The following is a 277,884-nucleotide window of genomic DNA, read 5'->3' on the forward strand; positions in this document are numbered from 1 at the left end:
CAGTCCAGAGCAGCAGACCCCAGTCTCTGTTATCAGAGAATTCTGGAGCGTTTGATACTGTGAATCTCAGCTGTTCTGCAGTGTTATGTGGACATACCAAATAACTGTTTTCAGGTACACTCAGGAGTAACTTAAATAATCAAGACTTTAAAATTAGAGTTCTGAAGTGCAATGCAGCCCTGGTAAATAAATAAAGATTGGACATGTCTATTGCACTGCACCGCTTAGGAGAGCAGGGATGCGGGGACGGCGTAATTGGCTGATGCAGAGTGAAATCCAGGCTCAGCGATTCCATTTTGCAGTTGGCAGCCTTCCCAAACGCAGATCAGGGAAAGCAAGTTGGACTGGCTTTAAAACACAGGGAAATTCTTTATATTTTATAATGTTTTGCTGATTTGAAGGGTAGAATTAAATTCCCATTTAATCACCCCAAGTTCCTGCTATTCACTTCTCTGATCGCTCTGTAACCGTGATGATGCTGGGAAGGCGCTGGGAGCCTGGAAGCAAAGCAGGGAATTCTCTTCTCCTGAGCACAGATCTGACACTGTTTGCTGCTGCAGCCTGCGAAATCGGCACCGCCTGGTTCATCATGAGCCTTAGCCCAAGATTTTATTTTCTGGCTGTTTTCCTGGTCTGTTTGGAAGGCAAGCCAAACACTTTCCCTTAGCAACTTGCAACTTTGTCATTTGTGTTTTCTCCTCCTAATTATGGATCCTACAGTGACCCAAATGTTCCTCACTAACACAGACAGCCCGGTTGATTTAACGGGGCAGCTCCTGGGCAGGCATTGTTTGTATGAGTAAGCACTGCGTGTGCAGTACCTTCGTATCGCCACCTCTCACCGTCGCTGAGCTATTTTTAAATAGCTCTAAAAATGCATCCTGTAAATAAAGCCTCTACAATGAACAAGGAGAGAAGCTTCCGAGCAGAGCAACACACAGAGCCCCTGTGTTAATGAGGAGACTGGTTTCCCTTGTCTGTCAGATCAGCTCATTTAGATTATTGAAGTCAAGTGCAATTTTGAAAACAATCTGTTTCGCTCGTGACAGCATCTTCATTCTGTGTAATGATGCTAAATGTAACAAGCGGCAAAGAGTTATTGACGGCAAATTCTCCACGTTCCCAGGCCCGCACTTCTCACATCACTGGATAACAGCAGCCCCTTGCTTTACTCCCCCCAGACATTAAGCAGAATGTACTTTCTAATATGTTTTCTTTTCAGCTCCATGCTGGAACCTTCATTTTGCGAGAAGCCCTGACAGCAAACTGCAGATAATGGGGAAGGGTGGAGGGGTTGGGAAATGTTGAAATGGCACCAGCTTGTTTTTAACTGTTTTTAGTCAGTATGTTTCTCCGTCTCCTGTATTCTCATGCTCTAATTATATGAAAATCTCAATTATAAAATTCCTGGGGGTCTGAAGATGGCAGGGCCAGGTGTGTGCCGGGCTGGCAGGGTGCAGGTGTGGCTGTTGTTGCTGGGAAAAGATATTTGGGGATCACTACCCAGAAGGGCATGTTTAACCAGTGGTGAAAATGTAACCACAACAATCCGCCTTTGGCAGCTGCCTGGATGCAGGGCAGGGTGTTTGTCCTTGAATAGTTGTTTCCACAATTTCTGATTTCTTCTGTGGCCATAGTGCTGTGGAGACACCCAAGCACACAACCAAAAAGTAGCTGACAGTCTAACCGTAGTGTTAACAGCACCAAATACAACATTGCCCAAATCTCCACCGTTGTGCTCAGAGCGGAGGGTCAGCCCGGGAAGCAGCGAGTCTGTGTCTGTGCTGGGGATGTGTGGGAAGGGTCTGCCCTGCACAGGGATCCTTGGCTTCTCCCCTTTTCTGCGCGGTGCACCAGTGCCCACGAGGTGACCATCGCCTGGTGACACCTGTGCTCCGCGCATCTGGCCCGATTGTGGTGTCGATGCGAGGAGGAGCTGACGGGATGAGGAACAGGGTCAGTTAATGCTGCAGATCTGCTGACAGTGCATAACCAGCTGCGGTAGAATATTTACAAGGCAGAATGGAAGCAATTGCTGCAGCGCTCCAGTCGCTAGGAGCACGTGCATAAATAAAATTAGAGAACAATCTAAAATAATAAAGAAGGCTACAGACCTTGACTATGAATTTTATTGACAGTGGTATAATATAGTTAACAAAATGACAGAACAGGAGTACATCATGCATTTATTAGCCTTCCTAACTGAGGCCAGACTTAGCAGCAGTCCTCCTATATCAAGAGAAGATAAAACAGGACTGCTATGAATGGAACAGCAAGCTAAATCGGACTACAGGAAGCAATGGCTTTCAGTTACACACTATTACATGACAATCCAAATTTTTTCAGATGAAGAAAAATAAACAAGACCAAAATTAACTTCCGAGTTATTAACAGAAGTTAAGAAACTGATTTCAAATTGTCGGTGCCCTTTTAAGTACTTGGAAAATAATACAGTCAGTTTATGCATGTGCATGCTCTGCTCACAGCAATACAAGCTGTATTATTAAGCCTCTAAGGAAAGGACAAAAACAGTCTTACTGGCTACTCTGCATTGTCATAAATGCTCTTCTTCCATAATGTAGGATTTTTTTCAGGTGAAAAATACTTTCCTCCATTCATGCTGACAGAAAGACAGTTGATATTGTAGCAGATTTCCAGAGACAATTGCTCGTTTGTGCAGGGCATTCATTTATTTCACAGGTGAATAACGTAGCATTCATTTTCTCACTAGCATTAATAAGAATGGTAAAGGCCAACTGCGACTGGGCTAGAAAACGCTGGTGATAATGTGCAAGCGGGACGCAAAAAGAGAGTGAGAACTTCCCTCTGCCAACAAAACCACTTATCTCGGCAGCTCTTACCATAGAGCAGACAGGATGACACTTATTTCCATGTGAACAGCGGAAGAGACTTGAGAAGAAAACTGAATTTCTGAACCGTAGGCACCTACAATAACAACTCAACAACAGCTTTTAAAGATTGCTTTGCAGAGATGTGGCTACAGGTGTGACACATCCTCACCGCCAGTGCACCTGTATGGCACCGGTTCCTTCCCAGTTCAAACCTCCTAAGCCGAACCGGATGATCCGCATTCACTGTTTCGATGCAGCCTGCCAAGAGGGGTGTGTCTGCGTCTTTCTAAGAACTCTACCCTGTGGGCATTGGAAACTGGAGGTAGAAATTAGTCATAATGTTTTCAAATGCAGGTATGTTAAATGGACTCCAGATTTAAAAGCAGTACTGTAAGCAAGCTTCTTATTCTAAATGTTTCTTATTTAGCCAGTAATAACACTTTAAATTGCTCTAACTAAACTTAAAATATGATAAGGAATGAAAGGGAAAGGAGATGAGAAAGGAGATCTCCATTTCAATGAAAAGGAGATCGTTTCTCTTCCATTTTGAGGCATTTTGCAGCTCCCACTTTGTCAGGGTTTGGGCTACAAGGACCCAGTGCAGTGTGAGCTCCCCCCGCCAGGGACAGGTCTGTATGAACACACAGTTGCTCACTGCCCATGGCTGTTCTCTGTCTGCTTCCCGCCTCGCTCTTTCTTGACGTGACTCTTCTCAGTTCCCTCCCACTATTCCCCATCAGCCATTTGACTGGTTTGAGTTTTCTAAATTAACTTTGGGGCTGTTTTTTACCGAAGCCAAGTACAGTAACATGGAGTGTGGCTCATGTATTCCCCACTCTTCATTTTATGTGTTTGAAGTTAGAGTATCTCTGTGTAGTTTTTGGATTAAGCTTTATGTTCACATAAATCAACTTCTAGCTAGGTTTGCAAGTGCTAGACACATTTTAGCTCCCTCTGTCAACCCAATGAAGCCAGCGGAAGGATAAAAGAAAGGCTTATCTTACTCTGTGGTGGTTATTTAGACATTAGCGCTTTTCCCCCATCAGTTTTGGTAGAGTTAATGATGCCCCAAGTTCCGAACTGAGCTGAGCACAGCGGCAGTGCCCAGGAGCTGACAGAGCTGCCCCACGCAGGGGAAAATCTGTGTGGAAATGTGTGTATGTTCCTTCGTGAGCCTCGTCCTGCGCCGCTGGGGAACACGGGCCTTTCCTCGAAGGTGTTTCACCCCACAGCACATGAGTTACGTGTGAAGTTCAGGACAAGGCCCACAGCGATGCAGTAACCGCCGAACCGGCCACCTGGCCAAGGGACGGTGCTGGGGAAGGTCACCCCGTCCGCATGCTGCCGTGGCCGGTGACAGGGCTGTGTCACTGCAGGGCTGTGCGTGACACCGCAGGGCGCCGGGGCACAGAGGCCCCGTGATACCCGGGCCCCTCTCCTGAGCGGGGAGGCCGCCCGGCCCCGCACACACACACCGAACCGGAGGCCCGGGGCAGTGCGGGCCCCTCGGCGGTGACTCCTCCGAGACCCGGGGCCTGTCCCGCGGGCTGGGCCGGTGCCCGCGGCGCTGCCCTCCCCGCCCTGCCAGGCCGCCCGCCGCGGCGCCATGTCGGGGAGCGGGCGCCCCGGAAGTGCTGCGCGGGGCGGGGTTTCCCTTCCTGTGCGGCGGGGCCGGGCCGGCCGGGTGAGGAGGCAGGAAATGGCGGCGGTGCTGCAGCTGCAGCTGCCGGGCCCTCCCGCTCCGCAGTGCTGGGCCCAGGCCGCCTAGAGCCGCCGCGCCAGCGCCGGGCCCGGGCCGCAGCCACGCCGGGCCGGACTCTGAGCACTTTACATACATGAGGTAGCGGGCGGGGCCCGGCGGCGGGAAGGGCGGGCGCCGCCGAGCTGAGGCGCCAGCGGGGCCGCGGGCGGGGGAGGGGCCGGGCGGCTGAGGAGCCTCCGCGCCCGGGGCGGCCCCGCTGCGGGGGGATGGGGGATCGGGCTGGCGGCTCTGGAGGAGGGGGGCGAGGGTTCCCCGGGAGCGGGGGACGGGAGGGGCCGGGCCCGGGGCCGCGATCACCCCGCGGAGCGGAGCCCAGACCCTCGGGCTCGGTTTTGTTCGGTCCCGCGGGGCTGCGGCCCCTCAGCGCCGGGCTGCACGGGGAGGGTTCCCGGGCTGGTTCTGCACAGCCCCGGGCTGAGGTGATGCAGCAGAACGGTTCCCGGGCCGGAGCAGCGCGGTGCGCTGGGGCCGGCGCTGCTTCTGCCCCGCTCGCCTCGCTGGCCCTGGGCAAGCGCATCATTCGATTCCTTGGCAATCCGCGGGCTCCCGCTTCCTCCTCAGAACCAACATATGGAGCTCGAGGTGCCTCTTAACCCCGCTCCAGTTTTATTTTTCACTCTGTGCTGCATTGCTGTTGACATGGAAACCAACACCACTTTCTGTTCCAGAGAATTGGAAGCTAAAGCTACCAAAGAAGTCGAAAGAAAACTAAGCAGGTAAGATACTCATTTAAATTCCCTCCCGCAGTTCAGATCAAGAGTTAGCCTTGGGCTAGAAATCATTGCAGGCTTTATCTGGAGCTTTAATCTCATGGTAATTGTAATGATAAAAACCTCTTGAATTTGAAAATGTCCTCTATTGCACAGAGAAAGCTCTGCAATGTTAGTTAATTCTATCAGCTGAACACCTTTTTAGCGTGTTTTCTTATGCAAAATAAAAATATCAGGTTCTATAATAGAATTTCTTTAACACAGTAGGTTTTTGAAGGGGCAAAATAACTTACTTTTCTGTAACAATAACTAACAGTAACTAAAACATGCATGGAGGGGTTGTTTGCTTTTTCCTATACAGTTCTTGCAGATGTTGTTGGGAGCCAAGAAGTTGCTTTTGGCCAGAAACTCACTTTGAACTCAACATACACTGTATGTTGCCATAGAACTCTTAGGGTTTTGCCTCTTTCCATGAAGAGTTAAAGACAGTGAACTTCCAGGTAGAAGTTAGTTTGTATTTGAGAACTCTGTAGAATGAACAGTTCCTTTTTTACATTCCTTAGCTGAAGAGCCAAGAGTTGAATTAGGAATTCTGTGCCTGTAATATACACCACTCTTGTATTTAAGAAGTTATGTCTTCTGCACCATTTATTTTTGGTAGGGTGACTTGCTTGCAAATATTTACCTTTCTATTGTTGACATTCTTTGTTTTTGACTTTTGTCCTACTTTTTTGTTGTGTTCTCTTCCAGTTAGGTCTCAAAGAGACTTTTGCTTTTAAACTTTTAAGGGAACTTCTACTAGGGCCATTTGAAATGTGTTGAAACCCTGAATATAACCAACAGAGTATTAGTTTTTGTTGCCTTGTCTTTTTTCTTATTTACTGTGCCTAAGCAGTCTCCAACTTCCAGATTGATTTGTGATTGCACTCTGGAAACTGATTGATTTTCCCCTGCTGTCATGGGTGTCTTCCTCTTTTAGGTAATATGCTTAAGCATGAATAATTTTTCTGGTTTTGTTGCTGAAATGTGTGAAATCTTACAGATACAGTTGGCATATTGCTTTTAAATACAATGTCAAGGTCATTGTTAAATGGACTTTACTTGAAGGGAATTATTTCAAATTGCAACTCTTTAAGTAATCTGTCCACAAAAGGCACCAAAATGCGGTGTAAAGAGAAGAAAAAAAATCATTGGCGTTCTGTGGAAAGCACTCAGTGTGCACTTGATGCCAGAAGCGATTTCAGGACGATATTATTTAGATGAACCGAGTGCTAAGTTCGAAACAACATTGTGGTGCAGGTCTCAGTTCTCTGTTTTTTGTGAGTCCTGTCCCACTGAGAGAGGGACAAGAGGTGACAGGGAGTGATGGAGCTGCCTCGACTTGGGGTTCTTGGGCTGGGGACAGAGGCAGGTCTGGCTAAATGCTGCTGTGGAATGGGACTCTGGATTCTCTGACACAGAGGGATCCATTTTATGCATTTAAAAGATTCAGAACCGGGTTTAAGTTAACGATAAAGTACCCGTTGTTTCGAAAACCTGCAGTCTAATTGGTTTAGGTTTAGCAAGGGAGTTTTCATCACGTGGGCACAGAGCCTGATAAAACTGTGCCATGCCTGCTCTGGATCCACCTGATTAATTGTTTTACTGTTGTAGGACTCAACAGATAGCCCTCATTCTTTCTTTAATGTCATTATTTGCACTCTTATTAAATTTGCAGTGCCCTAGTCAAATTGTAAAAGAACAAATAGCTTTTCCTGGGAAAGGTGAATAGACCTGTGCTACAGTTTTTCTTAATCTACAATTGGATGGCATATATATGGGATGTTGGCATTGCTGCAGGGATGTTGTGAAGTCAGCTTTGGAGTTTATGCTTCTAAATTAATGGGCAGAAAATACTTTTTTATATTATTAGAACTCTTGACCTGGGCTGCAGGTTCACAGTCGGATAAGTATTATGGCTTTTACTACAGCTTGTCCAGTTGGAGTGATTAGTGCTTTAAACTCAGGATTAGTAATTTGGCTTGTTTAGCCTTTTGGAAAAGAATCTTCATTTAATCCCTGCTCTCTTATAAAATGCAGATATGCCTGGTCCTGTGCAAACATTTCTGATCTCAAAATAAACATAGTGCATGATTTGCAACAGTAATTCAAATAAATCTATTGCACGCTGTATCATTGCGTAATGTTCCAAATTAAATGTCACCTGTTTAATCTGCTGCTGAACAGGAACTGTCCGTTATTAACTGGAGAAATGTGAGAGTTAAATTTGTATACAGTCGGGAATGGTAAAAATCACCATTTCATTCTTCTGATTTAAGAAATAACTTTTTATTCTGTTTGGTAAACAGGGCTTTCCTGCCTCATTTATGTGGAACTGAGAGAAGGTAAATATCTGAAATATGTGTACAATTTATTTGTTTCCAAACACAGGAGTTAGACTCCTACTTCACAAGCATGCACATTACAGGGAAGATGCACATGCTGCTTTTCTCACCTGTGTTTCTGCTCTGGAAATTTCATCTGCATTGCTTGCAGACTGTCCATGTTCTAGGAGAGCAAACTTTTTACCTAAAATAATGTAGACCTCGAGATTTCATACATGTATTCTACTAACTTTCTGCTGTCCTTTTATTTTTTTCCCCACTCTTCCATGTTAGAATAACCACCATATTTCCAAGAGGCTTTCCATATTTGCTTAGAAAAAAGATGAGATGGCTCAGTGATAGAGGAGTAGGGAAGCAGTGAGAACTGTAGTCATTTCTGTTGCTGTTTGAGCACTTGATTTTCTGTTGGGTGTTTGGGGGTGTGGGTTTTCTCCTGATAAACTTCTTGTGGGAAGACTGCTGCTGTCAAATGGGACGAGTTTACTGCAAATGGACAGCATTCTGTTCATACTTCTCAAGACCTTTGGAGACACTTAGGTAAACCCATGCATTCCTTTCTCCTCTACACACACTTTTCCAGGTCATGCCTCATTGTCAGGTTGCTCCCTTAAGGTAACTTGTGATTACCTTTTCTTTTTGCAGTCTTAGAGCAGACACGTTGTGCAGTGTACTTGTTGAGTCTGCACTGGTACGGGTGAAGCAGCCCATAGTCCTAGTGGTCTTAGGTTGAACTACTGGACTTTGCAGTCGTTTGGGTTTGTGCAGATATCTGGTATCTGTGCAGATACCTTGTGTGACCAGTGTGGCTATGGAGACGCAGTTTAATCTGTCATCTTCGTTTCTGCCTTTGTAAATGGAGATAGGGGCTGTTTAGTGCTGCCACTGAAGTCTTGTGTATTTAGATTGTAAACTTCCTGGGAACGAGGTGTGTGTTTTGTATGCTTGTGTAGTGGACAACATCGCAGGTGGAACTCCAGGCCGAAACTGCCATTATTCCGGAAACACAGCCATTATTCCAGAGCTATGACATCTTTACAGTGCATGTAGTTGGGAACATGGTTTAGTTGAGCCAACATCTGCAGCAGGAAAACAGGAAAGACAAGTGCATTCCAAGTCATTGATAGTGGTAGACATGGTAGTTAGAATTCTATTGCTTCACTTTTAGGGTGATAATTTAAAGACTGAGGTATTTAAAAGCAAAAAAGAAAGTAGCTGACACATTTACTAATTAATTATTCATTGAAGTAATTGTTTCAGTTTTTAACTTGGCAGCACCTCTTCTATGTGTTAATAGCTGGAAAGAATTAACACCTACACACGCACAGGACATCTCTAAATAAGTGGTTTTGTTTTGTTATCTGTGCCTGAGGCTTTCTTTCCTCCTCTGTAATATGCTGAGTGGTTTTAGTTGCCAGGATGTTTCCATTTAAGGCACTGGTGGGTTTTGTTGGGGTTTTTTGTTAAGTTCAAAGTACAGTTTTCTATTCCATAAGCTTGAAGAGTGTTCTTTATGGTGTAGTACGCTATTTTGTGGGAAGCACTGATAAAGGAATTGGAGGATCCTTTTTTGATCAAAATACACATTTTCTAATTGTTTCTTGTGTAATAGTGGTTTAGTAGAAAAGCTAGCTATTGGTTTTTATAGAAACTGAGAAATCTTTGTTTTATTTTTATGTAATTGCATAATTTAAAAAAATATTAGGGAACTTGTTAGAATACAGAAAAATAGTCAAAACTTATTCTCAGCAATATGTTTGGAAGTCAGTGTAGAATATCAAACCTAGGTTGAACACATACTATGTGCATACGTACATGTTTACTGTCTTTGCAGAACTGTAAAAGGTTTCTCAGTGCCAGATCCTTCAGCGTAGCTGTCCAACAGTGTTCCGCTGGGGCACTGCAGGTTAATTAATAACTAGAAGGAAAGCAAATGGTGAAAAGCATTTATTTTAAAAAATATATATATATATTTGTCACTGGCAATTTTAGAGTGGTTTCAAAAGCCACTGTGTATAATCACTGCTAATTCTTACTTTGGTGTTTAGTCCATGTAGTAAAGATATAAAAGGTAAAAGTCCATAACTAGTTAGGCAGAACTGCTGGTTGGGGTTCGGTAGCAGTTGTGCTGGTGCTGCTCCTGTGCTTGGCATGGGCTGAGGGACATGCATCCTTTTGGGAAATGGACCCATAATTCTGTTTTACGTGCAGTTAGGAACACAGGGCTGCTCAGAGGGTGGCTGGTTGTTCGGCTGGGCTCCTCTCTCCAGTGGCAAAGTGCTTCCCGTGCATCACCCCTACCCACTGCTGCCTGGCATCAGCGCCACACAGGGTCACCCGTGTGCCAGCACCAACGCCACGTGGGGTCACCCATGTTTGATGTACAGGGCCACAGCAATGGCACCAAACCCTGGCAGGTGCTTCAGAGGCCATGTGCCCATAAGGCCTTCGGGAGAGCCCCTTCCCAGCCTAGCTTCTAGGAGAGCAGTACACAGGGCAGTGGTGTCTGGGAGCTGTGCAGCGGTGTCTCACAAGCTGTGCAGCAGTGTCTCCAAGCTGTGCAGCACCATCTCGTGGGCCCCATGCCTTCCGCAGGGCTCAGCAGCTGCTGTGCTTGGCTAGCAGCTGCCAGCCGGGAGCTCTGCAGCACATTTGTGAGGGGCTGTTCTGTTCTCCAGTGTGCAGACCCCAGGGCCCAGTGGGGCGATGCTGCTGCACAGGTGGTTCGGTTTTGGTGGATGCTGGTAGCTGGCTTTAGTGGGAACTGCAACTTGCTGCATCGCAGAGCTGGAACTCGCTGTGTGCAAGTGATAAACGCTTCCAGAGATAAAAACCAAGTTCAAGTCATTATAATGCAGTGCCATGTCTTAGATCTTAATTTGTGTCAGAATTCTTTTCATAGCCATAATTTCCTCATTGAGGTGACTAGAATTGTAATTTTATTGTGGCATAATGTTTCCCTTTTGTGTATTATAACAGCAAAGATAGCATGCTCCACAAACATTAATTATTGCATCCTTAGTATGTCTTCTGGGGCAAATACGGGTGTACTTGATGTTCCTCTTCTATAATGTAAGAATGAAGGTTAAATAGGTGTATTTCAACCCAGGTATTTTTACAGTGGTGGAGCTTTTGAATTTAAAGATCAATGTAACTTTGTTTTCAAGAATAATATCAAGTGTGGAGTACTTAGCAGGAATAGGTAGCTATTAAAGTCTAAGATGTTAAATGAGAAATACTACGTAATACTTCTCTCACTCAAGGAGCAGCATTAAAAATGTAGCTTGTTTGTTATATGTTCTAGTGTGTGTTGGAATCCGCTGCATAAATACTGTCATTTGCTGTCTGTTGAGAGGACCGTGTGTTAATGTGTTAGAACAGAGGAAACTCGCGCTTTCAGCTGTCAGGAATGGAAATTCAGGAGTTCTGCTTCAGACTGTGATGACTTGGCAGGCAAATCCAAATCAGTGTTTCTCTGTGAGAGGGTAGGGGGGAGGGGACGACCTTCCTTGAGAGCTTTGGCTTTCAGTGAAGAACACGGGCAGTAAGGGCCTTGCTGTTGTTATTTCACTGTACAATGGGTTAGTTCTGCTTTCCAGTCACTGAGGTTTAACGTTATAATGGTAATCTAATACTCTTTTAAAAACTTACCATGAATGGGTATGTTTTTTTTTTCAGGGGTCATCTAGGGTCCTGGTGCTAATCACAGGGGGTTTTTGATGTGTTCGGAGCTGACTTTGTAATCTAAAGTCTATTTTTCTTAAATGCTTGAAAACAGAATTTCTTAAATACTTGAAAACACTGAGGGTCAGTGTTACCAGCATCAGTTTGCTTACAAATGCTCAGGATGCCAGACAGCGAAGGACAACGCTGATGTATGTATCACCCTCATAAGTGCACAAATGTCACTGCGGGTTGATCATTACCTCAAATTTGCAAAGCATTCAAGGGATTGTTTTAGCTGACACTGACCAGCTGTAATTGTTTTCTGTAGTTATGTGACTGATAGCTTAGTTGTCTGTGAAATACTTTTTGATACCTAATTGCAAATGCAAGATTGCTTTTTGTTGTAACACCGTCCTCAGTGGATCTCGTAGCCAAATGATAAAACTATTATAAAATGCAAACTAGCCGAGTTGTGTTTGATAGTTTGTGATTTGTCTTGCAGTGCAACTGACATAGAGGAGTGTCAGAAATAACATTTTTAGGTTTTATTTTTTAATATCTTAACACATCAGAAGGAATTATTTTAAAAAAGAACGTACACTTGCTGTCTGTTATTAGAAAATGCTAAAAGCCAGAATTTGGTCTGTGGAAACTTTTCAGAGTGGTGGTCGGTCGGTCCGTGATATGTTACTGTGTGCGTGTGGTAGAAAGAAAACTGGGGTTGTTTGGCTGCTCCGTGTCCCAACGGCCGCAGTTCTGCGGCTGGTGATACCCGCAGCATCACCCAGGGCATCACCTGCGGCGTCACCCATGATGCTGGGCGGGTCTGTGGGAACAGTCACCCTGCGAGGGGTGGGGGTGAAAAGGGATCTGGGCTACAGTAAATCAGTGTTACTCCAGCAGGAGGGAACACTGGGAAAAGAAGCAGGTAGAAGATGAATTTGGATTTGCAGCAAGAATGAAGATCTCAGCAAGCAGGGATGAAAATTGCTCTATGTATGTTGTAGTACAGGCCCAAGTAGCCATGCTCTGAAGAGGCTGTGTTTACAGAGAGAAATCAGAAAAAGTATTTGTAATTAAGAAGGCAAATACATGTTAATTTTGTGAATATAAAACTTTCCTCTCTCCATACAAATAGATTTTTACCATCTAGATAAAGTATAACTGTTGTCTGGCAGTAGTAATACTATAAAAATATATTTGAGAAGAATGCTTGAGTTACCCAAAATGTCATCATATGATATTTTTTTTTCTTGTGTGCTGATATTAATAGTCTCAGAAGTTTCTATGCCCTATAAATATTTGAAGTATTGCAGACTTTCTTCTTTCACAATTAATATCATGGAAAGTGCTACCAGATCTCTTTTTGTTTGAAACTACTGTTAACAATAGCCAAGTGGCCACGAGTTTTGAAATTTAAATACAAGTCTCATTATTTCGGCATTGTCCTTCCTGGGAGGAGAACCACTGTGAACTGTCCCAGTGGGACAAGGGAGCAGTTCAGAGCTCGGTGGTTTAGTGTGTAAAATTTGTATTAAGTGAATTTACATTAGTGTGATAAGTTTTGTTTTCACTTTTGCCAACATATAGTTTTGTCCCTGGTGTAAGATGCTCAAAAATTGCTCTGGTTTGACCATGCTCTTCAGTTCGTGTCCCTACTTGTTCACGTCTCCCTTATGTCAGCACTACTGCCGTTCAGGATCCGCTTGCGGGGTGGGTGCCATGGGATGCGTGGCCAGGGAGCCCATTGCTGGGGTTACGGGAGAGCACAGGGTCACGGGAGCAGGTACAGATTAAACGGCATCGGAATTTGTGCTGGGTTTTGAATCAAATTAATGTCTAAGCCTTCATTGTAAGTTTTAGAAAAAAGGAAGTCTTAACATGTAGCTTGACACTGCATCAGCTCTTAAAGTTTTGTCACTTGTGATTTGCAATGAAAATATAGTCCCTACAGAAATGTTATCCAATTAGAAATAAAATTCCCCAGTTCCTTTTGTATCACTGTGAATTAATTGTTCTAAAATGAATCTAAGTGTGTACAGATTGTATTTTGGGAGAGTTAATTACAAACTGTGTGGTTCAGGGATTTAGTGCAAGAAGAGGAAGAACAGTTGATGGAAGAAAGGAAAAAGAGAAAAGAAGACAAGAAGAAGAAGGAAGCTGCTCAAAAAAAGGTATGTTGAACATGAAAAAGCAAAACCCCGTGCTTGTGCATTACTTCTGTGTCATCACCAGTAAATACTGGTTTAGCTGTTGTTATTCAGAAGTGTTTTCTGTTTAATGTTTTAAGCTTTAAATGTACTGTCAGTTAGTGGTAACTGAGATATTAAACATCTTAGTTCCTTCAGAGATGAAATATTCTTCTGACATGACTGTTCTTTGTCCTGATTGTCAGTTGAAGTGGTTTCAAGTTTGAATATTTCCTCAGTGTTAGTGCATTTATTAATAGAATAAAATTGACATTTTTTTAAGACAGAGGCTTTCAGCTGTATCCCTGCTTTAGTGTATCTTACCTTTCAGTATAGAAACATACATGGCATAATACAATTTGCATTAGGGAAGGTGGATAAAATGAAAGTATTGGCAGCAAAGGTATTTTGGGATGGAAACATCCCAGCTGTGTTTGTAAACACTTCTTAATTCCAGTCTACTGTCAGGATATTAGTCATGGCCAGTGATTCTAAATATTGACCCTGAGTCTGAGAGACACTTGTAAATCTGGTTTTAAACCCACAGCCGTTTCAGGCTTGGGTTTGCTGGCTGGTGGTGGCAGAGCGACCCTGCTTATTCCTTTGATAAATGCTAGATATTTATTACATAGTTAAAAATCACCAGTCAGCTCTCTTTGTTGGCCTGGATCAAGGTGTTCTTTGTGCACCTGTATAGAACTATGTATGGCTAATCTTGCAACAAATCTAAATGAAATAGTACTGGAGGAGTACTCCTAGGAAAGGTATTTGCTTATATTTCACAAGGAGAGTTTCTTTTCAGTAGCTGACAGCAAAGCTGCCTAATAATTTTTGGACCTCACTTGTAAATTGATAGGTAATTTTCTTCTTGGAATTCTTATTTAATCAGAAGTTGTAATGGGAAAAGCGCTGTTTTATTTGTAGAACTTGAATCTTTTAAGTAAATGGTTCTTCATGAGTTTGAAAGGCATGTTTGAGAACGAGATTTGTAGAAGAAATAAAAGCATATATGTTTTTCGCAAGTGGAGATACCAGAGCTTTGCCTAAAGCTGCTAGTTCTGCCTCCACTTTGCTGCGGAGCCCGGGCTGGGCTTATCTGAGCAGCCCCCACTCTTCACTGCCTGGCTCCTGGAGCAGGGACTGGGGGAGCAGGATGGGAAGAGGCTGCTGGGGAAGGAGTAGGATTCCACAAGGATGCTCATCCTCATTCCTGGAGAACTTAAACTTGATCTAGGTGAAAGAGAATGTACCTCTGAAAAACCATGGGAACGAACAGCTGCCAGTTAACTTGACTGGTAAGACAAAAGTCCCGGTACTGATGCGGCTTGATTCTGCATTGGAATGAAGACTCATTAATGTAGGTCAGAAAGAAGGGAAAGTCCCTTTTTGGTTCTTTTCGTATTTGTGAGTAGTTTCGGATTGACCAAAATCGCTCTTTTTGTCTTGTAAGCTGACTTTTTCCGTTTGATCTCCTAAGAATGTGCTGGTTTGTATTATCAACCATAGGCTCTCCAGCAAAAAACTTTAAAGCATTTAACTGTGCATTCAGTACTGATACATTTTGCAAGTCCTTAGCTGGCATATGTTCAGGTTAGTGGTTTTGTTTCATTTGGTTTGTTTTTCTTTCAGAGAATAGCACCTTAGTATAAAAAGCAGGCGGGAGCCTTATCCCGTGACTCTTTCTCTGCTGATCTCTTTGGGTGCTGTGTGTAGTCAGAAGCTGGGGAAAAAAAAATACAAGTTGTCTGCTCTTTTTATTCATGGGTCAATCCCAAGCTGATGCCAAGAACAACTTCTCAAGTGTGAAAAATATTTTTTTTAACCTGATTTGTTGAACAAAGAGCATAATGAAAAATTGTGGCTCTATGTTCTACAGCAGCTGCCTCTGGGGAACTGAGAAGGAAGGTGATGGTGTTGGAGCAGTCAGGCTGATGAGGGTGAGCTGGGCACAGCTGCAGCTCCGTGTGCTCTGGGGTTCTCTATGCTGGGTGAGCGGCCGTTGGCTTTGCTGTCCTAACACCAGGGACTGATACGAAACTGCCTGTAGAGTGGATTTGCCACACAAGAGATTTTACAAGTGTCTTGGTCTGTGGCTATTTTTAGCCATCTCTTAATATCATAAATAAAAAAAAAAAATTAAAAATATGATGCTCAAGGTTTCTTGGGAGCAAGAGTTTACATTTTGAACTATTGGACAGTATCACTTAATTTTTTGTAGGTATTATTGCATTTATCAGTTTAAGAAGTTGCAAAAGAGATTTTTTCTCTTAGTATACTCTGGATTTCCAGGCTGTGGCACTGAGAGTCATTAATGAAGTGTCAATAGGCAGCCCTGACAGTGCTCATGTCGGTATCTCACCGAGTCTTACTTCAGATCAGTGAATCCAATTCTTCTTGGCTTCGCATGCTCTCTCTTCTTTTCTCTTTCCTCAAGTTTTTAATTATACGCAATCATAGTCCAAGAATTATAGCAAATTTATTGCATATTATGAAGATGCGCAATACAGAAACTAAAATGGGTTGTATAGCTACCAAGGTGACCATACCAAATCAAATCTCATTTTGCTTCAGCTGTAGTGCATTTTAAAAATCATAATTAAGAAAACTCTAGTTTCAGATAGGAAGCACTATGATTTGTACTTTTGAGAGGGTCTTTGTGAAGTCAGTTTCAGCACATTTTATAGTTAAACCGGCAAAAATAAGGTGTGCTTCCATACAAGAAATGCTTCTCTCCCCATTTTTATCCTATGATAAAATGTTATTAAAATAGATTTCTCATTTTGGCTGTATCACAGGTATAACCAGTTGAATCTTGGAAATGAGAGACTTAAAGCTTTTGCATTTGCTTTGTTAGTTCCTTTACATTTCCAGGTCCCTCCCTCTTCCCCTACCACATTCTGCAATAAAGTGGTGGCGGTTCCTTCCTTCCAGGCACAGTTTTAAACTCACTTCAAACATCTTAATTTGCAAGTTTAATTGTCTGTTTCATGTAGTTATCTTTCAAATTAGCGTTGTCTTCTATAACAGCTAAACAGCTTTCTAGGCATAAGGAATAATAGGCATGGGTTAGTTAGACTCTTCTGAAGTAGATAATTAAATAACTTTAAAAGATTTTAAAAGAGGGAAGTCAAAAGCTCATGTTCCTTTATCAAATGGCACGTGCACGTGTGGTTTTTCTCTTATCTGCACAAATCACTGACACTTCTTTTTTCTTGTTCTAGGCCATTGAACAAAAAATCAAAGGTAAGTTACTTTAGAGTTATTTCTATTCTGTATATTATTTCTGCTTTTTAAAATATGTTGAATCAAATGGGTCACCTGAAAACACCTCTCGACACTAAAATAGGGGATCCTTGAAACTTCAATTGCACTTTTTCAAACAGTGACCACAAAAGGCTAGAAGAGTAAAGGTGGCTCAGGGTTCCTCCCAGGGACTGGACTCTGCTGTTCTTTCTATTTGCTGTTCTTAAGTACTTGTACAGCACCAGGTATATACATAATACCTGCAGTTCCTTGCCTTATATGCTCTTTTCCTTTTTTTCTTTGTTTGAAAAGTGCACGAGCGCTGTAACACTTCAAGTATGAGCTTGTGTGTACAGATTCACGTAATGGATCTGTTTGAAAGTTAATTTCCAAATATTCTAAGTGCAAGAGGGGTTGGAAATGCTTGGTAGAAAAGTGATGGATACATCTGGCTTTATCTGCTATTGGATGTGGAGGGTTTCTCCTCACAAGATGATGATCAAATTGACAGCATGTGAAAGCTGTAATTTCACTGTTTGGTGGCAGGCTGGGAACGCTGCGGTTATTTGAAATGTTTGTGGGGTTTATACTGGCTTCTATAAAGGGGAAAAAAAAATTCTTTTCACTTTCTTTTTAATTCTAGTTTGTAACCTGCTGATTGAGAAGTGGATAATAATTGCATAAGTTATCCTGTGGAGTGTTTGCTGGATCTCTGGGTTTGGGGCACATTTGGTTTAATTTGGTACTTGTGAAGTGGTAGGAACAGGAGCTAGGAAGCCCTGCTTGGCAGAGACACAGTTACTGGTGGAAAATCAAGTGTTTGAAGTGCTGTTCTGGCATGAAGGCAGTAAGATGGTGGAGGATGAACTGCGCTGGGGAGGAAGCAAAGAGACAATTGGAAGTGTCCATGGCTGGAGGCGCGTTGCAAGGTTCATCGTGGTTGGCGTGTGGTGGAAATGGAGGAGGCAGGTTCTCCTGCCAAGGGCTGCAGTGCCAGCTATCAGGAGACATATTCATGTCTGGTTTCTTGGAGTGCCATGTGTACTGTGTGTGTTTGAATGGAGCAAACAAGCCATGGATGGAGCAGGAACAGCAGATTTGCAGTGTGCAAGGGAGCTACGTGGAGGACAGGGACCCGGCCCCTCTGCCTCTGCGCCTGGGGCTGCGGTGAGGCTGGGGGAGCAGCCGGGGCTTGGGGGCAGCCACGGTGGCAGTGACAGTGCCCCGTTCTGTAGGTGCCGGCAAGACCAGCAGCAGTGACAGTGACAGTGGCAGGGCCAGCAGCTTGAGTTCTGTCTGTGCTGCCCTGGGGGGTTCTCTGGGCTGGCTGGAGCTCCTGGCCCCCATAACCCCACTCTGCTCACTGCACTCAGTGGGAGTTCGGTGGTTGTCTGTAGACACAGGACTGAATACTTCATTAAACTGCTGGATGGGTATTATAATTAATAAATATTCTGCGTTTGTTATCTAAAGGACCATTTTTCAGGCAGTGCATAGCGCAGGCTGAGCATTTGGTTTTTTTTCCATATATTCCTGCCATAAGGCTTCTAAGGTAATATACCAGCTTTAGAGACGTGAGAAAGTGTCTGGTTTTATTCTGAAGTAACATAATATATCTGAAAAGGTAGTGAAGAAGGAAAATGAGCTAGTACTTTGCTGTAAATAATAACGTCCATTTTGAAGGAAGGCCTGACCCGTGTTCTGTGCTGCGCTGGCATCCGTGCGTCACATCAGGGCTGGGGCTGCAGAAGCAAATGGCTAAAAATAGCCTGAGGATGGGAGGGCAGCAGTTGTGCTGCTCCAGCTACCTGATGGGCATCTTCACAGGGAAAGGAATGCCTTGTTTTTAAGGACAAAGTAAATATTGCCTTTTATATTTTTTTTCATTTTCTCCTTGGAGGCCTGATGTTTACTGATGGAAGTATTAAGTTCCAGCTGCAATGTTATGTTATTATTGAAAGGGTATTTCAAGAAGTTGAGCAGGAATTTAGAGAGTTGTCAGAGGAACGCAAGCTGACGATCCTTCTGAAGAACAGACATTTGGATACAAAACTTTTTGCAGCAGTTTCTATAGGAACAAAATTTGCCGCTTATGTTGCACGTAGCGATTTCATTGTTTCAACAGTTTTGCCTGCTTGTGTTCAGGAAGCAAATTAATGTTTCATTAGTTTCCAAGTTTCCATCACGTTAACGTCTTAAATAATTTATTCTGTGCATGAGCTGAAGATAAAATACAATAGTATAGGATCTCTAAATAATTCAGAATTATGTTCCTTCTTTCAGAAAAGTAGCTGGTTAAGTGGTGGGGGTGGGTAGAGAGGTTATTTTTCGGTTTTAAGCATAGTTAGGTTGTCTCCAAAATGTTGTTTTAGCAAAGGCAGAAGTTGCTGTTGTACCAGCTGAAGTAGCTACCAGTGTACATGCAAAATTATGAAATTACCTTCCGAGGAAGTTAGTAGTGCTGATTTTTTTCCCTTATTCAGGATTGGGAATGGAAGTAACAAAGATGATTCTGATATAAATGCTTCTGGTTCGAGTAGCATTTTGATACTGTAGTATTGTCATTAAAAATGCATGTACATCATTCCTGTGAATTTCAAATATTCTAACCTGTCTAGTTTTATACATCTGGTTTTATTGGAAGAGGAAAGAGGCAGTTCTTAGGAGTTGGAGATGAATGTATTATTTAGTTGCTAAGAGGAGGTTTCTCAGCGCAGCAGCTCCCAGCACTGATGTGTACATCCACAAGTGCCTGCCAAGCGCTCCTGTACCAGGGATTTTAGGGAAAAAAACAAGTATCATTTGAAAGTCCTTATTTGTTGAGAATACTGTAGAATTGTCAGTTGTTGTGGTATTCCTTCTAGCTTGGCAAAATATGTATTTTTGCTGTGGTTAATGCCAGTGCTATTAAAGACAGACAAATCAATCCGTTTACCCTGAATTTCTCCTAGAACAGGACTCTGCAGGCTGTGCTGCCGCCAGGAGTAGCTGATGATAAGCCAAGCGCTAAAGTAAATGCTATTTCAGAAGAATGTTTGAGTTTTGCAGTGTGTGCTCACTCCAGTAACCGTGGGGTGCTCTGCAGGGTGGGATTTCCTCAGGAGATGAAGTGTCTTTTCGCACACTGTAGTGTAGGTCCGTGGCCCCCCAGGAGGCCTTCACACAGCTAGGGGTGCGATGGGGTCCTGGGGAGTTACTGGGAGCGGTTTGTGCTTTGGAGCTGAACTCGTGTGCTGAGCTCCCGCGGTGCAGGAGGCACAAAGTGCGACTTCTGCTGCTGAACAGACTCCACTTTGAATCAGCCACTGAAGCGGAAAGTGCTTTAAAAATAGCTGGGTGTGGAATTGAAATCTTTGACTCATATTTCCCACCTTGGAAACTTCTTATTCATTTTCTTCTCTGAGAAGCGAAATTGCCTGAACGCACTACACTAACTCTTCTGGGTTTTGTTGTTTGAGTTTGTTTGTTTTATTTTCTTTTCACTTGCCTAACTGTGCTTTTCCTGATCAGAAAAAACCTTATGTTACCTTTTAAATCTTAAAAACAAATAGCAAAAGTGACTAGAACAAGAAATGCTTGCTGTTAGAATCACCCGTAGGAATGGCACACAGCTCACCTTTGTGCGGATCGGCAGGGGTTAATGAATTGGCAAACAGTTAGATATTTTCCAGATCAGCTCGCTGAGCTTACAGCTGCGGCCATTTTTCCACCACGAAAATTCTAGCACTACATCTTACGTGTGTCAGCCGAGCGCCAGGCTGCTCTGCCTGCCCTGCAGCGTCCAGCCCTGCCAGCTGGGGGGTCAGGAGAGACCCCCACCCGTTGGAAGAGGTGGCTCCAGCAGCAGCCGAGGAAACGCTGCCATGCCAGCCCGGGGCTGCTCTTTGTGTGCTTTACTAGACCATTTCATCTTGGGACGCTGATTTTTGGGCGAGTGCGAAACTGTTTTCCATCTGCATTAAAGTTACTGAAGCAGCTGCCATTTTTTCCTGGTGGGGGAGTTGCGTCCCCGGCCCCGCTCCGGGAGCTCCGGAGCAGTAAAATGACACCATGCTGCTCCTCCATTTTCTAGTGCAATCTGCAGCCTGGGACAGCAACACCAGTTGGAAGCGTCTGTCTCTGGAATCTCTCTGCAAACTCTTAACTGCACCGTCCCCTGCTTTGTGGGTTTGCAGCAGGTTTGTTCTTCATTAAAATCTGACTTTTTTAGTATTCATTTCTGTAAACTTGCTAGTACTAGTCAAGTAAAGTAACTGTAAGTCTGTTAATATTCTCTTTCTGCCTTAATATGATTCAAAATCAAATATTGCTGTGCAGAACAAACTTAAACAAGCAACTTGTTTGTAACAAACACAAATATTAAGATAATGATTAAGGGCTGTTAGAAGTTATAGTAGCCATGTTGGAATATTAATGTATTATTTATTCTTCTGAGAAGTTGTGGGCCAGAAAATGTTGGACAGGATAAATTGTGGAGCTTAAAACTTGGTTGGTGGTACTTAGGGCAGTGAAGGCAAAGGAATTCCTCTGCGCTGCTCATTAATGTCAGTTTGAAATTAATGTACGAATGTCAGCTGCATGTTGTCTAATAGAACTGTATTGTCTGGTGAGATTTCTGTGCAGTTTTCTGAGCACAGTAGAAAGAATTACCGTCTTTGCCAAGGAAATAAATGCATAGAATACATGAAAAATACCATTTCCTTAAACTGTTGATGAAGTCTTGTTCATGCTGTAGCTTCGGGGCTGGCTTGGCAGGCACACCTGGTTTATTAGTTGCATTCTTTAAAGCTGGAAGTGGTTCCATTGGGTTCTGTTACAATATGCACTTTCTCTTGAAGTATCTTTAATTAGAAAAGTAAAGCGTTAGTTTAGCCGCATTGTGGTACTGTCCTAAACATGCTACTGCAACGCTGGATGTCCCGTGTAGTGTCATAGAAATGATTGTACTTGCTCTGAGAGGGGCGGTTGTGTGGATGGAACCGGTAGTGGAGGCAAACAGAACCTCATTGAGCACGTGATGGTGTGCTGGGTGCTGGATTAAAAAGCTCTTCAAGCAAGGTGTGCTTTCCACTTCAGCTGACAGGAAAAACAAAGCAAGCAGTTCAATAGGTTTATAGCAGGCTGGGGGGTGTGTGTGTGTGTGTGTGTCCAAGCGGTGCCATGGCTGCGGTGCCATTGCTGCGGCCGGGCTGGTGTCTGTGGCGCTGGCAGCACACGCTGTGGACACAATCGCTTTAACTGGGAACAAGCATCCGTGTCAGGCAGGAGGCACATGGATAGATCAGAAAGTTCTCATTTGGGCAGTAGGTTACCCAGACTGAGGTATGTGATGACTTTTTTTTTTTTATTTCAAAGCTTGTTGCAGTTCCTAGACCACAAAAATGTGTTAAGTGCTAACGCATTAAAATGTTGACAAATTCTTAGCTACTTGCTATAATAGCAGCCACCCCCAAGGATTAGTAATTTTCAGGTTTTTAAATTCTTTTTAAAACAGGAAAATTTTAAAAGGAATAAATGTAAGTAGATTTGTTTAAGACTACTTCGTATTTGTGAAATTCAGTTTTGAACATAATTTGGTTTTGCATTGTATGCATCAAAACGTTGTGCAAGGAACCAGAATTACCTACTCTCTTGATATAGGTATCAACTGAAATTGATGGAATCTGATATGGCATTGGTGATTTTTTTATCAACTTGCCAATTTATCTAATAGCTTTTGAACACCGTCTATTCCCTCTTCTCCATGCATTAAATTGCCTTATGCCCTGGCCATTCCTCTCTGTAATTCTGTCCCTCTGCAGTCAGGTGTGAAATGGAGAGCGCGAGGTCCAAGCTGGGGGAGCTGCCGAGGGTGCGGCCTCCTCCTCTTCCTCATCCTCCTCCTCATCCTTCTCCCCTCCAGCCTTCTGTCAGACATGTCTATCTGGCCACCTGTGAAACAAGCAGGTCCCCAAGTTTATCTGCTTTTCTTATGTAGCCTAAATGTAATATTCCTTTAAAACACAACTAACTCGGTTGTTGATTTTTAGGGGAGATTTTGTTCTAAAGGCCTTCACGTTTGTGTTTTTCAGAATATGTAACTGTGTATTATAACAGAAATTTTAAAAACAGTCATAAGCAGCACTGACAGATTCTTTAAACAGAATTTTAAGGAGTTTATTTTCATTTAATGTTTATTTTGTATTACATCTATCTGTTCCTGAAAGTGAATGGTAAAATGGTCTTTAAACAAAACAAAACAAAAAATTAAAACTCCAGAGAGCTACATTTTCAGTCCTGCAGGACCAATATTCCTGCTGCTGACATGCTGGAAACTGAAATGGAACAGGGCAGGGAAGAGGTTTAAGGCACTGCTGCTTGGACCCTCAGGCTGTGGATGTTTGGATGCTACCAATGTGTAGAACTGTTCTTGACAATAAATACAGTTGTATAGGAACTGAAGGCTGGTGTGTAGAACCAGAGCCGAGCATTACTGAGCTATGCCCTTGCTGGGAGCACAGGAATGCTGTTTCCCTTCAGGAACTTCTAAAACTGCTCGTTTCAGAGATGGTGACCTGACCGGAGGGGACAGTCATTGCTGCAGGAGCTCCCAGGCGAGTCTTGAGGTGTCTCAGCCAGTTCCATGGTAAATGTAAATAGGCTTTATGGAGGTCTCATCCAAGAAACTGGAAAAGTGCATGAAGACATGAGGAAGAGAAGGGGTTGGGAGTGCAGCTGTGGTGGTGTTTGGGTAGCAGCAGCAGCACAGGGAGCACCCTCGGGCTCACAGTCTCATCCCACCAGGACAGCCCGTTCACCAGTTCTGCTCCTGAGCCCCTGGCCTGCGGCTCTGCACTGGGGTGGCCTGGGCTGGAGCTAGGGGCTGAAGGAGTCGCAGGTTTCCCTTTATCCAGCATCTGAGTTTGGTGTGTTCACTCACAGTTGACTTCTGAAAATGATTTGACCTTCATCTTGCCCTGAAGTAGCCGTGCTGCCAGGACCGAGTGGTAACGTGGAGCTGCAGTTGTGCGTTTGGCATTTGATCAATGCCAGTGCAGTCCTGCCAAGCTAGGAATGGGGATACCTCTGTCATTAACTATTCCTGCTGGCAACAGATTGGCTTAAGGATATTGATATATTTTCCTTTGGATGTTAAAGATGATAAAGCAGGCGAGTCTTAACAATGTGTTCTTGTTCACCTCTTGTTCTTTTGGGGCAAGACCATAACATTTTCTTTATGCATAAAACTTAAATTTCCCATTGGAGTAAGTTTTTTTGGTCGTGATGTTTTTGTTAGTACTTCAGTATTTTTTTAAATAAAGTTTAAATGCCAAAATAAACTGGCATAGTGCTTATTTGTCAGGAGAAGCTATAGGAAGCTTGTTAGTAGTCGCATACTTTAATAGAGATAACTTTGTTAGGATTGATAGCAAGACATATTTCTGCTTCCAGATCCTGTGCCATTAAAGCTGTGAGATTATGAGATAATTGAGCTTTTAATGAGGAATGAGTTACAACTTGAATCAGAAGCAAATGCTGCTTTTACATCCTATATAAGCACATCTAAGAATATTGACTCAGTCTTCGGTATTTCAAGTTGCTGTTCTTCTGAATAACTTTGTCCAACTCTCTCTTTCTGGGGGGGGCAGTGCCAGAACAAGCCAAGGCCAGTGTCAGCCAGTCCCAGCCCCAGCCCGGCCCCTCCAGCGGCACTTCCAGCGGAACCAGCACCACCAATAATGCCAAGCGGGCCCCAGCCAACCCCCAGCAGCAGCCTTTGCCTCGATACCCTCCTCGGGAAGTACCACCGCGATTTCGACACCAGGAACAGAAACAGCTTCTGAAACGAGGGCAGCAGTTACCGCTTATAGCTGCAAACCTGGGATCGACTCCTAAAGTATTAAACGGCCAGTCGGGAGGCAGCACTGTCACAAGTAAACAGCCCGTGACCAACGGAGAAGTGCCGAACAGCAGCAAAAAACAGCCAGGTGAGGGGAGGTACCTTGTTTTCTTTCATGAAAATTGAGTCGTTTAAATTCAATTATCAGTGAAATATCTGAGCTAATATTATTTGAATTTTAAGTGTAAGCTGGAGCATGATGAGATATTTTCCTGTGTCATAGCTTAATATTAAACATTGCAGGAGGGTTTCAGCCACTGTTGTACAAGTTTTGTGCTGACATGGTAGACACCTGATGGCTCATTGTTCCAGTGGTGCCCAGTAGAATGTCTGTTTCTGGACGGGTGTTGAAGCCAGTGTGACCCCTGTGTTCTGAACTTCCTGTCCTATCCAAATAACGATCTGAGCATGGGCATGGTACAAAGCATCTTTTTTGCATCAGGTTTTGATAGGTCGCACAGGGAAGGCTCTTCCCAGAGCCTTCTGAACAGCATCTAAAGACTCGTTTTTTTCTTCATATCTGGAGATACAGATCGGGTACAACTTGTTTAGAACAGCAGAGTTGCTTTTTCTTATTAGGTCAGAAGTTTTTCTTTGTTCATCTACCTGAAGTTTGGTTGTCTTACAAAATAGATTAAACTTTACTTTTATTACTATTACTATCTGAGTATAGCTATCCTTTATTATTTTGGCTTTTTAACATTCTCTTCAGGTACCCTTTTAAGAGCAGTAAACTTATGTGTTACATGTGCATCATTTGCATTCAGTGACTGTACTAGCATGGAGTGCAGCAAATTTTGGTGACAATAAGCAGTCTCTTTTTGGTTGGAAAAAAGTGATTTCTTTTTATAGGGATCTAGATTTTCAAAAGGATTTGGTGTTAGTGCATGCTAACACTTAATACACCAGACAAGTACTTTCTTATTTTTATACTTGTATTTATTTTTTGACATGCACATAGGAGTGAGGGTGTAACTTGTTCCCACAAATAGTTTCTTCTGAAACTTTACTGAATTCCCAGAGTTTCTCAAAATCAGTGTTTTATACACTACAAAGGATGTGACTTTGAGCTCCTTCGGTTACAAAAAAAGATTTCCGGAAAGTAGCCTTGATATTTCAAGTTCTAGTTCCATTTGGAGCTGTTCGGTCACTGAATCCTGAAGCAGCAGTATTGAAGGTGGAAGTGAACAATCAAAGCATTGGAAGCAGTTCATCCATGTGCCCCAGGAGGAATGTTTCCGATATTACTTTCCAGTATTATTTTTGTAACGTACTGATGGAACTCTTAAACCATTCCAAGAAGTGATTTTTAAGTAGTTCGTGGTTTGGCTTGTTAGCTTGTTCTGCTTCACCTGTATAATTTTCTTCTTGTCTATAGTCAGGTTTAGATTAACCTTTCATACACCCTCTTGCTTCTAAGATGAAGCTTTTCCTCCGGCATATGCCCTTTACTGGTCAAGCTGTGTGGTAGCAAGTAGTGATTTAAATGAAAAATCACATGTAAATTAGTTTAAGAAATATTACTCTTTCTATAACTTATTAAACCTCCTAATTGTCCCTGGAGGACTTTTTGAGTATACTGGCCTTCATTTCCAATGTTTTTGTGAACGCTAGTCCAGTATTGAGTTGGTTGGGTTCCCATTTGTGTGTTGTGTTCTTCCCAGTTTTGCCCGACTTTGTGCTGGGGTGGCCAGTCCTGGAGCTGGGACATGTCACTGTGTCCCATGCGGTGCTGCCACTACAGAGGCAACAGCTTCACCAGGAGCAGTTCTGCAGTTTGAATAATATGTGAGTTATCTGAATAACGTATCTACATGTCCAGCTGGGGACTGAACGGTTCTGGGAGCCCTCAGGCAAGAGAAGGGTTGGCCAAAGCTCCTTCCTTCTTCAGAAGATGGTTGAGTTGTCTGTAGCGCCCTGTGGGGTCCCTGTTGGCTGTGTTGGCCGAGGTCACTGGTTGGGCTGGACCAGAGGCTCCCGAGTCTGTGCGCTGGAAAGATCTGCCCTCCAGTATAACCAGCAGTAACTTCTTGTTTGGATGGTTTGTCATGTTCTTTGAGAAATGTGGGTAAGATGATAACATAAAGGAAAATAATACCTCAGTGCTAGATTTTTGTCCTGGTTTCAAGATTCTGTGTGCTGAACTGCCAGGGAGGTGATGTGGAGGTGACCTCAGTCCGGAGCACATGGGTGACTTAATGGCTGTTTGGAGCTGAAAGGAAATCGTCCTGTTCGCTGGCCCAGCCTTGCTCTCCCCAGCTCCCCTTGTAGCCTCCAAGAGCAGCTTCTGGGCGCTCTCCTTGTCGTTGTCTCTGAAATTAAAAATCTCAGTACATTTGACTTATCTGTAGATCCCTTCCTAGTGAAAGAATGTCCCTATACTGGCCATTTGGGTTAACAAATTTTATACCTTAACAGAGTATCTTTGAAAATTGTTAAGTACTTGACTTCTTTTTTAGAAGCGTTATTTAATGGATATTGGGATTGGTGTGTGTTTTAGGGCTAAAAGAAAAACTGGAGCTTGAAATTTTGAAGTCAAAATTGCTGGAATGGGTAAGAGCTGCAGTTGCTGTATCTGCCATTCCCTGGAGCAGGATCTGTCCCAGTTCAAGACTCGGTTCAGCTGGGTGCTGGATGCTTTGGAACAGCCAGGGAAAACAAGTGCTGCTGAATTTAAAGTCTTCCTCTCATTGCCCTGCCCACAGTACTTTTAAAATCTCTACTATTGGAGAATTTTTGAATTATATCAATGGGGAAAAAAAAAATCTCTTGTGTTTTGTGTGGACAATCGTCTTCTGTTTTGAAAATTAACCCACTTTCTTTAGAAGATTAAGAAGGGGTAGACCTGTGGGTTGTTTTTCTTCTGCTGGTTTTTAGGACATTTGGTATATCTTTTTAATAAAGACACATCAGTGAAGCTCAGGCCATGTAGTACTTTTGAAACAGACAGAGTCTTGTGCCAAGCTGGTTATTTTAAGAAATTGACATAAGTAGCTCTTTATCAGAATATTTTCATACCAAATTCAGTTGTTTTATTGAGATTTTCCGCCATGTCTAAACTTTAGGTGAAAGGAACCTCCGGAGTGCTGCCTTGGTGCGTTTGTTTCCCCCTGTGCTTTGTAACACATCAGAATGGCCAGGTGCTTATTCCACAACGAAATAATTTACACGGTGAACTGCAATATTTGGCAGCACTACCTGCTCCCAGCTGTGGCCAGTGAGGAGAGGACTCCTCCGTCAGTCCCAGCCCAGGGTTCCCCCTTCGGCGCGGGGGCTTGATCCTCAAAACCATGGTACAACCGGAGCCTCAGGAAACAAAAGGTTCTTCCTGTACCTTCAGGGTTTTTTCTTGGTTATTACAGGAGCAAGGGAAGGAGTGAGCAGGTGGGATTTGCAGCTAGGAGGGGCAGAGGTTGATTTTATTCAGGAAACATGGCCTTAAAGGTAACAGCGATGGTCTCCATCTGTAAAATGAGTGAATTTGAAACCTGCACTTTGGTTCCATGTGCTGCCTATAGGACACTGAAGAGGCAGAAGCAATACAGGAGTTGTCAGTGGAAGTTTGTTATCGCACGCTGAGGTTCAGTCAGAGCTGGACCATACTTCATTATTTCTGTTTGCTAAATCACCTGGCAAAAGAATGACTCTCAGCTGGAGAAAGTGTGCCAGTCAGATGAGTTACAGGAACTTGTTTAAGTTTCAGGGCTGACCTCTGAAGTTCTACGTTAGTACAGTGAAAACTTAGCTGGTTTTGATTTCCATTATTAGAAAGTCTTCATCTTATTTTATATAAATCAAACTTCTAAAATTAAGGACATGTTAAATTGGATAATTAAATGCCAAATGGATGAAAACTAACTAGTACTGGAAATACTTAGTAAAAGCAGCCAAATGGCTGATAAATCGCTGTGCAAGCTGGATTTGCTGTCTGTGCTTGTTCCCACGGCATGGGAGAGGCAGCTCCGAACTGCTGCTCACCCCATGGTCACCCCACGCTCACCCCCTGGTTCCAGCCGGCTCCTGGAGCCCTTTCCAGCAGGGCCGCCCAGGGGCTCTGGGGACTGTTCTCAAGGGGCCACTTTACTGCAGTAACACTTCTGTAATTTTCTTGCTTTTTTTTTTTTTGTAGGCATGCCTCCCATTCGGGACTTGGTGAGCCACTCCCCTAACCAGTCAGGTTAGCTATTTAAATCTCACCTTGGTTCGTACTGTGGGTGTTTGTAGTAGTTACGTGTTTCACGCAACTTTGTCTGATTTTATTTTTTTTAATTAATAGTTTTATTCTTTGCCTTATGTTCTTCAGTAGCATGTGTTGTGTGAATGACTTAAGTATACTTGCTCTGTGCCATTACATATTACATTTAGTTAATTGTTTTTAATTTTCAAAAATGCATCAGAATTCATACCACAAAAGAAGCATTTTTTCCTAAGGACCAAAGGTACAGTTAATTGGGCAGGTACAGTGTTGACAGTTCTGTGGGTACCAGTATGTACTGAAACTGGAAAAGGAGATGGGGGGTCAAGATTCAGGCATTTCTTCATTTATGGTTCTCAGTCCTACTATTTAATTTAAACCATGTAATGATTCTTTAAAACAAACTACTGTAGACAATACATACAGGTTCCTGCAAACATTTCCTGCAGAGGTAGCTCATAGCTAGAAAGCGTTAGATTATTAAATTCTAAATTACTAAAAAGATCCTAGCAGATTACTGAACTGTAAGAAACTCAGGTTTGTGTAAGTGTTTTTTTTGTCCGGGATTTAAGCAGCAAAAGTTCAGTTGCAGCTTCTAAATAGTGTTTGGAAGAAAACCAAGAGCAGCACTGCAGGCTGTTCCTGGCTGGTTTTGCAGTGAACCACTTGTAGGATGTTGTCAACTGTACATTTTCAGTGTTGAGAGTGTTCTTGTGGTATCTGCCAGGTATGAGAAAACAGAGATAATACCTTGTGTATTTAGTATTTCTGTACTTTCAGAAGTTCATGGGTTGTGGAGATGCAGACAGGAATATTTCAGAACAGCAGCTCATACTGGAAATCACTCACATGCTTTTGTGTCTAAGAAAAAGATTGTTAGTCAGGGCAGTTTTGTATGTAACCAGGTAAAATCCTGGATGACTGGAAATTAGTCATTATGTGCTGTTTGTGTATCTGCTCTTACAAACTCTTTCTTGTGTTGTGGTTCTGACTGAACCTCAATTCCTTCAGCTCTTTCCAGCTCCCCCCATCCTTGTTTCTCATGTCATGGTTCCGATTGAACCCCAATTCCTTCAGCTCTCTCCAGCTCCCCCCGCTCCCCCATTGCAGTGGCTGTTCCTGCTCTGGGCTGCTCCAAGCCGCTGCTCTTCAGGCAGGGTGTTTGGCTTGATTCTTTATCACTGGAGCCTGAATAAAACTGATATTGATTAAAAATAGACCAGAACTAGTTGTGCATCAGTGTAATACTCAGTAAACTATCCACAGTAACAGCTGTTTATCAGTTCCTAAGTGTTGGTAATTGTAGCGTTTTGTCACTGTTAGCTCTGTCTGTTAAAGCGAACAGGTACAATTTCATGAAGGTGTTTGGTCAAAGCAACTGCATCTTCCAGTCTGATGTAAGGAATGTGCTGTAAAATCCTCTAGGAGTGAGCAGGAGCTATAAAACCTCCGTTCTCTTTTCTCTAGGTACATATATTTTGAATATTCAAAGTAGAGGCAAAAAAAGGGAATGTTACAAAGAAAAGTCTACATTTTCTTTTGTTGAAACCCCATGTGTTTTAATGGGCAGAGCGGTGCAGTTTGCTGTGTACCCAGCCATCGAGCGTATACTAGTGTGGTTATTCTTTCAGCTCAGGCAAATACTGAGCGAAAACACTTCACTGGCATTTTGTACTTGTGTTCTGTTGCCAGCTTCATTACTATTTTTCACATGCTTCACACTTCCACAGCCTCATCTTGTGTTGCAACTGTCTGGCTGTGTTTTGATGGAACGGTTGCGGGGGAGTTCTCTGCAGTGAGGCTTCAGACATAGGAGATGAAAATTGATAGTACTTCTTTTGTAGCAAATACTCCTCGGAGCCTGTATTTAACTATGAAATGTTTATAAGTGAATTAGGATGTACGGCTTCTTGACTCCCAGACATGATCAGCTTATTTATTGAAAAAGAAACAGTAGTTCTCATATAAATGAAAATGAGAAGTACCAGTTCAGCTACTGCGCTTAATCTGTACTTCTGCGGGAGCTGAACTTCATATTGATCGTGTGGGTTTTTTATCCGATTGTTGTTGTATAAAACATAGTGTCTTAAATAGCTTGTACTTAGAATACATGTCATGTATTTTAATGGGTTTGTGGGTGTGTGCATTTCTCTGGCTGTTGTCATACAGCAATTGGTACTGCTAGGTTGGTTGAATATCCTGGTTAGATTTCTGCTTTTCGGAATGTCTTTGATTTTATATAGTATATTAGGTTTTCATGTGTATGTTTTTACAAAATACTTTGTATATGGTGCTATAGAGTATTTTTTAAAAGTGTACCTCTAGGAGCGGTTCATCATGCTGTTGTGAGTGCGGCTGTCTGTGCTGGTGTAAGTGGTATGGGTGACACGTGTTCTCAACGTCTGTACTCGGAAGCTTTCTCTGGCATCTTCAGTGACCCTAGTGTTAAAATAAGCAAAATAATCCTCACCTTAGTATCTTGAGACTATTTTACCTCTTCTGTTTAATGAAGTAATAATATTAAATTTATAAGAATGCTCTTGGACTTTCCTTCTTCTCTTTAGATCTGAACCACAGTGCTCTAGGATCCCATTATGAAAATTCCCACTGGGGACCAGTCTCTTCAAATAGCGACTCCAGCACAAACTGGGACAAAGTTATTGTAGATGGCTCTGACAAAGAAGCATGGCCATCAATCACGGGCAGTGACCCAGAGCTGACTTCAGAATGTATGGACACTGACTCTGCCTCTAGCTCTGGCTCAGAGAGAAACCTCGTTATCATGGCTTCAGGGAGCACAGGTGGTGACAATGATGGCATTCGAAATGGCATTGGACACGGTTCTCAAAATAAGTTTGTGGTTGGTAGCAACAGCAATAATGTGGGCAATGGAAGTATTAATGGGCCGTGGGGTTTATCCCATGGAACCATAATAAGCACATGTCAAGTTTCTGTGGATGCTCCTGACAGCAAATCTGAAAGTAGCAACAATAGAATGAATGCTTGGGGCACCATAAACTCTTCATCAAATGGAGGGTTAAATCCAAGCACTTTGAATTCAAATGGCAACCATGGTGCCTGGCCTGTACTGGAGAACAATGGACATGCCCTGAAAGGGTCTGTGGGTGGTAGCGCTGGCACAAGTATTCCGTGCAGTACCATAGGTCAGATAGCGAATAGCCAGAGTATTAACTCAAAAGTGGGTGGTTCAGCCCATGGTTCCTGGGGAAGCCTTCAGGAAAATTGTGATTCTGAAGTAAATGGTACAAGGAAGGTTTCATTCAGTGGGCAACCTCAAAACCTTAACACTGAAATGAATGGACCAAATAACACTACTAACTTTATGACCTCTAGTTTACCAAACTCTGCTGGTTCAGTGCAGATTAACGAACTGCCTAATAATACAGGGCATGGGGCCTGGCGTGTGAGCACAATGAATCATTCTCAGATTCAGGCCTCTCCAGTTACAAATGGCACTTCCATTTCTCATCTTAGCAACGGTGAGGCGAAAAATGGTGGCTCTTACGGTACTACATGGGGTGCCTATGGTTCTAATTACTCTGGAGACAAATGTTCAGGCCCAAACAGCCAAGCTAATGGTGACACTGTGAATGCAACTCTAATGCAGCCGGGCATGAGCGGGCCTGGCAGCACTACCTTTCCAATGAACGGGAATAAAGGAGGAGGAGTGTGGGAGGCAGGGCCAGGCAGCTCCCCGAACGTGCCTTGGGGAGCTGGAAATGGGGCCAGTGCTGGTGGGAGTAGGAGAGGATGGGGCAACCCTGCCCAGAACGCTGGTACCACCATTTCAAACGGGGAATGGAGTAAACTGCCCCCTAATCAGCATTCCAGCGAAGGTGTGAATGGCAACAGCAGGAAGTTTACAAATGGGTGGAAATCTGCTGAGGAGGATGAGCTCAACAGCCAGAGTTCTGCTGCTTCTCAGGTCACTGAGCAGAGCAGCGCGTGGGCCAAAACAGGTACGGGGGACAGTGAAGGTAGTTCGGAGAGCACTGGATGCCATGAAGACAGAGTAACTACAGAAGGACAGAGTCGGGAGAGAAGGAAAGTTGACCAGCATACGTTACTCCAAAGCATAGTGAACAGAACTGACTTAGATCCACGTGTCCTTTCCAACTCTGGTTGGGGACAGACTCCAATCAAACAGAACACTGCCTGGGATACCGAAACGTCACCGAGGGGGGAAAGGAAAACTGACAATGGGACAGAGGCCTGGGGGGGCTCTGTGACACAGACTTCCAGCTCAGGGGGGTGTGTGGATAGACCTAGCCCTAATAATAACGATACCTCATCTGTATCAGGGTGGGGAGATCCAAAGTCTGCTACAAGGTGGGGAGACTCCAAAGGGTCAAACAGCCAAGGGGGGTGGGAGGAAGATTCTGCTGCTACAGTAATGGTCAAGAGCAATCAATCATGGGGAAGTGGCAAAGAGGAGAAGTCGTCTTGGAATGACGCTCAGAAGATCAAACAGGGATGGGGAGACGGACAAAAGGCCAGCCAGGGTTGGGCAGTTTCTGCCGGTGATAGCTGGGGCGAAAACTCACGAAGTAACCATTGGGGTGAGGCTAAGAAATCCAGTTCGGGAGGTAGTGACAGTGACAGATCAGTATCTGGTTGGAATGAGCCAGGTAAATCAAATTCTGTCACTTGGGGAGGTAATAATACAAACCCAAATAATTCTTCAGGATGGGATGAGCCTGCAAAGTCTAATCAGAACCAGGGCTGGGGAGACCCTCCTAAACCTAATCAGCCTCAGGGCTGGGGGGATTCGTCCAAGCCAATCAACTCTCCAGAATGGAACAAACCCGACGTTGGCTCCTGGGGAGCTCCGGCTGCCAGCACCAAAGCCCCGGGCTCCGGCTGGCTGGGGGGGCCCATGCCAGCACCAGCCAAGGAGGAGGAACCCACCGGCTGGGAGGAGCCGTCCCCCGAATCCATCCGCCGGAAAATGGAAATTGATGATGGAACTTCTGCTTGGGGTGATCCAAGCAAATACAACTACAAAAATGTGAATATGTGGAATAAAAATGTACCAAACAGTAGCAGCAGTTCAGACCAGCAAGCACAGGTACATCAGCAGCTACTGTCTTCAAGTGCCATGTCTAGCAAGGAGAGCAGTTCGGGTTCTGGTAAGACTTGCTTTTATGCAAATTGGAATCTTTTGATAATTGTAAAACAGTTATTTTGTTCTTGCTTCATATAACAGTAATTTAGTTTCAAAGTGGAAAGTGCCAGTGAAGTACTGGTTTTATTTGTAAAAAAGTAACAGCAGTGCTCATAGATACCTCATATTTTTATGCAGATGGAAAGATCTGTTACAGTTTAGAATAGCTTGAGTAATAAAGACTAGACAGCTCTACTTGAATTCTGGGGTGTGGGAACACAGAGAAATTATTTCAAGTAGTATCTGAAGAACAAAAGTATTTTTCATCATTAGGTTCTAAAACAATTAAAACTTAACGTTGCCAAAGAGCCCTCCCAAACCAGTGCTAGGCTGCTGTGGGCAGGTGGAGGATGATGGTTGATACGGACTCAGGATCAGGCTTTCTGATCTTGCAGTTTGAGAGCCCTGAATAATGATGCAGAGCAGCTCACATGGTGTTCAGGAAGTGGTTTGTGGTCTGTCTCTTTTTCAGCTGCAAAGAGGAGTAGCTTAAATGAGCAGCTTGTAGGAACTTAGTATCTTAGAAATTTGTGTTGGCATCAGAATGTAATTCTTTGCATATGCAACTTGTATTTGGGGTGAGGGGTGTCAATACAACAGCTTGCTGTTGTAATAATTACTTTCACGCAGAATGTAAATGTGTACTAATATGCTTTTTATTGTATGTTATGGGTCTAGAAAAGGCAAATACTTGAGTCTCTTTAGATAGATAGCTTTTTAAATGCTGTTTAAAAACCTGCCAGTAACTTGTACTGCTCTACAAAGGTTGGGGAGAGCCTCCTGCTCCAGCCACTACTGTAGATAATGGGACTTCTGCGTGGGGAAAGCCCATGGACACCGGCACCAGCTGGGGAGAGCCCATCGGTGACGCCGCCGGCACCTCTGGCTGGGGAAATGCTGCTTTGGGGCAACAGGCTCCAAATAAACCCGGTGAGTGAGTCCTGTGCCAGCTTGGAGGATAGTGAAATACTGCTCCAGAAGCTTTACTTTTTGAGGTCTTTTTTATCTTGAAGTTAACATAAAGCTAACTTGTGTGTTAAGAGCAGTCAGTTCCTACTGAAATGTTAACATGCTGGATTTTTTTCCCACCCAGGGCCTAAATCTATGCAAGATAGTTGGTGTGGAGATGATATGCAGCTGACGGGCAGTCGTCAGACCAGCTGGGAGGAAGAGGAGGATGTAGAGATTGGAATGTGGAACAGCAGTTCTTCACAAGAAGCTAACCCATCTTTGAATTGGCCACCATATATGAAAAAAATGCCCACAAAGGTAATTCTGGCCTGTGAGATGTCAGGTCTGAACCTAAGAATGCAAGTTGGCCATGGAGAGGAGAAAATAAAAAGCAGCAGCGAGGTTCCTGAGCGCTCCTGCTCTCCTGGTTGGTAAAATAATCCCCAGAGGAGGTTGAGTCAAGATTTTTGCACTGTTGTCACTTCTAAAAGTGAAGTCAGAACAGATTGCTGCACCAAGTACCGTTAAGCTTTAATCTTCATTCATAACATTTTATGATGTAATTTAAGCAGTAGGTGGTAAACATCTTCTGAGTATCACAGGAGTTCCTTTCTATTTTTAAGGGAATAATGAAAGGTGGAAATAAGCAAGATGAAACATGGATCAATCCATTCATTAAGCAATTCACGAATCTCAGTTTCTCAGTAAGTATTTCCCTTCACCTGGCTTTACCACTGCCTTGGAGTGCTGGTTAGAATGCACCAGGGGTGTTCAGTGGGGTAACTGCAAAAGAGAGAAAATGCTTCAAAACAGCATCTGACTTGTCTTGATTTTTTTCCTTGAATTGAATTAGGTTGAATTGAAATAGTATATATGAATCTCTTTGGTTTAACTTTTAAAAATATTGTTATTAAATAATGATGATTCATTTTATTACTTATTACTTCAGAGAGAATCACCAGAAGAAACCATACAGAGCAATAAGATGGACATGTCTGGAGGTAAGAACAGGAGAACCTAGCTGGGCTTTATTGCTTTCCTTTCCAGTCTCTCTTTTAGTTTAATTCCTTCTGTAAATTGCTTTTTCAAAACTGTATATAATATATATAGTTATAGCTATATATAGTTAAATATACTTTTCACTAAAGAAAAGAAATACCCTTGTAGAGAGAAAAAATAGTGCGTGTGAGTAATGCTACACACCTGAATCGTCTTGTTGTTCTAGTAATATTATCCCGAAATCAAGCTGAGCTTATGTATTAAGCTGACGTGACAGAATGTTTGCAGGGTGGGTGGGTTGGTTTCTGCAGTGTGAGTGTCTAGATTGCCTTCTGGATACCTTCACCAAACATACACAGAAACTTTCCCAATACCACACTTGGTCGTCATGGTTCATTCTTGGAAACACATTTTCAGTTCTAAGAACTGAATTAATACTGAACAATTACTTTAGAAATGTTTAAACCTGAGTATAAAATTATTTGTGAGCAGTTTTAGCTTTATTTGAATCTGTTGAGTTTTGTGATTCCTCTAGCTAATAAAAAACAGTATAATTCTTGAATACATTAATAACAATAGATTATAACGATAGGGTACTTAATTAAAAGTAATTGTAGCATTGCAGTTTTTATTGTAGTTTGATACTACTTCAAAGCAAAGACAATGCTTATTGCTGCTAAAAATAAGAGTTGCATTCACAACTGGAAACTCAAGTTTAAACAATTATACTTTCTTGTTTTTAAGGGAAAACTGAGAATAACGTTTGGTGAAGCTTAGCAAAATCTGGTGACGCTTGGCTGATTCCAAGTTTTAAGTTGTCTGTAGCCATCGATTTGTAGTGTTTCCTTTCCCTTTTCAGTAAAGCCCAGATAGTTTAAAGCTGAACTGATGTTTTCTTATATTATAAAAGGATGTTTTCTTTTGTTAGTATGTAGCTCGAGAGCAGCACTAGGTCAGCCCTTCCTAAGCACTGGTTTTGGAAAAGTTAATCACCCTGCAGTGTTGTAGTCGCATCTCTTGCCTCTCATAGGGTTATTGCAAGACAAGCGGATGGAGATGGATAAGCATGGCCTGGGCGTTGGAGATTACAATCGTGTGGTTGGAAAAGGCCCCGGTTCTCGTCCTCAGATTTCCAAAGAGTCTTCCATGGATCGCAGTCCTTACTTTGATAAGGTCAGTGGGTGTCTTGGTGGTGGACACTTTTGACCTCCCTTAACTCTGCATTCTTAGTAGTTACTGTCTGCTCCTCACCTTTCTGCGTTGAGTGGAGAGGAAAGTTAGGGCTTTCTTGTTAATCCCTAAGATATACTTTGTTCTTTTTAACATACTGATATATAATAGTAGCACTTTCTGCAGCCCGTTTGCAAATAACTAACCTGATCTCTTTTGTTTTCTGCCTGTTTCCTGCTGGTGCTGGACTGTCCTGTGACTCTTCCCTTCTGTGCCCGGCCATGGTTTCTCCCTCTGCTTGCTTGCTGACTGGTTGTTGCGCCTCGGTTTGTCTGTCCCACCAGGATGGCATTGTAGCAGACGAGTCCCAAAACATGCAGTTTATGTCCAATCAAAACATGAAGCTTCCCCCTTCAAATAATGCACTACCTAACCAAGCCCTTGGCTCCCTAGCAGGGCTGGGTATGCAAAACTTGAATTCTGTTAGACAGGTAAGGCTGTGTGCATATCCTTGGCATGTTACTTGACAGCATTTAATACCTTTTGATTTAACATCCTAGCTACCGATGTGTTTGATATGTGTTTAATTTCTAATTCAAATGTTAGGGGTGTGGGAGAAGCAGCACAAGAGGTTCATTGTCACTAACTGTGCGTCCTCTCCCCAGAATGGCAATCCCAGTATGTTTGGTGTTGGTAACATAGCAGCACAGCCCAGGAGCATGCAGCAGCCTCCAGCACAACCTCTTAATTCATCTCAGCCTAATCCACGTGCTCAAGTGCCTCCTCCATTACTGTCCCCTCAGGTAATTGACTATATAGAACATTCTATGTATAAACTACCAAAACACTGCTTCAGAAAATTGCAGTTTGCTTATTGTTGTTGCTGATACTTAACTCTGTAAATATTTGAAAACATATTTGGCTTTGTCGGTGTTTCAGAAACAAGGTAACTTTCAACAGGAGGTTAAGATATTCTACATCTGGTCTAACTGGTCCATTTTGCAGGTTCCAGTATCATTACTGAAGTATGCACCAAACAACGGTGGCCTGAGCCCACTTTTTGGCCCACAACAGGTAGCCATGTTGAATCAACTGTCCCAGTTAAACCAGCTTTCTCAGATCTCCCAGTTACAGGTAAGCTAACAAAGCCAGTCACCCTGTGTTGTGTTTGAAAGTCTAAGTAGAGACTTACGTCAGCTATAAACTGTTCTTAAAAAAAACCACCACAAAACACTGTCTCGTAGCGGTTGTTGGCTCAGCAGCAAAAAGCGCAGAATCAAAGAAGCATGCCTTCTGGTGGTCGTCAACAGCAGGAGCAGCAGGTAAAGAAACATGTTTATTATTAACTTTTCAAACTATCCTCAAAAACTGATTTTCTTCCTGAGCCGCATTTCTTGTTACAAATTGTATTGAAGTGTGCGAGAGTGAATGGGGTTTTGGCAAGTTTAACGGAGTGACTTAGCTTAATGCTGGGGTTTTGCTGTGCTCGGCTGTGTGGAACCCAGAAATGTGCTTCATTATCTTTCTTTAAATGTGGAAAAGCTTTTGCTTATTTATAGTGTAACTGCTCTGGTTTTTTAAGGGTCGATCTCTTAGTATGCAGCAACAGATGATGCAACAGTCCCGTCAGCTCGATCCAAACCTGTTAATGAAGCAGCAAACTCCACCCTCTCAACAGCAGTCACTCCACCAACCCTCCATGAAATCTTTCCTCGAGAACGTCATCCCCCACGCTACTCCTGAGCTGCAGAAAGGGCCATCACCAATAAACGCGTTCAGCAGCTTCCCGATAGGTGGGTGTCTCCGTGCTCATTTCATACAGTCACTGAGTGCTTGTGTGACACACTGCGTTTCTTTTCATGTCTCCTGCCTCCTCTGAAAACAATACTGATTGTAATCCTGGTAGCACTTATGATTTTAGTGGAAGTAGTAATTCCTTCTGGGGCTTAACCAGTAACCTTTGTTCACCAAAGAACTTTTTTCACAAGTAGTTCATTCCCAGAAGTTGACTGTATTTCGGTGCAAAATACTTTCCATTTTTGAAGAAGGTCTGTCTCGTTTTATTTATTTTTTATCTTCTGGGTCTCCAAGGATGACACAAAGTCCTTTTGCAGTTATGATTCCTGGAGCTAAAGGACTTTTAGAAGTAGAATCCATACAAAGAATCCATTTGTGTGATCTCATTTCTTTGGATTTTAAAAATTTTTTCAATGAGTCTGGAATTGCATAGGTAGAACAAAATGTTTATTTCCCTTTTAGTGGTTTTGTCTAGGAGAGAAAACTTGTAGCTCTGCATTTTTAAAGAATGGTTGTCTCATTTCAGGCAAAAGGTCTGAATGTTCATAAATACAAACATCTCCTGTTTCTTTCTCCCTACATTTCCAGGCTTCTGTCCAATTTCTACTTCAGAAATTCCAGGCTTGTATATTTTCTCCTTACTTTAGGTCCCTTTTTAATGCTGCCTTACACTTACTACAACTGTTTACCATTTTCCTCTTGTTCCCTATCCCTGTTTTTTTTTCCTCCTCTTCAGTTTGCTTTTCTTCTATGTTATTCTAATCGGGTCCTTTCCGTTGGGCTGATTTCCTTTGCATCCTCACTGCCCTTTGTAGCAAAGCCTGTGCGATGGAGCCGCTGCTGCTCCCCGTGTGCTGCAGGCGGGTGTCCATGGGGACAGGCCGTGCTGTGCTGCATGTGCCACCCGGGGCTTGTGCTGTGGCCAGTCCTGCCTCCAGGCTGCTGCTGAGGAGCTTCTGCTGCTGCTCAGTGTTGGGATCTACCAGCTGCATCCATTCCAAGGGCAAGCTGTACACATGGAGTTCGTTTAGCTATTAGAGACGTTATGTGAGGCCTAATGAAAGGAATATTTAACTTTCTCACCAAACTTCCTGCTGAGTAATTGCGTCCTGCCTACATTGGGTTCCTTTCTGTTTCATTTCTTGAGTATAATTGTTGTGTACTGTTAAATAGCTGCTTTCTCGTCTTAATCGTTGCCACATTTCAGGAATCTGCAGTGCATGTAAGATGGCTTTGAGATCCCTCAGGAATCAGCTGCAGTGTCCATGAGGATCCTCGGGGATCCCTTTGGGGTGATGCTGTGTTTTGCTCCGTGCCACGCAGCCCTGCGCTCTCTCCCAGGCATGAGGAGAGGAGCGGGAAGAAGTCAAACTCACATACTGAGATACAGGAGGTTTAATAGGATAGAAAAGGAAGGGAAAATAATCATAATAATGAATATACAAGGCAATGCAATGGCTTCCCACCTGCTAACTGGTGCCCAGGCAGTGTCTGAGCAGCAGCCCCTGCCCACTCCCCCTGCTCACATACGGAGTGTTACGTGTCCCTGGGCTCAGGTGGGGTCAGCTGTCCCGTGTCTCCTCCCGGCTCCTTGTGCACCCCCAGCTTCCTCCCTGAAGGGGTGAGCAGCAGAAAAGGCCTTGACGCTGTGGAAGCAGCTCAGCATCCAGCTGACTACAGCATCCCTGTTTCCTAATCCTCAGCCCAGAACACAGCACCATACCAGCTGCTAGGGAGAAAAGCAGCTATCCCGGGGCAGCCGGGTAGTGATATGAGCAACTGGAGCCACATGCAGTCAACAAATAAAAGCTTAAGGGTAGAAATAGTAGATTGCTGGAGTGTCTTCACCCTTTAGTGAAGAATTGAGCCCTGTAGCCCATGGAGGCCCACGGGGAGCAGGAGATGCCCGAAGGAGGCTGTGACCTGCGGAAGGGACCCACGCTGGAGCAGTTTGTGAAGAACTGCAGGCCATGGAAGGACCCACGTGGAGAAGTTCTTGCAGAACTGTCTCCCGTGGGCGGGACCCCATGCTGGGGTGGGGGAGGAGTGTGAGGAGGAAAGAGCAGCAAAGGCAACATGGTGAACTGACCACAACCCCGGTCCTGTCCCCCTGCGCTGCTTGGGAGGAGGTAGAAAAATCGGAGTGAAGTTCAACCCAGGAAGAAGCAAGGGGTGGGGGAAGATGTTTTAAGATTTAGTTTTTATTTCTTATTGCCCTACTCTGATTTGATTTGAAATAAGTTAAATGAATTTACCCCAAGTTGAGTCTGTTTTGCCCACGACGGTAATTGCCGAGTGATCTCCCTGTCCCTATCTCAGCACACAAGCCTTTTGTGATACTTTCTCTCCCCTGCCCAGCTGAGGAGGGAGTGATAGAGCAGCTTTGGGGGTCCCATTAGAAGTGGGGGGGCCCATTAGAAGAACACTTTTGTTTCTCTGGCTTCCTCAGTGGCTCCTACTGACATTTCTGCATGAAGAATCAGCTGAGAGCTCGGAGCGCTTTGCATCGCTTAGCTTAGCTGCTGTCTGTAGTAAGTTCACTGTATTCAATGCTAGAATGTTTCTCAAAAACAGACTTAGAAGCATGAAATAACCATAGTAATATGCTCTTAAATGTTTATTAGGGCAATAGTGGTAATTAGCAGAAGAAAAACATTGAGTCTGTGTTTCATAAGGTCTGTATGTTTTTAGGAATGAACTCAAACTTGAATGTAAACATGGATATGAACAGTATTAAAGAGCCACAATCTCGGTTGAGGAAATGGACTACAGTAGACAGCATTTCTGTGAACACATCGTTAGATCAAAACTCCAGCAAACATGGTATGTTGAACACGTCACTAAGTAGCATTTGACATTACCCATCAGATTTTCACGTTACGGGTATAAAACGGTTTGCTGTATTTAGGTCTGTAGTTGTAACGACTGTGGTGCCTTTGGCTGTCAGAGTTCGTGTTGTGCTGAACTTGACTCACCTTGTACACAGCCCATGGCTGTTCTTTGAATGTCCTTAAGTGATCTTGTGACCAGATTTAGTAGAAGCATTGTGCAGGATTCCTTTTTAACCAAACTTTTCTTTAAGTGTGACTGCTGCCACTAAGTTTACCTTGGTCTGGATTGGAATGCTTCATATACTTTTAAACCAAAAGCTTTAGATTTTGTAGTTTTCTTTCCCCCCACCCTTCTGGCCTTAAGGTGATTTGGGGGGGATTTACCTCGGTGTGCACACGTTCTGGTCACATTCAACATGTTTAATTGCAGGTTTTGGTTATGAATGTGTACGTTTGCATCCTAAAAGTGGGGAGAGCTTAGAAGGGATAGACTAAGACCATTGCTGTACGTAGTTTTAGTGTAGGTGGGCTTGGTTTCTTTGTATTTCACTCTAGTAATCAGGACTCATATGACATTTCAACTGTTTCAGTTGCTTGAAATCTCATCCAGTAAAAATCTGAGTCTATGGCACAAAGGTTCTGTTTCTAAAGATAGTTATAGAATGTCTCTAGTCTCCTGTTACTGTTCAGTCTTCAGATTGTTTGGATATTTTTAGAGTTGTCAGCTGGTTTAGTACTGTGAAATAAGTTGCTGCCTTAAGCATCTAGTGGATCTGTCCTGTACTGCACTGGGAACCTCCGCTGGTGGTGCAGATGAGTGCAGGTCAGAGCAGGGGTTACTCCAGCGGGGGGCGATGTTTTCTGAAGAGTGTTAGCAATTTAATTATTTGAACTCCATATTGCATGGGATCACTAGTAAAAGTCATTCCCTTGGAAATGTAGAATATCTTTGGCTTTGCTGTCTAGTAACTTTTTGAATTTTTCCTTACAGGACTTGAACAGAATCAAATTGATTCTGTACGGTGCTTTCCTTCCTTGCTCTGCCTACAGGGATTTGTTTTTTCCATCCCCCGTGCCCCCTCCTTCCAGGAATCTGAGTAGAATTTACAGAGTTTTGCAGTAGCTCACAAGCCCTCCCATTATGGAATAGATTCACTACCCCTGTTACCCAGCTGTGCTTTCACAGAATGCTCTTACCCTCTTGAATTAATATTTTACTTAAGATTAAAAGATTATTCTTAGGGTTTTCTCCTGAATTATTCAGAGACATTTCATTTTAGATTATATAATCCTGTGTGACTTCTGTATAACTTGAGATCATAAGGGGACAGTATGAATGCTTTACAAGAGCATGTTTCCATATAGATATATAAAAATATGCTATGCAAAATATTTAATGACTTTTTTTTTTTCTTTTCTACTAGGTGCTATTTCAAGTGGTTTTAGGCTGGAAGAGTCTCCGTTTGTTCCCTACGACTTTCTGAACAGCAGTAATTCACCAGCCAGCCCTCCTGGATCCATTGGGGATGGCTGGTCCCGTGCCAAATCGCCCAATGGCTCTAGCAGTGTCAACTGGCCACCAGGTACAGCCCCGCGCTCGTCACCTGCGCGGGGACAGGGACACAGCACAGAGCACCGAGGCCGCGTTCTTAGCAGACTGAAATCGAGAGCAGTAGTTTCAATGCACAAAGTACATTGCCCTGTTTTGAGATTTTACCCTGGTGAGACGGGACCAGAAAAACTAGAAATGAAGTGAATGAAGTGAAATGAAGACTAAATTGAGTAAATGAAATGCTTAAAAGGTGTTGGAGTTTCAGTTGTTAAGGGATGTATTGTTTAGACAGCTGTCTGCTGCTAATAACCAGCAAACAAAATAAGCTTCTTTTCTGAATGTGTTCCTAGAGTTTCGGCCTGGGGAGCCATGGAAAGGTTATCCAAACATCGACCCCGAGACTGACCCTTACGTCACTCCTGGCAGTGTCATAAACAATCTGTCAATTAATACTGTGCGGGAAGTTGACCACCTCAGGGACAGGAACAGTGGTATGTTGAGATGCTGCAGTTTCTAATTACTGTTGTAGTAATCTTCCTCCAGTCCCAGAGACAGACTGTTTACTTGGAGATGTGTTTGCTGCTTGCTTGTCTCCTTGTTTATCATTTGTATTGTGGATTTCACGACTGAAAAGCTCATCTTTGGCTCCAGCAGCACCACTTGATGCAATGCAACAGATGTTCCAAGAATGCAGGCAGAGCAAGCAAATGCTGATCTGCATTCTGATGTAATTGTGTGCGCAGGGAGGCAGCGTGTTTGAAAGCAGACGAGCAAAACCCTGTGATCAAGGCACTGCAGAAATGCAAGGGGATTTGCTTGCAGCGAGCACAGGGTGCTGCCCGCTGCAGAGCATTTGCTGCCAGTGCCTCTAGATCAGGGATGAGCACAGAGGAGCGAGGAGATCCCTCATCTGACTGTGTTTGGCCTGGACTACAAGTCCTGCCTTTTGATTTTATTGCATTTGTGATGCACTGTGCTGTGACTGACTCTGTCTTTGTTGTAGGGTCATCCTCATCTTTGAACACCACGCTGCCTTCAACTAGTGCCTGGTCATCCATTCGTGCCTCCAACTACAATGTTTCCCTCAGCAGTACAGCACAAAGCACTTCAGGTGATGTCTGCTCACCTTGCTCTGAGCTGGTGTTTCTTCACGTGCTTCGGGGAATACTAAATGTTAATAAAAAGTACTCCTGAGGTCCCCTCGGAGTGGTAACTTCGCTGATTTTCCAAGTAGCTACTTCAATGTCACTCTGATTTGGCGGCTTTTATTTGTAGCAAGGTGGCAGTTCCAGCATAGTGATTATGGTTGTCTTTGTCTTTTAGTAGCCAGAAACAGTGATTCCAAATCAACGTGGTCTCCTGGATCAGTCACTAACACCTCTCTGGCTCATGAGCTGTGGAAGGTCCCTTTGCCACCTAAAAGCATCACTGCTCCGTCCCGCCCACCCCCGGGGCTGACAGGCCAGAAACCACCGTTGTCCACTTGGGATAATTCCCTTCGTTTGGGTGGAGGATGGGGAAATTCTGATGCCAGATACACCCCTGGTAAGGATGTCTCTTGTGTAGGAAGGTTGTGTGTGTTGTTATCAAGCTGGGGAGTCTCCTGTGCATTTGCGAGATCATCTGTCACTGTTGGGCAACATCTGTGCCATTTGTCTTGCCAAAAGAAAAAGCTGATCTCTATATCCTAAGCTGCATTGTGACAGACCTTCCACTATATGAAACGGGGTGAGGGCTGGGTGTTGTGTGCAGCAGTAGCGTGGATGGCACTGGGGCTTTTCTGTCCTTAGTGTGAACCACCTCCAAGTGCTTTCGGAGTCTGACTTGTGCAGCTGAATGCGCTTGCCCATTAAACATTTTTCAGAGTGGCTCATACCATAGTGAATTAGATCCCGGTAGCACAGGAGTCTTCAGACAGGCTTCAGAACTATTCTGAGCTTGCAGCAAGAGTCAAAACAATTATCTTTGTATTTTTGCTTCAATTATGATTATATGACAGCAATGTAGCTACTTATGACTGTATTTAAATGATCACAACGCTTCAGGAAGTAAATAAAATGGGTAGCTATAGACATTAAGTCCTGTACCATCCCAAAGTAGCATTCTAATGGTTTTAAGTCTGGAAAAGATAAGTACTATGTGAGTTTTTCTTATTTGTGAGTGTTTCTGTCAGCTGCCACGCAGCTTCTTGTGCTCCCCCTATGACCCCGCTGCTCAGCATGTCAGGGCACTGATTGCTGTGTTTTCCCTCATTTAGGTTCAAGCTGGGGTGAGAGCAGCTCAGGGAGAATAACAAATTGGCTTGTTCTAAAAAACCTTACACCTCAGGTAAGGCTGGAGCGGGCACGGCGCTGGCAGGTGGCTCGGTCGGAGCTTTGCACCAACTGCTCTCACATTCTGCACTCGTTTCATCCTCAGATCGATGGCTCAACCCTGCGTACTCTGTGCATGCAGCACGGTCCACTAATAACATTCCACCTTAACCTCCCACACGGTAATGCTTTGGTCCGTTACAGTTCAAAAGAAGAGGTAGTGAAGGCACAAAAATCTCTGCACATGTAAGTCCTTTCTCTTTTTTTTTAGTCTAAATTCTAACCAGCTGTGAATGTTTTGTTGGGTTGGAAACACTTTCTGTGTGCAGCGGCACAAGGACTCTCGGTGCCGGCTGAACGTCTGCGGTGCTTGGTGAGCGCAGAGGTGAGGAGGAGGATGGGCTAGTGGTTTCACACGTGCTTTCTTGTCCTCCACAGGTGTGTATTAGGGAACACTACTATTCTTGCTGAGTTTGCCAGTGAAGAGGAGATTAGTCGCTTCTTTGCACAAGGCCAGTCTCTGACTCCGTCTCCTGGCTGGCAATCTCTGGGATCCAGCCAGAACCGACTTGGATCCATTGACGGTTCCCATTCGTTCTCAAACCGTAATGATCTAAATCACTGGAATGGTGCTGGGCTGTCGGGAACTAGCAGTGGAGACCTTCATGGCACTTCACTCTGGGGGAGCCCCAACTATTCCACGAGCCTGTGGGGCGCCCCGAGCAGCAGTGACACCCGGGGAATTAGCAGCCCGTCCCCCATCAACGCTTTCCTTTCTGTTGACCACCTGGGTGGAGGTGGAGAGTCCATGTAACCTTTTACTTTTTTCAACTAATAAACTGTGACCTCAAGATGTAACAAAGCAGCACTAATTTGGACTTTTCACCTACAGCAAGGGGGTCACCTGTGGAAACAGTTACTTTCTGCACATTTTCCACTTTGTTTTAGCCCAAAACATATCAGTTTGAATACTTGAATCATGCAGGCCAATATTATAATGTGAAAAAGTATATATTTACACTTCCAGATAGTGCTATCCATATAAAACTGCTTGGAATGAGCTCATTTGTGTATATTCATCATGTTTATTCTTTGAATTCCATTTTTTTTTTTTTGCATTTTGCTGATAATGTTGGAGTATGAGCTTTTTTAACTTTGCACTGAATGGTGTTCTCTCTGTCTAATCGGCAATATCGGGGAGGCAGCAGTTCACGTGTAAATGTTTACTCAAGGATGTTCTTAACAAACAGTGTGCGCTCTCTACTATGCCTTGATGTTTGCCTACCTTACCGTGGTGTTGTGGCGTTTAAAGATCAAGTTATGATACTGACTTAGGATTATGAATGAAAGTATTGCACCAGTTTTTTCATGTATAAAACTAAAGAATTTAGCTCTACAGTTTAAAAAACTGTGGCCACAGCTGTGACTTGCAACCCAGCCTGCAAGCCAGGGGGGTCCTGCACTTTCAATAGGCTTTCAATTTTGTTTTGGGGGTGCCCGTGTTGGCACCTTCTTGTTTACAGAATATTTTTTTTGTTTTTTGAGAAAAATGTTTACTCTTCCATCATTTTAAAAATTTTTAAAAAGACAAAAAAAAAAAATGGAGAATGAAAAAGATGCTTTCTATCTCTGGGAATAACGAACAGTGTTTGGCCATGTCCTTTTGTTTTCTATTCCTGTATCCTAAATCAAAGAGCATGGCTCTCAGGAAAACCAGTTCCCCAGTAAAAACTCCTTGTAGTTTCTTATAGGAAAAAAACTCAACTTTTAGCACTGATAATACTTATTGCTCTGTAAGACTTTTCTCTGCCAAAAAAGAAACGCTTCAAGCTGGAGTTTGACATACCGCTTTCTGACGCTGTCTTTTTATTAGTGAGTGGTGGTGGTTTGCTAATAATCTGTAGTTATACGATTCTTTTGTAATCCCATCGAGTGGCTCCGTTTCTGCTCTTGTGACTGTGTTAACGTTTAACTGTCGTACCTTAAAGCCGAACTGAGTAACTATGCATTACTGTAACCAAGGTCTTGGGCTTACAGAATTGTTTGTTGTATAAAAGTTTTAAATGTTTAAAAAGTTCTCGCAAATACTTTCTCGCAAAAGTAACGAGTTACATCTTTTTTTGCCACAAAAGGTATTACATGATGCTTGTTTAGTCCATGAATTAAAGACTAGGCAAGGGTAAAAAATTTTAACAGTGCAGAAATCGCCATCATTTCATTGCCTTGATTCTAACCGTTTGTGTCCGAAGATGCAAAAGAAGTCAGTGGCTTTTAACTGTTTACAAATAGAATGTGATTGTAAAATGTACAGTTTGGTTGTGTTTGAATTATGAAGTTTCTCCAGATATTAATAAATCATGATGTTTTTGGCTGCTCAGCATATAACTGTCTATTTTTTGTGACTTTATTTGTAGGCTGTTTTCTATACAACGAAAATATCAAAACATATGATAGCTCTGTATTCCCATAGTTTGATTTTCTTTTAGCGAACTGATTTTTTTATGAACAGATCTGCATTTTATTCTAGCAAAACTCTCCCTCAACGTACCCACTCTGAGATGAGAATCTAAGTGTAGAGAACTGCAGCTTGCTTTTCCTTTTCTATTCGAGCACCTTGGGATCCTCTTGCCCTCATCCTCAGTAAAACTGCAACGCCCCATTTCCAAACGCCCCCACCATTTGTGCCCAGCTCGATGCTCAAGAGGACACTGCAAATAAGGAGAGCATTTTGGAAAATAAACTTTAATGCTTAAAACGTACTGGTGTTTAAATTTATACCTCATTTACATTAATCATGATGAACAATGCAGCAGCGCTTAATTTGTATTTCACTTTTCACAGTGGCTTAGCTTGTTCTGAAATGGCTATAGGGCAGACCATATATGTACATAGTATGATGTGACTTCAAAACTCTTTTAAGACTTTATTTTCCAGTTGCCGATGTAAGTCATTAACTCGTTGGATGCCAGCATTGTGTGTTACCAGACACTTCTCTGTACCTATGTACGCTGAACCCGCTGTCCCGGCCAGGGCTGGCTGTGCAGGCTGCGAACGGGGCCGAGCGTCACGGGGACGCTGCCCCGCGGAACCGACATCACACCTGCCGTGATTGTATTGTCCGAGTGTTTGAAATCCCTTCACTGAGCTTGTTACGTGGAAATAAAATGTGGTTGGTTTTACGAGCTGAACCTGTTGCCTGTGTTTTGGTGCGTGGGGCTCAGGCCGTCCAGCTCCTCTCCAGGCTGCCCAGCTCCATCCCCTCGCAGAACGAGTGGGGCCGTCGGGCTTTGTGCTGCGGAGAGACCGGCGTGGGCTGGTGCCCCGAGGAGCTGCCGCCCCCCCCCCCCTCCCCCGTGTCACCACCCCAGGACACTGAGAAGGGCACAGCCAGGGCCCCCCGCCCAACGCTCCCATGGCCCAAAGGCCCTTCACACCCCCCTGCTCACCGGGGGCTGCCGGGACAGCTGGTGGAGGAGCGGGAAGGGCGTCCATGGGGCGGGCTCCATGGGCCAGCTGGACACCGAGATATCGCTGGCTTTGCCCGAGTCCACCATGGGGTCGTTCACGCTGCCGGAACTCGTGTCCCAGGCGTAATGGAGACTAGGAAGAAAATTAAGGGGGAGGAAGGGGCAGGAGTCAACCTGTTGCCGACAGGGCAGCCCGGGACCCTCAGCAGCGGGACCCTCAGCAGTCGGACTGTGCTCGCAGGTATTTTGCTCCCGTGGGTGATGTGCTCGCTGCACCCTGCCTGTCTGCAAACGCACTGCAGGTCCCTGAGCTCCAGCGCAGCAGCACTGGGCCCATCATGGAGTGACCTTTACTCATGGAACTGGAAACTTTCAGGGCCCTTTTTCCATTTACACCCCTGGAAGCTGATAAGACTTTCTCATACCCATACATACGACCACGCTGTTTCCTGCAGCTCTGAACCCTTCTGCTGTTACATCAGTCCCCAGCACACAAAGCTCCTTGCATAAGGTGAAGGAAAACAAAACCCACACACCACCACAAACCCACTTATTTCTTCTGGGACACCACAGGCTGCGGTGGAGTCGAAGCTCCGCGGTGCCGTTGTTAAGTGCAGGGAGGGCAGCGCTGAGCATTGACTGCAAAGCAGAGGCACCAGGACAGGCTCCTGTGCCCCAAACCCCTCGCTCTCCGCTTCACCTCATCCCCTGAGCAAAATAAAGATGAGCCCTCGCTCTGGGGCTCAGCAAACCCCCCATACCTGGACCGGCAGTCGGGGCGGGCGGACAGTGCCAGATGCTGCTTGGGGCCGTGGGTGACGCCTGAGTCCTCCCGGCAGCTGCAGCTGCTGCCCCAGATGTGCAGGTGCAGCAGCTCCTCCGAGGTGCTGAACGCCGGGTTGTCCAGAGAGGTGGCCGAGGGCGGCCCCGAGCGCGACCAGTACTGGGCTGAGACGTCGTCCAGCCGGCAGAACCGCCGGTAGCTGTGGGGACAGACAGGGGCTGCGGTGGCGCCGGGACACACGGGCACAGGGACACACACCCACAGGCACACAGAGACACGTGCACACCTCCCACCCCAGTGACGGTCCTGCAAGCACACAGCGCAGGTTTCCACCCAAATTTCACGGCCCCAGGGCGCAGCCCCACACCCTGGGTGGGGACAAGGCCTGTGACACCAAACAACATCTGGCCGCAGCCCCACAGCTGTTGTGGTGGCTTCCTTAGGACTGGGGCTGTGCTGGAGCCCCCGGGCTGAGCCCGGCCAGGCAGCCAGCACATGGGGGACATACCACTGGGGGCATCAGGGTCTCTGGGACTGTGTATGTGGGGTTTCCCCAGCACATCTCCACCCCCATGTGTGTGCAGCAGCAAAGCCAGGCCGGCAGCCTCCTGCCCACACGCTGCTCCCCCAGGGTCAGTGTCCCCGGGGCTCCCCACGCCATTGCCAGACACACAGACCCCCACCCTGCCCAGCCAGGGCCACAGCCGTGGCTCCGTGGGACGCTGGTAGCGGCACCTCCCGGGCCCCGCACGTGCTACCCCAGCCCGGCACCTCCCGCCCGCCGCTATCGGCCGCCACAGAGTGTTTTTCTTGGCAGAGCTCAGCGGAGCCCAGCCCTGCCCCAGCGGCAATGCCGGACCTGGAGCTGCTGCCACCGCCCCTCGCACCCGCATCCAGGGCCACCCCAGCCCCCTCACCTGCTGCGCGTCTGGTCCGCCCTGGCCTCCAGCAGCAGCACCTTGAAGCGGCGGATGGCGACGGCGGCGAGGACGGCACCCAGGAGGATGATACTGAGCAGGACCCCGGCGGCGATGCCCAGCAGGCTCTGCTGCGTCACCCGGTAGTCACAGTGCAGCCCCATGAACCAGAAATCGCTGCCGACTGGACACCTGCGCCGAGGGGGGAGTATCAGCCACCAGAGGGGAGGGACAAGGGACAGCAGCCGTCACCCCAGGGCTGGCGCTGGGGCACTCACTGGCAGAGGGGCCCGCGGTCCGGGGGGTGGGTGCAGATGCCGTGGTTCTTGCAGTAGTTGTGGTGGCAGAGGGAGGTGCAGGTGGCGTTCCCGGCCGCCCCGGCCGCACAGGCGAAGCCGGCCTGGCAGGTGAAGAGCTCGGCGCAGGGGTCCAGCGGCCGTTCTGCAGAGACACGGCTCTGGCTGTGCCACCCCTCCCCCCTGCCAAGCGGAGCTGGGGCCAGGATGAGCCCACCCTGCAACCAGGAGGATCTGGCGGCCGTGCAGCCCCATGCACACCCCACACTCACCCAGAGCTGCGTTGTGCAGGATGGGGGCATCACCCACCGACAGCCCCCGCTGGGCAGGATCAGAGCCCAGCGCAGCATTGAGGAGCGCGAACAGCCCCAGCACCGGCACCCGCTCTGCCGCGAACAGCGCGTCGTACTCCAGCACCACGCTGCCCTCCCTGCGGGGAACCCACGGCTCAGACCCCCAGCTCCAGCCCCACACCCCGGCCCCGCCGTGGCCCCACAGCCTGACGCTCCCCGTACCCCCCATGCCAGGAGCATCTCACGCTGTGGGGCCACACAAGCACCGACCTGATCCTTGTCACCTCCAGCCACAGGAACCCGGGCACCGATGTGAAGAGCGGGGAGACCTGTGCAGGGAGGGAGCTGAGCGCAACGAGGGTGGCCCAAACCGCAGCCCCCTGGGCCCCCCCATCCCGCACCCACCGTGTGGTTGAAGCTGCGCAGCAGAGCCCGGCGCTCAGGGGACCCAGGGTCCTGCAGCGCAGGGACAAACCCCATGTCCAGCACCAGCTCGCACGGGACGCGGAGGACAGAGGCTGCGGGGGTGGAAATGGGGATCAGCACAACAGGGCCCTGCTGCCTGCCCTGGGGGCCACCACTCACCCTCCCCAAGCTGATGGCCCCTCAGAGTTCTTCTCCTTCACTGTGCCCAGGCAGAGGGTCCCAAGCCCCCAGACTCACCTCTCAGGAGGGGCGGCTGATCCTCCACAATGAACACCCGGGGGGCACTGCCTGCCCCAGCGGGGGCTGGCGTCACATGGGGGGTGTCGGTGTCCGGTTGCCCTCTGGGGATGCTGGATGATTGGACCAGGTCTGTGTCCCCAGTAGCTGGGGGGGACCCAGGGCCCCCACGATGGCCCAGGGTCCCAGTGGGTGGCTGGGGGGACTCTGGCGCCATGGTGGGCAGGCGAGCTGTGGGCCCCTGTGTCAGCTCTGCCACATCCCCCTGCAGTACGTCAGCTCCGGGCTCCGGCGTGACTGTCCCCACGTCCCTGCGCAGTGCTGGGCTGGTGGCAGCCATGGTGGCGGTGACAGCAGTGACAGTGATGCCCATAGCAGTGGTCAGCCCCAAGGGAGCCACAGACTGGGACGGAGGCAGCTGCTGGGGGGATCTGGGGGCTGCTGGGGGGGCCAGGCTGCCCAGCTGCTGGCTCAGCAGGGCAGTTGCTGTCCAGGGCTCAGCATCACCCACCCGCACTGGGGTCCCTCCCAGGATTTGGGGGGTCTCAGCAGGTTCCCCCCCTGAGCCGGTGTGGGGCAGCCGGTGCCCCATGGATGGCCCTGCCAGGGGGGTGCCCACTGTGGGGCCGAGCCCTGGGACACCCCAGTCGGTCTTCAGGGTGGGTGATGTGGGTGCTGCAGAGCCACTGGCTGGAACAGGCTGTGGGGAGGAGGAGACATGTGGGGACCCTGGGCTGGCATGGGGCACTGCGGTCTGTGCCACTGCGGTGCTGTCCAGGGCCGCCACGGTGCCGGGGTGCCCTGGCACGGCTGGCGGCCACAAAGTCTGGTCCCCGCGGACATGGGGGTCAGGGGGACCCTCTGTGTTGGGTGGCCCAGACAGCCCCAGGCTGGGGGATGTCACTCCTGGGGTGGAAGCCGTGGCGCTGGGGACAGGCAGGTGTGACTCCTCTCCCGCAGTCGGCAGCAGGGCTGGGCCCATCCCCACAGCTGTCTGGGCTGTGCTGGCCACAGTGTCTCCATGGCCACCAGCCCCCAGGGACGGCACAGAGGGGTGAGGGACAAAGTGGGGACCCTGCCAGGCAACATCTGTCCCATGCCATGGGCGAGAGTCAGAGCCCCGTTCTCCCACTGTCCCTGGCAGCCCCTGCTGCGTCGCCCTCAGTGTCCCCACGGGGCTCAGCAGCCTCTGCAACCCCCCCGCAAAGGGCGATGTCCCGATTGTCCCCTGCACAGTGCTGGCTGTAGCCGGCGTGATGCTCAAGCGGGTCCCTGGGCTGCTGCCCGACAGTGAAACAGTGGCACCCAGACCCTCCCTGGCCCATGGCTCTGGGGACGAGCCGCGTGAGCCGCCCTGTCTCTGCACAAGCCCTGTGGAGGACCCCCACTGCCCCCCGGCAGAGCTGGGCACCGTTGCGGTGGGTGGTGAATGCAAATGCGTCCCCTGTGCAGTCGTGGCACTTCCCGCCATCACATTTCCTACAGGGTCAGTCCTGGCAGTAGATCCGGCAGCAGAGGCTGTGTCTGCCCTCATGGGTGCTGGGGTCCCCACACTGGTCACCCCCAGGCTGGCACTCGGTGGCCGCTTGCTGCCTGCAGCTGCCTGCTCAGTGGTGCCCACGGAGAGCAGCGCCACCGGGCGCTCGGTGGCTGCTCCATCCCGCACCACAGGCCCTGTCCCCTCCTCGCCTGCCCAGGGGCCTCTGGGACTCCCCCAGGGGCTGGGGGGCTCAACAGTCCTGACAGGGGTCCCAGGGAAGGGCAGCAGCTCAGCCTCTGTCTGCATCTGCCTCACGGCCTCCGGCATCGGCGCCCGCGCTGTGCCAGCTCCTCTCTCCGGATCTAGGGGCAGAGGCAGGAGTGGGGGACACTGAGCAGTGTTGACCCATGGACAGGACCCCACAGCTGCCAGCTCGGCACCCTGGACCCCAGCGGCACCAACACGTGGCTGGCATGCGGTGTGAGGGACAAAGGGCTGTGAGCAGGACAGCCCCAGCCCCGGCGGTACCTGTCAAGCAGCGCTTCCTCATCGCGGTCCCCAGGTGGGTGCAGGGGACAGCAGTGTCCAGTGTGGAGCCCGTCCCGCTGCTGAGCCCCAGGCAGAGCTGTGCACAGCATGCCACGATCACTGCGGAGAGAGCAGCGTGTGCTGCTGTCAGGCACAGGGCATCATGCACCGGCATTGGGCAGCAGCATCGAGCACCATGAACCACCCACCCATGGGCAGCGATGCTGAAGGAGACGCTCAGGAACGACCCAAACCCGGCTGGAAAACACCTGCCTTCGTCTCAGCAACCGAAACTGATCCTGCCCCGCATGCTGCCATGTGCTGGAAATGCCGGTTTTGCCCCGACCTAAACCACGGTCCGGCAGAGCCGCCATGTGCTGGTACCGGCACCGCCGGGCCCGGGCTGAGCATCACACCCGCGGCCCGGCCAGGACTCGGGTCCCGCTGCTCCCCGGAGGGAGCGGGCACCTTGGTGGGGTCCCCGGGAGCCCCTCGGCCCCGCTCTCCGCTTGCGCCTCCCGGGGCTCCCGCTGCTCCTCCCGCCGCAGCACCGGCCGCCTCCAAACCCGCGGGGCCGCCCGGGCCGCCGGTTGCGCTCACGGCCCCGCTCCCCCCGGCGCGTGTCCCGGGGACCCCGCGGCTGAGCCCCACTGCGGGTCCCGGAGACACCCGAGCAGCCACCACCCGCCACCCCAGCGCGACTGGGGGAGCCCAGACCCACCCGACCCCGCCGCTGCTACCGACCCCGCCGCCGCGAAACCCCCGAGCCCGCCGGGCTGCGCCGGCGCCGCGCCCGCAGCCCCCCCGAGCCCGGCAAACCCCGCCGGGGGACCCACGGCTGCGGAGACCCGCCCAGCCGTGCCCCCCGCTCCCAGCCCCGGCGCTCACCTGCGGCGGCCAGGAGCCGCGGGAACCAGAGCCGGAGCCGCTCCATGGCGCTGCCGAGGCGGCAGGAAACCCCCGCTGCGGCGGGCGGAGGCGCCGGGAGCCGCAGCCCCCGGCCCAGTCCCGCCCCACCCGCCCCGGCGGCCCCGCCCGGCCCCGCCCACGCCCCGGGGAGCATCGGTCCCGGCGGCTCCGCGCTGCCCAAACGCTGCGGGCGCTGCGGGACCCCCGGGGGAAACGGCCCGGCCGCTGTCCCCCACCGCGGGCCGCACCGCCGTGCCCGGGGACAGCGGGAACACGGTTTATACCCGCCCTCCGCTACCACCGGCTTGTCCCAGAGCAGCCATCGGAGCTGCTGGGGCTCCAGGGCACGGGATTTCCCCAAGGCCACCTCCAGCCGCGCCCGGCTCACGACAGAGGCTCCTCTAGGGCACCTCTGGCTGCATCTGCCTGCAGCTCCTTCAGCAGACCCCCCAGGGCTAGGGCACCGAGCAAGGCCAGCGGCACCAGCACCCTGGACACAAAGGGACAGCTCTGCAGCCACGGTGCTCCTGCCACCGAGCCAGCACCTCGTGTCCACACCCGTGAAAAGAGAAACCACCACAGATGTGGTGGCCAAAACAACTGTTTACTCCCAATTCAACTGTGTCCTGTGTAGAAGCTGTTTGAGCACAGATTTGGGGCGAAGGAGTGATTAAGGAGTTTCCAAAGGCATGAGCCTCGCGCACAACGAAAGCAAAACTCAGGCCCTGGAGGCAGAGGGTCACCCAGTGGCAGAGCTGTCAGCGCTGCGCGATGCCAAGAGCCCAGTGCAGCTCCAGAGGAAGCCCCGAGAGCAGCCACACGGGCACCATGTGCAGTGACAACGGACTCGGGTCTATTTTCCATCCTCCGTCACCCTGATTGCCAGAGGACACATTATCAAGTGACACTTTCTTGGCTCGCAGCCCAGCAGTACCTCTTTGACATATGAAAGTGTTTCTTGGCTCAAGGGAAAACCTGTGTAGTGTCCAGAAATAACTTGTTTCTGTCTCGGGAGAGATTTAAAGCAAGGCTCCTGTGCTGAGATAGTTTGGCTGACAGAAATGCGGATGCGATTTTGCTTTTCAGCAGCAGGAAAGTCATTCCCCCCTTGATTTTCCATCAGGAAGACAGAAGTCTTCCAAACGGAACTTGCTTGTTGTTACCAGCACTGATGAAGAGCAAAGGCAGCAGAGGGGCGGTTTACTGGGAAGAGCAGTAAGAGCAGGGGCGAGCAACCGCACCAGCGGCACAGAGCTTTGTGCCCAGCGGCACAAGCCGCACAGGCGCTGCCAGAGGTTTTGCACATGTGGGGAGGAGGAACGGCAGAACACGCTCAGCGTGACTCTCAGCGCAGCCAGACCCACCAGCAGCTCCCCAGCACTGGGGCACCCGGACCAGCAACAGCTCGGGCTGGGCCAGGGGTTGGAGCGGGGGCAGCTCCTCGTCCCTGCTGCCCCCACACACTGAACACAACGCAGTTGGCCAGCCCACAGAGCGTGAAACAGAAAAGCCATCAATGCAACAATGGTCTTATATATTTATTCCTTTTTTTTTCTTGTTTTTAAAGGACAACAGATTCAGACAGTTTTAAATACAACGTCCAAGTACAACTTTCCGATGAAAGCAGCAACAGTTCAGCATGTGCGTTCACATTCACACCCGCTGCCACCAGCCCAGGCCTCGTGGCAGAGACAACTCCTGTTAAAAAATAAAATCCACATATTCAATATTTCATCAAGCAAGAGCTACCATGTTTCGGCACAAAATAAATGGGTGAGGCAGACAAGACCAGCACTGAAGAACACCGGGGACAGGCACAGAAACGAGCCCACAGCTCTGGAACTACTGGGGTTCCCCTGGCTCAGAGCAGCTGCGGGCACAAACTCCCCCGGGGGGGCAGAAGTGCGCACAGGAACAAACAGGAACAACCAGGAGCTGGAGGATCTGCTGCTGCAGGGCCAGGTCAGGGCTCATTTCCCCTGCAGCCCCGAGCACAGTCGCTCTGATAACCCTTTCCTGCCCATTTCCCGCCTGCCGCTATCCCCAGCTGTGGCTACTGGGGAAGACATGGTGGCGCAGGGCAGCTGGAGCTGTGCAGTCCTACCCTGCACGGCCAAGGAGCGCTAAAAACATTGCCTTCCATGACTGAAGTCAATTTGCCATCGACTGTTAACAGACCTGTGGATAATCTGAGCGCTGCAAGTGCCACGCAGGGCAAGATGGAGGCTGCCGGACCCCACATCCTCCTCCAGCAGGAGATGCTGCAGGAACACGCAGACACGTCCCCCTCCCTGCTCAGAGTGGGCAGCTGCCATCACCCCGGAGCTGCCACACAGCCCAGTGGCGGCGTCACCTCACGCCACACACTCCCCATGCACCCTGTGCACACCACAATCCCCGAGACACTCGCAGGGGCACGTTTCTACTCACCCGTCTTTGAAGAACTGTTTCTATTCATAAACATCCTTCTTATCTGCAATGTAATCTACTATTTCCTGTGGGCACATTAACTTTTCTGCATCTCCATCAGGAATTTCAAACCCTGCAAGAAAGTGCACAGATTTAGCCCCAAACAACGGAAACAAGGCGAAGGGAAGCAATTCCTGCTGGCTCAGACATAGCCTGGCAGGGGACGAGCAGGGGGCAGCTGCTCCGTGTCTGGGAGCCAACAGCCCAATGCTGCGCTGCGTCCCAAGCCACGTTCTGCCTCCCGCAACATCGCCTGTGGAGAAGGGACCAGGCTGAGCCAGCCACAAGTGTTCCTGTGCCTCCTCAAAGCCACCAGCGCCTTCCCAGTGCTGCGCAGCCCTGTGTGTGGCAGGAGGGGACACTCCTGGGGATGTTCCCAGGGACCCTGGGCCAGGCAGAGCCGGGAGCCCCAAGTTCAGGGGCTGCTGTCAAAGGTTTGTACGACCAACAGCTCACAGGGAGCCACAGCCGGGGCTGGAGCATGAGGACTCTTGGCGGCAGAACTGGTCACAAATGCATTCCAGAAAATGTATGATCTTCTTTCTAGTGCTCACGGCCACACGCTGACACTCCACCCACACTGTCCCATAAGTGGATTAAATATCTAGTGTTAGCAGTTGCTCTGGAAGTGAAACATCTGCTCAGGTTTCAGAGGATGACCAAACCTCAGGGACGTTTATGGCCCAATAAGACAAATTAGGCATGTATGCCAGAATTGAAGAGCTTTAAATAAGAGCAGGAAGGAGGCCACAATGATGTAAAGAGAAACTTGAAATATAACTGAACAAGGAGAGAACCCCACTTTTTGTCTAGCAGAATCAAGTACTGAGGATGAAAAAAAATTCCACTGAGGGAAAACCTGGAGTATGTGTGATTTCACAAGGAGGAGCAAAATTGGCTCCAGATGCAGCCTTGGTGTTAAATGCAAGATCTGCTGCATCCGCCATCCCCTCCCCAGCAACAGGACGGGCTGTGCAGGAGTGACACTGGGACAGAGCCCTTGCTGCTCCCAGACAGACCCAGCAAATGGACAGACACCTTCTCCTGCCTCCCACCAGCGACCGGTACGCGTTCTCGCTGACCGAGAACCGCACAATTTTCTCTGAATTACATCAGAGAAAAGTCACCGAGACTATTCACAGAACTAACGCTGGTTTGCTGCAGCTGCGCTTAAGGCTCAGCCAAACCCAGGCAGGGACGGATCCAAGTGCGAACAGCCCCAAGTTACCGAACTCGTCTTCCATGGCCATGATGATTTCCACTTGGTCCAAGCTGTCCAAGCCCAGGTCCTTCATGAAGTGGGACTCAGCTGTGAGCTGCAGGGAGGAGAAAACCACAGGTCAGCTGCCGCAGCCACTGCGGGTGGCTGAACCTGAGGGGAATCCCTGGGCTCAACCGGGCCTCCCACTGCCCCCTCCCCATCAGCGGGGCTGGCACCGCCTGTCCCACCCACACAACCCAGTGCCGCAGCCAGGCGCTGTGGCACCGCAGCACCGGGCACTGTGGCACCGGGCACTGCAGCAGCGGGCGCTGTGGCACCGTGGCCACCGGGCACTGTGGCACCGGGCACTGCGGCACCGGGCAATGTGGGCACCGGGCACTGCGGCCACCGAGCCCCGGCCGCACGGCGCTGCCAGCCATCTCCCCGCCGCCCCCGGCCCGGCCGCACTCGCCTTCTCCGGGTCGATCTTGTCGTAGAGCTTCAGCACGTAGAGGACGCGCTCCTTGATGCTGTCCAAGGTGAGGGGCGGCATGTCGGAGAAGCGTCGGCACGGCGGCCCGCCCGCCCGCAGGACACCGGGCAGCAGCGGCGGGCAGCGCCGGGCCGCCCCGGGCCGGACCTGCGGCTGCGGCGGGGCCGGGGCCCGCGGGTGGCGGGGGCAGAGGCTGCTGAGCGCGGCGGGCCGCGGGGCAGCCGGGGGCGGCCGGGGCAGCAGGCGGCGGACACAGGCCGAGAGGACACGGGCCGCCATGGTGACCTGTTCCCAGCGGGCACCGCGCCGCCAAACACAGCGCGCGCACCGCAGGAGGGGCGGGGCCGACAGCGACCCCTGCCGGCTGGAGGGTGCGCTGAGCAGAACCGGCTCGGGCTGAACCCCCGGGCACAGCCCCCCCGGATCCCCGGGCTGAACCCCCGGACACAGCTCCCCGGGGACCTGTGCTGAACCCCCGGGAAGAACCCCCGGGCACAGCCCCCCCGGGGACCTGCGCTGAACCCCCGGGAAGAACCCCCGGGAACAGAGAACCCGGAGACCTGTGCTGAACCCCCAGGCACAGCTGCCCCGGGGACTCAGGCTGAACCCCCGGGCACAACTCTCCTGGATCCCCGGGCTGAACCTCCGGACAGAACCCCCGGGCACAGAGCACCCAGAGTCCTGAGCTGAACCCCTGGGCACAGCTCCCCCGCAACCCTGGGCACCCCCCAGCACAGCAGCAGGCACAGAGTCATTCCAGGGCAAACCAGAGTCATTCCAGAGCAAACCAGAGTCACTCCAAAGCAAACCGGTTTAATGTTATTGCACACAGCAGGGCATCCAGCAGCGCCTGCACAGACAGTGCCCACCCGAGCGCACACGCAGCCCCGCAGAGCTCGTTGCTGGTGGCCATGACGCACCTGAGCTGAAGCCACAGGCTCCACCGGAGCTGCCAGTGACAGAGCCCTGGCGCCCAGCCCCGTCAGGCTGCTCCTGGCTGAGGCTGCCGGTACCGGTAGAGGCAGACGGTGCCATCCCGCTGCCCGGCCAGCAGGCAGGTGCTGCTGGTGGCCCAGCGGGCCAGTGCCCAGCTCCCCGCGGGGTCCGGGGGCAGCAGCGCCGTGCAGTGTCCCAGCAGCAGGTCCCACACCGCGATGGCGCCCGATGTCAGCACGGCAGCAGCAGAAGCGTCCTTCACATCACCCTCCAGATACCTGAGGGTGCACACACACAGGTCACGGTGCTGCAGCTTGTTTGTCAAAACGCCATCACACCATTTTGTGAAATGAGCTAGTTTTAAGTGTAGAAAATTAATACGAAAGTTTAAGCCAGCTGTAGGAAGCCAGGTTATGTCACATACTGTTTCTTCAGTGCACCCGAGAACAAAGGATGTCAAGACAACCCTTCCGCAGTCTTCGTATGTACTTGAAAAATGTTCATTAAACCAAGATCTAAACCTGCTCACGCCTATGCACGTAGGAAGCACGACCATGGGTGTGAGCGCACTGCACGACTGAGCCTTAAAGAGCTTAGTCTTCAAAATGCAAGACTTCGGAAGGAAAAGGTCATCTGACTGCAAACAGCTGCTGAACATAAATAAACCCACCAAAGTGCTCATTAATGGCACGAAGGCTCAGAGCTCACATTTGCTGACATATCGTCAGGGGATTTTGCCTGATGAGCCCAGTTATAGCACTTCCACAATCACTTTGTGAAGGGAGAAAGACAAAAGCGTCCAGTGTGCAGAAAACTAACACAGAGCTCTGGTGCGTGGAGCCTCTCACGTGGTGACACCGGCAGCAACCAGGTCAGGGCACAGGCTGGCACGGGAAACGGACAGGAAACGGCCACCACCCTCCCCTGTCCCTGCCCGTGACAGGACAAATGGCAGTGACGGCTGCGGCCTCTTGTCATGGGCAAGATGGCAAATGGATCCTTGCCAGCAGTGATTGTCCCCCAGAACCACCGGGAAGGAGTCACAAAGCCAGGACAGAGTCCCCGGCAGTACTTGCCTTCCAGCAAGCCCGGGTGGGAGGGACGAGAACATCAACCCCGTGCTCCGGGCTGTTCTTGGGTTGAATGCGACCACACGGAATGCAGGGTTTCCACAGGACTCGCTCTCTTTGGCATGTGGATGACTTAAAACAACAAACAGAAGGCCCTGGTACACAAAGGAAAAATACATCACTAAAAACAGCAGCGAGAGGGGAAAAAACCCAAAGAATTTTCCACAAATTAATTGCTACATTCTCTCTATAATCAAAGCCCCATGGACAGTGATGCATTATTTTCCCGGTTTATTTTCCTTATCAAATTAGATAAAAAACAAAGCAGCTGCTGACTGATAAGGGCTGATGCAATACAGCACAATGACAGCTCAGTGACCCAATGGACTCATGCACTTCTCTTTCTACCTGAAAAAGCTAAACTTCGTGTAGGATGAAGCGACATTTAAAGTAAAATTTCTGGGCTTCATTTTAATGCCTAGGAGCTTTTAAATTTAACAGGATTTCCATGCAAACCAGCAGAGCTGGAAACAGCGTCTCTCTGAGCAGCCACAGGCCAGCAAAAAATCTGCTGAGACACATATTCTGAGGAAGCCTCCGAAGAGTCTGACTAAAACATCACTACTGGATGAGACGTTCTTGTCCCAAAAGATTTAATGCTCACTAGAAACAATGAAATCCTTGATAAACTACATAAATCAATCTGGAATTGCAGTGCAGGGGAAAGCAAGCATGTCGTTTCATTAATACACTGGAGAAAGCCAAGAGCTCAAGGTAGCTGGCGTGGCTTATTCCTCCTAGTTAACCTGTTCTCCTTTAAAATATCTTCAGTGTATCTAAACAGAGCTGCTATTTCAATCCACTCTAGAAACCCTCATCCTTTAAGCCCCCACCACAGTCAGTGCAGTCCATGCATAAACCACACATCATATTTCACATACGTACAGAGTCAGAATATGCTCGATGGCAGATGGAAGCTGGGTAGGAATAACCAACGTGCATCTTCTTCAGGAGCTGGCCCGTCTTCAAATTCCTGGAGTTGGTGAAAATACAAATTCTGACTGCATTTCCATCCTCTATCGGTTATTTTCTAATCATAGTTACCTCACTACACAAGACAGACGCAGTTTAGGTTCTATATAAACCAAACTAAGAGAAGAGGCCACAGGAAGAGATGCAATGAATATGCTGCAAAAGCAAGTGGAACTACAGCAGCATGGTTGGTTCACTGGTACCCACTGAACACAATCATGGGGCTGGACTGTGGGCCCTTGGACAAGGGTCATTAACAGGCAGATCAGCTGCCAACCAACACCCCTGCGCACCACCCGCCACCAGCCCTGACGGCCACCACGTATGCCGGCAGAAATCCTTGAGTTGTGAAGGAAACACTGACCAAACGACAATGCTGTTCACTGTGGTGGTGCCAACCAAGGCGTCGCCCATTCCTTCTACTTCAGCAAAAGCTAGAACGGTTTCTTCGGGGGGCATCAAAGTCCATCCGCCCTTGCTCCTGAACAACAGACAGCAAGTGAGAACAGGCAGTGGGATCAGTGCGTGCTCTGTACTCAGCATACCTCCAGGGAGAAGAGGAACCCCACACTTTTCTACACCCAGATGTTTCCCCACTTTTCTTCCACCTGCCACACCAAGACCCCCCCAAAACCAGCAGACACACCTTCCCGTTTCTGAAAGCGACGTGATTTCCACTTGCTGCTCATGCACGGTCCTGCTGCTGCTGACCAGCCTCCTGTCCTTTAGCCCAAGAACAGCTTTTATATTTCCAGTTTTTACTAGTGATTGCTTCGATGAGTCATTCTCAGAAGATATTTGCAAGAGCCTAAATTAAGAGAAAAGCACACCTAATGACAGATGGAAGCATAACTCAAACATGCCACAGCGTATAAAAATAAGCATTTGTTTAAAGTCTACCACCTCTAGTGGCAAATAAGAAAGTCCTTCTAGTTGATTTTTAGAAATCCCTTCCATATTTTCCAACTGGTAAAGAAACTGATAAAGTGACACATAAGAAAGAGAGAATTTCAGCCACTACACAAGAGGAGAGTTAAACTGCAGCTATTTGGGGTGCAAAGTGCTAGCCAGAAATAAATACACCACCTTATTTCTCCAATCTCCAAATCTCCCAATGCTATACACACGAGATTACAGGTGTCCGGCAGAGGAACAATCTGTATCACAGGAATCTAGGACAGCAAAATAAGAATTCAGTGTCACCTACAAAGTCTCTTTGACTTCATTCCCATTTTCCAGAGTGTTTCAAGTAAAATGATATGAAGCAGAACTGATTTTCAGATCGAGCTGAAGAAGTACACTTAGATCAACAAACCCTGTTCATATAAGAGAAAAAAAGTGTCTCCGGTGAGCATGAGGGGAAGGAGCACAAGCCAGGGGCTGCAGCCACCATTCAGTACATGAGGTATCAAAATCCAGCAGATAACATGAGCCCACACATGCTACTAGCCTTTTCCGCCAGCAGCGCTAAATGTTCTCCTCTGCTGCCTGATGGAACGAAAAATTTATGCCACCTAGAGAACCAACCTTGGACCCAAGACTGCAAGCTCCTTCTATCTTGGGAATTGACGCACTGGGCCAACAAAGTTGCCCCAAATTCTCCAAATAAGGATTGTGTTCGTACCTCTCCAAGCTGCCAGGTATGGACCTTTCCCCAGCGGTCGGGTGTCAGAGGTCTCCAGAGGGACACGGCGCTCTCTCCCGCGGTCACCACGCACAGCTCCCTGCCGCCCGCCGCCTCCCACCACACGGCGCCCACGTCCACGGCGCAGCAGCTGCACGAGTCCTGCCCAAAACACAGCACCGCTGGTTGGCTGCTGAGAAACATCTATCTGACCTGGAGGTTCAGGCTGAGAGAAACCATTGACATTCAGTGTGATGAGAATTGCAGCATGCTTTACCACAAGACCCGATCCAATGAGACAGCAATCTATTTTGTTCAACTTGCTATTCTGCACTTCTTGTGGCATTTTTGTTAAACTGGGTTTTAAAGAGCTGCTACTGACTCAGTAAATAATTATCCGATGTTATCCCACCTTTAGCTTTGATACAAGCTGCAAGCTCTCTTCTCTCACGCCATCAAGCAGTACTGGAGTCAACTCTTCTGCTACACCTTTTTTCTGCACAAAGAAGAATGAAGATAATTCAACTTTGAAATTACATTCAGCACCTGCAAGAATGAGGCAGAAGTGTGAATGCACTCTGCATGTGGTTCCTGGAGAGCTCAGGTAGCAGCACCTCTTTTTGTACTTGCATGTCTTTGAAAAACAAGAGATAACCAGACACGTTATTTCCTGATTTCACCTGAAAATTGTCTTTTACCACCACACCACATCTTCCAGCCTTCAGACATGAGTCACTCAGTACCCATCCTGCACACGAGTCAGTTAATCTCCTTTACCAAATCCTAGCTGAAGATTTTCCTTAGGGTAGATTAATACGATGTGGGCACCAGAAACTTTTTGTTCATATACACAGTTCAGACAAGCATCCTGCAATGAGCATTGAGACACACATCTCAACAAGTTTCAACAAGTAAGATTTTAAAGAATTCGCTCTTGAGGTCAAAAGACCTGGGGCAACAGATAGAAACCAAACATTTACTGAGCCAGCTAAAAGCATGCAGAGCTAGCAGCAAAGAGGTCTTTCCTCTAAAGTCGGGCGAGACTCTGGAAAGGGGATTTGCCCACAAAACCTCTGGTTTAGTACCCTTGGCCAGCTTGTTACCTGTTCAGGGGACGCTCTGCAGGGTCTCTGCTGTTTGCTCTCTGGCTGCTGATGCTTCTCCATGGCCACAGCCTCATCAGATTTATTATCAGGACCTCTTTCAGCTTCTAAAGGAAACGTTGTAGCTTGTTCCTCCTCTTTTCTAGCAGATCCTGCACCAGGGCCGTGTGAGCACAGGGGAACGGCAGAGCCTTTGCCTTCCCCATCACCCAGGCGCTGGGAGGAACGCGGGCTTGCCTGCGAGGGGGGCACAGAAGGCGAAAGGGGGAAGATCTCACTGTGTCCTGACGGTACCATGGCTGGGGTTGCACCCACCACCGGGAAAGCCGATGAGATCTGAGAGTCAGGCTGGGTGGGAGCAGCAGCTAAGACAGTCCCCACGGGAGTAAACAGCAATTCGTGGGTGGAAAGTTCCTTCTTGGAAGCTGGACTTTCAAAATGAGGTAACTGAGGCAATCCATTTTTAAAAGGCAAAATCAAATCACTTCTGAGACTTTTTTCTTCTGGATTCATTTGTGCATCTTGTGCGTGTACTGAAGCTGCACCATCTCCAGACACACTAGGAACAAAATTCTCCAAGTCATTTACAGGGGAAGATTCTAATTTCTCAAGTTTTAGTAGTCCAAATTCCTCATCCGGTAAGTGAAAGTCACTGATCCCCAGCCTGGGGAGCAGCCACTGCAGACTGCGGAAGGAGAAGAGAGAGCTGCAAGTACCAGGGGCCACAGCAGGGAGTCTGAGAGCAGCAGGACCCTCTGAGCCCACTGAACAGCTCCGTCCTTCTTTTATTTCACCTAGACAAACACAACAAGAGAGAATATTACATCATAAAATAACCAGCAACCTGCCTTTTCAGAATCTCTCATCCCAATTAATGTTGATGTTGATACTGATTAAGTACCTTTTGGGACTCGACTGGCTCCATGTCTCGCAGAGGAACGCAGGGAGCGCCGCAGAGGGACGTTAATCTCTAGCAGCTGCTCAGCCCCGCAGGCTCCTCGCACATCCCCATTCTTGACGTGCTCCACTGGACTTTTATCAGCCCGACACACACCCACGTTGGTTGCTGGCTCTCCTGTATGGCTGGCAAAAGTTTCATTCCCTGGGTTCTGAGAATCACTGTTCTGAAGTGGATTTTGAACCTGTTCTAATGGAGGATTCCAGCATTTGTCAAGCACTTGGCTTCCTGCAGCAGGGTCAGCACCTGCTGGATGCACAGCAGCCGCCACTTCTGTCTCTCCAGATCCATGAGCTGCAGCAGCAAACAACCCTCTCTCAGCTGAAGATGATTTTTCACAGTTTTCCTTTTCGCTCTGGCGCTCACTGGACAGCAGACTGCCTTCCCTTGGTGCTGTGAGATCCAAACTCTCCCTCAGTTCCTGCGACACTTGAGGCACAAGGGGTTTGCAGGTTGACTTCCTTCTTCCCTTTTGTTTTCTCTGCAATCGTCTCTGACCTCGATTTGTACCAGTGACACTGTTTTGAGAAATTGATCCCCGTGAAGTGCTGCTGCCATTGGACACAGGAAGAGATTTCTGAGGACTGCTCGAATTTGCTGGATCATTTTCTGCACTGAGAAAAGGGAATGGCACGATCTCTGACTCCAGATCATTTTCGGCTCTTTCTTGGGAGGGCTGATCTGAATTTGCATCTTTTTGCTTGCATTTACTTCGCTGACTTTTCTTGCTTTTGCCCAGCTGGCTGAGAATTACAGCATCGAGGTCCACTTTCCTCTGGCAGTTAGCCATGCGTCGAGTTGTCCTGACATAGTACTCAACGGGAAAGAGAAGCCCTTCAACCACCGTGCAAGAGTTCAGCGTGCTTTCAGGAGCTGCCACCTCCTCTGGATGAGAAACTTTTGACCGAATTTCAAGCTGATTTTCCGACAGTTGTTCAATATTGCCCAGAACTGTAGGAAAGGGATTTAAGCTCTTAGTGTCACTTTGATTTCCTTCATGGCTTTTGCTGTTGGTAGTTATACTGTTATTTCTGTCAGCAGGCAATACTTCATTTTCTGACATGAAATCCAAGAGCCTACGTAATTCTTCCTGATCTCCACACATACTCTCACTGGGAGTTTGTTGTATTACACTGGAGGAGTCTTTTCCTCCATCGTCACTGGTATCCAGTAAAACGGAGTCGCTGTTCTCCGAACATGGCCATGCAGGCTCCTGGTTACCACACAAGGCCACAGCCCCCAGGCACTCAGGCTGCTGGACATCACTGCTGTCCCTCGGCACACACGGGGACAGCTTGGGTGCTCCTGGAGGGACAAAGTCCTCACGAGTGTCTTGCACAGCTCCTACTGTTGCATCGGAAGGAGCAAAACCATTTTCTGCTCTCTGCACAAGTGCTGGTCTGGATGCTCTTTGAGCACCTTCCTCAGTGTTTGACAGACTGCTTCGCCTGAAGACTGGCGACCGAAGCTCCTCAGTACTGTCAATTTGGTTTTTCACCACCTCATCAGTGTTGTTTAGATGCACATCATGCACCAATTCCCTTTTATCTGATGCCAGAACCTTCGTCCGCCTCCTCAGCTTCATCAAGCTTCTGGAGGCCTGGGGTTTTTTCTCCTCAGGGGCAAGCCTGGCAGTCCCACAGCACAGGTGTTCCTGGCTGCCCCGTGCGCTTCCTGCCTGCAAACCGTCCTGCGGGCTGAGCTCTTTAGTGAAGAATCCAGGAACCTGTTTAAATGTGGCAGAGGTTTTCTTTTCTGTGTCAGGATCAGAGCAGGTTTTGGTCTGTAACTGAGAGGTTCCGTGTTTGTCAGCACTAGGAGATATGCTATCACTAGAACCTGTGGGGAAAAATGTCACACGTGTAAAGTACTCCCAGCAAAGTCCTGTCCAAGAAAAACACCACACAGTATAATCAGATGCCTTCAGAAGGAGCAGGATCAGAGCGCAACGCAGAGCTGGCGAGGAGGAACCCGAGATGTTATTGCAGAGCAAGGATGGGCAGTGCGGGCAAGGGGGGATGTGCGGGGACAGCGGATGGGGACAGCGGGGACAGCGGGGACAGGGGATGGGGACAGCGGGGACAGGGGATGGGGACAGGGGATGGTGACAGCGGGGACAGTGGGGACAGGGGATGGGGACAGCGGGGACAGGGGATGGGGACAGCGGGGACAGGCAGCGCTGGGCTCTGTCCCGGCTCGGCCGGACGGGCCGCGGGGGCTCCGAAGGGCGATGGCGGCCGGGCCGGGACCCCCAGGCGAGGGCAAGGGGGAGCACACGACAGCTGGCGAGGCCTCCGGGCCGCCGGCCGCCTCCTACCTGCGGGGCTCCGTTCCCGCCGGCCGCCTCCCGCCGCCGCGCCCCGGCCGTGGCTCCGGGCCCGCTCCGCTCGCCGCGCCCGCTGCGGACACAACACCGGGCAGGGCTGGGACCGGGGCATCGGCACCGCCCGCCCGGCCCCGACTCGGCCCGGCCCGGCCCGTCCCGCTCACCCGCAGCCGGCTCACGGTCTCGCTGTACTCCCGCCGCAGCAGCGCCAGCTTCTCCCGCAGCTGCAAGACACAACGCACCGGGCTGGCACCGCCGCGCCCGCCGCCCGGGGCCTCGCTCGCTCTCGCTCCCGCCCGACCCCGCACCTTCTCCTTCTCCACGCCGCTGAGCGCCCCGCCGGCCGCCGCCTCCCCCCGCACGGCCGCCGCTCCCTCCATGGCCGCCTCCCGCGGGAAGCGCGTGTCCATGGCAACCGAGCCGCCGTACGCCGCGGCGGAAGCACTGTCTGGCGGGAGGAAGTGACGTATCGGAAGCCAGGCGTGGCTGTGCGGAAGTGGCGGCGCCATGGAGCTGAGCGAGATGCTGTACAACAAGTCCGAGTACATCGAGACGGTGCGGGGGGACCGGGGGCGCGGGGGGCGGCTGAGGGGCGGCGGCGGGGCCTGGCAGGCGGTCGCAGTCACCCGGCCCTTCTCTCTCCCCGCAGGCGTCTGGCAACAAGGTGAGCCGGCAGTCCGTGCTGTGCGGCAGCCAGAACATCGTCCTCAACGGCAAGGTAGGCGGCGGGCGCGGCTGCGCGGCCCGGGGCCGCCCCGCAGCATCCTGCTGGAGCAGCCCGAGGCCTGCAGGGGTCTGCATGACAACTGGCAACGCGGGGAGAAACCGGAGCTCGTTTATTGCTCTTTGTTTTCTTCTCCAGACAATAGTTATGAACGACTGCATCATCCGCGGTGACCTGGCAAACGTGCGGGTGGGACGGCACTGCGTGGTGAAAAGCCGCAGCGTCATTAGGCCACCCTTCAAGAAGTTCAGTAAAGGGTGAGAGGTCCTTTGACATTAAAGTCCGTATACCTAAAGAGTGTATCGGCTTGGCTGGGGTCTGTATGCAGAGGGCTGTGCTCCTTGAGCAACAGTTTGCTGAAATATGTCCCTCTAAACCTGCCTTTCCCTCAAACTTTTGGCTTTTCCTTGAGGGTCAGAGTTCCTGTCAGACACAACGTGGAGAGACTGGGGGGATATATTAGAACAGCCAAGTGAAGAACATGTTTCACTTGTTCTTTCTTTGTTCACAGGATCATCCTGTTGCTCACTTGGGCCACCCTGTAGCGGGAGATGAGAAAAACCCAGTGACTGTTTAATTTTCTATAGAAAGCCCAGAGGCTGTTTAATCTTTCTCAGTTGCTGTTTAATTTTCTTTAGTGTCAGCTTTGCCCCTGGTACCGCAGCTGGGGGTGCGAGACTCCGCAGTGTGATCTGGGCTGTGACGGTGCCACAGATCAGTCTGTGCATTGTACACTGGAACGAATCCCTCTCCCATCACAGGGTGGCTTTTTTCCCTCTTCACATTGGCGATCACGTCTTCATAGAGGAGGACTGTGTTGTCAACGCGGCCCAGATCGGTTCCTACGTCCACATAGGCAAGAACTGTGTCATTGTAAGTGTCGGTTCTCACGCTTTTCTTTAAACTTTTGGGAACTCTAGAGGCTTTGTAATAACACTGGAAAGGTATCCGCACTGACTTGCTGGAGCAAGCACGCTCATCCCTGCTGTTCCTTTCTCCCCCTTTTCCCTCTGCACAGAAAGTGCTGCTTTTAGTTTTGCTGGTTTGTGGATAGTGACTCCCAACAATCTCGTGGCCGGTGGGGACTGTCCGGGAACCACAGCCTTTCCACCTGTTGCCAGCGGAACTGTGTTTCTGCACAAATAGTAGAGAATAGTCAAGGTTGCTGTCTGCTGAGTTAGAGAAGGCCATGCTGGGTTACTCCGTGACTCAGTTTTGAGGTTCCAGTTTGCACTTTGACGTGTTAATATGCAGCTGCCTGTGTGTGTGAGCAAAAAAGAAAGTGAATTCTGTTGGGAAGAGCATTCAGTCAGGGTAAAGATTTATTCCCGTGATTCCTTGCACAGAATGTGTTTTGAGCAGTTAAACTTGTTGAAATTTAGGTAACTTATCAGCAGTAACCAAAAGCATACAGTATTATCAGTGTAAAATTTATGTCATCTCTGTTTTAGGGTCGTAGATGCGTTTTGAAAGACTGCTGCAAAATCTTAGATAACACCGTGCTACCTCCTGAAACAGTCGTCCCACCTTTCACAGTCTTCTCGGGCTGCCCAGGTACACTCCTGCTTACTTCCCTTGCACAGAATTGTGAATAACGTTGATATTCTTATTTTAAAATGAGATTGCTATAGCAAAGTTGCCTCTTGGCATTTAGTGTTTTATGGGAGCGATTCTGCTGTATTGCTCTGCATGAGAAGAGCCCTTTGCTATCCTGTTAGTATTTACTGACAATTTAATCCAAGTCACTGCTTTGAATGTTGAATACAAGCTTATTTCTGCTTTTCCCTGCCAGAGCATTGATGGTTATACCCTTTTCTTCCAGGACTCTTCTCTGGGGAACTCCCGGAATGCACCCAGGAGCTCATGATCGATGTTACAAAGAGCTATTATCAGAAGTTCCTGCCACTCACTCAGGTCTAGTAGGCCGTTTCCCATGTTTCGGAGCGGTGAAGGCAGCAGGATGCACTGGGCAGGGAGAGGGACGTTCAGTGGCACAGGGTTCGGCTCTGTGCTGCTCTGGGCACCATGCCCACATTCCCCACACTAACACTTGGCCAAGCCATCCCTCGTCAAAGCTGCTGTGTCACGTCATTTAAACTTTGTGTGCTCATTTGAATGTAATTCACTCCATGTTGTCTGAGTTGTGCCATTAAATGTTCTGACGCTAGGAGAGCTGATAGAACTCCCTTTAGGGCACATCTCGTTGCAGCTGGGGAATGAGGCAGAGTTGACAGCGCATGCTCTGCAGCCTCCACCTGTCTTTCATGTCAGTTCTGTCCCTAACCCAAAGCGGGTGGGTTTCTGTTCACTAGAAGCAATCTCCATCCCAGAACAAAGTGCTGTGTGGCGTGTGTTTGTTATGGGCAGTTACTCACTAGGGTTCCTTATACCCACTGCTTCCCTCTGGACAAACACTTGCTGCTCTGCAGCCTGTGTTGAGGTGATGGCCTCTTGCTTTCTTCCCTGCAGCCCGAGATTCTCCCCAGTCAGGACAGGGTATTGTTGATGATCCTGGGCCTGGCTCTGGGCTCCTGGCTGGCACGCCGCTCTGTGCCTGGCCCAGCAGGACACTGCTGAGCTACAGCTCCGACACAGACATCAGTCCTGTGCTCTCGCCTGTCACACAGGGTGAGGCTCATGGCTGGTGCGCATGCTCCCGCCTGAATATCGCAGACCTTAAAAAGACAAAGGGCTTTGGGAACAGGATTGCATGTCGCTCGCAGAATTCACTGCAGCAGAAAGGGAGTAATTAAAAGCAGAAACCAGAGATGGGTCAGAGAATGCTGCATTTGTCCCCACTTATTACCCAGTATGTATATTTGCAGAAGGCTCTTTGTTGCTTGTCTGCATTGTAAAACTTAAGAAGGAGGTTCAGACTTCTTGGAAAGAGTGAACATTGCATTTTGGATGTGTAATAGAGCAGGAATAATTCTTGCTGGGAGCAGCTCTGAACCTTGGAGACGGCTGACACTCATGTGTACCTGACTCCATACAGACAGCTGGCTGCAGGTGGATCTGCCTGCTCCAGCTGTGCAATATTAAAACTGAGCGTTGTCCTTCTCCAGCTCTGAAAACTGGGGTTCCTGCATGTCGTAGTGTAGCAGCTGGGGGCTAGGACATGTATTTAGTGACGTAGTAGGTGAACGGCTGCGAGATTAGCAGTGCTGGGGCCTTCAGCTGCTCTGTGTAATACTGACACACCTTACATAGCAAACAGCTGTATGAGTACTAAAGCGTGTAGTAGCTGCTGATAATCAAATGTAAAACCCCCAACTGGTTTGTTTGTATTTTTACTGTACATAAATTAAAGCCTCTTCAGTTGTTCAAGTGACTCAAGGTTGTGACTCTTCAAATCAAACTTGAGAGTAGAGCAAGGTTCCTGCCGTGCCTGAGCTGCAGCCCCTTGTTGGGTGTCAGTGCATTAAAAAAGTGAAGTACAGTGTGAAACAGCTGCTTCTTTCTGCCTCTGGGCTGATTACTTTCCCCACAAGTGATTCCAGGGGTGTTGTTTGGTAGTGGCTCTGACACAGAACATCTTTGCTTCTGTTCTTTGTGCTGAAGTGAGAACCTCGTCCAGTACAGGCTAGAAGTGCCAGCTGAGCGGCAGCTGCATTCCTGGAGCGGGAGTGGTGGAGACGCAGATGGAGCTGTGTTCCTGCTGCCGTCTCCATGGGATCGGGGCTGTCCCTGTGAAAGGCCCAGGCTCGCCACTTTTTCTACCTACGTGAAAAAGTGTTGAATGTTCCTTGTGTTTGTACCACAGGCTGCCTCCTCATTGATTCCACCTTCCCAAAACACTTAGTCCTGCTGACCAGAATCTGACCAGCTCTTGCATGAGCCAGTCGCGGTGAGGGGCTGTAAGAGCCCTCCCCTGTCACAATCCCCAAGTTTGGGGATTCCTGCAAGATTTCCTGCAGGTCCGATGTTTCGGTGTTTGTGCTGCCGCTTGGGAGCACGACATTGCCCTGCCAGCTGGCTGTGTTTGGTGAAGAGCGGCTGTGTGTGCTGTGTCGCCATGGTGTCACTGCACAGTTTCAACACCACGTAGTTTTACCAGGGTCACTGGCTTGGTGGCCACAGTTGGGCAGCATGGAGCTGTGCGCCCCAGAGGGCTGGGAGCGGTGGCTGCCAGGCTGAGCAGGGAGAGTTTGTGAGTGGGAGCGGGGCAGCAGCTGGAAGACCCGCGTGATGCCACCCCACGATCGCTGGAGCAGTGTGGGTGTGGTGCATGGAGGGACATATGGCTGCACAGTTTTGTGTTTCTTGGTCTATTTTTCCTTATAGCAGGCTGAGTTTATCCTTCTGCCTTAATTAAAACTCTTATTGTCTCTGTTAAGGTGGCCTCTGCCAGGGTCTAAAACCAAGTCACCACTGAAGATCTCAAATGCTCAGCACTGTTAACACTCCTTAGATTTGACAACTTTATCCTCTTGCCTGCGGAAGCGTCCCCGTGACCTGGGCTCACCTCTGCGCCTCTGCCAGCCCTGGAAGGACGGCGTGTTGTGCTGCAGCATGCTGTGACACCTGGCAGTGACACAGTGTGTTGGCGGCTGCAGCGTGCTGTGACACCCAGCAGTGACACAGTTCTGGTGGCACCACGGGCGTAGCACAGTGCAATGACCATGACGTCCCAACAGCGAGAGGAGCTGGGGGTGCCCGGGGAGCAGGGACACCCCTCTGCCAGGAGTCTGGTACAAACACAGATCACTTCAAACACCCAGTTGCTGTGTCACTTCGTTCATCCCGGCTGTGTCACTCCCGGCGGCTCTGAGTGGGGCAGTGTGTCTGTGGGAAGAGGGAAAAAGCCCTGAGTGGGGTCGGGGACAACTGCGCGCAGCTGGGACAGCGTCACCGGGGAGCGGGTGATTGCACGGGGTGACATCAGTGACACAGAACAGAACGGGGTCCGCACAGGAGCAGCGGCCGGAGGCGTCACAAACCGCCGCGGGACACAAACCGGCTGCGGCAGCTTCGTTCCCGGAGAAAGCCCGTCACAAACGCCGCGTGCCGTGCGCTGGGAGCCCCCGGACACCCCGCGGGCGGGAGAACGGGCAACCGGAGCGGCGCGGGGTGCGGGGCTGCTCGTGCCGCGGGAGCTGCGCGTGGGGAAGCGGCCCCGGAAGCCCCGGACGCCCTCTCGGTCCCGCGGCCGCTCCCGCCTCCCGCGTGGCCGCAGCCAACGGCCGCCGGAGCACGCGCCGCGCGGTTCCCGCCCACGTCTTGCGGGGAGGGGGCGTGTCCCTCCCCAGTCGCCGCGGCGCGCGTCTCTGTCCCTTTAAGCGCGGCGGGTGGGCGGGGCGCTCCCATGGTGCCCCGCGGCGGGCGGCGTGGATTTTAAATCCTCTCGGCCAATGGGGAGCCGCCGCGGGCGCGTAACGTTCCGGAGCCGCGTTTGAATCGGGCAGCGCCTGCCAGCGCCTCTGGCCGCATCCTGCCTGCGCTGCCCGCTCCTCCTGCTTGGTCGGCCTCCCAGCCTCGGCCCGGCGCAGCCCCGCTCCCCAGCACCGCAGCAGCCCGGCGCAGCATGAGCGCGGCGGGCGGGAAGGCCGTGCGGCCGGTGGCCGCGGTGGAGCCGGTCCGGGCGGGCAGCGCGGCCGCAGCGGCGGGCGGGAAGGAGGTGCCGAAGGTGCTAACGGACCCGCGGACCCGGCGCAGCTTCGTGCGCGGACGGTTCCTGGGCAAGGGCGGCTTCGCGCGGTGCTACGAGCTGGCGGAGGCCGAGGGCCGCGAGGTGTTCGCGGGGAAGGTGGTGCCCAAGTCGCTGCTGGTGAAGCCGCACCAGAAGGAGAAGATGTCCATGGAGATCGCCATCCACCGCAGCCTGTCCCACCGCCACGTTGTCGGCTTCCATGGCTTCTTCGAGGACAGCGACTTTGTCTACGTGGTGCTGGAGCTCTGCCGCCGCAGGGTGAGGAGCCGGGGGAACCCGCCGGGCTGGGGGGTGTTGGTGTCACACGTTGCTGATCGTCCAGCGCTGGAACCAGCTGCCCAGGGCAGTGCTGGAGTCACCATCCCTGGAGCGGTTGGGCAGATGCGGAGATGAGGTTCTCAGGGACATGGGGTGGTGCCAGGGGTGGAATAACGGTTGGACTCTATGATCGAGGGTTTCTTCCAACCAAAATGATTCTGTGATCCCTCACAGTCACTGCTGGAGCTGCACAAGAGGCGGAAGGCGCTGAGTGAGCCCGAGGTGCGGTACTACCTGCGCCAGACCATCCTGGGCTGCCAGTACCTGCACAACAACCGTGTCATCCACCGTGACCTCAAGCTGGGCAACCTCTTCCTCAGTGATGACATGGAGGTGAAGATCGGTAGGTGCCAGTGGCCCCACACCCTGCCAGCCCCCTGTGCTGAGGACCCCAGCCCTCCAGGGCACCTCCAGTCATGCCCCATCTCCCTGTCTCTCCCAGGTGACTTCGGCCTGGCCACCAAAGTGGAATATGATGGCGAGCGCAAGAAAACCCTGTGTGGGACTCCTAACTACATTGCCCCGGAGGTGCTGGGCAAGAAGGGGCACAGCTTCGAGGTGGACATCTGGTCCATCGGCTGTATCATGTGAGTCAAAATGCCTCTTATATGGCCTTGGGGACAGGTGGTCCCCATCTCATCAGCCCCTCTGGGTTTCAGTGTGAGCTGAAGCTTTGGGTGTTCCACCCCAGAGCTCCTGCCCTGGCTGTACCCCCAGCACATGATCCCCCCTGTGCTGTGTGCAGGCTGACCTGCCGTGCAGCACGGCTTCTCCGGACACTTCTGCACAGCCCACACTCCCCAGCTGCACCTTTCCCCCGGAGCACTGGATCCCAGCTTCATTTCCAGGGCAGGGACCAGACCCAGCATATGTAGCTGTCTGCGCTGCTGCGTGTCTGATGCCTAGTGCGTTCCCTCAGCCAGGAAAGTCCCAGGGGGTGCTTACGATGGGGTTACGTCTGCACACAAGTCTGAGTCTCTTTTGCAAAACTGATAGCCTTGTGTCTGTTAACATGCAGGTACACTCTGCTGGTGGGGAAACCGCCTTTTGAAACTTCTTGTCTAAAAGATACGTATATCCGAATCAAGAAGAACGAGTATACTATTCCCAAGGTATGGAGCTTCCCATGGGTGGACCTGTTTACATGGCAGCAGTTCTTCGTCAGCCTTCAGCTGCACCATCCTCTTCCTGGGACTCACTTGGCTCTCGCATAATGCCAAAACTGCTCCTAGTGCAGTGCCATGAAGGGGATGTTTCAGTTGGTGGTGGAGTGAACCTGCAAGACCAGCTTCCTCCTGGGGAGCCAGCAGGTCCCTTTCCCTGTAATACAGCAAAATTTTCAGCTGGACAGTTGGCATGTGGTGTTAAGTGGACACACTTAAGTCCATGAGGTCTGGGCCAGGTGCCCAGCTCATCCTGATGCAGTTGAGTCAGTCTTGCTAAAGTCAGCCAGCTTTAGGCTTTGCATGTTGCCTGGAAGTTGCTGTTGGTGCTGGCCCTTTTGCTTTCCCCAAGCTTGTATCCTGCTTGCCTGGCGCAGCACAAGAGCTCTGCTCCAAGCAGAACTTCTCCCACATTGTATCTCCAACATATTTGCCACTTGTCAAGGTTTAATTGCAGGGTGACAATAAACTGTGGCAGATGTATTGTTAATGCCCTCTCCCTCCCTAGCCCCTTCCTCTCCCCTTTTTCCACTAAGGACAGATGATTGGGAGGGAAAGAAGGACTCAGAGAGGAGAGTTGGAAAAACTAAGTATGTTTTACTAATACTACTAATAAAAATAGATAAAATAATACAAAATATACAAAGCCAATCTTGAAAGGCCCAGCAACTGCTCCAAAAGATGTAGGGTTGGCACCCGAAGTACTGAACTGGACTATGCAGCCAACCAGAACTGTATTCAGTCTGTCACTGGGCCTCAGTTTGCAGGGACAACTCACAAGGTCCTTTCCTAATGTTTGCCATAAGGAAAAAGGGATGAGATCCTTGTGATCTCCCACTTTTATATGAAGTATCACATGAATGGGGTGGGATACTTAGTTGGTCAGTTTCAGTTCACTACTTCTTGCACCTCTTGTGGGATGTTCATCCATCCTTATCAGTTCAGAGACCTTGCATTCCATTGCTGTATCTACTGAAACATGTATCTAACTTTCAGAAAAGTGCAGTTAGTAAGAAGACTTTAGCTGACAGGAAAACTCACTAAAAGAGAAACTTGTTTTTTAACAAAACCAGTGTGCATTGTCTTCTGACCCATCTCTAAACTTTGTCTCCTCTTTAGCACATCAACCCTGTAGCTGCTAACCTCATCCAGAAGATGCTGAGGTCTGACCCTGCCACGCGCCCGACCATCAGCGAGTTGCTGAATGACGAGTTCTTCACGTCGGGATACATCCCCAGCCGCTTGCCCACCAGCTGCCTCACCATCGCACCGAGATTTTCAATTGCTCCCAGTGGACTGGAACAGAACGGGCGAAAGCCGCTGACTGCTCTCAACAAAGGTATGAGCGGGTGTCTGGGGTGGGGCTCGGTGGGTGGGAGCCTCCCTGGCCTCCAGCAGGGCCCACAACCAGCCATGGGGAGCGTGGTGCTCCCTCCCCTCACAGTTCTTAGGGAAACCTGGAGCATTTTGTGAGTGAGAGGGCTTTCCGTGCTCTCTGCCCAGAATCGAAGCAGGGAGGAAGCACCAGCACTAGCTTTAGCTATATGGTATGTAACATGTTTCCTACAGCTAGGGTAGAATGTGAATCTGGTGCCTTTAGACACCTGCTCCCTGGGCATCCCTCCATACTCTTCTCTTTCCTGACCCAGGACCGGACAGCCCTGCGCTGGAGAACCTTCCGGAGAAGGAAGATGTAGCCAGGCTGCGGGAGCTGGGGGATGCCGTGGACTGTCACTTGGCTGACATGCTGCAGCAGCTGACAGTTGTCACCTCGGCCAAGCCCTCCGAGAGAGTAGCAGTGAGACAAGGTGAGGCTGGGGACAGCCCTGCAGGCACCTCCTGCTGCGTAACTTGCTTCTCTGTCACTCCAGCATTGTTGTCTGAAGTGAGAGGCTGGAAGGCTGAGAAGCAATGGAGTAGCTACTTACCTTTCTTTCGGCCTTGCTTGCTTGCTTGCTGGGGTGCACAAGATACTGTGAAATGTCTTCTAACCAACTCCTTTCCTTTTGCAGAAGAAGCTGAAGACCCGGCATGCATTCCCATCTTCTGGGTTAGCAAATGGGTGGACTACTCAGATAAATATGGTCTAGGTAAATCACATGGGGCCAATACTGTAGCCTCTTAGAGTTCCTGAAGAGGGTGGGAGAGGCTTGGATTTAGGTGTTGCATAGGTCTGGTTCTTTAATCATATATTCCAGTGTGTGTGGGCAAGACCACTACCAAGAACAGTACCCAGTGAATGTTACCAAACATCACCTCTGGCCTCTTTAAGGTGCAAAACGGCTCCTGCTGCCCTTGCCCTGCAGCAAGAACCTGTACCCACCACGACCCTTAAAGCTGCTGCTGCAGCAGGAGATGCAACAAGGGAGGGTGACAAACCCAAAGGAGAAAAAGTGTCAGTCCCCCCCAGAGAGGAGACTCTTGAGACCTGGCAGGGACATGGAGGGGGTGGCTGTTGGGGAACCTGCAGATGACACAACCTTCCGCAGTTGTACTTCACACAACTGGCGGTCCTGTGTATTTGGAGGCCTAACAGACTCCCTTGTGAACCAGGTTACCAGCTGTGTGACAACAGTGTTGGCGTTCTCTTCAACGACTCCACTCGTCTCATTATGTACAACGACGGGGACAACCTGCAGTACATCGAGCAGAACAGCACTGAGTCCTACTTCACTGTGCGCTCCTATCCCTCGGCTTTGAACAAGAAGGTTGGTCCTGGGGCCAGGAGTGCTTGCCTGGGGGGCACTCCAGTGAGGCTGCTGCCAGCATGTTGGGGTTTGCCAGCAGGGTGGGTTCTGGGGAGAAACACCTGTGACTGGGGGTCACTGCCACTCTGCCAGCTGCCTCTGGCCCCAAGGGCAGACACTGGTAGCTCTGACTGTTTCTAGTTGCTATCTGAAGCTCATTTATTAGCATCTTCTCAGAATCAAGTGCTCACAAGCTTTTTCAGTGAAGCGAGTCTTAAGTATCACAGACCAAATTAACTTTGAGTGTGAGAATTTGCACAAGTTTTGCAGTGACCACTGGAGCTCTGGAAGCTGTAAGGAGGCTCTGGGCTGGCTGCAGCCCTGCCCTCCCCGGGTTGCTCTGCTCACAGTCTCTCCCCTCCGCAGGTAACACTACTGAAATACTTCCGGAACTACATGAGCGAGCATTTGCTGAAGGCAGGTGCCAACATCACGCCGCGGGAAGGAGATGAGCTGGCGCGTCTGCCCTACCTGTGCACATGGTTCCGGACCCGCAGCGCCATCGTCCTGCACCTCAGCAATGGCACTGTGCAGATCAACTTCTTCCAGGTGAGCCTGCTGCTCTGTTCTCCAGGGCCACAGCTCCAGTGGCTGCGGGATTCCTGCTGTGCCAGGGGCAGCAGGAGGGGACTTCCTGAGCCAAAACTGCCCGGTGAACCCAGCACTGGGAGACCCCTCGCACACCTTGCTGGCACTTAAGCCACCTGGATGCTCCTCATGAAGGGGCTGTCCCTGTTAGCAGGCGGGAGATGCTGTGCAGGTGCTGTCATCTTGAGCTGGTTGGGCGGGTTGATCCGCCTCCCTTTGCTACAGCGGGGTGCTCGCTCAGCACGCTGCTGGGATGGTTTATCCTGAGAAAATGCAGTCCCTGAGGAGCAGGGCACTCAGAGTGACCGTGTGCTCTCTCCCTGCAGGACCACACCAAGGTCATCCTGTGCCCTCTCATGGCTGCTGTCTCGTACATTGATGAGAACCGGGACTTCCGCACGTACAAGCTGAGCCTCATTGAGGAACACGGGTGCTGCAAGGAGCTGGCCAGCCGGCTCCGCTATGCTCGCACCATGGTGGAGAAGCTCCTCAGTTCAAAGTCCGGCTCGGCCCGCGTGAAACCCTCCGCTTAGACTTTGTTCTCGACGGACTCCACATCTGTGCCAAACTGTTCCAGCTGTGGAGGGGGAGGTCTGGCAGCATCGCTGCTCGCACGGTCACCTCCTGTCACACAGCTGGGCTCCCACTCCGGGTACACTCTGGTTGCCACAAGGAAGCCCCCAGTGGTGGGGATGGTGTTGTTCATTCTGACTGGTATCCAAAGAGGTTTCTTGCTCCTTGTTCCTAATAGCCTATTTTTTAATTGCATACCTAGTTTTTTTTCTAATTTCCCAAAACCTGGCTTGGAAAACAGCCCTCCTGTGTGAAGCTCCTGGGCCTTGAGATAACAAAGGATGGGGAGAGTGCAACTATCATGTAAGTTATTTGTACATGTCTGTTCTGATGCTCTAAGCTTTTGTTGTCTCTTTTAGAGATTCCAGTAAGATATTTAATATGCCCAGGGTGAGACTGAGCAGTCAGCCTTTTAATACTGAAATTAATCTACAAGAAACCTAAACTTTTGTATGTTATATAACTTGATTAAAGACTGTTTTCCTGCAGCATTCCAGCCTCTTGTGCTTGTCTTTACCCTGCTGTGATGGCAAGAGCAGCACTTTGCCTCAGCTGCCACTCAAAGGGGCCACTGTCTGGATGGCCCTGACTGAGCTCAGCCCTTCCCCTTTCTTTGCTACATGAAAGATGCTCAAAAATGTGACTATAGAAATAGCAAAACTCATCTACCATAGTAGGCTTTGTCAGGAGCCCAGTTGGCTTTGCTGGCTTTTCTCCCCCCATTGCTCATTGCCAGCACCCTCTGCTTGCTCTCAGGCCAGTTTATTTTTAAACAGGACATGTTTTTTAGTTTAGTTTTGTTATTTTTTTTACAACATTTTGTACAAAATGCTCTAGGCCATACATTATTCTGAAAATAAATGAAACACACCTCCCTTGTTACCCATGTAACAAAACCCCACACCCCAGCACATAGAAGAATCAGACTGTACACAATTATTGCTGTTTGAAAGGAACCCTTGCCCAGGGCTCCAGCTGCCCCTGTGTGTCTCCTGTGACATTCAGGACCTCCTGGAACCAGGGCTGCCAGAACTCACAGCAGGCCTGGGGCAGCAGAGGCTGCGGGAGCTGCAGGCACAGGCTGTGCTCAGAGGGAAGGGAGCCCCAGGGAACTGCTCCTGCCCAGCACCTCCGCTGTACAACCTGCTCAGGGCTCCTGGGCATGGGGCTGACAGGGGGGCCTCCGACACAACACTGGGCTGCTGGTGCCTGAAAGGAAGAACACCATTTCTCAGCCCAGGTGGGATGAAACTGTTCATTGTGGAGATTGTGCTGGAGGCCCCATGCCTCCCCCAGGGCTGGTGGCACTGCTCATGCAGCAGCCCTGATCCAAACAGTGGGTCCAAGCCTGGGCAGCTGCTGAAAGCCCAACCTGCTGTGCCTCAGCCCTGGGCTGAGGGATCAGATCCAGTGTCAGACTGTGTCACAGCCATGTCTGGCCACTTGTCCAAAGAACCACCTTCCCAAGTGTGTGGCACAGGATGAAGCTGCCAAGTCCCTAGTGACCACACCGCAGGGACCAGCACCAGCCTGGCTGTGTCACTCTGCTGGTGCATCCCTGACACAACACACATTTTTTTCTTTCTTCTCAAAGCACAACGTCCGCCACAGAGATTTTTCTTGCTCTCTGACACAAATGCTGCTGAGTCCGGCTGTGAGCATTTGCAAAAATGGGGGAGCATAGAGTCCCTCTGGGTCAACAGCTGGTACCATCCTCCACTCGCTGCTTCTGGCCTGTGCTGTTGTAGCCCACGTTACAACCATGTTACTCCACTCTAGGGAAGGGGGAGAACAACCGAGGGCCCTGGGGCTGGTCCCAGCTGCTCTGGGACAGGGCGGTGGGTATGGGCAGGGTGCAGCAGCCGGGCGCCATCCTGCCATCTGTCCCCTCACTCGCCGCCACCGCCCGGGTCCTGGCCATAGTAGGGCTGGAAGAGCCGCTCACGGGCGCAGCCTCTCATGGCCCCGTGCGTGTGCAGCAGCAGCCGTGGGAAGCGGGAGGTGAAGTACCGCACGAAGCCATCGGGGACGGAGCCCAGGGCCGCCTGGACATCGGCCGGCAGCTCGTGGTAGTGATGCTTCTGCAGGAGAGAGCGCGAGGTGAGCAGGGGGCTGGCGGCAGGGGCACGAGGGGCCGGGGAGCACGTACCTTGTTCCTCATGGCCCGCAGGAGGTCGCGCACAGAGCCCCCCTTGTAGGTGCGGAACTTCCTCAGGTCTGGGGAGAGTGGGAGAGATGCTGAGCAAGGGGGGACGTGGCCAGAGCGAGGCGCACGGGGCTGCCAGTGCTGTCACCACCCCGGCAGAGCACAGCGAGCATGGCAGCCTGCGGCAAACCAGGGCTCTGCCCTCCTAGGGAAAGGCTGGCATGTTCACCCACCCTGATTTTTGGCCCCTGGGCACGAGCAGATGGGTCCTGCCCAGTAACAGGCCAGGTCTCACCTGTCTGCAGCGGGAGGGAGATGTGCATCCTCCAGTTGGTCCTCACCACCGCCCGCCCCCCCGCCTCCAGCGCCGACACGATGGGTCCTGCAGCCGGTTCCTTCTCGATGCGGTCGCTGACGTCCTGTGTGGCCAAAGCGAGGATGGGGGTCATGGCACTGCCGCCCAGCACTGGGGAACAGAGCCAGGACCAAGGCGGGGACAGAGGGTTTGGCTCTGGCCCCAACCCAGGGACCCTCCATCCCGCCCAGAAGTAGCTCAAAATGAGCACATTGACCAAAACGCAGCGGTTCCCAGCACCTGTTTTTCAGTTCACACCTACGTTCAGCGCATGCTCACCTGAAAGAACTGCAGCTGCTTCTCCTGACTCCAGAAAAAGGGATGCACAAGGACGGCGGGGGCTGTGGGCCGGCGCTGGGGCTCAGGGCTGAGCATCGCTGCAATCAGCTCCCGTGCAATGACCTTGTCTGGCAGGCGAAAAAACACGCTGGAGAAATAACCCTGCGAGAAGGGCTGGGAGCTGCACCCCATGGCTCAGGGCTCCCTGTGGGGATGGGTCTCACCATGAGCCTCCTCCTGCAGGCAGCTCAGCTGGTACCAGCCCGACAAGATGTTGGCCTGGCGCCGCAGGCTGTCCCCAAACGCGTGCTGCCCCCCAGACAGCACGTAGTAGAAGACGCAGCCAGCGGAGAAGATGTCCACAGCGCAGGTCTGCAAAACAGAGAGGGAAATGGGCCCTCGCAGCAAAGGGTGAGGAAGGTTTCACCTCCCCCAGTTTTCCATTCTTTTATTGAACACGAAGGGCTGAAGACCACGTGAGGTGGGGGGCGGCATCTGCAGCTCACTGACCGGGTTCTCCTTCGGGGCCTCCTGCAGCAGCTCGGGCGCGATCCAGCCCTCGGTGCCCGGGATGCCGGAGCGGAGGCTGAAGCTCTGTCGTCCCCCTTGAAGCTTCTTGCAGAGACCAAAGTCGGATATGACAGCTCGGATCTGGCCGTGGCGATTTGGGACAGAGATGAGGATGTTACAGGGCTTCAAGTCCCGATGCACTGGGAGAGAGAGCACAGTGTCACCTGCCACCGCGGCAGCAGGGCTGGCACTGCCACCAGCACAGGGCTCTGCCTGTGCCCTGCATGCTGCTGCCCCAACCCTGAGGGATGCTGCCCGAACCCTGCAGCCTCAGCTGAGGATGGGACCAGGACAAGACATACAACTTTCCTGCCCGTTTATTGCCCTCCTGCCCTCTCACCGATGCTGAGCGAGTGGAGATGGGCCAGCCCAGCCATGGTCTGATGCAGCACAGACACCGGGTCCAGGCCACGATGATCGAAGCCAGGGCTTTCCACGTACTGGAACCACATAGAGGTAAACAGAGATGAACTGATGTGCCCCTGGTTTACTGGGGTGGAAAGTAAAGGCTTAACAGGAGACTTCTCGCTGGGCTGAAGGTGCCCAGAAGGGAACGCGGAACAACTGCCCCTGCCATCACTGAGGCTCGGAGCTGCCTGCTCTGTCCTGAGAAGGGAAATCAGCTGGAGAACAAGGGCAGGGGCTCGACTGAGCCCAAAGAGGCTCAAACGTGGCAGTCGCTGGCTGCCAGCCCTGCCTCGGGCACGCACAGCACACTGCTCCCAACAGCACAGGCAGAACCCAGGGGACCAACCTGCAAACGCGGGGATGGGGACAACCCAGATCAGTCACCAGCCCCAGCAGCAGCCCCAGGACCAGGCTCACCTCCTGCAGTGTGGCAGAGCAGAGCTCGATGGCAATGTAGTGGAACTGCTTGTCCCTCTCGGTGCAGAAGTAGCGGACAACATGGGGATGCTCGTCTGACTCCCGCAGCAGCCGCACCTCACGGTCCACAAGATGGAAACACTCGGGCAGGAGGCGCTTCACGGCCACGTTCCGGCCATCGAACTGTCCCCTGCACAAGGGTTGATTACAGTGTCCATGCACAGCCCTGCCCAGCCAGAGCAGAGCCCAGCACGGGTCACCTGGGAGTGACACCCAGACTTGTCACAGCCATGGCACCCACCTGAAGACAAAGGTTCCTCCAGCTCCATGGCCCAGCACATCCTTGGGATTAAAAGAAATTTTTCCAACTACAATCATGTCTGGTTCTGCATCTGCAGAGGAAGAGGAAGCCTGTGAGCCTTAGTCCTGTACAAAGGACACCCTGTTCTTTAACCACCCAGTCCTTCCTGTGGTGCTGTTACTCTTGCAATCACTTTTGTGCCCACGGTTATCCAAGGGCAGCTCCTGCATCTCCCCCCACCCCAGGTGGGCTGCAGCCTCATCTGTGGGGCATCTGCTCCTGCTCTGGGTGACAACATCTGCAGACAGAGATCCCCATACCTCACCCATTCCCATCTGCACACACCTTCAGCAGCTGCTGGCACAGCGGGATCCGTGCTGACCATTCCGTTAGCCAGGTCCTCCGGGCGGGCCAAGGGGCCAGAGCTCTGCGAGGGCTGCACCACGCTGCTCTGGCTCAGCCGCGGTTCCCCGGGCTCCGTGGGAACCCCCTCGCCAGGGCCCCGGCCTGGGAGCAGCATCTGCTGCTGCTGCTGCAGGAGCTGGAGCTGCTTCTCCAGCTGCCGCTGCTGCACCATCTGCTGCTGCTGCATCTTCTGCAACAGAACCCATGGAGCGCTCAGCTCCTGTGCCTGGGGAGGCTGGGGCAGCATGGGGCTGGGAACAACATGTGTCTGCACATCTGTCCCTGCATCTGGCAGTGAGCTGTGCAGCCCTTGGCTCCATCCCATGGCGGGGTACGGGACACATGGGAGCTGTGCAGCTCAGTGCAGTTCCGGCACCACGTGCACTGCAAGGCCAAGAACAAAGGGGTCCCCGGCCCTTGGTCAGCGGGTTTCTGCGTGGGCAGCAGCCAGCACTCACCCTGAGCAGCAGGGCCAGGACTGTTCCCCCTAGCAGGGCTGTGCCCACAGTGGCCAGCAGCAGGTCCGCAGTGCCGGGTTCAGGGTACACCTCCAGCTGCTCCCCTGGCATGGGCTCCGGTGGGGGCTGCACCTCCCTGTGGACAGCCAGCTCCTCCGGGCTGCTTGGGGCCAGGAACTGCAACACATGCCCGTGGCTGGTGACACCAGAGGGACAGACTGCTGGAAGCCCCCACTCCAGCCCTGTGGGCAGGACCCTCCTCCTCATGCCACCCCACGCTGGGGACCCACTGCCCAGCCCCTGCAGGGACCCAGTGCTGCCTGAGGTCCCCAATACAGAGCTGGGACCAGGAGCTCCAGCACTCCAACACCCACATCATCAAATGCAGTCCTGGCAGGAGGACTCCGAGGAATGATGGTTTCCGTTGTCTTCCTCAGGTTCTCGGGGAAGGCTCGCAGCATCGTCGTGTGGACCACAGGAGGCAGCTCGTGGTGTCCTGTGGTGGAGAACAGACACGACCGTCAGTGGTGCTCTGGTCACAACACCAGTCCCTCGTCCCCACAGTGCTACTGTGCATGTGCCAGGCAGGGTGCGCCTGGACAGGGGGTGTCACTTCTGACTGGAGGCACAGGAACCACCACAGTGACAACCTGCCAGCTCCGTCCCCTGCCTTCAGCACGTGGTGGGGTCTGACCCTGCTCCTCTGCACCCCCACCATGGCCCCAAGACACCATCCTGATTTCCAAACATGCCAACAGCCATCACACCTGCGCAGCAATCACAGGGCAGGTTAATTAACCCAGCAGCTGCATGCAGGGCTCAGGGCGCAATGGCACAGCCAGCCACACAGGGAACTGTGTGCTGGGCTTTGAAATGTCCCTCCTGGGGGGGACAAGGGTGAGCTGCAACCAGCCCTGAGTCACTGCAGCCCCCGAGGGTGAGCCACAGACTCGGCCCCACTCACCCAACTGTTCAGAGCAGATTGGGCTGCCCCCCAAAACACCCCAGCAGCTGGGGCTGCCCCCACCAGCCACCCTGACCATGAGGGCACAGGGGACGCCCACGTCCCCAGGTTCCACACCTATCAGCAGCCACTGGTTGTGGGGCGAGGTGATGCTGCCCTGTGGGTACTTGACATCGGTGCTGGGCGTGATCTCGCACTCCCCTGACTCTCTCATGGTTACATCATCCGTGGTGGGGCCGTCGATCCTGGCCAGCGTGATGCCCTGTGGCTGGGGTCCGGCAGCTCCTGGAGCACCGTGCAGACAGGACATGCGCCCGCCGCGGCACAGCATGCACAGGGACAGCGGGGACACTCACCACCAGAGCCACGCTGCCATGGACCAGGGAGGTCAAGGCGTAGAAGCCGGCTGCGTGCTTCCCCACGTAGAGAGCTGGCCTGCAAGGCAGGAACACGCATGAGCCTTCCAACTCTGAGCCACGGCTCAGAGCGGCTGAGCACAAACAATGCAGCTGCCACTGGCTGCCGCAGCACCGGAGGCACATACAGCAGCTGAGTCTTGGTGGCGGCGAAGTCCCTCACAGCCTGGTAGCTCCAGCGGAGGAGGGGGATGTCCTGCGAGTGGAAGGTCAGGTAGCGCAGGGTCTCCATGGCCAGGTTGAGGTGGGGGACGCGGCGCAGGCTGTCCTGGTGCCACACGTAGATGCCGACCACGGGCGAGCCGTAGTTCTGCGCCCACAGCACCTCCCCGCTCTCCTTGTCCAGTGTCACCACCAGCCCGTCCCCGCTCGAGGCAAAGTGAGCCATTTCTAGGCAGAGCCAGAGGGATGGGGTTATGCAGCCGTGCTGGCCATGGGGATTCATCCCCCCAGCGCTGCCACTGGCCGGGGGCTGTTCCTGGCTGCTCGGCTCCCATGAGCTGCAGCCGATGCAGCAGCTGTTTTGCCCAGCAATCAGCACAGCTGGAGCTGCCGGCCATGGCAATATCACCGCAGGGTCTCCATGCAGCCAGTGGCTCCCGCGAGCACTCACTGTAGGGGTAGGACTCCTCGCAGAACGGCGCTGAGTAGTCGGAGAAGGTGGCATTCCAGCGCAGCTCCCGTGACTTGGTGTCATACATGGTGATGACGTACTCTGGGGCCAGGAGCAGGGCACGGGGTCATCGCCCAGCACCCTGTTCCTGGGACTGGAGGGACCAACAGGGAGCGGGACTGGCTTACGGGTACGGCCGATGTAGAGGAGGGGGCTTGACGGGCACAGACCATCCCAGGCCTCTGTCGAGAGAGTGGTCTGCTTCTCTCCTGACCTGGGGTCCACGATGAACCAGGTATCTTGCTTCTTCCCTGAGAACAAAAATACATTTTTCCACCAGTCTCTGCAGCTCTGCAGTCTGTCCCTGAGAGCCACCCACCAGGCTTCCTCCCATCCCACCCCACGTCCCCATCCCCGCTCAGCCTCTCCCCTGCCCTGGGCTCAGCGTACCGGTGTAGAGCACACCGTCCGAGCTGCGGCACGGCGAGGACTGCACCAGCTCCGGGATGGTGAACGGGAGCTTCTGCAACACAGACGGCAGCGTGGGTGTGGGGCAGGACAGCCCCGGGACACCCCCTCCTCCTCCTCGCTCAGCCCCGCTGCAGGACGGGCTGGGAAGGAAAGGGTCTGGCTGGGTTTGCTCCACACCGCTCGGCTGACACCTTCCCAGGGCCGCAGACAAGCTGGGGCAACCGAAGGCCCCGGGCTCGCCCCATCCCCAGCCCAGGGAGCCCTGGGGTGCAGGGGGATGCTCACAGCCCCACTGACCATCAAGCCTTCTTTGTTCTTTCCTCCCAGGATATAGAGGCTGCCGTCATTGGGGTCTGGCAGGAACGCTGGCCTGGAAAGGAGAGAGGAGGGTGAAACGTGAGCTGCCCCGGGCACATGCCAAGGGCTGCAGAGGAGCCGCACTGCAGAAACCCCTTCAGCAGTTTGCTCCAGGGTGATTCACCACACGGCTTAATGTCTCCTGGAAACCTCCAGCCCCGGATTTGGGAGGAGAAGATCCCCCCAGGTCAGCACTGTAACTCCATCTGCCGCCCTCACCCCGCGGCCGTGCTGGCCGGTGCCCTTCCACCCCCGGGAGCTCTGCTCTCCTGCCTTCCCCTGCGCTTCCAGGGAGATTTCCTCTATTTTCCCTATTCTTCTGTGTGTGCTGGTGCTGAGAGCTTCCCATCTGCCTGCGGAAAGGCTGCAGTTCAGCAGCATGGAGCAGCTATTCCTCATCCTCATGCAGGAAGTGCCAGCACAAACGGCAGGTTTAAGGTAAAGCCACGGCTTGGGCTGGGGGTTCATGTCTCCCCCTCTGCTGTGAATCTGCTGGTTTGTCAGGGCAGCCGGCATCGCCAAGAGCCTCCCGCGCAGCCACAACTGCCGGCCTGGCAAAGACGCTCCACCCAAGGGGACACTCACTCTGCCACATAAACCGGCACCTGCAGAATGGGATCTGAAACAGAGAACGGAAGGTAGACGTCAGCAGCCACTCCCCGCGAGCGGGACAGCGTGGCAGTGTTTACCCAGCGCTGCCAGCCTGCAGCGTGTTTGCATTTCGGAGCCAGATCAGGCACTGCCGGCAGTGAGGTCTGCCCCCCCCCAGCTGCTCCACAGCGTCCCTGGGGCTGGAGGCCCCACTGGCCCAGAGCGGGATCAGTAGGAGCCCAGCTGGGGTTGCATCGCCAAGCCCGGGGGCCAAGCTGCGAGCCAACAGCCCCAGGGCACAACTCACCATCCTTCAGGGTCCACTTGATGTCCCCTGTGCTCTTGCTCACTGCGTGCAGGTGTCCATCCAGAGTGGATACGAAGAGCAGGGTTTCTGGGACGGTCACAGCACCAGCTTTGAGGCACTGCGGACAGAAACACCGTCCTTAGAGAGAAGGGCCAGACTGGTGGATGAGCCCCCAGGGCTGCCTGATGTGCTCCACAGCCCCCGTACCGAGCAGCCTCTCAAACTGCGCACACCATGGGGCAGAGCCCAAAAGTCCCTTCTGGTCCCCAGTGAGGCACAACTGGGAGGGAGAGTAATTCATTTCCTTGCACCAATATGTTACATTTGCTTTTTCCTCCAGCTCCACCTCCACAGGACACCCACAGAACTGCACCTGCTGACGGCTGTTCGGAGGTGCTGTGTTTTATAAATCTGCAGCAAGAAGCTCCAGCACTGAGGTTGCAGTGCTTGCACTGAGTGGCATCACCAGCAGCGTGTGGCACCCATGGTCCCAGCTCCTGCAGCACCGGTCCTGCGCCACCAGTGCAGTCCCCACGCTGTTCCCAGCCACAGCTCCCAGGTGCCTTTCTAAACGTGACACAAACAGCCCAGCTACCAGCTCCTTCCAGAAACAAACGAGTTGGGTGACTTTTCATGCCAGAAATGCAATTAATGGTCACCCTGGCCTTCAAAGCTAGGGATTTCAGCTGCCCTGACTCTGAGGGAGTAATTGCAAGCTGATGCTGGGAAGAGAAGCTGCTGCTTCCGTGTGCAGTGTCTGCACAGTGAGCACCAGCTCAGCCAGCAGCACACACACCAGCCTCACCCCATCAGCAAACAGGGACCAGCAAACAGCACGGGGATCCAGAGTGGGAGGCCAGGCAGGGCTGGCTGGGCCATCCCAGTGCTGGAGCGCCAGCACAATGGTGGGCTCACTGCTGTGCCCAGACCGTGCCCACATCTGAGCACGGGCCTGTCTGCAGAGCAGAACCCGGTGCGGTGACAGACCAGCCATGGTGCGGTGCGGCCAGGGAACATGTTCTCCCTCGAGTCACTGGAATTCCTCCAGCTCCCACAGCCCAGCAGCAGCCCCAATGGGTGCCAGGTCTCCTGTTTTCCAGCTGTACCTCCTGCCAGGAGCATGCACCAGCTCCCTCCCAACACACCTCACACCCACCCCACTGCTTCAAGCCCTATTCTTTTGTTTGCCCTTCTTGCTTAATTTTTATGTGAGGTCAGAGCAAGTTTTCCTGCTCTGGCTTTGTCCAGAGGACGCGGTAGAGCAAGTGGTGGGGGCGGCTGCTCCCGTCACCAGTCACCGCTCCCCAGCAGTGCGTGGCCACGCAGGCTGGCTTGCTGCTGCTGCAATGAGCCCGGCCAGCAGACACAGAGCTCTTGTGGTCTGACCACCTGCACCAGTGAAACAGAACTGAGCCCTCCAGCTGTCAGAGTCACAGCGGTCCTGCTTTTCCCTCCCCCTAATGCTTTGCAGTTTCTTCCATCTCTTTTGCAACTACTGTTTTGTTGGTGACAGGGCACTTGAACAAAGGCCTGGCTGCCCAGCCTGCTCCCCGCACACCAAGGGCAGAAATGGGAGCATTGGGTGCCTGGTAGCTGCTACCCTCCCCTGTGCTCCCAGCCCATGAGCATAGCTGCTGCTCCCCAGGGGTGTCCACAGGCCCCGGGTTCCCCAAGCCTCCCACACAGTGGCCGGAGCTTCGCCACGGGCTCGGGGCACCTTGCGTCCCCCGGTGACAGAGGGGGACAGGTAGAAACCCCGCGGCAGAGCCCGGAGCAGCGCTGCTGAGCTCTGCCCGAAGCCGGCACGGTGCTCTCTGCTCGGAACGGCACCGGCAGCTGCCCCCGACCCCATCGGGCAGAACCTGCCGGGCAGGAGCGGGCAGGAGGGGCCGAGGGCTCCCAGGGAAGGGATCGCTGCTCTCAGCCCGGCCGGGCTGGGGACGCTTTCCTGGGCGGAGGGAACAGCCCCCGCCCTCGGCGCTGGTGCGACCCCTCCGCCGGGGCGAGAGGCACCGGCTGCCATCCCGCACCTGCCGACACTGAAACGTGCGGCCCCGGGACCGGCCCCCACCCCCCACACAGCCCCCGCCGCTGGACACCGACCCCGGCCACCCCCCGCTGCCGGCGCCGGGCTTCAGCGCTCCCGGGCCGGCACCGCCAGGCAGTCCCCTGGACCCGCACTCATGGGCTGGGGCTGCGCCCGCCGCCCCCCGTCCCCCCGGGCTGTGCGCGGCCGTACCTGCACCGGGAGCGGGAGCAGCAGCAACGGGAGCAGCAACAGCGGGAGCCCCCGGAGCAGCCCCGGGCACAGCGGCGCGGCGGGGCCGCCCATGTCCCGGACATGCCGGGGCCGCGGCGCTGGGGCCGGGCAGCGATTATCGCCGTGAGTCAGCGGGGCCGGGGCGGGTCCAGGATGCGGCTTCCTGCCCGCCCGGCCCGGCCCCGGCCCCCCCGCCGCCCCATCGGTGTCCCGGTCCCTCGCGTTTCGCTTTCCCCGACTCCCGCGGGCACCGGCCCCAGCGCAGCGGCTTTAACACCGATCTGCGGAAAATCCCTCTCGCTGGTAACGCGGGACGGAGCGGAACGGCCCCCCAGGCCAGCGGCACCGGCTGCAGGAGCAGCACCGGCCGGGTCCCGCCGGCCCTTCCGCGGCCCCGGACACACCGAGCCCGTCGCTCACCTCCAGATTCGCCCCGGGGAAGCGCAGGGCAGAGCTGCTCACACAGGAGCAATTCCCAACAAGACAGACGGGGTGAAAGGATCTAGCTCCCCCACTCATTAATTACGCCGGTGCCCCTGCAGGTCGGGCACACCTGGACATTAAACTGCACAAGAACTTGCCCATTTGTGCACGTTAGGTGGACTAGAGATCACATTTTCTTAACTTTATTTCAGTGATAACACTATTAAACTATTATAGCCCATTTTTTTTTTAAATGACACCCAAGGAAACTCTCTAAAGCTGGAAACAAACACGAGCAGCATCTGTCCGGCATTAAAAAGCTGAGTCTGCTGAGCACCTGTTTCTGTGGGCTGTTCCAGCACCGAGCTTCCTCCACGTACAAATTACAGTGAACATGCTCAGCACAAGGACACCTACAATTATGAACAAGATTAAGCCCTGGGTTTGGAGCAGGAACTAAAAAATTGTCCTGTCATTCACAGCCTTTTTTATGAAGTGACATACGGCAGTAGGAGAGCCAACCCCTCGCCCAGGGAGGAAGGTACGGATGGCAGCAGCTGTGATGAGCGTGGGTTCCCATGGATTCCTCCTGCATCAATCTTCCTGCCAAGAAACAAACTACAAACTGTTTGCTAACAGTTGTTCATGTGGTCGGAAGTAGATTCGTATGTACAGAATGATGAAACACTCAAATGCAGAAATACTTAATTATCAAACTTTAATTCATAAGACTAATTTTACAGAATAAATCAATAAGATAACCAGTCAAGGTTACACTTAAAAAAATCCAGCAGTGCAAATCTAAGACTAAATATGTCATCTCCCCCTCCCCTGGAATAGGCAATAGATTATTTAAAAATACCATAATACATGGTACTTACATATTCCATTTAAAATAAATCTGCAGTGGACACACACACATAAGACTTGTTTTGTTTTGTTTTTAATATATAAAACCAAAGAATTAATTGCTTAGAATACAGATAAGACATAGTGAACTTCCATGAGCCACAGAAAGCGAATCCTTGGCTAGAAGGTAACACAGTCGTATGTTTCATACAAGACTTGCAACAGCTCTCCTGGTCCCCATCCTCCCTCCCCCAGTGACAAGGACATCAATGAGCAAAACAAGGTGCTAACAACCCAATCCTAACGGTGCAGACGGCTGGAGTACAGAACTGAAAATAGAAACAGCTGTGTTGGAAAAAATCAAGTTCTGGAGGAATAAAAAGTAAAGAGAGGAAGGACAGTCTGGAGCCAAACCTTGCAGTGGGCATGGGGAACAGGTGCTGCGCCCGCACCCGGCAGGGGAACCACAGGGGAACTGCTTCTCTGGCCCTTGATGTGTGAGGGAGCAGATAGAACTGCTTAAGTCCAGCGTTCAGCACATTGTCTTCACGTGTTACCAGTTATGATGTATTGCATGTTAACAGTTCCTTATCTAGTTCTTTGTATCCAGGTCACTTTTTCTCTTTCATCATCATAACATTCTTATTTTAGTTACACATTTCTCATCAGCATCATGAACGGAAATTAATTATTTACTTTCATCTTAAACTTGATACAAAAAGCTTGTGGGTAATACAAGATTTCCATGCAAGATTCCATCTCCGTTCAAACCCACATGAGGTTTAGTGATGTACTTTACATTCCCAATGCAACACTAACCCTGGAACCGGTCATGCTTGGGATGCACAGAGCAAAGAAAGGAACACTCGACTCGGGACAAGGAGAGATGAAGAAACCTGGGGTGCCGGGCATGAGGAAGGACAAGGGACGGCCCAGGGGGATGCCAGGGGAGGGGTGTGCAGAGCTGTGGGGGAGGCGCTGCCTGGGCAGCAGGAGCAGAAGCCCTGCAGTGGGGGAAACGCAGCATTGTGCCAGGGAAATGCGGTGCTGTGCTGGGGAAACCCAAGTTTGCATACAGGCACGTCAATCCCTGGTTAGTAAAGCCAGCAAAGCGCTCAGCACAACTTCACAGCCCAGAACGTTCACAGGGAATCACACAGATATACAATGGGGATCGATCTCCATTGACAGGACATCATTGAATTGTCATTTAATTGAACGCGTGGCAATCACCAGATAGAACCATAAACTTCCTACGGCAGATGACACGTGGGATCCCAAAGCAATCTTCATCAGCCTACTTAAAATATTGATTATATTTGCTCTTTACTCACAATGCTTATGTCTCACTGAGGACTAACTGCCAAATTTCTCCACAGGGCCGCTTGTGCTGAGTTTGCCCTGGAGACAACCACAAATATCCGAGGGTAAAATCCTAAGTGAGAAGAGAGGCTGGAAATGGCTCCCGGTTAGGCAAGCTGTGACACTACCCAGGTAAAGAGATGGGATTTTCTTAGATGCTAAAGATCATTAGTTAATGTCAGTAATTGCTTTGGGAAAACTGGTCTACACCAGAAGATACAAAGCTCCACAATATTCCAAAAGAGAAAGGATCTTAAAAGTGGTGCTGCCAAGTTCAGTTGGAATATTCATTTCAAAGAACTCCCAAGAAACCTCCTACATTAAGCCAACAGACACCAATTAAAACGTTTTATGTAAGTATTACTTCCCTGTACTTTAATTCAGACTTTGCACTTAGAACAAAAAAGTGAAACAATATCATTTTTCAAATCAAATGCAACTTGAAAAGAAGCACCTAAATAGTATCGCATCTTCTTACAGTATTTTCTGCTCCATGTTTAAAACTGCTTTGTAACACCCAGTTTTTATATGCAGTTTCTTTTGAGATGAGGTTTTGTACCTGGCTGCAGTGACTGTGCCCATGGGAAGGACAGACCCTGCTGGCCCCTCCACCTGGTCACTCACAGCACCATGAGGACAGGAGGAAACAGGAAAGGAAAACGGAACATGGACAGACGGACAGGTAGGTCCAAGCATGTCAAGTAGTGAGTGGAAGCTGGTAATCACGGAACCAACAAGACAGCAAGTTAAAGGTGGCCCCAAGTGACAGCAAAGGCCAATGTCACCTGTTTTCTTTATCCTGTGGCGTATATTCTCCACCAGGTACTGAATCTTAAGTTTAAGCCTTAACACTGGGATTGGCAATTAGAAATGTAATAGCTGCATTTAATTTGTAATTTTACCTCCAACTAACTGATGCCAGCTCCAGTCCCTGCAGCTCCTGTCCCCCCAGCTCCAGTCCCCATGCATTATCCCAAACACGCTGCTGGTGGCTTGGACACAGAAGGGAAAGGTCTCAAGCTACAAGACCAACAAGCACAGCACTAGTTTATATGTAGGATACAAAACATCTTTAAATTTGGATTGTGTGAATGTCCTAACTGAAAACCAAAAGTTGCTTATGTTGCTATCAAGAGTCTACAGGTAAATATGTAGTATTAACATGTACCATAAAGTGAATGCTTTGCCCAGTCTCCCAAATAAACGCTCATTTGGGAATTTGCACCTGCCGAGATTCAACTGTATCAAGGAGAGTGAGAAATGGCCACAGAATCCATTAAGATCAGCTGTCCCTACAAGGCTGGTTCTCCTTGAGTTTCACAGAATGTTGAGCTACTTGCATTGCACAAAGTCAGGCCTACAGTGTTAAAAACAGAACAGCGATCTGTTAGGCGCAGGTTTAAGACCGAGCAAGACTGATTCAGTCTGACTGCATGATACAATCTGTTCAGAGTGTGCACCTGTTCAGGACTGCAAGGTCCATTCAGAAAACCTGAGAGAAATGGCACATGAATGGCTGAGATGACACAGAGTGTCACAAACTGACGGCGAGGAGCGTGCGTCAGACAGGACGGGATGCAAGAAATTCTTGTAAACTTGAGCAAGAGGAAAAGCTGAAAGGTGATTTAAATTTCAAAAGATCGGTTGCTGGATAGATATTCTAAATTGGGTAAGATTCACTGAATAAGATTGCTATGAATTTCCAAATCCAGGTCACACAAGACTACTGCAGTTATTCAGGATCCAAAACGGCACCTGAGCTTCTCTCTCCCCGACTCCCCACCCCAGAGAAGGTGGGAGGTCTCTGGTTCCCGCATTGTGCAGGACCCTCGCGGGGAAGCAGCATCGCAGCAGCTGCACGGTGACTGCAGCAGCGTGACCAGGAACACGCTCCCGAGCCCGCGGCACAGGGGGCAGAGGCAGCGGGAGCAGAGGGAGGGACAGGGCGGGTGGCATGGACGGGGACAGCAAGCAGCACCGGGTCATTGCGGTCGCAGAACAGCCACAGTGGTTTTCACCTGCTCCAAGCATGCTACACCCAGCACCCACCCCCAGCTTCCAGTACTGAAAACAAGGGCAGGGGGGAGCAAGAAAAAAGAAGAAAAAAGAGAGATAAGCAGGGGGTCTTTGGGTTAAAAAAAACAAATTAGTTTTGCTACCAAAGAGTCGAACCTGAAATAAAGGGCCAGCAGAATATGGCTTACTAAACATTGATTTTGCATACTGTTTATTTTTAAAAAACTGTTTCTGAAATTCTCAGTCACAACCAAGTAACTAAATTAAGTCTAACGCTTGTAACTGAAAGATTATGAAAATATTTTTGTTCAAACCATGTAAAAAATCCTCAATAATACATTGTAATATTTTCTTTTTAAAACTAAATTGGAAGATCAACTCTCAGCAGATTTAAGTGTATTACACACAATATTTTGTGAATTAAGATTTATTGATTTCCATTGTATTTGCTTTAAATATGGTTGAAGCTGACTGCAGAAAAGGGATGGTGAAACTTTTAAGTTAAAAGTAAACTAATGGTGAAAGAACATCACCTCTGGCTTCCATCAATGCCTCGTTTCTCATATTTTATTAACAAGTTCCAGGACTATCACATCCAGGGACGGTGGAGGCCTCTCCCAGCAGTGTCCTTAGCTTTGTGTCATTTTCCTGTGCCAGAGGTGAGCGTGCTTTCAAAAATACTGCCACTTGCCCAGCACCGTGTCTTTGATTGCATCAACATATTGAGTTGGTACCCAATAGACCCAGTAGTAAGATGCTTCTGTTGGGCCCAGCTGAAACGCCTGCAAAGTTAAAAACGACAACATTTACCAACGGGAAACACAACAGCTGATACCAGCGGACAGATACAGCTCAGCCCTAAAAACATCAAACCAGTCTCTTATTCCTACTGCTGCCTTCCAGCACTTGGTGCACACAGCATGTATTGGGTAAACACTTAAAACCCCATTCCCCAGAGAAACACGAACTGCAAAGTGCCAGTTCAGATGCTGAGCTCTTTCCTTCCACAATATCACAGCAGCAACGAAAGCTCTTGGCCATTTGAAGAACATGAGGAAACTATTCTGGAAGACAGAATCTGAAGTGTAACTCGAAAGAAACGACCACAATGCCAAACAGGAACTAAGACAATGATCATAGCATTTCACAGAGTTTTATATTTAGGCATAAGGTCCTGTTCCCAACTGCTGTCAGCACAAACAGGAGAGGAGGAACAGGGCATGCAGTGACCTCTGCCCGTGCCTTAGGGTAAGAGTTTATCATAGCGTATTCTGCAGAGGACATTTTCTTACATGGGTGATCAAAAATCAAGTATTTGTACTAAGACTAGATCAGCACCCGCCTGCAGACAAGAATTTTAAAGTATAACATTTCCCCTTTCTTCCCCTAAAGAAGGAAACAGACTTTTATAGGGAACTTACTTTAACGTTCAAAGTTAGTTATTGTACTTTGCAAAGCGAGACCTCCAAAAAACCCATAGATTAAAAGAAACAGCCAACAATTCAGTAGAATTAGCACAGCTCTCTTCTTAAATGTGTGACTTTTCTAGACCAAATACCAGGTTTTCATAAAATTACACATGGAAAAAAATGTTACAGCATCAAATCACTGTTTTATTTTAACCTCCAGCAAGGCCTCTTGTTTATATAAACAGAAACTAGAAAGTAAACTAGATACAGGAAAATATTATTAACATTATAAAATCATGAGCTATATTTTATCTTCACTGTTTTAACAGTCACGAGACAGAAGATATGAAATAATGCTTAAGCACTTAATGTTGGTGTGAAATCACCCAAGGTTTCTATGATGCAAAGAGCAGATATTCAAAATGCCACCCAAACACGTGCCCGGTGACACAGCCCATGGCCGCACTCCCACCCCACAGCACACGAGCTGCTGCTGCTGCCACCTCCACCTGCGCCCCTTCCAAAGCCTCACTCTGGGTATTTGCATGAAGGAATTAGATGGGATATTATGAAAGTAGAGACTTTACTCACCATCATGTGATAATCTTCATGTCCTTCAATAGGTTCACTCACCACATTTTTAATGGACCCCATGGGTAACTTTTCTGTTCTCTCTACATTAAAATTGATCAAAGGATTATTTCTGAGGGATGAGGAAGCAGCATTTCAGATTCATTTCAAACACCACCTCCTGGCTTCCAGCAGCTCCTCACGTCCACAGGCTCCTCTCTGGGTGATGTTGGGCACCCGCGGCCAAGGAGGCGTTTCCCACATCCCACAGCCGAGCTTTCCAAGGAATCCACAACTGGATCACACAGTTCCTCGCATTTTATATCTCTGCATCACATTAAGTATGACAATGTGCCCAATTCAGACCTAAAGTGAGCGGGTGAGGGGAAAACCCTGCCTTTATTTAGCGTTTCCCACAGGAACTCCACTCAGACTGCGGGATTACTCACCACAGCGAAACCTGGTCCAGGTGTAAGACTATTCGGGACTGAGTTCCAAGGATTAAACTAAGCTCTATGGAAATGACAAGGCTTGAAAAGCTGAATGAAGACAGGACACTAATGCTTTGAAAGCCTAGTCCTGGTCTTACCCTGAGGCAGCACTCAGCTGTTACTGTAAAAGCACAGGGAAATGTTGATGAGAAAACAGGGAAAGAAATGAGAGAAACTGAAAAAAAAGATGAGTTCAGTGACATGCCAGAGTAATGTCAGCCCATCAGAGGCAACCAACATGAATAATAAAGTATGAGGTTCCTGGCAGATGTTTCTGTCTCAATTCTGTCCTCACTTCTTTCTGAAAACTTAACTCCAAGATTCTTCCTTTCGGTTCCAGCTTTCAGTGCCAGCTTAAAATTATCTTCTTGGATATAGGGCAGAGAAAACCATAACCACTCTACAAAGCAGAAACTGAACTACGAATTTCTCAGATATACCTAACTAATTTGTGTGATCCAGAAAAAAAGCACCTACCTAAAAAATGCACACAGGGAGAAAAACGTAGTGATGTAAAGACAAACATTCCCTACCTCAGCTGACTCCGAAACACCCCACTCAGACTTGTGACATTCATTTGGTGAGTAAAATCTTACTTTGCACTACTTTAGCACCTGCAAACCAATTACTCTTCACGAGATCTCAGCAACAGACAAATCCATATTATCAATGTTGCTATGAAAACGACACCAAGCAAGTGAGAAACATCCACCTACACCAAACCTCAGAGCACAAAAGCGTACAAACTGACCAGCCGAGCACAGGGGGGCTGGGGGGAGAAGCAGATTCAACTCACCAGGACTAGCAAGTGAAAAACTGCATTAAAACGCAGTTGGTTGTATTCCAGCCCTTACGTGGTGGCACCTGCCATGAGTTTCTCAGAGCAGGAATCACCGCCAGCAATCACGACCGTTCCCCAGGGAAGGGAGCTGCTGCTCATTTGGAGAAGTAGGGAAACAGGTTACATGAAAAACAGCTGACTACAAGAAGAATCAAATTTCACAGTTTAAACACTACTCTAGAACACTTCAGAAATACCAAACTTGAAACTCATCTAGAAGATGAAGGAAGAGATTAATTACCTAAATACTAATCATGTATTTAGAACATATTACCAGTAACAAAGAGATCTGGCTGCCCAACCTATAGAGGAAAAAGAACAATGTCTTGCTGCATCACTGCACCCAAGAGAAAAATCACGGCAACTGGTACCAATCAAGATTTTAAAGCCAGAAAAATCTTCCCAGTCAAGTCTATCCTACAAGGGAAAGGTCAAAAACTTCTGAGATTTCTGCTTCCTTTGGCAGTAACGCAGCAGCTGGAGGCACCATCCCAAGCTAATATTAGGATTCAACGCCATGACTGTCCCGGACAGTGAGCAAGCGCTGTTGCTGCTCTTGCTCATCACTACAACACTGTCCTGGTCACCACAGAGGAGCTGGGTGGCCCTGGGGGGTATCAGGGACACGTTACCAGCACCGGCAGCTCCTCCTGGCACTGCTCAAGCCGTAAACTGATTCCTCTGCACAGCAACACACACCAGAGTTCCTGCAGCTGCACATCGCTGAAACAAGACACCCGACTAATTTTGGTTGGAAGGACAGACAACGACAGAGATGCCAGAACTTTGAGTTTTAATCCCGGTCTTAAGATTCCCTTTCGACGCTTAGCCAAGTCATTGAGCCTCTGTGTGATGTTGGCCCCAAACCAATGTTTATGAAAGTGCTTTTGAGATATGCCAGAAATGCCAAATATTATCATTTACATTTGCGGCTATGAATAGCAGATTGGAACATGGTTTTACTGGCACAACTGAACTCAAGTTTTTCAAGAAAAGAAGTAAAATATCAAGTAATATTAAATGATCTGGAAGAACGGCATTTGAGAAGAGGAAGCAAAATTCAGTTGTGAAGTATCACAATACCAACATTATTCCCTAAACACCATTTAGACACACCAGAAGCTATTTCTAGGTCACACAACTCACAGCCCAATTATCAATTACTCAGCTCAGAATTTGGGAGCTGCTCACCTTTTGTTCCAATCCATAGCTGGTCTTGTTCAAGTTTAAAGGTCAATCTGACTTTTCCCCCTGACTTGTTGTACATGCCCGATAATGGTACTGCTGGCAGCCGCTCCTACAAAGAGGCAACACAATAAGTGATGGTGAGAGACCTGGAAAGGAAAAGCTACGTTCTCTTTACTTTTTAAGCATATGGATGTTCCATCTTTCCAGTTTTCTGCTGAGGTAGCAAAGAACGATTGAACCAGCAAAGAAAGGTCTCAAACCACAAAAAGTCTCTCTCTTCTGATTACAACATCTTGAGTACTTATGTACTTACCTGAACACCTTTAACAGAAGGCATCACGTCATCAGGTTTTCCTTTATCCAATACTTTTCTGTGTTGCTACAATATAAAACCAGAAATTAGAATTTACAGAAACGCAAGAGAACTCTTCAATTTACTTCCAGCTGCACCCTTGACTGTATCCCAACAGCACCAAGAGACAGTTAATGACTATTCATGGTCATTTATCACACAGGAAACGGTTAGTTTTCCGAGTTAACAGAGCACTTTCTATGGCAGTCTAAAGAAATAACAGAAATTAATAAAACCCCAATATAACACAAAGGTTAACATCCCTTCCAGAATATACATATACATAACCATACATCTATCAAAAATTGAAAAAATCCTGAGTCCTACTTTACTACTGTGCATGCTGAATCACACAGCTGGTAAGGCAGATTTAAAGTGAAGTGAATGGCAGAACACTCTCCACATCTGACAGCGCAATGTGCAGCAAGGCGGCCACAGCCACGGATCAGAGCAGTGGTAACTACAAAACGATGCTCATGGCTTGTTCATGGCCAAGTACCTTTAAACAGTGATGGAACCCACAGTGAATTGTGCTAAATTCCAGACAAACAAAAGCATGTTTCACAAAGTTCAACGATGTACTATTTTATTTTTAATCAAGTTTACTTTGAGGAAAGTATGGGGCTGGTATACCTGGAGCTGAAAACCCTTTCTCAGCCCCACACCACAGCATCACCATCACCAACCAAGCTGTGCTGTGCTCTGCTCCCTGCTCAAGGAACACTCAACACCACGTTCCCTTTAGGGCTCGGGCGGCTGGAGGAGCTGCTCTCACTGGTCATTTCAATGGCAGCTTTTGGAGATCAAATTATTTTATGCCAATAAAAATTAATTATTTTTTGATAGAAATAATCTAGACTGTGTTTGAGCTAACAACCATTACATATGTCCATTATTTACCCCTGTCTGAAATGGCAGGCTGTACTCAGCACCAGCGCTGCTGTGCAGAGCCCCAGGCTCTGCTACGCTCAGCGTCTCTCTGCTGCTGGAACTGTGCACAGGACCCTTCTATCGCTCAGCTGCAAGAAAATAAACCCCACCTGCTCTGAGGAGGAACAGCACCCAAAGGTGACTGCAGAGTAATACAAGAGAAGCATGTAAATAACCGCGTTTGAGTCATCAATAACCTTTTGTCTGCAGAGTGGCTCCTTCTTATTTTCTTCAGCTTTGACCTCCTGTTGAGCAGCTTCTTTCGGTGTATTTACTGCTAAAACGTCATTGATGGTAGAGCCGACGACCATGATTTTGGCTCCGTTTGTCACCTTGATCTCCCGCAGGGTTTTCTCCTCGGGCAGCAGCCCCTTGAACATCACCTTCTGCATGGCAGGCGGGAGCCCTGCGGGGGAACACGCGTTAGGGCCGCGGGCAGCGGGGCCGCGGGCAGGGCCGGGCGGGGGCCCACACACCTGTGAGCGAGTGGATCTTCTGCTTCAGCTCGGCCCCCGTGCTGTCCAGGCAGAACTTCAGGTCGTACTTGTTCTTGTTCCAGATGACCCGCAGCTCCACCAGCTCCCGCCCGCCCGCCGCGTCCCCGCCGTTGCTGACAGACGCGTCCGGGGGCTCCGGCCGCTCCTCGCCCTCCGGAGGCCGCCCCGCCGCCGGCGAGCCGCCCTCTCCCCCGCAGCCCCGCGGCAGCTCCTCCGGCTCCATGCCCGTCTCCGCGGCACCTGCGGGAGCGGACAGGAAGAGCGCGGCCGGCGGAGGGAATGAGGGAGGTAAGGAGTGAGGGACGGAGCGCGGTTGCCCCGGCCCGGCCCCGCTCAGGCCCCGCGGCCCCGCCGCGCCGCCCCCCGCCCACAGCCACCTCCCCGCCCCACCGCCGCCCCGCCCCGCCCCGCCCCACCCCGCGGGGCTGCTCCGCCGCCCGGCCCCGCCGCCGGCACCGCGGTCTCCTACCATCGGCGGCGGAGGCGGCAGCGGCCATGATGATTGTGTACAATCCGCCGCGGGGCGCGCCGGGAAACGCCCGCCGCCGCCTGCTGGGCCGCGCCGGCTCCCGTAGCCCCGCCCCCTCCGCCCCTCCCAGCGCAGTGGGCGGTGCGGGCTCCGCGAGCAGGGGCGGGCAGGGGCTGTCCCCCGCCCCTCCCGCCGCCGGGGCCCTGCCCAGTGAGGCCCGCGCTGCCGGTACCGCGCAGCAGCAAGAGGAGGGTGGCGGCGCCTTTACGGGATGCCCCGCCCCCCGGCCGCGGCGGGCGCGGGGATTGGCTGCGCGCTGCGGCCGGAAGCGGCGCCCACGGCCACGTGGGCCGTGCGGCGGGATGGCGCGCGCGCTGCGGGGCGCGGTGGGGCCGGGAGCGGGGCCGCGGGTGCGGTTCGGGCCCAGCCCCACAGGTAACTCGGCCCCTCGCCTCCCTGGGGGCTGCGCTGCGGGCGGGGGCGGCGCTTTGTGTCGGAAAACGTGAATTCAAACACTTGGGGAGCGTGTGCGGCGGTGCCGGTGCTGCCAGACGCCCGCTCGCTGTGCGGGAGCTGCTGCTCCCCGGGCCGGGTTCGCCCTGTAGTGCGGAGATAAAAGACCCTCTGACGTGTTTGCGGCTGGTGACGTCATTCCAGCCGTGCGGGCGGGGGGATCGGTCCCTTCCCGTGAAAAACAGGAAAATGGCGTTTCCCGCCCCCTCGGGGGTCTCCAGCCCCGTTCCCGGGGCATCCCCAGTGCCCGGGGCCCCCGGGGGCCGGTCGGTGTCCGCAGTGCGGGGTCCCCTCAGTGTGTCACAGCCCCTGCCCGGTGCGGGTTAAAATCTCTCTATCGGGCATTAATTATTATGATCTCCTCTTTCCCCACCACTACAGGTTTCCTGCATTTGGGCGGCCTGCGGACTGCTTTATACAATTACATTTTTGCTAAAAAGAACCAAGGGACCTTTATTTTGAGACTGGAAGACACAGATCAGAACCGGGTGGTGCCTGGAGCTGCAGAGGGAATCGAGGACATGCTGGAGTGGGCAGGTACTCAGACACCGTTCATCTTTACTTACTGAAAAATTATCTTCTTTTTAGATAGTAACCAAATTGAGAGTATTTTTTACAATAGCAAGTTCTGCAGTGTTTCAGATTATGAATTATTTGAAATATAGTTATTTCTCCAGTGAGGCATCAGCACAGTCTTACTGGAAGCAGTTTTTACAGCAGACAGAACTGGTTAGGCTTGGCTCTGTTGCCTAAATGTCCCAATGTGCAGTCATAATAAAGATTATGCACAAGGACATGATGGGAAGGTCAGAAGTTGGAGCTCAGAGACCTCGCTGTAAACTGCTCAATTGTTTGTATGCGGACTATTTGCTAAAAGAGATCTGGAGTGTCACTTTCCATTTTAATCCTCTGCTGCTTTTTGAGTTTAAGTGCTAAAAGTGAGAGTGATTTTAGAATACAGAATTATGATAGATTGAAGAGCCAGATCCCACAGATGCTACCATTAATGGGTTTTTAAGCTGTGAGGGTCTGTGACTGTCACATTGATAATGAAATTTGGAGTAGGTGAAATAACTGGCCAAGGCCTCACTGTGTTTCTGTGGTGAGAGTCTCCTTTACGGTCAGAAAGGTGGACACTACCTGGTGTGTGCACATCTGGTGATATTTTTCTCTAAGTAGCGTATCAGAGCTGCTCAACTGTTTACCAGGTTCTGTTGTGTTCCGCTTGTTGCTACACACACACAGTTCTTTAATGCTGGTGATGCTGGCTGCTGTTCGGCTTCTGGGTCCTCAGCTGGCTGCCCTGGAGCGGGAGCCGTCTCTGGGCATTCTCCAGAGCCTCAATGTTTGATCTGCGCTCTCTAAGTCCCATTACATGGATATTGCAGGTATTCCCCCAGACGAGAGCCCTCGCCGTGGTGGTTCCGTCGGGCCCTACCTGCAGTCGCACCGGCTCGAGCTGTACCGGAGTGCCAGCGACGCGCTGCTGGAGAGCGGGGCCGCCTACCGCTGCTTCTGCAGCCCCCAGCGCCTGCAGCTGCTGAAGAAGGAGGCTTTGCGGAGACAGCAGACCCCACGGTAGGACTCCTTGGCCCCTGGGTGCTTCCCTTGGTGCTGCATGCTGGTAAAACCCCACAGGATACGCAGCAGTGGGACTGTAACCTCACTGCCTGAGAGAGAAGCCAGTGTAACCCTCAGGCTTAGGGCAGCAACCTCCAGAGATGAGATGGTTTAACTGGGCATGTATTGGGCAGGTTACAGCTAAAATTCAGGGATCAATTTAGAGACTTGAGAATGTGAAAATGGCCGATGGGGTTGGCCTGTGTTGAACTGAGACCTTCCTTCTCCTTTCTCAAAGATACGACAACCGGTGCCGGCACTTGACGCCTGCAGAAGTGGCTGAGAAGCTGTCGCAGGGCTTGGACTGGGTGGTGCGGTTCCGCCTGGAGAAGGGTGTGCAGCCCTTTCAGGACCTGGTGTACGGCTGGAGCAGGCACGAGGTGGCAGACGTGGAGGGTGACCCAGTGATTCTCAAGGGGGACGGCTTCCCCACCTACCACCTGGCTAACGTGGTAGACGACCACCACATGGGCATCAGCCATGTCCTGCGGGGAACCGAGTGGCTGACGTCCACGTCCAAGCACCTCCTTCTGTACAGAGCCTTTGGCTGGGACCCCCCACAGTTCGGCCACCTCCCGCTGCTGCTGAACAGGGACGGGGGCAAGCTGTCCAAGAGACAGGGGGACATCTTCCTGGAGCACTTTGCTCGGGAAGGCTACCTGCCCGAGGCACTGCTGGACATTATCACGAACTGCGGCTCTGGCTTCCCAGGTAACCACAGGCTCAATGCCAGACACTCCTCTGTGCTGACTCTGGGGAAGGGGTGATGTCTATTTGAATAGCTGAGCACTTTGACAGTGTTTGAAGGGATGAGGAAGCATGTGTCAGGCGAGCAGTCAGTCACTGAAATGCCACCAGGGCTCTGCAGAGCTCCGAAAGGCTGGGTGGTGTGCTGAGTAGTGGGAATCGTTCTGTGCAGCCATTCACATTGAGTCTGATGCTTAGTGGGCTCCCATTTGGGACAACATTCATCTCAAGGTGAAGAAACTGCCTGTGAACTCTTGGGAAAACTTGGATTCTGTGGCTAATTATTGCAGTGCTGTGTGTTACATCTGTTGCACTTCTTGTTTAACCTGAAAGACCATGAGAAGTTGAATCAGTGTCTCCCTTTGTTGCTCTTGCTGTGTGGGGATCACAAATTAACTTGTGTTTCGGGAACTGTGGTGGGGAGTGAAACCTTCCTCGGGCAGTGGAGCTTCCTGGCTGTTGGTGCTTTTTGGCTGTTTGGGCTGTTCCACATCCCTGTTGACACCATGAAAAGTGGCTCTTCTCTGTCACTTCTTAGTGTGCGGCTGCCCCAGCCAGAGGCTCATCATGAAAAGCAGCGATGCCAGTTCCTGCAGGACAGCGTGTGTATGTCATTCGCTTTTGGTTACTTTGCAGAGAAGCAAATGGGGAGAACTTTGGAGGAGCTGATCTCGCAGTTTGAAATAGGCAGAATTACATCCCATTCTGCCCTCCTGGATCTTGAACAGCTGCCAGAATTCAACAGGTATAAATATCCATGGTAACTGTGAAGTTAAGAATGTGTACAACAGTGAGAATTTATTCCTAGCGCTTGGCTTTGTTTGGCGATTTTGTTTGTTAGATCAAGCATGGTCCCAGCACAGCAGCTTTTTGGCTGTGATATCATGAGATAGAAGTTTCTACTCACACCATCCTGTCTCCTCTCCTGTGCTCGGACTTGGGCTTTGTGCTACGAAGATGGTGAGGGGTCTGGAGCACCTTTCTGATGAGGAGAGATTGAGAGAACTGGGACTGCTCAGCTGGGGAAGAGAAGCTGAGAGGGATCTGATCAATGTGATCAATATCTCCAGGGTGGGTGTCAGAGGATGGACCAGACTCTGTTCAGTGGTGCCCAGTGACAGGGTGAGGGGCAACGGGCACCAACTGAAACACAGGAAGTTCCATCTGAACATGAGGAGAAACTTCTTTGCTGTGAGGTGCCAGAGCCTGGACCAAGCTGCTCCCCTGGAGACATTCAAACCTGCCTGGACATATTCCTGTGCAATCTACTCTGGTTGTACCTGTGTTAGCAGGAGTTTGGACTAGATGATCTCCAGAGGTCCCTTCCAACCCAAACCATTCTGTGACTCTGTCACCTGCTGTGTGGCGAGGAGGATGAAAGGTCTGAAGTTTAGATCCAAAATAACATCTAAAAAGAAGCAGCACTTCCAGAGGGTATTTCTGCAAGTGCCCCCGTGTGCTGCGGGGATGCTGTGCTGCTGAGTTCCCACATCTCTGCTGCACTGCACTGCGGTAACACCAAGGCTTTGTTGTAGTGTCTGTCTGGGGTTTAATGTTGCTTTTCTAACAGTTTTAACTGATGAATGTTGTGAGGTCGGGATAATTAGATCCAATCTAACTCAAAGGAGTCCAAAAGCACTTTTCTTCTTTGTTACAGGGTTCACCTCACCCGTCATATTGAGAATGAAGAGCTGCGACAGAAGCTAATCAAGGAGTTGCAGTTGCTGGTGGAGCAGGTCTATGGGGATCAACACGTGGATCCCGAGGTTCTAGAAAAGGAGTATGTGGAACGAGTCCTCCTGCTGAGAAAAGTACGAGCAGTGGCAGCACCGTGTTGCCGTTCCAGGAGCTGAGGTTTAGTGGGATTCCTGGGTAACGACTCAGCCGAGTCCCAGCCCTGCTTTGATCTGATCTTGAGGCTCCGCAGCCTGCAAACAGCCGTCCCTGCCAGCTCCAGCAACCATGTGCACACTCTGCCAAAACCCCGCGGTGTCGTTAGCCAACCAGTGAGGACGGGCATGGTGAACGTCCTGGCGGTCTCTACAGAGTCGCGAGCTCGTCTGTACGTTGCCAAGCCCACAGAGAGCAGCCTCAGCAGAGGGAGGACGTGTCCCTGCCATGGAGGCAAATCACGGAATTGTAGAATCATAGAATCATTTTGGTTGGAAGAGACCCTCAAGATCATTGAGTCCAACCATAACCTAACTCTGGCACTAACCCATGTCCCGTAAGGTTTTCTGTAGGGTTTTCTTGTCAGGTCTCTGGGTGGTGCCCAGGCAGGGCTGTCAGCAGTGCTGGATTGGGGCAGCTGCAGCTTTGTCCAGAGGAGCGTTGCAAACTTTCCCACCACAGCTGTGGCGGGTTGTGGGGGGAAGGTCCTTGCAGGGACACAGCTCAGTGCTGGCACTGCTGACCAGGCAGCATGCGGTGCTGCTGCTCGGCTGCTGCTCCAGCTTGGGAAGCAAAGTCAATCAACCTCTTTGCATTTGCCTAAATGTCAGCGGTTCTGTTTCCTTGAGCAGTGTGGGGGACACTGCGGTGTCGGGTCCCTCTTCAACCTTTGTGAATCCCGGCAGGGTGTGTTTGCTCCCCACAGCTTAACTCTTGGCCCTGACAGCTCTGCTTTCTTTCTGCAGGGCCACATCAGCTTCCTGAAGAACCTGGTGTCATCAGATTATTCTTACCTGTGGGTTAGGCCCTCAGTGTCCCGAGAGCAGCTACAGACTGTTTCTGCAGAAGCAGATGAAATAGGAAAGCTAGTCTTAGGGTAAGTGTCTCTGCCCAGGTCTGTGCCTGCCCCAGAGGCAGCCAGTGAAGTCATTAGGTGTTTCTGGGGAAGAATCCTGTGTTTTGTGCATCCCCTGTAAGAGCATTTTCTTTCCTAAAGGCTCATGACAAGGCAGGGGGGTGGTTTGACTATGGAGGAGTTGAACAAAGAGCTGAGAAGCATCCAGAAGCAAACCCAGGAGACAAAGTACAGCAGTGTGATGAAGCTCCTTCGCTTGGCTCTCAGTGGACAGCAGGTAAAAAATAACAATTCTGAGACTGGGACCTTCATCTCCGTTTTTTAAACAGCTGTCTTCTCTCTGGTAGCAAGATACTGGTATTTGGACATCTTGCAAGAATTGACATCAGTCTCTGTGAGAAGCGAGTGTACTGAAGTACAGCAATTCTGAAGAAAAGGCTGTTCTGAAAGTTTCAGAAAGGCAGAAGTTGTCAAAGTGTGAATATGCTGGTCGCAAATCTGAAGTTAGAAAAACCTCTGGACCAGCTGTAGGGAGTGTTGGCAAGGCTGTAGGTTTTGGGCAAAACTGGGATTTTATGTGCAAACTGCTTTTACAAAGTCCAAAAACAAGTTTCACAAAAGTTCTGGAGAACCTTTTCCTAGCTTAGGCTCTGGCGTCAATCCTTCTGGGTCAGTTTGACCATTCTTAGTGTTTTACTTTGGGAGGAAAAAAAGCGCCAAACGGTTGTTTTGAGGTTGCTGACAAACCCCCTGCCCTCAGTCTAACAGCAATCTGATAGCTGATCCCTCTGTTGCTTCCGCCGTGGCTGAAAAGCCTGAGTTTCCGTTTGTACAATGACTCTGATGTGTTTGCAGCACGGACCGAGTGTCGCTGAGATGATGGTGACCCTGGGACCCAAGGAGGTGTGTGGGAGGATACACAAAGCGCTCTCTAGTTGACCCGAGACAGACGACACCGACGTTGGGCCGTGGACTCGGATGGTGCAGGCAACACGTGTCCTTGTCCTAGACCTGTGTTTTCTGACCTGTGTGATCACCTGTGATCGGATGAGCTGGCGTTAGAGCAGGCACTTGTCACCATGAAGTTTCCAGGTCCGCGTGTGTCTGCATTAAGCATCAACCAGCTTGTCTGGGAGAGGAACCCAATACAGAATTAGGTCCATCCTTCTGCTTTCATCTTGTGCAAGGAACCTGGTTTCCCCATTGGGAGAAAGAGACTTTTATCAATGTTTAAATTCAAACCACGTGGACAGACAGTGATGCTGCTCCTGATACCAGCATGGCTCATCTGAAATGATCGGTCTCTTTCTGGAGAGGCAGTCAGAGTACCTACAGCTACAACTACAAAGGACCCCAACAAATACTGTGGGGAGGGTATTTTAAAATATATATAAATATGTAATATATGTATATGATAGCTGGGGCCCTCTTAGCTGCCCTGGTATCCTGCCGGGCTGGGCGAACTGCTGGGAGAGGGGAACTCTTCACCCTGTGCGCTGTGTCACGCATGTGGTTCTGCTAAAAGGATCCCTGACGAGGAGATTGGTGTGTTTTTCCTCTTTTTGGATGACAGCCTTTTAATTATTAAATTAACACTGTGACTTTTGATTCCGGTCTCGCCAGTGCCTGCTCCGCGCGCCAGCGAGGGGAGGAGCAGCCGCGGGGGTGGCGGTGGTTGGGGGGGTGGTGTTTTACGGAGCCAACCCACGCCTACAGCAAATGCTTCCACACCACTAGAACTCATGTAGGCTCCCAGGGGGGTGAGCGGCACCACGTGAGGAGCTTTGGCGGGTGGATTTGGTTCCTGCTGGCAACGGGGTGCAGCGAGAGCCCATGGCCGGGGAGCTGGAGCGCTGGCTCAGTGAGTGGGGCTGGGGCCGGGGCTGGTTTTGCCGCTGGGACGGGCCGTGCAGGGTGTTACCAGAGGTGAAAGCTGAGCCGGTGTCCCAGCACGGCCAGGTTTGCAGTGCCATCCCGCCCGTAAAGGCTTCTTTAGCAGTTTCTCATGCTCCGTGCTGAAAGCGACGTTGCGCTGTTGCTGCTTTGAATACCTCAGTTTGTGACTGCGACTCTTTAAGAGTGTGTGCTCAGGACTGTATTTTTAGGCAGTTTTTAGTACCAGCTGTTTCCTGCTCGTCCGACGTCTTCCATTTCTGCCTCTTGTACAAGAAGCCCTGAAGCAGCTGGTGGCACAGTGAGGTCTGAGCAGCTTCCTGCCTGTGCTGCTCGCTCACTCGCCTCTCATGCTACAGCTGCTTTTCCATGTTTTCTTTTTCCCCTGTGTAAGATAAAGCCACCGACCCAAGTATCCCTGAGGAAAACTGGGAATGCATCCAGCGGTTCTGTGACCAGGTGAATGCTGACACAGACGGGTAAGGCAAACAGACAGACAGAATCAGCGGCATTTGTGTTTCTTGGGACCTCGTGGCTTGTCTGACTTTGCTCTGCCCCTCCCCAGCCCGTCGCTCGCCCCGAGGCTGCTGGCACACAAAATCCAGTCCCCGCAGGAGCTGGAGGCTCTTCGGGCGCTCACGGTGAGTGCAGGGAGGCAGCAGAGACCTGGAGTAGGGTTGGTATTGCTGTCTGTCTCTTGGCCGTCTGTCCCTTTTAACTTCCCACTGCCCAAGGAATGCAGAACACAGGGTGTCACGATGAGTGGCCACTGCCATTCCTCCGCACCTCGTTCTGCTGGGGTGTTTCATTCTCTGTGGCTCTTGCGGTTTGCCCTGAGTTCCCACTGCAGGTTCGGTGGCCCAGAAATTGTTAGTGATGGGTAGAACAGGGCAGACAGTGCTGGACATGCTGCTTAGGAAGGCTGGAGAAATGAAAAATACATGTTCTTGCTGCGCAACTTCCTCAGTATCTTGTGTTTGTGAATGCAGTGCCAGCAAGTTCTTAGATTCAGTATTATAATGGCAAAGTTTTAAAAAATTCCCTACGAGCTGTGTGTACGGTTTCTGTCTGGTGCTGGTTTGATTCCTGCAGGTGCTCGAGACCTGTGTGAATATCTGCGGTGAAAGATTCCACAATGAAATCGCAAAATTCAGGTTTCTGAATGAGCTGATTAAAGTGCTTTCCCCAAAGGTAGGTGGTCCTGGTTACGCTGGACGTTGCAGGGGGGACACACTGTTTATTTTGCACTGGATGTGAAAACATAGAACTAATCTCAGAGCAGAATCTGTTCTGTGCCCCCAGACACAAACACTGGATGTGAATCCCCCTGTAAAACGTGTAAACCAGCTGTGAAAAGGTTTTCCCTTGTGGCTCCTCCCAGCTCTGCTGAGAAGGTTGGGGACTCTACAGGAGCTTGAAGTTGTTCTGTGACCCCTGAGCCTGTGGCCCTTTTGCCTCGTGATGATTTACAGCACGTTGGTTGTGGAGATGGCAGAGGACTGAGCTGCCAGAAGCTGCTTAGAGCCTGTCCCGTGGTTCTGTGTGCCCTGTCCTCAAACCTCGGCGGTACGAGCAGCCCTGGAGCTTCTCAAATACCCCCCCCAGCAGCCCAGTGCTCAATTCCCCTTGTCTGTGGGTCCTGCGACATTTGCACTTGTCCAGGCTGCATTTTCCATCATGTCACCTTGGTGGCACAGCTGCAAAATGCTGATTTCAGAGAAATGTCCAGCCAGACAAGAAAACCTCTTCTCTTGGTCCCAGGTTTAGTAAGGCTATTTCAATGTAACAACAAAGCTTAGAGGATATGCCACCACATGTGTTTGTGGTTTTGACAGAACAGAGTTCATTTTATGAGTTTGAAATGCCTGATGCTTTGGAGGTATGTGTGTGGCTTTCATAATTCTCCCTCATGTTTTTACAATAGATTAAAGTGAGTGCTTGTAGGCAATAATGAGAAAAAAACCAGAACACTCAGATGCTGATAAAATACAATAACTTTCATTTCTAGTTTTGTTCAGTTTTCATTTGCTCAGGCCTGGGTGAGCCAGCGGTGCTATTTGCATTGCAGGCAGTTAAGGGAACTGAACTCAAGCACAGAACTGTTTTCACTAAAATGAAACAGCCCACTTTTGGGTTCGGGCTCAATAACTGTTCAGAGAAGTTTTGACATTTTTTGATTGTCATATAATATTTATGTAATAATCACATGCATAATGGCATTCCTCGTATCTACAACCACAGCTGTACACACTGTTTCCTATACCACCAGATACAGTTGATAACACTGTGAATAAAGTGTTAGGAATCCATCTGCTGCTTGGTCTCTGCACACAACCAGCTTGGGGCAAGACCTGTATGTCGTATCTGGCACTAATTCTTTGGTTTTAATCAGTTTTGTTTGTTTTTCAGTACTACGGGATTTGGACTTCAGAAAAAGTCAAGTCAAGAGTCACAGAAGTAATATTCAGTTGGACAGTCTGGTTTCCTCAGGAAGTTAAAATCCGGGATGCTTATCAGATGCTGAAGAAACAAGGTTTAGTTCTGTTATTCCTGTTTCCTTTTTCGCCGGCGAGTCACGCGGCTGCAGACCACAGAGCTCTGCCCCCCGCGTTGTGACTCAGCTTCTTAAAAACGTGTGCAAGGAGAAAAGAGCAAAGGCCACATGTACAAGGCTGTTCGTGTATTTAAGGGTGCTTTAACTGCTCAAAAGAGACTCAGCAAAGAGCAGCCTTGTTGAGCCAGGCTCAGGCTGGGCTGTGTTGCGCAGAGCAGCTCAGGACAAACTGGTGAGCATTGGGGTCTGAACAAATGTTGTTATCTGTTCCAGGCATTGTAAAAGAAGATCCCAAAGTGCCAAAAGACAAAATTTTACCTCCCCCTTCTCCCAGATCTCAGAATTCAATTTTTGACACAGACGAAGAGAAATCCAAGGTAAACCTGTGGATTTTCATGCCTGCTCCCCCTCTGATTTGTACCGATGAGAAAACACAGTCGTATTTTGGGAGCTTTTGCTGTTTCAGACAGAGCATCCTCAGAATAATGCTAATACTTGTTGCTGCACAGCAGCTAAAGAATTCTTTGATGCTTCGTCAGAAATTTTTGCTTAGTAATAAGTGAAACTTTTTTACATTAAAAACATGAGTTTCTATGAAACTTTCCCAGGGGAGGGTTTCTCCAGGTCCTACAGAAGTTGTGCAGAGCCAGGGGGTTCCAATCCCGAACAGCCCAATAGTCTGTGCAGCAGCTGTAGAAAGCAGTGGTATAATCTGGATTAGATCGTGGGACACGAGCCCACATGTTCCCAGGGTGTTATAGACGTGACGGCAGCAGCGAGTGCCCCTCGGTAGCCGCTCGTGTGCTGTGCTGGATCTCCCCTCACCGCTGTCCTGCTGTCCCGCAGCTCCTGGCACGGCTGTTGCGGAGCCGCCGCTCTGAGGACCTGCAGGCTGCCAACCGGCTGATCCAGAGCACCATCCGAGAGGTGGGAACGGCAGAGCCATGGGGTCTGTGGCCGGGGGCGTGGGACGGGACTTGACAATTCGGTTTTTGACAGTGGGTCCTCTGTACCTGATCTCCGTGATGCTGCCGCAGAGCAGGGATGAGTTTCACTATTTGTTATTTGAAATTACAGTGAGGGATTGTTTTGTGTTGTTTCCCTAAAAGCTGCCATTGCCAGGCAGAGGGAATGCACCAGGTGCCTGCATGGCAGGATGCTTCCACATTGGGGATCCTGGCAGGAGCACAGTTTTAGTGATAGAAAGTCTCCAAAAGCACACTCAGCTCCCAGGTGGAAAGAAGGCGCATCTGCCCAGAACTGCCTCTTTCTGCAGTGTGTGTGGGCACGTCTGCTGTGTCTGGTGTCACTGTCCACCTGAAAGGGCACCCCTGTTCTCCGCAGAAACAGGAGATTTGGTCTGGTTTAATGAAATCCCCGCAGAAGTTCTGGGAGTGCGCTTCTTGTGCAGAACCTACCAACTCCCAGCTCTACTTTTGCAGCCTGACTTGTGCCTGTGCTTAAATGAATTCTCATGGACCAGCAGCCTGGGCAGGGGTCCTTCCCCTGGTCTGGGAGCTGTGGGGCAGCACAGACACCAGAGCTGCTGGGGGTCAGTCCTTGTCCTCCCGCTGCCTTGTGCCTCCTCTGCTGCAGTAAGATATTAGTGCGAAGCAGCTGCCCAACAAGTGTGACCCAGAGTGACTCAGCCAAGCATGTGCACAGGCTGTATCAGCCAAATCATCATCTGCTTTTATTTCATTTTTCATCAAAGGAACAAGAAAAGTCAGCTAAGGCATCCAGAAGAGCGAATGCCATCAGTGAAGTTTCTGATAATGTTAAACGTATGGACGAATTGCTGGAAAGCTACAGGAGACAAGAATTATCCAAATCTGACCAGGAGACCCTACAGGTAAATATGCTTTTTCCTGTGTAAGAGGTTCTTTTGTCTGGCTGTGGCTGGGAGGGCCTTGGGCAACAGGACTTAGAGGGCAGTGTGGTGTACTCAGCTTCTGCCACGGCAAGAGCATGACCACGGCAGAAAGAGTTTCCAACAACACTGATGGATAATGGCCCGTCCTGCCAGTGTAACAGACACTGGGATGGAACTGTGTCCTACTGTGCTGCTTGGAATTTCTGCCCAGTTCAGCTGCTCTTTGTGGGGTGTCTGATGGGGAAATGGTTCTTGTTGCAGCAGTGGTGGAACAGACGGAGACCCTGTGGCGGGCATGGCTCTGTGGGTGTGACAAGCTCTGACCAGAGAAGCACAAAGCTCTGGGTTCTTCAGCTTGTGCTCTGCTTTCTGTGATTCCCCTTTTTTCTGCCCAGAGTTCCTGGTCTGCTGCTGTTCATACCTATCAATGAACTGAGGAAACGTTTGATGTCACTAATAGGGCTGTCAGAATAGCTTTATGGTTTTAAATACCTGAAACTCCACTAGGATGTCAACCAGACTCTCAAATTAGAAAAACAAAACAAACAAACCCAACAAACTTTAAACAAGTGAATTTTTGTAGGTAGGAACTGTGTCTGTGTGTGACAGCACAGTCAGGAGTCGGCTGCTGTTGGGAGTGCAGCTGCTGTACATGGACACATTTCTGCATGCAGAAAGTGCATCTTTTTCTAGAGGCAGCATCGCTTGTATGTGGTCACAGAGACAGAGAAGTGAGAGTGTCTAGGATCTCCTGAGCAATGACATGAAATGTTTCCTTCCACAGACTCTGTTTCAGCGCTGCGAGAAGCTCAGGCCGCTGCTCTTCCGCCTTGCCAGTGAGACAGCTGATGACGATGAGGCTCTAGGTAAGAGCCAACTCTGTCCTTGGATTTCTATTCTGAAGTGATGCCTTGCTGAATAGGTATCTTAAACAGCAAACCTAAGAGCTCAGCTATGACTCAAACATCTCATTCCTGCCCATGAATGCCGGGGTTCTTCAGCTGCGCAGCCCTGGATTATAGATTCAGGTACACTCAGAGAACCCACAGAGAATGATAAAGTGCACAGAGGTGGCAGGAACTGTCAGTGCTCTAGAGACAGGATCAGATTTCAAAGTGATCATGGTAACTAGAGAGAGGCCAGAAATCAGCAGATGGATGTGCAAAATGCTGCACTTCAGAAAGTGGAATGAAAAGCAGTTGGGAGCTGCGGGGAGGTTGTCCCACCAGCCCATGCTCCAGGCAGGTCCGTGGGTGCACAGTACCTTCCTCAGGAGCAGTCTGGAAAGGCTGGGGATCTGACTCCCCTCCTAGAACATCAATATTTTGTTTCTTGTCTTGTTTCCAGCTGAAATTCTGCAGGCCAACGATGAGCTCATGCAGGCGCTGGGGCGGCACAGGCGGGTGGTCGCTGGCCACGAACACGGGGGTGCAGGTGGCTCAGCCCCCGGCCCTGCCGATGTCACAGGTAACGAGCATCTGGCAGCGCTCACGCTCTGCTCCCACATGTTGGGGACCAGCGGTGTCCAGAAAGGAAGTGCTGCTCGGAGAGTAAATGTGGAGAAAACCCTGTAACACAGGAAAACTGTTATGTGACCATCTGGTTTTACGTATGGTTGATAGAAAATATTGCTGAAGTTCTTCACTGTGAGCCATTTCAGGTGTGCCTCTGCCATAAACATTCCGTTCCTTTCAGGAGGTTTCTCTTTAACTCTCTGCTGTTCCTCCAGCGTGCCAGCCAGCCCCAAAGTGCACGAAGACCTATGCCCTGATTGACTTCTCCGAGCTGGAGGCAACACCCCAGTCTCCTGAAGACCAGTTTGCAATGGTCACCACCTCCCGGCACGGCAGCACAACCTCTGCCTGTCTGCTTGAGGAGGATTTAACCTCCTTAGGTTTGTATGTACAAGTCAGTGCAGTGTTACCTTGTGCTGTTTAATAAAGAGAGGAGAACGTAGACTTAATATCAGTCCTAAGGGAAATGAGACCCTTTTAGCTGGGGGAGTGTTGTAAGTTTTCAAGAATGTAGTTTCTTTGATGTTGTTAGACCATGGTGAAACTGCTGTTAGACAACAGAGGAAGAACCTGTGGAAATCCTGTGTTTTCTGTAATTGATCTGTGGCATTTTGGTGTCTTCCTTAGGTCTCAGCAACTCTCCTGTTGTACAGAAACCACCACCTGATTTTGGCTTAGCAGAGGTGAGTGATCCTCAGATACTTTAGTCCATAAGGTTCAAAGGGCAAAAATCAGACACGAGTCTTGATCTTGCTTTCTCTGACAGCCTTTTTTTTACACCACTCTATTCTGTAAGGAAACTGGAATCCTCCTACAATTTCACAGTTGCAGTTTGCAACCAGATCACTCATTTCTATTTTAAGTAGTGCGATTAAAAACGAGGTTCTTTTCAGTGCAACAAGTCTGATTTTTGCTGACATTCTATAGCATGAAGTGCCGTGTTTTTCAGCCTGCTGTGCACAATGGCCACAGTGCAATGGTGAGCGCAGTTGGAGCGCTGGGGCTGCAGGAGTCACAGGGCTGGGCTGATCAGCTCCCTCCACCACCCAGCACCGAGACCTTCTGCCTGTAAGCAAACTCTGCCTATACGGTCTGACTTTGGGGATGAGAAATAGTGTTTTACAGCACAGAGTTTTGGGAAAACCTTTCAACTACAGCTGGTCAGTGATGGCAAGCTGTCCATCCCTGCTCTGGCTCTGAAGCAGCAGCTCTGTACCCGTTAACTGCACTTTGTGTAATTGCAAACTAAGACCTTTTGAGGGTCAGAAACTTGGGGAGACAAATCCTATGGCTTAGTAATAAGGTGACCTTGAGCTAAAGGAACAAAAACCTTACTTTGTAATAGCCTGTGACTCAAAAAACCACTTTCCCCAGTGTTCTGCAGGCTGTGACAAAGTAGTTTCCAGGCATTCAGTGGAAACCTAATGGTTTGTGAACCAAATTAAATCATTAAATCTTCAGAGCAGGTGACCATTACGATACACTTGTCTAGTCTGCCATAATGCAAGCCAGGAAAGTGTACTGGAGACTCCCAGCTTCTTGGGTTGTCTCTGAGCTAGAATTTAGTTTAATCTCACTGAGTAGAGCTCCAGAGAGACTGTGCGCAGGGAGAGCAGACTTCCAGAGCCCTGAAATGAAGTTGCATGATAGTAACAGAAATCAAGGTCTGCCTTAAAGAATTTGATACAGCAGCTTCTTCCATATAAAATAGAGGCAATTTTCAAATTTCTCAACAAGCCAGAGACTGTAAACTTGTACTTTGTTTACACCTAAAAGGGATGAGGGATTTAGAATACAAATGGACACAGCAGAAGATGGTATATACCGTGAAGCCTCCTCAGTTAACATAAGCTTTCTACATGCTTTTCTTTCCAGGGATTTCTCACCAGTGAAGTTGCCCTTTCCAGATCCTCCAGCCAGCTCAACAGCAGACACTTCACTGTCCAGCCCTGGCCAGGAGCCGCAGCCTTCTGCCTCTTTGCATCCAGCTGTCCATGGCGCATCTCTAGAAAATCTTTTTGTTCCTTTAATTTCAATTACACCGAGTAAGTGCAATGATTTCTGGGCCCCAGCTCTGCTTACTAGAGCTCCTCTGTGATTTTTGCAGCAAAACATGCCTAAGTAGCTTCATGCTGTGTGGGTTGGCTGGACAAAAGTAATGGCTATTCCATGAAGGACTTGATAGGTCTGGATGGGCTAATGGTGACACCAACATGGGGATTCACCACTCTGCGGTGACAGGAGGCCGAGTCTTGTACATGCCCATCAAATCTGTTTTGGACTCATACCTGACATCTCTATCTGACTTAAAATCTGAGCTCTTAGTCTCCCTATCTCTAATTTAGACATTCAGGTTCCTTTATTCTCCTTAGGGGTAAAATGGAAATCCCATGCAGGTGCTGTATGCTGCTTGGTCTGTGAGTTTGCTGGAGGAAGTAAAAGTCTGTACTCACCTTTCTTTTTTGCTGTTCTTTATCCCATCCTTGCTGTTCTGCCCCTAGAAGGGAAGGGAATCCATGCTTTGTTTCTATTCTCCTCTCGTCCCTGCAGGCAGCATCTGCCCGCTGACCGTGTACGACCGGCACGGGTTCAAGGCCATGCTCCATTTCTCCGGAGAACCAGCTCCTGGCCGCCCTGACGTGTTGGTGATGGTTCTGTCCATGCTGAGCACATCAGCTCAGCCAGTTAAGGACATCGTGTTCCAAGCTGCGGTCCCAAAGGTGAGAAGCCTCTGACGAGTAGCAGAGAGCAGGACTACTTAGAAATATCCTGAGGAGAGTTTGCCATTTCTTGCTCTGGATGGTGAATCTGTTGCATGGTGCTGCCTGTTTCACAGATTGTGTCCCTGGTCTTGAGACAACTGGACAGGGCTCCAGACATGCTGCTTTAGCATCCTGGGTATGGCTCTTGTTTTGCCTGGGTCTGTGCGGCACAGAATTGTCTCTTGAGGAGGATCTGCCATTAGATGCAGGCTGTGGAAGGGCACACTTCTCACTGAATGACAAAATCTGGCTGACGTATCTTTAACCAGCTCTGTGGCTTGGTAATGCTCCCAGCACTTTTTCAGCGTGAAGCAAAAAGCATTCCTCTTCTTTCGTCTTTCAGACCATGCAAATCAAGTTACAGCCGCCATCAGGCTCTGAGCTGCCTGCCTTCAGCCCGCTCGTCCCGCCCGCTGTGGTGTCCCAGGTCCTGCTCCTTGCCAACCCCCACAAGGTATGTGCGGTGATGGGATCAGTGATGGAGTCGGCTGGCAGAGCACTGGGACTGTCACTGCAGTGGGTGCGGTGCTTGTATGAAAAATGGGGAGATGCAGGATAGGGACAGAGCGGTCTGGACTGTGCTGGGAAGACATTTTTCCCACTGAATCGGGTTTTTCAGAGAGCGATTCACAGCAGCAAGGCTGCAAGGGGTGAGGCCAAAGGGGCACAGCCCTCTGCCCCCAGGACATGCCCCTCTCTGTTCCGTTCTGCTGCAGGATCCCGTCCGGCTGAGGTACCGACTGGCCTTCACGCGTGGTGTGCAGCCCTTCAGCGAGGTGGGAGAGGTCACCGGCTTCCCAGCCGCGGTGCTCGGGGGCAGGAGCTGAATTCAGCAGCTGGGACGTTGCCGTGTTGCCTCCGTGGCGGTTGGAGGGACTGTGAGCCACCTGGACTCCGTAACGGCCCTTTTCCACGGGATCCGCCGTCTCTTCCCGCGGGGTGGTGTGGGGCGGGAGGATGATCTCCAGAGCTCCCATCCCACCCCAGCCCTTCTGTGGTTCTGTGACTGAGGGTGACCTGGCTGCTGCCGACCTGGCTGCTGCTGCCCCGGCTCTGCTGGAGCTGCCGCTGCTCCCCAGGAGCCCAAGCGCTTCTTCCATCCAAGTGGTTCCTGCTGCTTCCTCGGCCAGTTTTCCCTCTCTCCTGTTACCTTTTATTTTTGAATTAAAACAAACCAACCAACCCTGTGCCACCACCTGGCAGCAGAGCGGCTGGAGCCAGGGCAGGCCCGGGGCGCTCCGGGGGCCGCCTGCGCTGTGCGGGGAGCGGGGGAGCGGGGCACACAGGGGAGGGTGGGGTCGGTACGGCTGTGCTGGAGGGAGGAACGGCCGAACAGCCCCGGTCCCGCCGCTCGTCCGGCTCCGTTCTGCGGGCTCCAGGGCTCCGCTCTCCGCCGGGGAGCCGGGCGGAGCCCCCTCTCAGGCCGGGCTTTGTGAAATCCCGCCGGAGGACGAGTTGTGGTGTTTCTCTCCGCTCCGGGGGGCGGGAACAGGGACCTCTGTCCTGCGGGCCCCGCCCAGGACGGTGGCCGGCAGGGCCTTCCGCAGCGGTACGGTGGCCGGCAGGGGCTGGTGCCGCGTTTCCCGGTGCGTTTCCCGGTGCGTTTCCCGGTGCGTGGCGGGGCCGCGGCTGTGGTCGGTTCGCCCCCGCGGGTGCCCAGGCGGACCCGGAGGCGGCGATGGATTTCTCCCGGTTCCTGTCGGATGACTTCGAGGTGAAGGGCTGGGTGAACGCGGCGTTCCGGGCCGTGCAGCAGGAGGCCCCGGGGAAGGTGGACGCTCACGCCGCCACGCTGGTGATGAAGCTGCAGCTCTTCATCCAGGAGGTGAACAACGCCGTGGAGGGTGAGACACCGCGGTCCCGGCCCGGGGGGCTTTGCCTTGGATTTGGGGAACAATTTCTTCCCCAAAGGGCTGTTGGGCACTGGAACAGGCTGCCCAGGGCAGTGCTGGAGTCACCATCCCTGGAGGGGTTGAACAGACAGAGATGAGGTTCTCAGGGACATGGGGCAGTGCCAGGGGTGGGTTATGGTTGGACTTGATGATCCCCAGGGTCTTTTCCAACCAAAATGATTCTATGATTCTATGAGAAAGTACGTATTTAAATTAAATATATATATATATATATATATATCTGAAGTTTTAGTTTTCACTGGTTTTCTTATGAAGCATGGAAGATTATGCAAGTTTACTGAAAAACTCTCTCTTCCCTGTGAGGGTTCTCAGGCCTCCTCACTGTCCCGCTTGGTGTTTCTGCAGAAACCAGCCACCAGGCTCTCCAGAACATGCCCCGTGTCCTGCGGGAGGTCGAGGTCTTGAAACAGGAGGCAACGTTCCTGAAGGAGCAAATGATCCTTGTAAAAGAAGATATCAAGAAATTTGAACAAGACACAGCTCAGTCAATGCAGGCAGGTTCTTGTCTTGCTTAGTGTTTATTTGCAACTTGTGAAATTCTAAAGTTTCCAGACTTGTTCAAATTAAACAGATGTGTAATCTCAAGATAGGAAAAAATGCTTCTTTTAACATTAATAGTAGGAAAGCAGGTGTGACACAGAGCAGTGCAATCTGCATTTTCTTTGAAACAGCTCGTCATGTTTTAGTTCAGACAGTTACCCAGGTCACCGATTTCTGCCCAGATTCCTGTCTGTTGGTAGTTGGGGCACGTAGGATTTTTCAGGCAAAGTGCATATTAGAAGTGCAAATCCAGAATTCAAACTAACCCTTTGTTGTTTGATGTTGGAAATTGATTTAACATGTCCAGCTCTTTCAGCCAGCTCCCTCCTCCTTGTAACGGGCATGATCATTCCACTCAGTTTTAAAAATCAAACCAACAATAACTCCTGTAATACAAGTATCTGTGGCACCTGTCTTTAATTTCGATGGGCAATGTTACTTTTTTTTTCCTTCAGGTTCTGGTAGAGATTGACCGAGTGAAATCTAGAATGCAGTTGGCGGCCGAGTCGCTTCAGGAAGCAGATAAATGGAGCACGTTAAGTGCAGACATTGAAGAGACTCTTAAAACGCAGGTAGATCCCCCATTATTCTTTCTGTTCTTTGTGCCTTCAGCTGTCTAGGGAAACTGTATTTAGAAGTAGGTTTTTCAAGTAACTTTGAAACATGTACGTGCTTGGAAATGGTCGTTTTGAAGCTGGTAGTAATGCTTTCTAAGGTCACATTTGGTAACAGTGTCGCTGTTCCCTCGTGCAGGACGTGTCTGTGATTTCGGCGAAGCTGACGAGCATGCAGAGCAGCCTGGCCATGCTGGTGGACACGCCGGACTACTCGGAGAAGTGTGTGCACCTGGAGGCGCTGAAGAATCGGCTGGAGGCCATGGCCAGCCCCCAGATCGTCGCTGCCTTCAACTCCCAGGCTGTAGGTCAGTGTGTCTCATTGTTGTTTACTATCAGTGCGCAGTTTGTTTTCTTTAAAAAGTAAAATGTTGTTTGGGCAGAGAGTTTATGTCCTGAAGGCTCCTGGTGCTGGCTTTTGTGCTTTTTCTGGTGGAGCCAGATGCCAACATACATTCTGCGCTCCGCAGCTCCTTGCAGTCCAACGCGTCTTTGATTCTCCTGCAGCTTGTTGAATGTGTGGCCACAGTGGGAAACAGGGAAAGTGGGGCTGGTTTTGTGGGCTGTGCCGGTGTGTGGAATGGGAATGTGGAGGCAGGATAGCCCAGCTGTCAGGGTTCAGTTAAGCACGGGAGCACTCCAAATGGCCAGTGCTGCTCAGGTGAGCAGAAGGCCTCTGGTTTTGCACTATCATAGCGCTACTGGGCTACAGCTTGGAGTTGTAATCAATAAGGGCATTTGTTTGGAAATGTCCTAACTCCTTACTGCCTTGTAAAAGTTGTTTTACAAACTCTCCTTCAGAAGATTTGATTGTTTGGACTGTTCTTTGTGCTCCTCCTTCCAACTCCTTCTGTCACAGTGCTTCTGAGAAACACCTGCTCCAGGTGTCACCTGCTGTCCCTGCACCCTGAGGTCCCGGTGGGTGCTCCTGCTGCACAGCTCGGGGACAGGCAAGGCCCGCGGAGTGTGACCATGGGCGGCGGGAAGCGGAGGATGGATGCAGCACTGAGTGTTGTGCTCCTAAGAAACATGCTTCATCCTTTGCATAGACGTCTCTTTTCTCTCCCATTCCTCTGCTGGCTTTTCTTTGCGAAGTGTCCTGTCTTCTGGAACTGTGGTCATCACCTTCCCAGGAGGTCACAGGCCTTCGTTTCTACTGTTGCAGTGCATTACCCAAGAGAAAGGATGACGTTTTGGAATATTTTATCTGCTTAGGATGAGAGCAAATTGAATATTCATGTGCTTTGTGAGTTCTCCGCCATAGTTGCAAGAAAGCTGCTGGCAGCAAGAGTGCTGCTGTGAGGTCCTTTGCTCGGCCTTGCTACTCAGAATTATTCACTTGGAGCACGATTTGCATTCTCTTTCAAAGTCTGTTCTGGACATGTGGGGACATTGGCTTTTTCCCATTGAACAGATTTTCTCTGTTTACTGTGGAATGCAGTGCAGCTCCTATAAATGTAACACAAATCAGTAAACGTGTCCACGGGGAGTCTATACGCTGTGACTTCCACAGCTGAAGAGCACGTCAGGTTATGGAGTGTTCTGCTTTATCTGCCTTCTGGGTCCTCTTTGGAAAACAAGGTCTATTTCTAACTAATTTCTCTAAGCCCAGATGTATTTTGTGGACAGAACTATAGTCATACAGTACAAAACAGACTTCTGAGGAATTTGAACTTGAAAGGTTTGTGTCAGAGCACACCGGAGGCAGCTGATGTGGGTGTCAGCGTGAGGAGCTCTGACAGCACAGCTGAGGACTTTGTGAGGTGTGTTATAGTTCTGTAGAGAGCAGCTTGTTTCTGGAAAATTATTATTTCCTTCTAGGAAATGCTCCTGTTTTAGCTGTCTTTAATACTAGATCCATTTGCTTGGTTAAGAAGTTAAATTTAAGAAGTTACGTTCATTCCTCATCTCTACCTGTTCTTGTTTGAGTGTGGTTTTTAGGCAGTTCTGCTCCTATTTGAGAAGATAAATGAATAAAAGGTGAAAGCATGTCTTTCTGTACAGGCTATTGTGTGTACCCCCTCCAAAGAAGAATTTTCTTGCTCAGTTGTCTCAGCCTCTGTAACTGCTTATGATTTTGTTTTGTTTAGATCAGGCAAAAACGTTTGTTAAAGTCTTCACTGAAATCGATCGGATGCCCCAGCTTCTTGCTTATTATTATAAATGTCACAAGGTAAGTATTTTGATAATATTTTGATATGGCAGAATAAACATGTGAGTCTTTGCGTGGTGTGGGCTGTAGGTGGGGCTGCTACATCACATATTGTACCTTTCCCTTTCGAAGGAAGGTGGAACCTGTTCTTTCCCTGTTTGTTTCTCTGACTTTTCCTTCTGGCTCTGAGCAGCTTTATTTACTCCCTGTGTTTCAGGAGTAATTCTCCATTCAGGGCTTTGTGTTCCTTCCTTCAACAGACTCAGGATATGCGTGTTCTGCTGGTTTTCTCTGTGCTTTGTAGTTTTACTTTGCTTTTCTTGGATGTGGCTATGTCAGCAATAACTTTATTGCTGCAACTTGCCAGCTGCTGACTTCTGTAAACTCTTTTCAGGTAAGATTAAAAGCTGGAATTCCAGACAGTTCTGTAGCCATAACCTGATCCTCAAAAGTTCTCTCATGACTGTGACTTTTGAGGATTAAGTTCAGGGCTGGGGCTTGCCAAGTATTTCAACTATTATGTGAGGGTATCAGTTACAGTCTCATTTTATGAGTAAAATACCAATGTTAATTAAATCTCTGAATCAACTAAGAAGCCTCTAGCTTCATGCTGAAAGTCACTTCCTTCTGTGGTGCTGAATTATAGCAGCGTGTTATGCTGAAATGTGCAGAGAGGAGCCAGGGTGGGCATTGTGCTTTAGCAAAAGTGCTTTGCATGGGGAGTTCTGGGTGTGAAATAACAGAAGCTGGATCTGCGGACTGTCAGTTCTCTTAGGATGGTTCTTGTTGTCCCACAGGTGCAGCTGGTGGCAGTGTGGCAGGACCTTTGCCAAAGTGACTTAAGCTTGGATCGGCAGCTGACAGAGCTGTACGACACGCTGCTGGGGACCTGGCACTCACAGCTCCAGTGGGCAGCGCAGGTGCGGTGATGTTTCAGGGTTGGTTCGCGGGTGGGAGAGGACGAGGTTGAACACACTCTTGGCTCTCAGAGCTCCGGACAGTTCATGGTGCTTGCTCAGTTATGCTCTGCGCCTTCTCCATGCAGGACAGGCCGGGGACCTGCCTGCTGTTTCTTGACCGGCTCCTAGACAAGATCTGATCTCTGGTGTTCTACCAACAGCAAGGTTGTTGTGTTATTGACATTCAAGCTGCTCTATCAGGTTCATCTGTATCTTAAGTTAAATCTAATTTCTTGGTGTTGCAAATGTGTTCTGTTACAAGGCATTTGAAACGCCTGGATTGCTTTATCACTTGGCCCAGAGGAGCCCTCAAGGTCGTATTGAAGTTATCTGTGTCACTCTTTGTAAGATATCTAGGGTTCTGCTATCACCCGCTGGAGTCTGGGTGCTTGTTTTTCCTGCCAAGAATTATGTGGGATCCAAAAAAAGTTATTGTCCTTTAGTGAAATGAAGAAATAAGTTCATATTTTTGAGCCTGTAGGAGTTTTTCATCCATGAAGGGTAAGAGATGCTTATCTTTTTATTATGAAGCCTGGTGCAACTGCTTGGCCTGCACTGCAGAGGAGCTCAGTGTTTCCTTGAAATGTATTTTTTCTGCCCCATGATTCGATGTGACTTACAGGTCAAATGTCAGTTTACATTTTAGCAGATACTCTTCGAACTGAGGATTGAGAGAGAGAAATGGCACATGGGGCAAAGCTCTTGTCACTCAGTCTCCTGGGCTGCTTCTGCTTTCTGAAGAATTCTTGGCCCTTTCTCATGCTGTTCAGTATCCATGGTGACCTTACTGCGGGAGATTTGCAGTGATCCCATCTTCCAAAGCAAAGAACAGCTGACAAAAAGAGTCACAATAAAAGGCTGTAAGGCATTTTGTGCTAGTGGAGTTGGGGGTGGTGCATGTAAATAAAAGTTCTGAGCTGATTTCGGTTTTTCTAGCCTTTCCAGTACTGACTTCTGCCTATCTGATCGGTGATTTGGCTGGTGACACAGTGCTATTTCTTCATGTTTTACCAGTCTGCATCTCTTTGTAAACCGCGTGCTCTGCCCTTTTTTGCCCAGTGGTATTTTGAATTACTACAGTGCCACTATGCTGCTGAATTCAGTTTTTGACTTGTGCCTATGTTCTGGTTTCTTGGTTGCTGTATTTGGAGCACATTTTCAATTATATAATACATATTGATGCTGACTTTAGTGCTCAGCTGTCCTGTGTGCTGGGCCAGTGAGGTTCTTGCAGTCAGACCAGACCTCTTGTGGGTTTTTTATCCCTTGAGAGGTTTTTCAAATTTGTTTTCATTCCCTTTGGGTTGAGAGCTCACGTCATCTGAGGAATCTGTGACCTGTTAGCGCACAAAATGGCATCTTCTTGATCTGTGTATCACTTTCTTTCACCAATAGGTAATTTCATATGAGTTCTTTACCAGGAGGAAGCACACACCCCGCATGGTTTTCTGCCCTGGCTGTGGAAGCTCCAGGCCGGGCTGCTGCTGCTGTTCCCCAGCTGTGTGCCCGGTTGTGCAGCCCAGCTCTGCTGGCAGCATTTGCAGACCTGGGGGTTCTGCCTCGTCTGTCCCTCCCTGTCAGGAACTCTCTGGGAGCTGCTGCTGCCCGTCACGTTTCTCTGAGATAACGTGCTTGTGCTAACAGCTTTTCTGTGACCGCAGGTTTTCAAGAACCCCCATGAGGTGGTGACTGTGCTGTTGATCCAGACGCTGGGCGCGCTGGTGCCCTCTATCCCTGTCTGCCTGGGCACCGCCATGGAGAGGACGGGCCGGGACGCCAGGCTGAACAAGCTGCTGGAGCTCTACGATGCCACCATTCACTTCGCCAAAGGGCTGGAAGTGGCGATGCTACCAAACCTGAGTAAGGTTCTTGTGCTGAATTTTGTGTTTCTGTTCTGCCAACTCTTCGGTAAAGTTCCGTTGTGGGATTTTGCGTAGTTTTACACGCAGGGAGGGATTTTATCTTCTACGATGTTGACCAGTTACATGGCATTTGCAACTTTGTGTGTGTATGTATTTATATATCTTAACACTAAAGATATTGACACAATACTGAACGAGTTTACTGAAGCAGACCTGTTCTGAGCAGGCTTACTGGCTTGGGTAAATAACATGTAGCACTTTTTCTTTTACAAGCATTAGTATTTCTTCTGTCTAACGGACGAGGAAATGTCTCTGGTAAGCTGTCTGTGAAACTCATTGCGAAAGATCACAAAGCATAAAAGTCAAGGAGTTTCCTGGAATTAAGTCACACCTTACTGAACAAGAGAAAACCTGCTTGAAAGCTGCATCTATTGGATTCTTGATTTATTTTTTTTTTGCTGCTGCTGGCTTATGTTTTAATCAAATGAAAATGCAGGGCCAAATATTATTTGTGAACGGTCAGTAGTTTATTCCTTAGCAGCATCCTCAGCGTTTAATTTGAAGTCTGACCTGTGCTTTCCTTACCCTATGATGTTTGTCATCTCATTTTGGTCATGACTTGGCGAGTAGTTCCCACAAACCACAAAGTGATGTGGTGCTGTGTTTACATAGGTTTGTGCCTGACTAGAGCTGTTGGCTATTTATAGTCCTTTATTCAGCTGGTAGGCCCCCTTCAAAGACCAGGTATGGGAAAATCCTAAATTAAAGCTAAAGGAGCATTCCTAATGCTGTATTTCCTCTGTTTCATTCCTCATAACATTGTATTGAGCTATTTAAACTACTTCTCACTTGGTCACGTAAATTATGATTATAATTGCAGGGAGTATGACTGTCATGTCTGGTTTTGTCGTCTTTGTGATTACATACTCTCGTCAGTAATTTTCTATCCTTGGCTTGATTTAATTTGTGTTTTGTAATAAAAACGATTAAAAAGAACTTGGAAAAACAATGTCAAGTTCTAGAAGATGATGGAGTATGTTGCTGAACTGTTATCTGAGTGTGGGTTTTTTTAAAAAAAAAGAAAAGTTCTTATTTCCATCTCTTTTGCTGTGGGGTAAGATGTTTGGGAAGAGAAGTATCCCGAGAATGGAAACGCCAGGTGAGTCAGCAGAGCAGAGTCAGACCAGTTCCTCCATGTGTATGCGCGGGGAGGGTTCGGTTATGATTCACAGGACAGTGCCGGTTGGAAGGGACCTCTGGAGATGATCTAGTCCAACCTCCTGCTCCCAGCAAGATCTGCTGTGAGTTCAGACCATGTTACTCATGGGATTGTCCGGCCCGACCTTGAAAAAGTCCAAGCACAGAGACAGCCCAGGCCTTGGACAACTTGCTCCATGGCTTGTCAGACCATAGTGCATAAGAGCGTTTTCTTACATCCAGGGCTTAAAGTAATTCTGGTTTGCCGCTAGTTTGAGTTTGCCTAAACTTGACAAGAACAGCTAGTGTCCAGTTCTGATTTGAGGAATAATCATTCAGACCTGGTTTTTTGTGGGGGTTTGCAGCTCCCTGCTCCACAGAACAGCACTGAAATGCCCAAATTGTGCATCTGGTTCAGCTCTGGTTGAACACCATGAAGCAATACTGCTAAGTGCGTTGAGTTAGTGTCAATTACTTTAAGTATGAACCAGACTTTCTGATAAATGAGAATTGCCCCTGTTTTTACGTTGTGGGAGTAATGTGTTTCACTTCTCAAATGGTTTCATTACTTTCCTTCTGCTGTAGGTCGGAGCGTTTAATAGATTTTTGTCACCCAGACTGTTCTGGAGCAGTGAGTGATAATTTTCTCAAGGCACTTGTTGAGGTAGAACATCTTGGTTTTAGGAGGCAGGTAGAGATAACAACCTTGTTTTTAAAAAATGCAAAAAAAAAGTCTGTGTAGTTGAGACTTAAAGCTGTTTGGCAACATTCCAAGCCTGTGTAGGCAGCATGCTCTAATTGAGGAGCTCCTGCATGGTGCTTGGAACAAGCGTTTTAGTAGCATGCTTATCTATTTGTAGACTAAACATCTGATTCTTTGCAGAGGAGCAGAACCTGGTTAAAGTGATGGAACTGGTAGAAGCGGTGTATGGTCCGTACAAGCCCTATCAACTTGAGTATGGAGACCTGGAGGAAGAAAATCTGCTCATCCAGATCAGCGCGGTGCCCTTGGTAAGGAGTGTCTGCACAGCCAGAGGCCTGAAACCTCTGCTGAACACTGGAGTCCTTGTCATAGTTATTGCTCTCTTTCCTCCTGCAATCTTTTGGTCTTATTTCCTGTTTGCAGTATATTTTTCTACTATTAAGTAAACTTTGTTTAAGAAATAAAAGTTGATTTCAGGAGCACTGTTAGGTGGGAGGTAACTTCCTTCTTCTTCTCCTTCACCCACTAACTGGCACTGTGTAGATCTGCTGGAGAAAAACTTTACTAAAATCAACCAAGAACCTGTTTGAGGTTTGATACAATTTATTAAGAACAGGGTCAGGGGGAGGAAAGCCATTTTTGTGGCAGATTCTGCTGTTGGCAGAACTGTTCTTTCCTTGAAGACCCGGCAAGTGTAGGATGTGGCAGCCTGACCTTTATCAGCAGCCGCTGTGCAGGAGGCTGGAAGCGACCAGCATTGTTCTCCCTTGAGTGTGTCAAAGGCTGGAGGATGCTGAGGGAACGTGTTACACAAGGTGTCCTGGATGCCTGGACACTCACCGAGAAGAGGGTCAGGCTCAGCTTTGTTGTTGTTATTTAGGAGCACTGGGAAGTGATTGACTGTGTCCAGGAGCTGAACCATTCAGTCACCAAACTCTTCATTCTGGCTTTGGGAGCCATTGACAACTGTGTGAAGCTCACGGACGGGCTGGGGGCCGGGGGGCTCCTCCGGGCGCTGAAAGCTCTCTTCACAAAGTAAGTTACTTGTGGTTACCCCACTGCTTCTATCCTGAGGCTCTACACATATTCAGCGTCTGGCCAAGGGCTGTGGAGTTTATGAAAAATGGCTGAGAGTGTAAAGTGTCTGTAACCGTAAATGAATCAGCTGATTTCCCCTCCTGCTGCTCATTCAGGCAATGACTGCTGCTAAGGGGAAAAGTTAAAGCTTTTTATGGCTAAATGTGAGACTTTTATCAGCGGTCTTCTGTTTTGGTTGGACTGAATTTTCATTTTAATAGATACTTTTGGAGTTTCCCAAAACAGAGTAAGACAAAGACAAATGAGGCTGATGAAAGTAAAACTCAGTGAGGAAATGTCTCCTTATTGGGACAAGTGACCTCCCGTCCCGAACCGACCCGAAAGTGTGAGACACCCTAATGAGCAAGGTTCGCTCTAAGTTCATGTCTTGAAGTATCGGTGGCAGGCTGCTTAGTTCATGTTCCCGTACCGATGACCTCCTTCTTCTTTCCTGATACCCACAGAGCTGCTCACAAGGTGTAAATCAGACTGGTACCTTGCTGCCCTGTGGGGAGGAGGGAAGGGGAAAGCACACTGCTCTGAGCTCACCTTCTTTATAGGCAATTACATAGCAGTGTGCATGCCTCCAGCTTATGGGCATTATTAAAAAAAAGGGGTGTGTGGGAAACAAAATGTTCTCCTTTTTATCCATGTTCTCATCTGGGGAGTAGCTGAGAAAACAAATTCATGAGATTTGTTGTAACTGTGTTCCTGGAGTAAGGGCCAAGTGATGCTGGGCTAGCAGTAGCCTTGTAAACTTTTTCTGGCCTTTCCTAGGAAATGTAAATAGTTCAGTGGTAACAAGACTGGCTTACTCATACCTTGTCAGGAGAGGGGAGGCTTCCTAGTAACCCGCATTCAACAAATGGAAGTAGCCACACAGCATCTGTTACTCAGAGCTTCTTGCTGTCTTCCATGAATAGTGTAGGCTGGAGAGGGCCGTGGCTGATCAGTTCTTCACATCCGTGTGCTCAGACTGGAACAACAGTGTCTCTCCTGAACAACTTTTAATATTTCTGGTTCTTATTTGTCCCCTGTAGAGGATGGAATGAGCAAATGGCAGGACACGCAGTTATGCTGCGCTGCAGCCTGTTCTCTTATGCTGGTGCTTCTCTCTTTACAGGTATACATCTGACTTCACAAATACACTGCAGTCTATACGTAAGAAATGTAAACTGGATGATGTCCCATCAGATTCCCTTTTCCAGGAGGACTGGACTGCATTCCAAAACTCTGTCCGGTAAAGGGCATTTTTTATCCTGGCTCAGAACTGATTTTGTATCGGAGTTGGAAGGGAGTGACTCAGGGTCAGTGTACCCGGGTTCTCAGTGCAGAACGCATGGCTGTGCCCGCTGAGCTGCAGTGCTGTCAGGCTTTCAGGTTGCTGCTGCACGGCAAGTGCTGCGAGGCTCCCCACCCTGTCTGGAGCAAGACCACATGGCATATCACTTGAAATATCAGCAGCTCCGTGAATTTTTCCCAGTGACACTGAGCTGGCCTTAGCCACCATGACAAGAAGTAACATGTGGATGAGGTGGCTGGGCAAAAATTTCAGTATGTTATCAAGTGGATGCAGAGTTAATAGCCGAATTAACTCTTGATGGATGTGTTGCCTGTGGGCTGTGGTTTGGTCGTTGTGTTTTATAATCAGCTGACATGTGTCTGAGATGGGTTGTCTGGGTGGGGGTCTGGAATTGTCTGCCTCAAATCTCACAACATGTGTTTTTGTCTTGTGCTTTCCCAGGATAATTAGTACTTGTGGTGAGCTCCTTCGTCAGTGTGGAGATTTTGAGCAGCAACTGGCCAACAGGTAAGCATCGTTGAACTTAATTCGTGAGCTGTCAGCATAGGTACCAAGTTGAAAGAAAACAAATCCCAAGGTGCTTTCATTGCATAGATGGTGAAGGGAAAGCAGAGGCACTGTGATTCCCCACACAGGCCCTCCCCAGCTTTTGAACTGCCAGCGAGGGGTCACAGACTGTTCCGCTCAGTCGTGTGTCCTGAGCCAGGCACACAAATCCTTTTTCTTGGGCACCTGGCTGGGCATCAATTGGGCTGCCAGATTGGGGTCAGGAAGGAATTTTCCACCAGATCAAATTGGCAGCGTTCTAACCCGCCTTGTGACATGGGGCATGAATTATCTGCTGAACTGAATCTAGGTGTGCCTTAACTGATCGATTCCTTGTAACCTGAGGAGTGTCAAGCACAGGCAGCACGTAGATCTTTTGTTGCTGGTGAGCTGGGCACTGTTCAGCCTCTTGTATGCTGAAACGCTCTGGTCTGACTCAAGTACCTGTGTTTTGTGTAGGGCACAGCAGCCTGCAGTGCACGGGAGGCTGGGCCTGTCCCATGTTTGCTACATGTTCTGAGGACACAATTCTTCCTTTTTAATTTCAGTATTTTTACAATTTTTGAGTTGCACAGTAGCTGTGAGAGTTGGCTGTAATTAGTCTCTGCCACCAATGAATACTCTCTCCCTTGAAGTACCATAAAGTGGTCTTGGTCCTTGGACTAACGTGAGAACAACAGTGCTGATTTCAGAGGGTTTTGCTGGTGACTTTTGTGGTTTTGTGTGTTTTCAGGATTTTATCAGCTGCTGGGAAGTATCTCTCAGACTCCTACAGCCCTTGTAGTTTTTCTGGATTTCAGGATACCAGTTCAGCAGATAAGAAGAGCTCTGTAAAGAATCCCTGGCAGGAATACAATTATCTTTTGAAGGAGAATCCATCTGAGTATGCCAGCCTTATGGAAATGCTTTACACCCTGAAGGTAGCTGTGGTGCCTGGGGGCACTGGGCTCTGTCCTGGGGGGCTATTGGGCCCACATTTGGTAGCTGAGACCTCAGTTTCCCCTACAGCCTGATTACTTTTCATCCTGAGCCGCAGCCTTTTGATGGGCTACATTCCAAGTCTTCTGCAGAGACACTGCTTGATCCATGGAGAGCTGAAATGTCCAAGCCCAGGAAGTCTGGACTTATTCCATCTCTCCACAGATCCTGCCTGTGTTTTGTGAACGTGCCTGTGTCAGTTCTGATCAGGCAGATTTTGTTGCAGAAAGCATTGGGAAGATCGTGTTGGAGCCACCTCAAATTCTGGAGCCCACATACTGGCTTCTCAAGACTTTCTTTGCCACTCACACTCTGCTACCTTATCCATTCTGAAATATAATTCTGCAGGATCATTCATGCATGCACGTGTGAACAGGGTAGAATGACTCGTTATCTTCTGGTGGATCTAAGTTATGCCATCGTCAGTCACATGTAGTGGTGAAGTCAGGGTTGTGAGTTCTGTCTCTTATTTCCTAAAAATGTTTTGATTTCTTTTGTACTTAATTTACCTGCAACTTGTATAGCTCTGCCTCAGTGTTATGTTTGACGTTAAACCTTTACTAAATAGTCAAGTTCCATAGGTACCCTTCATGTAAAACTTTTGCTTAATTCCTCACAGGGAATCAGATAGTTGTGCCCTGTAAGTAACAAGCAGTTTGCCATTGTCTCTGTGAGTTTCTCAGAATTCAGCCTGTACAGGTGCGTGACACAGCTGGAATGTGATGCTGATTCTTTGTTTTACATTTGAGGGAGTAGTGTGCAGTTTATGCCGTGAATAACTGGTTGGAATAGGGCATCCCAAAGGAAACAAGCTGTGTCAGTTCAGAGGAAGGCTCTTCTGTGTTAGGCTGGCCTAGTAAAGACCTCTTTAAGAATGTTGACATAGGTTCGCTTCAGTCACTTTAATGACTTCTGTATGTAAACATTTTTCTGTGTCTGTGTGTGTTAGGAAAAAGGGACGAGTAACCACAACCTGTTGTCTTCATCTCGATCTGCCCTGAGCCGCCTCAACCAGCTGGCACACCACTTGGCTTTTGACTCTGTTTTTCTTCGTATCAAACAACAACTCCTGCTTGTCCCAAAGATGGAGGTGAGTGACCTGCACATCGATCTGACCTGAACCGGCAGGGCTGCCAGTGGGGTCCCTGTGGTGGTTCCTTTCTCCTTTTTAGAATGTCCTTGGCTAGTCACAGTTCATGTCGCTGGCTGACCCCTTCCTAGAACACCGATAGACTTCATGCTCCAGAAACTCAAAGATTCTTTCTGCACATTTTGCCTTGCAGAGCTGGAGCTCTGGCGGCATTGGCGAGACCCTGACAGACGACCTGCCCAACTTCAGCCTGACTCCTCTGGAGTACATCAGCAACGTAAGAGCGCGCGAGGGCACACGCTGGGAGCCCAGTGCCAGGGGAACCTCTTCTGTGTTTCCCAGTTCATAGTACTTGTTAGCATTGTTTTATGGTGGTCACAGACACTCTCAGGAACTTCAGAAAATTTCAGATACAAAGCGTATGTTTTCTGACATCTTTTCAGATCTACCCTCTGTCCTGCTGCTGGGTGATAGATGGGCCGAGTTGAGCCAGGGCGTTCTCTTGCGTAGTCTTGAAATAACACTGCTGCATTGTGCAGTAAATTTGAAAACTAAAAGACTAAAGTAGAGTTTAGAAACAAGCTGGTGTGGTACGTGTGCTGTGTAGAAGAAAAGGCAGGAGCTCAGTGAACTCAGGAAAAAGCTGTTTTGAGCGTGGGGAGGCAGAGTCCTCTGAACTGTGTCTGCACCTGGGAGGGTTCTCTGTGGCACAGATAATCACTTTATAAGCAGGGCAGTACTTGTACACCCAAAGTTATGTAGCTTATGCATGTGAATTTGTGAGCATGGTCCCTGTTTGAGTGTGATGCGTTTCTGTAATTCATTATTATATTGTCACTTGAAGCCGTGTTTCCTCTCTGTGGTTTTGTTTGGTTCAGTCTCTTAGATTCATCTCTAGAAAACAAATTTCCAGGAACATGTCAGAGATCAAAGATTTTATTTGGAGTAACAGTTCTCTGTACAGGTTTTTCTTAACATGATTGTTTCAATTACTCGTTCATTGACCTTGTAAAAATTATTTCTTGTACAAAGTGTAATGATGAGCAAGAGACAGTTTGTTTCTGAGCAAATATAGGCTGGTGAGTGGCTGTCAAGCTCAGCTTTCTGCTTTCAGGTGTGTATTACCGCAGCTGACTATTTTTCTCTAGCAAAGTACTTGCTTCACATTTGTTCAGTGACTCAGCTCTTTGTGCTTTTATTCTAGATTGGGCAATATATTATGTCGCTTCCTCTCCACCTTGAGCCATTTGTCACTCAAGAGGATTCTGCTTTAGAACTGGCATTACATGCTGGAAAACTGCCCTACCCCCCAGAACAAGGTGAGACCGAAGGCTCGGCGTGTCTGGGGGAAAGCTGTCATCTTGTGACACGAGATGAATGTCGCGTTGTGGTAAAAAAGCGGTTCCAGCTCCGTTTCCTACCACCTAATCATGCTGTTTCTTCCGAGAGTTTCTTGGTAATACGCAGGAGGAGCCTCTAAATAATGAGTAAAAGTCTTCTGGTTTCATTAAACCAGAAACTTTAGCTGGGTCTGGTTTAGTGCTGATTAAAACTGTGGTTCGGGTGCAGGGTCTGCAATGTGACTGTTCCAGAGCTGGAGCAGCATTTCATCTCGGTGCAGGGAGCAAACAGGAGGTACCTGGGGCCAGTTCCCAAAGCCCACAGGGCAGTGCTGAGCCATCCGTCCCCAGGGACTCCTCCATTAGCTTTTGCTGCGTGTGCTGCGTGTCCACCTGGCCGGAGTGGCTGGGACTGTGTGACAGCTCGCAGAAGGGGGAGCCTTGCTCCAGCTTTGCCTCCCTTCTGCCCTCACCCTTGTGCTGTTTCCACAGCAGAGCAGTTTCCATTCATTAACCCCACAGAGAAGTGTTCACTTTTTTCTTTCTGGCCCTCTTTCTCTCAAAAATGTATCAGTAAAGTGACTTAAATCAACTTCTAAGAGGTTGTTACAAAAGCAGCCAATGCAGGTGGGAGTGCTGACAGCTCACGAGAATGTTCTGTGCAGGAGATGAGGTGCCTGAGCTGGACAACATGGCTGATTACTGGCTGGGCTCCATCGCCAGAGCAACTATGCAGACGTACTGCGAGGCCATCCTGCAGATCCCGACGCTCACCGTGCACTCGACCAAGCAGCTCGCCACAGACATTGGTAAGCGCGGTGCGCATGTTGCCGTAGCACATGAGTTCCTCTGTCATTTCATTAGATTTAACAAACTGCAGCCAGGGTTTCTGCTTTAACCGTGACCGTGTTTGGCTGGTACCCTCCATGGTGGAGTGGTTCACAGCTCCTCTTGCCAAGTGTTCTCTCGCATCCCTGGTGGAGGGAGGAGTGATGTTCCACTGGTGCTCCAGCTTCCTCACTGCTTGTGTTTCTGACTGACCAAGTCAAAGTCATTCCAAACTGAGACTGTTCCCTTACAAGCCAGTCTTAGCGAGAAAGATCTCTATATGATCTTTTCAAGCATGGCACTGCTCTTTCCCTTCTGCTTGGGTGCCCGGTGCTGCCAGTATGTGCCATAGTGGGGACACACAGCACATGCCAAGCCTGCTGGGAAGTGCTCCAGTAGATTCTGGAGCGAGCAGCAGGTTGATTTCTTCCACTCTTTGGCAGCTGAAGTAGAGAAGATCAACTAGAGGCCTTCTAGAAATTGCTGTGGAGCACTTGCCCAGCATCCTTTTTACCAGAGCCTCCAGGATCAGCTCCACTGCCGCTGTTCCCTCACCGCCTGCTGCTCTGGCAAAGCTGTTTCAGTAAAGTACTTTCAACATGGGGACATTGTCAGCAGCAAAGTGGGACGTAGCTGGCACTGTTTCTTCATCTCTGCCTTCCCCTGTGCTGTGCTGAGTGACACAGGGAAAGTGTTGGGGAAGGAGTTTCTGCAGGGTATGGAGGAGATGGGATTTTCTTATCCAAAGCTGATGGAAGTGTCACCACAAGACCGCTACAGCTGTTGTAAATGCTGGTTAGTCCCTTCTTTGCTGTCAGTCACAGATGCTGACTTCCCCATGGCCAGGCTCAAAAATGAGGACACAGACAATCTCTCACACAGAGTCACAGGATGTTAGGGATTGGAAGAGACCTCGAAAGATCATCTAGTCCAATTCCCCTGCCAGAGCAGGACCACCTCCTCAGCTTGCCTTGAAGCGTGCTTGAATGCCACCGCACTCAGCATCAAACCAGTGGATTAGGGCTGGTTGCTCGGCATCCTCCCTGCCATCCATAATTCCCCAGCTGACTTCACATCAGTGAGCTGGAACTCCCTCCTGCCTCAACAGCCCTTTAGCTCTGCACAACTTCCCAGCGTTGTTGCGAGCTCTTTGCCTTTGGGAGTGTGACCGTGGTCCTTTATCTGTGGCCGTGGTGACCAGCCACCCCGAGGATGTTATATGAAGGTACTGAAATGTGGCAGAATGTGTCTCAGTCCTCTCAACAAAACAGATGGTTGGCTCAACTAGTGTGCAGGGAGATGAAAGTCTCCAGCAGTCAGTACAGCTAGATTCCAAACACGTGGCCATTTTTGGTGTTCTTGAGCTGACGGTGACAGGATTCTTGCTGTTGTGAAGAACGAAGGACAACTGTCACTGCACGGTGTCCGTGACCTGTTCAAACATGTTTGTCCTTAATCTTACAGATTATCTAATAAACGTGATGGATGCCCTCGGTCTTCAGCCATCAAGAACGCTGCAAAATATTGTAACTCTGTTGAAGACAAAACCAGAGGACTACCGGCAAGCTGCCAAAGGCGTCCCCCGCAGAATGGCCAGCAGCATCGCCACCATGCGGGGCCTGGAGTGTTAGCTGGCCCAGCCCTGCCGCCGACACAGCTCGAGGGCCCGGCATTGCGCTTGGGTTTATTTCCCTGTAAGCTTTCCAAGGACAGTGAAAATATCTCTGGGGATTAGGGGAATTTATTTCTTAATGACTCTTGGTAAATGTCTTTGTCTACGAACAGCTTGTTCCATTTTTCCATCTTCCGAAATGAGGAGAGATGTCTGGCAGCTTTGTTCGCCAAAACCTGTCTGTGTGGACGGGAGCAGGCTGAGGGCTGCCCGCTGACTGGAGACGCTCTGCCAGTCGCTGGGGAGGCCGTGTTTCTGGCACTGAGATGACTGGCTTTTGCAGAAAACTTCAGTAATTCTGAATCTAGAATTATGGGGTAGGTGCAACCAAGACTGACCAACTGGAAGCTCTTCTACCTGGAGGCAGCTGGCGTTGCTCAAATCTGTTGTTATTCACCAAGTCAAGAAGATGGTCTCATCAGTTGGCAGCTGAGGCATGATCAAGCTCAGCCCTGAGAATAAAACCAGTTTTGTAGGTCGTTCCTTGTGTGATTAATGTATTATACTGAAAGCAATGAAGTTTATAAGAAATTTAACGGAAGTGTTGCTTTCTTGTAAAATTTATTACAGCTTGGTATATAGATCTGTGTAAAACAACTCACCAGCCTAAGTATGTGTTCTTAGAGGAAATAGGACAGAAGACGGAGAGGTCCTGGAGCTGGAGTGTGGGGCTGCTGGGGAAAACCCCCCAAGGCAAACACTTCTGCTTTGGAGGGGAAACCGTCTTTGTTCCCCTTGTCTGGACCCGCTGCTGTGGTTCTGTCACTTCTGGTCCTGATGTTGGGACTCGGTGGCCTGATGTTCTGCCCTGGGTGACTGTGCTCAGCTGCCCCGGCTCGTCTCCCCCAGGCAGTCCCTGGCTGGCTTGTCACCCCAATGTCTTCTCTGGTTTGTGACACAGGTAACCTGCCAAGGGAAGATTGTATTTTACCAGTGGTGTATTTTGGGAGTGAAACTGGATTCCTTTGCTGTTCTCAGCTGGACTTTAGTGACATTTTACTACCAAAACTGCAGTCTGGGGAAGTGAGGTGAGCAGAGGTGCTTTGTAAACTGTCTTTGGGTTTTGGAAATTTTGGCACCTAAAAAAATTTCAGAACAGGGAAGTAAAATGTGTCTCCTGGATTTTTTTTTTTTCTTGGCAGGTTTTTAGTTAGATGTTTACTTTTTTGAATATGAAAAGTCTATTAAAAAAATCCCTAAATGAATAGGAAATTGGGTCCTGTATTGAATTGGGACTTCTCAGCTGTCTTGTTTGGCTGTGATTTGTGAATTGTTCCCTGTGCCCGCTCCCTGCAGTGCTCAGCTGAGGCTTCCAGCGGCTGCACCGCTGCTGCAGCAGGACCAAAAACCCTGTTGCAGGCACACGCTTGTCTGCAATCAGTTAATTTGGGGGAGAGAGCCGGGCTGGGAAAGAGCTGAAGTCAAGTACAAGACACTTTCCACTTTTATTAGTTGTCAGATGCCCTCTATAAACCAGCAGTAACTGGAATAGTAAACTGTCTGCGTCCTGCCAAAGAACATGCTGTTCCGATTCACCCTGGCTGTGGGACGGGCGCATCTTGCTGTTGTGCCTCTTCTGCCCTCCGCCCAGTCCCTTTGGGAGGATTTTGTGGCTGTTCCTTGCCCGCTGCTCCTGCGGTTCTCAGGGCACATGACCCCGGCAGGCACCCAGCTGGGGCTGAAGGTGTGTGGGTTGGATGGGACTCAAGGTGTGCGGGCTGGATGTGGACCCAGCCCAGCCGCTACCTTTGCTGGAGGTTTGACGCAGAGCCCACCCCAGGCACCCGCAGCCCAGACACTGTGTTTGAAGTGCCCAGGGGGGCTGGGAAACAGCCTGGCTGACCCTCCTCATCCCACCCCCTCCGCATCACAGCCAAGTCTTCACGGCACAAGCAGCAGGCTCGTAGGGAGAGCATCTGATGACTCTGTGGCTGTTTGGGTTCCCCCGTGAGCAGATGTTGGCAGTGATGTTACAGTGTTCTCTGTTGGGGAGAGCGTGGGGATAGTTGCCCAGGTTTTTGTTCTCAGCTCTCGAGTGTTTTAAGCAGATTGCTCAGTTGTGTCTGTTGCTGGGAGCAGGGGGTTTGGACAGTTAGAGAATTCTTTGGAGGTCTTTGTTCAGATCAGTATTGGCTGGTGTGCGTACACGAACGCTGCGGGATGAAGTGTGGTCACTGCCCAGGTCTCAGCGCGGTCACTACTGGAGTCTCTGCACAATCACTACCCAGGTCTCTCCGTTATGGTGTAGGAGGCTGGACCGGTGTGTGGTGCTCAGGGAGGGAAAGGTCCCTCTGGGGAGAAGGGCAGGTTAAGCCTAGGATGGCTCTTGTAAGAGCTGTATTCCTCTGTCTGTACGAGAGTCTGAACCACCTTCCGTCTGCCCTGTCACCGCTCCACTGGTTTTACCGCTGGCTGAGCTCACACCGTGCCCGGGGTTTGGTGTTTTCCTCAGAGCAGCGTTGGTTGCCATTACCTTTGGAGCTAATCATAAGATTTTAAAAATTCGTGAACCAAGTCTTATAAAATTAAGGCTGCAGATATTCTACACATTGTCTTGTAACTACTGCAGCAGCCCTAGAGCAGCTGTACAGCCGTGATTAAGGATTTGACTTTATCAGTTAATTTTGTAGTCAGAAGTTCCCCTGTGCGGGGCAGCATCAGCCGAGCTGGCGGCATCTCAGCTGGCAGAGCGTCCCCCGGTCCCTGTCAGCACCCAGACCCCCTCCCAGCCGAGGGGAGATGGGGAGACCATGACAGCTCAGCCCCCGTGCTGGGGGTTGGAGTGGGGTCCCCCTGGCCGCAGTGTCCCCACCACCCTGCGCTGGGCACCCTGCCCAGGACATCGTGTTCCTGGGCGCGTGATTTAACCACACGATTGTTTTTCCTCTTGAAGTTTTGCAAAAGTACTTGAGGGAGGCAGGTGCCGGTGGGTTGTGATGGGCTCCTGGGAGCACTGGGTGCCAGGTGAGCTCCCGGCCCCATGGGGTCGCCAGACCCCTGACCCCTCACGTCGGAGCGAGCGCAGCACCTGCCCTTCCTGCATCAGCCATCAGCATTGTGCTGGTGCTGAACTGCACCCGCTGCCAACGGGAAACTTAAACACAACTTTTAATTTAATTTATTTATTACCGAGAGTGTGGTACTATTCAAGGGCTTGGCACTTTCTCCCCACACCTGGACCTCTATGGAGTTTGGAGTATTTGTCTCTGACACACATTAACAGCCGTGCCCGCCTGTGCTGCAAGCGGTAACAATCCCTGGGCAGCAAATGCAGACACGGCACCATGGGCTCCAGAGCACAGGGACCGTTTTCTTTCACTATTACTGTTGTGGACATTTAGGGGTGGAAATACAGCAACTTCAGCCATCAAAGGTACTTTGGGTCCCAGCCAAAGGCTCTGGCTGCACAGCAGCACACTCTGAGCTGTGTCCTGGCATCAAACAGCACACGGTGTTGGCACCAGAAATGGTTCTATAGCAAAATACTGATGTATACACACTCTATGTGCTAAAGCCAGAGCTTGGCACCGACTCGAGATTTATTACAGGGTTTATTAGACGGAGAATCTTCACAGTGAACACTTTAAGGTGGGGAGGGGAGGACAGCCAGGGCTTTCTAGTTCCTTCCTGATTTTGGTGGAGAGCAGAAGATTTTTCAGCAAGTGACACCCTGAGCTCGGTGATGGCAGATGTGACACTGAGCACAGCGACGGCCACCTGCCGTCGGGAGGTGATGGGACACACCACTCACTCGGTTTCTGCATCGCTGTCGGGACCAAGGATGTCAAGGGGCTGGACGCGCAGTGAGTCATAGTTGGGAGGGGGGGTGCCGGGCTCTGGGGGCAGTGCCTCGTCCCTGGAGAGGGTCCCCGTGTCCTCAGGCTGGAAGCCCAGGTTGGTGTGAGCCTCCACCAGCTCCGACACTGTCGGGGGCGCATCCGGGTACTGCATCTGCGCCCGCTTCTGCTTCAGGCCCTTGCACCAGCTGATGATGTGAATGATGGTGATCCACAGCGAGTCGATGATGATTTCCCCAAACTCAATGAGGCACAGCACTGAGCCCCCCATCCAGAACCCAAACTGGCCTCCCAGGCTCGACAGCAGCCACACAATCTGCGGGAGGAGGGCAGGGGTGAGCCGCGGCGGTGACAGTGACCCTGGTCCCTGATTGATCCCTGCCCATCACCATGTGCTGGTGCTGAGCCAGGAGATGCTCCTGCCCAGGGACCTGCAGGTCCCTCTCAGTGTGTGTGCTGTGATCCCCGGGGAGCTGGTGCTGCTGATCTGTGATGCCCCGTGCTGGGGATGGGAGGTGGGGGGGAAGAACAACCTGGGGGCTGCAAACCCCCTGGTGGAGGTGGCTGTGCTGGCACGGCCATGTGAAGCAGCAGCACTGGGAGCAGGTCCCAGCGAGGGGCATCTCCCGGCAGGTCTGAGCAGCCCCAGGGGCTGAGCCCCATCTGTGCGTTCGGGTGACACATTTCTGCAGTTGCTCCCGGGCACTGTGGCGCATGGTGGCACCAGCAGGGGGGGCAGGATGGGCACTCACCGTGGTGGCAGCCGACTCCGAGATGGTGCGGTAGTTGTACTCCTGGAAGTAAATGTTGAGCTTGATGATCCCGTTTCTGTAAAGGACAAACAGCAGCTCAGTGCAGAGCTGGGCTGTGGTTAATGTCAGTTTTAAGTGTTTGAGTTTGTCTGACCCGCTTTGTCGCTATGGGGAGCAGAAGATATGCGTGAAGTGTGTTTCAGGTTTGCTTTCTGAATCTTCCAGGCAAACATGTGCCAAATCTTGTCCTTCCTTTGCATTAGCACACGCGTGCTCTGGCCCATCGCCAAGGCTCACGTTAATCTAATGTTAACAGGCTCAGTAGAGATGATAAAGTGGTTGTTCCTTTTGCTCACCTGTCCAGAGTCACATTTGTTGACATATCCCTTTCATAAGACAGAATATGGAAAATCCAGTCCTAGGAAAACAAAATTTATTCAGAGCTGATAAGAAGCATCCTCACCCATGGAGCAGGAGCCCGAGGAGGAGCCGCCATGGGGGTGTCCCTGCTCCATCCCAGGCCCTGGCACTGGTGTGTGTTTGCAAGTTGAAAATGTGTAATTTAGCAAAGAGGCACTTGCTACCTGGACATTAGCTCACAAAATACGGAGTGACTCATGCGGCTAAGAACAGGTAATTGTTAATGACTGTTCCAAAACAAGAAATGGCTGTTACCTCTGAGGCTTCGGATGGCCAGTCTGCCATGGAGATGGTCATCTTGTACTGTGTGTCACTGCAGAGGAGAAGAGAGCATTGGCACGGAGGTTTCTCCTCCTCTGAAGTCACTGGAAGGTCAGTTCTCACGCAGAGGAGCAGCCCCGCGTGATTTGCTGCCGTTTTAGAAAGGTCGGAGTGACAGGACCCAGGATGTGGGATCCCCGGCACCGTCCCAGCCACCAGCACCCAGGTACTCACTTGCACGTTTCCTTACAGGAGTCAATACAGATCTGTCTGTCCCTTATGCTTGATCTCAGTGATGAATAGCAATATGCTGTTTGGTGAAAACAAAAAATCAAAGCATCTGTTTAGATAAGGATCCCACTTACTGGATTATATCCATTTTGTGTAATAGAACGAATGTTTAGGTATAAGCCTACTGCAAAGATTTACCATCTTCCTCTCTAACCTTTCTTGCCTTGAGAAACTCAGGCAAAGCAGTCAGACGATTTAATAGTACATTTAGAATATTCTTTTTCTGCAGACAGTGTCGGTAGAGCCAGCTTGCCCGTGTCCATGGTTTCGGCATAGCCCTGGCCCGCTGCCTGCAGAGCTGCCGGCCCTGCTCACCCTGGGGAGCATCGTCCTGCAGCTCGCGCATCCCTGCGGAGCCAATGCTGCAGCGTCCCCTCTGTTCCACCAGTACCCAGGGGCTCCCATTGCTGTCCTCGGCTGGAGATTTCACCCCTTCACCCCAGCACCGACCTGAACGTCCACGGGGAATCATACTCAGGCAAAACCATCCACCTCCTGCATTTACAATAGCAACAACACTTGTGGCTGCTCCCACCCGCCATGTGCCAGGACCCAGAGAAGGCTGCGCAATTAGTGATGTTCATGTTCTTACCCCAGCCTGGGTTATCTTCGTTATTGCAATAATTTACCCCTTCAGGTAAAGGGAACATGTAGTGACCACATCCACAGGTTTCAATCATGTGAATTTGGAAACAAGAGCGCAGACAAGCCTGAAAAAGGGAAGGGGGAGATGGTCGGATATGGGCTGAATCCCCAAGCCCCCCTCGTGCTGCTGAGTCTGCACTGGCCTGGAGAATTGCTCAGCTCTGAGGTGTTTTCTCTCCTTTGCCCTGAACAGCTGATTTTGTGGCTGCACACAGTGAAGGCTGAAGTTGCAGAGGGAGCACACACCGAGCATCCCTGACAGCACACACCAAGCATCCCGGCGGCACGGCACTGAGCATCGCCAGTGGCACAGTGGGCTCTGCAACCTGGCACAGGTGACACCAGCTTCCCAGCAGCAAGAGGAGGTGGGTGGCTATGCTGCCAGGACCCTTTTCTTTCTGATGCATTTTGGCGACTGCTCCTCCACATTTGAAGGCACATCCTGGTGACGAGCTGCCCGTGGGTGTCACCTCGCAGGAGGGGACTCAGTGCCTGCTCCAGATTGCACCAGCAGCTGCTCATTTCTGAACTATTTAGGGCTTCATGGAAGAAATATGGAGTTTCCAAAAAGGAATGAAAATGTTCTACTATGCCCCTAGACACTGCCGCTGTCTCCAGGCTTGATAGGACATACTGACAAAGGGCTGGTTTCCACTTTAAAGCTGGGACTCTAAAAATACCTCAACATAAAGAGCAGGGTTTAGAAATCTGAATTATCTTATCTGTACATCTGCGTCTCCCCTCGAAAGGATTGCAGCCCAGCGTGCAGGCTCAGCTCAGCCAGGCGTGAAGGCAACCGGCTGAGATCGGAGGGGGATTCTGAACGAAACAGCGCACAAAGCAATAACAAAGTCTATGAAAAGATAATTAAATTTAACAGCTCCAGCTCAGTAGAACAACCAGAGAATTTCTGTGGGATAGAAAATGCTCATAAAACTCAGTGCAATCGGGGAGTGACGGACCAGCCTGATTTTGCTGAGCAGTCTCTGGAGTAATGTGAATTATGTGGCCATAGAACTCCAGTCAGCACTTAGCAACTTTTAAGTAATAATGCAATCCTTTCAAGTATTTGCTTGAATATTATATAAGCATCTTAAAAAGTAGGGTAAAGTGGTCCAATTGTTATAATTATATAAAGGCAGAAATATCAACAAACCCTGCCAGACCAAAGCCCTCCCATTTGTTTGGGGTGTATTCTTCAGGTTTTGGTGTTTTTGTTATTGTCGTATCTCACCCTCCCAAAATGCTTCTCCTCCGTGTTAAAGCCTGTTACAAATTAACCAGTGCTTAACATTTACACTCTATTTTTCTGCAGATTCAAGGTTTACAAACACTCAACTTTCTCATCCTGCTCTCCAGGTGAAGAACAGAAGGTCAGTCTCCATGTCCTGCACACAAGCTGGTGTTTTTGGGGAAATGCCGGTGGGACGGGGGCTCGAGGTCCATGGGCTGGTGCCGCGGTTCTGCCCCCTGAGCCAGGCAGTGACCAATTGGGGCTGCTTGGGAGCCAAAAGGGGGGACAATGGGAGAACTGGGGGTTTTCAGGGACCGAGGGCCCCAGGCACACCCTGCTCTGCTTTTGCTGTAAGTGGGAACCCTCCGCTTTGGGGAGCTGAGCTCCGAGCTGCAGGGTACAAGGAAAGGACCAGCATTAAACTGTGCTCCTATGTGGAGGTGAAAATATTTGCTTTTCTGTCTGGTAATTTGGACTTTGCTGGTAGGTCGCGTGTAGCAGGGACTTAAATAACAACAGGGATCCCGGGGGGTTTGCTGTGTTTTGGCTTTTGAGAAAATTAGAAAAATGACTATTTTCTTTCTCTCAGAATGAAACAAAATTGCCACGTGGCTGAGGGAACAGTAACGGCTGACACCATCTCCTTGCTGTACGGGCTGTTTGGGGTGAGGATGAAAACCGAAGGTCACACTAAACTGTGCTGCCCGCAGAACAACACTCCTTACCTTTGGGGCAAGTTTTAATATTTGGATCATTAGGTCTTGCTCCTGCAATGCACAGTTATCCCACTGGATCCACTGGGATCTTTTCCAAACCTGGGGCTACTGAGCGCTCAGACTCGAGTGCGGATTCATTACTAGACAAGAAGGTTCCTGTGATTCAGGTTATGCTTTCTACTTTGTCACTGCTGATCCTGCAGTAATCCTGCAGGCTAGTCAAAGATTTTAAGTGCTTTGACAATTTTTCCCGAACAGTCTTGTTTGATTTAGAAACATGTTTTACCTGTATGGAATAGGAAGTGTTATACTGGCTATAGAGGTTTTTCACGGGGACATCAGAGCCGTTCATGGTGCAGTCGCTGTAGGGATAGCCCATCCGCTCCAGTTCATCCTGAAGAAAACCAACACGGCAGACTGCAGTGGTTACTGTTCCTCCCAGGGCCCTGCTGCCTGTTTGCTAGAGATTGTAATTCCTGTATTCCCTGCAGGTTTGATAAATTTCAGAGAGCCATGGGGGCAGAGCAGAGGAGCTGCAGCCCATTCCGCGGGCGGATCAGGGCCGAGCAGGTGGTTTGGGAGCAGCTTGTTTTAACACGGCACCTGCTGACATGCTAAGAGAAGGGGAACAATGACTTGAGCTTAATATTTTGGCTTCAGTAAAGTGCTTAGCCAGGACAGTTACATAAAAGTCTCCATAAATGGTTCCAGCCCGTGGCCAGCCCACACCTCGTCTCTTTTGGTTTGAGCCAGTTCAGCCAAGACTTAACACAAACTTGGTTGCGGTCCCATCAGATAACATTATTGTCAGACAATGTGCTCCCGAGGAATGCCAGACATACCACCAGCACGCCGATGGAGGTCTCGGTCCCGGCCATGGCGTAGATGCCCTGGTCCTTCAGGAAGGGGAAGCTCTTCTGCTGGTGCAGCATCAGCCGTGCCCCGGCCGCTGAGGACAGGTAGGGGATGTAGTCCTGCTGGCTGATGTCCAGGATCAGCTTCAGCCCTGGCACATGGACACGACACTCAGAACAGGAGTCGCGTCAAAATGGGAATATTTGGGGAAAAAAACCCAACAACACGCCTATTTTCTTTTTACTGTGCACAGAAATGTCTGTTCTGTGGGACAGGACGGGTTCACCACAGCCTTGTGCGTAAATACCCACGATGGCAAATGCTCAGGGTGGAAATATCTGAGTGAATGTTCAGACACTTCCTCAGATATTTCAGCTAACAGAATATTCGGACATTGCCCCAGATACTTCAGCTGTCCACATGTTGTCCTTCTGCCCCATGTAATATCTGTAGTCACGTTACTTGTTTCTGTGTGACACATTTCCCTTTTGGGGGCTTTTCCCTTTCTGGAAAACCATTCCTCCCGCTGCAGAGCTCCAGAGACACGGAACTAATCAGTCTGGTCCATAGAATAGAAATGGGCAGGGGGACAGAGCAACTCCCCCTTCCTCAGTGAGATCTCTTACCAAACTCGGCTCCGGGGTTGGAAGAATTCAAGGCCTCTTCGTCCATGCCCCAGTTAAAGATGTAGCAGTTACCGTGGTCCGGGTGATAGATTTGGGTGAAATTCCTGGAAGAATCACACATACAAAACTCAGACTCTCAGGGAGGACTAAAGGGCTATAAAACAATGCAACTGATGGGACCAGTGCTTGGCAGTGACGGCTGGGATTCATTTTAAATTGCTTAGTTTGTTGAATGGCTGTATAGAAATTTCAGCAGATATAATTTCAATCAATCTACTGTTGGAAAAAAAGAAAGCAAAGCAAGGTACTTGTGTGTATTGAGACACACCATGGGGATAATGCTTTGTTGGGATGAAAAGGAATTGTCTCACACAGAGGAGACAGCAATAATTGCTTGGTCTGAGCTATGGTGATGGGTTTTGGTTGGTATCATGTCACGTTCATTGATAACAATTCTCTGCTGCCCTCATTGCAGAGGGGCAGGACTTGCAGCCTGGGCTGCTGCTGTGCACTCGTGCTTCTTGAAACTGGATCTATAAATATGACATTCATAAGAAACAGCAATGGCTAAAGTGCGTTCTCAGAGCCTCGTGTAAAAGCTGGGGGGCTGTACCCGGGGCTGCAGTGCTGCGCCAGGCACTCGCTGACCCAGCGCCTAGGCTGGCAGCTGCTTATTGCAAAATACCCAGGGAAGGTCCCGCTGATGCTGTGAGTCTCGGTGTGTCATGAGCAGAACAGCCCGTCCAAAACTAAAACTCAATCCAGAAACCCTCTGGGAAGTGTTGTTAGAGTTAAGAACCAGCAGAAATCTCTTTATTAACTGATATATACCTTAAAAAGAGGAAAGCAAAAGGCTGTCATGCCTTTAGTGTCCTGTACCGTTCCCGAGGTAACAGAGAAGGGCAGGGAGCTCAGCATGCACCTACTTGTAGTTGCAGGGCTCAGCCCCGTAGAGACAGGCCAGGATCATGTCCTCAGCCTGGTAGCCCATGCGGATCCTGTCCTGCAGCGGGACCTTGGCCAGGATGCTGGTGGACTGCAGGACATACCACTCGCTCACCGCCTGCGCTGCGCTGCTGAAGTTGCGGTACGTGCAGTTGTCCGAGCCCTGATGGCTGCACTGAGGACACACACAGGCAGATCTGTCCCTGTTCTGTGGGGGTTTGGCAGGAGGGACGTATGTCGCGTCCCCTGTCCCTGTGCTAGGTGCCAGCCCTGCCCACTGCCCTGGGGGTTGAGAGGTGGGGCTAGCTGGGACCTGTCACATCTGCTGTCACATCTGCTGGTGTTTGCAGACAGGTACCCCTGGGGGACCCAGCTGGGCAGATTCTCCATCAGTCCCAGTGGCACCTTCACAAGCTCATGGAAAACATCACGTTTGGGTCCATTCTTTAAGGCTGGGGTTGCCCTGGCTCCTGGGGGCTGCCCAGGCAGGGTCCCTGGAGCCTCTCTGGGTGCAGAGGGTGGAGGTCACAAGACCTGCATGTGCCCCAGTGAGTGGCAGCAGCTGCAGCCTTTCCCCAGCATTTTGGGTGCCAGCCCTCAGGCAGGGGAAGGCAGCAGGGAGCCCCTGCCCCTAAACTAGCACAGCTCCTTGCTGGGTTTCCTTTCATTCAGGGAGGTATATTTAGGGTATGATCCTGCTGCAGGCCCCACATGCAGACATCCAGCATCTTCAGCCAGGTGTTTGGCTGTGTAACCTGCAGGGGATCAGACATCCCCTCTGAAATGTAAAAAAAAAACCCTTAAAATACCTCTCTGCTGCCTTCCTCAAAAAAACCCCAAGCAGACAGACCCGAAGCTGTGAAATCACACACCATAACGGGCAAACCGCCCATGGGCTCTGTGTGCCTGGTGCCGCGAGTGCTGCCAGCATAGGTGGTCCCTGGTCCCAGCACCACCCGTCCCTCTCCCCCCAGCACCTCCCACGGGACCCTCACCAGCTTCACTGCCAGCTTGTACTTCTTCTCTTCCGATGTCACGTTGGCTGGGGCAGGTGGAGTAGTCGTTTCATTGCCCATGAAGGTTTCGATGCCCATTAAGGTTTCACTGCCCTCAGCCATTTCATTGCCTATGGAGGTGTGGTTATCCTCAGTGGTTTGGTTACCCTCAGCAGTTCGATTGCCCTCCACAGTTTGGTTGCCCACAGCAGTCTGGTTGCTCTCAAAGATGTCCAGGATGATGGGGTTGTCTTTGTCATGCTCATCGATGAGGACCAGGGGTATCTGGTTCCAGAGCTCCATGTTGAGCGGTAGGGAGATGTTCTCGCTGCTGTTCCCCGGTGTGGGCTGCAGGATCCTCTCCAGTGCCGCTTCGATGAGCCTGTCCAGGTCTTTCAGCAGATGCTTCACCTCCGAGTATCTGCAGGACAAAGAGCCATTACCAGACGGTGTCATGGCGGTGGGGATGTGCAGCAGCTTGGCTGCTGCTCCGCTGACCCAGACCTTCCTGGGGCCCTCGGGTTGCTGCCAAGAGAACAACGGGGGAGCAACAGAGCACGGCCAGCTTGACACAGGCATCCCAGCAGCTGCAACTGGGTGGAAAACCAGTGGAAGGATAAACAGAAAGTGCTGCGGTGGTGAACCCGCCAGCGCAGAACGCAGCTGGTTGTATTTCAGTAAATCACTGTGGTTTACACAAAACATCTCTAGCCAGCAGTGAGAAAAAACAACCCCAAAGTAATTCCTGTGTGTTGGTTGAGAGCATCTTGCCTTGGGCTGAACTGTTGCACGAATATAAATTTAAAGCAACTGTTACAAAGATCAGTTACTCCTTCAGAATTAGGCTGAGTTCTATCCCTGCAGGTCCCAGCTGATACTAATGTTTAACCAGCTCTTAATGGCCGAGTGTGAGCGATAAGAGGTACGTTCACAGCGAGGAAGGAGGAAGAAAGGGATTGTGGGGAAAGATTGAGAGACTGATTCTGGTTGTGACAAGTTTTGACACAAGCCAGGGAAAGTTTGCAGGAGGCAATAACCATCATTAGATTAACTGGTACAGTGGGACACCCAGGCAAGCGCACAGGACATGGAGCCTCCTCTGGACCTGAGCCATCGCCTCTGTGTTGTGCTCCATTATTTTGTTTTTAATGGCACTGAGTGAGCCAGGATCATTTTCATTGATGCTCCTAATGCAATATATGAGACAGGAACAGGTCTGCGGTACCTTATGCCAGCAGTAGATCTGAGGGTGTTAGAGCACAACGGCATAAATTAGGTAAAGAAAAGCTTACTTGAAAGGGTTGGCATTGCAGACCGTGACTGCTGGGAACTTCATGGTCTTAAAGCCAATGGAGAGAGAGGATGTGACGTTATAGGAGAGGTAGGTGTTGATGAGGATGCCCCACTGCCAGAAGACCAGAGATGCGAAGAGCAGTGTTAGGAAGAACCAGATGAGTTTCTTCTTGGGCCCCTCTTTGATGATGCGCTTGGGGCCGTGGGTGTTGGTGTTGTCGCAGTACCAGACCAGCAGCTCCTTGTAGGTGTAGCCGGGGCCCTTCTGCAGGCGATGCAGTGCGCGGATGAAATACTTCTTCAGGTTCATCCTGCTGCCTGCGGGAGAAAGCCACAAATAGCTGTGCAGAGAGGCAGGTTCGTGTTGTGCCAGGGGTGCTGGTGTTGGCAGCAAAGCTCAGCCGGGTCGTTCTGTGGTGGGTTTATCGCTTGGGAGGAGCTTGGAGCAGATGCTACTCAGGGTCCCGCCGGGGCAGTGACACAGCCCTGCACCTCCCCAGAGGGTACACAGGGAGGTTTGTGTTTGCAGTTCCCAAAGCCGTGAAGGTTTTTGTCACATCCCTTCTGGCTCCACAGGGGTGAAGCTTGTGGGACCTGTGGGACATGGCTGTGCCTGCGGTGACCGACCCGGGGCTGCCACGGGCTGCAGCAAATGCAACACGACGTTTTTGGCTGTGAGTGTTTTCTGTGCAAACAGGTACGTGTCTGACATCGTCTGCAACCTCTGCCAGCACTGGATGGACCAAGCAGTGCACACATGAGCTGCTGTCAGGTAGAATTCAGGCTAACAGCGTTTAGTATTCAAACTAATACAGGGCTTAAGACAACTTTCCTTAGAAGTAAAAAAGCATTACGGTGCAGCAGGCTGTCGGAGGGGCAGGAGCAGAGGACCTGGCGCCAGCAGCACCTTTCCCAGCACCAGGAATGTGCTTGGTGCTGCGGCCCGCAGAGCCAGGACAGCCCATTGGTTTTTTCCACCAAATTCCTTTGTCTTTCAGATACTATCGGTATGCTCCCGCTGCTCATGTGAGGGATGCTGCATATTTTACATTCATATTGGGAGTAAATAGAACATTTTGTGCTGCTATTTTAAGGTGAGAATTTGTGTTACTAAATCTTGATATCCCGAGGCAGGATTTCAAAACAAACCCGAGTCAGCTGTTTAGAACATTTTTCAGATTTAAACGGTAAGAGAACAGAATTAGAGATTAATGCTGCGTATAACTCAGCATCGTAGAAGAAAGAGTGCTGAAATAACAGCAATATTTCAATAATGAGCATCACTCAGCAATGCAGGAACTAGATTAACACACAGTTACTTGCAGATAAACTCCAAAGGTTCCGCAGAGCTGAGGGGTGGGCACAGGTCTCTGCAGAGCCGTGGCAACCGGCTCCTCCCTACTTTTTTTTTTTAAAAAAAAAAGCTAATGCCGATTCATTGATTTATTGGCCAGATCTGCAAAATCTCCTAAGTAGTATATACAGAGTTTGATAAAAGTATAAGCCCAATAGATTTTATGACGCCTCACTCCATGATGCAAAGAGAGATGATGATTTTCATTGCACATGCTATTCCAAGTGATGTTGGACACAGCGGAACACTGAACATCTCTCTTGAAGGGAGAGAGCTTTGGAAGGAAGGAACTCCAGCAGTTCCCTCCAGGATCTGAGGGCAGGCTCTGCTCCCATGGGAAAGTGTTTTGTTCTCCAAGGAACACATGTCCTGGGACTCGGACCTTCCAGACCTCACAGACCTCCTGGATGTCGCAGACCCCACCCCACCAGTTCATCATGGGCTCGTCCTCCCGGAGCTTGTGCCACAGCGGTCCCCACCCGCCTCCTGCAGAAGGTTTGTTCACAGTTCACATCGCATGGGGTGCTCGCTGGCTTTTGGGCAGGACTATAATGAAAACAGGAGCAGCAACCTCAGCCTCTGCTTAACCACCTGCTGCTGAAGGGAAGACACAACACGTGTGGCCGTTCTGCCCAAGCCTCCTCTGCAGGCACGAACACAAACCAATCCCAGGGCACCACCTCAACATCAGCCTCTGCTTTATAAAACTGTATTGGCAAAATACATTTAAATCTAGAGAGACTAGCAAGGCAAACTAGTAAATATTTTCCACCTTTTAAGAAGTCCAATAAACGATTTAGATTAGATTAAAATTTCAAACACACCCACGCGGCGCTGGGCAAGCTCCAGCCCGGCAGGACCTGCCTGGCCACATGCCCTGCGGCCGCTGTTTGCTCTGCCCGGAGCTGCTGGCCCGCGGAGGGACCCCGCGTGTCCTGCACATCCCTCTGCATCGCTCATCAACCTGACACTGTGGGAAGAACCTCTTTTTTATTGTTTCCTAAGGCTGAATTTTAGCTCTTTTTTTTTTTCCTGATGGCAATGTCGAGACATGTACTTTGTTGAGGAGCACACACAGAGTAAAAGCTCTACTTTCATAACTGAGTAAAGTCAAAGATACCGCACAGCTAATTTTAATGCTGCTTTATCTTTGTTCACGGTTTTGCAGAAGCCATCAATACACTTGTTCTCCACCTTGAATTTATTTCCATTTAACCAGCAAACCCGAGGGTGCTGTTTGCAGAGGCACAGCACGCTGGTGACAGCGCGGGGCTGATGCTGTGCTGGGGAAGGACACCCAGCTCAAAATCAGTTCTAAGCAAAGACTGAAACACCTTCTATTTCACTTTATCTCTTCAGCTCACCAACCGTAAAAACTCTGTGCTAAAGGACAGCATTCACATTTTTAAGTTAGATTCAAGCCACAGTGTGGAAAATAAGATTGAACTAGTTTTTAGATACGTTTGAAACTGATTCAGAACGTACGTACCTGCTAGAGGGAGCACAGGCATGGGGCTGCAGATGGGGACAGGGATGGGGACAGGGATGGCTGGAAGAACATCCTCAGGCAAGATTCCTGCAGCATCCCTGGCCCGCCATGAAAACACACGGCTCCCAAAATTAAGAAACCAAGTTAGCAAAGGTGTGCTGGCAATACAGCCGAGCAGACAGTCACCGGTTTTGCCGGGGGCATCTTAACGTGGTAGCAGAGTGAAGGACTCAGGTTTACTCTTCCTTTAGGCATAAACTGTGATTTAACAGCTCATTTGATAAAGAAACGGCTTTAAGGAAAGCTGTGCTTGGCCATACTTGGATGACTTTTTTCAATCTTTTTTCTCACATTAATGGTATTCTTCTTACCTTTATTTCCAGAATGTTTCCAAGTGACCTTGTTGTTTCGTTCTCTCTGTGAAAGCCACTCTGTGCACGGTGTCCTGTGTGATGAAGAGCCCAGGCCCCGCTGTGGGGGTCTCCTCGCCCTGGCGCAGATGCTCAGTCCTCGGATGCTGTAGTGGGCTGGAGAGGCTTTGGTGCTGGGTTTGGTGCCAGCCTGGAGCCTGTCCTGCTCTCCCCCATCAGCTGCTGTGCCTGGAGCAGAGAAGTGACACATGAAGGATGACCAGACCCACCCTCCATCAGCACACAGGTAACCCCTTCCCAGCTCCCCAGAGAAAGGGAGTGGAGGAGCAGAGCAGGACTGGGGACCTGATGGACACACGGCATGCAGGGCATCGAAATGGTTCCAGAAACGTCCCTGCTGCTGCCCTCAAAACCCTCAGTTTTTGCACAGCATGGGCAGCTCAGCAGCCTGAACATTTGGCAGCTCCCAGCTGCCACTCACTGGTTTTATTTCTTGTTTGGCTGCTCTTTCCAAGGCCTCAGTCAGGGGAGAGGAACACACACCCATCAGGCTCCCTCAGTCCTCTTTCTCCTTTGCAGTTTTTATTTCACACTGCTCCATTTGCAGACCCAGTCCCTAATGTGCAGATAAGATCATCAACCTCGTGTCAGCCCAGGTGAAACTCCTCCACCTTGTGCTGACATCAGACTCCCACATTAGAAAATGATGGTGTTGGCTGTGTTGAATCTCCTCTGGGGTTTTCCTGGGCAATTGCCACTTCAAGGAAACAGACATAAGCAAAACCCAGCATACTGCTGGGGGACCCGGCATGGTATCTCAGCTGCAGAACCACCCCGGCACCGCTGAGCCTGACTCTGCAGTTGATCAGGACTTCACTGGGACACAGACAGTCTGGCCTCCTAGGGCACCACTTGCTCCTCAGCCACCTTCTCCACGGCCTGGTGAAAAGACTTTGTTTTCCCAGAGGGAACTTTTATGCTATCCTGTGGTATTTTTGCAAGTTGGAGGAAAGGTTTGGATTGCATCACAAGTTTACAGGTTGGCAGTTGGACAAGTGGAGCAGTAACGTGTCAGTGAGCAATGAAAGCCCTTTCTGAGTCCCGGGTCACAGGGTGCTCAGCAGATGCTTGGCCTCAGGTTGTGTGTGCAGAGAGAGCTCAGACGGCCATAGCTGCCTCACTCCATGCAGGCACCTTCAGGTCTCTAATCCTGACTGGCACACATACACACTCCGAGAGTATTTACACTCTGGAAGTTCAGATAGCATTTCACTGACTTTCTGTTCCCTATGTTAGATGGGGATGTTAAAGGGATGGTCCATCCCTTCTTCCCCTGCCTCCCTAACCCTGCTTTTCCCATGATGTCCCTGTCCCCCAGGATGATGACAAGCCTTCCTCCCCACGTGCCAGTAAGGTCACATTGCTGAGAATTAACTCTGCTGCTTGTGCAATGAATAAGGTGAATCCTGGAAGGTAAGTGGAGCAAACCCTGCAGCAGCTCCCTCCCCAACCCCAGCCCTCTCCTTCTACACCAAGGCCGATGTCCCAGAGAGGGATCAACCTCTGCCCCCACCTGGACACAGCAGCAGGGGTGGATGCACATCTCCCACAACAAAGGAAGAGGGCAGTGAAATATTCAGAGAGCTGCTGTTTGCTTCCATCCCTTTTATCAGGGCCATTAAAGAAACCCTGTGTAAATGGAGATTAAATCAGAACGACTACACCTGAGTGCACATCATGCACATCCACGGTACTCAACCAGCACAACACCTGCCCCATGGCTGCAGAAGCAGCGACACTGAGGTTCTGGAGTGGTGCAGAAACACGGCGACCTGACTTCAATTTGTCATTCCACCCCCCAAAAAATGTCAACAAAGGGTTCCCCTTCTTTTTCTCCCTCTATAAACAATACTATGTCTTAAACCCGCATCCTCCACTCCGAGAAGCAGGGGGACAAAACCCCGAGTGACATTTAAACGATGACATTTCACCTGACTCACGCGGGTCCCCGCCGGTCCCTTCGCCCCGAGCCCTCGCGGGAGTTGCCGGTCGCCACGGGCATCCTCCAGGGGCTCTCGGTACCCAAGGGACCAGCCAGCGCCCCATCGCCCTCCCAGGGCCCCCGGCCCCCCCTGTGCCCCGTACCTGTCCGTGCGGCTACGGCAGCGCTCCTGGTGCGGGCAGGAGCGGCCCCGCCGGCTCCCCCGCCCCCGCCCGCCCCATCCCGCCCCTCGGCGCTTCCGACGGGGCCTCTGAACCTCCCTCCAGCCGGAGCGGCTCCGCTTCAGTCGGGACTCGTCCAGGCTTCCTTGCGAGCTTGCTTGCATTTTCTCCCAGAAATTTTAACTTGCTCCCAACATCCCCCCCCGGGACTCGCAGCCACTTCTGCTGCTCCCGCCCCGGTCCCAGCGGCACAAACTTCCCGGGACGCTGCCCGCACCCCCCCAGATGCCAGGGGAGCTGCGCCTCCATCCCGCTGCGAGGACATGAACACCAGGCCTTGTTTTTCCCCCCAAAATTAAAAAGTTCCATGAGAAGGGCGGGTGCTTCTTGGGCTGGTTTGAGATGTCCCCGGCGCCGGGACATCACCTGGCTGCTGTGGCTTCCCCTGTGCCAGCCACCACCGGTGCCAGCTCTTTGGCACAGGACAAATGACCAGTAGGATTTTGAAACAGTTTGATAACCCTTTTTTAAAAAAGATCTATTTTTTTTTTTTTTAAAGATCTTATAACCTTTTTTTAAGAAAGAAGTATAAGATCTTATGCTTTATTTTTTTCCTAAGAAGAGCCTCCCTGAACAGCTGTGTTTACTATCAAGCCTGCTGCTGGCCATGCTTTCCTGAGAGTGTTTTGTACACCGTGCGTCTGTCAGTGCGGACCTCAGAAGATGTTGATGCTCAAATAGAAGGGGCAGGACACTGCCTCGGTGGCACTGGCGGCTGAGCCCGAGAGGTGACAATCTCTTGCCAGGAACAATGAGCTCTGCTTCCATAAAATGACAATGAAATTAAAGACTAAGCAGCTTTTCTGTTTGCTTCTGAGGGTGGAACGTGAGTGGCTCGAACAGGGCCAGGTGCCCTCATGAACACGCTAATTGTCTGCGATTTTCATGGTGGTTAGTGTGGGCTTCTGCATTTTATGACTTAATCTTATGTGTCTTGCACGCTGATTTCTGTTGGTCCCTCAGGGCAGCTGGGGAGACACATGCCCCTCACATTTATTCTCTGTGTTTTCCTGCACTGGGGCCAGTGCGCTGCACAGCACAGGGTGAGATCCCTGAACCCAACACTGCTGTACAAACAGGGTTTAGAGGTAAAACCCCGAGCATCTTGAGTGACTGTGGGAGATGTTAACTCCTCACAACACAACAGCAAATGTGTATAAACCCCCTTAGAACTATAAATCACTGGAGAGCAGCAAAGCATTGTCAGAGGTAACGACTGCCTCTTACTAGGAGAAGTAATCTCAGGTTCTTGTTCAATCAGGACTTGGTCAGACTTTCCCAAATGTCCTCATGTTTTGTTGTTTCGGAACAAAAGGGATTTTTATTTTTAAATTGTACAAGTGTACCTCCTGCCATTATGTCAGAAGTAGAATGCGGGATTGTGATTAAACAGTATTTCCAAGTGAAGCTAGAACAAACAGGTTTGATGGAGAGTACTGGGACTTACCCAGTTTCTAACCTCTGTCCTGTCAAAATAATTGCCCTCATATCGCTACTTATTTCCCTGGAGAACAATGTCTGTTACAGCACTGGCAGCTCTAACGCTGAAAATAGAGCAGGCTGCATTTGTTTGGTGGTTTGAAGCATCAGCTGTGAAGCCAGTGAAGCCAAATGACCTTGAATTTGGCTTGACTTTGCGTTGTCTCTCTCGCTTGCTTCATGGGAAAGTTTATTTCATAAGCAAAACCCTCCTGCTAAAAATACAGCTGAAAACCATGATGGCAAGCTCCTGTGCACCCCAGGCATTGTGTTCCGAGTTGGGGTGTTGTGTTGGCGTGAGGCACCGCTGGCAGCAGCTAAATACAGCTGAGAAACTGGATACACAGGACAAGTCACCCAGAAAACAACACCATTGGTCTAAGCTGTAGTGTTTCGAAAATATCAGCTGGTCCTAAATTTATCTGGTAAAATGAAAATATTTTAATGGTGACTGGAGCAGATACAAAGGTTGAAAGGATTTCTGGAGCCCAATGCAGAGACCCCAGGACAGCTCTGTAGGGAGGAAATCACCCCAAAAAAACAGCCCTGTTGAGAGGGCTGAGCCCAGGTCCATAGAAAAAGCACGAGTCGTTCATATCTGATTGTGTGTGCATTGCTTTGGGCCAGATTATGCCCCTGGGCACGGTGGGTGGGTGAGGTCCCGACTGTGGTGGCAGCCGTCAGACCTGAGGTCACTACTCAGTGCTCCGAGGTTTGATGAGGACCCAGAAAGGCTCTTGGGGCTCCAGAATCAGGAGGTGAGCAGTGCTGTGAGTCCCGTGTCCCTGCCCGGCCACTGTGGGACACCCTCCTGGGCAGCCCCTCTCCCAGGGTGCAGGACAGGGGGACTGGCCACCCTGCCTGGCACTGCCAGCCCACGTGCACCTGCAAATTACATGGGATGCAGCAGGAGCTGCGAGATGTATGTGTGCAGCATTAGTCACGTCTGCAGCCTGGCTTCCCATCCGACAGCTCTGGGTGTGCAGGGAGGAGTGTGCTGATCCCAGCACCTGTCCCAGTCACCAGTCCCTGTCACCGTCGCTTGCCCCACATTAGCACAGCAGCCCTGGCAGTGGGGACGCTGCTCCTGCCCCGCTCTGCTGAGGGAAGTCGGGCTTCGCCTGTTCCTATGCAGGGTGCAAACAGCCTCATTCAGCACTTTAATAGCTCGGTTTATCGGGTGCACTTTCAGAGACACACTGTCACTAAACAAAATAGAGTAATTTAGTTGTGACCAGTAAAATCATAGTCAAATGATAGCGAGCATCTCACCAACCAACCTGTACCAGTAACTGCTGCGTATAAAACCTTTTTAACTGACCTCTGTTTGCGTTACAAAGATCAGGCAGTAAAACTGAGGCTGGTTTGGTTTTACAAGCAGCAGCAGAGGCGAGGGAAGTGTCTGGGGCTCAGTCGGTGCTGGGGGTTTGGTGGGTGCCGAGGCCAGCCTGTGAGCCACACTGCGGGGATGCGGCAGGCCCAGCTAAAGCCCAGCTCAAGCCCATCTCAGGCCCAGCTTAGGTCCATTTCCCGTCAGCCGCAGCCTCAGCACCAGTTCCCACCCCAGTCCACCCCACCAGCTGCACTCCGTGCCTGGGGGAACCTGCGGCTCCGGGCACAGGATGCGCAGGCTGCCTGCTCGGGCAGCACGCATGGGGCTTCCCCGGGCCCCATCCCTATCTAATGCCTGTGACAGGGAATTAGTTGCACTCATTTGCCTTATCTGCTGTAGAAGTTTACTGGAAAAATGAACCCGCCTGCCATTATTCCAACCTCTGACAATGCCATAGCTGCGGTGGGCTCTAGGGATGCCATGGTATCCTGGCACAGGCCAGGCAGCGCCAGTGTGGCGCCAACACCGTAAAGATCCCCATAGGCTGGTGCTTTATAGTCCTCTCCCATGTTCTGGGGGAAATGTGAAATATTTTGTGACTGATGAATTTTTATAACAAGAGTGAGGAATGATTACCCGTTGTGATTATCTAGGGGAACAGGTTGTACCCATCAGGATTCATTATGTAAACTTGGGTGAGAAGGTCTTAAAACACAAGCAGGGAAGGTACCGCAGTGAGAGGCGTTGTGAAAACAGAGTGATTCACCGTGGCCCGGGCTGGGACCTGTACCCTGCCAAGCGGCACAGGGACCGCATATCCCTGGGACTGCGGCGCATTTAAACTGCAGGTGAATAAATTTAGTGAATACACACATTTTTCTGTCTGTAGAAATATATTTGGGCAAAGTACCTGAGTGTAAAGAGACAGAAGTGATCACTTATCAGCGTGCTGGGTGGGGCTGGGTGCGTTTGGAGCTGCTGAGGTTTGTTCTCTAGCAGGAGGCAGGTCAGGGATGTCACAGTTTGTGTCACTCAGCCGGACAGAGGATCCGTCGCTGAATGTCCCCTCCTGTGCTTTACATCCTGCTGCTTTCGGGAATGTCACCTGACAGCAGGGCTGCCAGGGCAAAAGTGCTGTCTGGGGCAGCACAGGGTATGGTGTTGGGGGAGAGTGTGGGGAGCTGCGCAGGGCTGGCAGCCTGTTTGCACCCCCATAATCCTGTCTGCACCCCCATAATCCTGTCTGCACCCCCAGAACCCCTCCTGCACCCCCGGAATCCTGCCTGCACACTGAGCAGCACAGGGATGCTTGGTCCTCTGGGTGACACGACCTGGGATTTCTCTTCTCCTTCCCCTCCAAGTCCCAGCTCTTGCTCCTGCCGGGGTTTGCCAGCGCTGCTGGCCCAGCCCCACTGCCGGTGTTACCATGTGTGCTGGCAGAGGTGTGGGGGCTCTGCCGGTGACTCCGCGCCTCCCGGTCCGGCCGGTTCTCCGGGAGATGCCAGCCCCGGGATTAGCGCCGCAGTCGTGTCCTGGCACGTCGCTGCAGAGGGAGCTGCTGCAATCGCGGGTTCACCCCTGACTCACGCTTGCCTGAAACCCTCTGGTTCTGCCACTGCTCAGGTCCGTGCTGGGGATGCTCCAGCTCCCAGCACCCTCCTGCGCTGGTGGGGACAGCTCAGACCCGGGACACCACTCTGGGAGGCCCAGCGCTGGCTGTGTGGTGTCACCTGAGAGGGGCAGTGGGACTTTCAAGCCAAGGCAACAATTTCATACAATAAAGTTCTCATCTGCCAGCACCCGCTGTGCCACACAGTCACCGGCTGAAGCCTCAGAACCGGCTTGGGCCCTGGAGCAGTGCTGATCGGGGGCTCTGGCCGCGGCTCCAGCCAAGTCACTGCTGCCCATAGGGAGCAGCTGGAGCTCCGCTGTCCTGCCCAGGGGCTGAACTGATGCCCTGGTTGTCAGGAGCTCCGGTGGGCTGTGTGGGTTTGCCGGGGGGTCCGACCGGGGATGCAGTCACAGCCCTACCAGCACCTTCCTGGCTGCCTGGAGGAGAAACCTCCTGATGCTGGCAGGTACGGAGCTGGCTCACCCTGCGCTGAAGTTGGAAGCATGAAATTCAAACATCCACAATTTCCAGCTCTGTGTCCAGGCCTTCCCAGGGCTGCAGCTGGTTCCAGGGCACTGGGGAGGCTCAAAGCCTGGAAGCATTTCCATAGGCATGTGCTGGAGATGCCTTTCCCAGCCCCATTCACATTAATGAGGCATTTAACTCCCAAGCCCTTTGTGGACCACTGCAGTGTCACCCGGGGGGCCCAGGCAGCCTTTAACCCCATGGGTGCTGCCTGGCTGTACGGGCTGGAGCAGCCCTGAGCTGTCCCTGGCTCCAGGGAGGCTGGAGTGTCCTCCCCAGGCTGATGTCCCTGGGGGCTGAGGACACAGTGCTTGTCCAGCTGGGACCTGGATGGGGTCAGGATGTGTCTCAGGTTTGCCAAGGAATGATTTATTGTTCTTTGTCACATCCTGGGCAAGTTTTTCATTGCAGTTGACTGAGAGATTGGATGCTCCCGTTTTTCTCTTGATTACCAGATGAAGGTTTGTCTGTCAGGGAAACCTCACATCTGTCCGTATTTGGCCATCCTGTCTGTGAGTCACTTTTGGGCTGCTGTTCATGCCAAGGAGTGAAACAGGCTGAGTCAGGGTGAGAGTCTTGTTTTCCACCTGGGACAAGCATTTTCCAAGCAGTTTCGATTCTTGAAAGTACTGAAGCAGCAGGTCCCGCTGCTGCAGCTGGTTTGTCTGCACGGCTGCTCCTCGCTGTGGTGTTGGCAGCCGGTGCTTGCACAGCGGTGTCAGAGAGCGGTAGCACAGGGACAGCCGGAGGCCAGTGCTGGGACTGGTCCCTGCCCTGTGGGCGCTGCCACTGCACTGGGACAAACGCATGTCACAAACCCTCCTGGCAGGACAAGCGCCTGCGCAGCCCTTGCTGTGCTCCTCTGTGGGGGCAGCTCAGGACAGGTGCAGAGATCAGGCACCCTCACAAGCAAAACACCTAAACTGATGGGATTAGGGTAAATTGGGAAGATTTTGCTGGAAAAATCAGATTGGGTCTGTGCTCCTCAAGGCTGTTACTGGACAATCGTATGTTAAGCAAGATGAATCTGGTCCTGGCTCTGGCCGTACCCCCACAATGCGGGTGTGGGGGTGTCTCCTTCCCAGCAGGACAGCAAAGGGCCATCATGCTCCGCGTGTTTGGAAACCCTGTTGCTGTCTGGGCATCACTTGCTGGGGGAGGCGCAAACCTTCTCTATGCAGCTGGATTTTGCAGCTCCTCAGCCCCCAGCAGCTCCTCCTCACCCACCACTCTGTGCCCCCAGCAGCTACATCCCTGCTGCACGGCCTGTGCCGCAGCCTTCCCCTGAGTCACCGGCACCTGCCCGCTGTGGTTTGTTTCAACACCTCTCCCCAGCCCGTCCCTCGCCCGGTGCCGAGGCCGCGCTGTGCTGCGGTGCTCCGGCCGGCGCTGTGGTGGTTGGTGTCACAGCCGCTCCCCTCAGCCCTGGGAGCAGGGGCTGCCGGCTCCGAGCCACAAGCCCTGCCTGGGGCTGGGGGCTCCCCCCACACAGCGTCAGTCTCTGGGGACTGTCCCCATGGGAAGAGACCGAGGATCCCGCCCAACCACCAGAGCAGCAACTGTGGCAGCGGAGGAGGCAATATCGTGGAATCACAGAATGGTTTGGGCTGAAGAGACTTTCAAAGCTCCTCCAGTGCCGCCCCCACCATGGGCAAGGACACCTACCACCATCCCAGGCTGCTCAGAGCCCATCCAGCCTGGCCCTGAACCCCCCAGGGATGGGGCATCCACAGCTGCTCTGGGCAGCCTGGGCCAGGGTCTCACCACCCTCATGGGGAGGAATTTCTTCCTCACGTCTGATCTAAATCCATCCTCTTTTGGTTCAAAGCCATCACCTCTTGTTCTGTCACCCCAGGCCCCTGTCAAAGGTCCCCCCCCTCCAGTATCCTGTAGGTCCCTTTGGGTACTGGTGCTGCTCTAAGGTCTTCCCAGAGCCTTCTCCAGGCTGGACACCCCAACTCTCAGCCTGTCCTACTGCAGAGCAGCTCCAGCCTCTGAGCATCTTCACAGCCTCCTCTGGACCCTCTCCAACAGGTCATCAGCAAACCACAAATTTTACTGCCTGTTGTTCCCATAAACTCCAAGCTGAGTTTCTCAAACGCTTTGAGTTTATGATGTTTAGTGTGTTGTGTGTCAGACCTAATTCTCATACTGTCCCAGGTATAATAGATTTCTCTGTTTAAGGTGACTCAGGACTTCCACAGAATTCAGTGTTTAATTCACAATGAAGTAGTCAATTTCTATAGCTGCTCTGTGGCTTTCTGCCTCCCGAGAATTGCTCATACAAGGAGAAGAGGTGCTGCACCTACCCTGAGAAGTAGGCGCAAAAAGCATCTACAAAAACCCCATGCTTTTCTGAAGAGTTTAAAGTGACTGTTCATGCCAAGAGTGTCTGGCAGGACACATGTCCTGGGTTATCGATCAGAGAGCTGCAGGGAATGCTGTGCTTCGGCAGCTTCGCTCTCAATCAAATATTTCCTTATTAGAAATGCAATCATCATCTGTAAAGCTTGACTGGTCAATACACCTGCATTCTGGCAGGATTGGCACCTCTTAGTTTATTTTAAAATGCTTTTGTTTTGCTCTAGGGAACCTGTAAAAATATAAGGCTTTCTGAAATTGCCACTGGTTGAAGCATCAGTGGCTTTACAGCTCTTGCTGAGGTCTGGCTTTGCTCTAACAAATTCTTCGCTGTGGGGCTTTGACTGCACTGGGAATTCCCCGGTACCCAGGGGACATTCTGGGACCCAGCCAGTGACAGCTGTGTGTCTGTGTGACACAGCTCCTGGCTGCCACTGTAGGTCCCCTCTAGGTACTGGAAGGCTCGCATATTGCTGATTTACGAAAGAAAAAAAAAAGCAGTTATTCAAAAATATATCTTTATTTTTTTTCTTAGTTTATCAGCTATTTAAATAATCCGGTTAAAATATGTTTTATTGCACATTAAAGAACCTTTCTGAATTCTTGCTGTCCTATATAAAATAAGCTTATACAGAGAAAGGAGAAGAGAGACTTTCTTACATGCACACTCTCATTCACTCTTGCTCTACGCGAACCCTGAGCAGCCAGCCCAGTGCAGGTGACACTGTCCCCAGCACCATATGTGTGCTCTGGGCTGCTCCAAGGGCTGGCTGTGGTGGGACTGGAGCGAGGAGGGGGCACTGGGCCATGTCTCCCCACCGCGCTCCTGCCCGCAGCATGGGCGGCATCCGGCACAACGGCTGCCAGGAGGCCACACGCAGAGGTGGCTGTGGTGCTGAGGAACAGGGGGGTGTACATGAGGAGGACACACCAGCGGACAGATGCACCCCCGTGGGGCTCTGGTACCCCTGGCACCGCCAGCACCAGGACAGCAAACCAGGTGCCACGGGAGGGCAAGTCCCTGCCCAGATCAAACAGGTAGAGAGCAGCCAGGTCCCTCTGAGGCTTCTGGGGATTCACATGTGGCCAAGGCCACGCGCTGCTTAATGAGCTCCTCTGAGGTTCCCTTTAATGGCCTGAGCTTGAGCAATGTAAATGGAGGGAGCTTGCAGAGTATTCAGTTCATTACTGCGATACAAATTAGACTTTGTGCCCTCTTCAGATGATTCTCCTGAGATGACTTGGTTCCCCTACTCCAGCTGTGTGCTAACTTGCTCTACAAGCACATCTGTGGCTATTCTCACTTTTCATCTCAAAATAAAGAGCTCCTCAGGCCACCTTTGGAATCAGGTCCCTAATGAAAATTCAGCTTGAGAGCTTGCCTTTGATCCATTTTGTGCTCTTCCCAAACCTTTGTCACGTCCCTTCCTACAAATGTCATGCTGCACTCCTGAAAGCCCCAGGTTTTTCCCCCAAATCAAGCCACACTGCAGAGAGCAATTAGCACTAAGACTCAGTGTGGCATCAGTCTGCAGTGGAGCAATCCCTGCCCACGCAGTGGGGTGTGCCAGCTGGTGCCAACGTGTGACCCTGTCTGACGAGCCACCCCAGCTCAGTGCCATGTCCTGCTCCTGCCACCTCCTGCAATGCTACTTGAGAGTGGATGATGCCTGAAGTTCCCAATGTCTCTGAGCCCTTGGCTTTTGTGTCTGAGCTTTGCTCAGAAAAGCTTTGTCTGCAAGTTCAATCCCTGAATATGGGTCTGACCCACCAGCCCCTCAGTGCTCATTTGGACGTGTGCCCATCACCCTGGACACGTAGGTCCAGCACCCACCTCTTCTTTTGGCACCTGGGTGGGTGGATAAACAAGCGTCAGTGCTGCCCAACCTCCAGCGTGTCGGGCAGCTGCTCCGTGAAGGCAGTCTCTAGCCGCAAAGTGCTGTAGTTGGGGGGGGGAGTCCTGGGCAGGGGGCTGCCCTGGGGCACTGGCAGGCGCAGCGCTGTGTTGAAGGTGGGCAGGTCCTCATCGATGCAAGCGGGGTTGTCATGGCCCTGCCTCTCCAGATCGCTGGCCTGCGGTGGCTTCCCTGACCTGTCCCTCTTTCGGTTGTTCCACCATTTCTTTGCCTTTTGCCATTGGCGACGCATGACAATGGAAAATGAGTCGATGAAGAAGACCTCCACAATCTCGATGACGCAGACGACCGAGCAGCTCATCCAAAGGCCCAGCTGGCCTCCAAAGTTGGAAAGAAGAATGACAAGCTGGAAGAGAGGAGAGCACAAGGTTATCAGCTCCTGCAGGTGCTGGACGTGTGTCCATGGCACTGTTAGGGTGTGCAGGGAGGGTCTGTGTGAGTGCTGTCAAACACAGCCAAGCCCTTGCTTGGCTGCCCATGTTGTCCTCTCCTGCTCTGCTTCAGAGGGAGCTGCCACTGCCCATGGGCTGCCCCGCTGCAGGGTTGGGACTGGACACTTGGAAAAGTGGCTCCAGATAAAAGGCTGCAAAGGGCAGGATCGAACACCCCAGTTTCCTGGCCCTGCCTGGATGCGACCCTCCCTGCCAAGTGAAAACTTCCAGCCTGATGGGGAGGAGGAATCGGCTTCCCGGTGCTGAGCGGGGAGTGGCTGCACTTGCTTACTGTGTTGGCAGGATTCTCCGAAATGAATCTCTCGTTCAGGTCTTTGTAGAACACCATGAGGTTCGCGAGGTCCGTCCTGAGAGGAGACACAGGAGGCAGGCTGAGAGCTTAGTAAAACAATAACATGAAACATACTGAAGAACTATGCAAATAACCAGTTGGACCAGTAGGGCTAGGCCGCTCCAAGGGAGCTTTCTCCCCAATTGCCATCATTAGGGCTGCTGAGATTGTATCTGAGCTTGAGGTGCAAGCTAGAAACGCATACAAGAAAACTTACTTGTTCAGCTTCTTGTTGATTTTTTGCCCTTTGTCCCAAGAGAGAACTCGAAGCATCCAGTCCTGGAAAAAAGACCAAAAATACTGCTATAGCTGTGTGCATGTGTGTGAAAATCCCCTGGGAAGGGAGCTCATGCTCCACACCTCCTTGGACCAGTTGGGGTGCCAGAACTGAATGTGTGTGATGGGCCAGCTGTCCCAGGGGCACCTCCCAGCCCACAGCTGAAGTTTAGTTGAATAGTGAACTCCTGGAGGGGAAGCCCAGACCTGGACACTACAGACTGAGCATCACTGAAGTGCTAATGAACACCCCAGGGCCCTGACTTCCCACTAAACATCAGGGTTTATTTAATGCCTCCTTGTGCCATGATGCTGTCACCCCAGAGTGCAATGAGGAACTGACCTCTGACACGGCGGATGGCCACTGGGCGATGCTGGTGGTGAGCGCCCACTCCTTGAAGCTGGGGAGAGAGGCAGGCTGTGAGCTGTCAGTGGTGAGCGAGCTCCCCCGCATGCAGCGTTTCACCCCTGGTCGCGGGCAGGACTCACCTGCAGGCGTCTTTGCAGATCTGCTGGCAGCCCAGCTGCTCCTTCACAAACTTCTCGTGCAGTTTGTAGTAGCAGTACACTGCAAGAGAGAGCAGGACATGTGTATGAGAAGATGGGAAGAAAAGCAAAAATCTTTTGCTACGTGTGCTAGAGTGGGGCTTCTGGGGTGTCGGTGGCCTTTGTGGACATCACCTGTGTGGTGGGGATAAAAAGATATACCCTATAAATGTCGCAAAATACTCAGAGAAGTGTTTGTCACTTCCTATAAGCACTAACAATTGCCTCACCCAGTCGAGTCCATCACTCGATACTTTTGTGGTGTGCACAAATGACAAGCAATAAGAACAAGTGTCAGAAAGGAGTCCGTGTGAGCAGCAGAGGCAGCCTCGGGCTCTGCAGTGGCAGGTGGCTCTGCCGTGGGCTCTGGGTGCGGGCAGGGCTGTGCCGGCTGCGCAGGGATGCGCTGACGCGGGCAATGTGGAGGTGTGGGACACTTACTCCAGTTGGGGTTCTTCTTGTAGTTGCAGTACTCTGCCCCGGCGGGCAGGGGCTGCGCGTACTGGGCACAGCCGCACGAGTCCACCATGGCCTTCTGAAAGCAGGAGTGCAGGCAGATCTGGGGAGAGAAACATCCTGCTGAGGACAGTAGCAATATGAGGGGAACCCCCTTCCCTCAGGCCTTGGGCTCTGCTGGAGTGAACACAAACACAGGCAGAAAGTGCTGTGGAGGGTTTAGGCTCTGGTGAAAGAACTAAGAAGGTAATCCTCTCTGGGGGTGTCCTGTGAGTGCCCCCAGTTTCCCTACAGCCATCAACAGCTTCAGTGCTGCAGTTGCTACAACCAAGGAGAAGGTTTTGTGTCTGCCATGGCATGTGGCCGATGAAACGAGGTGAGGGATGTGACTCCCTGCTGAAAATGTTCTCAGTTTCTACTACGTTTTGTTGGTGCATATTTGGAGGCCTGAATTGTGAGGATTAACAGGGCAGCAGAGTCAGTGTTTCGTGCTAAAACACTTGATTGTTGGAACAAGCAGGAACTGAACTTCTCTTTCTGAAGTTCCAGTCATGAAGCCTTTTAGTCACAGCCCTTGTGAGTCCCGAGTTTTGGTGAAGTACTGTTACTAAAAACCTGAGATAATGTCTGTGTGATCCTGCCTGGCAATTAATCTCAGCAGATATCAGGCATAATAACCCATAAAATAAAAATCCAGCCTAGGCACAGCCTTTGCAGTAGGCAGCAGCTAATGGAATTACAAATCTTCAAGTGGAGGGTGCCAGAACAACCGACACTCTCCAAGAGGACCCAATTACAGAAACCATGTAAAATTAGTGGAAACTTACTCTGTAAACAAACATTCTGCTATCTGGATACTGATTAGATGGTATCTGTTATTCCTGGAGTCCTAAAGGTCACAATTTCTGGCTTCAAGGGTTACTAAGCTGCAACATTTACTTGGCCAATGTTTTCTAGTCTCACATTGCTTGAAAATTGCCTAATGAGCTCATGTTCTCCCTTTATCTACCAGGGCGCCTAAGGGAACTTCAAACATCAACCACTTAGGAATAAAACTTGGATTTTTTAAAGTGCTGTGGTATTTTACATCAGTGGTTAAAAACAGTGACCCTACAGCTGGACTGTTCACAACCTTGGATCCCACACTAGAGAATATTGTAAAGGTTTTCATGAATGTAGTTTTCAGATGACTGATAAAACCAAATGCAAAAGATTTACCTGGAGTGAGTAGCTCTTGTTATAGAGATTTTCCACTGGTATGTCCTCACCAGTCTCCGTACAGTCACTGTAGGGTTTGCTCAGCTTGCGAGACTGAGTCTGAGAACCAGAAAAGAACAAATCTTGTTTTTTGGAGTTCACAGTAAAAAAAAACAAAGGATTTAGTGGCAGTTCATGAGGATTTTGAAACTGTAAGTGATGGGGCAAGCTTCAGCAGCATGTTCACCTTCCGGCATCTCAAATGATTTGTCAATCATTTGTCAGAACAAGGCGGATTTTGTTTGTAACATCCATTTCCCAAAACACTGCTCTGGCTGGGTTATCTGCTGTCTTCCTTGAACCCCTCTGCAGGAATGCAGAGATGGTATAACAGTAACAGTGGGGATTTTTGAAAGCAGATTAATTCATGTGTATGTTTTCTCTCATTGCTCAGCCCTGGAGGCTGTGCAGCGTTTATCCTGCTGTTTGTATTTGAGAGAAGGGCCATTGTTGCTGGGGTCTGGTTGGTTTTCTGTGAAGATCCAAACCCTCCTGGGCTGTTGTGCTGCTCCTGTTCTGTGGGTAAAAGAGCACTTCAGGCTCCGCTGGCACTCAACAGCACCTCTCCAGAATCACTCCAAATCAAAGGTTCACATCTCCTCCAAGACTTTTTCCAGGTACTGGTTTGACCTTCATCTCCAATGAGTACTAACACCTTTTCCTGTTCTGCAATCTGCCTGGAGAAAAGAGCTCTGAAATGCCAAGTGTGTCCCTGCAAGGTCTGAAACTGGGGCCTGGAGCCCCAGCTCCACCAGACCTGAGCAGCTCCATGCCTGCACTCCGCGGGCTGCCCAGCCTCACTCAGCCCTCAGCTCCTGTCTTTCTGCAGTAATTATCCACTTCAGAACCAAGAGAGTGGCCTGAGACTACAAGAAATTCCAGCCATTTATGAATCCATTAACCTACATTTCTCTACAAAGTTTGAAATTAGGGGCTGATCCTACAAAGGATGGATTTAGGAGGAACCCAAGAAATGCCTGCTCACCTGTAAGGCACTGAGCACAGATCTGCAGCTCAAACCCTACAGCAAGCATCACTGCTACATGGATCAGCTCTTTTAGAAAGATGCTCAAATCCCTCTTTGGAGGGAACACAGAAATATGCCATTTCGATATTAGAGATGGATTACTTATGAAAACTAAATGAAAACAGCTTTTGGCATGCTTTTAACTTCCACAGGCAATCTAATGCCCAGACACCTGCCTCGTGCCTTGTTCTGCTGCTGGATCTTCTAGCAGTCATGGCTTTATACTGCAACAAAAGCTTACATGTTCATTCAGGTGCTGAAATAATTTCCAAACTAAATATTTAACTAAAGCACTGCAACTCCTATCAAGCGATGCCTTGTTTGCATTCCAAACATATTGGAATATTTTTGGAGGCGGGGGGGCAGTCCTAGTACATGGCAGAAATACAGGAGTGGTAACCGAGATACTGACGCTTGCATTTGGAAAACAGCGGCTGCCACGCTCCAGCCTGCAGTGAGCAGAATTTGTGCAGCACGTGTTCACTGTGTCCTCCTGCATGTGTCTGGATGCGGGTGCAAGGACCGATGGGCACATGGGTATCCTGACAACTGCACTGCCCTGGCAGGCTCCCTGCTCTCCGTCACTGGCAGAACAACAAGCGGTAGCTTTTGGGTTGAGTCCAGAAGGGGAGTCAAGCTTCCATCTCGCCTGTTAGGATGCAATCAAATTGCTTCCTCCTGCCAAATCTTTTCAACATCACCACTGAGATATGTTCCATCCTGGTTGTTGCACTAGAAGCAACAGTCCAAATCTACTGTGCCAGGTAAATATTACATTAAATACCGAGACTCTGTCTGCAGTGACTTTCTCCAGTACAGTGTGATAGTTACAAAGGAAACAGTCTTGCAAGACTTTTCATCCTTTGCACCATTCTGGTTCTCCTGCTCCTGTTTGCTAGGCAGCACTTTTCCCCACTGGTTAGACCAAGCAGTTGCTGCTGGTTTTCCAGACGGCTGGAGATAGTTAACTATCTGCACATTCTAAAACCATCAGCCCTGTTTTTAACGTCTTTTCTAATGCATGGACTATCTCGATCTGGCACACCCAGCCAGGACAGATAAGCAGGCTGGCTGATGCATCTCACCCAGCCATCGGGGGAGAAAAGGCACAACTGAACTGCTCCTTTAACAGCCCATCCAGATGAAAGGGGACAGCCCGCTGGCACCGCTCACTGCTCTACCCAGAGGAGCCCCTTGGGTCAAATGCCTTGTCTGTGCTACATTAATTGGGGAACTCTGGAGGTGCTGCCCCCCACCCCCGCCCCCCCGCCCTTGGCCCTTGCTGATAGTAACAAGGGGCTTCACTAAGGTGGCAAAAGCACTCACAGCCCAGGCAGGTTTCTTCACAGCTGGGATGACAAGAAACCCAGCAAGAGGAGACTTACAACCAATCAAACAAAAATAGTTGTGCTGCAGTCGTTCCTACAGACCTGACCCTAAAGCGGGTTCCCCACAACCCGAGCTTGTTCTCTGCCGCCCCTGGAACCTGCACGGGCTGCAAACTAAAGTGAAATGGGGCACTTGAGTACACATTTCTGTGGTTGGGGATTTTGCTGTGAAAACAAAACAAAAAAATCCCCTGGAAAGGCAAGGGGTTGGAGGAAAGGGAGAACAAACAAAATCCCAGCAGCTGTTTGGTTTATAAAGAGCTGATTTTCCAACAGGAAAACCTGGTTCAGAAAAGTGCTATCACAGGATTTTTCTCGGGGCACTTCAGCTGCTCAAGTGTGAGGTATTAGATGCCTTCCAGCTACTGGTTGTGTTCAAACATCATATCAGCTCATATTTACACCTGTTTCAAGGAAGTGGTGCCGTGCACCTGGAACAAGGCTGCTGCCACTCACAAAGTGCATCCCTATGGAGGTGGCCGCTGCCGTCTCAATTTCTGTGCCGATGTCTTCAATGAAGGGATATTCATTCTGGTCGTGGACAATGATCTTGGCTCCTGTCGATGTCACCAGGAAGGGGTTGTAGTCTGCTTCATCTATATAGAGAACAACCTGCAATCCTGGAGGAGAGACAGGGCAGGAGCAGTTACACAGGCAGCCAGAGCCGTTTTGCTGCTCAGGGAGGGCAGCACGGTTTCCTTAATGTTACCCGGCCTAAAGTAGAACTGTAACAACCACACAAAACCTTTGCAGTGCCAGACTGAGACACTTGCAGCAAGCAATGTCCCTCCGCAGCCCCAAGTACAGCAAACAAATAATAGAACGTGGCTGAAACTTACTTCAAAAAGTTACATAACTGGGAAGCAGTAATTTCAGATGGAAAACATTAGTGATGCAATGATATTATCTCTGTATTCTCTGGCAACAGTTTGCACTAGTTCAAACAAGCATTTCCCCAATCAGCTCACACATCTAGAGCCAACACATCAATCACTCTCCAGCAGGATCCAGTTTGCTGAGCTGCTCGTTATCTCACAGTTCCTCCGCAAACGCGGTTTCCTCACCATACTCGCTGCCCGCGGTCGAGGTGCTCAGGACCGTCCCGCTTTCTCCGCTGTTGAAGGTGTAGCAATTGCCGTGCAGGGGGTGATGGAATCTAGTGAAGTGCCTGGAACAAATACAACACTGCTACAATGCCCTCTGCAGTTGTAACTGGCTGTGGGAGAAAATCAGCAGATTGGGGCTTTTTGTTCTGGCAGAGACACAGCAGAACTGGATAGTTGCTTTTTTTTTTGGCAAACAGTTTATTTTGCTGGAAAGTGTGGGTCTTTTTCTTAATATCTTGAGACTACATGGAAATATAATCTGGTTTAATAGCATCAGGCAGTGAAAAGTTTAGGAGGTTTTCACGTGGGAACTGGGGCTCAGAGCACGGGAGAAGCAGATTTACAGAACAGAGGAAGGTGGCAGGGACAGCGTCCTCTTCCACTGGACAGCCAAGTGTCTAAAGGAATATGAATCTTCCTTTTTCACAAAAGATATCATAGCTACTGTGGAGCAGGGGAGGCTGAGGACACACCTTTGTGATTCAAGTACATTCATGTCCTTCCTGCGAGCATCCTCTCCCAACTCAACCAAATGTCTCGATTCCAGGAAAAGATGTTGTGCATTTGCATGATTACATGCAGGAGCAAATTGCCTTCAGTCATGAGAGGTACAGTGGAGTTCACTTTGTGCATGGCTGTGGGGAAACTGCTCAGCCTGTGTACAGGTGCAATTTTATCCCCACACGGCATGGATTAACTCTGCTCCTATCCCCAGGACGAGGGGACGGCTCCCCTGCTACCTGGACACACAGGAATTGAACTGCCACCATCATTTCATTGATCATTAGATTTGATTCTGCCAAAACCCAAGATTATATCTGAAATGTGGACAGCAGAATTAAGACAAATTAAAGAGCATAACAGAAGTTCACAAAACCACGAATGTTTGCTTTCATTTAAAAATGGAAACGATTCCTGCTGGAATTCAGCAAATACCAAATATTCAATTCCTATGTATTATGTACTTGGAAATAAGCTGTTAAGCTGGCAGGTATTTTCTGTGCACTGACCTTTTGTCACAAGATAGGCCATCAAAGAAACATGTCAGTAGAAGGTCATCAGCAGAATAACTCAATTTTTCTTTAGTCTCCAAGGGAATTTGAGCCATGATGTTCATGTAATGCAGCTTGTACCATTCTTGGATAGCATTAACACCAGAACTGAATGTATAAAGTGCACACTCACTGCTGTTGTTTGCATCGCACTGATAATTACAAAGGGGAAAAAGCATTTCAGATGAAATGAAATTATGTATTCTACAAGGTATGTGTGATACCATTTCTCTTCCACAGTAATAACCACCTAGAGGTTATAGTGGCACAAAGGGGATAAAGGAACATCAAAGACCCTTCATTTAGGGCTAAGTGATACGATCAAATGTTTGAGGCCCAGAGGAAAGGTCATAGAAGGCACTAAGTCTATTTGCACAGGCTTGAGGACAGCATTTCTCTTCCTGAGAGATGCAGCTGGCTCTGCAGGCAGCCAGGGAGCCACGGCAGAGGAGGCAGGGGAGAGCATGGACTATTACTCACTACAAAGCCACTTAAGCGAGCAATAGAAGTGGCCAGAGGGACATCAACCCAAAACACCCCTTCGTTGCCTCACAAGGAACTTGCTGACCAAGGAGGAGCGACACTCACCAGCTGGAAGCCAATGATATCATTTGAATCCCCAGAGTTCACTATGGATGAATCCTTGTGGAAGACGCTGCCCTCTATTCTCCTCTTCTGGCCACTGTGAAGGTCAGTCGCTGTCCTAGAGAAATCCTCAAACTGTAGCAGAGGGATCTGCTTGAAGAAGTCACTTGCTGTGCTGTTCCACTCATCCACAGACCGGCGCACCTTGGACTTGCCCTCTGAAAATCCATAGAAAGTCTCCAAAGCTTTTTTTGTCTCCTTGTCCAGTTCAGATAAATAGTCTTTCATGGCACTGTACCTGCATTGGAGACAACATGACAGAAAGTGACATCCCACCCCATCTCACCTCACCACCTGGCTGCAGCATTTTGCCCCCCACACTGTTAATTTCATCGCTTAGAACAGAATTCTGTTGGAGACTCACATCAATCCCTCACTACCACATCAGGTCACAGCGGTGTGGGCAGACACAGCTGCGCCCACGGCCAGGACCCAGAGCAAAGACCATCATAAGCAAAGCAGCCTGAACTGCAGAGAGCTCCTTGCAGGCTATGTTAGCAGCCCGGGGAGGCAGAGCATGTGGAAATACAACTGCATTTGTGCCAGGGGGCACAGGAGAGCTGGATCGCTTGCAGGGATTGGGGTGGGTAGCCGGCAGCAGAACAGGTATCAACATAAAGTGTAATTTGGCAGGACAAAAAGTATCGTTGATTGAAAAAGTCAAAGCATCCTATAAGGAAAAAAAGAGGCAAAAAAAGAGTGACAGATGTTTATTTTCCTGGAACTTTGGTCCTGGGATAAAGGGAATTTGAAGTGAACCACAGAGCCGACCAGAGACTGTCTGGAGCAGAAAGGTAAATCAACTGAGTCTAGCTCAGCAGGCAGCAAGTGAAGGGTGCGATCGTAATCCACATGCGTCTGAAGAGCATCGGCACAGAGGTGAATAGGTTACTCAAAGTGCAGTACAGGGAAACCCCAGGGCTGGGAAGGGCTCCTGGTGAGCAGCAGGGGAGGTGTGGGAAGGTTTGGTGCTGGGCTGGTGAGGGGATGACAGACTGGCCAGGAGCTGGGTACCCCCTGCCCACGCTGCCGGCTGCCCGGCACCCTGAGCCTTACTTGTAGGGGTTGATGTTGCAGATGGTGACAGCGGGGAATGGCAGCTTCTGGAACTGGACGGTGACAGAGACCGAGGCGCTGTAGTAGTTGATGAGTAGCTCCGCACACTGCCAGAGGATCAGCCCCACGGCGCTCAGCGTCAGCAGGATCCAGATGAAGCGGCGCAGGCGGCCCCGGGACACCACGATGCGGCGGCAGCCGTGGGTGTTGGTGTTCAGGCAGTACCAGCGCATCAGTTCGCTCAGCGTGGGCGCCTGCGGGCCCCGCACCGGCAGCGTCCTCTTGATCCGCGCCGTGATCTTCTTCCCGGGGGCCATGGTGGCGGCTGCGGGAAGAAACGCGGGGAGAGAAAAGGGGAGTGAGCGCGGCCGGCGGGATGGGGACAGGGTGTGGGGACAGCGGCCGGGACAGCGGGGACCCGCTGCCGTTTGCCATGTCACCGCCGGAGCTGCCACCGCAGCCCCGCGGCGCGGCACGGACGGAGCCCCGCGCTGACAGGGCCCCGCCGTCCCGCCGCCACCGACTGCGGAGCCGCCAACCGGTACCCCCGCCCCCGGCGGACGTTTCACCGTGAAACAGCGTTTCCCGGGGCAGGTCGCGCCGGCCGAGGCAGCGCACGGCCCCGGCGCCCCCGCCCGCCTCACCTCGGCCGCCCTCCGCGCCCGACGGGGCCATCCTGCGCTCCCGGCCCCGGCGCCACTGCCGATGACTCGACGGCCGGCTGCCCCGGCACCTACCCCGCGTCGTCCGCCCCGCCCGGCCCGCCCCGCCCCGCCACCGCCCCTGCTCCGCGGCCGGGCAGCGCCGCCCCACGGCGGCCAGCAGGGCTGGCAGGACCGGCGGGGCCAGATGGGCACCCGCGGGCAGGCTCCTGCGGGCCGCGGCGAGGGCGGAGAGCCCCGGGGGTCGCCGCGGGTGGCGGGGCGCGGTGCCAGCGCCACCGCTGGTCCCCGCGGGGCCAGGGCGGGACCGGGACAGCCGCGGGGCGGGGTCCTGCCCGCCCCGCCCACCCCGTGCCCGCCCCGCCACGCCCCCTGCCCACAACAAAGATGGCGGCGCTGCGGTGACGCCTGCCCGCCGCCAAGGTGGCGGCGCAGTCACGTGACGGCGCGCCCCGCTCCGCCCGCTGCATGGCGGCGCCGTGAGGCGGCGGAGCCGCGGCGGCAGCGGCCCGGCGGGCGGGATGCGGCGGCCGGCGGGCTGAGCGGCCGGGCGGGGATGCGCGCTGCGCCGCGCAGCCATGTCACGGGTGAGCGGCCCCGGGCCGGCCGGCAGCGCTAAGGAGAAGCGCTCCTTCAGCAAGCGGCTCTTCCGCGGGCGGGCGGCGGGCGGCGGCGCGGGCTCGGCCCCGGCTCCCGCCGCCGCACCGGCCCCGTCCCCATCCGGGCGGTCGCTCGGCGGGTTCATGAGCCGCGTCTTGAAGACCCTCTCCACCCTCTCGCACTACAGCAGCGAGCCCGAGCCCCGCGGCCCGCACGCCCCGCGCCTGCCCCCGCCGCAGGCGGCCGGCGGCCTGGGCAGCTGCTTCCCGCCGGGCCCGCCGCGCAGCCCCGAGCCCCCGCCGCGGCCCGCCGGCGGCCCCGAGGCCGTGCCCGGCGTGGCGGGGCTGCGCAACCACGGCAACACCTGCTTCATGAACGCCATCCTGCAGTGCCTCAGCAACACCGAGCTCTTCGCCGAGTTCCTGGCGCTGGAGCAGTTCCGCGGCGGGCCGCCCCCCGCCGCCCCCGCTGCCGACGGGCCGCCGCCCGCGCCCGGCGAGGTCACGGAGCAGCTGGCGCAGCTGGTGCGGGCGCTCTGGACGCTGGAGTACACCCCGCAGCACAGCCGCGACTTCAAGGTGAGCGGGCCGGGCCGGAGGGGCGGCTGCCGCGGCTCGGAGGCGGGAGGGCCGGGTGCGAGGGAGCCGGGCCGGCCGGGCCCCGTCCCACCGCGACCGGCCCGCCGGTGCCCTCCGTTCTGTCGTGGGGACGACGCGGCCCTGGGAGCCCCTCGCCTGGCTGCCGGGCTTGTGCGGGGCTGCACTGGGAGAGGCCTGCGGTGGCACCGGCAAACCCGCGTCCCTCGTGTCCCACGGGTGGCACCGGCAAACCCGCGTCCCTCGTGTCCCACGGGTGGCACCGGCAAACCCGCGTCCCTCGTGTCCCACGGGTGGCACCGGCAAACCCGCGTCCCTCGTGTCCCACGGGTGGCACCGGCAAACCCGCGTCCCTCGTGTCCCACGGGTGGCACCAGCAAACCCGCGTCCCTCGTGTCCCACGGGTGGCACCGGCAAACCCGCGTCCCTCGTGTCCCATGAGTGACACCAGCAAACTCGTGTCCCACGGGTGCCTCAGGCTACTCTGATGTCAGGCCGTGGTGGGGCCTCGTTGCTGCTACATGCTCTGGAGCAGTGTGAAAAGCCCCTGGGCTGGCGGGCTGCACACCGGTGGCTCTGGAGAGCCATGCTGGCTCCCCGCTGTCCTTCAGGAGACACCGACCCTGGCTGGTGTGGGCGTCAGGCCAAGGGACAGCATGTCGGTGCCACCAACGCGGGCAGCTGTCCCTCCGCTCTCCGTTGTCCCTGAGGTGAGCGCGCTGCCACTGCGTCCCTTACTGATGGTGTTGGAAGCCGGCTGCCTTTTGCTGGTGAAAGTGCCCGTTTTGCTGTTTCATACCGCTGTCACGCTACCGTTAGAAAAGTTGTGAGTAACTGTTGTTGTGGCGCCAGGAGCTGCGGGCACGCCCAGAGGAGGTGACAGCTGAGAGGGGCCTCGCAGCGGCCCCACGCGCTCGGGACTTGGGGCTGGTTTGAGGCATGAGTTGCAGTGTGGATGGCAACTAATTCATGTTAATGCCGTGGTGTTGGCCCGGCTGCAGCCCTCGCACTGTTTTGGTTTGACAGTGCCCGACGTGGGCTCCATGCTGTCCCCAGGAACTGTGGTGACAGAGACCATGGTCTCTGCACTTGTGGCTTAAAAACACCCCGTGGTGGTTTGGGATTAAGTGAGATACAAGTGTTTTGAGAGCGCTCCAGGCCTACCTTGCTTCTCGAAGCAGTACAGATATTGTGAAGTCTTACTGTAACAGTGACTCCCTGGCATATAAAACAGTTGGCTGTATGAGAAAATGAGAGAGCGGGTAGTGGCTTCCACACTATTAACTTAAAGACCTTTGCTTTAGGGGAATTTTTTTGCAGAGTGAATTGGAGAGGGGATGCAGAGATGCATGAAAATACAGCAAGAATGTCGTTCACACGTCCTCTGGCTCTTTGCCTTCGGTTGAGATGGGGTGTGGCAGCAGGTGGAGACTGCGGGTACCGGGGTGTGCTGTCCATGGGGTCTGTGGGTGGTGGGGTGGCCGAGAGACTCCTCCCAACTGTCAGCTGTTTGGAGTGACACCCCAGCATCTAATCCCTTCACGTCTCCTATTCCCAGGCGGTGTCACGCCCGTCATGGCGGTGTGCTGGTGGGGTGGCAGTGCTTGCCCTCTCCGGAGGATGCCGTGGGCACTGGAAAGGCCGTGCATGGGTCCGGCGCTCTCCACGTTTGGTGGAGCAGTGCTGGGGGAGCTGATCTGCGAGTCTTGGCAGCAACACAGGGCACTTGCCTTTATCATAATCCTTCACCACCCTAGAGCATTCTGGCAGGAGGAGAAATTGTGGATTTCTCCTGAGTAATAACAGGAATAAAAGGCTGTGAGACCAGAATTATCTTTTACCAGCGTAACTGATAAAATCAAAGGGGAGAACAGACCGCTTTCTAGGCCAAGAAATGCCATTTATGCAGGCCTGTGATAGAGGTGTTCAAATAAGAGTGACAGAAGGAGAAAGAGAAGCAGGTCTGTAGATCCAATTAAGGCCAAGTTCCAAGTCTGTCTTTTTTTTTTTTTTTAGAGCGGAACTTTCTTTGCTTATTTGCAGGCGTCACTAATGGTAAGCGAATGCTTTTCTGCTCCTTGTTGATGTAGCAGGAGCCCATCCATCTTCTACCTGCCAAGTCCCCTGGAGCTTTCCAAGAAGTGTCTTTGCTGGGGGGATCTTGTCCCAGTAGGTCTCGCTCAGCACCACACAACATCAACAGTGTCTTGCTCAGAATGACTTTGTCATTATGTCAAGTACTCCTTACGGGTTCAATTACTTTTAATAGTAAGTTAATGCCTCCGAAGACAGTTAAGTAGCCTGAACCTGCTATTATATTCTGTGTTCTTAATTAATTTTTTTTCAACAGCAGATTTGCACAGTTAATTTAAAAATGTAAACAGTATCACAGTATGTTTGGGATTGGAAGGGACCTCAAAAGATCATCTAGTCCAATCCCCCTGCTGGAGCAGGAACGCCTAGGTGAGGTTGCACAGGAACATGTCCAGGTGGGTCTTGAATGTCTCCAGAGAAGGAGACTCCACAACCCCCCTGGGCAGCCTGTTCCAGTGTCTGTCACCCTTACTGAGAAGAAGTTTTTTATCAAACAACTGACTTAGATTTGAGAAAGGTGAAGATTGGTGTTTCTGCTCTGGAAGCTGCTGCCTCTCCCCAAAACAAGAGCAACATCCCCACCATGCTTGTTTCAGATAGAGAGTGGAACAGTTTCTATCTTCATTGCTTTGTTTTTTTTTACGGGTGAAAGGTGCTTTCAGGACAGTCATTTTGCACTTTCACTCCAACAGTAAGTTATTGACAGTAATATTTATTTGGTAGTCAAAAAGCTCTTTAACCAGCATGCTTAGAAATCCATGTATGTTGGGGTTTTTTTGCTTTTTTCCTATTTTGGTACTGAGTATAATTGGGTGAAGACACTTCCTGATTCCTTGACACTTATCTGCAGGCACTAAGCGTATTTTGGGATAAAGGATAGTACTTATCCTCTTGCTCATTCTTATATCTGTAGGCTTTTTTCTTGGGGCAGAGGAAATTCTTTTCTAAGTGAGTGTCTCTGAGTCCTTGCAGGCAGAGGCCTTTGAGGGGGCAAGTTTCTACATGCTCTTTGCCTTTAGCTGTTTTTTCTTGGTAATATTATCTCCCCTTTTAGGTTGGTCTTCAAGAAATAACCCATCCCACAGGTTCATGAATCACATAGTGCTGCTCCTGAAAACAAGGAAAATGCCATTAAAACCAGTGGTTTGTATAAATGGTTTGTGTTGTGATTGCAGGGGCAAGGGCAGCCTGGCCAGCGCTAATGCATGGTGAGGGCAGGTGAAATGCTCACCCGCCAGCAGCTGCTGCATCGCCTCTGCTCCATCTGCTTGAAACGCAGGATCTCTGCCCGTTTCTGCATTCTAAACCTGACATTTCTCTCTGCCATGAGAAATTATTTTTTATATTTTTTTCTTTCCAGTCCTCAGCACGGATCTGTGCGTGTGGAGCGTTCTCTAGGTGTTTGCAATGGCTCAGGATCAGCTATGGGCAGGGCACCAGGAGGCTCTGGCAGCACGTGCTCTCTGCGATGGGGGCAGTGGTGCTGTGGAAGCTGTGGGTAAACTCTGCTGTCCTGCTCCGAGGGGTTTGCTGCCCGGGAGCGTCTGCTGGTGCAGAGGCCAGGCCGTGGGGTGCACAGCTTCACCAGTGCTGGCAGCGGGGGCTGCAGGGGCCATGGCAGCGGGACAAGGTGGAGAAGGACAGGACTGGGACGTGGGCACGAAGCGGTTTGTTTCCTGGGAGTGGGAGCAGGAGGGACCCGGACAGTGCATCCCAATCAAACGGGACAGCAGCACGGTGGCAGAGGTGATGGATGGTGGCTTTTTCTCTGCTTTGGATGACTTTCCGGTTGGTCCTTGCTTGTTTGCAGTTTGTTTTAACAATAGTTTTCTTCCGATTGCTCAGTGGTTTTTATTTTCCTGCCCAAACAGAGCTGTTGCTTTCATAACAAGGACCAATATTGTAGCTTGTGCTTCCTCTTTCTCCTTTGTGATGGTGTGACAATGGTGACAAACATCCATTGTATGAGCAGGAGCTGTGCTTTGGGCTTGTTTTTTTCTAGGGAGCTGTCCTGCCTGCAAAGTTCCTGGGAGTGCCAGATAGTGAGGACAGAGAGGCCTTTGTGATGGGGAGTCAGTCTGCAGCGCTTGGAGGTGATGATGGGGTCTTAGGCAAGAATGATTTTTATTTAAACTAATTGGGCTTGAAAAACTGTACATACTTGTTCAAATCCTCAGCCTTTGCTTTCCGTGGAGTTCTGCTCTCCTGTGATGATGAGGCTGTGTTCTGCCTGAGCCTTTCTTCCTAGCTAAGCCAGCTGCACACGGAAGCATGTCAATATTTATTATAACAAAACCCTTTGTATGCCAGAACTGTGGTGATGGCTTTCTTTTTATTTGTTCTACAAGATGAAGGCTGCCTTATTTTTGTGACCTGCAGTGTGTACAGCAAATACAGCAAAATCATAACAACTTGATTGAGTTGGATTATCAGAATTAGGTCTGAACCAGGAATGAGTCCCTGTTAGCAGAGCAGGGATTATTGTGCCAGGTTAATAGCATTGCTTCCATATTTTTTGTTTTTTTAAACCTGCATTTAGTGTAAGGTTTCATAGTAGCTGTGTGTAACTCTTACAGCTTCAAGGTGCTCGTGTTTTGGAGATGCACTTGGTTTAAATACTGTGCTTGGGATGAGTAATCTCTGACTCTTCTTTACTGAACCGCTTCACGCTTGTGGCATTCCCCTGCTCCTTAACCCCACCGATTGCTCTGCTAGCATAGCAAGAAAACAAAGTGTTACTGTAGAACAAAATCCCATTTCTGCCGTTAAAGATGAAGGTCAACAGCAACTCTTGTGGGGCCGCCCGGCTGTACTCCTGTGCATGGCCTGGCAGGATGTGTCTGTTCGGGAACACAGCACCCGGCAGCTCATCTGCCACCGCCGGGTCCCTTCCTGTGAGCTTCACTCTCTCCTTATGTGGTGAAGCGAGGAAGTTAATCAGGATTAACTAAGGTTTAAGCCTGGAAGAGTGAGAGTAGCTGCTGGCGCAGGATGGATGTCAGGCAGGGACGAGAGTGGTGATGCTTCTTGTCCAGGCTTTTTCAATGTGGTGGGGAACCCGTGCTGGCCCTGCCGTGCCACATGCTGCCATGCTCCTCTTGGATTGCTTTTTGAAGTGGAATAATAAGCGGCTGTGCTTGTTTCCCCCTGTGCACAGACGGGACCTGGCTGATAGGGATGGGAGCCTCTTCCCTGCGGGCTGCCTCCGGAGCCCAGCACCTCCTGCTGCCACCCTGCCTGCTTCAACAGATGCGCTCTTTTCAAAACTCCCTTTCTCTGCCTTTTGGAGAGCTGTGGTAAAGCTTGGCAAGGGAGATGTCACCTGTCCCGGCTGGGCCAGCACCTCGTGCTCGGCGCTGGGTGGGATGCAGTGCTGGGGGGCACAGTGAGCCCAGGAGGAGAGGGAAGAGCACTGGTCCTGGTGGGCTCGGCCTCGGCCCCAGCCCGGGTGAGCAGGTCTGACCATGCTGTCTGCAGACGCTGCTTTCCCCAGAGAGGATAATCTCGATGCAGAGAGGGGAAATTGCTGTTTGTGTGCACGAGGGAGTCACTGAGCTAAACACTCTTCATGAGGTGTCTGCTGGAGAAGTTGCCCAAACACAGAACTGTGTCTGTGGGATTTATAAAAGAAAAAAAATGACCTAGTTGAGCATGACTTGATGATGTTCAATGAAAGATGAAGAATAGCCTTTCTTTCCTGCTCACGTGTGTCATTGTGTCAGGTCTCTAATGAGCTGGCTTCATCCGTTTATGTACAAAAACCTTCTCACAGATGCTTCCTACCAGAGGTGCACTGGAAAATAGCAGACTGACATTTTTCCTCTAGTTTTCTTTGTGATCGGGAACAATAACAGTAGCAAAGGAGCGGCCAGTAGTTCAGCTATGTTTGGATTCATTTATTGCATCTATTTAGAGCAGTAGATGAATAATTATTAAACTTTCAGTGGGCTGATAAAAATGATAATGTGTCTTTGCTGTAAATCTGCTTTATAGACGGGCAGGGACTTGTTTGGTTATAGGGCTCTTGCATTAGGGGCTTACATAAGTGTATGCGATCCATCTGGAATGATGATTTTCCCCCTCTTATCTCCTCTGACAGTGCCACTTCCATGCAAGTGCAGGTGCTCCTGTGTTGGGGGGCAAGGGGAAGGAAGGTTTTGTTTCTTCTGCTGAGCTGAGCAGGGCTGGCAGGACAGGGCTGACAGTCACAGGGGGTGTTGGGAGGGAGCTGCAGGGTCCCTACATGCTGCCAATGTCTCACATCTGGAACAGCTGCACCACAATTGTTCCTAACCCATTCTTCATACCCTCTGGTGCCAGACAGAGGCTGTTAGATGCACCACCTATACTTAGAGCAGCACCAGATTAGGGGCAGAGGATTAAATGCTATGGGGGGTTGGAAAATGTGGTGGTTTTTAATGTTTTTATGTGGTTTTTAAACCAATAGCTGCTTAACTCGGTATCTGCAGCCAGTTGAAATTGCTGTTGCTTTACTGTGGTGGATTCAGCATAAGTAGGACCAGCAAAACAAGGTGGCGTCTTCTCTTACTTGATGAGCAGAAGAAAAGAGAAAGGTTGAGGTTGTGTTGTGACTTCTACCTGTTTTTGTTTTGTGTGGAGTGATCTTTCTGCAGCCTGGGAGGCCGAGCAGGTATCTCAGGGGTGGGTGTTCCAGCTGTGGCCTCATCTGCAGCAAGGTCCCTGCTGTGCAGATTCCACCTGGATTGTGCCATTCCTGGTGGAGCAGAGCTGCCGTGGCCCTGCACTGTGGTAGGGATGGGAGAGCTCAAGGGGAATCTCGGGAAATAAATACAGAGAGGTTCAGGCTGGACAGTGCTTGGTGGTGAGATACTTGCTTGTTTTGCCCATCAGATGTTCCCAGAGCTATTCAGGAGTCACTGGTCTGGCTCATCCAGAGGCTGCAGCAGTGATGGCAGGAGCAGTTCTGGGAACACACGGCTGTTGCTGAAGTTGTTTTGTAGTGGAGCCTCTTGTGAGGGAATTGTATCTGATTTTTTTTGTAGTGCTTCCTGAATCACTTCCAACATCTTGTGATCCGTGTCCACAGGCAGCTCTTTATCCCTGGTGCACTCGGGCAGCAAGAGTGTTAAGGAAACCAGAGCAGTGATCACGGAGATGCTTCTGAGATGAGGAACGACACAGATCCAGCCAAGGCACGTGGCTGTCGTGAATCCTCAGGGTTCTCTGCCGTGGGCTGCTGTGGCTCCAGCAGCTCACTGCGGGATGACACATCACCAGGAACGTGTGTCAGTAAAAGCCAGTGAGGGTCTAGACTGGGCTAATGTACTGGTGACAAGGGACATCTGCCTGGATTCCTGAAGTCCTGACTTATGTCTGTTGCCATACAGACACCTCCTCACTCCCTTTTTTTCTGGAAATACCAGATTTGCTTCCTCCCAGCAGAACTAAAGACCCTTTTATCTTCAACTTCAGTGTCTAGACTCAGACTTACAGTGTGGTGGTAGCACCTGTTGGCCAACTTCACTCAAACAAACTATCCCAGATGAGGCAGCTGGCTCTTAGCACTGGCCTGATGATACCAAACCTTTTGATATCTCAGTGCAGAGAAGGCTGTATGCTGCTGGGGGGGGTGTTTCAGCACCTCTCCTTGCCGTCTTTGATCAGCTCAGTGCTGAGGACAGTGAGCTGGGTGTCACTATGCCCTGGGCTGCCCTGGTGCTCCTGCCCGGCAGTGTGAACATGTCACCGCGTGCTGCGCGGTCTGGAGGGGACGGGAGGGACAGCAGGTGTCCAAGGCAGGTGTGTTGCTGGAGACATGGATGGTGGTGTCGGACCAGGATCTGCAAGGATGGGCACTGTATTTTCGTGGGTTGGTGTTAAATTTCATAAATTGGTGCAGTGCTAATAATTCACTAGGCTTTCTGCTGAGAGAGGGCAAGAGGTATCAGGCTGGTACCTGAAGAGGCTTAAGATAATTTTTCGGATCATGTTTTGTCACTTTTTTGTGCCAATGGATCTTGTTTTGCTCAACTGGAACCAGAGGGAGGCTGTTTGGTCCCCTCTGGTCCCTGCAGACACTCTGGCTGTTTCTCTGCAGTGAGTTGCCTCACAGCCCCATTCCACGCTCACGTCTTGGTGAGCACCGAGCAGGGCTGTGCTGGGCTCACTGGCCTGGGAGAGGTGAACCCGCTGGGGACCGCTCGCTTGTTTAAAACTCTGGTTTTTATGTGGGAGGGTGCTGGTCCCTGTGCAGGCAAGGGCAGTAAATCTGTTGTCAGAAGGGCTTGCACAGATGTGAGGAGGGCAGATTATTTCTGTTTTCCCTTATTTTGCTGCCTTGAGGCAGGTGGGCAGATTATAAAGGATAGAGAGTATATGTTTATCAGTCTTGTCTTTTTCATCACCCTCCCCCTGTCTGATGACCCCATTTTCTAGAGGGATAAAGCAAGCAGCCCAACCTCATTTCTCCAATCTGTTGCACGGTGATCAAAGCGATGGAGGAGCTCTGGTTCCCTGAGCCCCTGGTCCCAGCAGTTGTCCCAGGGGGGCTGGTGGTTCTGATGCTCAACTCAAGCCCCAGGTTTGCCATAACCGTTGCTGTTTAAACAATGATGCAGTTCCTCCCTAAGCCCTGCCATAACCCCTCTGTGCTGCTGGAGGAGCAGGTACCAGTTTTCCCAGTGAGGCATCATCTGCTGCTGTGACTCAGGGGTGCGGAGGGTCTCGAGGCCGATGGCCAGTCCCGATGCGGGGCAGGACAGTGCCCAGCTGGAGCTGCCGGCAGCCCTGGCTCCGAGCATGAGGGCTCAGTGATGGGAAGAGCCTGATTCTCATACTTTTGCTGCACATTGTCTGTGTCTCTCTGCAGAACATTGTGTCCAAGAACGCGATGCAGTACCGTGGGAATGCCCAGCACGACGCGCAGGAGTTTCTGCTCTGGCTCCTTGACAGAGTCCATGAAGACCTGAACAATGTGGTGAATTACAGTGGCGTATCTCCACTCAAGGTGAGAGGTTCTGCTGGGAGCCAGTGTGGGACAGTGGCTGTACCTTTGCATACAGCCATTGTTTTTAAACTGGATCTGTGTGTTGGTTTCTCAGCTCCGACAGTGTGTATGGAACGAAAGCTTGGGTTAAAATACTCTTTGTTCCTGGCCTTGTGACTGTAGCCAGCCATTGCACTAACCCCTGGTATGTGCTCCCCAATACAACCTGGTGACATTGTGCTCTGGGAGAGCTGGGGGGTGTCACAGGGAGGGGGTGTCACAGGGAGGGGCTGCCAGACATGTCAGCGGGTGTCAGACCCCACCTGGCTACCTCCATTCTGCATAACCACTTCCTGAGCAGAGCACGCTTGGTATTTGAAAATCTCGTTACATTTTCTGGTGGTTTTGGACAAGGAGGGCACAAGTTTCAGAGGGACAACTGGAGCCATCCAACATGGTGCATCCCAATGCTTGTATGCACTTCTGGGGTTTATTCTTCTCTTTCAGCCACCGCTGGAGGATGACGTGCTGCTCGAGGGTCCAGCCTTTCCAATCAGTTGTACTTTTGTGCAGGAACTCTTTCAAGCACAGTACAGGTACGATATTTTGTAAATTTTTATGCTTTATTGCATGTACTGGTGACCCCAGTGTAATTCTACCCTGACACTAACTCCCAGTACAGCTGAGACTGGTGTTATTGTGTTAACAGGTGCTTCAGAACTCCTGTTGAATGAAGTCTAAACTAAGATCTTGCTCCACAGGAGAGTTTTTCTTCTAATTCTGTGAAAATCTTCAGTGTGTACTCCCTCTTCCCGTGCCCTAACGTGTCCTGAGAGCCCATCAGAGGAACACAGACCCAGGTGCTTGGTGCTGTGAGGCTCTGCGAGTGTTATGAGTCCCGGGAGTCTCCAGAGCTCCTGTAACCTGGTGCTTGGGAATTCTGAGCTGAACCTTTCACTGTCCCTTCAGGGGTTTCTCATGAGTTTCCCATAATTCATGGGAAGGGAGCTTTCTCACTTCAAAACTAATACAAGAAAACAACCTAATTTCCAGTGTTTCTCGATGGCTGTATTGGTGCTGCTATAAGAATTTTAATTCCTGGGCTTTCCCCTGATATTTGCCAAGGCTTCCTGTGCAAAGGAGAAGCCTTAAGCCTGGTGTAAACCACGAAGCCACCGTAAATTGCAGATTAATTCTGAGTGTGAGAGATGCGTTGTCTGGAGTGTAAGAGGGATCTGTTCACCTGCTATGCTGACTGTCGCCAGCTCTTTCCTGTCACTTCACCTCTCTTCAAACAGAAAATCCTTCCAGACCTTCCATGCTGGAGCTACTGCTGGTGAATTATTAATTTTGCAGTGATGTTTATTAGAAGCTGGATTCAGTTACTGGAGTGAAGTCTTTTCCTGGCATGCCCTGTAATGAACTTTGAGGCTAATTACTTTAACAGGAATTAGAAATCAGGAGCCCGTCATTTCCAGCAGCTGTTTGTACAGCCTCTGCAGGGCTGCTCTGTGTGGAGAAAGAAGAGTAGAAAGAGGCAGTCAGGCTGACATGCAGAGCCTTTTGTTTGTGATTTGGTGAATTATCCATTCCCGATGGAGTGGGTTTAACTCTGTCCTGTTACCTATACTTGCACCAGGTCCTCTCTGACGTGCCCACATTGCCAGAAGCAGAGTAACACCTTCGACCCATTCCTCTGCATCTCTCTGCCGATTCCTCTGCCTCACACGAGGTACGTGACTGTCTTGAACTAATATTGCCTGTTTCCCATGCATGTAATGTTATTTAATTTGCTGCAGAAGGAAGAGAGATGTCAGCAAAATCTCTCTGGTAAGTCTTTAAAAAAGATAGATAGGACCATAGGGGGCTTAATTTTTTGCTTTGCAGGTAAATTGGAAAATTGAGTCTTTTACTTGTTTCAGAATGGCCCTGTGCCCCCCCCTTAACTTCCTATAGAATTAATTTTTAGGAGGAAAAAATGTCTCTGCAGGTAACTCAAATATTTTGCTTTTGACTTAATTTATAGCATTTAAAATTAGAAAGGGTGAAAAGGATGGAACACTTTTTAAAATTTCCTTTAAATTTTAAAGGGGGCTTTTTTTGAGAGCCTTTGTGCTTGTGGGAACAAGTAGCTCCAGTCCATGTTGTGAGAAAGGAGTCTTTGGAAATCAAACGTATTTGTCCAGCTGCAGCTGAGCATAACTCTGGTGTGAGTGGATCTGGGGTGCCGGGGAGGTCCCTGTGGCCTCAGGCAGCCTGGGTGCCCCCTGGCTGGGCTCACTGGGGTCCCTGTGGCTTCAGGCAGCCCGCCTGCCCCCTGGCTGGCCTGACAGGGTTTGCCCAGCCCCAAGCACTCAGCGCAGCCCCAGCAGCTCTCTGTCCTCTCCACAGGCCGCTGTACGTCACCGTGGTGTACCAGGGCAAGTGCTCGCACTGCATGCGCATTGGGGTGGCCGTGCCCATGGCTGGGACAGTGGCCAGGCTGCGGGAGGCTGTCTCCTCTGAGACCAAGATACCCACAGAGCAGGTAACAGGCTGAGCGCATCACCCTGCCCTCAGTGGGACGGAGCACAGAGGCTTTCATCCCGTGTTGGGTGTGGAGGAGTTGAACAGGGGAGGTGGGTTGGGGATGGTCTGGATGGTGCTTTTCCCTGTGTGTTGGCCCTTTGCAGCGTGGCGATGATGGGAGAGCTGTCAGTGGGGTGCAGAGCTGGCTGATCTCCCGCTGATCCATGTGTGCTGGCAGCCAGGGAGCCACTGCACACCCATGGGGAACTCCTCTTTAGGAAGAGCTTCAGGAATGCTGTCAGATCCCACCAAAACCCCTTTGCATACTGCCGTTAGCCCAGCTCCTCCTTTATGCCGTTACCCCAGCTCCTCTTCCTTTACCCTGACTGATGCCAGTGTGTTTTGAGGAATGTCTTCTTGTAGCGGGAAAATGGCAGTTGAGAGATGGGGCAGGTCAGCTGGAGCAGGCATGGGTGGTTTCATGGACTCTGGTTTGCTTCTGCTGACTCTAGATCGTGCTGACGGAGATGTACTATGACGGGTTTCATCGATCCTTCTGTGATACTGATGACCTGGACACCATTCATGAAAGTGACTGCATTTTTGCCTTTGAGACCCCAGAGATCTTTAGGCCCGAGGGTATCCTCAGTCAGAGAGGTACGTTGATAACTCCTCTTAATGCCCACCACGGTTGACCAGGAGACTTGTTTTGGAAAAGGATGTACTTGAGAATAAAAGTCCCACAAGCAGTTGATGTTCTGGTGTATTGATTTCAACTCTTTGTCCAGACTCATTCCAGCAGACTTAATGGCCTTGTCAGCGGGGAGGTTCTCAAGAAGCGATTTACACTCCTCTCTGCCTCTTCCCAGGGCTGATTCTGCAGGTCAGGCTGGCTTAATGTGAAATCTGTTGTCAGGCTTAATTTAAAGATCTGCTATGGACCAGACGAAGCCATTGAAATCGTGTTATTTAAAATCAGATTGCTGGTGATGAATAAACAGTCTCAGGAATGAACAATCACTTTCAAAGCTGAAAAAGCTCTGCTTCTCTGCTTCTCCCGCTTGGTGAAAGGGAATAATTGCATCCTGGGTAGATGGAGTGTAATCAAAGGCAAATTTTATTATTGGAGGTAACAAGTAGGGTTTCTGTCACTTCAGCTCTTCTTGCAGGCAGACAAAGCCATGAATACTTGTAGAAATTACTGTGAAAAATGAGTTAGGTGAGCACTTACGTGTAATTTCTTTCTGTAAAGAAATAGTCATTATGAAAAGTAATTGCTCTTTGAAGCCTTCCTACAAGTATTAAAAATGGTCTTGGTTCCATACTGACCTGCTCCTCTGCAGCTGAAAGGAGGTTTCTTACAGGGGCCATCAGAGCACTAAAGGCGAATGAAATAGCAAAATGTTTCCTTTCTCCTTATTTTTCAGGAATACACGTGAACAATAACCTGAATAACTTGAAATGTGGCACTGAGCACTCCCGAACAATATCGTACTCTCAAGGAACGGTGAAGTCTGGAAAACTGGAACAGTCCTCTGCGAAACCAGCAGCGAATGACAAGATTGTCCTGCTGGTGTGTAACAGAGCGTGCACTGGACAGCAGAGCAAGAGGTGACTGGAGCTTCAGCTACTCCTGCCTGCAGCCTGAGCTGGCCTGGGGTTTACTGTAGTGAAAGCACGAGGTGAAGGAGGGATAGCTTGTGTTCAGTGCTAAAGATCATGTTGATGATAAAACATTAGTGAATGCAGCAAAATATTCCTAATTTGGGTGCACTTAAACCAGCATGTTGAAACAGTGTTAATGGGAAAGGGTGAACACAGGGTGGTTGGAAGGATGTGCCACCCCCACAGAGCTGTCTGGGGTCAGAGCAGCCAGACCCTCTGGTGGGTGGATGTTTTTAATTGGAGTGCAGATAGGGTGGGGGATATGAGAAATGACCATGGCAAAGGCATTTGTACCAACTGCAGACTGAGAACCATCTCAGCCGCTGCAGTTTGTCTCACATACACTGTCCCAGCCTGGCTGCAGAGCTCTGAGCACAGAGCAGCGCTGCAGCCCATGGAAAAAGGCCCTTTGCTTGGGCAGCTGGAGCAGTGTTTCCTCACACTTAAGCACCTCTTCTCTGGAGGCAAGGTTTTAAATGCCTTATTTCTGGGCAGTTTTATCTAAGCTATGAGCTCTGCCAGTGCCAAGTGAGGACAGTGGCAGTGTCAGAGTTTGGGGATCTGATTGCTGAACAGGTAATAATTGTTCAATTGCTCATTCCTGTAGGTTTGGTTTGCCCTTTGTGTTGCATTTGGAAAAAACAATTGCTTGGGATATTCTGCAGAAGGAAATTCTGGAGAAGATGCAGTATTTCCTGCGGCCTGCAGCCTGCATGCAGGTGAGCCAAATGGTCCGTCTGTTTGGAGGCTTCAGCTCTGTGTGACAGGAGCTGATTTCTCAGAATGCTAAACATCCTGCACACGCAGAACTGATGGCATCCCCTTGTTTCTCTGTGCAATAATGTCAAAGTCTGGTATTCCACCTCTGTTGTGCTGTTGTGTATTTGTGAAAGGTACAGGTAAGATTAGACTGGTCAGGTGAAGAAATCGCATGCTTTGCTTCCTTCCTTGCCCCCAAGAAGTATTTGAGAGATTAGTGCTGCTGTGCACACTGGAAATCCACTGATAGGTCATGTTTGCCTAAAAGAAAAGCTGAAACATTTGCTTAGTGACAGCATGTTTCTGCTGAGAACTCCCTGGGTGCAGAGGGTGGAGTGGGGTGTTCGATCTGGGTACAAAGCCTCGGTTGCTGTCCCTCACCCCCTGTTAGCTGCTTGGCATAGGTGGATTGGAGACCTTGTGCGGTTGCTTTCTCATGTACTTCATCCTAGAATGCGTTTTCTGTATCAGACAGTGCCAAGGGTGGGCTGCACACAGGTGAGTGGGGCCGGAACCACTGAGACAGCATCCGCTCTCTTTGCTGCAGGTTTGCCCGTTCAGCCTGCGAGTGGTCAGCGTTGTGGGCATCACGTACTTGCTACCTCAGGAGGAGCGACCCCTCTGCCACCCCACAGTGGAAAGGTGAGGTGGGCCTGTTCCCTGGGGCAGGAGGGGGTTTTGTGGGCTGGGAACGTGCAGAAAAGGACAGTCCTCGTGGGGATGTGTGGAGTGGAGGAGCAGGGGAGCAGCTGAGTGTCCTCAAGAAGCTGTGTGAGGATTGCTGGGTTCTGTGTCATGCCATCTGGAGTCTGTTCTTGGAGATGGAGAACAGAATGAAAGTATTACTCCCCCCCTCACTTTTTTTCTTTTTTTAGTGACTGTTATTCTTTAGAAATTTTTGTAGATGCCTGTTTTGTCAATAAGTATACATTTATTTACAGAACTAAAGTACTTAGGGAGATGCAGTTTGCCAGCTTTGCCATGTCCTTTGCTCTATGAATTCCTTTTCCTCCTGTGCAAACTTGTGCTGTGTGGGAGCAGAGGAAGGATGGTGGGCTAGTGGAGGGAAGTTATATGCATGTAAAAGGTAATGTGGACTGCAAAAGGAAAGGTGATGTAACTGCTGTCTGCTCCTCTCTCCAGGGCATTGAAGTCATGTGGACAGGGGGGAACTGCTCATGTGAAATTAGTGGTAGAATGGGACAAAGAAACGAAAGACTAGTAAGTATGAAGTAGAAAGCCTTAAAGCATGTTCACCTCAAGAGTGACGCGTGCAGCTTGCTTGTGTGAACTGTGCACACTTCAGCAGCTGTGAGACCCCTCAGAACCTGTTCCTGTCTGCAGGGACAGACCGGGGCTGGGTGTCCCAAACCTGCTCTGAGATGGGGGCCCTTTTCTCTGTAGCTGGGTTTTGCATTATGGAACAGTAGTCTCACCTGTGGCTCTTTCCCCACAAATCATTCATGTGAGAACTCATGGGTGGTGAGACAAACTGCAGTGGGTGCCCACAGCTGCTCTTCACCTCTGTGTTCAGTTGTGCTGTCCTGGCAGGATCTCCTGCCAGTTAGCTCTTGCTCATGTGTAATGGGACAAATTCAGGAAAGAGCTGCTGGTTGTACCTTCACAACAGCTCTCAGCAGTACGGGGAGCAGGTGGACGTGCTGGTAACTGTGGTGTCTCCCTGATGCAGTTTGTTTGTGAATACAGAAGAGGAGTATATTCCAGACTCTGAAAGTGTCCGCCAGCAGAGAGAGCTTCATCACCAACCTCAGACCTGCACTTTATCTCAGTGTTTCCAACTCTACACCAAAGAGGAACAGGTAGGAACCATACTCAGGAGGTCTGGCTGGTCCACGAGCTGCCTGATCTCCCACCTGCAGTGGAGTAGCTGTTTGCTGCAAACATTCATCTGTTGAGACAGGAGAATAAACTGGTGACACAGCATTAGTTACCAGCCTTGCTAACAGTTTCTTTGTAGTGAGGAGGAAGTTCTTGAAGATACTGCTTTTGGGGTTTTTGCCCCCCAGATGTTGATATGAGAACTTACTCCTCTGTTCTGCAGTTTCTTCCCTGTGAAATAGCAATTAATTTTCTGGCATGCATTGTAAGGGTTAGAGCAGCGTGGCTTCTTCCTGGGAATTCACTGCTCTGTCTTGGAGCAGCTGTGAGTTTCCAAGCCTGAGCAGGGCTGCGTGGGCTCCAGGCACCCCCGTGGAGTGGGACCCACGACTGGTGCTGAGCTCAGTTCTCCAGAAGCGTGGCCGCTCTCCTCCTCCAGCTCTGATCATGCTGCTAAAAAGGGATGGACTGAGAGGTGGACTGCAGACCTCAGCTTTAATAATTTTGGAGCCTCTCTTGTTGCTTCTCAGAGGTGAGAGAAAAGTTGCTTGACAGATTAAAGCTCTCTGGCTTCTGAGTTTTCTGAGCTCTGGGCTGTGGAGGGGAGCGCATGCCCTGTTCGTGTCTTTGAAAAGACACGTTCTCCTAGGTGAACACTGCAAGTCTGCAGTTTGTAAGTCTGTGCCAATGGGACGTTGGAAGGAAGAGGGTTTCCAGAAGGCAGCAAGGTGTTAGGGATGAAACTTGAAGTAGAACAGTCTTCCTTCTGTTCTGATTCTTTCTTTGCTGCTGTTTTTCTCATGAGAATACTTTTACTCAGGCTGCCAAGCCTGCCTGCTTTCTGCCTTTGCTTTTTCTTCTCCCTCACTTTGTAGGGATTGGAGTTCCTAAGGTGGAAACAGTTTCTCTGCTCAGCAGCACTAGTGAATTCTGTATTGCGTGGAAAGTGCCTCCTGTGTGAGGCACCTCTGTCTCTTTGTCACTGTTCTGAAAAGGTCATTGGGAACCCTGCATTTTCAATGAGCCTGAGAAATGCTGGAGTGGATGGGTGACTGGTCAGTGTCTGCACGGGCTGGGGCAGCAGAGGAGCAGTGAAAGCTGCCTTGGAACTTGGAAGCTAATACCCACTGCTGCCTTTTCCTTGCAGCTTGCCCCGGATGATGCGTGGCGATGCCCACACTGCAAGCAGCTGCAGCAGGGTAGCATCACACTGAGCCTCTGGACCTTACCTGATGTCCTCATCATCCATCTCAAGAGGTTCAGACAGGTAAGGATGTTTGTGGTGCTGAGGACCGCTCAGCTGGGCAGTGACCTGACTGTGCCACGTCTTCAGAGGCAACTGTTCTGCCCTGCATGTTCCTCTTCAGACATGGTGACCTTGTTGCCACTGCTGCTCACGCTCTTCTCTGTTTGTGCAGGAGGGAGACCGAAGGATGAAACTTCAGAATATGGTTAAATTCCCCCTGAGTGGTTTGGACATGACTCCTCATGTTGTGAAGCGCAGTCAGAGCAGCTGGAGTCTGCCGTCTCACTGGTCACCGTGGAGGCGACCGTATGGTCTTGGGAGGGATCCTGAGGACTACATCTACGACCTGTATGCTGTCTGCAATCATCATGGCACCATGCAAGGGGGACACTATACAGGCAAGTATCCTGCAATATTATGTACATTAGATCCTTCCAGAAATAAAAAGATTATGTTTTCTGGAGGGGGAGCCTTTGTGACTTTAAGGAATGGAACAATGGTGGTCCCAAATCACCTCATGTACATTCCTTTTTCTGCTATAGTTTTTTTCCTTCAGAGTAATAGCACCAACCTTTCATGTTTCAGAAATGCTCCTGGCCACTCAACTTAGAACTGCTGTAGGTACAAGAGGCTGTGACACACAGGAGGTGTTTACAGATTGCTGATGTGCACAGCCAGTTTATCAGCTCCTCTTGGCTTATTTCAGCAGCTCCCAGAGCACCCAGGGATAGAGTTACTTGGTGGTTCTTAGGATCTGCATGATTTCCCACAGCAGCCCAGGAGATGTGTGTGCCTGGTGTTGCCCTTGGGTGTATGTCTCTGGGCTGGGTTGTCCTGGGTGGACTCAGTCAGAAGGAGATTCAGTGGTGGAGGAGACTGCTGCAAATAACAGAACATGACGTGAACAGAGTCACCCCAGACATGGTTCTGTTCTGAGCCAGACAAAGGAAATCCTGAACTGGGAGCTGTTCATTGTATTTTGGTGGGCTCAGGCCCCATCTTGCCAGTCAGACTGGAAGAAGATGTGTTGCATGAGTAAATTTGTTCTTTCATTCTTCTTCAAGTCCATCACAGTGGATAAGGTCATGTTTAAGTTCTCATATGGCAAACCTGAGAGCAATAGGAGTAAGGAAAGTCTAATAATAACGTGTTTTCTCTCAGCATATTGCAAAAACTCAGTTGACGGCCAGTGGTACTGCTTTGATGACAGTGAAGTCCAGCAACTTGCTGAAAATGAAGTCTGCAAGCAGACAGCATATATTCTTTTCTACCAGAGACGCACAGCAATCCCGTCATGGTCTGCTAACAGCTCTGTGGCAGGTAAGTCCTGCTGGCCTTGTCAAGGAGCGGTTATAGTTTATCTCTCATGTATACTTTGGCCTCCTGAAGAATTTTCTGCCTGGCTCTGCTGAAACGCTGCTCTCTGTCCCAGAGCTCAGTGAGCGGTGTCTGCTGTGCACCAGGGCCAGGGAACCCCCAGCTCTGCTGGTCAGGCCGGTTGTGGCAAAGAGGCTGGGGATGGGGAACTCCCTTCACCCCCACGGGTGGTTCTGCTCAGAGCTGCCCTTGTCAAAACCAGGACATCAAAGTGTGAGGAGCTCATTCTGCCAGCAGTGCCGATGGTCTCATGTGGGCAGCCGGTGGCTGAGCATGCTGGTTGAGTCCATGGTGAGCTGGGGGCTGGCATGGGCTTGATGGCTTGGGAAAGGACAGGGCTAGCTCTGCCTTTTTGTGGCCGCTGGAGGACTGCCCTCTGCCTGCGTGCTGTTCACGGGTTCTGTGATCCACAGCACACTGGCACAAGTGAAAATCTGCTGTTTATAGCTCTAACTATTTTATAAGAGCAAAGGCTTGTTCTCTCAGCAGTATCTGGATGCTGGGGCTGTGTGGGCCAGCTCCAGGGTCTGTCGCAGGATGGACCTTCCTCTGCGTGGGTTTCCCGTGTGCAGCTGCTGGCCTGATGCCTGTGCCTGGTTCTTGCAGGATCCACCAGCTCCTCACTGTGCGAGCACTGGGTCAGCCGCCTGCCCGGCAGCAAGCAGCCCAGCATCGCCTCGGCAGCCTCCTCGCGGCGCACCTCTCTGGCCTCGCTCTCGGAGTCAGTGGAGCTGACTGGGGAGAGGAGTGAAGATGATGGTGTGTATCAGCGCTGCAGCACATGGGGATAACTGGGCTGCTAGGCTTTCTGGTGCAAGATCCCTATTAAGATGGGGCAATATACTTAATGGCAAGAGGCAGTCACTCGAGCAGGTGGGGACACTGGCTCTGTGTCCATAGGAGCAGATGGGTTCTGGCTCAGCTGAGCTTTTCACTGGTATGAAAGGATGGAGAAGAGCAGGGCAGGAACCTTAAGGAGCCTTTCAAAGAAAGGAAATACTGTCAACCAAACCCCTCAGTCAAGAATTACTTGTGGTTTTTGTCAGTTTCACTGCAGCACCTTTGCTGCTGGTGTATCTCCACAACTTAGCACAGGTGCCTATTGCTGTGGCTGACTGCTCCCAGGGAGGTGAGGAGATACACTAATTCACTTGTGTGTGCTAATAACTGTTCAGGTCCTGACTTTGCCTGGCTCCTCCACCTAGTGCTTTATAACTTTGAAAATGTGGAGCTTCAGGCATCAGTCTGAGCATTTTGAAGCTGGTAGAGAGATGTCCCTGCAGCAGCGCTGTGGCCACTGTCACATCTGGCCATGGTAGTCACAGTTCTGAAATGCTTGTTGTTGTACTCTGTGTTTCTAAATCCAAGTACATTGCTTTACCTAAAGAGGCAGGAATCCTACTTCGCCTTTCAGAGGATGGTATGGGAAAATAATCTTTGATACAGAACAGTGTGTTTCTGGGAGCACAATCATAGCTGGTAAACTCCTTGCTAGTTTCAAGGGTTTCCAGGGTGCAAAACCTGTGTTTGATCTCCTGCTGCTCAGGGATGAGAGGAAAATCTGGATTTTCAGTTAAAAGTTTCAGAGTGTTATTTCTGGGTGGCCACTAGCAAATAACAGTTGTTGAATTCCTTATTCAGCTTTTAAGCAAAAAGCTGTGCCTGTAGCAGGCACAAGGAGAGGGACCAGGTGGTGTAGCTGGGTAGTCTGACTCTCTTGGAGAAATAGCATCTGTGGATGGGTGGGATAAATCAACTGCAGGCTTGGCTTTCATGCCGATGATGTCTTTTTCTTTCTCTGCAGGAGGATTTTCAACTCGTCCATTTGTAAGAAGTGTCCAGCGTCAGAGCTTGTCATCTAGATCTTCTGTCACCAGCCCGCTGGCAGTGAGTGAAAATGGAGTCAGGCCCTCCTGGTCGCTCTCTGCAAAACTGCAGTTGCGTTCCAATTCTCCATCCCGCTTCTCCGGAGATTCCCCTGTACATACTTCTGCTTCTACCCTGGAGAAGATCGGGGAGGCTGCTGATGATAAAGTCTCCACCTCTTGCTTCGGCAGCCTGAGGAACCTCTCGAGCAGCTACTTGGAGCCCTGTGATGGCAGTCGGCGAGAGCACAAGGCGGCTCGCAGGGCTCCCTTGGCTGTCATGGAAGGGGCATTCAGGGAGGAGTCTGTTGTAAGGACATCTAGCTCAGACCTTTCAGACGGGTATGGTAAAAGCTCTGCGCAGCCAGACAGGAACCACGCTGCTTTGGACCCTTTTGATAACAACAACCAAATCGCCTTTGTTGATCAGAGCGATTCTGTGGATAGCTCTCCAGTCAAGGAGGTGGCAGCCCCCAGCGGGCCAGGGCTGGCTGCAGAGAAGGCAGAGGGCACCCCTAAAAAGGCTCACGGCTCCAAGGGAGTTTCTGAGCCAGACAAAAGTTTGAGGAAGGGAAGGACAGTCTCATCTACCCGAGAGACCAAAGGCTCTCACTCTTCTCCTCCTCCGCTAAGGAGTTCCCAGAAAGTTTCCCGATCTAGAAGTAAGGCGGACTCCTCCAGGGCCAGCGGGCGACACGGGTCTCCTGCTCCCGCTCAGTCTAGGAAGGACCATGGCACGAAGCCCCTCGAGGCGCCTGTCCCATTGGCTCAACAGAAGCAAAAGTCTGGTTCTCCATCCTGCACAGCTGCCAAGAAAACCCCATCAGGCTCATTGACTAAGGGCTCTTCTGCTGGGAAGAGCCGGACTTCAGACCGAAGCCTCAGCAGGGAGGGCTCTAAGATAAGTCTGGGGTCAGATAAAGCGAGCGTTACCAGCAGCTCAAGAACGAGCTCTCCGCGGATAAGCCACTCCCGGAGTGACAGCAGGGCAGTCGACAGCAAGCACGTGCGGAGCTCCTCCATGGCCAACCTGCGGTCTCCAAACACTGGTGTGCGTTCTGGTCTGAAGAGGGACAGCAAGTCGGAGGAGAAAGGATTGTCTTTCTTTAAATCAGCCTTAAGGCAGAAGGAGACCCGGAGGTCAGCAGACCTGGGGAAGACGACGATGCTCTCAAAAAAGGCAGGGGGTGGCAGTTCCAAGTCAGGCAGCAAAAATGTGCTGGAAGACAAATCGGAGAGAGGTGTAGTCCCACCAGCCTCTCAAACCAATGCCAACATTATTGCAAAAGAAAAACTTGTCCCAAAAGACGCCACACCCAACAAACATTCTCTGCTATCCAGCCGCAAGTCCAAGTCTTCCCAGCTAGACCCCGGAGTCCAGTCTCCTCCTTCCAGTGGCAAGCAGTCCACTGACAAACCGCTGAAAAAATTACCTTCCAGCATGCAGGTGTCTGTACGGCCTTCTCTGGAACCTCAGTGAAATGCTGCAATCCAGGTGTCTTTTCTTCTGCTGAGAAGCTAATTTATTCTGAGCTCTTGTTTTTTTTTTTTGTTAATGTGCCTAATGTATGTTTTGAGGAGAAGTTAACTGCAAGTTGTTAAAGCGCCTTTTGATTCTGCCATCAAACCAAATAGCCACAGGCAGCCAGCACTGATGCAGGTGGTGGAGCTGGAGTTGTTGAACATGAATGCAGCTGTCCCATAGCACTTGTACAGGAGTCTCTTTATAGAAAATGCAACAACTTTCTGCAGAGTCAAGGTTTGAAATCTGAAACCCGGTTGTACTGACACTAGTGTGCTTTGTAGAGCTGTGAACTGATATTCCTTTGGTCTTGTTCTGAGCAGGCTGGGTCTGCGCTGGTGTACGGCCTTGTTCTGAGCTGTGGAGGATGCGATGGAAACTGGAAAGGAGAGACTGCCACTTCTTTGTGCTCTCTCAACCCCCTCTCCCTGCTCCCCTCCATTTTTCAGGCTTTCTAAAGGGCAATATTTCAACACTAATGTTGTTTCTCAGGTATATACTCAGGCAGTATAGGAGGGACTAGCATTAGTGGATGGACGGAGAGGTACCTGTGTGTCCATGCGTACATGTGTCTGTCATAGATTTCATTTTTGCATTCCAAGAGCAGAAAGTGGTGGGGTTTCTTATGAAATGTAACATGATTTTTTTGCTGCTGTGTCTCTGAAGAGTTTTACTTTGCCCACACCTAAGGCAATCCCTGCCCTGTCCTCTTTACTCACTGTCTCTGCTGAAGCACTACCCCGAGCACCAGGAGAAGTCACTGAGCAGCAGCTGTTGCCAGCTGTGCCTGTGCTGTGCAGGGCAGGGGGCGGTGGCGGTGCCATGGGAGAGCTGTCCTCGTACACCCCAGTGGGGTGACGCTGGTAGGACCCTGCTCAAACTCCGAAGCCAGCAGCATTTCCTAATATCCTCAGATGCTTCATCGTAGTGGTGTGAATATAGCATCCGTTATTTATAGGACTAACTTTGCGATAAGCCAAGTGTCACTGTCTCCTCTCTGCCTTCTCTGAGCATGCGTTGAACAAGCCCCTTCCTGCGAGTCAGGGGCTGCACCAAAATACCGGAGCAGTTTGTTGCATTCTCCAGAGCCTGCTGCGTCCCTCCCTGCGGTGCGCTGCTCCCCTTCCCCGCGCGTTTCGGCAAAGCCGTCCCCTGTGTGTGCGGTGAGTGTCTGCCAGGGTTCAAACACTACATTGAGGGATGTCTGTTTACATGCCCTTCTCACGGGGGAGATTCCTCATGTTCTTTAAGATTCCTCTTCAAAGGTGGATTCCTTAAGTCTTTTTATATACATGCAGTGAATTATTTTATTTTTTAATTTCATGAGTTTTTATTAATGTGCTGCTTATCCTTTCTGTACATCAGCAATGTGCTGTGCAGGTCCCGGTGTGCAGCTGCTGTGCAGTGCTGGGCACACTTGTCTCCTGAATCAGATCCCTGCCTGTCCCCACTCATATGTGGCAAAGCTGCTCCAGGCTCAGCTTGTGGACAGACCTGTTTGTATGTTTTCTGTCACTGTAACAAAGTGGCCTCAAACACATAGTCACTCAGAGCTGGTCTGCTCCACCTCCTCTTGGGCTGGTGTCCCTGCAGGAAGTCTTGTCCTCAGGTCTGCTGGGCACGCTGCTGCTCCATGGTCACTTTTTGTCCTGGGACATCTGCAGCAAGCTCTGCAGAGCAGTGTTTTGGGGGGAGCAGAGAGCTCAGGGAAAGGCAGCGGGTGTGTGGAGCGAAGTGAGGGTGCCACAGAGCCCAGGGGGACAGCAAGCGGAAGCGAAGATTGCATTACTTGCTTCTTAAATGTATGACTTGGATTATTCTTGGATTATTTTCTGTTCTATCCAGCAGAGCAGATGAGACTTGCTGCACAATGTAGTACTTAAATTACTCCCTGAAATGTGGATGTTGAAGTATTTGTTTAAGGTTTTATCTGTATTAAGGTCTTGTGCTGTGTTGGCTCTTCTCTAGTAACAAGAATGTAATTCCCGTGACTAGTGCTGACTTGGCTTGGCATCCTTTAAATAGCCAGAACTTATTTTTCTGTGTGTTTTACCATGGGACATTTAGGAAAGGTTATTTTTACCAAATGAAACTTTCTTTTCATGCTGTTGTTCCCTGAGGAAGTTCAAACTGGAAGCTAGCGTGTGACTTTGAGGTGTGTTCTCCTGTATTGCATCCCTGGACTGAAGGAAATATGAAGCCATGTCCACGTTGGTGTTGTAGCTGGATGCTGGTTCCATATGTTTGTACCTGGGGCGTGAGAATGGTAACTGCACAAAATGGGAGCAGGAGGTCCCAGTGCCCAGTGTGCCTGTAGCTGACATGAAATGCAGTCGAACCTCTGCAATCCCATGATGTGCAACCTCGCTCTTTTTCTGTCTGTTCCCCAGAATTGCTGATGGCGGTTGCTGCTGGTTCCAGCACTCTGCTCTGCACGTGCTGCCCGCCTGGCTGTCGTGCCCGTCCCTCTGCAGCCGCAGCTCTGGCGCAGGCTCCTCGCTCTGCGGACGAGCAGAGGCGGCTGTGCGGGCAGTGCCCTGTCTGGGAGCGGAGGAGATGCTGCCAGCCCGGTGTGTTCTCTGGCTTAGGGGCCCTGACGCAAGGTGTCCACAAGGAAAGGTTCTGACTGACGGGTGTGTTGCAGTTCTTGCTGAGTGCAAGGCACACAGCAGGCAGCGTGCCCAGCCAGCCTGTGCAGCACCTGGAACCACGGTCCCTGCTCTGTGGCTGTGTTCATTCTGTAACAGCGCAGCTGTTTGCTGCCACGCTGTGTCTCTGCTTTTTGTGTCACCGATTTCCAGTGGTCTTTGAGCTTCCCTGTGCAGGAGGGGGCTGAAGGGAGCAGGGAACACGGGTGTTCGTTGTGAGCATGAAGCCAAGCCTGGTCGCTTTTAAAGTCATGGCTCCATCAGTGATGTAGAGTAAATCTTTCTAAAACTGAACGTAGGTTATTGCAGGCCCTACTTAAAGTGATTTGGGGAAAAGCAGCATCAGTCTTCCCTCCTTGCTTTAAATCAGGCTTATTTCTTAGCTCTTCCCTGTATGGAAATTCCTGTCCATGTGTGCAGCACTGTCCAGATGTAGGGATGTGGGATGGCACGGGGGAATGCTCCAGAGAGGAATCTGCCAAGTCCTGGATGCCAACCCCGCCTTGGCTCTGTGCTCAGCCTTGCAGCAGGGAAGGCCGAGGCTGCTCCGAGGCAGCTGTTCAAACGCTGTCACCTCTTACAATTGGGGTTTGGCTTCAGGGGCACTCGTGCCTGTGAGAGGTGGGTTCTGCCACCCCCGAGGTCACTGCGGGCCAGGGGTCTCCACCTGCTCCTGGGTGGTGGCATGTGGGGCCTGGAGGTCCCGTGGCTGTTTGTTCAAGGTGCACAGAAACGGCTGCTATCGGGTCTGCTGTGCTGGTCACACCACACATGGGGCCAGCCCATGGTGCGGCTGGTGGGCTGTGCCGGTCGCACCATGTGCGGGGACAGCCCATGGGGTGGCTGGGGAGCTGTGCCGGCTGCAGCAGCCTTGGGACCCCCAACTCCAGGAGAGCAGGAGCCGCATCCTCTGGGGGCTGTGCCTTGTGTTTCCTATCAGCTTTGGGCCGGACTCGCCGTGTGACACTCCCAGGTCACTCACACCATCTGACACTCGCTCCCATCCCCGGCATCAGCCCTCTGGGTGCGGACAACAGCGCCCTGATTCCAGTGCTAGATTCCTGCTGGAGTCACCTGAATAAATGGTTTTTACCCTTTTTGAGCTACGTCTTTTGGATAGTGTTTAGTAGTATACAAATTATAAGCACATTTTCAATGACGTGTATTAAAGAGGCACCTTTTATTTGTATTTATCACATTTGATAGACAATTTGGTGCCTGCAGTTCTCTGTAACTTGTGTCTCACTTTGGGTGTATAAATTGTTAACCCTTTCAAACTTACCAAATATGGCTAAATAAAAATTTATGCTTAGGATAGAAAATTAGCAGCTTAATTACAGTACACTTACTCCACTGCAAGTGCCCTCATCTGTCCTAGCTGCAGGGTTGTTTGCTTTCCAAAGCTGAGACTCGAGCATGACCCCGTTTTTCTCAGTGCCGCGGCAGTTTTGCATGGCAGCACCAGACCCACGCATGCACTGACCGACTATGCAAGCGCCTGCTCGGGACCAGCGCCGTGTGTCCGGCTGCGGCCGTGGGTCCGACCCCTGCTCACCGCAGCCGCGTGTCAGCGCAGGGGAGCACGTCCCGGGTTCCTGCTTTGTTTGCACATCTTTGATTCTTTCCTTTGCAGAATTCTGCATTACTGACAAGGCTGGAGTGTAGCATAAAGTCAAAGGGATCTGAAATGTTGAAATGAGAACAAACTGGATTTCTGTATTGTATTGTTTTTTCTTTTTTTTTTTTTTCTTTTACCAGGGAAAACCTGATCAGTGTTCTGTGTGTAGCCTGCTGTTTTCCATGTATAAAGGCGTGTTCCACGTTGTAAGAAGAGGCAGTCACCTGTAACCGTACGAGCACTCAAAGCGAGGGGTTTTGTTGAATTTCCATGCTGAGGAAGCAGTTCCCAGTGGTTGGTGTGTTGCCTGTACTGGTGGTGATGGGGCTTCTGCTGTCTTCCCAGGCGGAGCTGTGCCGGCTGCCGCAGTGACCGCGTGTCTCCTTCCCCTCCAAACTGTGTGCTGGTGGGTGCTGTGGGGTAGGCGACTGCCTTGGGGACAAGGGGAGGTGTCCCCAGAGGCACATTTGGGTGGCACGAAGTGCGGGTCCCGTGTTCCTCCTGGTGTCCCCACCAGGTGCCGGCACCGAAAGCCTTTGGAAACAACATTCCACTGTTCTTTTTTTTTGTGTGTCTTTGTCATTTGCCTACTAATCCAAAATAATTTGGCAGTATCTGATGTTATCTGTGGAGGGAACTGAAATTTAGTTTTAATCTGTGGTGAGATCAAAGTACTACATGGTTTTCTTGATAAAAGCACCATAAAGCATTTACTATTAGGAACATTTTGTAAAATGAAAGTACCTGAAGACTTGTAGAGTATCTATATGAGGTCTAAAGGTTTAGGGACTCTGCTATTTTTTTTTAAAGGCGATAACACTCAATGTATCTGCAACTAGTGTTTTTTAAAAGACACAGATTAAAACTAAGTGTAAACACCGATTCTGTCTCACTCTAGGCCCTGCCGCACAAACGCGTTGCAAGAACGTCGGCGCTGGGTTCCTAAGGCATTTGTGCAGCGCAATAAGAAACCTTTCTGAGGTGCTACATTGCCCTGGGTAGGGTGACACAAGGGAATACAGGCTACAAGCACCCAGATTATTTTCTTGTGGCCTTCCAAATATCAATTTGTACAGATTTGCTCACCAACTGTGCCTCACCATTGATTAAAATTGAATTTTAAGTCCTATTGCAAATGCAGTTTCTCTTCTGGACACAATGTCAGATTTTACACTGGAATATCTACGGTTCTAAAAACTGCATGTCACATCACTGTACACTGGTACTGGGCTGTGGGCTTGACCACACCTTTGATATTCTCTTCTGTATTTTAATGTTTTTGAACTGTACAGTAATTTGGAAAGCAGGCTGTCTTTACTTGGGATTGAGCATTGTACCATAAATTTTAAATTATTTGAGGACAAGTGCATGAGACTGTGTCAATGCCTTTTATTATTTATTTGTATGTTTTATTATTCAAGGTGTATGCACTTTTAATATGCAGAATTTATATTTTTATGTTAAAAATCATTTTCTTTCAGAAAGAAGAGTTTGAATATGAGGAATTGGAATTAAGTGCAAAAAGGGGAATATGTAATAAAATACAATAAATTTATTACTAGGCATCCTGCCTGAGTGAGCGTTTTTCCAGGTGTGCATGGCCACTCTGGCTCTCGGGATGTGCCCGGTGCCAGGCGCCCCTCAGGGACCCTGCTCCTTGTTCTGGGGTTTGTATCGGCCACGGCCACCCTGGTGCCTCTGTTGTGGGTCTCTGACTGTGGTGTCCCAGCTGTGTCCCATGTCCCCAGGCTGTGGCAATAGTGTCCCTGTGTCCCCTCTGGTAGGCAGTGCTGGTGCTGCCCATGCTGCAGCTGCTCTGTGTCCCCAGCTGCTGTCGCCATGCAGCACGTGGCTCCGCTCCTCAAGCTTTGGTTCAGTTATCAGCCTTTTTTAATGGTTCTTCATCAAACTGAGCTTTAAACTGCACAAGGCTGGTAGTAACTGAGTGTTTGTGTGCTGCTCCAGCTCTGCATCCTAATTAAATGCTGTTCTTCATTTAGCAGGGTGTGCAGTGGTAGAGCGCAGATGGGCAGCTCCCGCCTCTGCGCCTTGGCTGAGCGAGGAGGATGAGGAGGATGGAGCGAGGTGGGAGGAGGAAGGTCCATGCTCCCAGCTGCTGGAGGGGGCTCCTCTGTCCCTGTCCCCGCGGGTGGCTGCGTGGTCTGCAGGTGACACCCAGGTTGGCCGAGCTGCTGCAGGCAGGGCTGGGAAACCTTCCCGGGGCTGTGGCTCCACTCTGGAGGGTGAATGGGCTGCAAGATGCTTCAGCGATCCTGCGTGTCACCTCAGCTGAAGAACAGGAGGGAGAAATGGAAGTCGTCATGATTGGATCTGCCCAGGAGCGTTTCCACTGCGTACTCGGATCTTCCTGCTTGACCGAGCCATCAGGTTGGTGTGGTAGGGGCTGGTGCTCATGCTTCAAAAACTTGCCTTTAAACAGAGTTTTTTATTCTTAAGGTTTCTTTCCCCTCTCTTCTCTCCTCCCTGCTCCTGTGTGCATTTTTGTCTTCCCACTCTGAGATGCAGCAGCCTGTAGCTGCCCAGGCACACAAAAGCATTTCTCCAGCTGGAGGGGAGGGCTGGGGGGTTCGTGCTGCTGCCAGGGCTGCTCAGGTCTGGCCGGGCAGGGCTGTGCCCACTGGGCTGTGGGGCTCTTGCTAGAGGCAGCAGAGGGTGGCAGAGGCATGACTCATGTTGTGGACTCTTGCCATGGCATTGGGCTGGCTGCTGCTGTTGGGTTCTCACCTCTGCTGTGCCCAGCCTCCTTATGCTTGCAATAGCTTCTTCTCTATAAATCTGATAACTGACTCCTGAGACAGGAAGGTAATTGTCACCTCTCCAGCCCTGGGGACAGCAGTGAGCTACACTGAGTTGCACAGTGTGCTGTGATTTCCAGCTCCAGATGGAGTGGGGCAAGGGCAGCTTTGCTGCGGGATGCTGGTGGAGGGAGTGGAGCTGGAGCCAGAGCCAGCAGCATCAGCCACAGGCTCGTCCATGCGCCGCTGGGCTGGCGGGACCCTGACCGGGACCCAAGCACTTCCCTGCTGTCTGAGCTCCGGGTCAGGAGAATATGCAGAGAAGAGACTGTTCTGCCTTTTTCCTGATTATGCTGAGCTTTCTGACATTACAGTGATGGTGCCTGTGATTGCCAGGGTCACCCAGCAGCCAGTACTAAAACCTTGGCCCAGCACTGGGAGCTGCACGGCCCGGCCCAGGGGGTCCCTGACTGCACCCCTGGGGCCTCGGGCACCACTGACCCCTCCAGAGCAGGCGGGGGGGTCACTGCATCTGGGGCTGGGGCCCATGTGGGCACCCCCAGCCCTTGCACCTCATGTGCAGCTCTTGTCCACGTTTCCATACACCCCACTGGGAATCAGGAGCTGGAGCTGACCCTTCTGGGGCTGCCCACAGCACTGGGTGATGGAGCTGGTGACGGTTCCCATCCTTTTATTGCACACCAGAGAGAGTAATTACTTCACGTCTTGTATGGAAATGGGGATGACAGATGTCATATTAAATCATAGGGTCATCACTTATTTATAGGTGATTACATTAAAGAGATATTAATATAGCCAAAGGCTTCGCAGAATTAGAGTTAATGTATTTTTGTTTATTATATTTGCCAATATTTCTCCAATCCAGCCAGGTTTTTATGGCCACTTATTAAATAGACAGCCCGCTGCAGTTCCCTTAACCTCGCTGGAAGGGTGGTGAGAGGACAATTGGAAAACACTTGAGAACTTTGATCTCGGAGTGATTAAATTTTATTGCCTCCTTGTTTATGAGAGTGTGCTGGCAGGTGCTTCGTGTGTGGGGAAATGAAGCGAGGGCAGGTTGGGACTCCAGCGGTGATTAAATCTGGGTTAGCGCAGGGCTGGGTCTCGCAGATGTTGGTCCTCAGCTGGGATTAGCACCAAGCTAAACCAGGATTAGTTTATTGCAAAATGAGGTGCAGATTTCTGACACCCCAGGAGCAGGAGTGTCCCTGTCCCTGTGTGCCTGGTCCCGCAGGGCTGCGGCTGCCCCACTGCTGGCTTGGGGGGGCACCAGTGGAGCCCCCAGCCCGTGAGCAGCCGGAGGAGCCACAACAGCCCTGGGACCTGGCCCTTTGGTGGCTCCGTCCTGCAGGGGCGGCTGCTGGTTGTGCCACTCGGGAGGATCGATGTGCGAGGAGCTGCCCGCTCTGCCCGCAGGCAGCTGCTGTCTGCTGGGATATTTATTCACACCCAGGTGCCTTCCAGAGCCAGAACAAAACCTAATCTTTGGAGGCCGTCAATAAATTATAACATATTAGGCACTGTCATCCATACCCCTGGACTCTTAAATTTTGTTCTAATTAGAGTATCGCTTTTCCTTTCTCAGCAGTTTTTACCCTCTGCTGAGTATTGATCCTTTCTCTGTGGAGATCTGACCAACTGTTGACAATTTATGGTAACATAAAACTAGTACCTCTTATAGCAAAAACCCCTCTTTTAATAAAAGCCACTGACACCAGCCTCTTGCTGGCAGCCTAACCTGATTACCAAATGGATTTAGCAGTTAAGACCGTGCTGATGCCCCAGTTCTTTTGCACGTAGGGACTTTCACTGTAACACTTAATGGGCTTTCAATTGTCATAATATTTCATAAATAAATACGTACATAATTGAAAGCTTTGAGGCTGATAGGAAGTCCTGGGAGCGCTCCTGAGCCCCACCCCCGCGGCTGCTGAACACTTTATGTGCTGGTTACCGGGGCAGCCGAGGGTGCGCGTTGGGTCACTGAGGAAATCGCTCTCTCCATCTGCTGGGTGAAATTTACGGTCAGGTTTTTATTAGGTGCGAAGAGCCTGCTGATACCAGAGGTACCTGATGGCATTTCCCATTAACCCCTGAGCATGGTGTTACGCGGATGCGATGTGTCCCTTGCCGTGCTGGTCCCCAGATCTCGCTGTGCCTTGGTGGCTGCGGCGGCTCCATTTCTGCACCTACAAGCCCCCCCTGGTCGGTTTGCAAAGGCTGCAACCTGTGGTGTGAGCCCCTTCCCCATACGGTCTGGTGGGCAGCCCTGAGCTGGAACAGCTCCAGGACCCGCAGGGCTTGTCCCCCCGTGCCACCTGTGTGGCCACCCTGCGCTCAGCTGCTGCGGAGTGATTGACACAGACTTGGGGACAGTCCCCGGCCACCCCCACAAAGCAAATGATTTTGCAGCCGCTGGGGTTTGCTTGTGCATTGAGGCTGCCCCGAGACTCCAGCCTCACTGGGGGGGCCAGTCCTGCCCCCTCTTTGCTGGAGACCGTTGCATTGGGGAAAAAACAGCACATCTGCTGCTGGAGCAATTTATCAAGGTGCCACATGGCTCTTTTCATGGCTCTTTTTCCACATTAGTTTCATCCAGCAAAAAAAACCTGCATGTCTAACATAATGACCCCAATTTCTTAATAAACAAATGCAGTGTGGATGGCTGTATGTTTCCACTCAGTCTGAGCCAAACTGTGATAAATTGATCCTTCCTGAAGGTATTGAATATTTCTCAAACTATTCATCAGCCCTACGACAAATTCCTCTGTCCGCCACAGCTGACACCCGATTTTAAACGCTTCTTCAGGCCCGGCACTGAGCGGCTGCCTGGGAAGCAGGGACCTTATCATTTTTTAATGCACTGCAGTTCTGGGCTGATGCAATATTTATTACAAAGCTGTTATTTACCAAACAAGCTGGAGCGTTTGCAGGAACGCTGCCTAGTGGGGGGATAATTCGGGTGGCTTCTGTGCCTTGGTGGCTGAGGGTCTGGCTGGGGTGTCCCGGCCCCAAAGGCCACGGAACCCGGGTCTCCAAAGCACCTTGGGCTTTGTGCCCCTGCCTGGGGCTTGATATTGTTGCTGGGGGTGACAAGGAGCGGGGACAGGATGGAGAGGGCATGGGACGGCGCTGTGAGCCCCCCAGCCCTTTCCCTGGTTCTTGCTCAGCCCCTCCGGCCCCTTTGCCGCTCCTTGCTGCTGATCTGTGCTGGTGGCTTTGCAGGTGGAGACTGGTTGTGGATCCCCAGAGCTGTGGGTTGCTGTTCCACCGGTGTGTCCCCGTGGGGGCATGGGGTCCCTGGGTGGCACGGTGGCTCCCTGGATCCCATCAGTGCCAGCCCTGCCGCGTGTCCCCAACACAGCGCTGTCACTGTTGACTCGTTCTGCTGGGTCTCGCCAGCCCTGGAACATCTGCTCTTCCTGCCGTTCGCTTCCGTCTCATTCTTTTTTTATTGAAATGAGTTTAAATTGTCTGAGAATATATTAGATTACTCTTTCCCTGCGGTTAGCACACTTGTATAGATGTGAATAAACTGCACAGCAGCGCTCGCACATGCTCTCGCTCCCTTTTTTAATCTGAAAGGAGCTGGCTCCCCGGAGAACTGGCGTGTTTCCTAACGACTTTAATGAGTTTCCATAGCTGGGGTCAGATCATCTAGAAAGGCGGTAATGACGGGGCCGGGAGGTGGTTCTCCCCCCAGCGCTGCGCCGCTCTGATAGCTTTGTACTCCAGCCTGTAAATAAAGCAGAGTTTGATAGCTCAGCCTGGCTCTGCGATAAATACATTTTCTCCTTTAATAGGCAGGAGTGTGTGTGTTGCAAAGCAATTCATGAAGCCCATATGACAGTCTTTAAGCATTTTAATATTTTGCAAATGATTTATCACTGGTAACAAGCAGATGATATACTCCACTTCAAGGGTATGGATTATCTATTAAAGGCCACGCGTAAAAGGCATCTGTGAATGACAAACGGCTGCAGAGAACGGGAAGTACAACTTGTCTTTTGTTTTACAGGAGGGGTCAACAGCTTCTGCCGCAGCTCGGGAGGTGACCGGCCGCCCCAGGGGAGAACATGGAACCGGCCCTGGCAGGTCCGGCCCGTGGAACGGGTGTGCGGGGCCGGGCGGAGGTGACGCTGTCCCCCCCGCGGGTGGCTCGTGTGACGCTGTCCCCCCGCGGGTGGCTCGCGAGTCCTCTCCCGGGCTCTGAGCTCCCAGTTCGCGGGGGTGGCACCGCGCTCAGCCGGGCTGGGCGGCGGGGGCTGCGGAGCCGCCACGAACATGCGTGTGCGGCGGGGCCGAGCCGAGCCTGGGGGGCGGGGGAGCCGGCGGGACCTGGCCGGCCGAGGGGGACTGTGCTGCGTGTGTCCATGTGCGCACACGCGGGTTTCGTTGCCACTGGGCGGTGCCCGTGGGTCGCGCTGCCCGCAGCTCCGGGCCCCGTCGCTTGGGGAGCAGCGCGCCCGGGTCCGGCACCCTCGGCGGGGCTGGTGCCAACCTGGGGATGTGCTGGTACCGACCTGGGGATGTACCGGTGCCAGCCTGTGGACACGGCCAGCAGATCAGCTGCTGGAAAAGGCCTTGCTCTGCTCATGCCTGGGTGGCCTGAACAGTTTGGAGGTGTCACCAGTGTGACATGTGCAGGGATGGAGAGCTGCCATCCCCCAGCTTGGAAAGGAGCAGCCTGGGACTTTGGGTCTTGAGGCTCAGGCTGAGTACCCCTTGAACCTGAGAGCAGAGCTGTGAGCGTGCGGTGTGACACTGTGGTGGTGTGACACTGCTGTGGTGTGACACTGCTATGATGTGACACATGGTGTGACGTGTGTGTGATGCTGCGTCCTGCTCTAACCCCAGCCGCTCACTTCTGCAGAGGACCTGTGGCGTGGGGCATCCCCACAGGCACACGGGGTGTCCCCACCCCCCTGTAGAGCCAGAGCAGCCACAGGAGCTGCCTGGTTTGGCCAGGACCTGCTGCACCCGCTGCCCTCACAGCTCAGCAGTCCCGAGGTGCCAGCTGTGGGACACAGGGCTCTTTACTCACCTCAGTGCTGACTTTGCTCCCCGCTCCTGTGTTTTGCAGCTCGTGCTGCCCAGGCCCGTCCCACCATGACACGGCCTCGTGGTGACAGTGGTGATGGGACGTGTCCCCTGGGCTCTGGGCACCTCCCAGTGTGGCTCTTGCTTTGCCACATGGGCAGCTGTGGCATGGGGTGGTGGCAGGAGGTGGCAGGACCCGCAGGGACCGGGGCTTCCCTGGCACGAGGAGGGCACTGTGCTGCCTCATTGCCACGCTGGTCTCGTTACCATAAGATTAATGCTGGTTGTTGGGTTGGGAGTTTTATTACCTGAATGTTTCCTCTTAGCTCCTAAAACTGACTTCATCCCAGATTTATTATCCAGCAAATAAACAAAAGTGCAGGTTTATTTTACCTCCTTGTTCATCAGAAGGGAATGAAAATTTAAGCAAAATATTAAAAATAAAATAGACTCAGTTTTACTTTAATTGATCTTTGATTTTTAACTTAATACCTTCCCCATGTTGCTGCTTCAACCTTTAATTTCTCTTGGTGAAGTGGCTGTGTTCAATGATTCATTCTGTCCCGAGGCAAAGCACACACTGTAATTGGTTTTTAACTTCCTGGAATGTCAAAGCCGGGATTGAAATTTTACGTATCACACCGCCAATTCAATACTGGCTTTAATAATAATGTTGCAGAAAGGAAGGCAGATTTACAGCTGTAGAAAAATGTAATCAAATTTTGAGGCAGAATGCAATAAGTCCAAATCCTAGTTTTCATTTGGAAGCTTGTTAGATAAATGTGGTATCACCTGAGCAGCTCCCCGATCGTTTCTGCTCTCCCTGCCACACTGAGCATTGCCAGCGGACGCAGGGGAACGGCAGGAGCAGGGCGAGCATGGGGCGTGTGGGGTGGATGTGGGGTGATCCTGCCACCCTTATCCTGCGGCCTAGGACCAGCAGATGGGATCGTGTGGACAGGAGCCACTCGTGGTGGGATCTGCCCTGAGTGTCCACCCTGTGATGAGCTGTGTGGCAGCCGGGACCACGATGCCGCGGTGCCCAGTGCAGAGCTGCTGCACTCTCTGCTCTGCCGGCCAGAAGCTTCTGAGGGGGCACCCCAGTACCCTGCAAATGCCAAACAAGTAATCAATTTGGGCCAATTAATGTCTGATAAAAACTAATAACCCTTCTCTCCTTTTCTTATTACCGAATGACCTCCAGCAATCCATTAGTTTAACAAATGATATGCGAGTGTTCAGCATGGCTAATGACTCTGGATTAGACCCGGTGACACCTAATCCATCAGCACGCTGCTCCCCACAGTGCCCACTCTGCTCAGTCACCGCTTGGCAGCGCTTGCAGCCCTGCCTGGAGCTGGGTGCTGTGTCCCCTCATCCCCTGCTTGCTCTGTCCACCCCATGCTGCCTTCGGGTGGCTTGGACTTCAGGAAAAGCCTCTTGGGGTTCAGGGACCAGCAGCCCCACAGTGCCCAGAGCCCGGTGCCCGTCAGCCATGGGGTGCGTGCAGCCTCCTGTGCTGCTGCTTGTGGCTCCGCTGTCCCTGCTCTCTACTTAGGCTGTCCTAAAAAGCTAACTAAGCTGAAATTATTTTCTTTCCTTAGAAGAGCCTTTAAATAATGTATTGCCCTCACTTGCTATTGCTGAATGTTTTAAAAATCCAAGGGACTGCTCCTTCTGGCTCGTGTATCTGCATCTGTTTGTTGTGGGCCATGAATTACCCTTGGCAGGGGTCATTACAAATTCCCTTTGGAGCTGTTGCCCTGGCAGCCTCACAGCAGCTGCCGTGCCGGGATGTGGGCGCTGCCTGTGCCACGGTGGAGGGGGTGTGGGGAAAAGCAGCACCCGCTGCCTGGGGGAGCAACAGCACCGAGCCTGCAGCCCAGGGCACCTGCGCCAGGTGCCCCTATCCCTGGCACATCCAGCTCTGAGGTCACCATGGAGCAGCAGCGGCTCCAGGGCAGCACATGCTGCCAGTTCACATGTGGCCGTGCCCGGGGCATCTTGCTGTGGTGCTGCTGGGGTCTGCTTGGTGGGTTTGTAACCCCTGACCAGCCACGCTGGACCTGCAGGAGCTCAAATCCAGCCCTGGCTGCTCCGGAGGAGCCATTTCCCACCCACCCAGGTGCCCATGGTCCTGGCTGGCCATGCAGCTCCTTGTCCCGCAATCACATGGCAGCAAATTGCAATTAAATTCCAACCGCTGAAAACAGAGCCCCTAAAAACATCCTCCAAAAAACGGTGCCTCCTGGAAATTGATGATAAGAGGTTGCTGGAGGAATGTTAATTACATTAGGGGAGCTGTCAACAAAGCAAAGACATTCTGTCCGGAGCAGTGAGGGAAATGTTTTCCATTCTGTGCTGGTGTCCCACAGATTCTCATGTACTCTGCAAGGTTTCAAATATTATAATAAAAATCAATGCAAGTGTTCACCAGGCCAGCAGTGCTCCAGTGCTCCTGTCCTGGGCCGGTGCTCTCGGGCAGCTGGAGGGACATCCCGTCCCTGAGCCGCGCTCCTGCCTGAGCAGCCCAACTCAGACCTGAATGTCACAGGAAACTGAGCTCTCCCAGAAGGGCTGAAGAAAACGAGAAACTAGGTAAGTGTTAGAAATTTGTTCCACAAAGTTCCTTCCAGTTATACTCCACTTTTCCCTGAAGTGACAGTGGTTTTGAATCATGTTTCCATAGAGCACGGGAGCTCTGTGCAGGCAGCCCCGCAGTGGGGTCGTTCAAGTCCTGCATTTCAGCAAAGCTCTTTCCTGCAAGAGTTTGCGAAAGAGGCCCCAGCATAAATGGTGCTACTGCCGGCGCTGCAGCTAATTCTGGTGTTTTACAGCACCGGGGCTGTGTTTCCTATTGATTTCGTAGGCTGCTAATGGTCTTTTTCATACAATAAGAGGCTTTTGTGGGAAGAACTTAATCCAGTGCTATCACTGGGTGAAATTGCACAGCTTACTGCTTAGATTGCCAGGACACGATCTGCTTTAATAGTAGAAGAAGTTTTATCTGATACATTTAATGCTCCAATATTTTTATGGCACGACAGGTCCTAATTGAGCTGCGTTTCTGCCCCAGGCGTGCGGGAGGCTGGGGCTCTGCCAGGGAGGGGTGCACGCTGCCGTGGCGCATGGTGGCTCATGGGGACCATTGCGGTGTGACTGTCACCTTCACTGGCCGCTGTCCCCAGCCTTGTTGCTGCCACAAATGCACGTTAAGGTGATTCTCATGGTGATGGTGAGGCTGGTGCTGAAGATGACAAAGCTCTGCAGGGATGTGGATCTATGTTTTCTCCAGGGTGTATTTTTCTTCCTGATGGCCATGCCGTGTGGGCTGGTGGCAGCTGGGCTGTCAGTGCCCAACTACGAACACAGGGTGACAGGCAGGTCCTGGGTGCCATGAGTAGGCAGGGCAGGCAGGACAGGCAGGACACATGGACATTGCCGTGCAGAGGGGCTCACTGGGCGCAGGACATGCTCGTGCTCCCGTGTGCCCAGGACACGCTGTTCCCAGTGCCCGGCTGAGCAGAGCTCCATGTGCTGCTGCCTTGGAGTGTGGCATACAGGACATGTCTAAATGGATCATGACGGTCAGGATTAAAGGTTAGGAAATTTCTCTGTGTATCTTATGTAAATGAGGACTAATGAGGTTTTCATTATTACCTTTAATTATCTTTTCCACAAGTGGTGGTGATTTATGTGGTGTGAACCTAGATGGGTGACACACACAGATCCACACGCAGTGGAGCACCTTCATTAAAACTGTGTTTAAAAATGAATCTGCAATATGCAAATTGCCTATTAAATGCTCAGAAAAAGATTTTAAAGGCAAAAAATGGCACAAGCAAAGCACCAGCTCCGCGGGACCTCTGGGGATGGATGAGCAGCAGTGGTGGGTGCTGGGTGTGCAGCCAGTGTGCCGTGCCATGCCATGCCATGCTGTGCTGTGCCGTGATGTGCTATGCAATGCTGTGCATGCCATGCTGTGCCATGCATTGCCCTGCTGCACCGTGCGGTGCTGGAGCCAGGTGCTACCGTGAGGTCCTGTGGCAGCCTGGCCCCAGACCTGCACAAAGAATTTTTGGGGAGAAATGGACTTAAACTTGCAACTTCCCTGTTGATCCTGAAGAGCTGGATAGTGGTGTTGGGTGGGAGGAGAAAGTGCTGTACCAAGAAGCAGCGGAGTGAGGGAGTGAGTGAGATGGCTTGGACAACTATGTCCAATTAGCCTGACGTTAATCCTGGGCAAACGGGTGGAAAAACTAATGCAAGATTCAATTAATGGGAGAATCAGTGCCCGAGAATATAAATTCATGCCAGTCAACATGGCTGAAAAGAAGCAGGTCCTGTCCAACCAACCTATTTTCATCCTGTGATGAGATTACTTGTTTGGGTGATGGAGGTGATGGCACAGAAATAACAGGCTCCAGACAGCATTTCACTGGTGCCGTGATGCACTGGTTAAAAACCTGGTGGAAAATTTTCCTGATTGGAAAATGAGGCTGAAGAAGCAGAAGGGGATGTTGCTGCTGACGCTGTTGTGCAGCTGGGTTGTGGTGGTGGCAGTGGCCACCGGTGCTGGCCAGGGCTGGCGTGCGGTGCCACGGTACCGGGGCAACAGCGCTCGGTGCTGCAGCACATGAACGGGGAGAGACATGAGAAACGCTGGTGCTGCTCCAGGTGGGGAATCACCCGGCACCCAGGGGAGCTGCACATCTGCGCTCTGGGGAAAACACAGGGCTGCAGAAAACCTCAGCCTTGCTTTATTTTCCCAAACCGCTATGCGAGGATGATTCTGCGTGTAGCAAAACCCACGGAAACTATGCCTAAAGTAAGACTCAAATCCATCTGATTATGAATGGATTTAATTAACCATAGCTGCAGCCATGCTGTGCCGGGGCTGCAGCTGTGACTGTGCGGCAGCTGTGCCATGGCGGGGCTGTGGCTGTGCCATGGCCGGGGCTGTGCCGTGGCGGGACTGTGGCTGTGCTGTGCATGCTCCGCTGAGGCTGCTCAGCCCCCAGTAAACATTTCAGACCCCACGTGTCTTTCACGCCAGAGAACCCCATTAGGGTGCATTAGTAAGCCATGACTGATTGCTTTTCTTCTCTAAAATAGTACAACAGCTTTTCAAACATACCAGTAATGAAAATTTTATTGCAGCCGGCTGGATCTCCTGCAGGTCTGTTGTTCCGATCAGCGCTGGCAGGTCGGAGCCCACCCGGGCCCACAGGAGCTGCCACACAACACAGCGGCCGTGGGAGCAGCTGGCCGGGCTGCGGGGACCTTGTGGAGGTGCTGGCGGGTGCACTCCCAGCAGCTCCTGTCCCAGCAGCATTGCTGGCAGAATGCGGTGGGCACCGCACTGCCATGGGCACCGCACTGCTGCTGGGGCTGTGCTGCTGGCCAGAGAGAGGGCTGCACTCAAGGCGCTGCATTTGGGGTGCTCTCTGTGACCCCCCGGCTCCAGCAGCATGGCTGATAGGGCTGACCCTCCCTGTCTTGTAGCTGGTGGGTGGTTAGGCCAGTGGTGCTGGGGTCCTAGCACTGGTGCGGGACGGCACAGGAAGCTGGAGCGGTGCTCGAGTGTGCGGTGAGCGATGGCCTGACTCCTGCTTCCCTGGGCTGACTCAAATAAAGTGCAACCAAGCAGCACCAAGTGCCTTTTACAGACTCCATGCAGGCAGGATTAAGATGTGAAGATAAAGAACGTGTAATTCACTTTATCCATGTTATTTATTTAGAAGATGGTGAGGAAATGAGCAGTGAAATATCCCCATCTCAGCCCAGAGCCAAACAGGGGCTGCTCAGCCCTGTCTGTCCCTGGGGCTGTTCCTGGGGCAGAGCCCTGTGCCATGGGGCAGGGCAGTGTGCTGTGGGGCAGGACAGAGTGATGTGTGCCATGGGGCAGAGCCCTGTGCCGTGGGGCAGGGCTGCACACTGCAGCCATGGGAACAGCTCCCAGAGGTTGCTGGTGGCTGCCACATGCCCAGAAGGAGCCCCACAGCTTCGGCACTGCTGGTAACTCTTACAGTTTCCCTCTGGAAGTTGTTTCTGCCAATGCTGTAATTTGGGTTGTGCAGAGCGGGCCCAGGGCGGGCTGCGCATCCTCAGCAGATCCTGCATCTCCTACTCTGGCTCGCAAGGGCCCAGCACGTGTGATGGCACTGGCAGCTCCTCACTGACGGGGCCAAGAAGCCATGGGGCAGGACGAACTGGGGCACAGGGGACCGTCCCCACTGCCCCGCTCACCCGGTGCCTGCAGCTGGGCTGGGGCTCCAGGGCAGGATGGTGCGGGCAGGGACCTTCTGGTCCTTCCCCAGGGCTGTGTGGGGCTCCACGCTCCCCCAGCTCCATTCCAGAGCCCACCAGGCTGGGTCCTGGCTCTACAAGAGAAATGAGGTCTTAACTAGATGGCAGGGCTAATAAATAGCTCAAGAAAGGCAAGCTAGTACATGCAGCCCGCATCTCCTCTGCCTATCTATTGCAAGTGCCAAAAGAAATCTGTCTCAGGAATTATTTCAGAGAGGGTAATTTCTGTTCCCCAGTTGCTGTCATACATTAGAAATAGCTGAAATGCCTCCAGTTGGCTACCAGCGGCGAGGAGCAGCCAGGGGCTGCCATGGATGAGAAGCACTAAAAGAAAATAAATTAGCCTCTTGCACTCAGCCCTTCCCTCAGCTGCTGAACCACAAGTGACGAGCGGCTGTTGCTTAAGTAACAACCAGAATAATGAGGAGAACAGGATTCGCAGGAGAATATTAACTCGGAGAAACAGCATTTTCTCCCCCTTTTGAAGTTTGTCCCCAGCAGCCCCTGTCCTGGTGTGGAGGTGAGCCACGACCTGCAGATGCCAATGGGTGCAGGTGATGGGCACCAGCTGCTCTCTGTGCCCATGAGCAGTGTCCCAGTGGGACCTGCTGCCAGGTGGGCCCGGGCTCATTCTGTGGAGCCATAATGTGGGTCCACTGCACGGCTGGGAAACACCAGCCCAGATTTCCCATCACTGCTGCAGTTTGTTGCTTTACAGCCTTGGGCTGTGTCTGCTCTGGTGCAGTCTGGTGACCTGGGACAGCAGGGATGCTTCTGGCTGTGCCAGCACGCCGTCATTTGGTGGCATGAAATGCCTTAATCACAGGCTTGGTAACACACGCTCCGAGCATTGGTGATCTGTCCCCTCTGATTTCTCCGCTTGTAGCTCATGTTGCTCCAACTGCTGGTGTCACTGATTCCAGTGAATGAGCCGCTGCTCAGTGGCTGGCAGAGCTGGTGACCCCGCGGGTGTGTTGGACCAGTTCTCAAGAGGAATGACCCTGTTTGGAGCCCCGCTGTGTTGTAACCAGCAGTTTAAGGAAGTTCATCCCTCTGACGATGCAAACCAGGAACACTCATGGATTTAACTTGCTTCATATCCTCTCTGGTTCCTTTATCTCTTCTGGCTGAGTCTTCTGGGGAACATTACCCTGACTTACTGCTCCCTGTTTGTATCCACTAACAATTATACGGGGGTGCAATTCTGAGAACCACTTCATCCCATGCTGTGTGATTAATGATGGAAATCTTCCTTCCCATTTTGCAGTTTGTGAGATACCTGTTGCAGCTGAAGCTGTCCCCAGGAGGATGCCTGCTCACTTAATGTGTCATTGCAGGGAAAACAAGGCACTTCACTCCTAAAAGAAGGCAACGAAACAAACCTAAATGGGGCTGTTTTCTTTGTGCTCTTTCTCTCCATCACCATTTTCTATCCATCCTACATCTGTGAGCGGTGGGGAAGAAGTCATTGCACTGTGTGCCGTCTCCAAGGGAAATACCCGGTTGTCGTCACCTTGAACTTCCCTGTTGGTGGTTAATCCACAGAGCGTTGGGGTGCTGGGGTTGTGCTGCCATCCTGCCCCACGTGGTGCCAGTCACTGCAGGGGTCTCTGGGGACAGGTGTCGTGGTGCTCTGCTGGTCGCAGGGACGTCACCGCCCTGCAGCCGAGCGGTTGTGCCTCCATCTGCACCCACAGCCGAGCTGCAGCGAGCGGCGGGGTGGCTGTGGCGTTAATATTGCAGACGTGTGCTTCTGCCAGGCTTTCCCCACCACTGCCTTGGATTCGCTTCAAGATCAGATTTTCTTGCTCCCAATCCCCCAGGGTCAGTGCAGCGCAGAGGAATCTGCTCAGCTGGTCACAGGATGGGTGCCTGCAGGGTACAGGGGTCGGGCCCGCTCCCCAGGGCTCGGCACTGGACTTGCTGGGAGCTGGAACAAGTCCCAGCTCTTGCCATCGCCGAGAGGCTGCGGTGCCGCCGCCTCTGCCGGGACCTCCGCAGCTCTGCCGGCTCCCCCGCCAGCTCTTGGAAGTGACAGCATTAAAATGCTGGTGTTGATCTGGCAGAGGCAGCTCTGGGACATCAACAGGCAATATTTTGCTGCAGAAAAAGAAAATGACAATACTCTCCATCAAGATTATTATAGCGCTGTCCCTTAGAGTCACCAGCCTGAGCTGGGGGGAGGTTTTTCTCATTTGCTTTTTTTTTTCCCTGCCAAAGAGAGTTTTAATGGCATTTAGTATAGCTCTGGCCACGAGGCACCTCGGCACAGAGCACCCAGTGTGCCAGTGCTAATTCCTGCTAATTGCACCAACGCACGTGGTGCTGCTGAAATGATGGTCCCAGCCGGGGCCGGGGCCAGCATCAGCATGAGGAGCCCTCTCTGCTCCGCTCGGTTCTGCAGAGACGCACATCTGAACGAGCCTGTCAAGTGAAATTTTCTGTCTGATTAGAAATGGATTTTCGAGCTCCTCGCTCACATGTAAACATTTTTAGCGGTCCCCAGCCAAAGCAGGAACAGCGCAATCAAACATCAGCCTGAGCAAACTGGGTCCCTGCAGGGAAATCACCAGCCACAGAAGGAAACAAAACACATGATGGCTTCAAAAGACATCCATTAAATGTGTGCTGAAGTGATTCATGGTGCTGGTAGTTAGACTTTAATTAGATCTTAATCACGTAATTTTATCTTTGTTTTAGAAATTAGGGCTTAATGACTGTATTGCTCTCATAACAGCGCCGTGACTAAATACAGTAATATCACGTGGCAGCCCTGCAGTGGGCAGAGTTGGGACAGAGATTATCTGCTGGTCTTGGGCCGTTGTTTCTTAAGTAAAGAAATGTATTTAAAATACGCAAATCCAGGAGGACGTGCCGCTGCCCAGGGAAGGTGGAGAGGGCAGGAGCTGTGAAGAGGAGGGTATGGGCTGCAGCCTCTGGCTGCCCAGACCAGTGGTGCCCTTTCCCTTGGGGATGGGCAGCTCTGCCCTCTCTCCTGGAGACCCCCAGTCCCCCGGGGCTGCTCTGCAGAGCCAGGGTCGCCCCGCACGGGACAGGAGATCTGTCCTGCAGCAGCCCCTGGCCAGGGAGTTGCTATGTCCCGCAGTTCTGGGGTTCTTTTGGCCTGTCAGAGCAGGCTGAGCTGTGCCCAGACCCACTCCCTGGGGAGGTGAAGCAGCAGGTCCGTGTCCCAGGGCACGGTGTCACTGCGGCAGGTCCCTGCAGCCCGGTGACACCGATGTCCTTGAGCCTGGCCCTGCCCTCGCTGCGATGGCAGCGGGTCCTGTCCCACTCTCCCCTCCTGCTTGTTATTCCACAGGAGCCACTTGAACTCATTACTGTGGCAGATTATACGTCCCCAGGTAATAACGCATATGCAGATAATTACTAACAGATCCTCTAATAGGAACGAACTCAGCTGAATCCACTCAGTCCCTGGGTAAATATTTATACCTAAGCCATCCTTATCACCAGTTACTGGTGTGTGCAGGAGCCAGGGCTGCTGTCCCCAGGCTGTGCTGGCTGCAGTAGCAGGGACCTGTTGACCCTGCAGGTGCTGGTGTGGACTTGCCTCCCATTGGCAGGACTGGCAGGATGGTGCCACATGGCACAAGCCCAGCACAGCTGCCCTGGACCTCCTGGGAGCTGGAGGCTGTGCCAGCCCAGCAGCAGTGATCCTGTGGTCAGCCAGGCTGCTGCTGCCCGCTGCTGCTGCCCGCTGCTGCTGCCTGCCCTACCTGCTGCTCCCTGCCCGCTGTGCCCGCTGCTGCCAGCCCACACCAGATGAGCTGGGGACTGACCCTGCAGGGCTCTGTGTTGGCAGCACCACTGCTGTGTGCCCTGGTGAGATGTCCCTTCCCTGGGCTGCTGACACTGTCCCTGTTTCTGGCCATGCTCACCCCATCCTGTGCCACTGGGGCCCTTGGGGCTGCTGCAGGGACCTGTGTTGCTGCAGGGCTGTGGGGACCATCACTCCTCGTCTTGTGCCAAAGTGCCTTTGACAGGCGCTGGCGCAGCCCTCACTGTGTGCGGGACCCACCACTGTCTGTGGCAGCAGTTTCTCCTGGCAGCTGATGTCCCCACAGGCCCTGCGAGCCACTGACACAGCCAGCTGTGTGCCAGCAAGTGTCACCCACGTGTGTCCAGAGCCCTGGCTGCAGAGGAGTCACCCTAATTGGACCAGCCAGCTAATTAGCTGTCAGGTAATGAATTATTCAGTGATGCCTGGACTTCAGTGCAGTATTGATACCATCAGTTCCTCTCACTGCTACATACTCCTGGCTGCTGGAGCACTGAGCAGAGCTTGTAGAGGAACTTGGAAGACTTTCAAAGCAAATTAAAGGTGTTAATCAGTTGTGTGCTGTGGCACGTCACTGGCAGAGCAGCGGGCAGGCTGCACCCACAGCAGCCTCGGGGACAGCAGCAGCTCCTCCTCTGCACAGCTTGTCCCCCTCGTGCTGCGGGCAGGGGCGGCTGTGGGGACATGCTGCCCAGGGTTTGTGCCATATCGCCAGTGGCAGCACAGCTGTATCCATCCTGGGAGCGGTGGCAGAGCCTGGGGGTTCAGCCAACAGCATGTTTCTCTCCCTTGCTGCAGCCTGATAAAATAATAGAAGGAAACTTGACCTACTTGAACGTATCAGCATTCCAGCTCTTCCTGAGCATTAAACATTTCCAGGGGGTTAGAGGTTTCTGTTAAGGATCATATTTATTTGCTGCCCAGCTCTGTGTTGGCTGGTGGGATGGGGTGTGTAGCTCACTGCAGAGACAGGGCCATGGGGGGATCCTAAAAGTCACCCCCAGCCCAGGGTCCTGCTCCTGAGTGTCACAGCATGGGGACAGCGCTGGGCTCCCCCAGCGCTCCTAGCCCTGCACTTACATTCCGCAGCTCCGCTGCTGCCAACAAACAGGGAGCCAGCAGTGAAACTGAATCAAATTAATTAATAAGAAGTTAATCAAATTTTCTCCTTGCTCAGGGCACTGTGATCCCACCTTGGTCTGAGAGATGAATGACACTCTTTGTGCAACTGGCAGTACTTGACTGACCATGCAGATCCAGTGCCGCAGCTTGTGCTCCTGCAGGAGCGCAGCACTGAGCCCGCCGGGCACCGGCTGCCGGCAGAGAACACCCGCGGTGCTGCTCCCACCTGGCGCCGGGCGCCTCACCACGGACAGGGAAGGCAGGTAAATCACAGCGATGCCATTCAAAGGTAATGTCTCTGAGTGGGGGTCCTGGGATGGTCCCACTGTGGTGGGGTCATTCGGGGCTGTTTTGGGGAGAAACAGGTGCTGCTGGGCATCGGCACTGGGTGACATGCCAGCGGCTCCGCGGGGCAGCGGACGACACTTGCCAGGGATGTAGATGGGCCCTGGGAAGGCTTCCCTTGACCCAGGTGTCTCAAGAGCTCTTCAGCCTGAACAGGATCAGGGACCACTTAAGTCGCATTCATTATGTTTAAGTATTTATGAGCTGATAAATATTAAACAGCTGCTCTCTGGGATTCAGGCCTGAGTGAACTGATCAAAACACGGTGCACGCAATGACTGTGGCTGTGCTGCCAGGGCAGAGAGGGCATAGGACGCGTTGCACTGGGACATGCTGCACCGGGATGTGCTACATCAGGACATGCTGCACCGGGACATGCTGTGCCAGGTGGCTCTGCATGTGCCTGCAGCCCCCTGCCCATCACAGTGGGTGTCTTGGCTCCTCCTGGCACAGCCAGCACCCTGCACCCGGGCTATGGGCTGCGCTGGTTGGACATGAGTCCCCTGGGTCAGCACAGCAGCCCCGCGGGTGCCCAGTCCCGGGCAGGTCCAGCCGCATGCATGGCAGCACCGGGCCCCTGTGCTCCCAGCTCCATTGTGCATCCCATCACTACTGCCCAGCCCTCCTCTGCCAGCAGGTAGGTCAGCACATTGAACCTGGCATGCACGTTAATCATGTCACCAAAAGGTCCCCATTTTGCTCCATCTTTGGACATGCTTGTCAAGGCTTTGCAGTAAACTCTAGCAAGGCTCTCTGTCATCTTGTGCAAAGAAACAGTTGCTTCAAGTCACATACCTTCTGGCCCAGTAAAAATTATACAGCAGTTGTTAAAATTTATATGCTGGCTTATAAAGTTTGCACTTAAAGCAAGCATTTTCCTCCTGAGTGTCAGAGCCAGCTAATGGTGCAGGAGCCGCTCAGGGCAGCAGCTGATACCACAAGACACGCTCTTCACAATGCTGGGGGCTGGGGCTGTGACAGTGTGTGGCTTGTGGAGCTGGCAAGAGGCACTTTGTGTGTCCTGGGCCTGGTGACCAGCACGGTGGCTCTGACTCCTGTGTCCCCAGCCTGGGGACAGGCTGGAGGGGGTCCCTGCGGCAGTCCCTCTGCTTGGCATCACCAAATCAGCGCTGCTCCACATGCCCACCAAAACACTGCCCGTCTCTTCCCAATGCAGATTGCCTCCTCTCAGGCTTTGTAAGCTGCATTTTAAGAGCTCCTAATGTGATAAGCATTTTTAGTACAGCCCTTCCAGAGCCCTCATTTGCTTACCCTTTGGAAATCTAATACTTGATTTAAGTACATTTCTGCTCCCTCCATTTGTAAGGACAAATGTAAAGTAATTGTTTGATATTGCAGCAGTTTCCTCAGGCTCCAGCTCTAATTTCCCACTAATACGGTATTGTCAGGGGGATCAATCTAACCCGGCACCTTCTGCCTCCTTAGAGTGGATTGGAAATGGCTTTTCCACTGTGAAGCTGGGATTTGCGAGTCTCGCTGTGAGTGTTTTTCTCCTTTAAAAGAAAAATCATACACGAAAAGATCCCATCTTCCTGCAGACGGCTGTTAATCCCCAACTCTCCCTCCGCCTGCCCCAGCTGGCACTGGGTCCCCCCGCCGGCTTCTGTGCCTGCTGCTGGATGATAGTGGAAGAGATGCAGATATAGCTGTATTAGATGTCCATTAATTACTTCCAATTTTTTTCCTATTAGGACTCGCTGTACGGTAATCACTTCCAGTAAGGCTTCTCAAACTGGTCCATGGTTGTGTCACGCCAGGGAGAGCCTGGCTGCAGAATGGCACCGACACCAGTTCGTGCAGACACGGGGCAGAGGCTGAAGGCTTGGGCTAAGATTTAGATGCTTGTGGTAAATTGCAACCTTTGACAGAAATGCCTGAGATTTACTACGAAAATCAATAGACGACTCAAACAGTCCAGCACTGGGAAAGGAAAAAACAGCACTCCGACAAGCTGTTATTGATATTCATGAACAGTGGTGCTCATCACAGGGCCTGCTAACGGGCTGGTAAGGTGGATTGCTCCAGGTGGGAAGGGGCTACGTGTGTGCAGAGCAGGCTTAGTGCTGAGCTGGGATCACAGAGATCCTGAGCTGGGATCAGTGATGCTGAGCTGGGATCACAGTGCCCATCTCCGAGCACCTGAGGATGCAGCGCATTGATCTTGGCTCCAGGCAGGATGCGGATCTGGGAGAATTCCCTGTGTCCAGAGGGGACAGCTGTCCCGGCCAGGTCAGCCAGGTGTGGGGTCAGAGCAGGGCTGGCAGGAGGTGCGGGGGGCTCAGCTCCAGCCCTGCTTGGGGACGGTGCAGCAGCTCCCGGCTCCCAGCCAGCATGGACAGGCTGTGGCTCGGTGACACCAGGTAGGATCTACCCATGGAGCTGTGTCCCCAGTGCCTGGCTGCAGGTGCTGTGGGTGCTGCTCTGCTCGGTGCAGCTGCAGCAGGGCGGAGGAGCGGGCAGCTGCCTGTCCCTGCCCGCACAGCCTGCCCGCGGTGCAGCAGCTTGCCAGGGCCAGCTGCAGCTGCCAGGCAAGCAAAGCAAAGGACAACCGTGACTAATGCACCAGGAGGTGTGCGCAGGCGGGGGGCAGCTAGCAAAGCATGCAGCACTTGACATTTCAGTGTAATTATGGGCTCCTATAGAACAGCCCATTAAGTTCAGCCATAAATTACTGCTGCTTGTGTCTGATGCAGCATTTGCCCCTGCGGCTGGCAGGAGGTGGCGTTAACCCCAGGTCCTCGGGCACACCAGGCAGTGCCACCACCGCTGTGATGGGCTGTGCCACAGGTCCGCTCCTGGCCGTGCTGGGCTGCACCGCTGTCCTGCTGCAGCCCCAGACCCTGTCCCTAACCCTGCGGCTCTGCCAGACCCGGCAGCTGCAGCCCAGCCCTGCCCTAAGAAAAGCCCATGCGTACGGACCAGTGGTAGCCACTTTTATTTACACAAAGGGATCACATGCTGAACAAGGACACTAGTGCCACTAAAGTACCCGTAACAGCAGGATTCTGTGCTTTATTCACAGGACAAAGTATTGGTACAACATTTTTCATAGACTTCTTTTTCAAGCAGATACATCTCACTGTCCTCATGGTTACACACTGCGCTTAAGTGACAAAAGGCAAAGTGGAGCAGCTGGAGCTCTGCTCGCCCCAACACCACGGTGGGATGTGGCCCCATGGGGACAACCCATGGGGACAGCCCCACCGCTGATGCCCGCATTTGGGGTGTATCTGGGGGTGCCGGTTTGCTTGGGGACACAGAGGAGGAACGTGTCTTGGAGCAGCCTGTGCGTGGGCTGCACAACAGGGCCATCACTGTGGCCCTGGGGACCATGTGCGGTAACAGCAAACAGGACCCCAGGGAGCAAGTCACGGCCTCGCTGACCTGCGGGACGGGCAGCACCTGCCTGGCACTCACTCGCTGTGGCAGGACTCCGTGTCCTCCCATCTCAGCTCATGCTGGAGCCTCCTGAGGGCCAGGGATGCCCCTTGCCCACTTCTGCTCGCGGTTCCGGGCAGGACAGGCTGGCTGGGGTGTCCTGGCTCCAGCCCCCCAGGCCCCTCATGGAAGACTGCAGCCTCACATCACCATGGCTCTGCTCCTGGACACTCATTCCCATCTGAAGTCTTGCCCAACTGTTTCATAGAATTTGATATTATAAGGTCTATAAAAGTCCCGAAGCTGCTCAATGACCTCCGGGTCTATCTGCACGTGAGTCCTGCCTTTGGACTTGCCCAGGCAGCGAGGCAAGCTGCTGCTCTCTGACTTCTTCAGGCAAGGAAAGCCTTTTGTCTTGTTGAAGTAGAAGTGCTTGTCCGTAATAACCCGCTTGATGCCCAGGAAGTCCTGGACTTTGCCCATCTCCCCAGCTGGGTCCGTGATCAGCTTCTCCCCGCTGACAAAGTGGATCTGGGAGAGGGGGAAGTACTGGAGCCAGGTCTCCAGGTGCACGGCGTACATCCCAATGCGAATGGCATTCCAAGACGTGTCCACCAGCCCCAGGCTGCGGTTGCGGAAGGACAGCCCCTCGAAGGTGGGGATGTCTGGCTTCTTGGAGAGCGTCTGCGTGTAGTCCGAGATGGCGCGGGTGACCGGGTTTCTCACCACCACAATCAGCTTTGTGTCCCGGGACATGTTGAAGATCCGCCGTGGTGCCTCCTTGGTGACGAAGTAGCTGGGGGTCTTCTCCACCGTGATCTGGCTGTCAAGCGTTCGTGGCATCAGGCTCCTGCAAATGAAGCGGAAGGTGACGGTGAGGAAGAGCTGGGCCAAGCACAGCACTGGGAGGTGGTGTCCACAGCGTGGGGCTGGTGGGTGTCCCCTCCGGGCAGGAGGAGGCAGGAGGGGGCAGGCACAGCTCCTGCAGCGCTGCAGAGGGTCTCTGGCCATGGGTGTCACCTGCATCCAGCCCCTGGGGAGCACCAGACTGGGGGAAATCGTAGCATCCCTGCAGCACAGCTTAGCACTAATTGAATCATTTGTTTTGACATGTGAACATCCAAATCAAATAAAAACTAATGGGATGGAAAAATGTATAAATTGGTCTTGTACTTCTGTGTTATTAAATCCATCACAGCCAGATTCATGGTGCCGGGGGTTTGGCTGGGATGGGGTGGCAGCACCAGGCTGGCTCTGCCTCAGCCTCGCTGGGGGGACATTCTTCCCAGCCACAGCCTTCTTGTGAGCTTGCACAGGATGGGCAAGGGTGGTGGGTCCCCGGGGGACTCAGGACACTCCCTGTGAAGGTGACAGGGGGACAAGAAGGCACCTTGGTCTAGCGGGGGAGAGGAGCAGCTGGATGAGATCTGTGGAGAGATCCTGAAGAGATGCACCCAGAGGTCTGTGCCAGGCTGCTGAGAGCTGTTGGGGATGATGGCTGAGGCCACCCCCAGTGCTGGCACAGGGCCACTGTCCCCACAGCCTAAGTGGCCCCAGAGCTGCCGCCCCATCGGTGAGGGGCCAGGGTGGTGCCAGGGGCTGCACAAGGGGACAGGGGCTGCCCATCCCCAGGCAGCACAGCCCCACACACCGTCACACACTCCCACCAATTTTCCTCATTTGGAAGAGAACAAACTAATTAGTTAATGTAAATCAAGAGGGCTGTTTAACAGAGATACCTGGGCACAGACGCGGTGTAATTGCCCTTTCCCACTGCTCCGCTCCCAACCCCACAAATCCCGATGCTGATTCCGTTGTTTAAAGACGTCAGTAAATGCTAATGCAGCGGCAGGCACTGCGGCTGTATTGCTGTATCACAAACAGGTTCCATCACAAATCAGCACAGGACGGCTTTATAAGTGATTCACTATTACAATATATTGGTGGAGAATCATAAAACTGCTGGTTCATTAATGGTTCATCTTCAGGCTTGTTAGACTTTCATTACTTGAGCTATTAGGTCCATGTATTCAAGAAATGAAATTACAGGTTCTAATCCATTATGAAAAACACAAAATCTCTGCATAGTAAATTAGTGAAATGAGACAAGAGTTGTTGTTTTTTAAATGGACTCCCAGTGTTTGCTGCTCCTGAACAACAGAGACTGCTGAGACAACAAAACACAACTCGAATAGATAAATAAATCACCAGTGAAACCACGCAAGGGGGAGAAATGTCACCCAGGCATTCATCTTTACGTTAACTGCGGGATCCCCAGAGCTGCAAGAGCTGGGAAATGCATTGCAAACTTAATTACAGTTGACTTTAAATGATATTTTTGGACTTCTGCTTTCACAGAGTTATTTGCATACAAATAGCATGTGACACAGTTTTAAGGCGCAGGCTCACGTTCAGGTGTGACGGCTCTCGGTAGTGGCTTGTGGCACCTGCAGCTCGGGCAGGAGCCGTTCCTGCCGCTCTGGGGACTGCCCTGGCTCCCGTGACTTTGCTAAGGGTCCCCAGCGGCCGTGGCACTGGCACACGCCAGGCCGTTCAGGGGACAGCTTCTGGATGCCCAGGGTTGGTCAGCGGTCACCTCTGCCAGCACCGGGGACAGGAGGGTGCTGCTGGGAGGTGACAGTGAAGCTGCCATCATGACCCCACTAGATAACAGGTCCCCCATGATGGTGGAGCTAGGGAGTCACCTCTGCTGCAGGACGGTCCATCCAGTCGCTGTCAGGGCCCCAGGAGAACCGCTGTCCCTTGGTGTGGCTGAGCCGGTGTCACTGTGGTGTCACTCGTCGGGCAGCAGCAGCACCGCAGACCCAGCCCCGGCCGTGACAGTGCGAAGGCAGCACCTCGCCCTGAAGGAGTTAACTTTTCACCAGCACCTTTCCTAGACCTGAATTATTAATTTGCTTATAATCTGCCTTTGGGCACCCCACGGCCCATACAACGCTCCCACATTAAAGAAACATGCGCTCCCTCGCTGCCTGCACTGCTTTGATGTTGAACATGCGTGAAACACTCTCCCAGGGAGAAATTTGTACAGAAATTCATCAGATGATTGAGATATTGCAGATAAGCGTGCATGGGGTGGCTGCCCATTCAATAATCCCGTTAGAGCCCAGCCCCTCCATCCAGCCCGCGCATCTCCCGGGTCAGCTTGTGGTGTGCAAGAATGTGGCAGCATGTCCCGGGCTCTCCTCGGAGGCTCAGCCTGACATGTGCGTAATCCTGGACTCCATCCACTCATCAGCATAAAAACAAACTGTTTGATTTGGCAAAAAATCCCCAGTGCTGGCCCCTGTGCGGAGGGCTCTGAGCTGTCGCACTCCCGGCTGATGTTGCTGCTCAGCAGCTGCACCCAGGGCTGCTGCCCGCACAGGCAGGGAGAGGAGCCACCAGGCTGAGAGCCAATGGCCACCAGCTGTGCCGCACTGTGCCGTGCTGTGCCATGCTGCACCGTGTGCCACGCCACCGTGCACACAGCCGACAGCCACCACCGGCTCTCCCCGGCAGCCCAATGCTGCTGGGCTCAGCAGAACTGCGGGTGGCATCTGCAGATGAAAGCCCAAGCAAAGCTACTTGGAGGTTTAAACAAAACTAGGTCAAGCACAGGAGAAACCGAGGTGTGAGTAAGATAAAAATCTCTCCCTAGCTGGGTGACATTGCAGCGGACACCTGGGACATAGAGACACTCCGGCCGGGAGCTGCACAGCTGGTGCATCGCTGTGCAAGACCCCACGGGGTACATGGGAATCCCCAGCCCTGGGTCCCCCTAGCACAGCTTCCATGTCCCCCCCACCCCACAGCGATAGCGGGTGGGAGAGGCTGGCCCAGGAGCAGGGCTTCTGCGATGCTGCAAGGGGGACTCACCATGTCCTCCCACCCCACACAGTTCGAGGGAGTTGCACCGTGTCCACCCTGAGAAATGCCACCCCAGGGACTGCAGCTCCGGCAGCAGCTGCCCGGTCCCAGTCCCCTCTGCCACCGCTGCCACTGCCCCGTGCTGAGCCAGCCTTGGACTTAATGATGGATCGGCTGCCTTTAATAAATGTTTATGTTCAAAGAATTTACACCAGTGCTCACAGACAGCTAATGAGGGACATTTCAATGCATAAAGGCAGTGTGAACACAGTAATTAACTTTGCTGCTGATTCATTTTTAATCATTTAAAAGCTCTAGAGATTTGCAGTGTCCTTTAAGTCAACAAAATCTTTTCCAAAGGGCACGCTCACACGCACAAGCTGACGTGTAATTCCCATCTTCCTAAAGGACCATCCTGCATCACCTGAGGGTCTGACAGAGCCCAAGGCCAGCGCTGTATGGAGCGTGGCTGGGGTGAGGGCTGCCCGGCATGGTGCTGCCCTGCTCACCGGCCCGTGGGTCACAAAGAACGGCTGGGCTCTGCCTGCCTCCCTTTTCCAAGGCAACTCCTTCCATAGGTAAAACTTCAAAAATTAATATTCATTTTAAAAAATCACCTAATATGCCCCAGCTGCTGCAGAGATTCCTTAATTAAAAGCTGGTGTCAGAGGTATGACCCACTTGGTGACTGTCAGCGCTCAGGAGTGCAAAGGGATGGTGCAACTTGCCTGCACCACGAACAAACCACCCTGACCCCACAGCGGGTCCCACAGACCCTGTGTCACACACCAGCGCTGACAAAGAGCGACTCCAGCCATGTCTAAGGCACCTGCTGCCAGGGACACACCTGTGACACAGACATGGTGCTGAGGAGCCGGGGCTGCAGACACCCACCTCCTGCTGTCCCTGCTGCCAGCCCGGCGCAGCAGGTACCGCATACACCGCACCCCCAGCTCACACCGTGGGGCAGATCCACAGACAGCCCTGGGTGGACACCCAGCTCACCAGGGACTGGAGTTCTCTGCTTGTCAGCATCACGAAGCAGCCATGCCCACAGCCATGCCAGGGTAATGAGCTGGATTTTCTGACACGGAAGCGAAGGTTAAAACAAACTGCAGCATTTACAAACAAGGTCGCGGCAGACAGAGTAGGAACAAGCATCATTAATATTGAAGGCTTGACGCCCTGCGTGGAATCACCTCCCTGCATTTCTCCCAGCACTCAGCAGGGGAACCCTCTCGGGGCCGGAGCGAGGGTCTCTGGGGCAGCCGGGACCCTCAGGGCGGGCAGGGCTGCTGCCCACAGCAGACACAGGCAGGGCAGCGACCAGGGAACACGCTGCCTGCGGGCAGCTCCTCACGCTGAAGTCTCTGCTGAGGGTTTTGTACCTGTTCCTCAGAGCCAGGGCACTCTCTGAAGTCAAGGAAATTTCAAAGCATCCTTGAAGCTTGCTGCCTTCCTCTCTTCTTACTAATTAACTTCAGCAAAATGCACTGTCAGTCAAGCCCACAAAACAGCCCGAGTCGCTGGGCAAAGCCTAATGGGCTCCAATTTGTGTGTGCGCCAACCTGGCTATTAGCAAGGAGCAATTAGCAAGGCGGAGTGCGGGAGCTGGGTGTGCACGCTCCTTCCTCTCCCTCCCGCAGACACGGGGGATGAAGCTTGCTGGCTGGGGTCTGCCCCACGGGACAGCCGCAGTGCCCCCATGCAGCAGCACCACAGCCCTGGGAGCACCCAAACCACAGGCAGGGGGGCGGGCAGCAGAGGTGCCAGTGTAGGGTCCCCCAGTTGCACCGGCACACAGGGGAGCCCTGGGACAGCAGGGCAGGTGAGGCTGCATGGGAGCTGCCGGGCTCTGCCCCGTGTCAGCCCTGCCACAGCACAACCCGTGGGGCAGAGCGTGCTCAGGACACAGCCAGAGCTGCCAGGAAAAGCCCCTCTCTGAGAAAATAATGCTTGAACATCTGGCAGGGCTACTCAGGAATCCCAGGGAGGAAAACTGCACCCTGAGATGCTGTAATTAGAGTTATCACTCAAAGTTAACTGCAAATCAAACAACACTGTCTTCCCTGTGTTCTGGAAAATATTGAAGGTTATTGGCACACGCCACCTGCAGCAGGAAAAAGCTCTATATCGAACATTTAGTCCAGGATTGGTAATGAATCAATATTCCCCAGTAGCTGGCTGTTTGGTTTCAGCTGTCTTAAAACAGATCTTGCTAAAAATACCTTTCCTGTAGTGTTTCTCTAGCTAATGAGGTGGATTAGAGAGGCTGATGGGAACTGGAAATGGTGTGGTGTTTTGGCCTGAGCAGGCAGGTCCCAGGCGGTGGTCTGGGGGCAAGGGAGGGATCTGGCTCTGCCCAGCGTGCCCATCCCCAGTCCAGGCTTCCCGGGGCGCTGGCAGCAGCTCAGGCAGGAGGCACCATGAACACAGCATCTGGCAGCAAGCATGACGTCTGGAGCAGGCAAGGACAGGCGGATCAGGAGATGTCCCCTCCTGCTGGCTCTGCCACCTCCGCGTCAGACCAACTCCAGAGCAGGGGAAAATGTGGAAAAACAGGAACTGGTGTGTTCAGAGCATCAGAGGGGCTCAGCTCCCACGCTGCTCTCAACTGCATGAATAACTACTTGGTCCCACCACTGAGTCCTCACTGGGGCACAGAACGGGAAGGACGGAGCCAGAACAGGCACTCGGCTGCTCCAGTAGAAAGCAGCTCCTGCAGGCAAAGTCTCTGCTCACAACAGGAGAAACCTTTGCCTTCCAGGGGTCTGTGTTCTGGGTGACCTGCAGAGACCCCACGGCACCACCATGCTCCCCAAGCCCCCTCACCAGCAGCTGCCATCCCTGGCACACACCACGGGCACGACCCACGCTTCTACACCTCAGGCTTTTGGCAGAGCGGCAGGAGCTCATCACACTGTGGGTTAGACCTACTCCACATTTAATTGCTCCACTTGCAAGGAGGAAAATCAATTCCACGTTTTATACATTAGCAGCCTCTGCTCTTAAGTTCTGGCACATTTGCGAGGTTAAAAAAAAAAAAGTAATAAAACTAGGGAAGTGTCATTTAATTGTTTTAGCTGAACTAATTTGGAGGCTCCACTGCTCTGGCACAATCTCTCCATTGATCTAGAGGCGAAGCCAGGACCTAGGCAGGAGGTTGCTCACCCAGCTGGCCTTCTATCGCTGCCCCTGCCTCGCTCAGCAGCTGCTGGTCACCACTGCCACTCGGTGTCACAGGCTGCAGCCCTCCAGGTCACGCATGGGTGCCTTCAGATGGAGGATCTCAGGGTGAACCATGGCTCAGAGCGGGAGCTCGGATGCTCCGTACTCACTGCCACAGCCCCTCGGTGCCCAAGTGTGAGTGGGAAGGGGACCCTGCTCCTGCCCTCACGACCAGCAGCACGCTGGGTCCCTGTGGGTGCCCTTAACATGCCCCAGGTGGGCTCTGTCTGGAGCGCAGCCCTTTCCTATCATTCAGACAGGTGCTGCCAAGCACTGCCCTGGCTTGGCTCTGCAGCCCTGTGCCTCCTGCAAGGAGAAACAAGCACGTCTGCAGGAGCAGCACTGCGATGTTGGTCCTGTGCTGCCTGCGAGGCTCCCAGCACCCATGGCACACGGGAAGCATAAGAACTATTAGGCGATGCAGGATGGGTGACAGTGTCTGATGTTCACGGGGCGGGAAGATGACATGGACCTGCTGAGGGGTGAGAGCAGGTAAAAGATGCTGCTGCAGCTGCTCTCCAAAGGAGGAACTGGGAATGCTGTAGGACAGCCTTAAGAGAGGGAAATGGCTTCAGCAACCTCCACCCAAGACTGTCCTGGCTCTCCTGTCACCTGCCACAGGTACCACTGCAAAAGGAGCTGAACATTCTTGGTTGCAGGGTCTGCTGTGACCCAAGCACAAGGTAGAGCAGCAGACCTACCTGCATCTGCAGACAGCCCTCCCCGGGCAGTGCCCAAGCTGCCTCCCCAGGCTACAAGGGCTGGAGCAGCAGCCCAGTGCTCAGCAGGCAGGAACCGCACTGAGCTCACAGCCAGTAACCGGCATCCTCACACCACAGGTACGACACAGCCCTGCCCAGCCGGGAGACAAACCAGGACCCCAGCAGAGCTGGGAGCATCATGTCACGGTGCATTCTGCCCTGCTCAGCAGCTGATGAGCGCTGTCCTTCACCAGAACAGGGGACATCTGTGTTGGGAAACCACTGTGAGACAGCAGAGCAAGCGAGCTCAGTGGTGACCCCGTGGGCTGTTCCCCCCACCCACCATGATGCTCCCTGGCTCTGACCATGCCAGGCAGCCTTTCCCTTGCTGTGAGCTCAAAAGAACTCAGGGCCAGACCAAGCCCTCCTCTGCCTTGTGAGGCTGATGCCCAGCACAAGCACTGCAGCCCTGCCTGAGAGCAGCACAGAGCTCCACAACAGCACAGCAACCAACCAGCAGTACACTGGGTCATGCACGGCGGGGAGCAGGGGGAAAGCTGCCCACAGCACCAAGTGCAGGGCCATGGGCAGGGGGTGAGCCCACGGGTGATGTGACCTGCTCACATGCGGTACTTGCTCTCTCTCTGTGAGCGCCGCTGAGTTCCTCAAAAAGCCTTTACTGAAATTAAAATCCCACCACCTCCTGCTGGAGATGCACCCACTGTTCCCTGCACATTATTAGAGATCTCAGATAGACCTGGTCTTATCTGAGTTCAGACAGACAAGACAGTGCAGGACGGGGATCACTCCTCTCACAGAGCCAGAGATAAAATCTGCTGATGGAGGATGCTGAGGCACGCTGAGCAGGTCTGCAGGGAGGGCAGCCATCCCGTCCCGTGGGTTAGTCAGTCGTGTTTTGGAGACCCCTTCACGGAGGCAAGTTTTTCCTCAGGCAGGACAGGAAACCTGTTACCGTCCCGGCGCCGGTTCCTTCAGGGCTGGGGCGGCCACAGTAGCCACGTTCCCACGGCCGGGGGAAGGGGTTGCGCAGGGCTGGGGCACGGAGGTGCTCCCGGAGCCAGCGCGGCCCCGTTCGGCACTGCGGGAGGAGAAAGAGGAAAAACTCCCCGAGCGCGGCCAGGCGACAGACTCCACCGGCAGCACAAGCTCGCCCGTGCGGACCGGACCGGTCGCTCCCGCCGAGGATCGCGGCAGCGGGCGAGGACGCGAGACCTGAGTCCAGCACCGAGAGCACCGGCAGAGGAGAGAGCAGGCGGAACCGAGCGGGGCAGCGCTGGGGGTGACCGCGGTCCCGCCGGCCGGACAGGGTCGGGGGTGCCCAGGGTCGCAGGGACCAGTCCCGCAGCGCCGGTCTCACCTGTACCACTCCAGCCCGCGGTCGTAGTTCCTGTCGAAGAAGTGGGGCTCGGTGCCCAGGGCGCGCACGTCGGGGTGCACCCGGATGAACTCCAGCACGGCGCGAGTTCCGCCCTTCTTGACGCCCACCACGATGGCCTGCGGCAGGCGCTTGGTGCCCGGGCGGGCTGGCCCCGGGGCGCTGCCGGCCGGCGGGACGGGGGGCTCCCGCGGGCGGCGGGCGGGCGCGGCGCTGCCTGGGGGCTCGGCGGGGGGCGGCCGCCCACAGGGCCGCGACTTCTGCAGAAGTTTCTTGGCGGCGGCGCTGCGGGCGGGCGCGCAGCGGGCGCGGGGCGCGGCGGGGCCGCCGCAGCAGCAGAGGAGGCTGTAGCAGAGGTATGAGCAGGAGAGCGACAGCGTGAAGAGGACCAGGACCCTCCGCGCCAGCCGCCGGGACGGAGCCGGAGCCGCAGCCGGGGCCCGCCCGCTCGGCGCCCTATGCGCCATGGCTCCATGGGGCCGCGCCGCCGGGCATGGCGCGGCCCGGCCCGGCGCGCCGCTGCCCCCGGGGCCCCGCGGCGGCGGCGCCCCGCACCCTGCGCGGCCGCTCCCTCATGTCCCGGGGCTACGCGGCAGAACGGCCGGGCCGCGCCGGGGGACTGCGCCCGCCGCCGCGGCCCCTGCGCGCCCGCGGCCCCGCCGCCGCGGCTCCCATCCCCGGCGGGCGCGGCGCTCGGACGACAGCAGCACTGGCTCTCGCCTCCGCGGGAAGTACCGGGGCAGCGGCGGCTGCGCTGCTATTTAAGGGGCCGCCTGACGTCAGCTCCTCCCGGAGCCCCCGCGATCGCTCGGCGGTCGCAGCCTCCTCCGGGCCGGGCCGCCGGCGTTCTCCGCGCAGAGCCCTCCCGCCCGGGACGGGGCTGCCCTGGGGCTAGGGCTGGGATCTGACCGGCCTCGCTCCCCTGCCGGTTCTGCCCAGCCCTGGCCAGGCGCGGCTCTGGTCCCGGTGCGAGCATCCCGCCCAGCCCCGCCCCGGCCGGTCCCTCGGGCTTCGTCGTGCAGTTGGGACTGGAGGGCAGGGACTGCGGCGCCCGCTGTCCTGCCCGGCCCTGCAGCGAGTCCTCAACTGCCCAGAGCAGCGTGGCGGGCCCGGGGGCACCTGCTTGTCCCCCCGCAGCTCCGGCCGGGAGCGGGAACCGACACCCGGGCGGGTTTGAGCAGCCACCGATCCCGGCCCGGGCATCCGGAGCGGGGCACGGGCACCGCTGGCAGCAGGCTGGGTACCTGCCGGCCCCCGAGGCGACGCGCTCAGCCCGGCCCCAGGGATGCTCCTTCCCGGGCCGGGGCCGCTCTGCCCCGCAGCCACGTCCACGTCGGAGAGACAGACCTGTGTACTAGTGTCAGCCTGGAGCAGCCAGCCAGGACCGTGCTGTTCCTGACTCATGTAAACTCATCCTGGGCTGGTACTTCCACCGGTGCAACTCAGAGCAGGGGGGTGACAGTGACAGAGCCCACAGGCTTCAGCCCCTCAGGTGGGGATGCTGCTCTGCCTGGGCAACCGATGGCAGGAGCAGGGGTGCGGGGGTACCCAGCATCGCTGCGCTCCCCCACCAGCAGCAGGAGGTGTCCGTCATTCAGTTCCGCTTCATGACAAACTGCCAAAGTAGATCTGTGAAAAAGTTGCTTTTTCCATTTTTAGCCGTTTTATTGCCTCCATGTGGTGATCCAGTCTCGGCAGCAAACACATTGCTTAAGCATGAACACTAGAGGCGTCTGGATAAATAAAGCTGGTGTGGATGCCCGGACACCTCCAGGTTTCTCTGCTTGCAAGGGAAGAATGTTTTGTAAAGCTGACAATTTTGCTTTCAGTCTTTGCATCTTTGGAGGGCATGTCTTTTCCATGACACGTTTGCTGTTTACACCCGACTCCACATAAACAACAGCTTTCTGGTGCGTTCAGCACGCTGCCGGCCCTGCCGCCTGTGAACAGGAGCCCCGTGGGGGGGACCAGGCCCTGTGCCACTGCGGAGCTGCCCCAGCATTGTGGGGGAAGGAGCCTTCAGAACCACAGCAGAAGAGTCCCCTCTCAGCCAGCACCTCCCAGCAGTGGGGCTGGAGGAATGACTGGGAGCACTGGAGAAGGTTCTGCCTTCCCTCCTGCCCCCCATTACCCATCCCTGGGCTGAGATGGCATTGCATGTTGCTGCCAGCCTTACACCTGCCTTCTCTTCCTCTTCTCCTCCTCTTCTCTTCCTCTTCTCTTCCTCTTCAGGGTCCCACCAGTGCCCTGCTCCTCCTCACCTCTCCTGGGTTCCTGGCTCTCTTCCCAACTGGTGTTCCCAACTCTCTTCCCCTCTCCCAGGCTTTCTCATCTTCCTGCTGGGGTGGGATTTAACGAAGCATCTCCATCCCCCACTGCCTTTCCTGGCATTAGCCCCAAAGGCCCTTCAGAGTCCTGTCCCACTCTGGCCAGCCACAGCTCATCCCTCGCTTCTGGGCACTGGTTTGCCCCAGGACAGTTTCTCCCAACGCCCCCAGGGAGCCTCTTGTGCTCCCCCTGCCCAAAGCAGCACTCACAACATGCATACACCGTGGAAGGATTTGGAGCTTGTCCTCCTCCCTCAGCCCCCTCTTGCTTCCCCTGAGGCACTGGTCACCCCAGGCCAGGAACTGACAAAAAGAGCTGTTCCTCCCTGGGAAACCCCCCAGCCAGGAGCCCCCAGGGCCATGGGCTCGTCCCAAGCACAAGCGGCTGATGGGCAGGCAAGAAGAGAAAGGCAGCAGAAATGTAGGATCAGAAGACTATTACAGAAACACACAAAGAAAGTCTGTGCCAGGAGCTCATGAAACCTGTAGGAAAAAAATGAAAAAAAAAAAAAAGAACAGCAATAAAGTGCATACTAGAAATAGCAAATAAGATTAAAGGTGATATTCTACTCTTGATGTGTTCAGGTTGTAGGCAGAAGAGATCAACGTTAGAATTTGTTTCCAGAGCCAAAAAAAAGCCCTCAGGGCCAAAGTGTCATTGTTAATCCAGTTTTCTGTGTCTAATATGTATGTCATTAACAACCTTTTGATTGTGGGCTGATAAACTGCCACCTTTCTTTGTGCTGGGAATTGATGGCTGAGCAGTACCTGTACCTGGATGGGGGAATCTCCAGAGCCCTGGGGCGGCTGCTGGGGCTGCATCCTCCCGCTCCAGCCAATGCCAAAGGCTCTGGCATCACCACTGCAGCCATCAGCACTCAGTGGTTCCTTCTCTCTCCCCTTCCTTCAGTGCAGCCCTCGCACCACCCCAGCCCCAAAGAGAGCTGCAGGCTTGTGCTGCAGACATGGAGATGATGTTCAGTCCCAGTCTGGGCTCAGGGCTGATGCCAAAGGCTGATCTCAGCTCCTGCAGCTCCCTCAGCTCATCACCAAACTCAGTGCTGACTGGCAGGTCTCCCAGCTCTGCAATTTGGGGTCTCCCAAGGGCAGTGGAGTCCAAAGGTGCCTGTCAGACAGCAGGGTGGAAGCAGAGACTTTCTGAGCTGCCTTGAATTGAGTCTGAAACTCCTGTAAGCTCCATTAATCAGTTGTAAATGCACTGTATTCTGAGTAAGGACAGAAACAATAAATTTAATTTTGACTCTGACTCAAGCTACTTTGGTCCTAATTCTGAGCCTCTCGCCCAGCCAGAGCAGCCAGCCCTGGCCATGCTGCACAAACTCATTTGATTCTGAAATGCATTTTTAAGCAGGATGGAGCAGTGCTTAAAAGCTAAATGGCTTCCCCTCGGCTGTAATCACTGCTAGCGAGTCCTGGAATGAAAAGGATAAAGTCTGGGGGCGGGGGGAGGTTTTAATCTCGCTGAGTAGATTACAGAGATTACTGCAATTTAATCCTTACGTATCTGTCACTGACGCTGCAAAGACCATAACTGGGGGTGGGCAGGGGTGCGCTGGCATCCTGCGAGTTCCTGCCCCTTGTAGCGGTGGCCGCGCCACAGCCCTGTCCTCCACCACACTGGGAGGACAGCTGCTCCACCGGGACGTGATCCAGCACTGCTGGGTCGAGCTGACCCCTGTCCCCAGCCACGACCGTGGGCTGAATCCTGCCCATGAAGCTGGGGAAGCACCAAGGACCAGCTCGTGCCAAGAGGGGAGATGGGGAAGGGCCCTAGAGCAGGAAGGGTGAGGGTGAGCCATAGGCTCCCCATGTCCTGGCCCCACAGCAGCTGGATCCTTGTTTCTGCCCCCTCAGCTCCCTTTCCAGCCCTGAGGCAGCCAGAGGCACCTCCCCGGTGCCGGTGGCTCTGGGCGGCAGTGCCTGTCAGTGTCTCGTGCTGTGGAGCCGCTGTATGAAGAGCTGTGCAGAAAATTATTCCATTGGCGGAGTTCATCTGCGCGCTGCAGCAGACAAGGACCCTGTAACCAGCCTATGCTCCTCATCATCACTCCAGCACGCATGGCGCTCTCCCAGGCTCTCCGCAGTGGCTGCTTAGGTTAAATCTCATTATCATTCCTTGGGGATCACAGGGGCAGGAGTTTGTTCTCCAATAACTAGAAATATCTCTTTGGCTCACAGACCTTCACAATTATATTTAACTGCAAATGAGGAATCTGTACTCAAACACAAGCTGGCAAATTTTTTTTTAAAGCTTGTTTTCAGTGTTGCCTCATGTTCAGCCAAGCTCTTCTATAGCTTTATAACCCCATCCTCACTTCACACAAACTTCAAGGCAGAAAATATGCAGCAAGCTGCCTGATTTGCAGCACTCACTCCCAGCACTGCTGTGTCCCCTGGCGGTGTCACTGGCTGGAGGAAGGCCTGCCCTCTTCTTCCTCCCTGCACTGGGGAGACCCTCTGCAGGTGCCAGGAGGCGTCACTCCCACACTGGCAGCCCTGGGCAGTCTGAAAAGCTGCACAGAACCGGGCAAGCTGGCCCCGTGCTGCAGAAAAGCCATCGCTCGGGGAGCAGCCCCTAGCCCGGGATGGGTCCCTGCAGCCACCCAACACCAGCACCAACCCACCTGCACCCACTCCTGGGCACCCCTGGGGTTCCCTCCTCTATGACCCCTCTGGGTGAGCAGCCCCAGGGCTCTGGTGCTGGGGAGCACAGGGGACACCCCCAAGCCAAGCCTCACCTGAGCTCCATGCACACAGGGCTAGCCCAGGAGGGTCAGGCAGCAACAACCCCACCCTGCTGGAAGCTTTTAAAGCCTCGCCAACTGCCAGTTTAACAGTCCTGACTAATCACCTCCAGCTCTACATCTGGGGCTAGGGGCCCAGAGGATGCGTGCAGCTCCAGAGGCCCTCTGTGGGGATTCACCCCCAGCTCCCCTCACCCCACATCGTCCTGCAGCTCTGCCGGGCAGGGCCAGAGATCGAGAGCTCCCCGGGCCAGCCCTCCCCTGCCCAGGTGCTGGCCCGTGCTGCTGCCAGCATGGGGAGGGACGGGTGTTGTTGCCAGAGCCCGGCATGGCACTGCATGGCAGAGGATGGCACAGCATGGCATGGCATCACATGGCACAGCAGCGCTGCACATGTGGGCGCGGGAGCAGCTGCGTGGCCGTGGGGCTGTGGCTCTACCTGCCGGTGCAGCTGCTGGCTGCAGGAGCCGCGTTTCCTGGTGAGCACCCATCCTCCAGATGAGAAACACTCTCCAGCAGGAGCACTTTGAAACACCCTGCCTTCTATTTTTAATGGGATTGAAAAGAGAACAAAACCATTTAAGAACTTGAGGAATCAAAGCAAGTGTCCCCACGTCACACCCAGCGCTCGCAGCTATATCCTGATTAATGACAAGAAAGAGAGGGGAAACAATATTTAATCACACCCTGTTTATACTGGAGCCAAAAATCAAAGCACTGTATTCCTCTTTCATGAGAAAAACGAGGTGGGCATTTCCCCTCTGGTGATTAAGTTTCCCACTACGAGCACATCAATTCCTGTGATTTGGCACGGGGTCCTCTATCACACCGCAAACGAGGGCTTCCTCAGCGACAAAATATTACAGACACCAAGCCAGATCCATACTCAAGACGCCGATGTGCATCTATCATTGTGTCTGGATTATCTCAATATGCTTCTCCTTGGGGAGCTGGAGATCGAGCAGTTGCAGCCAAACCACCGTTAACGATTGGCACGGCTGCAGCAGCTTGGCCAAGGACAATACGGTGCTCCAGCCACTGTCCCCGCGGCCCCTCCTGGCACTGCTGCCTGTGTGTGTGCGCACCGCTGCACATGCGTGTGCATGGCTGGCATGTGCCATGGCCTGGGTTCTGAAGGGCACAATGGCCTCAGGGGGCTGCACCCTGCAGGCTGGACACAGGACATACAGTGCTGAACTCACAGTGCCGGCAGCATCACTGCAGCAGGAGCTGGGACCGTGCCAAGGAGGGGCAGAGCGGGGTCCCAGCCATAGCAGGGGTGAGAGGGGTGACACAGCCCCAGGGGACCCCAGCTCTGCTTCCAGCCCAGACAAGTGGATCAGGCAGCACGTGGTCACCGCAACACCCACTTACTCCCTCCTCTGCTTCCCGCCTGCCCGCATTGATTTGCTCTGGATTCCTTGATTAATCTATCTCAGAGAAATGCGATGTCTGTTAATTACCCCTGATTAATTAGGGTGAACTTTTAATTGTATCCCTAAGCTGAGATGTGCCATTCAATAGGCTTCCTAATCAGTGACCCAGCAATCTCTTTTAAACCAATTAGCCCAGTGTAACAAGTGAAAGGAGCCGGGAGCTGCCCAGCGGGTAGGGGTGTCCCTGCGGCACAGCTGAGCTGGCTGTGCCATGGGGACAGCAGAGCAGGCAGAAGTGGCCATGCCACCGGGACAGCAGAACTCCTGCTGTGGCACGGGTGAGGCACTGTGGGGTGCCCCAACGGTGGCCGGAGTGTGGGGACACAGTGTCTGGCAGGGGACGGCACACGTGGTCAGCCCACTGCCCTGCTCACCCTTTCCCACAGTGTCATTCTGTCTTTCCGTCTGTCTGTCCCTCTGTCTGGCACTTGCACAGTGGAGCAAAAGGCTCTGGCAGGCAGAAGAAAACTTTCTTCCCAGTGACATATTTTCATCATCTGCTGCAATTTAATATCCAGGTCAGGAAGCAGATGGAAACCAGCCCAGTTGTCCTGGCTAATGGGAACAGGAAGGGTTGTTGATGAGCGCTTGTTTACCGAGGCAATTAACTGCCAGCAAACCCAGCCGTTCACCCCTGCCTGTTCACGCTCCTGGCTCCGGCGCAGCCCGTGGGTCAGGGCCATGGGGACCTGGGCACTCACTGCCCTGATGAAACCCTGCAGGGAAACCAGGGCAGCACGGGCACATCCCAGGGCCAGAGGAGGGTCTGGCCACGATGAGCCCCTGATGCAACCTTCTCTGGGCTGGGCACCACACCTCAGATAAGCTCATGGAAATGCTCCAGGTCATGCTAAGCTGGAGCCTGTGGTGGGGGCTCCATGTTCCTCCCCAGTTCTCGCTGTCAGTGTGGCTGCTGTCAGTTGTGGGGCTCAGCCTCAGATGCACCAGGGTGGCACAGACCCCATGTCCCATCTCCTGGCTCTGCACACTCATCCTACCACCTGCTGATGACTGTCCTTCCCTGCCTGCCCAGCACCATGGGCACTGCCTCTGCCTGCCCTGCCTGCCGCTGCCTGCCCTGCCTGCTGCTGCCTGCTCAGTGCCACGGGCACTGCCTCTGCCTGCCCTGTCTGCTGCTGCCTGCCCTGCCTGCCACTGCCTGCGAGACTCATGTCAGAACCACTCAGGGCCCAGGGAAGTCATTAGTAATTAATTTGGTTTCTAATCCTCTAATCCAGCTGCTCCTTGATTTGATAAGCAAAAAATCTGCTCTGGCCACATGGCAATTGTTCCATCCGCTATGTCCCCTCGGAGGCACCAGCAAGGACAGCGCCACCCCTGCTCATTCCATTGTGGCCCCAGCCCAAGGACCAAACCCTGCAGGGCTCTTCCCCAGGACAGCGCACTCTGGATCTTGGCCAGCCAAGCTGCGATGTGCCATGCTGTGCTGTGCTGTGCTGTGCCGTGCCATGCTGTGCTGTGCCGTGCCATGCCGTGCTGTGCCATGCCACAGTCTGGTCCTGCCGGTCCTGTTGGCACCATGGACACAGGGCCACGTGCCAGCCGTGGGGACACAGGCCATAAGCCAAGCGATGGAGCAGTCAGCAGTGGGGCTGCAGCACACGACGGGATGAGGGAACATTACAGATGAGAGGCCAAATCCTTCATTAAATCCCACATTAATCTCTAAGAACAGCGATGTCAAAAATCTTAGCAGCAAAATTAAATTTTGTAGCTATATTTCAGCTGCACAAAATCAATATTAATTACAGTGAGAGAGACATTGCTGCAAGAGGGCCTGACCCAGTATTTATCCGCTGCAGTAAAACTCCAGGTTGGTGACTTGTTTATATAAAATAACTGCACATGTTTTTGTGGCAAACAGCTGGTGTCGGGGCAGCAGAGGCACCGGGAGGTGGCGGTGGCTTGGGGGGCTGCGGGGGGCTCTGCTGCAGCAGCACCGCGTCCCACCAGCATCGCCCCCCCGGGCCGTGCGCCCTCTACGCCGGGCTCTGCTCTGCGGGGATTTACTGTAACCCAGAATAAAGCTCATGTCAGAGGGTTAAATCCTGTGTTTAAACATATTTTCCTTTCAGTTACATTAAAAACGAGTCCAAGAAAACCTGAGTGGGACCTTTTGTGCTGTTCAGCCCCCTGGGCAGGCTATTGCCGCTCTTCAGAAGTCTCATTTTGCTTGTCCCACTTCAGTCACCTGTAAGCAAAGATCAGCTGGAGCCTGGGGAGCACAGCTGGGGGAGCACCCTGGACACCCTCCCCAGGGTCAGCACAGCCCTGCCCGCAGGGACACGCAGTCTCCTCTCCTGTGCACAGGCGCTTTTGTCAGAAGTGGCATTTTGATTGATGCCGTGTGACACACGGAGAATTCCCCACAGCGAGTAGTCACTCACTCGGCTGATTATGGGCTCTGACTTCTTTCTCTAATTAAAACTCCCCCTCCCATTTTAATTCTTTTGCCCCTGAACTCCCTGTTCTGGATCATCTCCTGATGTGACACTGAGTGCCTGTGACAGGCAGCGAGGGACACCCGTGCCCGACCGGGCTGCGGTGCTGGCGAGCGCAGCTGTGCAGCAGCCAGACCCAGCACTGCGGGGTCGGGGCGTGCAGGGACAATGCTGGGTCCCCAGCCTGGCCAGGTGTGTCCCAGCCATGGCCAGATGTGCCCTTGCCCACCCAGAGATGCCCCTGCCCCACCAAAATGCACGTCCCGCTCAGCCCCTGCCCGCTTCCCAGCTGTGTCTGTGGGGACAGATACACCGCAGCCTTGTCCTTGCCAGTCTGGTGTCTGGGTTTCCGGTGGGTGTCCCTTTGCAGTGACCTGCCTGGGGACAGCCTCACCTGTGCGGCAGGGCTTTTCTTTTCCCATACGAGAAAGTCAGGTTTTCCTGATGAAGTTGCAACAATTTCCTTCCCTTCCCGAAGCCCACACCATAGAGGTACCATTCAAACCAAACCCGTTTCCTGAATGGCGATGTGCCCAGAGCTCTCCCAGGGTCCCCTCCACGCTGTCCCAAGGACTTGGTGACAAGTTCTCCATGAAGGGCTGCGCTGCCTAGGGCTCCCTGCCTGTGTCCCCACACACAGGATGTTCTCACTGCACCAGCAGCTGAGCTAAACACTTCTGACTCTATTTATTACTAAAAAATTATGCAACTGGGTCGTGTTCTTGCTATTTTTTATGCATGAGCCAAGCAGCAAATTCCATTATTTAAAAAAAACTGTTTTAGCTAGTGATGCACTAGACCACGCAAGTAAATGCCCAAAATAATTCCAGCTGACACCTTTATGAAGGCAGAGTGAAGTGTAAAGTCTACACAAGCCTGTCGTTTGCAACCTCCCACCCTTGGGCCGGCTGGCAGCGCCGCTGCCAGAGCCGGGGCTGCAGCCCCCACCGTGGCACAGAGCCGGTCAGGGGGCTGGGGGCACCCGGGGCAGGCTCCAGCCTCGGCAAACAGCTGCACACAGCACAAAGAGCAGAGACACAAACCAGGAGGATCTTTAAGGGTAAAAATCATGCAAAGCAATTGGGAGAGGCTGAGCCCCACAAGGAGCCTGAGCTCCCAGAAGGTCCCTGCAGCCCCCCGGGTGACCTGTCACCCTCCGGAGCACGCAGTGGAGCCCTGGGGACCCTGCCCAGGCAGGGACGGGGCCTCCCAGCCTCTGCAGGGTCACAGCGCTGCTGACCCAGCAGCCAGCGAGGGACGGGGGGGAGACACGGGCACTTGGTCCTCTCCTGCCCATTGCCGTCTCTGTCCATTCATGGGTGGTTTTTAAGGACACGTCTGCCACAGCCGGTGCAGATGCTGTGTCTCTCTGAAGGCTGGTTTGCTGGTGGCTGGCTCTGAGAGGCAGCGAGGCCATAGTTAATCACACCAACTTGATTATTTCCAGCTGAATTCCACCTTTCAGCCTGACCTTCCTCTTTTAATGAACAGGACACTGAGATTTTTTCTTATCATAAAAAATTTTGGTTGACCCCAGAAGTAAAAGATGACAAACAAACCATGATATGAATAACCTGGCCTCTGGAAAAAAAAGCATTAAGGGTAACTTATCAATTAGCCCTTTTCTCACCAATAAATCACTGTACTGTGGCATCTGACCCTGGCTAGGCTGACATTTCTATAACCCATTTGCCACTGTTCATGTATTAAATGGCTTGCAGTCACCCTAAGTTTGGAGATTTTAATCTCCTATATTAAGTCAGTGGTTCTTAGTAATTCAGTGAATTTATTTTTATTGGCTTTGTAAATCAGAGTTATCCATGTCAGTGACCGTGGTCAGGGAGAGAAGCGTTTGTCTGTGAAATTGGGTTGACACAGACCATTGACTGCAATGATAACAGGTGATTTGCAGGCCTGGCTGGACAAGCCATTTACACCCAGCAGATTATAATATAACAATAAAAAAGTTTCATTACTAAGAAAACAGCAGAAGCTATGGCACACCTGGAGGGGTGGGCAGAGTGGAACGGGTGCCCTCACTCCACCCGCTGGTGCGGAGCCTCTGGGAGGGGAACAGGACCCCCAGGGACACAGCCCAGGCACAGGATGGGCTCAGTGAGGAATAATACCCAGAGGATCAGTCTGCTGGGTTGCCAGCCTGGGACTGCTGCCCCTGTCCCAAGGACAGGGCTGTCCCAGGACATGGCTGTCCTGGGGACACAGCTGCCTTGGGGACACGGCTGTCCTGGGGACACGGCTGTCTGGGGGACACTGCTGTCCTGGGAGACACGGCTGTCCCTGGGGACACTGCTGTTCCTGGGGACATGGCTGTTCCTGGGGACATGGCTGCCCCAGGGACACAGCTGTCCTGGTGAACGTGGCCCCAGGGCTGCCCTTTGCCCCACAGGCTGCAGCGTCCCCGCCATGGGGAAGGTCACCTGTAGCAGGGGATGACACAGGTGTGACCTCCTGGACATTTACTGGCCTTATATAATGCATATAATGTATGTAATGTACCACACCTCTGCCGTGAGAGGAAGCAAAGCCAGTTTGTTATCTAATGGCCCTTCCCAAGCAGGGGAATGAGGACAGTGAAGGTGGCAGTGGCACTTTGCTCTGCAGATCCAGGCACAGGCTCTGTTATCCCCGTGGAGAGCTGGGGATGCCCTGGTGCAGCCGGATTGGTGCCATCGGCTCTCGCTGTGCAGAACCCTGGCAGCTGCCGGGAAGCGCATCCGCGGCTGTTCAGGAGCAGCAATTCCCTGGCAGCGCTGAGTAATGTCGTTCGCTGTTGAACACGCGTCAGATGACCTTTCCCTGGGCTCTCCAAGAAATCCCATTAATCAGAAGAGCAGAGCAGAGCAGAGCTAAGAACTCTTTAACAAAATTATTGTAATCTCTGGGTTTCTCATTCATCACACAGCAGCTCGGCAGCCTCTGTACTTGCCGTGGGTGTCAGAGGATCCCCCAGACTTTGCTGTGAAACACCCTTACCCTTTTTCTGTCCTTCAGTTCTGCAGGCTTGGGCGTCCTTCCCTGATTAGAGCTTTGCAAATTCCCACTCACTAGTCTTGCAGGTTTGCTCACTCTGAGTGGGCACCTTGTGGCACCTTCCCAAACCACTGGTAGAGCAACAAGAGCCATGGGGGGCTGCAAGCTGGTGGGGGGGTGACACTGCTGTCTGTCACCACAGCCAAGGAGCCAGGAAGGGAGCGGGGACACCGCAGTGACCGCGTCTGGATGAAGGGCGGCGATGAATGGCGGCGAACGCCTCCCTGTAGCGACTTGTGGCGAGGCGTGCTGAGCTCCTTGGGTGTGCGTGATTCGAGATGACTTGGGTCTGTGATCCAGAAACACCTCTGAAAATTCTCATTTAATCAGGCTGTTCTCTGGGGAAAGGGCTTGTCAAAGTTGGTATTTTTGCTGCAAGATGAAAGGAAAGATATGTAAATGAGAGGCAGAGAGGGAGAGATGGAGTAGGTTTACAGATGTGATCAGGTGCCTGGCATGGAAATTCCCAGGAAGGCTTTTGCTGGGAGCTTGCTCAGCCCAGTGGCTGTTAACCCCGGGGTCTGTGGGACCCATGAGCATCCACGCACCTCACAGAGGGAGAGGCTGAGTCCCTTTTCCCGGGACAACATGGGCACTGCTGGGTGCTGCTGGCACTGGATGTCTGAGGAATGCTGACACATGAGCTGTTCATGGCACACAGGCACGTTGCTCCCCAAGGACCTGGGAACACGGCTCCACAGTGGCTTCGTGCTCCCGGTGGCCCCGGTCGCGTGCCGAGCCGTCCCTGCGAGGCCGGGCTGGGACCACATCCCTCACCAGCAGGTGCATGAGCATCCTCAGCACAGCTCCTGCACGCGCGTTTAGCATGCAGGAACCTGTGACAGTGCTGAATCCCTCAGATGTGCCGCACTGATCTGGCGCCTTTGATTTGGGGAGCTGGAGCTTGTCCTGGTGTCTCTAATGAGGGAGTGCTGCACAGCAGCAGGAGCCGGCCTGCTGGCTGATGCCGTGCTTCCAAACTAACAAGAAAAGGAGATCAGTCGAGGTAACTATTTGCCTTTTCAAAGCTTTGCAAGCAACCAAACACAGGTTAAACGCGGAGAGGAGTAATTCCAGCCAGAGCTTGCATATTGCTCCTGTGGGAAGCATGGAGCTGCTCAGCCCAGGGCTGCACCAGCGCCTGGCGTGGTGATGGGTAATGGGTGACAGGTGACGGGTGATGGGTGACGGGTGATGGGTGACGGATGATGGGCAGGGCGGAAGCTCCACCACCATGGCAGCCTCCATCCCACCTCCTCTGCCCTCCCAGCCCTGCCTCGTGTCCCCTCTTCTCCCATGGCTGGGGATGGCTCCAGCCCCATGGTGGCTCCACCCAGAACCCCCAGCACAGCTCCTTCCTGTGTAGAAATCTTCCTTGCTTGTTGGTAATCATAAGTCAGGACAAAGTCAAATTTTCAGATACCTGGTGGACAGGACAGTTGGAGAGACAGTGAGTTCAGAGGATGCAGAAGGATCCATTGGAACATTTCAGCAGGATAATGTGCACGTGATGGTGCCTCATAGTGGAGAAAATACTTTAGGAAAGCTGGAACAGAAGAACGAGGGAGCGCTGTGATGAAAGGTGGCATTTATTCTTCATCTCCAGCTCTTCGACTGGGAGTTTCATCAGGGCTGACACTTCCCTTCAGAACACCTCAGGATCAGTGGGCTGGGTCTGGCAGGGGGCCCCAGCCAGCTCTGGTGACAATGCTGGCTGGCACTGCCTGTGTGCTCTGTCCCCAAAAGAAGGACATCTCCCACTGCTCCTGCCGCCCTCCCGGCAGCTTCTGCCATCAGTGCCAGCAGGTCTGGGCCGTGGGGCAGGGGACGGGGCTGTGCTGCCTGCGTGCCCAGTGCTGGCCTCGTGCCTTTGTCACCATGGGCACCACAGCCCCCGGGGACACCGTCTCCAGCAGCCCCGGTGCCCCTCCTGCCATGCTGGCCAGCAGAGCCCCTTCCCAGGAGTAGCTGCTACTTTGGCTGCGACCGCAGCTTCCCAGAGCTGCTAATTACCCGCTCCAGCCTGGCTCTGCCTTTTAATCCATGCAACATCTCAAAGAATTAATTTTCCGCTGTAGAGCAGCATTCAGAAACATCCCCCTGGCATCTCCCTTTTCAGTAAGTCCCAGCTTGCAAGGTCTGTTCTTAATTAGTGAATTAAATACTCCAGAGTTCAGACTGGCTTGTTGTAACTCAAGTCCTCTCATGCTGCAGCGTCCCTGCAGAGCCCCCTGCACCGAGCATGGCACTTGGTTGTGAGGGGGAGCTGAGAGCCAGGAGGTGACAGCAGGACAGACAGCAGGACAGACACCCCTCGCCCAGGATGGCAAAGTTCTTGCTCCCGCCACCGGCTCTGCCAGCACAGGGGGGCCTCCCACACACTGAATTTTGGACACAGGGTCAGGAGCTCAGACAAGCCTGTCCAGGGAGGGTTCTTTCCTGCCTCAGAGAGTGTCACAGGTGGAGCGAAAGGTGTCACATCCCGGTTCCCACCCCACCGCAGAGACGGGCAGGGTGAGCAGCCCCTGGCCCCGCTGGCACCAGAGCATTGGTATTTGCAGGGCTCCGAGCCAGAAGGCAGCTGCACTCGCAGGGGATCACTTCAGCATCAACCGAGTCCCCTGAGGTGCCACTGTCCCCGTGGCAGGCTGCAGCCAGGGCCAGGCTCCACAGCTGTGCCCACCCGCCCCAGGAGATCCACGGCCCCGCAGGGAGGAGCAGGCGACCGAGGGGACACGGGGACTTTCTGGGAGCCAGCCCCGCTCTGGGGGAGGGGGCCGGTGCTGAGCGCGGCAGCACCGTGGCTCTGTGCGCCGTGTGTGTCAAGCAGCAGGACAGAGAGCTCCCACACATCTATCACAGCAGAGCAGCCTGAACTCTGGCCCCAGCAACGGCCACTTCTTCACCAGTAATCACTGGCTATAAGTACAGCACATTAATAATGCACATATTGATCGGCTCCAGTGCTGGGCCACATACCTGCTTCGATCAATGATCCTGCTGAGTACACACACCACAAAACTTTCAAGAAATACCACCCCTACACTTTAGCACAACCCTGGGCTGTCACCTCCTAAATTTATTAGCTGACAACACTCCCATCGCACCCGCCTCTGCCCCAGCCCTTCCCGCATCGGCAGCAACTCCGCCTCTGCCCCACTGCCAGCACCAGCGCCGGCACCAGCCCCTGTGCCAGCATGATGCTGCCTTGAGCCTGGCTGGTCCCCTGCCCAGGGGACAGGAACCCATCGGTCATAGACACGAGGGCTGGGGATGCAGGAAGGGACACAGGGATGCGTCTGCAGGTGCAAAGCGTGTGACACAGGGATGCAAAGTGTGTCACACTGGAATGCACAAAGACGCACTGTCAGGAGCAGTGGGTGAGATCAGCTCCATGGACCACGTAGTTCAACAGTTTATTTCAGGGCTGCTAAACACTGGTTTACATATTTATTAAATTGAAGGCGGTTTCTTCCTACAGCAGTGCATCAGCGATTGCTCTGCCTGACAAGCAGCCACCGTCAGTTGGATGCAGCATCTGACTCGCAGCACTTGCGCTTTCTGTATCACCCTGCGATGATGCTGCTCGAGCAGCCAGGAGTGCTCGGAAGCCATGGCTGAAGGGAAGATTTAGGGGAAAAACCATCACGATGATCCCTACACTGGGGTGCTGTATTCTGCACGCCCGACATGGCACCTCTGATTGATGAGTCCTGCACTTCACTCCAATCTGTTCAGAGTTAGGCAATGGCAATCATTTTTTTTGAGCCTTGTCATATATAAAAGCAATTGAGTCAGCAGACACCAGTTGTCTGGCACAGGGAGAGATTATATTTTTACAAGGTTTTGCAGAAGGTCCATAAAAGTTTGTTCTTTCTTTAAAAAAATACAGATATATGTCAATGCCTCTCTGGGGGAAAAAAAAAAAAAAAGGAAAAGGAAAAATTAAACTTGCAAATTGAAACATTATGTCTGCAAAAGATGAGTTAAAGAGCCTTTTTATCACCCGTGTTAAATGACAAGGATTTTGTGCATAAACTGTGTTTCAGGCCAGTGCCTCTAGAAAAGGAGAAATTTCCCTGATAGTTTTGGTCCCAGATTGTGGCAGCGCTGCTGCTGTGTGCTGGAGAGCAGAGGGACCTGGGTGCCCCAGAGCGAGTGCTGGGGCTCCCCCAGCTGCCCCGGGCAGCAGGACCAGTGATGCTTGCTCTGGCAGGGCTGGGAGCTGCACAGCTCCCTGCAGCACCGGCAGCACCGTCAGCACAAGCAGCACCAGCAGCACCATCAGTACCAGCAGCTCCCAACGCCTGCCCCAGGGTGTCCCTGGGGGGCTCTGCTGGTCCCGCCGGGGCTGCAGCTGCCGGCGCCGGTTCATCACCGCTGGTCGCTGTGCGGTTGCTGGAGCTGTAAGAAACGCTGGCATGAATCTGCAGCTATGGATTTTTTTTTGACAGCAGCTGACCCCTCGGGACTGCTCTTCATTACGTGTTCCAGAAGCAGCTACTGTCGTTCTAGCAAATCTTGTTATAATGATCTTTCACTGTAGTCACTGTACATGTAGAGTATTAATTATCAGAGGGTATTAAAAAAAGCATTAGCCCCCTGACCCCAGGAGGCACAGGGGCTTTCCCAGTGTCTTCCGCAGTTTTGTGGGGCCACAGACTGTTCCTTGGGCAGGGCTGGGACACAGGCGATGGGCACAGGCACTACTGGTGTGCGGAGCTGAGCCGGCAGCCGCGCACGCCTCCCACCCGGACATGCTCATTCTGTGCTTTAAATGCATGTTAAAAATTTGTCTTCTCCTTCATTAATGCCAGAATTTATTGCAGAAGAGAGAATTTCTTTATTTTAAAAAACCTATAGGTGGAACATAAGCAAATTGCTGGCTTTTACTAGCATATAAACTGGGAAAAACCTTTGAGATACATCTACATTACACTAAACTGCATCCATAATTCATACCTAAAGGAGAAATTTTTAGCTCCCTCGGAGGTTTGCTGGTATCTATTATTGATGGGACCGTGTTAGGCAACAATAGGCTCCCTCGTATTCACACGCCATTTACTGTGTGAGTCAGGCTTCAGCACCTCTGCTCAGCAGCGTGAGCTCTCAATTAGATCGTTGCAAGGATTTGGAAGGGATTTAGTTAAGAAGCTGGAGTGATGTGGACTGAGTGAGTTGGGAGAGTATTTCTAGAGGGATTCCCACTCCCTGTGGTTAATCAATAGATCAGGAACGTGAAAGACACTGGGAACAATTAGTTTCTATTCAGATCTCCGAGAGCAGCATTTGCTCAGCAAGACTCTGGGGACACAAGTGTCTTCGGAACTGGGAATGTCATAATCCGTTCCTGGCAGTGACCAAAGGGGTGGTGGCTGGCAGTTGGCCGGGGCTCAGGGCGGAATCACCAAGCGTTCAACTGTGCGCGATGCAGTGGGCACAGCTCCTGCTGCAGGGATCGCCATGGGATTGCAGGATTTGGGCTGCAGGGATCACCAGGGCTGCAGGGATCACTGCAGAGATCACTGCCGGGACCGCAGGGATCGCCGCTGGGACTGTGGCACTGGCAGAGCTCTGGGAGCAGCTGGGGGAAGCAAGTGCTGCAGGGAGCCAGTGTCCCCCGTGTCCCCACCTACTAGGCTCCCACGGTGGCTGGATCTGGCGTCTCCAGCCCCTGCTGCATGGCACAGCCCCACGGCACAAGGATGTGCTGTTGGTTTGGCCCCATGGCATAAGGATGAGCCGTTGGTTTTCAGAACCCATCAGCCCTGGAAGATAATTGAAAGAGCCATTTAGCACTTACAAGAAGCATTGCTCGAGCAGAATGCGAACACAATCCCACTTAGAGATGAAGGCAAGTACCCACAAACCAGACAGACCAAAAACATTCATGGCACACTGTCCCTTGATTAAGGTCTCCTCTTGTTTTTCTATCCTAGCCAGGGCAGTCATAACTATAAATAACTACAATGTGTTGTTTCCATAGAAAAATATATGAAATCTCAAAAAAAAAAACCAAAACAAAAAAACAAAAACAAAAACAAAACAAAAAACCAAGAAAACTAAACCCCCTATTTAAGCCAAGCTTCAAACAAACCAACAGAATTTTAGAGCTGAACGGTAAACCCTTTAAATGCCTCAGGTTTATTTGATGTTCCCACAGAAAGTAGCTTCTTTCTTATTCAGCTTAGAGGAAATTTTGTTAAAACCTATTAGTTTAATTCCTGTTTGTTATTGGGGTTGGCTCTTAAGAGTATATCACCCGACTAAATGTGCCCGTTGCCACTAGCAATCACAAAGTTAAAGATGGAAATATTATATAGACTTAGGACTGGGTCTTCAGATAAGTTAGTTATTCTATTTATTTATACAACCTAGTCTGTATTTGATCATCTGGATGCACCAGCCCTGCACCCCTGGGCTGGTCCGAAAGGCTGGGGGATCGCATAGACTCCAAGGCGGGAGCATCAGCACCACCAACCCCAATCGCTCCCTCTCCTTTCCCAAATGCGAAGTTAAGCCAAAAGGTTCCTAAAGCAGCTGAAAGAGCCAGAGAGATTTTGTGAAAACACCTGCAAAATTTGCTCTTCCTTCAAACATTTTTGAGTTGTTTTATTATTATTTTTTTTTTTAAATCAGTTAAAAAGAAAAACCAAACAGATATTGAAACGTGCCCCAAGTGTTACAGGGCACCGCGTCTGCACCGATAGAAATGGGGCAGCTCAGGTCCCTAAGAGCCAGGGCAGGGACAGGGGGTGGGACAGAGCCCAGGGCTGCGTGGGGCGCAGGGACGAACCCCCACCCCAGAGCCTGGCTGGAAGGGACTGTCTGGACAGACAAAGAGGAACCAACATTCTCATCATGATTAAATGATGCACCTATTTACAACGCACATAGCAGTTAGTTTCAATCTAAGATAAAGGTTGCTGTTAACATAAAAATCCCAATCCTTCCCACCCATCAATGCTGAACTGAACTGGATCCAGGAACCACAATGCAAATCTTAGGGCTACAAATCTCACTGACAATATGTTTTGTTCCACAAACAGATGCAAAGCCAAGTATAAAACCACACACCGATCCTTATCTGACAGTTTTCCCTTTGATTAGCTCTTAATTGCTCATTAAGATTTGGGTGGTTTATGTCTTTTCTGCCTGCAGGGTCATGGTGACATCCAGCCAGCAAACCCTGGAGAGCAGCGCCCTGGAGAGCTCTGCCCGCTCAGCCTACCTGGTGCTGCCTCCGGTTTGGGTGCTGCCCCCAGTTCAGGTGCTGCTCCCAGTTCAGATGCTGCCCCCTAGTTTGGGTGCTGCCCCCAGTTCAGGTGCTGCTCCCAGTTCAGATGCTGCCCCCTAGTTTGGGTGCTGCCCCCAGTTCAGGTGCTGCTCCCAGTTCAGATGCTGCCTCCTAGTTTGGGTGCTGCCCCCCAGTTCAGGTGCTGCCCTCTGTTTGGGTGCTGCCCCCAGTTCAGGTGCTGCTCCCAGTTCAGGTGTTGCCCTCTGGTTTGGGTGCTGCCCACCGCTTCAGGTGCTGCTCCCAGTTCAAGTGCTGCCCTCTGTTTTGGGTGCTGTTCTCCATATCTCCCCCTCCTCATTTTATTTCAGTGTTGGTTAAGGATAGTCAGCAAGGATGGAAACAAATGACTGCTGAAGGAGCTGCAAAACAAAATCTTTTGGAACAAAACACATCGATTGTGGCCCAGAGCCAAGGCAGTTATTGCAGAATTTCCCCAGCATTGCCACGATCTGAGCAATCACCATTTGGCTCCATTTGCTGGCTGTGCTGGTGCAGGGCAGAGCTGGCACCATCCCTGTGCAGCCCTGATGAGCCGGTCCCTCGGGTGCTGCGCCGGGTGGGGGTGCAGACACCGGCTGCTGGTGCCAGGTGTGCCACAGCAGAGCCCTCGGCGCAGCGCAGGTGGCAGCGCCCACCCTCACAAGTTGCAGGGAGGTGGATGCTCCTTTCCTCACTCCTGCAGTGAGCACCAGGATTAGTGGCGCTGAGCATGTCAGGGGTCTCGTGTTATTGTTTGTGAGAAGTTTGCGCGAAATTTTAGGATTTACAAAGTAGTCATATCATTTAATCCTCTTTAATGAGGTTTGGGGATTTATGGGCAAGACATACTCATTTGCAGCTTAGACAATTAACCTTGGTTAACCTATAAAGAAAACTTCAGAGTAAGTTTGACTTGTTCAGTTATTAAAGCCGGGGGCTGGAGGAGCAGCAGGCAGCCTGCAGCACCTGGCCCGGTCACGCTATGGAGCATCATGTACAGAGGAGCCGGCAGCATCCCAGGCGCTAGGGCTGTCCTGCCCCAGCCACACGTGTGCCTGTGCATGCTCCTGCCAAGGTTTATCCAGGGATGATGCATGCACGCCGAGCTGTGCTGAGCGCAGCAGCACTGCAGCCTCACTGGGTGTCCCCGATGGGGCTCTGTGGGAGCTGCTCCACTCCCCACAAAGAGCCCCCAGACACCTGCTGCCTGGCCCCTGGCTGCTCCCCCTGCCTGCACCCCTCCTGTTCCGCAGGCTGCTCCCTGCACTGGGGCTGCGATCCCCTCAGCGGGGCTGTGCTCAGCCAGAAGCTGCAGCCAGGACAGCCGTGCTGCTGGAAAGGAGCCAACTGGGAGCGAATCCCACCTGGGAATCCCAGCGTACGTCACTTCTGTGGCTGGAAACCCTTCAAGGAGATGGCAGTGATGGTGCAGGGCGCTCGGCTGCCAGAGGCGTGGGAAGGCAGTGAGTCTCTCCTGGAGAACACCAGCAACACAGGGCATGGACGCTGAGGAACACCAAGCACATAGGGCAGGGACTACTTGGCCTTGCTCCTGAGGACATGGTGTCCCCATGCCCCGGCCATGGCGTCCCCTCCTTCCCCAGCCCCAGCAGTGCCTGTGCTGTCGGCAGTGGTTCAGGTGGCACAGTCGATGCCCAACATATTTGCAGGACAAAGCAAACCTGCAGCCCAGCACGGCACAGCACAGCATGCAGCACCTGGAACAGGAGAGTCCTTAGCACCAGAGGGGACACCTGGGCAGCATCCCCAGCCGGTGGTGACATCTGGGCAGTGCGGCCAGCCTTTTAAAGTTCTCATAATTCCACAATAAATCAGCATGGTAATTTCTCTCTGCAATAAAGCTCCTATTCCTGTTGCAAGCTCTCATAACCGGCACCTCGATCTTTCTGTGCTCTTTGCTCTTTATTACCTTTCAATGACTTAAGCCCCTGAACTGAATAACTTCATCAAGGTGTCAACCTAAACAGATTTTTCCCTATAATGGCCCAACTCTCACAGGTTCTTAATGAAAAATATTGATTCCGAAGGATTAGTTGCAGATTTATGTGGTGGATGCTGATCCCTCTGTCACCTGATACCTTATCAGTGGATGAAGGAACTGATCCTCCCCGCACGGTTTTAAAAAAGCAATCACAGACTGTGTCAAGCAGGAGCTTATTCCCAGAGAAATGCATATGAAGCTGTGTCTGGATCAGATAGGATGCTGAACAGAGAGCTAATAGCAGGGGCTGGGGCACAGCCAGCGTGGCATGGCCAGTTTGCACCTTGGTGCCTGCTGGGGCCGGGCAGAACCGGTGTTGCCGGTGACTGGTGCTGGTCCCGCTCTAGGGGGGCCCGGGCTGGCCCCGGGTACAGGACGGATCGACAGCACCCGCTGGGTCCTGCCCACTCCCTCGAGGCTCCCAATGCCACGGAGCATCCACCGGAGCATCCCCCGCTGCAGGAGCCTCCCCTGCCCCGGCTGGCAGGGACCGTGGCACCGCGGGGACAGGCTGCACCGCCTGGCAGTGGGTCCCAGGCAGGGACCCCCCGCCCCCTGTCTGCGGGGCTCTGGGATATGTGCCGTGGAGGAGACGCTGCCAGCAACCGTGTTTAGTGGCAGCCACACATCTGATTATTCATCTTCTTTTTCCCTCCCTTCAGAAACTTGCAGCTGAAATTAATACATAAATTACAGCCTGGAGTGAGGCATTACAAATAATAGCAGAAGGGCTTTGATTATTTACATTTTTATGGAATGTGAACAGATCAAATACATAGAAGTCACGAGGCACATGGAAGAATTATGTCGTGCTCAGACACGATTTAAAGGCCATGTAAGAGGGATCCCTCCTGGGAAGCGATGAGGCAGGGCTGGTCACTCTGGACCAGATGAGCGATGTACAAACATCACAAAATAAACCTCAGCCCTTCAAAACTTCAGAAAGAGAAGAGAAAGCCGTGACTGCCCCTGGCACCAGCCCCTCAAACACCCCTTTTGTCTCCCTGCCACTTGCTGGGTGCGGTAATGAATGTTTTGGCAACAGCCTTGCTCAGAATCTAATAAAATTATTCAGGATTCTGTGAGGAGCCTTGGAAATAGAGGCTGTCCTACAGCAGCTGTGTGCAACTACGGCAGCAGAGCTCTACGTTTTGGGTTGATTTAAAACCTCATTCGTTTTTCATTAGCTCAGAATTGCTGCAGACGAAGGTTCATTTTTACTACGTGCGTGGAACGCGAACGAAAATCGGGATTTTGTTTCTTCCATTTACCCAGTGTATGAAGTCACCCGATTTAAGAACGAAAGCAGTTATTTACTTCCAATTACCTAAACATGACTGAGAGGAGGTACATCCTCACTGTGGAATGACTCCGTCCAGCTCACCCTGACAGGCTCCCCTGCCCACATGGCACAGCGGTGGGAAGGATGGGATCCAGGGGGATGCAATCTGCCTGCCCTGGAGGGCACCCCAAAAAGGGCTGTGCAGAACCCATGCCCCTGTCACCCTGTCCACAGCCTGCACCCCTCCACCGTCCCTGCCACCACGTCCCCATGTGTCACCCCCAGCCGCTCCCCGCACTGGTGCAGCCGCAGCTCCAGAGCCAGGGGGGTGTTTCGCCCTGGGTGGCTCTTCCTTCTGATTTTGTAATTTACGCGATGATCACACTCCATTCGCATTCCCAATTACTTTACCATTCAGGGTGGAAAAAACTATTCCACTCATTAAACCGCAATAATTAAAATCGAGGCTTTGTGCTGCTTCTGCCTTTTAAACATTTTACAAACTCTCCCCAAATTCCTGATTTCACAGCTCCCGCCAGGGTCCCAATTTCACGGCTAATTTGTAGAGCCGTTGCCCATGGCGGGGCCAGGCAGGCAGCCCCGGCAGTTGAGGCGTTCCCACGGCTCATCTCCTACCAATATATATTTATTCATTCACTTCTGCATGACTATTCAGCAAGCATCAGGTGTCTGTCAGTGTGCGGGCAGGAGGAGGTTGGAGGGGCCGTTCCCCCTGTTTCACCTGCTCTCAGGTGGCACCTGACGGGTTCCCCTTTCAGCCCCCAGCAGCCACCCTCCCAGCCCGGCCCTGCCCACCAGGCACGTGGAGCCTTGGCTTGTGCCCAAACCGGTGGGAATCAGCTGAGCTGTAACCACAGAAAGCCCTTTTCCAGGCACTCACCTAAGCAGTGGGAACATAATGCAGTTTTATTCTGACTTTTCCTCCCAGTCTGGGTTTGCCCACCAATTTCTTCCTCAAAAGTGGGCTGCACCCTTGGCCCAGACATGCCCTTTGTTACTAATTGAAAGAGAGGAGTGGAAAGGCAGCATATATTTTTTGTATGCAAGAATAAATGAGAATAGACTGTAATTACTTCTAATTGAGCCTTCAGAATTCAGACAACTTTCAAATTAACATCAATTAACATAGTATACTTGATATCCCATAACATTTAATTAAGCCTCTTAAAATAAGATCTGTAAAGTGCCCCTCCAAGCTGCACAGGGATGATCGCATCGGATGCTGCACCTTGCAGGTATTTAAATAAAACCCTTGCACAAGCAGCAGTTTGGAGCCTGCACGGCAGAGCGAACGGTCAGGGGATGCTGCGGGGTGAGGAGCTGCAGGGACAGTGAATGCACCTGTGTCCCCTGGGGCTCGGCCACCGCGCAGGGCTCTGAGGGAGCCCTCACCACTGCCTGGAGGCCACCTCGGGGCTGGGAAGTGGCGGATGGGCCTGGTGTAGCTCCAGCCTGGTTTAGCTTGAGTCCGGTTTATGTCGAGCCCAGGATGCCCACACACGGGTCTGCCAACGCCCTGCACACATTTCCTTTCCTTCCTTGAGGCACAAGTCAGTTACACAAGACCAAAAAACAAGACGTGGCTCTGGAAGCAAACATCTGCTTAGGAGCTAGCTGAATAACTGCTAAAAATTGGTGTTTTTCTGCTTGTCGCCATCATGGATCACAGTCCTTATAATTTGCTACCTCCAGCTCTCTGCTGGATGCACATTTCTTGTCCCTAACCTGCATCTGAGACAGAATCCAGCTGTGCAAAATCATATTTCACTTTATTTAGTGTCATGGAAACCTTTACCTAGACAACAGAGGCACAATGCCAGCCCGGTGCAAGGACTGAGTCAGGGGAGAGTGCAGTGAGTCACTGTGGCGCCCTGCAGCCCCTTGGCACTTGGCTCAGCCCCCGGCCATGGGCATCTGTCCCTTGGAAACTGAGTTGTCGCTTGGGGACACTGTGGGGTTTGACCAGCTCCTGAGCCTCCCCCCAGTTCTCCTCCTGGCCAGGAGGTTTGTGGGGTCCCAGCCCCTAAGGCAGGTTCTACCAGTGAGGCTCCCAGAGCCCAGGGTGCAAGGGGAGGAAGAGGAGCCTGTAAATCACAGGTGAGCGAGGCAGACGGAGGTTCTGTGCAAGGCCTGGTGTGGCACCCATCCCAAATAAATCATAGAAACCTGATGAACTAATCCGCAGCCTCCCCTCCCCTCTGCCAGGCTGCTGACCTCCAGCTCTCAACCACGGCAAAGTGCCAGGAGACAAAAATAGCAACAAAACACCAATTAAATATTAAAACTCACAAATGTAATGCAGCGCAGGAGAGGAAAGGGGGCACATGTCAGCTCCAAAGGCCGGGCTGAGCGCTCGACCCAGCGTGAATGAGTTTTCACCATCTGCAAGTAATAAGGACAATTTGTATTGGACATTAAAGAAGAACTTCCCCGCTCATTTATAATGAAATATTTTATGCTAATGACAGTGTTGAGGGTGCGACGGAAATCCACCTACCATTGGGGTTTCTTGCATGTTTACTCCCACTCGATATTGAAACGAGGAGAAGAAACTGGGCAGGACTGGGAATGCCGTGGGCCCCGCGAGGTGCTCACCGCGTGTACCGCGCAGACCAGGCGCTGACACACCATCGATCCAGGGCACGAGCTGCTCTGTTTGCAGCACACAGCCCTGCTCCCCAAAGCTGCTGCTTGACCAGACTTCACCAGATGCTGTTCAGAGTGATTTAAAAGGTGATTTTTAAACACCGCATGGCAACAAAGGAAGTGCTTCTGAACAGATGTCGTTGTAGGTGATGACAGAGTGCAATGGGAGAGCCGCTTCCCCCCCATCCCTGCTCACTGAGGGAGCCCGCAGGGACACGCACACACTGCCCTGTTGATAATCCAGAGTGAGGAATGACCGGAGCTGCGCAGAGCTGCCGTCACACCAGCGCTGCCGTCACACTGGGGCTGGGGCTGCCGTGTCCCCTGTGCCCCGCAGAGCCAAAGCCACCAGGAGGGACAGACTGGCCAAGGGGGATTCCCCCGGCTCAAAGGCGAGGAAGCACAATGCAAACAACAGACAGATCATTGTTGTGCGGCCTTTAAAGCGTTATCACACCTCAGGAATAAGTATAAAGGTCAAAATCATTAGTTTTTGAGTTCTGAATTAAATCCATTGCAATTAGCCCTAAGAAGATAACTGGAGATGCTGTTGAGATAACAGAGCAGGTATCTCCTGTAATTGATAATTACTAGGTGTACAGACATGTACACTTGCTTTGAAAAGCATAATTGTTTCTCATCTGAAGAGATAGCTTTATTTTAATGGTCTGCAATTATTTTTATTTTAGACAGGCTGGTGGCAACATCTGTAGCCTCAAACCAGCTCATTTCTAGAGGAAATCGCTGCGATCTGCTGCTTCCTCCCCTTACCTACTAGAGGATTTGTTTGTTGTTGGAAGGGACAGAACTGGAGCTCTTTTCTAAACCTTACAAGAAAATCACACACCAAAAGCACAGTTACGGGCATTTTTGTCTTGATCCAGTTCTGCATAAGCTCCAGATATACCCAGGGTATTTGTAAACGAGGCTGTTTGCTGCTCCCCTCACTTGCTAAGCCAGGAGCATGAGGGCACGGGAGGAGGAGGAGGAGGAAGCAGACGCATGCCGGAGCCCAGTGCTGCTGGTGAGGGGGGCGGGGGCTCAGCTGTCCCCTCCAGCCCCTGGAGATGCTGCAAATGCATCCCTGAGCTCTGCCTTAAAACCTCACCCACCTGGTACCACCAGAGTCAAGTGCTGGCGAGTCCTTCCCGGTACAAGGAGACCGCAGAACATCCTGTGTCCAGGCAGGGAACCCCCATGTGCTTCGAGGCAGAAACATTTCCTTGCAGAGACCTCTGGAATGCCTCCTGCTCCTGCTGCACACCAGCAGCCTGCCCTGGGACACCAGTAGAGCAGGAACTGCTTCTGTCCCTTGGCTTTCCCAGGACCCTGAGCCAGGAAGGAGCACATATGGCTCTCCCAGCTGGCCAGGATCTGCAGCAGCATGTTCACCTGCGTGGCACAGACCAAACAATTATTTAATCAGTGCTGAACGGGACTTGTGTTATCTCAGATTTGCACTGTGGCTGCCAGGGACACCGGGTCCCTGTGCAATTGCCACTTCGGCTGACAGCATCCCGATATTATGGCCTCGGACAGTCGATGAGCATCGATCGCGTCATTAGTGCACAGCCTGATCAGAAAGCAGGCAGGGCCTGCCAAGTCTGCATTTCCTACAGCAGAGAGTTTATCTCCTCCGTGAGGACAGCTCGCAGGCGGTCGCACTGGGGGAAGAACCGTTGTCCTTGCTGTCCGGTCGGCAGAGCTGCACTGTGAGCAGCAGGAGCAGCAGCAGGAGCAGCAGCAGGAGCAGGGAGGGTTTTAGATCAATCTCTGGCTGTTGTTTCCCACACTCTGCCCCGCATTCCGACTTCACTGGCTTGTACCCTTTGCTGCCAGGAGCTCCAGCATCAGCAGGAGTGGGACAGCCCCGCACCAACCCTCAGGGAGCAGATGAAACACCATTAACCGAGAAAACAGCAATTTGCCTAAAGTGGACACGCTTCATCAATGCTAAGAGGAACCGGTTATAATTTCACAACCTTTAGTGGCATCTGATGACAGTAAATATATCTTTGTTCATTACTGCGGATACATCAGCCATCGCGTGCCCAGCATGTTGCCCTCAGAGAGGGGCTGAGAACAGGGCAAAGGGGCTGAGACTCTGTGCCGTTTACTGCTCAGCCTCCCAGGAGCTGCGGGATGGCACTGCAGGCACAATGCTGTGTACCAGGCCCCCCTGTGCTGTGGGACTGGGACCAGGGGGCCGGGGCTGCCTTGTCCCCCAGCCCAGGATAAGGCCAGGCAGAGGTGCTGCCTCCACCCAGGAGCTGCCTGCATGGCCAAAACAATGGTCCTGAGAGCCAGGGAGAGGTGAGGAGAGCACCCGTGGGTGGAGCCCACCTGCTGCAGCAACCTGTGGGGCTCCCCGCAATGCCAGTGCACAGCTGGGCTTTGCCAGAGGTGCCAGCACGTGCAGAACTGCCCATCTGTTTGCAATGCACAGCAGTCAGGTTGGATTTAAATATTTGCTCTGCTTATGCCAAATAGTTGTTCAAAATCTTTGGGGACATTAATATTTATGCATGAGTTTTTGAATAAATCTGTTATGATCGAAAGGTCTCGCATAATTGTGGTTCATTGCTGCTGTCCAAGACCCTTCAGAGCCCACACAAAGCAGCGGGATGGAGCGGTGCCACAGCGAGCCTGAGTCCTGACCTTTGCAAGAGCATGTGCAGGGCTGTCCTGCTGTCCTTCTGTCCAGCTGTCTTCTCACATGCAAAAGCAGCCAGCTGCTGTGTCACTGCACCAGAGTCCCGGGGTCCCCACACCAGCACCCTGCCCTCAGCGCTGCTGCTCTGTCCTCTCCCTTTCCCTGGCTCTGCCAGCAGCTAGTGCCAGGTGCCAGGTGTTGATGGAGCCAGTCCCTGCACCCACCCCCGCACCACCCTGTCCCACTGTCCCCTCCTCAATGCAGGGACTGGGGCTGCAGCCCCCCAGCCAGGGTGATGCTCGGGGGCTGCTGGGGGCAGATGCAGAGGGATGCAGGAAGATGTAGGGGGATGCCAGGGATCTTCACCCTATCGCTGCTCCCTCCAAACCACCCAGGCTGGGCTGGACCCTCCTCTCCCTGCCAGTACCTTGGAGATGTGCTCTTCAGCCCAGGGTAGGCTGGGATTAAAGAATGATTCATGTTTCACTCAGAGGGTCCTTCAGCCATCCGTCTCCTGAATGAGTTTCTCCCACGCAGAGGTGAGTAAATCAGGGAGCTGGCGGCGGGCCCGGCCGGACAGTGTCACCCAGGGCGTCCCCGCGGGTGATGGAGCCTGTAATCACCGTGGCGGGGGCTGCCTGTGCCTGGCAGGGATTTATCACTGCCCTGCTGCTGACACAAACACAGTTTGGGGGAGCAATGGCACTGTAATTATTCTGCAAATATAATTAGGTACAGATGTAGTGAATAAGTAATACTAAAATATATTTATTTCCCACTATTCTCCTGACTCCTGCAGCCCATTAAAATGCGTTATTATGATAATTTGTCAGAAAAACGACAACATTTATTAATGCATTAAAGTTAATTCCTAGTAAATTAGTAATTGGCTAAACTCAGATTACTGCACCGGGGCTTTTAGCAAAAGAGAGAAATGCAAGAGGAAAACAATTTGTTTTCTGTGGTTTCTCCCCCTCCTGCCAGGGCCACCTGGATGCTGCAGGGACCTGAGCTGCCACTGCTGCTGCGTGCCAGGGGCTTGGGGACAGCCCTGCCAGGAGCCACCACCGGAGAGCAATGAGGTGGCAGCAAAGATGGGGCGGGGAGGGCAGAAGTGCCACCTGTTGGGTCCGTCCTGGCGAAGGAGAGGAGGGGCTGGTGACAGCCTGGCCATGCTCCCAAGGGACGGCAGGACCCGGGGCTGGAGCAGGGGGTGACACCTGTCACCCGGCACCTCCCATCCGGGCCAGAGATCGGGCACAGCCGGGATCCCACCAGCAGAGCTGCGGCTGCAAAGCGCCTCCTGATCCCCGAGTCCGTGATGGAAAGGCCCAAACCCAGCAGGCTGCTGATGTATGTGCTGAATGACCCAGAATGTTGAAACCCAGAAAATTATGTAATTTTTCATGTATACAACTGGAAATATTTATTGGAAAAGATAAATGCAAACATGCATTTGCACTGTTGCTCCCAGCTGTCTGGGCCCTTTACACTGACTGCAAATGTAATCTTAGCAGGGTTGTTTGGGATTTAAATGTTGATGTCATTTCTGTTTGAATGCAAAGAGTTTCAGCTATTTGTTAAGTCCAGCTCCTCCAACCCCGGCTTTCCATCTTGTTTATTATACAGAAAATAACCGAGTGATTTATGAGTCACCTTTCCAGCACTGGGAAGGGAATTTCAATTACACTCTTTCCTAAAACATTCACACCAAGTAAACTCACATTCTTAGAAACATTTGTGAAATGCAGCCAGGAGAAGACGCAGCAAGAGAGGAGATTGCTGAGGATTCCTCTCAGCGGCATCTTGCAGCTGCAGTTAATGAGGCTTTGAAAACAAAACGATTTGCCTACATTTTGCTTTTCACACAGCTGAAACAGTTGTTTGCACCACCAAAGCAATGTTAAAGCCCCAAGTTAAGCACAGTCATCACAGCCATCCACAGCGGTCCTGGAGAGAGACACCCCTGTGAACGCTGCTGAGCTTTGCACCCCCATGCACACAGACGCACCTCCCTCCTCACCCCCAAGTCACCCGCACCCCCCTGGGTCCCGCCGTGGCACGCTGGCCCCTCGTCCCCATCCCACTTCATGTGGGACTGAGATTTCAGCCACTTCACATTGTCCAGAAATAATAGAAAATATAATAGAAAATAACACCCTCCAAACACTGTGCCGCGCCTGGCAGCCCCTCTCCTTGCCGGCGGGGAGGACGCAGCGCAGGCAGGCGAGCACCGCAGGCCCAGGTGTCTGCTAACTGATTAGGAATGACATTTGACTTTACCACATAATAAAAGTTTCCACTTATGACCTTTTCTACATTTATTCCGCGCGCTCCAAGATTTCATTCAGAAAGGTCATCAACAATCTTTTATCCCCAGCAGCGGCATGCAGATGCTATATTTATCATACAGAACTGGCACTCCGGGTTCAGCCAGTGCCAAACTTCAGAGACACGGAACAACTAAATCGCAGAGGCGGCTGTGAAGGCAAGAGCCCTCTCCTCACAAATGGCTTTTTTTGGCCGCTAATGGCACCCGCTCGCTGACAAACCCTTGTGCCACCAGAGCGCGGTGGGGACGTGGCAGTGGTGGATGGTGCAGCCCATCATCCCCATGCACCACAGCCCCAGCAGCATCTGGGAATAGCAACAAGCAGTCAGCACCAGCTAATCGATGTCCCTTAATGAAAGTGCCAGTCACAGCCTCAGATTTGGGCTAAATAATTATTTCCTCACTCTCTTCCTTTCATACAAGGGGGCCCATTAATCCTCCCAACCCAAGCCAGAGTGGGAGGGAAGAGACAGATATGAAAGGGGTTTTTCACATCTGATGTGCAAAAAAGTTAGTGAAAAATCAGAGGTGACAGGGGACCGGACTGCACACCTGAAATTACACAAGCTTTTAATTTGGTTAAAGCCAGACCGTGTCTGTGCAGTTACACCCTCGTTATCCAGCATCTGTATTACTGAACACTCAGCCAGGTGAACTTAGAAAGCTCATTTTTCAGTCATTGACTTATCTAGGGAAACAAACATACAGCCTTTGGGTAAGTGTTGGAAGTGCCACTCAGTGTGAAAGCATCTCCCTCGCGTACAGAAGCCGTGGCTTGGGACCAGCGAGCGGCACGCTTGGCCACCCTGTGCGGGCAGTGGGCAGGCTGGTGCCGCTCCAGGGAATGACATTAAGCCAGCGAGAAGCCTGGGTGGTTTGTTAGGCACTGATGGCTTTGGAAGTAACAGGGAAGAATAAAGGGGATTGATTGATGGATACAGAATCAATAGCCCTGAAATATTTCATCAAAAGCCTCCTCCAGGTGACTGCAGAAAATGTTACATCTAAATCAGGTTTCCAGATGGCCCAGGAACCAATATAAGTTGTGTTGTTTGCTAGTCCCTCATGCTTTCAGGCGAGGTGTGATTTAAAGGGTTGATGCTGAGAAGGAAGGTGCCGGAGGTGTGAGCCTGCGGGCGGGCAGGGGGGCAGGCAGAGCTGCAGGTATTTATAGGGTGGGAAGGCGCTGCAGGAAGGATGAGAAGGGAAAAGCCAAACTTCCTCCCCTTAGTTCTAGCACAGAGGGGAATGCCAGGATCTTTACACCAAAAGGTGCGAGGTACCGCAGGGTGACGCAGGGCAGCGCGCAGGAGCAGGGGAACAGCACGTGGCACGAGCATCCCACACCCACCAATGTGCAGCACGAGCATGGCTGTATTGACCTCGTGGTTCTGTCTGTGCAGGACACGGTCCTGACGGCCTGGACATGTCCTGCTGGGACAGCATGGAGGGGAGACAAGCTGAAAAACATCGCAGGCTCTCTCAGTAACCCCAAGAGCCCAGCAAGAGCCCAGCTGTGGGAACACAGGCCTGATGCCCCTGTCCGGCTTTGTGACTATGAAACATTGAGTGGAAATGGCGTTTCACGGAAAATGCAAAGCCCTCACCATGCACACCGGGACACGTTGCAGTAGAGAGCAGCCAAAGGCACTGTGAGCTGGGGGTGCAGCAGCGTGAGAATCCACACCCGCAGCATGACAGGAGCCAAGCTGCTGCGGCACAGCCCTCCTTCTCTGTCCATAGGTAATATTTTAGCAGTTTGATCAACAAACATTGTAACCCGGTGACGGATGGACCAAGTGTTTTAGCATGAATTATGGGCCTAACATGATGCTAACAGTTATCGATTATAAAATAACTCTTTGTCACCGAGGCCTTCGGAAATCTTTGCAAGAAGAATGAAAGCTATTTTTTAAATATTCAGTGATCGATATATTGACTAAGTGACAAGGGGTAACTTTTGGCCTGGCCACAGGGCAGAGCCGTTCCCCGGGTGCGGGCAGTGGGAGTCACCCTGAAAACACAGGTGAGCAGAGGCAGCTCCCGGCCCCCGCGCTGGGCACGGGGCTGTGCCCGGGCTCTGCCGCGGAACCGCAGCGCTCTGCCAGCTTGGCCAGGCTTCAGCACATCCCGGCACAGCTTCTTCCCCCCGTGAAACGAGAAACAGAGGGACACAATCGCACAACTACACCCTGTCCAGCTGAGCAACACCACCACATTAACACAGTTACTGACAGACTGATGTTAAAAGAGAGAACTGCAAATGCAGTGGTGTATTTTTATTACCATTCAAGCAAGATTGATTTTCAAACGGGTTTTGCATAGGACAAGTAATAATACTGCATAAAACTTGAATAGCTGGAGGTTTCAATTTCCTTTTCTGGAGAAAATTACCCTAAGTTCCTTGTGTGTGTACCCAACTCCGTAGCAGCGCATCTGGCTTCCAGAGCCCCCCAGACCCCCGAGGTGAGCGGGACCGGCAGGAGCCCCTCGGGCCGCCCCTGTCCCACCGCAGCCGCGCTCTGCAGTCCGCGCAACCGCCATCCCAGCTCTGCGGGACGACGGCGACCCCTGGTGGCCGCGAAGCGTACGGCGGGCTTGGACCGGGGACCCCCGATCCCACAGCACCAGTCCCAGCCAAGCGTCCCCCCGGGCTGGGCGGGCAGCCGCCCCCGCCCACAGCCATCCCGGCACAGCGCCATGGGAGCCCCCGACCTGTCCCGCGGCCCCTGTCTCCCCGCGAGCAGGACAGAGCTGACGGGGCCCCGCAGAGCACCCGCGCTCCCCGCCCCGGTGCCCTCGCTGCCGGCGGACAGGCGGCCCCTCCGGGAGGTCCCCGCGGGCCAGGCGGCTCGGCCCGCTGCGGCACGGGGCCGGAGCAGCCTCTGCCTGCCCGCGGCTCCGGGAGCCCCAGCGCCGGGCCGGCACACACCGCCCCGCCCGCTCCCCGGGGCAGGTCGTCTCTCCGCTCCTGCCCTGCGGAGGAAGGGGGGAACATGGGGAAGGGCCCACCCTACCCTCGCTTCTGCTGCGCGGCCAGAGCCCCCGGGACCCCCCGGACCCCGTCTGCAGGGCGGGTTTGGGGACTGCGCCGCCGGAGCCCCGGCCAGACCCGATCCCAGCCAGACCCGATCCCCGCCAGCCCGCTGCGGTGCCGCGGCGGCTCGGCAGAGTGTGCTCTCTGCTCGCACAACGCTGCCTGCACCGGCAGGAGCTGTCCTGCTGCCGGCCCGGCAGCTGCCGCGGAGCGGGAGAGTCTGCATGTTCCTTTTCCTGCAATAGTTTGAATCGAAGCCCCGCTGCTCTGGAGAAAGCCTGGCTAAAAGAAGACAGAGCCCCTCTCTCCCCCTCACCAACGTTCTCCATCACGGCGGCAGCCTGCAGTTCAGCTCTCCAGCAGCCTCCTGCCTGGCTCTGCATGGAGCCCACCCGGGAATCCTCGGGCACTGTGGAGCCAGCAGCTGTCTTCACTGCTCAGCAGAGCCTCCCTCCCAGCAGCACTGAGCACCTGTGCTCATCCACCCCCCCAGAGAGCCTTTGAAAAGGCTTTAAAGCAGCAAAAACCTTTCTTCACCTTCTGCAGTACAGTGAAGCAAGATTAGGCTGGGCTTCAGCTGCACTGCCATCCGTGCAGGCTGGAGATGTCTATGGGGAAAAAGAAAATAAATACAGTAGTAAAATGCCTTCTGTTAACCCTGGGACAGTGACGAGTTGTGCTGAAGTGGCAAGATCACCCATTCTGCTACTTTTCAGAAAACTGGTGGCTGTTTTGAAGTCGGCATGCTCCTGTGGCTGGAAAAGGCCAGGGCACTCAGGGTGTGGGTTACCCAGCCCGCAGGCTGGGAACAGCTGGGGCAGAGTGCAAACAAGCACTGATGGTGCTGGACGGTGCTGGATGGTGCTGCCCGGGGCCACAGCTGCCGCACAGAGCAGGGGCCACCCTTGCCCTGCCCGCTTCAGCTCACACTGCAAACCTCTGTGCCACCCTGGGCTCTAGAGAGTCCCAAGCGCCCAGGGAGGTGCTGCCCTCAGCGTGGCTGCGTACCCACCGGTCCTGTACCACCCCTGTGCCGGGACACCCAACAGGCTCGGACTGGAGGCTGGGTGGGCTGGGGGAGTCCGATTCAGCCACAGCAGCGGCACTGCCGGTCCCCAGTGCCCAGGAGCTCCAGCCCCGAGGAAAGCAGCATGCTGCACGGGCCTCAGTGAGCAGAAGCCCCTTGACACACTTGCCAGGCTGGAGCTGCGGCCGTTCCCTTGCGGGCTGCGTGCTGCTGCTGTGATGGAACTGGTGCAGTCACAGTGCCTGTCATGCTGCCCGGGTATTACGGTGCAATATACTCCTGTGGAGCAAAGCTCAGTAGCAACATCTCCTTTTATCTCCTCTGCCTGAAGGAACAGAAAGGAAAACAACTTTCTGTTCTGAGCTATTTAATTTTGTGCAGCACTTTACTGCCATGGTGAAGATGCTGTAAAGACCCTGGGGAGGGACGGAGGCTCTCAAAGCCCAGGAGCAAGGGAGCTCCCTTGCCCCATGCAGGGCAGTGGTGACAACAAGCAGAGGCCGCTGTCCTCTCTGGAGCTGCTGTCCCCCCTGGAGCTGCAGGCACCAGCCACCCCAGCCTAGTGCAGTCTCCAGTCCCTATTGCTGCTGCCCCTGAGCAGCAGGAGCACTGCGGTGGATCTGCTGGCTCAGGAAAGGCTTTGACTTGAGCATGGACAGCAGCTTCGTGGCTCCCCAAGAGCCCAGCTGCCTCCCAGGCTGGCTGTGCTTTGTGCCATGAGGGCTGCGGGAGGCTCCTGCCCCTTTGGTGCTCAGGATGGGGAAACAAAGGCTTGTCCTTTGCCAGGGGCAGCTCCACCTCTCCTGGATGCTGTGGCTGGCTCTCGGGGAGCTCCTGCCTTTGTTTAAGCTTAGACACTTGCCTGCTTTCCTGTTTGATTCCTGATCAGCAGGCAACAACACGCCTGCTGTGATAGTTCAAGTTGTGTTTGTTTCTGCCTTTCTTCCAGCTGAGAAATTCACTCTGTGAACTTTTCATCCTCTTCTCCTGGGGCAGGAGAGGCCACGGCTGGCGACGTGGGTGGTGGTGAGCGGGTGTTTGCTGCCTGCTCATAAAGAGGCTTTCCCAGCTGAATTAACTCAAGAGACACGGAGGCAGCCGGCGCCTTGTCACTCACAGTAATTTCAGATTTCAGAGCGGTGATTTTGGGGATCCTCTCTACTCCTCAGGGTGCTGACAGTTCTGTTTTGTCCAGGTGGCTGGAGAAGGCAAAGGAGGGAGGGGAGTGGGTGATCTCGGGCTTCCTTGACAGGTCTGAGTGGTGCTGAGCCCATGGGAACTGGGCCGGGTGTGCTGTCCCCGAGAGCCACAACCCGGCAGAGCCACATTCCAGCACAACCAGGGCTGCGTGGCTCTCGGTGCGGCAGGGAGCAGGCTGGAGCGCTGGCATTCACGTCACCTCCTTGCTAATAGATGGGACTCGGGGAAGCACAGCACCTGCACCTGCCCTTTCATTACACTTTGTTAAGCACCCTGTAACTATGACCGATGGCACTTCCCCGGGCAGCTGCTGCTGTGTGTGTTTCAGTCGTATTTTTGCTGTGCTGGCAGCACAGAGCCGAGCAAAAGAATAGCATAGCTGTGTAGAGACATTTGCTGAGGCTCCTGAAGTGATGCTGAGGGAACTGCAGCAAGGAAAGCAACAGCTTCGTAGGGAAATCCGGAGGCGGGGAAAACGGCTGCTGACAAACCATTGTGGCATGGCTTATCGAGTGCCTAATGAAGGCTGGCACCGTACTCGGGCACCGTGCCCTGCTGATGTGCTCCTGCTGCTCCATGTCCTGCCTGGAAGGAGAGCTCCTGGCCTGTCCCATTCCTACACCAGTCAATGGGTGCTGATGCTTGAGGTGACTCGGCCCCTCCATGCACACATTATTCCTCCCATAACAGCCAAGGCCATGCCTTCCTGCAGGCCATGCTGTGAATCCGGCTGCACATGCCACAGTGCATCCATCCTGTCCCCTGCCTGGGGTGCAAGGACCTTGGAAATATGCCCGTCCATCCCTGAAGAGCCAGAGCCTGTCCCAGTGCCACCAGCGTGGCACAGAGGGAAGCTGCTGAAATGGCACTGGATCCTGTGGGCTGCACTTGGCTGGTTAAACACGCTGAGTGTGGGTGACTCTACCAGTGACACAGGATTAAATGGGGGCTGTATGTCCGATGTCCCATGGACAGTCACTCAGTGGACACACTGGAAAGGATGTTCTGCCCTGATTAAGTGTCTCAGGGACTTTTCTGTCTCAGAGTGAAGACAGACAGTCAAGCACCTGGTAACTCTTTGCCTGCCAAGACTTGTGGTACAAGAGGAAACAGATGGTGCTTTGCATTCACACAAGATGAGAGCAGAGAAGTCTCTTCTGGCACTTAAAGTGTGAGCTAGGCGAGGAGCAGAATTTTGTACCTTCAGATAAAATCTTCCTCCGAATATGCTCATGTTCTGGCAATAAATTTTAAAAAATCTTGGCTGTCCTTATTGGTGTATCAGCCTTTGCCATTGCAGAACTGAGCTGCAACCAGCAGGAAAGAGCAGTCGGCACCTTGGGTCAGTTAACACTTTGCAGCCCCCTCTGAGCACCCCATGGTCTTCCCAAGGGCATCCCAACCCTGTGGAGCTCCCAGACCCGGCAGCAGGGTGACCCGGAGCCGGCAGATCCTCACCAAGCCATTCTCTGCCCTTGGCAGGGGCTGTGTGAAGATGCCCCAAGATCAGTTTTCCAGCAGCACCAGGTATGGAGGTCACTGGTGCTGGTGCAGCTGTGGCTGTACGGGGCTCTGTGGCTTCTGCAATGCCAAAGGAAGCTTTGGAGCACATTCCTGGTTTATTTGCTCAGCAGCAACCTGCAGTCCTAAGCATGAGATCATGAACCCGTGAGAATCGTCAAGTTCTCTCTTTGCAATAAATCAGCATCTCATTGCATTTGTAACGTATCTTATCAGCTTAATACAATCCTTATCCAAAAAGCACTAATCCAATTCCTCTAGAGAGATGCATCTGATTAGATTAATTAATCTGTTTGCACTGGAGATTTTCCTAACACTTGAACTTCTTCGGGGCAAACTCCTCTCTGAGCCCCGAGCTGTTCTGTCTGAGGGCAAAGAAGGGCAAAGGCATCGCAGTGGGGACACAGCAGTCGCAGGGATTTGGACGGGGGGAGATGCCCAGGAGCCCCCAGAGGGTGCAGAGCCCATGTAGACACCGTGCTCTGGCACAGGGCAGGACATGGGATGATGCTGTGACAGGTGGGTCTCAGGGATGGGGACACATTGCTGAACACCATTCCCAGGGCTGTTCCCACTCTCTGGCAAGGACTAAAAAATATCATTAATGTTTGTGTTCAGATATGCTCTCCCTGTCCCTTCTCACATACAGCAAAAGAGGTGATTTAAAATTTATCAGCAAGTGTCAAGATAACCTACGCAATTCAGAATCAAAGTGCAAAGACCAGCGTGAAATGACAGCTGCAGCATCCATGGAGTCACATGTTTTATCCCACTAAGTACATGAAAATTGCAATGTGCTTTTCTGCTATTCAGGCTGAAGGGCTCCTTTAACACAGACCATCTCCCGTTATCAAAGTGAATGATTTCTTTCATTATTCCTGGTTATGAAGCCTATTTTCATGTTATTTGTCATTTGTGAAGCAATTTGGTTTAAAGATGGCTTGAAGCTTTTGTACTGAGCAATCAGGGAGAAAGTAGGGAAGGAATAACTAAGGGGAAGATTGGGATTCCTCGTCCACTCTTGCATAACAAAAGCAGAGGCTGCCCGGTGCAGGGTGAGGATCCGTCCCTGTCACAGGCACTCGATGATGGGAGCGCCCCGGGGCTCAGATGGTTTCCAGGCCATTGGGTGTGCAGGATGGGGCTTGGCTCTGCACTCCCAGCTTCCTGAGAATTAACAGCACCTCTGGGACATGTGGGGAATTTAAGTGACTTTGGAGCCAGTCACTTTCTGCAACTCACAAATTTGGACTTAAGAGCCAATCAATTGTGCAGCTGTTTTCGCACCGCCCAAAATGGAGCATAGATCTGCTGGAGGAATTTTAGAGGGAGGTTTTATCCCCCTATCTGCAGCTGGGCTGCTATTCCTCATGCTGAAAAGCCAGCTGTAAGAACGTCCTGAAACCAAATCCTGCGCTGCTGCAGGGCTGATATATCGCTCACCAAGGAGCAATACTGTGGCACAGCCAGAAGGGAAACAAGGGGCAGAATCAATTCTCCAGCAAGTGGTGTTTGATTTTCTCATAAACCCCTAATATTCCATGTTTAAAAACGTAGCTGCTCAGCCTTGAATTGAAAAGCTGTGGCATTAAAATGCCACAGAGGGCGGCTGCAGCCAGCACCGGTCCATTGCATCCCAGGAACAGGCCCGTTGCCCTCCTGTGCTGCTGCCCGTCCCCATCCCCGCAGGTCCATGTCCCCAGTGCTCCGCAGCTGGGCAGGGCTCACTGTCCCTGTGCTGCACCGTGAGACAGAGTTGTGCCCATGCCACATGTCCCTGCACAGCTGTGAGGGCTCAGGGACACCTCACCTCTTGCCTGGTCACTGTGCATGGCCAAGGGCACGCTGGTGTCCTGCCTGACCACGGGGACAATGGGGTATCCTGATGGGCATGGCACCCAGCAGGGCAGGGGGAGTAAGGACCACATGCAGCGGGGGCTGAGTGGCCTTTTGGGGGTGCCAGAGGCATCCCCAGCATCAGGGCTTGTCCTGCGGCTACAGGAGATGCTGCTCACCCCAGGAGCTGTGGGCACTTTGCACTCCAGACAAGCTGCTCTGAGCACAGAGGTAAGATCCTGTCACTGCCAGGATATTTTTACCGGCTGCTCACAGAGAAGTGGCATTGCAAGTCTGAAATAGTTGCTGGTGTAACAGCGAATCCAGGGACTGTGCCTGCAGAGGCCCTTCCCGACGGAAATGGATGCCATCTGCTCTGGCACCGAGCGCATCTCACAAGGGGTTCAGTCCAGTTTCAGGGATTTTGTTCTCTGTGTACCCTGTATTTTAGGAGTGAAGTGAGATAGGGTGACATGACTAGGGGTTTATGACACACACAGCAAACCCTGTCTCCTGAGTGGTCTCCAGGCTCGGGCAGCGCAGTCAGTGCAGGCATTGCATGCAGTGCAGGCAGCGCAGGCAGTGTGGAGCTGAGCCCGGCCTCCCCAAAACCAGCCACAGACAGGACGGGCAGGGTCTGTTCTGAGCCAAAGGTCCACGGTGAAGCTCGCAGGAGCTGGCTGGTTTTGGGGGTTCCCGCCGCAGGATCAGCTGTTGCCGCGACATTCATGTGACAGTGATGGCCGGTGTCGGCGGGGACAGGGTGCGTTGGCCGCTGATGCCGGGCTGGCAGTGGCCTCACAGCTTCTCCTGCAAGACATACACGTGTATTGAATCTGTTCAAAATCGTATCCTTATAATTACAACAGTCTGGAGACAAAAAGAAAGCCACTTCTGCGACTGAAAATTAAAGATACTGCTTCCTGATCATTGTAAAATTGACTTCTAAAATAAGATACTTAATTAAATGTATTCATTCTTCTGACACTGCTCAAAAGAGTTAAGTCCAGAAATGATGCAGAGATACTGTGAGATAATGTATTCATGTGGATGGTTATCTTCCTCATAAAGGCATTATGAAAGTACCAAAAGTAATTGCATTATATTTATGTCAATTCTCTTATTTAACTTGGCTGCAAATGAAGTATTCTGTATTGAACTGCAACCCATTTTAATTTACAAAATGAGCTCGGCTTTGCTCTGTAGTATTGCAACTAATAAAAAATGACTCAAAGGAGCAGATCTTTTCCATATGAATGCTCGTATAGACCCTGCACAGGCAGACTCGACGGATGGAGCTGCAGCTGGACACGGAGCCCATCACAGGGCATGGCGGCCAAGGGACCGTCCCACGGCATGGGGGTGGCAGAGCCACTTTGCTCGGATAGGCCCTGTGCCCTGTGGCCAGCACAGGTGCTCTCCCGCTGGCTCAGCCCAGTGGGCCTTGGTTTGCATCTCAGGTGCATTCAGGAGGAGTGGGGCCGTCCCACGCTGCCCATGGCGTGACAATGACACCTCAGCCACGGCAGAGCTGCCACAGCAGCAGGACGTGCCCTTGGCCACAAGCAGGGAGGTGGCAGCACCCTCCCGTCCCCGTATCAGGGCTGTGCACTAATCCAGCCTGATGTTTCTGCAAGCAGAGGCATTCCTGAGTCTGCTCAAACATGGTAATTTATTATTATTTATTTACAAGCAACAGAATGTCTTCTGACCTTTCAGTCCCGCTGGGGCAGCTACAGAGCCGTGGCTCTAATAGTGCCTTGCACATCCAAGGAACGCCCAAAGTGCTGCTGTCCTGGGCCCAATCCCAACGCGAGGGGCTGGCGTGTCGCGGGAGGGGAGGCTGCTCTGGCTCCAGCCGGGAGCAGCACTCGGAGCTTTCTGCCTCCTCCTGCCCGCAGGCCCCTGCTCCGGGGAACGCTCTGCCTGCTCCCTGTGCTGGGGCTGGGCTGGGAGCCGCCATGGCATGCGGTGGGGGACAGGCTCCTTGCTCTTTCACATTTGTCAGAAAAGGTTTTGCGTCTGTAACCACAGCGATCGCAGAACACCCTCCAAGCCCCTGGGAGTGCTGGGTGAGCAGTGCTGGGTGTGCCTCCTAAACCCTACACAACCCCAGGACAAGTGCTTGACACACACACACCTGCACACATCTGCATGCTACTCGGCCCTGCACAACACCTACATGCACGCACACACCCACACACACCCACACACACCCACGCACACCCTTGCGCACCCCGGCCCCACATGCCCCCAGCTCGGCTGCCTGGCCAAGGTGCTGTGGCCCCAGCCGGCTCTGTGTCTCCCTCTCCCACCCTCCGTTGCGGATGCAGGAGCTCGGGTGCTTATTAAGCACATCTGAAGGCCACCACTCACAGGCAGATGCAGAGATACAGAGATTTTCATTGCCCGTGACAATATTAATGTTGCATGATTTACAATCTCCTGCGCGCCTGTTCTTCTGGCAGCAAAGCATCTGCTTCAGGCCCATTTGGGTGGTTTAGATCTGTCCTTGAGGATGTAATAGAGTTATTGAGAGGGCACAAACATTGATTGATTTGTATTGACTTGCTTGGCAGACAGCCTTGCATGGTTGTATGGGAGGGAAGGCTGGGGACAGGGGACAGGGACCTGGCGGGTGGTCACCGTGCACCCCGCAGCCGGCCTGGCTGTCCCTGGAAATGCCACTGCAATGTGCTGAGCCACATCCCTGCCAGCAGCATTTGGTTCCCGGCTCCACGCAGCAGCAGAGAGGGGCCTCGTGCTGCCCCCATGACGCCCTGAAGGTGACAAATCTTGTCTGTGCCATTCCCAGTGCAAAGCGCCCAGGGAGGGGCTCTGGAAGGGACATGCTGGTATGTGCATGTTTAACCCTCATAGAAAGGACAGGCAATTCCTGCTTCCCTTGGCCAGCTCCAGTTTGATGTCCTCTGGTTTTGTGCTCCTCCAGCGCATGTGCTCTGGAGACACTCAGATGAATAGAGATGAGCAGAGGAAAGAGATGTCCATAAAAATTCACCCTGTTCAATAAGCTGAAGCAGAAAGACACTGAAATCCATCATCCTGCAAAGCCACCTCTATTTTAAAGCTTGCAGTGTTTTCAGGCAGCCAGAGCCCGCTGGATCCAGGAAAGCTGCTGGGAAGTAAGGGTGATGGTTTGCAAGATGGAAAATTCACGCAGATCCACCCAGCTGGGAGGCACCAGGTGGCAGAGACAGCTCCGGCCTGCCCTCCTCTGTTACATAAATTGCTCCCTGATTTCAGGGATGTTTGAGCCGAAGTTGCTGCCACTCGGACAGCTCTGTCCTCCCGGCGTCCCTCCAGGGAATGCCACAGTAGATCCATCCCCATCCCGGCACGCTCCCCAGCTCTGGCCAGCTATGGCCATTACGGAGACACTGCTGGGGTGTGGGATGGAAGGGGCAGCGCTGGAGGAGAGGGAAGCTATGAACACATTTTCTGCCAGCACGACTGAGTGTCTAATGCCCTGCACAGCCCTGTCCCGCCGCACCCTCACAACCAGCCCATGTGAAGCTGCAGCTGCAGCCAAGTCACTGGGGCCACGTGATGGGGACCGCAGGGTGGGAGCTGGAGGAGCAGCCAGCTCAAACACAGCAGGAGCAGACAGCAGGACAGACAGCAGGACAGACAGCAGTTCAAATGCCTCCCCTCTTGGTGTCCATGGGTACAGGGTGCGGGTACAGGCTGGATCCCAGCAGACACGGTTCTGCTCCAGCCAGGAGCTGTAGGAGAGGGCTCAGGGGATCCTGCCCGATGGCTCTGCCTGCCCAGGGCCCCATGAGCTGCAGTTCTGCCTCGTCCTGCCTGCAGTACGAGGGAATGGGAGCACTGCCAGCAACTGAGACCCCCGAGTGTGGCGGGACCCCCCAGGCCGGCAGGACCCCTGGGCTGCCAGGTTGCTCCCCCTGCGCTGCTGGCACTTGGGGCACGTGCTGCAGCAGCACACGCCAAGCAGCACCCTGAGACGTAATTGAATTCATACTCTCGGATTTCACTCGTTATCCTGTCAAGATTTTGGCATTTCAAATGATTCACAATTGCTTCAATTATAGGAATTGGGGTGTTTAGACAATTCTACCCCCCTTGCCTTCCCTCCTTCCTGGCGTTCCAGGCTGTCGGTGTGGAACCCATCCCCACTCCAGCCGCGGTGGCAGGAGGGTCCCTGGGGGCCTCAGCTCTCCCGACTGCTCCCTGGACACCGTGCAGCCCCTCGTGGGGTCACTTTGGGTGCAGTGAAGGGTGCAGGAGCCCAGCC

At 51.8% G+C, this 277,884-nt stretch overlaps 15 protein-coding genes and 1 long non-coding RNA gene across 17 annotated transcripts; 8 read left to right on the forward strand and 8 right to left on the reverse strand.

Moving 5' to 3' along the window:
• Positions 1-4,535: 4,535 nt before the first annotated feature.
• TNRC6A (trinucleotide repeat containing adaptor 6A) lies at positions 4,536-46,653 on the forward strand. The gene is given in 27 exon segments (XM_080353644.1): positions 4,536-4,692; positions 5,283-5,330; positions 7,673-7,708; positions 13,455-13,545; positions 16,782-16,803; positions 24,432-24,770; positions 28,812-28,859; positions 31,442-31,678; positions 33,584-34,027; positions 34,828-34,992; positions 35,156-35,331; positions 35,637-35,717; positions 35,963-36,014; positions 37,043-37,185; positions 37,848-37,985; positions 38,188-38,316; positions 38,427-38,504; positions 38,765-38,975; positions 41,671-41,802; positions 43,235-43,393; positions 43,713-43,853; positions 44,366-44,473; positions 44,689-44,907; positions 45,620-45,690; positions 45,781-45,920; positions 46,113-46,476; positions 46,478-46,653. Coding segments are annotated over 27 exon segments (3,819 nt in total). The 5' UTR covers positions 4,536-4,687; the 3' UTR covers positions 46,520-46,653.
• A 139-nt stretch (positions 46,654-46,792) lies between these two features.
• LOC308046031 (uncharacterized protein) lies at positions 46,793-51,489 on the reverse strand. The gene is made up of 5 exons (XM_080353645.1): positions 51,411-51,489; positions 50,843-51,034; positions 49,903-50,124; positions 49,121-49,274; positions 46,793-48,966 (listed from the first exon to the last, which is right to left on the reverse strand). The coding sequence occupies exons 2-5, from the start codon at positions 51,004-51,006 to the stop codon at positions 48,892-48,894; spliced, it is 615 nt and encodes a 204-aa protein (XP_080209771.1). The 5' UTR covers positions 51,007-51,034; positions 51,411-51,489; the 3' UTR covers positions 46,793-48,891.
• A 4,858-nt stretch (positions 51,490-56,347) lies between these two features.
• NDUFAB1 (NADH:ubiquinone oxidoreductase subunit AB1) lies at positions 56,348-59,463 on the reverse strand. Its single transcript, XM_080354277.1, has 4 exons — positions 59,154-59,463; positions 58,709-58,796; positions 57,442-57,553; positions 56,348-56,709 (listed from the first exon to the last, which is right to left on the reverse strand). Exons 1-3 carry the CDS (start codon positions 59,451-59,453, stop codon positions 57,462-57,464), a joined length of 480 nt encoding a protein of 159 aa, XP_080210403.1. The 5' UTR covers positions 59,454-59,463; the 3' UTR covers positions 56,348-56,709; positions 57,442-57,461.
• A 693-nt stretch (positions 59,464-60,156) lies between these two features.
• PALB2 (partner and localizer of BRCA2) lies at positions 60,157-68,628 on the reverse strand (the record flags this gene model as incomplete). The annotated part of the gene is made up of 13 exons (XM_080354301.1): positions 68,532-68,628; positions 68,388-68,447; positions 68,215-68,296; positions 65,841-67,736; positions 64,940-65,703; positions 64,249-64,332; positions 63,837-63,998; positions 63,299-63,384; positions 62,859-63,020; positions 62,577-62,693; positions 62,126-62,213; positions 61,187-61,335; positions 60,157-60,388 (listed from the first exon to the last, which is right to left on the reverse strand). The coding sequence occupies exons 1-13, from the start codon at positions 68,601-68,603 to the stop codon at positions 60,157-60,159; spliced, it is 3,954 nt and encodes a 1,317-aa protein (XP_080210427.1). The 5' UTR covers positions 68,604-68,628.
• Positions 68,629-68,707: 79 nt separating this feature from the next.
• Positions 68,708-72,278, forward strand: DCTN5 (dynactin subunit 5). The gene is made up of 6 exons (XM_080353809.1): positions 68,708-68,778; positions 68,873-68,941; positions 69,086-69,204; positions 69,709-69,820; positions 70,399-70,501; positions 70,770-72,278. The coding sequence occupies exons 1-6, from the start codon at positions 68,731-68,733 to the stop codon at positions 70,865-70,867; spliced, it is 549 nt and encodes a 182-aa protein (XP_080209935.1). The 5' UTR covers positions 68,708-68,730; the 3' UTR covers positions 70,868-72,278.
• Positions 72,279-74,471: 2,193 nt separating this feature from the next.
• Positions 74,472-79,946, forward strand: PLK1 (polo like kinase 1; the record flags this gene model as incomplete). The annotated part of the gene is made up of 10 exons (XM_080354244.1): positions 74,472-74,855; positions 75,090-75,258; positions 75,358-75,502; positions 75,934-76,027; positions 77,198-77,417; positions 77,728-77,886; positions 78,091-78,168; positions 78,632-78,786; positions 79,192-79,374; positions 79,740-79,946. The coding sequence occupies 10 exons, from the start codon at positions 74,472-74,474 to the stop codon at positions 79,944-79,946; spliced, it is 1,794 nt and encodes a 597-aa protein (XP_080210370.1).
• A 1,929-nt stretch (positions 79,947-81,875) lies between these two features.
• On the reverse strand, positions 81,876-91,403 carry ERN2 (endoplasmic reticulum to nucleus signaling 2; the record flags this gene model as incomplete). Its single annotated transcript, XM_080353961.1, has 22 exons — positions 91,284-91,403; positions 89,045-89,162; positions 88,732-88,765; positions 88,087-88,159; positions 87,769-87,841; positions 87,507-87,629; positions 87,319-87,420; positions 86,834-87,095; positions 86,646-86,724; positions 86,407-86,557; positions 85,700-85,821; positions 85,326-85,502; positions 84,808-85,057; positions 84,463-84,553; positions 84,162-84,351; positions 83,677-83,776; positions 83,277-83,476; positions 82,991-83,138; positions 82,767-82,894; positions 82,428-82,551; positions 82,136-82,203; positions 81,876-82,067 (listed from the first exon to the last, which is right to left on the reverse strand). Exons 1-22 carry the CDS (start codon positions 91,374-91,376, stop codon positions 81,876-81,878), a joined length of 2,898 nt encoding a protein of 965 aa, XP_080210087.1. The 5' UTR covers positions 91,377-91,403.
• A 1,120-nt stretch (positions 91,404-92,523) lies between these two features.
• Positions 92,524-102,891, reverse strand: UBFD1 (ubiquitin family domain containing 1). 2 transcript variants are annotated; one of them, XM_080354120.1, is made up of 7 exons: positions 102,702-102,883; positions 102,212-102,472; positions 101,933-102,141; positions 100,767-100,832; positions 100,457-100,562; positions 97,955-98,037; positions 92,524-96,736 (listed from the first exon to the last, which is right to left on the reverse strand). In XM_080354120.1, the coding sequence occupies exons 1-7, from the start codon at positions 102,727-102,729 to the stop codon at positions 96,626-96,628; spliced, it is 864 nt and encodes a 287-aa protein (XP_080210246.1). In that variant the 5' UTR covers positions 102,730-102,883; the 3' UTR covers positions 92,524-96,625. The 2 variants fall into 2 exon arrangements, with proteins under 2 accessions (XP_080210246.1, XP_080210247.1); XM_080354121.1 differs by lacking the exons at positions 92,524-96,736; positions 97,955-98,037 and adding an exon at positions 98,044-98,209 and having other exon boundaries at positions 102,702-102,891.
• Positions 102,728-109,463, forward strand: EARS2 (glutamyl-tRNA synthetase 2, mitochondrial; the record flags this gene model as incomplete). The annotated part of the gene is made up of 9 exons (XM_080353962.1): positions 102,728-103,136; positions 103,596-103,751; positions 104,603-104,792; positions 105,073-105,545; positions 106,218-106,326; positions 107,239-107,392; positions 108,218-108,348; positions 108,469-108,604; positions 109,183-109,463. The coding sequence occupies 9 exons, from the start codon at positions 102,728-102,730 to the stop codon at positions 109,264-109,266; spliced, it is 1,842 nt and encodes a 613-aa protein (XP_080210088.1). The 3' UTR covers positions 109,267-109,463.
• A 697-nt stretch (positions 109,464-110,160) lies between these two features.
• GGA2 (golgi associated, gamma adaptin ear containing, ARF binding protein 2) lies at positions 110,161-119,750 on the forward strand (the record flags this gene model as incomplete). The annotated part of the gene is made up of 17 exons (XM_080353889.1): positions 110,161-110,188; positions 110,615-110,699; positions 110,786-110,861; positions 111,313-111,411; positions 112,630-112,753; positions 113,048-113,151; positions 113,621-113,701; positions 114,489-114,626; positions 115,432-115,513; positions 115,995-116,114; positions 116,377-116,541; positions 116,789-116,844; positions 117,111-117,229; positions 118,037-118,206; positions 118,712-118,881; positions 119,267-119,377; positions 119,640-119,750. The coding sequence occupies 17 exons, from the start codon at positions 110,161-110,163 to the stop codon at positions 119,748-119,750; spliced, it is 1,839 nt and encodes a 612-aa protein (XP_080210015.1).
• A 737-nt stretch (positions 119,751-120,487) lies between these two features.
• On the forward strand, positions 120,488-138,344 carry COG7 (component of oligomeric golgi complex 7). The gene is made up of 17 exons (XM_080354017.1): positions 120,488-120,767; positions 121,182-121,330; positions 121,832-121,948; positions 122,130-122,298; positions 124,081-124,163; positions 124,940-125,062; positions 126,763-126,961; positions 129,044-129,171; positions 129,744-129,898; positions 131,064-131,180; positions 131,685-131,750; positions 132,523-132,709; positions 133,717-133,857; positions 134,051-134,134; positions 135,062-135,176; positions 135,863-136,006; positions 137,490-138,344. Exons 1-17 carry the CDS (start codon positions 120,602-120,604, stop codon positions 137,654-137,656), a joined length of 2,310 nt encoding a protein of 769 aa, XP_080210143.1. The 5' UTR covers positions 120,488-120,601; the 3' UTR covers positions 137,657-138,344.
• Positions 138,345-141,444: 3,100 nt separating this feature from the next.
• SCNN1B (sodium channel epithelial 1 subunit beta) lies at positions 141,445-150,843 on the reverse strand (the record flags this gene model as incomplete). Its single annotated transcript, XM_080354083.1, has 12 exons — positions 150,527-150,843; positions 149,235-149,655; positions 148,221-148,414; positions 147,295-147,398; positions 146,656-146,819; positions 146,100-146,207; positions 143,811-143,928; positions 143,162-143,237; positions 142,922-142,979; positions 142,603-142,664; positions 142,247-142,322; positions 141,445-141,810 (listed from the first exon to the last, which is right to left on the reverse strand). Exons 1-12 carry the CDS (start codon positions 150,835-150,837, stop codon positions 141,445-141,447), a joined length of 2,058 nt encoding a protein of 685 aa, XP_080210209.1. The 5' UTR covers positions 150,838-150,843.
• Positions 150,844-163,834: 12,991 nt separating this feature from the next.
• SCNN1G (sodium channel epithelial 1 subunit gamma) lies at positions 163,835-175,636 on the reverse strand. The gene is made up of 13 exons (XM_080354189.1): positions 175,427-175,636; positions 174,783-175,107; positions 173,670-173,964; positions 173,040-173,233; positions 171,988-172,091; positions 171,380-171,543; positions 168,470-168,568; positions 167,237-167,354; positions 166,739-166,817; positions 166,593-166,650; positions 166,191-166,252; positions 165,914-165,989; positions 163,835-165,536 (listed from the first exon to the last, which is right to left on the reverse strand). The coding sequence occupies exons 1-13, from the start codon at positions 175,455-175,457 to the stop codon at positions 165,147-165,149; spliced, it is 1,995 nt and encodes a 664-aa protein (XP_080210315.1). The 5' UTR covers positions 175,458-175,636; the 3' UTR covers positions 163,835-165,146.
• A 326-nt stretch (positions 175,637-175,962) lies between these two features.
• Positions 175,963-199,503, forward strand: USP31 (ubiquitin specific peptidase 31). Its single transcript, XM_080354278.1, has 16 exons — positions 175,963-176,622; positions 185,585-185,722; positions 186,209-186,297; positions 187,341-187,433; positions 188,093-188,228; positions 188,722-188,866; positions 189,637-189,820; positions 190,482-190,593; positions 191,181-191,275; positions 191,777-191,854; positions 192,324-192,453; positions 193,620-193,739; positions 193,891-194,116; positions 194,880-195,038; positions 195,702-195,854; positions 196,900-199,503. The coding sequence occupies exons 1-16, from the start codon at positions 176,023-176,025 to the stop codon at positions 198,438-198,440; spliced, it is 3,999 nt and encodes a 1,332-aa protein (XP_080210404.1). The 5' UTR covers positions 175,963-176,022; the 3' UTR covers positions 198,441-199,503.
• A 2,811-nt stretch (positions 199,504-202,314) lies between these two features.
• LOC308046118 lies at positions 202,315-204,263 on the forward strand. Its single transcript, XR_013922864.1, has 3 exons — positions 202,315-202,954; positions 203,094-203,154; positions 203,647-204,263. It is a non-coding gene; the product is annotated as an uncharacterized lncRNA (long non-coding RNA).
• Positions 204,264-225,770: 21,507 nt separating this feature from the next.
• On the reverse strand, positions 225,771-235,201 carry HS3ST2 (heparan sulfate-glucosamine 3-sulfotransferase 2; the record flags this gene model as incomplete). Its single annotated transcript, XM_080353847.1, has 2 exons — positions 225,771-226,389; positions 234,717-235,201. 2 exons carry the CDS (start codon positions 235,199-235,201, stop codon positions 225,771-225,773), a joined length of 1,104 nt encoding a protein of 367 aa, XP_080209973.1.
• Between the last annotated feature and the right edge of the window lie 42,683 nt (positions 235,202-277,884).

Source organism: Nesoenas mayeri (assembly GCF_963082525.1).
Source record: "Nesoenas mayeri genome assembly, chromosome: 15".
Classification (NCBI taxonomy): Eukaryota; Metazoa; Chordata; class Aves; order Columbiformes; family Columbidae; genus Nesoenas; species Nesoenas mayeri.

What these genes read in the sequence shown, in the direction of transcription:
- LOC308046031 (XM_080353645.1), bottom strand. Translation starts at nt 51,006, where the DNA reads ATGGGGCTGCACTGTGACTACCGGGTGACGCAGCAGAGCCTGCTGGGC. An exon ending in CGCCCCGACTGCCGGTCCAG is followed by an intron (nt 49,275 to 49,902) that starts GTATGGGGGGTT and finishes TTTTCTTCCTAG; the next exon opens with TCTCCATTACGCCTGGGACA. An exon ending in AGCTGTCCCGGCAGCCCCCG is followed by an intron (nt 48,967 to 49,120) that starts GTGAGCAGGGGG and finishes GTCTCTCCGCAG; the next exon opens with CACAAAGCCCGACGGCCCCA.
- NDUFAB1 (XM_080354277.1), bottom strand. Translation starts at nt 59,453, where the DNA reads ATGGCGGCCCGTGTCCTCTCGGCCTGTGTCCGCCGCCTGCTGCCCCGG. An exon ending in ACAAGATCGACCCGGAGAAG is followed by an intron (nt 58,797 to 59,153) that starts GCGAGTGCGGCC and finishes TCCTCCCTGCAG; the next exon opens with CTCACAGCTGAGTCCCACTT. An exon ending in GGCCATGGAAGACGAGTTCG is followed by an intron (nt 57,554 to 58,708) that starts GTAACTTGGGGC and finishes ACTTTCTTGCAG; the next exon opens with GGTTTGAAATTCCTGATGGA.
- DCTN5 (XM_080353809.1), top strand. Translation starts at nt 68,731, where the DNA reads ATGGAGCTGAGCGAGATGCTGTACAACAAGTCCGAGTACATCGAGACG. An exon ending in AGTCCGAGTACATCGAGACG is followed by an intron (nt 68,779 to 68,872) that starts GTGCGGGGGGAC and finishes CTCTCCCCGCAG; the next exon opens with GCGTCTGGCAACAAGGTGAG. An exon ending in TTCAAGAAGTTCAGTAAAGG is followed by an intron (nt 69,205 to 69,708) that starts GTGAGAGGTCCT and finishes CTCCCATCACAG; the next exon opens with GGTGGCTTTTTTCCCTCTTC.
- UBFD1 (XM_080354120.1), bottom strand. Translation starts at nt 102,729, where the DNA reads ATGGCCGCTGCCGCCTCCGCCGCCGATG. An exon ending in TGCCGCCTCCGCCGCCGATG is followed by an intron (nt 102,473 to 102,701) that starts GTAGGAGACCGC and finishes CCGCTCCCGCAG; the next exon opens with GTGCCGCGGAGACGGGCATG. An exon ending in GAAGATCCACTCGCTCACAG is followed by an intron (nt 102,142 to 102,211) that starts GTGTGTGGGCCC and finishes GTTCCCCCGCAG; the next exon opens with GGCTCCCGCCTGCCATGCAG.
- COG7 (XM_080354017.1), top strand. Translation starts at nt 120,602, where the DNA reads ATGGATTTCTCCCGGTTCCTGTCGGATGACTTCGAGGTGAAGGGCTGG. An exon ending in GAGCAGCAACTGGCCAACAG is followed by an intron (nt 131,751 to 132,522) that starts GTAAGCATCGTT and finishes GTGTGTTTTCAG; the next exon opens with GATTTTATCAGCTGCTGGGA. An exon ending in TGCTTGTCCCAAAGATGGAG is followed by an intron (nt 133,858 to 134,050) that starts GTGAGTGACCTG and finishes TTTGCCTTGCAG; the next exon opens with AGCTGGAGCTCTGGCGGCAT.
- SCNN1G (XM_080354189.1), bottom strand. Translation starts at nt 175,457, where the DNA reads ATGGCCCCGTCGGGCGCGGAGGGCGGCCGAG. An exon ending in CCTCCATAGGGATGCACTTT is followed by an intron (nt 168,569 to 171,379) that starts GTGAGTGGCAGC and finishes TCTGGTTCTCAG; the next exon opens with ACTCAGTCTCGCAAGCTGAG. An exon ending in ACAAGAGCTACTCACTCCAG is followed by an intron (nt 167,355 to 168,469) that starts GTAAATCTTTTG and finishes TTCTCTCCCCAG; the next exon opens with ATCTGCCTGCACTCCTGCTT.
- USP31 (XM_080354278.1), top strand. Translation starts at nt 176,023, where the DNA reads ATGTCACGGGTGAGCGGCCCCGGGCCGGCCGGCAGCGCTAAGGAGAAG. An exon ending in GGGTATCCTCAGTCAGAGAG is followed by an intron (nt 188,867 to 189,636) that starts GTACGTTGATAA and finishes CTTATTTTTCAG; the next exon opens with GAATACACGTGAACAATAAC. An exon ending in GACAAAGAAACGAAAGACTA is followed by an intron (nt 191,855 to 192,323) that starts GTAAGTATGAAG and finishes TCCCTGATGCAG; the next exon opens with TTTGTTTGTGAATACAGAAG.